A 288,358-nucleotide genomic window follows, 5' to 3' on the forward strand; every position below is an offset into this window, starting at 1 on the left:
GATTACATTTCGTTAGTACAACGTTCCACACCCATCCCTTCACTAGTGTATATTTCCCACCACCGATGTTCCCAGTTTCCCTCCCACCACATCCCCATCACCAGCCTGACTCTTCGGCAGGCACTTTTCTTCTTTATCTCTCTCTCCCATTCTCTGTCTCTCTTTCTCTCTCAATCTCAATCTCATTCTTGCTCTTTCCTTGGCATTATGATTTGTAAAACAGGTACTAAAGGGTTATCATGTATATCTCTTTACCTACTTCCAGCACTCAGTTTTTGTCTGGGGTGATCATTTCTGAATCATTTCCAGCTATCATTGTCATACTGGTTTGGAAGGCCTTTTTTTGCATATGACCTATCATATGTCATATCAAAATCTCTCGGAGACATCTCTGACAAATCTAGGTATATGAAGTTAATTGATCACTTGATCACTTGACTTCTCATTAATCAATTTGCTCGAGCGGGTGCCAGTAATGTCTCCATTTGTCCCTGTCATGTGCTAGTGTAGCCCAATGGCATCTGTTCATTCTAGGAACACAAAGAGCCTCCAACCAATTGTTCAGGGTCTTGACGAAGAAGTCTGACCATCTGGTAGGTGTGCGGCCATGCGGTCTTTTGATATCCTGTGGAATTCAGTCAATAATGGCTATAGTCCAGCGGTCGTCTCTAAATCTGATTTTTGATGCCTTGGCAAACGAGACAGCGTCCCTGATTCTTGACCGTCAATGGAGGTCGGAACTCTGGGTTCTTTCTCTCATTTGAGTGGAGTGTGATACTCCAAACATAGTTCTTTCGATTCCTATTTGGGAGACCCAAATAGCGTTTTCATCCTGTTTTCACAGGGCCCAGGTGTCTGAAAGACAGGTGTCAGAGGCGTATGTTAATGCAGGAAGAACAGAGGAATCAAAGAGATGTGCCCGGAGCTGGAGGTTCTTCGTCCACTTAGCTATTTCTTCGACGCCCTTGAAGAAGTTCCAAGCCGCTCTCTTCCTCCTGCGCAACTGAGGTGCCAGGTCATTTGTCATGTTGACTTCTCGACCTAGGTACACATAACTGTTGCATTTGGAGATAGTAGTTCCGTTGAGAGCGAAAGGAGTGTCAGGAACAAGGCTGTTTCTCATAAACATTGTCTTTGTGAAATTCAGCTGTAGTCTGACCTTTCCACACTCATGGTTGAAGTCGACCAGCATTTGTGAAGTTAATTAGATAGATAAAAAGAGATATAAATAAATAAATAAATAAGAATATCTTCCTGCATCTTGTTGCTTGTTGTGTCATACAGAATCTTTTCAAGAAAAGGATGTTATACCTACATCGGAAAGATAGTTCAAGAGGTAGAGCACATGCCTACATGCCTAAGCCCTGGGTCTGAGCCCAACCACAACATATCCCCCTGAGGACTGCCATGTGTGGCTCGAGCCACAAGTCTGAAATTGCCAGAAGTGGCTCTGCCTAAAGTATGCTGGTTGTACCCTGACCCACTTAAAAGAAAAAGAAAGAAAATTCTATATTATTTTTGGGTATCTTCTTTGAGGAAATGTAATACCAAAATTATACAAATACAAAGAACTGGAAGGGGGGGAAAAAGCCTATTGATTAACAAAACAGGAACTCATTATCACCACCAGGTAGATAGCAAAGACCAGGCAAGGTAAACCTATTAACACAATCCAGAAGTTGAACATGACAGCAAGAAGTGGAACCACAGTGGCAGCTACTTTGTATGAAGTGAATGGTAAGATGTGGATCAAGAGATAAAAACTGCAGCCAATGGTGGAGATCCCACTAAAAAGATGAGAAAATGGATACCTTTCTTTTTAAAAAAAAATAATAATGTAGGAGTGCTGCTATTTGTTCAGCCATTGATTAAGCTGATTGAATTGGGCATGAAGTCCACATTACTTTCTTTTCTTAATTGTATCACTGTGAGATAGAGTTATAAAGCTATCATGTTTGAGATTCAGCCATAAATGACGGAACACCCATCCCTCCATGAGTGCACATTTTCCACCATCCACATCCCAGTCCTTATCCTGCCTCTATGGCAGACAATTTCCCCAATACTCTCTCTCTCTCTCTAATGTGGGGCAATATGTTTTGCTTGAAATTTCCCCCACCATTCAAACCTACCTGCCAGGGACAGATGCTAGATAATTTATTTTCCATTGTTTATTTTGAGTATCATGAGGCTCACATAGCCATGATTGTAAATGTAAATTTCTAGATTGTAAATGTTTGGGTTCCAGAGATATCTCTGTATGGAACTAATACATTTGGGGATTCAATTGAGAGTCTCTGGACCAGGGCTGTTGGTGCACTAGATGGAGCCCAGAGGCAAATTGTGGGCGTGACAGCCAGTCTTCTGGGCAGGTAGGGACCCAGGGAGGCACAGCCCAACACCTCTGCCACCATGCGACCTGGAGATTCAGTCCTGGAACCCGCATAACTGGGCCTTGCATGTGGAAGCTCTTGGTCAACAGGATTTCATTTGGAGTAGACGGGGAGACTGCACCTGCTCCACCTGGAGTGTCCTGGTGAAAATAGCATGGTATTGGGCCTGGAGAGATCTCCGGTGCTGTGTTATCTTCCAGGACTTGCTGCTGTGTCTCTGGGTCAGGGCTGTCAGTGTGCTAAGATCCATATTACAAAATTTTCAGCAGATTGTATCTTGGTGAGGTTCATCCTGAGACAGTGGAGTCAGGCTGGGGGTATGGTGACGATTTTGGTTTGTGAAAGCAAGTGGCTGCTGGGGGCTCTGCTTGGGCAAGCTAACAGGCCAACACACCCCCCTCCAATTTGCCCCAGTCTGTTCAGCCATGTGCAGGTCTGAAATTAACTATGGCTTTGGATCTCTTTCGAGATTTTTCTATGGGTCTCTGAAGTAAGGCCAATAAATGAGCTTGTATGGCTGAGCCAGAGGTGGTTTGTGAGTGGGACTCCCACATACCTACTTTTGGCCATTTAGTTTCTTGATGAACTTGGTCCCAAGTTGTTGGGGTCTGGCCATAGGCACAGCGGAAATTTTTAGGTATCAGGAAGCCTGAAGACGCCATCAGGTTGCTGATGCACTCACCCACAGGTACAGGTTGACCTGCTGGCAGCACCATACCCCCCCAAAATGAATACTTTTGTTATCTTCTTTCCAAACATAGAGCAAGGCAAAGATAGCATTTTACAAAGTTATCAGACAGCTTTAGTCATATGTAGAATAGAAATAAGCAAACAGAATGGTAAAACAGAAAAATAACTCCAAGCATGGGAAAAAAATCAGTCAACACAGGTCAGGGCAAAGGAGGTAGGAGAAATCGGTAGAGAGAATAATTTTGATCATGTGATGGCACTGGCATGTAGGCAGTAGGGGTAATGAAAAATATAGGTACAGTGGTGATAAGCTATAATCACCAAATCTTAAAGTACTATAAAACAATGGTATCACTTGTATCACTTGTCATCCCATTGCTCATCTATTTGCTTGAGCAGGTGCCAGTAATGTCCCCATTCATCCCTGTCATGTGCTAGTGTAGCCCAATGGCATCTGCTCACTCCAGAAACATGAAAAGCATCAAACCATTCATTCGGAGTCTTAACCAAGAAGTCCGACCATTTCATAGGTGATTTTTTGATGTCCCCTGGAATCCAGTTGGTAACAGCTCTAAGCCAGTGGTTGTGTCCAAATTGCATTACATGTCCGGCTCATCTGATTTTTGATGCCTTGGCAAACAAAACAGCGTCCCTGATTCTCAATCATCGACGGAAGTCGGAACTCTGGATTCCTTCTCTCACTTGAGTGAAGCATGATACTACAAGAATAGCTCTTTCATTTCCTTTTTAAGAGACCCAAATAGCATTCTCAACCTGTTTTTGTAGGACCCAGGTCTCTGAGGCATATGTTAGTGCAGGAAAATGGTGGAGTCAAAAAGATGTGCTAGGAGCCAGAGGTTCGCCATCCTCTTAACAACTTCTTCAACACTCTTGAAGGTGTTGCACGCCACTCTCTTCCTCCTGCGCAGTTATGGCGCCAAGTCGTTCCTCACGTCAATATAAATAACAATAATGAAGGTTAGGTCCAAATGTTCACTTTACACATTGCACAAGTATATATACATATATAAGTAAATCTTTTGCTTAAAACTATGAGCTTATGATAAACCAGATAAGCCATTGTCTTAACAGAGCTTAAAGGCTACTAAAAGATGAATATCAATTAAAATTGTATTTAAAAATATAGGGATGATTCTTAGCTTCTGTTTTTATCAGATTAATGGTGAATGATTTGAAGATGTGTTGAGAGTTTATATCTCTGAAAGGTACAAGTGGAGAGTCTCTTAAAATGGTAAAAAATGTTGGGCCAGCATGATAGTAGATAGGGTGCTTGCTTTACCCAGATTCAATTTCTGGCAATCAACGTGGTCCCCCAAGCCCATCAGGAATGACAGCTTAGCACAGAGACAGGAGTAAGCCCTGCGGACCACTGAGTGTAACCCCCCCACAAAAAAGAGAGAGAGAGAGACAAAACAGATGGTAAAAATGCTTGTCCTAAAGACCAAAGGCAATGCAAAATCAGAAATATAAATTTAGCTTTCAATAGTTCATAGATGATAGTACAAATGACTACCTTTGGGAAGAGTATAAAGTGAATAGATAAGAAGACAAGGTAAGTAAGGCAGGCAATGAAGATGGTAAGCTTGTAAAACTGACTCAAAAGGACAGTCAAAGATAAGGAAGGAAAGGACTGGAGCCATAGTAGGTAGGTAGCCTTAGGTAGGGCTTTTGCCTTGCAAGAGGTAAACCCAGGTTTGATTCCCAGCATCCCATATGGTCCCCAAACACCACCAGGAGTGATTCCTGAGTGCAGAGCCAGGAATAACCCCTGAGCATTGCTGGATGTGACCCAAAAAGAAAAAAAAAAAAGATAAGGAAGGAAAACCCAAAAGGTATTGTTGTCAATGACTTTTTTTTTTAAGTGGCGAGAAGAGAGATAGTATTCTTGAGGGGAATCTAATTCCCGTCTCTCTAATACACTTGTACCCCAGAGATTGACTGCATGGGTCAGAAGTGAAAAAAAATATGCCAAGAGCACCTGCACAGTGGGATGCTTTCATCTCACCGACTCCATCTGGCACTCATCAGATTGCACCTGATTGCCACTAGATCTACTCCACATGGGAATTCATCTCAGCTGTGCAGTTTCTCAGGGAGCCATAGAAGTCAGGCTGGAATGAGGAAATAAATGTACTTCACAGGAAAAGGCAGATCAGTCTTTACTCATGAATGAGGCCAAAGTGGAGAGCCAGTCCCACATGGTCCCCCAAGAAATGACAGGAGTAAGCCCTCAGCACCAAGACAGGAGCAGTCCCTGAGAACCACTGGATGTACCCACTCTCACCCCCACACCCGTCCTCACACAGAAAAGAATGAATTTTTCCCACCCACTGTATCTAATGGCAACGAGGTAATGAGTGATCTTAGCAATTCCGATAGTTTTGATATAAAACCCTAATTACAGAGGATGAGAAGTGAGGAAATGAATAGAGTATAGTTATTTAGTGAAATGTAGCTGTGGGTATGGCATTGTTAGTAGGGTAAGGTGGCTGTAGGGAGGTTCTTTAAAGATGAGTAGATGGGGATATTTAAATGCTAATGAAGGGGAAGAGCTCAGCAAGACTCTCCCTGTGGTTATCAAAGCATGCTCTCAGCCCTTTGAGCTCTCTCCTCCCACCCTCTGAATTTACTCTTATCTCATCCATTAATTCATTCATTCTCTTGGGTTTAAGTCCAAGTGAAACTAATAAAATGACTAGCACTCCTCAAGAAAAGCACAGGCTGTGGGAAATAGTTTCAATAACCAACATATTTGTGTGACAGCACCATTTATGAATGCAGTGAAGTGAATAAACATGCTGAACTTTTTGTCATTAGCCCTCAATGGGATAGCAGTTTTCCAGACAAATTCAATCTTTTCTGACTCTCAAAGAACAATTTTATGTTGAAAGAACTCTATATTCAGGAATGACTGCTAATATTAAACCTTAGGATTCAGAAACTGCAATGGCTAACTTACTTGAATAAAAAATAAAAATAATAAATGCTTTTCCTCGGAGAATGCCTAATTTAAGTTACAAGAGTAAAAGCAGATAAAGGTAAAGAAAATGTTTTGGTGCTGATTCTTTTTTTTCAATTGCTCCATTAATTTCATACAGTACAGTAAATATTAAAGTAATTAAGTCTTCTCTTTTCTTCCCTTTATTATTCTAAAAGAAATTCTATTTATTCAATGAAGTTTCTTAATTGTTATAAAATTTTCACAGTGTACGTTATCTTAGCTGAGTTCCATAGGTAGTTATCCTAGAGAAGACAGTAGAATAGGTGCTATATCAGTGCACTTTAGCCCTACACGCAAAATTTATTATGCTGCTTATAAAATTAGTTTATAAACAAGAAAGGGGCATACCAGGAATATGTCAAAACTTCTATTTCTGCCTAAAATATATCCAGCATTTTTCAATATTTTAATTCTAAAATACAAAATCCCGGGTAAGGTCTAGAAAATGATAAATACCTTCAGTGTGCAATAAATAACAAAAAGGGGTCTAAGCAATAGTACAATAGGTAGATGCTGCTTTGAGCACAATCCCCAGCACCATATATAGACCCCAGAGCAATGCCAGGAGTGATCTCTGGGCACAGAACCAGGAGTAAACCCTAACTTTATATTAAAACTAATTTAATTTTTTAATTAAGTAATTTTTAAAATATCAAAAGAATTCCTAAAACACAGGACATAAAAGTGTGATTGGATGTATGGCCCAAATACAAAAAAGACAGAAACTAAAACAATACAGAGATGTTTCCCAAGCTCTGAAATGGCAAAAACTGGAGGAAGAGGACCTGATGAGCCCGGCAAGCTACCGAGAGTATTCGATATGCCAGACACAGTAACAACAAAGTCTCCAATGGAGACGTTACTGGGCCCGCTCGAGCAAATCGATGATCAACGGGAGGGCCTTTACCTTTACCTTATAAATAAGAAAACCACATTTGAGTCCCTATGTTCACTTATTTGACTTGCCAGGATCCCCTCTCGTTTGCCTGATAGCAAATTCCCCAGTCTACTGTCTGAATGCAAACAGCCTCCACATCAAATCTCTACAATGTCTGTAAGTCCACATCCACATCTGTGATATTCTGCTTGCACATTAAACTTTCTAAGTCCACATCACACCTACCCTTTAATTCCACACTACTCAGCAGAAGCAACACTCCATAGCTGGGCTAAGCACTGAGTCATGATCCAGCCCCATTGGCCAAGGATCACCACCAGACTCCCTTGAACAGTGCTTGGGAGGCACCCACTCCCCCAAAGAAATTGCAATCTACAATGAAGGATTACTCCAGAAGACTCAACCTTCAAGTATAAAATAAAGTAAATCTCTTTATTAAAAATAGAAATTTATATAATGAAATTATATTCATTTTAATTTATGGCTACCGAATGTAACCTGCCCACACGGCAGAGTCTGGCAAACTCCCCGTGGCGTACCCAATATGCCAAATACCAGTAACAACGATGGGTCTCATTCTCCTAACCCTGAAAGAGCCTTGAATGTGGCACTTTTTAGAATCTCAGGACTAGAACGAAGGAGATGTTACTAGGGCCTGCTCGAGGCAATGGACGAACAACAGGATGATTGTGATAATTATATGACTGAAACCCAATCATGAACAACTCTATAACTGTGTATCTCACTGATTCAATTGAAAAATAAATTTTAAAAAATATTTAACATTATTAAACCCAGCTAGCTATGTTACATCTGAAACACATAACTTAGAATTAAACTATGGTGATGATAAAAGTTCTTTAAGAAGTAAGCATAGTTAACCAGACAAATTACAATTAAAGGTCAAAATATAAATTGAGTATACATTTACTGTATCATATGATAAAGTATTTCATCAATATATTTCTTATATATTGTGTATAAAGAAATAATTTTGTGAAATACTTTATTTCATAAAATTCTAGGCATATGTTTAAATATAGACTAATAGAAATATAAAAATAAATCTACAATCACAGTAGAATACTATAATACTCTTTTATAGTTTATGACAAATCAAGAACACAAATAAAGGGAATGGAGTAATAGCACAGCAGGTAAGGCGTTTGCCTTGCACACGGCCAACCCGGATTCAATTCCCAGCATCCCATATGATCCCCTGAGCACCACCAGGGGTAATTCCTGAGCGCAAAGCCAGGAGTAACCCCTGTGCAACACTGGGTGTGACCCAAAAAAGTAAAATAAATAAATAAATAAATAAATAAAGGATTTTTTTAGGTAGTGATATACACCGAAATAAAATAAGGTTTGGACAGGCTCAGAGGAGCCTCATTCATGAGTGAATCTGTTGAAAAATTCAGGTTTGCAAGTTTTGTGACCGAAATCTCCAGGCTCTCATAATAATGGTGGTGGGTAAAGTGCAATGGTGGTGGGATTGGTGTTAAAATATTGAATGTAACAAATTATTGTGAACAAGCTTATAAAAATAAAGTTAAATTTCCACTGTCCACTATCCACTGTCCTCCCATTGTTCACCGATTTGCTCGAGCGGGCCCAGTAACGTCTCCATTGTGATACTCGTTGTTACTGTGTTTGGCATATTGAATACTTCACGGGTATCTTGCCAGGCTTTGCCGTGCGGGTGAGACACTCTTGGTAGCTTGCCGGGCTCTCTGAGAGGGGCGGAGGAATCGTGGAGGAATCGAACCTGGCTTGGCCAGCCGGCCACGCACAAAGCGAACGCCCTACTGCTGTGCTATCGCTCCAGTCCAAAATTAAATTTAAGAAATAAAATATAATAAAACAAGGTTTAGTATAATTGATATGCAAAAAACTATTGTAGCATAATCTGCTTAAGTTATGTTTCCAAGAATCTTAACGATGGCCTAGAGTTCATGTAATTCTCCAACTTTCTCAGATTGAGGCCCATTTCACATTTCAGACAAATATTACCAAAAAACTCTGCAGGGTTGAAGATTTTGAATATAGTTCCTCCTGAAAGTTAATATATGCGCTGGTAAAGAGGAAAGTCATGGATTTGTAGGAATGCTATAAAATAGTAGCAGATGGTAAAGACTTTCTTTGACATGGAAAATTGGAAAAACCAATGCATTTAGAGTAGGAAGTATAGCACATATCCTGTATTTATTACTGAGTTTTAAAAGGTCTAGCTATAAAATGATCTGACCTTTTAAAGCCATGAGCTCATAGAAGATTCTGACATTTGTAAGCACAACATCTGTTACAAGTCACTCGTTTTTTTCCCTTTCTGTTGTACACACAAGTAACTATATTACCTTGCTCAGCAAATTTGATTTGGTCCAGTGTTGAGTGAGTTAATGTGATAGAGATCTTTATTGCCAAAAAAATTTTAAAGAAAGAAGTGTGATTTGACCAGAAATAATCCTTTTAAAAGAGAAAAAAATAAAAATAGAACTAGACATGTTGAAATCACTAGTCTATCTTGTTTGATCACAAAAGTTAACATCCAGAATTTTCCTTCACACAAGTAAGGTGTTAAGAGTCCTATTCAAACATCTCTTATGGAGAAAGCATAAGAGGTGATCCTAAAACATTACATTGCTATGATTATACACAAAACCGTCCCAGGATCACCTGCCAACACTATGAATTTTAAAACATTTGAATGAATTAAATGTAAGATATTTTAGATCAAAGGATTGATCTCAAGCACTGAAACAATGATGTAAATCTATACTCCAAGATGTGTTTGCATTAATGAATATAACATATCTTTGATAATATAAAGATTTTAGGAAAAATTTATGCAATGTAAGAAGCTATTGTATAATATCCCTATAATATTCCTGGACAACTTTAACAACATAAATTCAATATTTTCTGTTCTATGACAGAAGTCCAATCTTGAGAAGTCAACAAAGTTTCTTTTAAAGTCTATAAGGTAGAATTTGATTCATGACTTTCTTCTACCTTCTATTGATTTGTTATTAAGTATTAGTGTTTCTTGTCTTATAGACAGACACATCACCCCAATATTTATCTTCATATTCATGTAGCATCATTCTATGTATGTGTTTTATACACAAATTTCCTACTATAGTAGATTATCTGGTGATGGGAAATGTATACTGGTGAAGGGATTGTATGATTAAAACCCAATCATGAACAACTTTGTAACTATGTATGTCTCAGTGATGCAATAAAAAAATAATAATATAAAGGATATCAATCATATTAGATTAGGTACAACCTTAATGAATTCAATTAAACTTGATTATCTTCCTAAAGGCCATATCTCCAGGAGCTGGAGAGATAGTAAAGAGAATTAAGTGCTTGTTTTGCACATGGTCAAACTGGGCTCAATCCCCAGAATCCCATATGGTCCCCTTAGCACTGCCAGGAGGGATTCCTGAGTCTAACTTCAGATGCGGTCAAAAAAGAAGTTCATGGAAAGTATCATGTTAAGCGAAATGAGTCAGAAAGAGCGGGATAGACACAGAAAGATTGCATTCATCTGGGGAACATAAAGCAACAAAATGGGAGACTAACACCCAGGAGTGGCTGAGATTAGTACCAGGAATTTTGCTCCATGACTTGGAGGCCAGCCACACATGCTAGGGGAAAAGGAAGCTCAGATAGAGAAGAGAGCACCAAATAAAGGGTGTTGTGAGGACCCTCCCAGGGTGGGAGAAGCATGCTGAAAGTAGTCTATAGACCAAACATGATTGCCACTCAATGCCTCTCTTGCAAAACACAGTACCCAAAAGAAGAGAGAGAGAACAAGGGGGAATGCCCTGCCACAGAGGCGGGGTGGGACGGGGGGATGGGGGTGGGAAGGATGCTGGGACCCGTGGTGGTGGAGGATGGGCGCTGGTGGAGGGATGGGTGCTTGATCATTGTATAACTGAAACCCAAGCACGAAAATTTATAAGTCGATAACTATACCTCATGGTGTTTCACTAATAAAATAAATAAATAAATAAATAAAAATAAACAAAAAAATAGAAGAAGTATTTCCATCCAAAAAAAAAAAAAGAAGTTCAATACTTAATTTTATCTCCATACTGTTTCCCACACAGGCTTAACCAGACAACATTTCCACCATGAGGATTACTTTTTTCCCACATCCCTTTCAGCATTGTGTTTTTCCACTTTTTAATGTGTGTCAATCTCACTGGTGTGTGGTAGGTAAATTTATTGTCATTTGCATTTCTATTCTAATGAATAATGAACGACACTTTTTCATAAATATATATATACTATCAATTTTTAGCATATGAGAAAGTGTCAATTCAGTTCTCCCCGTTTTTTAATCAGGTTATTTGTTTTAATTCAGTTTCAATATAACCCACCAATTCCATTTCTCATCATCTACCCCATCTATTCAAAAACACTGTTTTAAAAATATATTTGCATTCCTATGTTCATAACCGCAACTAATCATAATACCCAAGCTATGGAAACAATGCAAGTGCTCAAGAAAAGATAACTGGATAAAGAAACTATGCCATATATACACAATGGATTACTATTCAGGTATAATAAAGATGAAATCATGCAATTCACTGCAATGTGAAGGAAAATATCATACTGAGTGAAGTCAGTCAGGAGAGGGACAAATACAGAGTGATTGCCGGAGCAATAGTACAGCAGATAGGGCATTTGCCTTGCATGTGATCAACCTGGGTTCGATCCTTGGCATCCCATCTGATCCCCTGAGGACCACCAGGAGTAATTCCTAAGTGCAGAGCCAGGAGTAACCCCTGAGCATTGCTGGATATGACCCCAAAAGCAAAAAAATATATACAAAATGATCTCTCTCAGATGTGGAATATAAAAAACCATAGTAAAGAAAGAGCATACAGCCAAAGGCAACAGACATTGACAGCTGGCCTGAAGAATTGAGTTTACTAAGAGGGTAATATAGAAAGTGGGTGGGAGGAACTTGACACATTGGTGGAGGGACACTGACACTCTGGTGGCAGGTATGACATTGAAACACTGTATACCTAAAACTTTACTATTAATAACACTATAAATTACTGTACCTATATAAAAATGAATGGAATTGGAATTTTTTTAATTAATAAAAAATCACAGAGATATTTGGGGATAGAAATTTCTATATATGATTGGAGAGGAGACACAATTTAACACAACAATTTACTGGCACTTCATTAAATACAATTTATTAGCAGAATCACACAATGACTTTGACAGTAGGAAAAAGAGCAATCAATAATTATTTGCAGTTTACTAAACTAAAGGACCATCCTCTACAATGTTACCTCTTTTAATATATAATGTGATACTTCATAATACAAATACTATTTTACATTGATATATTATTTATAGAAAGGTAATAGTCTATGACAGCCCAGGCACTACTGTTTTCACAGAGTCACTGAATTAATGTATGTATCAAAATACCTCTATAAGAATTCTATAAATAAGTTTTAAAGCTACAGATTATAAAAGTACAGTACATTGTAAAGCCAAGACAAGTTTCCAGTGAAAGAAGTAAGAAATAAGGAGTGGAGTAGGTATCCAATATTCTGACATAGAACCTGCCCAGAGGATCAGAACTAATAGCACCAATGCCAAAGTTTGGAAACTTCTGAAAATGGGCATCAGCTTATTCAAGCTGCAGTTCCAGGTAGTTATCGGAGTAAAAGACAGAAAACGTCTAAGAGTTTCTTGTATAGTAACCTGATTGGCAGTTTTTGTACACAGCTAGTGCACAAAGAGTAGAAGAGTTGTCTGTTTTTCAAAGGTCAAAGGAGAAACCAGAGAGATAGTGTAGTGGGTAAAGGACATTGCTTTCCATGCACCACACCTGGGTTCAATCCCTGGCATCACATATGGTCCCCAGATCCACCAGGAATGATCCGTAGCACAGAGTCAGGAGTAAGCCCTTCATGTGTATAAATATTTATTTTTTTTAATTAACTCCCATTCCAAGAAAAAATATATAGCTATGTGTGGTGATGAACTTAAATTAGACTTATTGTAGTTTAATGCTTATAATTTTGAATTTTGCAGGGAGAAAGGGCTACAAAGTTTAAGAAGAGAACTCACAGAACGACCACCAACTGGGAGCTCTTCGGCACTATTGATACAACATGGGAAGATGCCATTGTTGACAACATGGACGAGGAATACGATCGATTGGTTCAGCACCTCCATGATTGTGCAAAGAACACCGAAAGAGAGATAGCCACAAAGAAACGCCTGTCTTCGAAAACTGTTGAGCTTATTCGCCAATGTGGTTTGGCGCATGCCTCAGGCAACCACAAGCGAAAGTCCGAGCTTGCAAAGCAGTGCAGAGATGCGATCAAGGAAGACCTCAAAGAGAGAAGAGCAGAAGTGCGGGTAAATGCAGTAGAAGCCAGGAAAAGCATTCATAACGCCCACCTGTCCTTCAACAACCACAAGACCAAGATGACTGCCCTGTGACATCCTGATGGATCTATCACATCTTACAGAAGGGCAATGGAGAAGATTATCCGTGACTTCTACTCAGATCTCTTCGATAGCCATGTCCACCTGCCCACATACCAAATTCCACAGGATGGATATGTCGTTCCCAATGTTCTCCCTTCCGAAATTTGACACGCCATTTCATCGGTGAAGAAACAAACAGCACCCGGTCCAGATAAGGTCAGACCTGAACACCTGAAGAACCTGTCATCAATACTCATCAGTACGCTGGCTTGTCTCTTCACACGGTACCTGTCTGAATGCAAGATTCCATCCCTGGAAAACCAGCAGGACTGTACGACTGTACAAGAAGGGAAAGATCCACAACATTGGCAACTATTGCCCAATCTGCCTATTGTCTGTCATCTACAAGCTGTTCACTTGAGTCATCTGAATAGGATTGGCAGAACACTAGATGAAGGATAACCATGAGAGCAAGTTGGGTTCCGCAAAGGATTCAGCACCATGGACCATATCCACACAATAACCAAGCTCATTGAGGTTTCTCAGGAGTTCAAGATGGCGCTCTGTCTAACGTTCATTGATTTAAAGAAGGCCTTTGATTCTGTTGAGATGGAATGGATCATTGAAGCCCTAGCCAATCAGGGCATTCAAACTCAATACATCAGGATCCTCTGTGAGCTGTATTATGGATTCACTACCAGGATCTCACCATTCTACAAAGAAGTAATCATCGATGTCAAGAGAGGGATTCGACAGGGTGATACCATTTCACCAAAACTCTTCAGTGCCACCCTCGAAAACATCATGTGACGACTGGAATGGGAAGAAATGGGAGTGAAGATAGATGGTCGGCAACTACACCACCTCCGCTTTGCTGATGACATTGTTTTAATAACACCAAACATCAGCCAAGCGGCACAAATGCTGGCGGACTTCAACTGTGAGTGTGGAAAGATCGGACTACAGCTGAATCTTACGAAGACAATGTTTATGAGAAACAACCTCGTTCCTGACTCTCCATTCGCTCTCAATGGAATGATCATCTCCGAATGTAACAGTTATGTGTACCTAGGTCGAGAAGTCAACATGATGAATGACCTGGCACCCGAGTTGCCCAGGAGGAAGAGAGCAGCTTGGAACACCTTCAAGAGCATCGAAGAAATAGCTAAGAGGACAAAGAACCTCCGGCTCCTGGCACATCTCTTCAATTCCATTGTTCTTCCTGCATTAACATACGCCTCAGAGACCTGGTCCCTATGCAAACAGGATGAGAACATTATTTGGGTTTCCCAAAGAGGAATTGAAAGAACTATGCTTGGAGTATCACGTTTCACTCATATGAAAAAAAAATCCGAAGTTCCGACCTCTGTCAACGATCAAGATTCAGGGACGCTGTATCGTTTGCCAAGGCATCAAAAATCAGATGGGCTGGACACTTAATGAGATTTAGAGACGACTGCTGGACTAGAGCCGTTACCGACTGGATTCCACAGGATGTCAAAAGACCACGTGGCCGCCCACCTACCAGATGGTCAGATTTCTTCATCAAGATTATGAACGACCTATTTGAGGGTCTTCGTGTTCCTAGAATGAACAGACGCCATTGGGCTACACTAGCACGCGACAGGGACAAATGGAGACATTACTGGCACCCTCTCGAGCAAATTGATGATTAACGGGAAGTCAAGTGATCAAGTGTTCAATGTTTGTAATATTAATAGATCTAAATATAATATTAATATAGTCTTGTATATACCTATAAAATAATAAATATATATTACTATATTCATGTATATACCTATAAAATAACAAATATATAATGCTAATACATTCATGTTGCATGCCCATAAAAAACATAATTCTATGTCAATTATATCTGAAATATTTTTAAATCTGTATGTGTTTATGGCTGGAGTGATAGCACAGCAGGTAAGACTTTTGCCTTGCATGCGGCCAATCCAGGTTTGATTCTTCCATCCCTCTCGGAGAGCCTGGTAAGCTATCAAGAGTATTCCACCCACACGGCAGAGCCTGGCAAGCACCCTGTGGCAGTGATGAAGCCTTGGTGTTCAAGACACTCAAAAAACAAAGGAATAAACAAATTATTATAAAATGGTAAAAAAATTAAATATGCATTATAAAATAAAATATTTTAACAATTATGAAATATTTTAAATAATTTAAAATGTTTTAAACAAAAAGACATAGAAAAATAATATTATGGAGGGGATAATATATACCTGTAAAAGTAATAGTATACCAACATCCTGTTACAAGTGTCAAGAAGGCATCACAGACAAGAATTTTCTCAACAGGAGTGTGCTAAGGGAACAATGGGGAACATAACAACAGAAGGAACAGGAAAAGGCACAGAGGTTTTGAAGAGTAAAACTTCAAAACTGGAAGCAGTTTGGCATTGCTTATGTACTTATAAGAGTTGTGTTTGATACTGGTTGAACTCCACAAGAAGAAAACATCCAACCCCATCCAAAAATGGGGCAATGAAATGAACAGAAATTTTCTCAAAGAAGAAATCCAAATGGCAAAAAAGCACATGAGAAAATGTTCTACATCATTAATTATCAGGGAGATGCAGATCAAAACCACAATGAGATACCATCTCATACCTCAGAGACTGACCCACATCCAAAAGAACAAAAGCAACCAATGCTGGCGCGGATGTGGCAAGAAAGGGACACTCCTTCACTGTTGGTGGGAATGTCGACTGGTTCAGCCTTTCTGGAAAACAGTATGGACGATTCTCAAAAAATTAAAATTGAGCTCCCATTTGACCCAGCAATACCACTCCTGGGAATATATCCCAGAGAGGCAAAAATGTATAGTCGAAGTGATATCTGCACTTGTTTGTTCATTGCAGCACTCTTTACAATAGCCAGAACCTGGAAGAAACCTGAATGCCCAAGAACAGATGACTGGTTAAAGAAACTTTGGTACATCTACACAATGGAGTACTATGTAGCTGTTAGAAAAGATGAAGTCATGAAATTTATATACAAGTGGTACAACATGGAAAGTATCATGCTAAGCGAAATGAGTCAGAAAGAGAGGGATAGACATAGAAAGATTGCATTCATCTGGGGAATATAAAGAAACAAAATATGAGATTAATACCCAAGAATAGCTGAGATCAACACCAGGAGGATTACTCCATAACTTAGAGGCCAGCCAGGCATTCTAGGGCAGCTCAGATAGAGAAGGGAGCACCAAATAAAGGGTGTTTGGAGGATCCTCCCAGGAGGGGGGATGCATGTTGAAAGTAGACTATGGACTGAACATGTTTGCCACTCAAAGCCTCTTTTGCAGACCACAACACTCAAAAGGAGAGAGAGAACACAAGGGATTGCCCTGCCACAGAGGCAGGGTGAGATGGGGAGGATGGGGGTGGGAGGGATATTATCCATGGTGGTGGAAAATGGGCACTGGTAGAGGGATGGGTATTTGATCATTGTATAATCGAAACCCAAGCACAAAAAATTGTAAATCTACAACTGTACCTCATGGTGTTTCACTAAAAAAAAAAATAAATAAATAAATAAAAAGTTAATTAAAAAAAACTAAAAAAAAAAAGAGTTGTTTTTGAGAGGGTACAAAAGTATACTGGAGCTATATCATGGAGACCTCATGTTCCTATGTTTGGGTATTAGTCTAAAATTGAGACATAATTATTAAAAGGCTTGAAGCAAGTGATTTTTTTTTTCATTTTAGTATAGTAATTCTAATAGCAATGCAAAAGATGGGTTGAGATGAAAGAAACTGAGACTGTTAACTGTCATGGTTATCTCCCCATTAGATGATGCAATGAAATCTAAAGTAGGACAGAGGAAAAGGAGAGAACTGATGAATTACCTAGATATTTAGAAGGTGGAAGTTGATAGTAATGGAATGTGAAGAAAATGGGAAATCAAAGAGGACATTCAGGTTTCTCTAAAGAGAAAGAAAAAAATTAGCCCATTTTTTTAAAGGCACAAAAATGAAGATCTGCCAAAGAAGAAATGGAATCAGTGAAACAAATTTCTACATAGATATTTTAAATTCAATTATAGTACTGTAGCACTGTCCTCCCATAGTTCATCGATTTTCTCGAGCGGGCACCAGTAACGTCTCCATTGTGAGACTTGTTATCACTGTTTTTGGCATATCAAATACATCACGGGTAGCTTGCCAGACTTTGCCATGTGGGCGGGATACTCTCGGTAGCTTGCCGGGAATCAAACCCAGGTCGGCCGTATGCAAGGCAAATGCCCTACCCGTTATGCTATTGCTATAATATTTTATAATTTAGTCATATCTAACTTTTCAAAGCTTTTCTTAGTTTTTAATGAAGTCTGACAGATAGAACTAGTCTTTAACCTCTAGGCTTGCATGTGCATTGAAGGAATCATTCATTTTTCTTGATAAGTTAGAAAATATTTTCATTTTCAAATGAAAAAAACTAATTTGAAAATATTTGCTTTCCTCAAATAGGAGTCAGCTAAATAATTTTTTAATGATGATTAAAAGTCAGTCAAATTATCCTCATGATGATAGTTTTTCAGGCTTTGCACTACATTCCAAGTAAATATTCAGTTTCCAAAAAGAAACCTCTCTTTAGTATCTACTTTCCTCTAGAAAAGAAATCTCTGACAAAGATCTGAAAGGCTAAATGAAAAGAAGAGCAAATGCAGCTATCTAAATTATAGCCAAGAAATGCACTTCATGTAATTGAGGTAAGAAGAATTTCCTATTAAAGTATCACGATAACTACCAATTCTAAAATTTAATTGCCCTACTGAAGAATAAATCTGAAGAAATAAAAAGCTCTTAGAATTCAGAAAGTAGTTTCTTAAACATTCTGTAAAAGGAGGACAAAACTGATACAAGTAGCACTTTCTGCAACTTCTGAGACAGAGAAATACAAGAAGTAAGAAGGAACAGCACAAAAACAAATAAGGATAATCTGCCCTTTGCAGATTTTCTAGCTAGAGAGCAATCAAGAATAAAACAGGGCAATAAAACAAGAATAAAACAGTTAAAAGATGGTTGTTACTGACTAGCTTAATTTTGATGACATCCCTGCCTCCCACCCCACCCTTACCCCCTACCCTCTCATTCCTTCTTTATCAGTTTAGTCTTTTGTTGCCCTGAAAAGAACTGAAATTTTCTCCCAAGCTAGTACATACCTAATACCATGTGATCCTTGATATCTTCATGCCCCCCTCAATTATACTATCCAGAAATCTTTTTTTTATAGTTCAACTTTGGAGATCTATGTCTTCAATAGGGCACTTTCTAGCTGAAACTACAATTAGTTTCCTTGTGTTCAAAATTTTGTAGAAGTAAAAAAGGAGCCCTAGTTCAAATGCCTCCTCCACCAACCTTCCCTTGATCTAGGGGTGAGACCTATAAAATTCCTCTTTTAGGGTGCAAGTCTACCATATATTTACTGTAGTGACAAGAATATCCTGTGTCTGAGTTTGATTGTTTACACCCACCCTCAAGTCCAAGGACTTTCTGAAATTGTCCCCACCTAAATGAGTTTTTTCTGCTTAAATTGACTAACATTGGCTTCATCTACTTACAATTCAAAAACACTTGACATACTCATAGTGCTTGAAATGCTGCTTATGGTTTTAAAACTATTAGGATCAAACCCAGAAAATAGCTTGGTTACATAAGTGACCTTTATAAAGACGATACTTTTTAATGTCTATAAAGTAGTACTGCAAGACATTATTATCACATTTCCTAAGAGCTCTGCAAATTGTGACCTCTTCAGCAGCAAAGGATGCAAGTAGATTGAAGAAGATCAAGAAATGTAATGATGCTGGGGGACTGGGGAGGGCTTGTTCAATTATATAGAGCTATTGCTTATCTTCCCAGTGTTAAATTACACTTCACTAAGTCTCTCAATATCAGATAAGTTTAAATTATCCCTTAGCCTTCTAGGCAAAGTTCTTACACTTCATTTTCTTTAGTCTTTTTTAGGCAGCTTTTACTTGTCTTCCTTGAGCATTTCAGCAGGGAGCAATTTTATTGGAGGGGCAGGTCTACCTGAATGTCTGTTAATAAGAGCACACAATTAACTAACTCCATTAACTCCAATATTTTTGGATTTTTAGCTAATAATAATTCACTCTTATCAGGTGCACTGTTTTTATTTCATAATATTTTCATTACTGTGCAACTACATGTCCTCAGACCCTATGACTAGAACAAGTTTTTCTCACCAGTAGGCCCCACTTGTGTCTCACTTCAGATGAAAAGTACAAATTGTGAGAATACAGAGTATAATAATTAACATTTTTCTCTCACATTAATAGGAATCAAAATGCAAACTAAAGTTTAAGAGAATAAGAAATAGGAAAAAATACCAAAAATAACAAAATCAAGCATTAAAGAGCCAAAATTAACAAAACACTTAAATACTAAGAGATGAAGTAAAAGTATATAAAAGTATATAAATCCTATGTTTATAAATTCTATGTTGTTTTTTTGTTCATTTGCTGTTTAAAATATTTTTCTACTTCAGCATGACAAACATCAACACAAATTTATTACCTTGCATTTTTGGATAGGTTAAGAATATATCACATCTTCCAGAAGGGCAATGGAGAAGATTATCCATGACTTCTACTCAGATCTCTTCAATAGCCACGTCCACCTGACTAAATACCAAATTCTGCAGGATGGATATGTCATTCCCAACGTTCTTCCTTCTGAAATCCGACACACCAGTCGGAAAAGAAGCGAACAGCACCTGGCCCAGACAAGGTCAGATCCGAACACCTGAAGAACCTGCCATCAGTACTCATCAATACACTGGCTCAGCTCTTCAAATGCTACCTGTCTGAATGCAAGGTTCCATCCTACACAAAAACCAGCAGGATTGTACTATTGTACAAGAAGGGAGATATCCATGACATTGGCAGCTATCGCCCAATCTGCCTATTGTCTGTCATTGACTGTTCACTCAAGTCATGCTGAATAGGATTGGCAGAACACTAGATGAAGGACAACCATGAGAGCAAGCCGGGTTCCGCAAAGGATTCAGCACCATGAACCATATCCACACAATAACCAAGCTCATTGAGGTTTCTCGGGAGTTCAAGATGCCGCACTGTCTAACATTTATTGATTTAAAGAAGGCCTTTGATTCTATTGAGACTGAAGCAGTCATCAAAGAACTAGTCAAACAGGGCATTAAAACTCAATACATTAGGATCCTCCATGAGCTGTATTATGGATTCACTATCAGGATCTAACCATTCTACAAAGAGGTGATCATTGACATCAAGAGAGGGGTTCGGCAGGGTGCTACTATTTCACCGAAACTCTTCAGTGCCACCCTCGAGAACGTCATGTGACAACTAGAATGGGAAGAAATGGGAGTGAAGATAGACGGTCGGCAATACACCACCTCTGCTTCTCTGATGACATCGTTCTAGTAACACCAAACATTAGCCAAGTGGCACAAATGCTGGCCGACTTCAACGGTGAGTGTGGAAAGGTCAAGTCTGAATCTCACAAAGACAATGTTTATGAGAAAAAGTCTTGTTCCTGACATTCCATTCACTCTCAGTGGCATGACCATCTCCGAATGCAACAGTCATGTGCACCTATGTTGAGAAGTCAACATGACAAGTGACCTGGCACCTGAGTTGCACAGGAGGAAGAGAGTGGCTTGGAACGCCTTCAAGAGCATCGAAGAAATAGCTAAAAGGATGAAGAACCTCCGGCTCTGGGTACATCTCTTCAATTCCACTGTTCTTCCTGCATTAACATATGCCTCAGAGATCTGGGCCCTATGAAAACAGGATGAGAACGCTATTCAGGTCTCCCAAAGAGGAGACAAAAGAGCTATGCTTGGAGTATCATGCTTCACTCAAGTGAGAGAAAAAATCTGGAGTTCTGACCTCCGTCGATGATCAAAAATCAGGGATGCTATCTCATTTGCCAAGGAGTCAAAAATCAAATGGGCTGGACATGTAATTCAATTTGGAGATGACTGCTGGACTACAGCCAACTGGATTCCACAGGATATCAAAAGATCACGGGGCTGCCCACCTACAAGATGGTCAGACTTCTTTGTCAAGACCCTGAATAATCAGTTTGTGGTTCTTCGTGCTTCTAGAATAAGCAGACATGATTGGGCTACACTAGCACGTTACAGGAACGAATGGAGACGTTCCTGGCAAATTGATGAGTAACAGAATGTCAAGTGATCAAGTGATCAGGAATATGAGTGTCCACTAGCTCAATTATCTGCTCAAGACAACAGTGAAAGGAAGTAGTCAACTGGGAAGAGAAGGGGTTACTGAACTAGGTGAAGTGAAGCAAGAAACCCTATGAGTAACAGTACTATAAAACACAGTACCAAAAGTTATTTTATTTTTTTTATAAGTGACTGTCATAGAGGCAGGCTATTGAGTGGGGGGAAAACAGCAAGAATTTGTGGAAGTGAAGTGGACACTGGTGATGGATTGATATTGGAACATTGTAAGCTTGAAACTCAACCATGAATAACTTTGAAATCCATAGTGACTAAAAATTTTTTAAGAAAAAAGAAAAGCAAACATTCTTTTTAAAAAGTTAGTTATCCGCTCAGGATATTTTCAGGCTTAAGTCAAGGACTGCAAACACATGAGGTTTGGAATTCTTTTCAAAGTTTTAATTATTGACAAAACTCATCATCTTTGGAAAGGTCTAGTCTGTCTTTTAAGGGATCAACTGAATAGGTGAATTCATCCTGGATAATCTTTGCATTTGCTAAAATCAACTGTTTGGTAACCTAGTCATTAGATCTTATTTTCTTAAATTGTGGTCACAGTTCCACAGGATGTTGCATAACTAAATGTGGAGAAACACACACACACACCACAAACACACACACAAAGAAAAAAATGGTGACAATAAAAGCTTTCTTACCATGTGATGACCAAAAATTAATTAAAAATCAACATAATGAATCTTAGTTATTCCAAGTAGTGCTCACCCATGTTGCATTTCTTAGGCAAATAGGAGTGACTAGTGGAAAAAGTTTAAAAGTTCTGCATTAGAGTGAGAGCTGAACATACTTATGGTCCCATAACTCTCAAGAGAACATACACATTACTGAGAGGGAAATTTGGGGATCACCTTAGAAATCAACTAAGTACAGTAGTCAAGATTTAAAGCAGATGTGCTTGTGTGTGTGTATATTTATAAAGGAGGTATATGTACATACATATATAGGTATGTGTATATATGTACATACACACACACACACACACACATACATTCAGGGGTTACATCTGGTTCTGCACCAGGAATCACTCCAGATGAGTTTGAGGAACCATATAGGATTCCAGGCATCAGACCCAGATCTGCCTTGTGCAAGGTAAGCACCTTACCAATTGTATTATCTCACCCATAAAATAGGTATTTTTTTAAGGACGAAAACAGTATGCTCTTCAAACTTAAGAGGTTTTTTACAACTAAAAATGATACAGCTAAACATAGAGTGCTTTGAAGGAATGGATCTGGACATGGAAAGGGATTGTTGCTTTTCATCATATGCTTCTATGTATTATTTGATTTTTTATTTTATACATATATCATTCCAATAAAAGCAAAGGACCACAAAGGACCAAAAAGAAAAAAGAAAAAGAAAGGGAAAATTTCACTCTCTACTCCTGTTCATGGGGTTAACAAATCATGTAATCTCTTTACTTTGTACATCATCTAAGCTGTAGATATTCCTTACTTCATGACAAAACCCCTTCCTGTTTTATTTTTATCTTTCATATTAGTTCAAAGTTTTGTTTTCAGTTTCATTATTTTATATTATATAATAATGTTACTTGGACTAGAGATAGAGGGGGTAAGGCATCGACCTTGCATGTGACTGATCCTGGTTTAAATCCTGTCACAGAGCCAGGAATAGCCCAAAAACAGTCAGATGTTCCCTCAACACACACACACACACACACACACACACACACACACACACAGACACACACACACAAATGCTACTGTTGAAAATTAAAGCCGGAAACAGGGAGACAAAAAGCTCATATAAATCTCATCTCATTCTGCCATTCTCTTAAGAGATAAAGTTACCCTGGATTGATTCTCCTCCTCTGCCTAGACTGTCTCAATGATTTTACTCATTCCTGTGGCTTCAACACTTTTCTACATTGTCATGATACCTTTGTTATTATTTTTGTGAGAGCCATACCCAATGTACTAATAGTAATGGCATTCAGGGCATACTGTGCTGGGAATTGAACCCAGGCTCTCTCCCACTCAACCCACATCACTAGCTGATAATTAAATATACACACATACGTTTTATTCTTCCTTATATCTTCACCTACTAAACCACCAACATCTCAAACCTACTAATCTGAGCTTAACAATATGACACTGAAGTGAAAAATAGATATTAAAAAACATGATCAATGAAACAGACTATACTGTCCATATATAAATCCTCACATATATGGACAGTTAATTCATGACAAACAAGCCAAGAGCACAGAACACAGTTGAGTATTTCCAATGGAGAAGTAATGTCTCCAATAAATGCTAAAAAGCTGGATGCAAATGAGTGAATCTAGCACACAAGTTAATTCAAAATGGATTGAAGACTTGCATATTAGATTTTAAAGCATAAAATATAGAGAAGGAAACAACATACTGACAATACACTACACAGTATTGACTTGCTTGATTTCTTTAGGGATTTGACTCCAAAGATTAGAGAAACAAAAGAAAAATTAGGGATAACAGGAATATCAAACTAAAAAGCTCTGTACAACAAAAGAGAGTAAAACTAAGATGAAAAAATCCCTGTATGGGATAAAATATTCACTCATCACACATCAACAAATGGTCAATATCCAAAACAAACACATATCTTTAAAAGAAAAAACCTCAAAAAAACTCAACAACAACAACAACAAAAACATGAAAAATGGGCAGGAAAGCTATATAGTCAAACGGATATAGATGGCCAAGAAGCACATTATCTCTTTCTTTAACTATCAGATCAAATAAGGTATCACCTCACACTTGCGAGAATGGCCTATATCAAAAAGATCCAAAGCAAAAATATCTGGTAGATCTGCCTGCCCTCTGCCTGCCCTCTAAGAGCCCCGGTGTCCACCATTTTCTAGAAGTCAGCAACAAGCTCCAGGTACAAGTGGTGGTGGCAGCAAACACCAAGTCTCACAGGACAGGGAAGGACACTCTGCCTTCTCTGCCCCCCCAACCCCATGGGACTCCAAGATGATGCCACATCCGACCACCACCGTGTACTTAAGCTCCCACGCAGCCATGATCCAGAAACACACAAACAAATCTCAGGCCCAAGCAAGAGATTACTGTAGCAATCTCTTTAGACCCTAATTCTTAAAATTTTAGAATTCCTAGAGAATTATAAGGAATACATCACATCACAAGGAATATAAAACACATTGTCTAGCACTGCATTTTCAGCAGGTATGAGTGGTGGTGGGACTAGGCTCAAATGTTGAAGGTAACTAAAGTAGAGAAAGAGAGTATTGTGAAAATTGTCTGCCACACAGGCAGGTGCAAGTGTGAAATGGGGGGAGAGATACTGGGGATTTTGGTGGTGGAAAATGTGCACTGGTGAAGGGGTGGGTGTTTGATGACTGTATGATCAAAGCTCAGATATGAAAGTTTTGTTACTTTACCTCACGGTGAATCAATAAAATTTTTTTTTAAATGTCTGGAAAGAATATATAAAATAAAAATCCTCATCCACTGTTGGTGGGAATGTAAATAAATTCAGTGTTTATTGGAAAACAGTATGGAAGTTTTTAAAATAATTAAATATACATGAACACATATACATATATAGCTACCATATGATTCAGCAACTTCACTCCTAGATGTCGATCTAAATAATACAAGATACTTAATATGAAAATATCTATTCACACCTAGACAAAATATATAAACAAACTAAGATCTAATGATAGATGGATAGATTTTAAAGTTTTTGTATAGGATAAGGACAAATACAGATGTTCTCACTTATACATGGAGTATAAAGAGATAAAGAAAGAAGACAATGGCTAATGAAAACAACCCCTGACATTCTGCCAACAGAACTGCGTTGGCTACATGAAAGGAAGATGAGGAGACACCAAGAAACACTGGTGAAAAGTATAATATTGTATTTTTAACTTTTTAGGTATGGTACTTTAATCATTTCATGATGCTGCTTGGTAAAGCACGTTAATATTACATGCCTAACACATACACATTGATACTAGCTTAAATCATGATGGCTCAATTTTTAAAATGTCTATATACAAAATGAAATATTATTCAGCTGTAAGAAAAGATGAAATCTTGTCATTTGCAACAACTTAAGTGGAACTTGAGGAAGATACGCTAAATTAAATTTTAAAAAGAGAAAGATATATTTGATATCACTCAGATGTAAGATTATAAAGAAGCAAAGTATGGGAATGAACAAAGCCAAATAAAAAAGAATTTGTGGATTCTGACCACAGATCAGGTCATATTTTTTTTCTTGCCCCTCTCCTATCTTTCTCATGCACACTAGTGGGAAAACACATCACATAATTTGCAAGAATTGACCGCAGATAAATTATAAAACTACATATAATTTTAAAACAAAGATCTAGAACATAAGTTGGGCTGGAGCGATAGCTCAGCAGGTAGGGCGTTTGCCTTGCACGCAGCCGACCTGAGTTCGATTCCTCCGCCCCTCTCGGAGAGTCAGGCAAGCTTCCGAGAGCATCCCGCTCACACAGCAAAGCCTGGCAAGCTACCCGTGATTTATTCCATATGCCAAAAACAGTAAAAATAAGTCTCACAATTTGTTGTGAGATGTTACTAGTACCCACTCAAGCAAATCGATGAACAACAGGAGGACAGTGCTACAGTGCTATAGAACATACATTTGAAATAGGTCTTTATATTCTTTGATCAGGGAAAGATTTCTTTTTTTATTTGCTCTGTTTGGGGACTACACCCAGCGGTGCTCAGGAATTATTACTGTCTCAGTGCTCAGAGATCACTCCTGGATTACTCAAGGAACCATATGTAGAGCTGGAACTTACACCAAAGATTGAGTGTTGGCCATGTGTAAAGTAAACACCTTATTCCCTGTACTGTCTTTCCAGTACTGTAGGATAACATTGCTTTGTCCTTTCTTCCTTGCCACAAGGAACTTAAATTTATCAGGTTATACACACCACAGTGCTCCTGGGTCACTCCCATTCCTTTGCTTATCTGTAGCCACTTCTCTATGCTCTCTTCCCCAACCAGTTAATCAGCTTTACCCCCAATCATACTCTGTTAATTTGTAAGGTCAGATCCTTCTAGGACACTGTGAACTTGTAAGTTAATATTGCCTTTCTCCTCTCCTTGTCACTGTCACTATCACTGTCCTCCCATTGTTCATCGATTTGCTTGAGCGGGCCCAGTAATGTCTCCAGTGTGACAGTTGTTACTGTGTTTGGCATATCAAATACATCACAGGTAGCTTGCCAGGCTTTGCTGTGCGGGCGAGATACTCTTGGTAGCTTGCCGGGCTCTCCGAGAGGGGCGGAGGAATCGAACTCGAGTCGGCCATGTTGGCCACTTGCAAGGCAAACGCCCTACCGCTGTGCTATGGCTCCAGCCCTCCTATCCTTATGTCTTATTAATAGTTTACTTTAAAGCAATGTCCTTTTTGTATAGATACAGGAAGACAGTTAATATTACGCTTTTGTAACTTGGGATTTAATTGGCTTCAAATATTATTCACTCCCGGGCATCTGTTTTCTCAACTTAAGTCTCATTTGCCCATAGTTCCTAGCACCCCAGAAGCAGTGTCCCGACAAGAAACTGAATGGACCCAGGGCAAGCTGTGAGCTACCCTGGCATTGAAATAGGCAAGGCCAAAGCGCCACAACTCTTAACTGTAAGTTAAGAGCTTAATCATGGACAAATGCTGTCATGAACCAAAAGTAACGATGAGATTAGAACCCTGTTAAGGAGAGGAAAGACTAATGTGATCTGAGCACTGTAGTCTGAGTTCAAGATGACCCCAAGAAAGCAATTCTATAAGTTTAATGCATCTCTTACTGTGTCCATACAAAATGATTAATATTATGAATGCTTATATGTTTGTTGGAAAAGGAGAGGAGAAACACACCCACGGGATTCCGCTCTGGGGTGGACCGTCCTTCTGAGAGTGTATCTGTCCTAGAAGCACCCCCTGAGGGAAAGAACTTTACCGCTATTGATTGTGACCATACCTATGTGGAAGCCCCAACCCCTCATAGTTTTCAGATTTAACTAGACTGTAAGAGTGGGCTAGGGGATCAAGATCCAGATTCCAGAGCCAGGAAAAGGAGAATGAGAGAGGCAGAGGAGATTGAAGTGGGATAGAGAAGGAGAATAAAGTAGCATGGGAGAGGAAGAAGCAGGAGAAGAATCAGAAAAGAATGGAGATGGGAATGGAATAAACTGCAACTGATACCAAGCAGCCTGGCCCTCTTTTCCTTCCTTCACCTGTCCATCGCCATTGACGTCCCCAGAGTGGGAGAAGCGGCCCGAGACTACTAAACGCAGGCAACGGGAGAGATAAAGCACCAGTGCTGCTGTCCTTTTGTGTTTACACATAGTATCAAGATACTTATTTATTTATTCAAAATTGTTCAAAGGCAAAGGGGTTTGGAGATATCTGGGGCAAGGCCATTTCAAGGAAACGAAACAAATACAAAGGGTCAAGGAAAACGAGGAAGATAGCATGATGGAGAATGCTATGAAGCAGGAGACAATACAAGAGATGGTAGAGAAAGTAGATCCTATAGGACTTAATTGTCATTTGTAAAGATTTTGAAGAATAGGGGAGTCGCCAGGAGTTTTTAGACAATAAAGACGTGATGTGATGTTTATAAACATCACTCTTTTGTGTGGAGATTATAAAAGGATGAGCAAAGGAGGAAACAGCACTTCCCAAAACAGTATCTTGGATCAAATTCTTCAAGGTGACTCAAGACAAGAAACTGAAGAACAAAGGACAGAAGGAAGGATCATCACTTAGGATATATTTTATGTGATCCATGGAAATAGTGTGCTCATAGAGAATAATACAAAATTATGGAGCGATATCACAGCGGTAGGGCTTTTGCCTTGCACACAGCCAACATGGCCGGCCCGAGTTCAATTCCTCCGCCCCTCTCGGAGAGCGGGGCAAGCTGCCAAGAGTATCTCGCCCACACGGCAGAGCCTGGCAAGCTCCCCGTGACGTATTCGATATGCCAAACACAGTAAAAACAAAGTCTCCAATGGAGACGTTACTGGGCCCGCTCGAGCAATTATAATATTATTATAAGATCCCCTGCCTGCTCCCAGCAGCCCAGCAGACTTCCATTACCTCCACTACCTCCACTGCCCGGCCGCTGAAACACTCCAGGATGCTTTCCGGATACTCAGGCCTAGACTCATGCACGAGTGAAGCCCCACAGAGCAAGGAAAGCGAATGGAAACATTACAGGTGCCCAGTCAAGCAAATCAATGAGTAACGGGATGTCAAGTGATCAAGTGATCAAGTGTTATAAGGTAAAGTTTTTATCAATTCCATATGCCTGTACTCTATCACACTAGTTCTCTATTTCTCTTTTTTCAGAAGAGTATTATGATGCTTTAGGCAGAAACTTTCACAGACACCATGAAAATCAAAACCAAAAGACTACACAGCATAGTGGTTCTCTGAGGTTTTGCTTTGTGTAGTCATTCATTCCTTAAAAAACTAAACAGCTTTCATCATATCCACCAACAAATAAAAATGGCATTATATCTGAAAAATATTTTAGGATAAAAATTTGACTTATGAGTACTATAATGAAAATTTAAAATGTGAATAAACATTTTACAATTTACAAGAGCATATAATTTTATTACAAGGAAGCATACTTTCTTGTCTGTATTACCTCAATGAAAGATTCATATTTTATATTTTCAAGCATATAAGCTAACTCGATGAATATTCATTTAGTAATAACATTTCACAATCAAAATAAATTTTACAAAGATTTATACATTTGGAAAAGTACCATTATCATATGAAACAAGTGTCATTATTCAAATTCTCTGTGTTGGCTTAACAAAGAATATTGGGGATTTTATTTTTTTTTAATTTTTATTAGTAAGACACCATGAGGTATAGTTGTAGACTTACAAATTTTTGTGCTTGGGTTTCAATTATACAATGATCAAATACCCATCCCTCCATCAGTGCCCATTTCCCACCACCACGGATCCCAGTATCCCTCCCACCCCCCATTCCCCCCATCCCACACTGCCTCTGTGGCAGGGCATTCCCTTTTGTTCTCTCTCTCTTATTGGGTGTGTGGTTTGCAAAAGAGGCAATGGGTGACAATCATGTTTGGTCTACTTTCGAATATTGGGGATTTTAAATTGTGATATACCTTGAGACTACATGCATGAAAAAGTTTTATATGTTATCATCTTTGTAGCCTCAAATTATATTCACCACCATATTTTTAAAAATATTACTCATTTTTGCAGATTTCCTAAATGAAAGAAATGTAACTATTAACTTAAAAGCTACTTTAAATATATATATATGTGTGTGTATGCAAAATATTACATTCCAAATAACCAAAATAAATGTGTAAACTTCAGGAAAGATGTCTGACATTTTTTAGTTGGAAACATATTGCAATTTAGAATGATTCATAGTTATATAGTTATTTGTTCTAAAATATATTTCAAGTTACAAAAGAAAGCCACAATTATTTAAGACCTTGCATTAGCAAATAAATTATCCCATAAGAAATAGCAAGTAACATCAATTGTAAATACGTATCACAGATTCATGTGCCATTTTTATATAGTGACTTTTTTTTAATAATGAAGGCATTTTATTACTAAGCTAATGAAGCGCAGCTCAAGTCAGCTATGTAAGAACTAGAAAATAGGGCATAAATATACAAAACAAAGTGCATTCAGAATATATTTCTATAATCACTAACTTTTTCACACAATAGTTCATATTATTCTAAATCAGCACTACTCCAACTTTCTAGTCTCAAGGTCCCTTTATCTTAAAGATGATAAAGTTGGGGCTGGGGAGATAGTTTAAATGATGTGGTAGACACCTAGTATGTACCAGGTCCTGAATTCAACCATTGCTGAGAGAGAGCAGACCAATGTCACAGGGCCTGCAGCAAGGTCAGGCACAGAATCTATTGGAAAAAAAAAAAAAGAATGGAAGATCCCTGAATGCTTTCCTTATGTGCTTAGATAAGCTGTTTACAATAGTGTTTGCATTTACGCTTATGGTAAATCTAACAACTGCCCTTACACCACCACCAGAGTGCTCAAGACCCTTCACCACTGTCCTGGTGTCATCTATAGTTCCCCCTTTGCACTGCCCTCTACACTCACTTGGTAACCTTAGTTCTGTTTTCAAAGTAATTAGTTACCATCCCCTCCTTGCTTTGTTTCTTTCAATACCACATATGGGGCTGGAGCGATAGCACAGCAGGTAGGGCGTTTGCCTTGCACACAGCCGCAGACTTGGATTCGATTCCTCCACCCCTCTCGAAGAGCCTGGCAAGCTACTGAGAGTATCCCACCCTCACAGCAGAGCCTGGCAAGCTCCCCGTGGTGTATTTGATATGCCAAAAACAGTAACAAGTCTCACAATGGAGACTTCGAGCAAATTAATGAACAACAGGAGGACAGTGCTACAGTGTTAACACATGAGTGAGATCATCCACTATAAAAATCTTAAAAACTTATGCAATGGTTATGGATGAAGCATGTACATTATCAGTAATGTCTCCTAATCACAACTGGGTGTGTACTGATCTTCAAAAAGAAGTCTACCTCTATAGTGAGTACTGCAGATAAGACACACGCCCCACCTAGGTTCTATTCCCACTACCCCATATGGTCCCCCAAGTCTTCCAGGAGTAATTCCTGAGTGCAGAGTCAGAAGAAAACCTTGAGCATAGCCAGGTATGACCCCAAAACTAAAAGACAGAGAGCGAGAGAGAGAGAGAGAGAGAGGGAGAGAGAGAGAGAAGTCGGTTTATTGGCACAAAAGCTCTGTACAGTGGCCATGTACATAGGGGAGCCACAGGAAATAAGCAAAATCAGAAGTGCAATGGTCAGGAAAACTTGAAAAAAAAAAAAAGAAAAACTGCTTTATCTGATAATCACATCCATCTATTTCCAACATCAACAGGATGAATTGGTAGAGCTCTCGTAATGTACACTCTCTCCTATCTTCACGTCTCTCTGACTTAATTTGAGATACAAAATTTCCTACTTTTAAAACTCTATTGAGTAAATTGAATAATGCAGAAAGTACCCTGCACTTTGAGACTATTTCAAAATTAACCATGTCAAAATTTGGTAGTAACAGAAGTAAAACCAATGAATTACCAGAAATAGTAACTAACAAATGTTCCATTGTGCACACACAAAAAAGACAGTTGACAATCTGGGAGTAATCAAATGAAACTATGGAATGAGGTTCAAAGATATATTGTTACAAGGCAGTTTATATAGTGACACATCACACTATTTATTCACAAATGTGATTAAAATATTAGGACTTCCTTAAATGATAGGGAAATGATAAGTGATTATCGCATATCAGTTTGGGAAAGCACTTTAAGTTTTGCTTGTGCTTTCCAGAAGCAGAAGCAATGGCTGACCTAGGTCAAGCTAATCTTGAAAAATAAGCTAAGTGAAATTTTATTATTATAACCAAGCTGTTTTTGTCTCCTCGGGGAATTTACAAGGCTAGTTTCCATTTGTTGGGCTTTTTTTTTTTGGGGGGGGGGAGTGTTAGGGGTTTGGATTTCGGGAGGGATATAATTAGGGGGGTTGTTTTGCTTTGTTTTGGGGTCACAACCAGCAGTTCTCAGGTCTTACTCCTGGCTCAGCACTCAAGGATCACTCCTGGAAGTGCTCAGTGGACCACATGTGTGCGTGGGGGACTAAACCCGGGTTGGCCATATACAAAGCAAATACCCAACCCACCATACTATCGCTGCAACCCTTCATTTGTTTTTTATTTGAACAATTATATCTGCAAAGTCATTTTCTCCCCATTAGCTAATAATAGGTCCTAAGTGGTAGTTACTAAAAATCTTCAAGATTGATGGTTTCCCTGCATTAACTGGGAACATTTTTTTCTTTGCGTTTTATTGTTTTTTGAGATAACATTGCTTAAAGCATTGCAGAAATCTCAGGTTTTCCACTTTATACTTCAACATCTTTATACGCTATAAATGTTGTACAGTCATTACTACCCCCCAAAGTTCTAATTTGAATCCACTATGTCTTACAATTGACCTCCTTTACTCATTTTATTCATTTCTCTTCCTCCTGCCCATTTGGTAATCATATTGTCAGCAAATTTGTAATTTCTAAAATTTGTAATTTCTTTGTTTATTTGCTTTGATTCATTTTTTGAAAATATGTGATTACTTTGGTTCTAGCCCACAATTCTTTACCTTATTTTTTTCAGATTTATCAGAAGCCATTTGCCTTGATTTATAGGTATGTGTAAAGAATGGCCAGAATTATGACTCTGTTGGTGATTGTCATCAGTGTTAATCAAACTTTAAATGTAGATTTGGATTCCAAGTTTCTGGCATAAAGGGGCTTTACTATAGATCACAGGCAGCACTGGCTAGGAATTTGTAAGAAATTCAGAAAGTCACCCTACTAAGTCAGAACGTTAACAAATTCCACAAATGACTTAAAGAACATAAAAAATTGAAATTTTGCACTTATATAAAAGTTTTAATAGTAATTACAGGAAAATCTAAGCATAATTAGCTTTACCAGAATATTATATCTAAAAGACACCTTGCTTTTACATTGTTTTGATGCAATAATTGACAGTGGTTTTCTAGAGAATAATAGTTGAGTTATTCAGTAACTGCCTTCCAAACAAAAACTACCCTGATGAAAGTTATAAAAACTCCTTGCTTTTAACGATTTGGGGCATTAATACCTTTCTGCCCTTTAACACAGGGCTAGAAGGGGAAGAGAGTTTGATAATTATGTCCAAGACAATCCTATTTCTGCCTAGAATTTCCCACAGTGCCAGTGAACCTTCCTGCAGTGACCTCTGCATTTCTCACGCACTCTAGTGAATTAAAAATAAATGGTTGTAAGTGCTGTGGGAATATTTATGGTAATATCATTTCCCATAATGGTTTGTGTATAAATTTGTTAAATAAAACTCTCTTGAGGGGTTGGAGTGATAGCACAGCAGGTAGGGCATTTGCCTTGCACGTGGCTAACCTGGGTTCGATTCCCAGCATCCCATATGATCCCCTGAGCACCGCCAAGGGTAATTTCTGAGTGCAGAGTAACCCCTGAGCATTGCTGGGTGTGACCCAAAAAGCAAAAAAAAAAAAAAAAAAAAAACCTCTCCTGAGATCAAAATCCCCAGTGAAACAATCATAAAATGATCTAAACAATTCCATAAGGTTAATATTCTTATTCTAGGAGAAACTATTTCAATTTCTTTGTGAAAAAAAATTCCCAAAGGTCAATGGATATCGAAGAACCCTGAACGGCTTGTTAATACAATGATTGCTAAGCAGTAACCCTAAAAGATTCTTTTTCAGAGTAGATAAAGCACCAAACATGATAACCTCTCAGGGTCTGTATTGCCAACCATAATGCCCAAAAGTAGAGAGAGATTTGGGGGAATCATGTCTGCCATGGAGGCAGAGGGAGGGTGGGAAAGGGGGGGTTATACCAGGGATATTGGTGGTGGGGAATGTGAACTGGTAGAGGGATGGGTGTTTGATCATTGTGTGATTGTAACCCAAACACGAAAGCTTATAACTATCTCACGGTGATTCAATAAAATTTTTTAAAAAAAAGATTCTTTTTCAGTAGGTAGAAACATATTTTTTGGAACAATTTCCCGTTCAGATCTCTGCATAAGGAGTATTACCTCATCTTTACACTTACTCTATTTTATACCACAATTATGTTATTAGTATGGAAAAAAAAGAAAATCTTTTACATTTTAGCTACATCTTCACACACTGTAAAGTAATAACTGATGCTGGATGTTTTGTCATTCAGTACAATCAACTCTACATTTTTTTGTGAGACAGATTAGACATTAGACAGATTAGACAGGTCAAGGGAAAAACATTATTAATCAAATCAGCCCCTCCCTACAACACTTCTGTGTAAAAAGACATTACTAGGTTGATATATGACCAATATTATGAGAGTTATGAGATACTTAAAATATTTTCAGTGCTGTGGGACCTCACCAAACCTTTGGGGCTGGATATTGTACAGGGATAGGGTTTTTGCCTTGCACCTGGCTGAATCAGGTTTGATATTCAGGATCTTATATGGTCCCCTGAGCACCACTAGGAGTAAAGTCAGGAGTAACCCTTGAATACCATCTAGTGTGACCTCAAAACTAAAAATTAACTTATTAATTAATAAAAATAATTTTATCAAACTAAATTTGAAGGGTTCTGTAATGTATGTTGCTCCTAGAGCACATCTCATTTTGGACTAGCCACATTTCAAGTGTTCAGTGAAATGGGTAAGGAATCTGTATGTGCAGATACAGGATTCTTTCAGATACGAGTTCTTACAGGCCCTGCAAGGGCAGATATAAAGTGGTGTAACGTCTGGAAATCATCCACAAAGAAAAAGTTTTAAAGTCAGACATAGGAAAAACTGAAAAAAACTAAGAATTATCACTGACTTCACGTTAGGAAAAAAATGGAGGATTGATGATGATATAAAGTATTTACAAAATACAAAAAGAAAAAATCATAGCCTAAGAATAGCATAAAATCCTAATTGATCAAAAGAAAAAATAACAACAAAAATAGTAATTAAATATTTTTAACATTATATCATTCCTAAATTACAGAGTCAGTGAAAGTTATGGTTTAATAAAATAACTTCTCAAAACTAGAAGGATGAATTGGAACATTTTAAATGGTTTTGCTTACACATGCTTTGGGTCAAATTATTCTATGCCTAAATCTATCTTCACAAAAAAAACACTGTCACTGTCACTGTCCTCGTGTTGTTCATCAATTTGCTCGAGCGGGCACCAGTAATGTCTTACAATAAATTGTGAGACCTGTTGTTACTGTGTTTGGCATATCGAATACGTCACGGGTAGCTTGCCAGGCTTTGCCATCTGGGCAAGATACTCTTGGTAGCTTCCAGGGCTCTCCGAGAAGGGTGGAGAAAAAAAAACAGTATAATTACTTAATTTTTGCAATAATACTAATCATGCCTTATAAAAAGAACAAAATAAAGTTATTATTGATACTCTCACCATTATCACGACCGCACTAAAACAATACTTTTCTCTAATAATTAGGTTGAGATCTAGTCTAGAAATATAGAGACCATATGTAATTTAGATTTTAGAATTTAGGACTGTTATATTTACAAACTTCACATACAAAATTATGAGTATAAAATACAGAAGGTAATCTGGATCAATTCTGAGAAAAAAAGAAGATAAAGTTTATGTGTGCCTGATAAATGTAAATAACATGAGTTTTTTGAGATGATTTAAATAAGTATAAGTAATAATAATAAGTATAAGTAATAATAATAACTATAACAGAAAGACTGGACTAGAGATATTTTTAAATTTATTGCTTTATTTACTTTCATTAGATAGATAAATGAATAAGTTAATAGATGACAGGTATTACACTAAATATAAATGACTAGACAAATACAAGATAATTAAAAGATATATTAGAGAGTAAGAAAGAGAGACTCCAAATATATATCTTTTGCTACACAGAGCCCATTCACTTTGCTTTCAAGTTAATAGCAAACCTCCAGCACAAGTCCATCCCAAGAAAGAGCAACAATTTCCTTACTCCCCCCACAATGTTTCTCTATGTAATAACTTACTTATTTTTAACTTTATGGGTTTAGAAATTATAAAGGAAGAAAGTACATTATTGAGACCAAACTGAAGATTGCAATTTTAAATTTAAGAATGCTGAAGGGATTTAAAAATACCAAAGGAACAGTGCTGATCTTGGAGATTTTCAAATTAACCACCGCAAACTGAATTTTTATGATTGGCATTTATAGTTTATCTTTCAAAAGTAAATTTACAACTAAATCTGGTTTAATTTGGAGCTTAGAAATGTCAATTATATCACATAAACCTGTGAGTCTGGGCCAAAGTGAATCATTTTAATTTAAAATCTAATCCTTTGAACTAAATAGGCAGTTCCCAAATGACTGTCCATAGGGCAGTGAAGCACTCATAAAGCTTTCAATAGACTGCAGAAAAATGAGAAAAATAAGGGCAGTGAAACAAGTTTTCCATCAGGCTAAACACTTCAGTTTTACTTCTCTATAATATTTTTATTGTTCTTATTTTTGGTAATATATGTAAAAGTACATTAAATAACATTATGTAATAAATGCATATTATGATGAAGACAATTCTAAATTGTTCGATTTTTTTTTAATTTTTTAAAAATCAGAAAAATAGGGGCCGGAGCAATAGTACATGCATTGCCAATAGTATTTCTTGGATGCAGAGCCAGGAGTTACACCTGAGCATTACCCAAATGTAACCCCAAAATATAAATAAATAAAATAAATTTCAGAAAACTAGACACAGACCTCCTGGATACTCAAAATCTGAGGGAGGTGGTGCTTAGAGTGGGTGTGCGTTGGATACTGACAACTTGGTTCTTTTGTTGCAAGTTGGAAGGCTGTACTTGATGAATCTCTTCTTCCAAGTGCTAGAAAACCTGCAAACCAGCCTCAGCTAACATTGCGAGGGGAATATTACTGAGTGAATAATCACAGGAACAGGAACAGAAAAAAAAAGAAAGAAATCTGAAGTCAAGAGCATGGGGTAAGTTCTTTTCCTCCTCCTTCAGTCAAAATCTCCTTCTAAAACTCTATTGACGAGTCTGATAAGGTAGACGGGAGATGGCACAGAAATGAAGCTAGCTGATTCTAAGCTCCAGAATACAGGGCTTCGAAATGCAATTGTGAGTCTGGGCCAAAGTGAATCATTAATTTAATGATTAATTGTGGCAACTTAATTGTCACAAAGATATTGCTATTTAGCTTGTTTTTAAATTTTTTACTTACTATAAAATACCACTTGGTGATAAAATTTGTATAAACAATATAAGGATTCCAGTTCTTATTATTCTTTTATTTTACCTGTGGGCCTCCCAAGCAGTGTTCCGGGACCCTACTGAGTCCTCCTAGTAACAGTGACTGGAAAGTGCGCTGCTAAGGCCTGATAATGCGGCCCTGTGGTGCTGAGAATCGCCAGGGCCATGCATGGTAGTGCACAGGGTCCATGAGGTACCAGGATCAAATTGAAGATCCTGTGTATGCAAGGCATGTGCCTTAACCACCAAGACAAACCTGGCCCCTCATGTCTTATTTTAATATGATTAAATAAGGATAAAGATACTTGAAAATATTGGTGACAGAGAACAGAGACAGGTGCCCAGATGAGCACCTAGGAAGAGGGGCCACCCGAGTTTTTAGAAGTTCGCTGGTAGTGAGATTCGTACTGTAACCCAGGATCTGCGCCAAGACATGGCCCCCCCCCACCCCCATGTGACCTACCGGCAGCAGCCACACAGCCTCCACTTAATTTCCCTTTTCATTGTGTATTGGACCATATCTCATCCTCCTAAACCAAACTCTTATAAGGACATCCTGGCTACCCCAACTACATTAAGACCAATAGTCCACTAGCCTATCCCAATCAAAATACCCCCACAACTCACCAAAATAACAGTGAGCACAAGAATCTATCACTGTCACTGTCACTGTCCTTTCCATCAATTTGCTCGAGCAAATTGTAGCACTAAGAGACTTTTGTTTGGCATATTGAATAAATACATCATGGGTAGCTTGCCAGGCTTTATCCAATTTAAAAGAACACAACCTCTGAATCAGTGCTAGAGGCCCTCGCAAGTCACACAGGAGCACCAAAAAGGAAGGCAATATCCTTGAAGGGGAAAGAGGAGACCACCATCTGCTGAGCTCCCCCAGAGACCTCTGGATAGTGAACTGAGAGTGAACTGGGAGGATCCACCTCCAGACTGCCACATCATGGGGAAATAGCACAGATCCCCACCATGAGGAGTGGATGAAGAAAAGAGCCCTAAAGCCTCAACAAGGAACACCCACATATATAATCTCTCTGATAAAGAAATCAGAAATGTCAGGGCTGAAGCGATAGCACAGTGGGTAGGGCGTTTGTCTTGCACGAAGCCGACCCGGGTTCAATTCCCAGCATCCCATATGATCCCCCGAGCACCACCAGGAGTAATTTCTGAGTGCAGAGCCAGGAGTAACCCCTGTGGATCGCCGGGTGTGACTCAAAAAGCAAAAACAACAACAACAACAACAACAACAAAATATTCAGAAATGAAATAGTGAGGATGATTCTTTCTTTTTTTTTTTTTTTGTTTTGTCACACCCGGCAATGCACAGGTGTTACTCCTGGCTCTGCACTCAGGAATTACTCCTGGCAGTGCTCAGGGGACCATATGAGATGCTGGGAATCGAACCTGGGTTGGCCACATGCAAGGCAAACAGCCTACCCACTGTGCTATCACTCCAGTCCCAAAATGGTGAGGATGTTTAATGAGCACAAAGAAACAGTGGAACGGACATCCAATACAATACAGAAGGATAGGAAAGAAACAGCGGAGCACACAGCCAATAAAATACAGGAGGAAAAAAAAGAGTAGAAATAAGAAAAATAGAACCAGAAGTAGAAATAAGAAAAATAGAACCAGAAGTATCACTAATAAAAATTTCAGTAAATGAAATTAAAAACCCAACGGGTGCCCTCAACAGTAGAATGAAAACAGCCAAGGACAGAATCAGTGAGCTTGAAGATGAGCTGCAGAAAGCATACAGACAACAACAGAAGATGGGAAAAGACTCAAAATAGCTCAAGAGCAGGTATGGGATGAATTCAAGAGGAACGGCATAAGGCGCATGGAAGAAAATGTAGGCAAAACCCTCCAAAATATTGAAGCTAAAGGTATCTTCAAAGATGAAATGCCACTGACCAAGCAAGTGGAAGAAAAGATTTAAGAAAATGGGGCCAAAAATAATAAATTTGAAAAATGGGACTACATTAAACTAAGAAGCTTCTGCACTAAATAGAAACAGTGACCAAGATACAAAGGCAGTCTATGGATTGGAAAGGTTATTTATCCAACACCCTTCTGATAATGGGTTAACATCAAAGATATGCAAGGCACTGGTAGAACTTTACAAGAGAAAAATATTCAACCTCATAAAAAAATAGGGAGAGAAATGAACAGAAACTTCCTCAAAGAAGAAACACAAATGGCCAAAAAGCATATGCTCTTAATCACAATCATCAGGGAGATGTAAGCCAAAACAACAATAAAATGTCATCTTACAACACAGAGACTGGCACACATCCAAAAGAACAAGACAACCAGTGCTGGCACAGATGTGGAGAGAAAGGGACTCTCATCATTATGGGTAGGAATAAAAGAAAGTTACTTAAAGGAGGGTGTACATAACTACCTTAGGAAGAAAGTACACAAAAGTTTCACAGAAAAAATAGTACATGAATAAGATTTTGAAAGAATATGTAGGTTTTTCATGTTTAATAGGAGTGAATTAGTGAGCCAGAATGACAATTTGGAAGCAATTGAACAAACATGTTCAAAGGAATTTATAATATACTCTCCAATCCTACCCTCCTGCCTCTATTAAACCTTCTCTCTAAAATATCTTTCCTCTGGACTCTGCAACATATAATATTGTTTATTCTCATTCTTGAATTGTCTCTATTCTCTCACTTTTTCCTGTTTTTCTATAAAATTCCCTGCTTGCTACCTGACTCATCTTTCTGTGAGTATGTAGTTGTAAATCAGGGTGCCTTAATGAAAAGTTTTAAGTGTTATTACTAGCTTTCTTTCCTCTACCTATACTCTCCACTTCAAATCTTCAGCAACTCTGTGACTCATAAATTATCTTTATGTCAGTAATTATTAACTCTGGTTGCATAGTAGCATCACTGGGGAGATGAACAAAATATACAAGTGCTAGAGGCACAGCCTATACTAATTAATTCAGCATCTCTGACTTGCCTGATTAAATTAAAATGTTTAGTCTTAACCAGTTAAATCAGAGTTACTGAACATATCAATTAAGTCAGAATATATTAGACTGGTCATGTATATATTTTAAAACTCTTCAGGTGATTCCAGTATGCAACTATACTGAGAACTGTTCCATATAGATAGCCATATTGGAAATTTATGCTTCTAATTCTGATTTCTCTTTTCAATGTTTGGACATTACTCCTGAACTCCACCAATATATCCACTTGAAAATGCCAAAACATGTAAACACCTTACCTTCCTCATTGCCTTACTGTGTAAATACGTACACCTATTTTTGTTTTATAAATGTAACCATTTTTTCATCACCCAAGGTGCAAAACTCAGAATAATCTGACTTTTTCTATTTCTTGGTATTAACACCTAATCTTTGCTAAAATTCACTAAATCCAACTGTCCCTTTTCTACCTCTCAATTTGAATTCCTCTCACTAGTGTAAATTATGTATATTATGTATATCCCTAGCCATTTATCAATAGTCAGCCTCCAATCTACTCTGATCTCTAGTTCTTCCAATCCAAGTAATGCCAATATTTCATCATTCTCTCTTGTGACTGACCCCTCTGCTCAAAGCCTTCAGAGCTGCTTACTACTAGTCTGGCATATAGGAATTTCCGGCTATTTTTTCCTCTGCTCCATGTTATTTACAGTTCTCTCCACACAAACTAGAATACTTAGCATTAGTCCACACATACCTTGGACTCTCCTACCTTCATGACTATGAAATACCCATCTTCTTCTTTCTGTTTAAAAATCATTTACTTTTCAAAGTTCAATTTAAGTTAGGCTCATTCTGAATTCCTGGTAGAAGTCTCTCACCCAACTCTGGGGGATGGGGGTGGTGAGAGGTGTTTTGAGCCACACCTGTGGTGCTCAGGGCTTACTGCTGCTCTGAACTCAGTAATAACTCCTGGTGAGCTCAGGGACCATATGTGATGTAAGCACCCTACCTGTTGTACTATTGCTCTGGACCCCTCATCTAACAAACTCTAACTGCATTTTATTTATATTCTTTTTAACCCTTAATTTTTTTTTACCTTACATAACTGTATACAAACTTTATGTCAAAAACTATTATCTTTATATTTAAGATTAGTATAATGTTTTTTATATATTAGTAACACTGAGTATATAATACAATTATTAATTATAGTGGGCTGGAGCGATAGCACAGCGGTAGGGCGTTTGCCTTGCACGCAGCCAACATGGTCGACCCGAGTTCGATTCCTCCGCCCCTCTCGGAGAGCCCGGAAAGCTACCGAGAGTATCTCGCCCGCACGGCAGAGCCTGGCAAGCCACCCGTGATGTAGTCGATATGCCAAACACAGTAACAACAAAATCTCCAATGGAGACATTACTGGGCCCGCTCGAACAATTATAGTGACCAAACTGTATGGTCCCTTGACCTGGATCCCTATAATTTATTCATGCTTTAACTAGAGCTTTGAACTCTTTGACCAATCTTTGCCTTTTTCTCTATCAACCATGTTTCTAATGAGTTCACATTTTTAGGTTCCACATAAGAGATAACATGCAGGATTTAGCTTGCTCTGTCAGACATATAATTTACCATAATGCCCTCAAGATTCACCAGTGCTGTAGCAAATGGCATACTATTATATATACAATCACAATTTCTTTATCTATCCATTTTTAGATAGATATTTAGTTTGTATCCAAATCTAGGCTATCATGATTAATACTGGATCACTCCTGGTGGTGCTCAAGAAACCATATTTGATGCTGGGGACCAGACTCAGGTCTGATACAGGCAAAGCAAACACCCTACTTGCTGTAGCTTTGACCCATAAAAATAAAATTTCAATTAATTTCAATTTAAACTTCTTAGTGTAACAGATTCTTCGCAAAAAATAGCTCAAAATGGATCTTAGACTTAGAGATAGGATTTGAAACTATAAAACTAGAGCAAATTACAGGGGTAAATTTATTTGACATGTTAATAACAATGAATTTTTTATTGTGACATCATAGTGGGCTGGAGCGATAGCATAGTGGTAGGGCGTTTGCCTTGCACACAGCCAACACGGCCGACCCTAGTTCGATTCTTCGGCCCCTCTCGGAGAGCCCGGCAAGCTACTGAGAGTATCTCGCCCGCAGGGCAAAGCCTGGCAAAGTACCCATGACGTATTTGATATGCCAAACACAGTAACAAGTCTCACAATGTTATTGGGCCTGCTCAAGCAAATCCATGAACAAGGGGAGGACAGTGACAGTGACAGTGACACCATAGCACAGCGGATAGGGTGTTTGCCTGGCACGCAGTCAACCCATGTTCAATTCCTCCACCCCTCTCAGAGAGGCCGACAAGCTACTGAGAGTATCTCGCCCTCACAGCAAAGCCTGGCAAGCTACCCATGACGTATTCGATATGCCAAACACAGTAATAACAAGTCTTACAATGGAGACATTACTGGCCCCGCTCGAGGAAATCAATGAACAAAGGGAGGACAGTGACAGTGACACCAAAATTACAAGCCAAAAATGTTCAAATTAGCAAGAGAAACTTCATCAAGCTAGTTTCTACATAAATAAGCAAACAAAATTAAAGGTAACTTACAGAAATTATCAAAATATTGCAAACCATATCATTGATATTATACAAAATATGTAAGGAACCCTTTAAAACTCAATAGCACTGTCCTCCCATTGTTCATTGATTTGCTTGATTGGGCACTAGTAACATCTCCATTATGAGACTTGTTGTTACTATTTTTGGCATATCGAATATTGAACGGGGATCTTGCCAGGCTCTGCCATGCAGGCAGGATACTGTCGGTAGCTTGCCAGACTCTCCAAGAGGGATGGAGGAATCGAACCCAGGTTTGCCTCATGCAAGGCAAGTGCCTACCCACTGTGCTATGGCTCCAGCCCTTAAAATTCAATAGCAAAAAAATTTAAATGGAGAGGAAGTGAATAAAACATTCCAAAGAAGATATCCAAATGGAAAACAGGTATATGCAAAGTTGCTCAATATCAAAGGGCTGGAGCGATAGCACAGCGGGTAGAGCATTTGCCTTTCAAGCTGTCAACATGGCCGACCTGAGTTCGATTCCTCCGCCCATCTCAGAGAGCCTGGCAAGCTACTGAGAGTATCTCGTCCGCATGGCAAAGTGTGGCAAGCTCCCCGTGACATATTCGATATGCCAAACACAGTAACAATAAAGTCTCACAATGGAGATGTTACTGGGCCCACTCGAGAAAATTGATGAACAACGGGAGGACAATGACAGTGATGACTGTGACAGTGAGCTCAATATCGCTACTCATCAAAGAAATACAAATCAGAACTACAGTGAGGTATCACCTCACATCAGTCAAAATACCTATCACTAAAAAAGACAAGATATAAAAATGTGAAGAAAGGGGATTTTTTAAGTACTGTAGGTGAGAAGTAAATTGGTACAGATATTCTAGAAAACAGTATATGGTCACGGTCCTCCCGTTGTTCATCGATTTGCTCAAGCGGGCCCAGTAACATCTCCATCGTGAGACTTGTTGTTACTATGTTTGGCATATCGAATACGTCACGGGTAGCTTGCCAGGCTTTGCCGTGTGGGCGAGATACTCTCGGTAGCTTGTCGGGCTGTCCGAGAGGGGCGGAGGAATCAAACTAGGGTCAGCCATGTTGGCTGCATGTAAGGCAAACGCCCTACCACTGTGCTATCGTTCTAGCCCAGAAAACAGTATAGAAGTCCCTAAAAAATTTTAACTACGTTTTTTAAAAAGATAAAATCCAGCCTTTAAAGACAAAATACATGGATCTTAAAGTAATTATACTAAGTGAAAGACAATTACCAGATAAAATGCAATATAACTAAAGCAAACAAGTGTCCATTAAAGTAACTAAACTCACTCCTATACTGAGTAAAAACTAAGGTGATTTCTGGAAGGAAGGAAAATATGATGGGAGAAATAAATAGATGGTCTTTTTGGTGTTGGGTGCAGTGAGTCTTACATAATATATGTTAGTATAAAGCTAGGTGTAAAGCCTTCAAGATTCTATAGCATTGTTAGCTAATGATGAATTTATTTTAAAATATCTTTTAAATAACTCTTTTAACATATAAAGAAGAAAATTAAAAGTACTTCCTTGCTCTACTGTGGGACTATCAGAGATTGGTGATTTGGGAACCTCTGCAGACTGCAGTCATAAATGCCGGGGGCCTAGAAATGTAAAAGCTCTTTCCAGAGAGATACTGGCATCTGGATTTTATTGGTGCAGCAAGCCAGAGGGAGAAATCAGTGGAAACGTCCAACAGTTTTCCTGGCCTCCAGAGTATCTCCTTAACTCCTAGATGCATTCTAAGTTAGAAGCCAGACACACAACAGCTTTTGAAGTATGAAATCAGAAAAAATCCCTCTCAAGGAAAGAGCTGGGAAATACGCACTTTTGCTGTTTCCCCCTCTGTGCTGAGTTAGAGTTGCAGTAGAGTTTTGCCATTAGGAATTGCTTATTTCTTTGTTAGAATTCTGGAAGGCTAGTGACTGCAGTGGGTAGCAACAGAACTAAGTGATCCAAGGAGGCGGGTAGGGGTTATCCTCTGTCAGTTGCTAAATCTGAGAAAACAGATCTCTGGACAAGTTTCTTCAAAAGAGATACTGATGATTTGGTTTTACTGTAAAAACAAGTTAGAGGGGAGAGTGGAGGGACATACCCACCAGCTCTCTAAGGATGTGGGATAGTTGCAATTAGCCTTTAGAAGTATGTTAAAATTAGAAGCTGGACCTTCAGACAGCAGCTTGTAAAAGTGCCTACTTAGGCGGCTGGAGCGATAGCACAGTGGGTAGAACATTTGCCTTTCACTCGGGCTACCAGGTTCAATTCCCAGCATCCCATATGATCCCTTGAGCACCACCAGGAGTAATTCCTGAGTGCAAAGTCAGGAGTAACCCCTGTGCAACGCCGGGTGTGACCCAAAAAGGGGGAAAAAAACTGCCTACTTAGAAGAAAAACTTGGGAGGTGTGTATTTAATTTTCCATCTCTCTCTGTTCAGAACCATGGATTAAGAAAGTGGTTTTTATTAAGAACACTTTCTGTAAAATGATAATCCACCATGCTTAACACTCTTGGTAGGAATGATGGTGTGTTTTTTGGATGGAGATTTTGGTAATAGCACTGTAGCACTGTCCTCCTGTTCATTGATTTGCTCAAGCGGGCACCAGTAATGTCTCCATTGTAAGACTTATTATTGTTTTTGGCTTATCAAATATGTCACGGTTAGCTTGCTGTGCAGGCGCGATACTCTCAGTAGCTTGCTGGGCTCCCAAAAGGGGCGGAGGAATTGAACCCAGGTCAGTCGACCCAGCTGCGTGCAAGGCAAATGCCCTACCCGTGAGAGCTTTTATGTTCTGGTATTGTGGGTTTTTTAAAACAAGTCCTCTTGGCTTTCAGAGCTAGGTGTTTTGAGAGTTCATTTGAAAGATGCAAATCTTAAAAAGCTATAGTGTTAAATGTTGAGTCCAAACTCTTTGTTCCTCAGAGAGAAGCTGGAAACTGGGGGTTTCCTCTCAATTGTATAGTGCTAAGGTAAGATTTATGGTGAAAGGGTGCCTCAGACTTTCCTAACCATTTTGATGTTGGTATTTTCAATTATGTATGATCTGTAAAGATTTGCTCAGATAATTATAGGATTTCTTTGAAACAAAATTTCTCTATCTTTAAATGCACATTCAGTGTATCCATGGGAGTAAGGATGTTTAGGAGCTTTCTATGCCAACATATTGGTCAACTCAACAAAATTAGATATTTTGAGTAGAAACTGGAAATTGATCATTCAATTAATTATTTAACTTCTTTAACATCCTGGAGCGATAGCTCAGCGGTAGGGCGTTTGCCTTGCACACAGCCAACATGGCCGACCCGAGTTCGATTCCTCCGCCCCTCTCGGAGAGCCCGGCAAGCTGCCGAGAGTATCTCGACCGCACGGCAGAGCCTGGCAAGCTCCCCATGACGTATTGGATATGCCAGACACAGTAACAACAAAGTCTCCAATGGAGACGTTACTGGGCCCGCTCGAGCAAATTGATGATGAACGGAGGGCCTTAACATGCTGAGGCTAAAATCTATTTCCAAGTCATTTGTACATAGGGTTCTAGATTTTATTAAAGTTCTTATGCTCAGCAATTTAACATGGTTTTGGACTACAATTTTATTGGTATGTTTTGGATTAGCAGTTGCATAATCTGCACAACAGCAGAGCAGAAAAAGCCTACTTGGCAGGCTTTTTCAGCTTCTGGCAAAGGTTCTGCAGCTAAGTGTGATGGTCCTTTTCTGATTCTACAACTTCCTGATTGTGGCAAAGGCGACAATCCCTTGACAACAAGTGTAAGTTTGGGAAGCAGTCCTAGATGCTAAAGTTACAATCTGATTGCACTCACCTGTGGAATATAAAGTAACAGAATGGGAGACTAACACCCAAGAATAGTAGAGATAAGTACCAGGAGGTTTGCTCCATGGTTTGGAAGCTGGCCTCACATGCTGGGGTAAAGGCAGCTCAGATAGAGAAAGGAACACCAAGTAAAGGGTGTTTGGACGACCCACTTGGGATGGGATATGTGTGCTGAAAGTAGACTATAGACCGAACACAATGGCTACTCAATACCTCTATTGCAAACCAAAAAAACCCAAAAGAAGAGAGACAATAAAAGGAAATGTTCCACCACAGAGGAGAGGTGGGACAGGGGGTGGTGTGGAGGGAGGGATACTGAAATCATTGGTGGTGGAGAAGGGGCACTGGTGGAGGGATGGGTTCTTGATCATTGTGTGATTGGAATGCAAGCATGAAAGTTTATAACTCTGTAATTCACAGTGATTCACTAATAAAAATTTTTTAAATAAATAAAGTTACAATCTGAAATCTGCAAGTCATTTAATCTTCTTGGATAAACCTTTTTCTGCTTAAAGGAGTAGGTTATTAGTACACACACACACACACACACACACACACACACACACACACACCCTGAACAAAATACTAGTTATCACTTCTGAATAAAACTTGCATCAATTTAAAAAAAATGTTTGTGAGGCTGGAGAGATAGCACAGCAGGTAGGGCTTTTGTCTTGAATGCAGCTAACCCAAGTTCAATTCCCAGCATCCCATATGGTTCCCTGAGCACCACCAGGAGTAATTCCTGAGTGCAGACCCAGGAATATCCCCTGTGCATTGTCAGGTGTGACCCAAAAAGAAAAAAAAAGCTTCTGACCAATTCTGAGACAGATATAACTTTAAATATTTGGTTTTCATTCAACAAAGTAGAAAAAAATATTTATAAATAATGGCAAGCAATAGCTTGTATTAGGCTTCCCGGACAATGAGAGTGTTGAAACTAGTGTTATGTTAAAAAATATATCTGAATTCCTAGACCATAACTCAATTTAGTAAAATGTACCAGCTTGCTATAAATTTATTCCTATAAGCATATTCATTTTCACATAAACATATTCAAGGAACAACTACTACTTCCCTGCACATACTTATAGGTCTTGAAAAGGACAAGCATAGATATGGAAATGGCTCAGTGAATGTAGACACATGATGATATTATGAGAAAGAGCTGTAGGAATAAACAGGTAGGCTGGAAAATGGAGGACCCACATCCTAGAGAACCAGCTTGCCTTCTTGTTACAAGACGTAGTTTTGGGGATAAGAGATATAATATAGGGCATATGGCACTTGCCTTGCAAGCATCTGACTGTGGTTTGATACTCAGCACCACATACAGCTCCCTAAGCCCTAAGAGTTATCCCTGAGAACAGAGACAGGAGTAAGTCCTGTCAAGTGTAAACCAAAAGCCAAAAGAAAATGAAGATTATATAGAAAAAAATAACAGTGAAGCTTTTGTGGGGGTTTTTTTGTTGTTGTTGTTGTGATGGTTTTTGGTGTTTGGGACACATCTGGCAGTTCTCAGGGCTTACTCCTGGCTCTACACTCAGACATCACTCCTGCCAGAGATAAGAAGACAAATCGGTGTACCAGGGATCAAACTCCAGGATGCTGCATGCAAGGAAAGTGTCCTACTCACAGTACTATGTCTCTGGTCCCATGACATCTATTTTAAGGAAAGGCAAGTGACTGGTAGGCACCTACTAGAGGTTCCTATATAGGACAGGTACAGGTGTGAGAAATGCTCCTATAAGATGCAGGTGTGGATGTGATAAATTTTCTTCTGGGGTTTGGTCTACATGTTTTCTTCTATAAATAGGTTTTTGGAGGAAACATTACATTCTCAATAAGCCCTGCTCACAGAAGTTGGCTGGATCTGATTTTGAGTCTAGTTCTTACCTCTTTTAGCATTGGTCTCATGAACTCTAACAGGAAGCAGAATAAAACTCGATTTCTAGATCCCTTCACTGCTGGCACCTCAACCCTGCTTTCCTGAATTTAACAGCCCTTCCTTTCTTCACCTCTGTGCCTTTAAGAAGTTCTCAATATTGTATCCTCTGCCTTTAACCCTACTTCAAATAGTGACTGATGATCAGTCAAGAAAGATGTGTAATGCTCTACATGGCTCTGACTTCTTTGATCCCAAGATTATTTTGCAGGTGAACAAGCAATAGCCATAAAATATGCCCCAGTAAATTTTTGTGGCAGATAGTCTGGCAACAACAAATATTTATTGCAAACCAAACGTATAAGCACTCCAGGTTGTGATACATATCAAAAAATAGACCTAGTTCTTACTCTTAACTCAGGCACTGGCCGCTTTATTTGCTAGCTTCTAATGTCACAGAGATCAAACTAGAACAAAAATATAGATTCAGTCCTTCATCTGAGTTGTTTCTGCACCTATTAGGAAATAATTCATCTAAAATCCCCAGACTAAATAATTTTCTGTAAAATTACCAATAATTTGTTCCAAATAGAATAGTCTATAATTTTACCATTTTACACTATCTGTATTTGGAAAAACTAGCAACCAAATAAAAGCTCTTAAATTTTTTATTTTAGATTTTTAATTTTATTTTTATAAAGTAGATCACAGGGGGGTATGGTGCCGCCAGCAGGTCAATTTGTACCTGTGAGGCGAGTGCATCAGCAGCCTGATGGCACCGTCAGGCTTTCAGACACCCCAAAATTGCTGCTGTGCCTTTGGCCAGACCCCAAAAATTGGGGCAAAGTTCACCAAGAAAGTAAACGGCCAAAAGTTAGGCATGTGGGAGACACACCACAAACCACCTCCAGCTCAGCTATATAATTGGAGGCATGTCCTCTCTGGTTCCTGATCGAACTGCTTACTGGCCATGATCCCAGAGACTCAGAAAGGAATCTCGAATCCCAAAGGCTTTTGGCAGAAATGCATTCTGTTCCTGAAGTAGGTTACTGGCACTGGCCACTCCAGGTGGGAATAGGTTTCGTGCCTTGGCCTGTTCCACTTGGCAGCCAGGTGACCACCATACTCCAGAGGCCACTGGACAGTCAGGTTTGAGCCTGCAGTGACGAGACACGCAGGGCCTCACCATATGGGGGTGGAACCAGCCCTTTCCTCCCCATCCCAGCAAGACCCCCAATCGCCGCCTACAAATGGCCTCTCTTGCTCCTGATCAAGCTAATTAACGGCCATGATCCCAAAGACTCAGAAACAAATCTCGAAACCCAACGGCTTTTGGCAGAAATGCATCTGGACAGCATACAAATTGGCTGCCGCCTCAGAGCTTCTTGGAAAGTCAGGTATGAGCCGGCAGTGATGGGGCAACTGCAGTCTCATGGGAAGGGGGGCAGTACCGGCTCATCCTTCATGACCTACCGAGGTCACGAGTTGCCCCCCACGAGCAGCTCTCCAGCACAGCCATGACTCCAGAGGCAAAAGGACTTAATCCAGAGTGCAGAAGCTTGCAACAGGAAAGCAAATGGATCATGCGTTAAACTATGGCACCATGCCTCCCTGGGAGGGAAAGGATGTTGCTCCCTTCTGCCTTTTTCCCCTCCCCGGTAACAAGGTAGCCGCTGCCTCAGAGCTTATTGGAAAACCAGGTAATAGGGCAACTGCAGTCTAATGGGAAGGGGAGCGGTACCGGCTCGTCCTTCATGCCCTACTGAGGTCACGAGTTGCCCGCCATGAGCTGCTCTCTGGCATGGTCATGGCTCCAGAGGCAAAAGGATTTAATGCAGCTTGCGGCAGAAAAGTGAATGGACCATGTGTTAAACTACGGTGCCATGCCTCCCCAGGAGGGAAGAGTATTGCTCCCTTCCGCCTTCCCCCCCACCCCAAGCAGCAAGGTGGCCGCTGCCTCATAGCTTATAAGAAAGCCAGGTATGAGCTGGCGGTGACGAGGAAATTGCAGTCTCATGGGAAGGGGGAAGGTACCGGCTCGTCTTTCACACCCTACAGAGGTCATGAGTTGCCCCCCACGAGTGGCTCTCTGGCACAGCCATAACACCAGATGCACAGAAACCAATCTTGTAATTATCTGGCTCTTTGCAGAAATCTAAAATCATTATATGATTCTCATAACCAGCTATAAAAAACAAAATATTTCACAATGCCTTTTCAGCAATTCTGATTGTTGGGTGGGTGGGGGATTGTAAACAATAATGGTGCATCTTTTGTAGAAATAATGAATGTAATCAATGTAGAGAATAGTTAAGTGGAAATCATCTGCCTCACAGGCATTGGGAGGGGTGGGAGGGTGGTATATTGGGGTTCTTAGTGGTGAAAAATGAGTACTGGTGAAGGGAGAGGTGTTTGATCATTGTGTAACTGAGACTTAAACCTGAAAGCTTAGTAAATTTTCCCACAATGATTCAATAAATAAATATAAGAAAAAATAATAAATAAGTAAAATATGAAAAAAATAATAAGGTGGAGTTCATGCCCAATTCAATCAGCTAATCAGTGGCTGAATAAATAGCAGTACTCCTACATAAAAAAATAATAAAGTAGTTCACAGGGGCTGGAGCAATAGCACAGCGGGTAGGGCATTTGCCTTGCACGCAGGTGACCTGGGTTCGATCCCCGACATCCCATATGGTCCCCCAAGCACCCCAGGAGTAATTCCTGAGTGCAGAGCCAGGAATAACTCGTGTGCATCGCTGGGTGTGACCCAAAAAGTACAAAAATAAATAAATAAATAAAATAAAGTAGTTCACAATATTTGATTACTCTTAATATTTGAACACCAATCCCACCATCATTACAGCTTCCCACCACCATATTTCAGATGTTTCCATCCCAAACCCCAACCCCTGCCCCAAAGTAGAACCAAAATAATTTATTTTATGTTGTTATGAATAAACCACTGAAAATGCTCCAAAAAATTTCCTTAGAGGCAATTGTGTGAAGATTGTATTTCACCCAGAGGTCATTAAATCCTTCTATAAGAGATTACTAACATGTTGATATATATGTATACATATATATTCATACATATATATATCTGTAAAAATATATTTCCCTCTAAGATTGGTTGCCTTCTACTTTAAACTCCATCAAGTGTGGTGTACTACTTTTGGAATATTAGTGGTGTGAGGTGTGAGATGTGAGGCATTCGTGGCTGTGCAGTCCAAGAATAGGTTCACTCATGGGTGAGGCTAGGCCTGAGTGAGTAGAGAGTGGCCTTGAGCATGGCGACAGTTGAGTTCTGGAGGTTTCTGGCTCCCAATGCTGGCTCTGTTGGGGTGGGGTGGGGCCTCACTGCCCCCCTTCGGGTTGTCCTGAATGAAACAGCCTGGTGCAGGGTCCCACAGCATGGCTATCATGCATCATTTTATGCTCTCTTCTGAGAGACTTATAGTAAGTCTCTGGATCATGGCGGTTGATGAGATTATAGGACGCTAGCCAGAGATGGCTTGTGGGCGTGACTATCAAGTTACCGAAAACAGAGGGAGGTGAGTGTAGGTGAGGGTAGATTCCTCTGCCCTTCTCAGAGAGCTCGGCAAGCTACCAAGAGTATCTTGCCCACACGGCAGAGCCTGGCAAGCTACCCGTGATGTATTCAATATGCCAAACACAGTAACAAGTCTCACAATGATGGAGACGTTACTGGGCCTGCTTGAGCAAATTGATGAACAATGGGAGGACAGTGCTACGGGTCCACTTAAGATTTGGATTTCACTGTTTTATCAATTTTACCTTAAAAATGAAATATTAGAAGCCAGAGCAATAGTACAAGTGGATAGAGCTGGATAGAGCGTGTGCCTTGCACGTGGCCAACACAGGTTTGATTCCTAGCATCCAATATGACCCCCTGAATTACACCAGGAATAATTTCTGAGCACAAAGCCAGGAGTAATCCCAGAGCACCACAGGTACGGCCAAGAAACAAAATAAAACAAAAAAAAACTGTGAAGTATTAAACTCTAGTCCAAAGAAAACCTCAGAAGAGGAAGAGAGCAATATGCCACAGAGATGCCACTGGATCCTGCAACAGGTTGTCTTATCTGAAACAATCCAGAGAAGGGCCCCCCAGAAACCTACAGCAGAATTCAATTGCCGCCATGCTCATGGCTGATCTCCACAGGATCGGACAAGCCTCATCTGTGAGTGAATCTGCCGAGAAGCCCAGATATGTAAGACTTGTAACTGAAATCTCCTGACTTGCCGGAGCTGGGAATGGGTGACCACCTCCCATCTCCCTGTGCTTCTGGTAGCCTGGCAGTCTTGCCAACAAACTGCTTCCAGCACCATTTAAACTCATTAATGGCCATGATCCAGAGGGTCACAAATAAACCTCAGAAGAGGAAGGGAACAACATGCCACAGAGATGCCTCTGGACCCCAAAGTCACCATCCTGTTAAAAATTTAATTCTTGCTGTACACCCTATTTAAAATCTTAGAATTTCTGGAGCACGTGGCATCTCATACTCTAATCAAGGGCTTAATGGCTCCAGGGTGATGGAACAATCTCCACACACTTTCCTCTAAGGAAACATTTTTTGGATAATCTCAAGCAAATTAGTCATAACAGGTAATACAAAGTAAATTATTATGTTCTGCTTTGGGGGCAGGCTTTGGGAATCATAGTGGAATAATTCAAAATGTATTGGTGGGAAGGTGTAATGGTGGTGGGATTGTTGTTAGAATACAGATTGTAATCAATGATTCTGAACAACTTTATAAAAATAAAATTTTAAAAAGTAAAAATTTTAAAAAATAAAAAATAAACTCCAGTTGTACAATATAGGTAATAGATTCCTTGAAATTTTCTATATAATTAAAATTTTCTTACTCAAAGTTTAGGACTAATTATAGTTCCCTATAACAGACTAATCACACTTTGGAATTGGCACTAATCGTGGGACCAATCTGAACATGGCTGGTGTTATATACAAATAACTTTAGTGTTGTCTTAGAAAAAAAGTATTAGACAGAAAATGAAAGTTTCATTTTTTGTTTCAGCACAACCAACTGCCACCACACACAGGAAGAGGGTCCTCTACTGGAGAGCACTTTGGAAGTTTGGACGAAGGGAAAAGACAAAGAAGAAGTGGAAAAGGCCAGAGAAGGAGAAGGAGAGGTAGCACAGAAAATGGAGGAGGGGAACCGGAAAGGAGAGAGGGAGAATTTGAAGCTCTGCAGCCAAGACAAGCATTTTTTAAAAAAATGGCTTGAATAAAAGAATTCAGCAAAGTTCCATTGCAGCGGGTAGCTAAAGGACATTCTGAAAGCTGGGAAGTTGCTGGACTAATTCAAGATAGTTTGTGTACTGTAGTGTAAACTCTAGTACTATGCTTTCCCCAAAATCTTCTCTAAAGGCTCTTAAACTTATCAATGCTTTATGCGAATGAGCTTTTTATTTTTTTTTTTTTTTTTGCTTTTTTTGGAGGGGGGTCACACCCAGCGATGCACAGGGGTTACTCCTGGCTCTGCGGCTCAGGAATTACCCCTGGCGGTGCTCAGGGGACCATATGGGATGCTGGGAATCGAACCTGGGTTGGCCACGTGTAAGGCAAACACCCTACCTGCTGTGCTATTTGCTCCAACCCCTGGAATGAGCTTTTAATGCACATCAGGCAGAGAGATCGGTTTTGTCTCTCGGTCAGCATTGTACAGAAATCCTGAGAAGAGCTTGCTTCAGACTCCCACTGGCCTTGGGATGAGAGGTGTCCAAGTCATTTTTACAGAGCTCTCGGGCTCTGAATGAATAATGTAAAAAGATCATGATTCAGACATTGGTTTACTCAAGAAAAAGGTGAGCCCCAGGAAAACAGTTCAACTTCAATTTTTCTCATCCATTTTTAACTCACAACACCCTCATTACAACCTTTAGAAATTTACAAGTCATTTTCAGTATTCGATTCTTTCGTTTTTTCATGGGGTAATAGTGCCACCTACTGAGACTCAAAAATAACTACAATAATTTTAAAGAGAGTTGCCTTAATCCTAGTTTTTTCTTTCACTTAACGACAACCTTATTCTTTAGTGCTATAATACAAAATTAAATAAGATGGGTTCTCTGTCATCAAACACATAATTTAAAACTTAATTAAAAATGAAATGCCTTATTTAACTTCCGGGAGGGCCTTTTCCTTTACCTTTACCTTATTTAACTTCCAGACTCGGGCCCCATTAAATCCTATAACAGACAACAGACTCCCATTTTGGGAAGCAGAAATTAGCAACTCCTGGGGCTGCAGCTTGTCTTGAAGTGCCTGACCCATGTTCGATCTCTGGCAATCTATATGGTTCCATGAGCACTGCCAGGAGTAATCCCTGAGCATCATCAGATATGACCGAAAAACTGAAAAAGAGAGAGAGAGAAAGAAAATTAACTGTTCCTTCTTTGGGTCCTACTCCATTCTCTACTTTTTTCTTTCTTTGTGCTTACGTTAATTACTGTACTTTATTTAATCACAATGTTTATACCCAATAATGATTATAAGTTTCACAAAATTCGAGAAATATATATTTTCTGCATTTTTGCTCCCAACCCTTGGAACAGAACACCCATTTTATAATAACAAATGCATGATAAATGAACAAATAAAAATTCAGAAATTAATAAGTAAGGAAAACATCACTATGTAAAATAATAAAATTAATTAAAACTATTTCGATAGCACAGCGAGTAGGGCGTCTGCCTTGCACACAGCCAACATGGCCGACCCGAGTTCGATTCCTCCGCCCCTCTTGGAGAGCCCGGCAAGCTACTGAGAGTATTCGATATGCCAGACACAGTAACAACAAAGTCTCCAATGGAGACGTTACTGGGCCCACTCGAGCAAATCGATGATCAACGGGAGGGCCTTTACTTTACTTACTTACTTACTTATTTAAAGTAATCATTGAACTCCAGACATATAAATTATCTGTTTCCTTTTATTTCATTCAAAAACCCAACATTTATAAAAATTCATACAACTGAAAGAAGAATGAACACAAAGTTAACTTGACAGATAATTTTCACTTCAGCATACAATTAAATTCTTGTCATAGGATAATAAAATTTGTGTCACCAGCTCTTAATAGGACCAACTAACAGGAAATATTCCACTCAGATTAATTTTAATTATGTCATAGTGAGTCAGCACAGCTAAGGCACAAATGAATCTGACACTTAAATTATCCACATTACACGACCCACAATCAGCCTATGATCCATTGAGAGCCTCATTTGAATTCTGGAGCACTACAAAACACTCAAGCATTCCCAGGAATCTAATTAACCTTTGTTTTGGGCTTTGTTTGGGGGTCTTGGGGCCCCATATTGCTATGTTCATGTTTCTATTCTTTATTTCCTATTCTTTATTTTCTCATACTACCAGTTCCTTTAGTCTGCAGGCAAAGAAATATTAATAATATATAATTAATAATATATCTTAATATATCACTAGTTGTAGCAAATATATTTTTCCTGCATTTGTTAGTCGTGAAGTGGATAGCCATATGCATAACCATGGATTTATCTCTAATTATTTTCTTGTTCTTAATGTTAAGACCAAAATTTCAGAGATCTCAGTATCTCTTTAACTTTTATCTAAAAGATTACCAGATCTCTTAACTGGTTTTTCTGTGAACAGAACATGCAGACAGACATGTAAGAGGAGATGCGAAGTTTGAAAATATTTTTATCACATAGTAATACCAACCAGGAAACAACCACCAAAAAAGAGTCAAGTATGTGAGCTGGTTAGGAAGATACAGACTAAACAGCTGATATTATCCATCTCATCGTTGACCTGGATATTTGACCATATGCTGGCATGATGGACAAAGCAACATAATGGGAGAATGAAAAATATGCAAGGGTACAAACGTTTGGGATCTCTCTCAGTAAGGCTGATGGAGCTACTGCAACGTGCAAATTATCTTACCTATCAGTAACAGAGTCAAGCCCACACCCTAATATGGTACATTCCCTCAAAGAGATCAAATGGTTTGGTGATTGCATTAAACTCTTTCCACTCTGGAAGAGGGAGTCATTCACCAGATAATGATCTGAATCAATGACTTCCACATCCCTATAACCAAAGCAATCCTACAAAAGAAATTGGGAGGGGGCTTCTCTTTCTGCAACTTCAAACTATACGACAAGCTGTGGAAATCAAAACAGTGTAGTACTGGAATAAGGATAGACTCTCAAATCAATAGAATAGAATTAAGAATCAGAGAAAGATTCAAAGGATGAAGGAGCAAAATAGTATAAAGTGAAGAAAGGAAATCTTCAACAAATGGGGCAGAGAAAACAGATTAGTAAAAAAAATAAATTCAGACCCCTTTCTAACACACCGCAGAAAAGTTAAATAAATAAATGGACTAAATACTTCAATATCAGGGACTAGAACAATAGTATAGCTGGTATTTGCCCTGGATACAGCCAACTCAGGACAAAAGATGACCCCTGGCATCTTATATGGTCCTACAAATGTGCTAGGAGTAAGCTCTGAGTACTGCCAGGTGTAGTGCAAAAACAATATATATTCACTTCCATATCAGATATACATCCAGAAATTTTATTGATGAAAACATATGTAGAAACTTTTATAACATTGAAGCTAATGTTATCTCCAACAATTCAGAACCACTGGTCAGGCAATGGAAGCAGAGATAAATAAGACATCAAAATAGAAAGCTCTGCACTATAAAAGAAACGATGGTGAGAATAAAGACACTCACAGACTGTAAAAGAATGTTTCCTGATAAATGTTTATCTGATTCAATCATCTGATAAAGAGTTAATAGCTGATACAGCCAAAGAGAAGGGCCACGTGGAGGGCGGGGATCCACAGCTCCCGAAGGAAAAAAAATAAAAAACAGGTTCCAAAAGAGCCGAGATCATCGGGAAGTCCCAGATGGGGTAGGTACCGCATCCCGCCTCCCCTAGATGGAACCCCGGTGACCAGAAGCCTCTATAAGCACAGCTCAAGTATGCGGGAACTAGGACTTTTCCTCCAAACCGCGCAGCCGCTTATGCGGCCGCACGACATCTCTCTATATACAAAGTGATCCATGGGAAGTAAACCACCCAACGTTTCTCCCTGAAAATCAGAGTTAAGTTTGGAGCATGGCCACAGCCCCAGAAACACAAGGACTTAATGCAGAACCCAGCAACTTGGAGCAGAAAAGTAAAGGACTATGCGTTAATCCAGGCCATCATGTCTGCCCGGAGGGGAAAGGGTGTTGCCCCAGTCGCCCTCTCTTCTCTGGAAAGAAGGATGGCGGCTGCATGGGAACCTTGTGGACAGCGGTATGAGCCGGTGGTGTGGAGGCGACTAAAACCTCATGGGAAGGGGGGGCGTTCCGGTCCGTCCTTCACACCCTACCAAGGTCACCAGTTGCCCCCCACGAGCAGCTCTCCAGCACGGCCACAGCCCCAGAAGCACAAGGACTTAATGCAGAACCCAGCAACTTGGAGCAGAAAAGTGAATGGACTATGCATTAATCCAGGCCATCATGTCTGCCCGGAGGGGAAAGGGTGTTGCCCCAGTCGCCCTCTCTTCTCTGGAAAGAAGGATGGCGGCCGCATGGGAACCTTGTGGACAGCAGGTATGAGCCGGGGGTGTGGAGGCGACTAAAACCTCATGGGAAGGGGGGGCGTTCCGGTCCGTCCTTCACGCCCTACCAAGGTCACCAGTTGCCCCCCACGAGCAGCTCTCCAGCACGGCCACAGCCCCAGAAGCACAAGGACTTAATGCAGAACCCAGCAACTTGGAGCAGAAAAGTGAATGGACTATGCATTAATCCAGGCCATCATGTCTGCCCAGAGGGGAAAGGGTGTTGCCCCATTCGCCCTCTCTTCTCTGGAAAGAAAGATGGCGGCCGCATGGGAGCCATGTGGACAGCAGGTATGAGCTGGGGGTGTGGGGGCGACTAAAACCTCATGGGAAGGGGGGCGTTCCGGTCCGTCCTTCATGCCCTACCAAGGTCACCAGTTGCCCCCCGCGAGCGGCTCTCCAGCACAGCCACGGCCCTAGAAGCACAAGGACTTAATGCAGAACCCAGCAGCTTGGAGCAGAAAAGTGAATGGACTATGCGTTAATCCAGGCCATCATGTCTGCCCAGAGGGGAAAGGGTGTTGCCCCAGTCGCCCTCTCTTCTCTGGAAAGAAAGATGGCGGCTGCATGGGAGCTGTGTGGACAGCAGGTATGAGCTGGGGGTGTGGGGGCGACTAAAACCTCATGGGAAGGGGGGCGTTCCTGGTCCGTCCTTCACGCCCTACCGAGGTCACCAGTTGCCTCCCCGCGAGCAGCTCTCCAGCACAGTCACGGCCCCAGAAGCACAAGGACTTAATGCAGAGCCCAGAAGCTTGGAGCAGAAAAGTGAACGGACTATGCGTTAATCCAGGCCATCAAGTCTGCCAGAGGGCAAAGGGTGTTGCCCCATTCGCCCTCTCTTCTCTGGAAAGAAGGATGGCGGCTGCATGGGAGCCTTGTGGACAGCAGGTATGAGCCGGGGGTGTGGGGGCAACTAAAACCTCATGGGAAGGGGGGCGTTCCAGTCCGTCCTTCACGCCCTACCCAGGTCACCAGTTGCTCCCCACGAGCGGCTCTCCAGCACAGCCACGGCCCCAGAAGCACAAGGACTTAATGCAGAACCCGGCAGCTTGGAGCAGAAAAGTGAACGGACTATGCGTTAATCCAGGCCATCATGTCTGTCTGGAAGGGAAAGGGTGTTGCCCCAGTCGCCCTCTCCTCTCTGGAAAGAAAGATGGCGGCTGCATGGGAGCCTTGTGGACAGCAGGTATGAGCCGGGGGTGTGGGGGCGACTAAAACCTCATGGGAAGGGGGGCGTTTCGGTCTGCCCTTCACGCCCTACCGAGGCCACCAGTTGGCCCCCACGAGCGGCTCTCCAGCATGGCCACGACTCCAGAGCACAGAAACCAATTTCTTAACTATCAGACTTTCAGTAGAAATACTTCCAGGGTCAATAAGTAAAATAGCAGAAATCCAAAACCAACATTTAATTCTTGAACCCAGCTGTAGAAAGCAAATCACTTCACAATGCTTTTTCAGCATGTCTGATTTGGGGGGGGGGGTAAACTCTAAATAATAGTGGTGAATCTTTTATTGAAACAATGATCTAATCAAAGCAGATAGAGTGTTAACTAGAATTTATCTGCCTCACAGGGACTGGGAGGGGTGGGGGGTGGGGTTTTATTGGGGTTCTTCATGGTAAAAAATAAGTATTGGTAAAGGGAAATGTGGGGCTGGAGCGATAGCACAGCGGTAGGGTGTTCGCCTTACAAGCGGCCAACATGGCCGACCCGAGTTCGATTCCTCTGCCCCTCTCTGAGAGCCTGGCAAGCTACCGAGAGTATTCGATATGCCAGACACAGTAACAACAAAGTCTCCAATGGAGACGTTACTAGGCCCGCTCGAGCAAATCGACGATCAACGGGAGGGCCTTAAAGGGAAATGTGTTTGATATTTGCATGACTGAGACCTAAACCTGAAAGCTTTGTAATCTTTCCCACAGTGATTCAATAAATAAATAAATAAATAATTAAAAAAAATTTTTAAAAAAAGAGTTAATAGCTAATTAAAACCCTCCATGACATTGAAGTTAATGATATCTTCAAAGATGTCACGTCATTGGCCAAGTGAAAACAGAGATAGACAAGTGGGACTATTTTAAACTAAGAAGTTTCTGCACCTCAAAAGAAACTTAGTGACCAAAATACAAAGACAGTCTATAGAATGGGAAAGGATATTCACCCAATATACATCCAAGAAGGGGTTGATATCAAGGATATACAAAGTACTCCACAAGAAGAAAATATCAAACCCCATCAAAAAATGGGGTGATGAAATGAACAGAAACTTTCTCAAAGAAGAAATTTGAATGGCAAAAAGGCACATGAGAAAATGCTCTAGATCATTAATCAACAGGGAGATGCAGATCAAAACAACAATGAGATATCATCTCACACCACAGAGACTGGCCCACATCCAAAAGAACAAAAGCAACTGGTGTTGGTGCAGATCTGGCAAGAAAGGGACCCTCCTTCACTGCTGGTGGGAATGCCGATTGGTTCAGTCCTTTGGTAAAACAGTATGGACGATCCTCAAAAAATTAGAAATTGAGTGCCCATTTGACACAGCAATATCACTCCTGGGAATATATCCCAGAGAGGCAAAAAGTACAGTCAAAGTGACATCTGCACTTGTTTGTTCATTGCAGAACTATTTACAGTAGCCAGAATCTGGAAAAAATCTGAGTGCCCAAGAATAGATGACTGGTTAAAGAAACTTTGGTACATCTACACAATGGAGTACTACGTAGCTGTTAGAAAAGATGAAGTCATGAAATTTACATACAAGTGGTACTACATGGAAAGAATCATGCTAAGCAAAATGAGTCAGAAAGAGAGGGACAGACATAGAAAGACTGCATTCATCTGGGGAACATAAAGTAACAAAACTGGAGACTAACACCCAAGAATAGCCTAGATAAGTACCAGGTGGTTTACTCCATGACTTGGAGGCCAGCCACACATGCTAGGGAAAAGGCAACTCAGATAGAGAAGGGAGCACCAAATAAAGGGTGTTGGGAGGATCCTCCCAGGATGGGAGATGCATGCTGAAAGTAGACTATAGACAGAACATGATTGCCACTCAATGCCTCTTTTTGCAAACCACAGCACCCAAAAGGAGATAGCGAAAAAAAGGCAATGCTCTGCCACAGAAGCAAGGTGGGATGGGGAGGATGGGGGGTGGGAGGGATACTGGGATCATTGGTGGTGGAGAATGGGCACTGGTGGAGGGATGGGTACTCGATCATTGTGTAACTGAAACCCAAGCACTAAAATGCATAAGTCTACAACTGTACTTCATGGTGTTTCACTAATAAAACTTTTAAAAAAAAAGAAAAAAATAGTTAATAGACAAGATATATAAAGCACTAGTAAATTTTAACAAGAAAACAAAATCAACCGCCTCAAAAAATTTTCCATATTGTCTCAGGGTTAAAATGTTACTGAAATTGGAGGTATGGTGCCGTCAGCAAGTTGCATGAAAAAGCTGCTAAACATCACTAGCTTCTGTTTTGAATACAGGTCTAATAATCCTATCAACCATCAAAAAGCCATTGCCCCTAAGTGTGTTAATACCTTCATTGCAGCATCTTGTTCACCCAGCCCAGCAGAGTCAGAGTGAGGGAACACTAAACCCAATAATCACCAATCAGCTGTAAAGGAGTTGACAGAGTCTCACAGTACTGCAACATATGCAAGGAACTGCCTAAAGCAGCAGAGACTGTGGCCATAACAATTTCTACACAGATGGAGCCATCTATTCTGCTTTAGAATCTTAGGTATCAATGTGCTTTATTTCTAGTACTGGAATCTCAGTCTGAAAAATAGAAGAAAAAAAGAAACAGGGAAAAAATCTAAGTTATCAACTTGCTACATTATCCTACTTTATACGTTTGCTGTTCTGATTTGGGGGCCACAACCAGCAGTGCTACTCCAGGCTTAACGGTCAGGGGTCATTTCAGGTGTTATAAGGAGAACACACAGTGCCAGATATAGATCCTGGAGGTCTCACAGACAAAGCATGTGCTCCAGTCCTTTGAATTATCTCCTGAACCTTCTTTTATTTAGGTAACTTGTTAAATTTTATTTATGAAAATTTTGAGATAAAATTTTGAAGGCACTTTACTGTCTCTGTATCACTGTCATCCTGTTGTTCATCGATTGCCTTGAGCAGGTCCCAGTAACGTCTCCTTTGTTCTAGCCCTGAGATTTTAAAAAAGTGCCACATTTGAGGCTCTTTCAGGGTCAGGAGAATGAGACCAATATTGTTACTGGTTTTTGGCATATTGAATAAACCACGGGGAGTTTGCCAGACTCTGACGTGTGGGCAGGATACTTTTTGTAGATTGCCAGGTTCTCCAGATTTAAAACTAGATAATAAGATGTTGCGTGGCCACATTTGCGGCTGTGCGCTTCCAGGAGCAGGGTTTTATAGTCTCTGGGTCTTGGCCACTGATGGGATTACACGGCACCAGGGGGCAGTTGGTGGGTGTAATACCTACATACTGGAAGATGGGGGGTCAGGATGGAGGAGGCCCCAGTCCCAATCCAAGCAGGCTTGGAGATCTATGCCCTGGGACCCGCACATCTGAGTTCCTCTACCGGTTCCTTCATGTGTGAGGCTCATCCGAATATGTGGAGAGTGGCCTTAAGCATGGCTGTGGCTGGAACCAGAAGTCTTCAGCTGGTGCTTTCTTCCTTCCATCTTGAAGGCACTTCGATAGCATTTTCTACATGTATGCAGTTTCATTATCCAAAATTTTAACCCCTCCCCTGCAAAGAAAATATTTGCAGAAACAAATCTGTTCTCTAAAAAACTTCCCTAAGACATTTTAAGGAATTGTAATACAAGCATCCTAACAATAGATAAGCAAGACAAATTTTAAATATAAGACCTGAAACAATGCAACTCTTAAAAGAAAGAAAACTCTCCTTAAGAGAGATAACAAAAGGGAATGCCCTGCCACAGAGGTAGGGTGGTATGGGGGGATGGGGGGTGAGAGGAATACTGGAACTGGTGGAGGTGGAGAATGGGCACTGGTGGAGGGATGGGTATTCTATTATTGTATAACTGAAACCCAAGCATAAAAATTTGTAAGTCTACAGCTGTACCTCATGGTGTTTCACTAATAAAAATTTAAGAAAAAAAAAAGAAAAAACTCCTTAACTGTGAGCTTGAAAATAATTTTATTAATATGAAACCAAAGGTACAAGCAATAAAATATTTGGAACAAATAAAACTAAAGGGCATCAAGAAAAGTGCTAGAGGAATAATACAGTGGGTAAGGCACAACTTGCATGTGGTTGACCTGGGTCCATGTTTGATCTCTGACACCACATAAGTCCCCCGAGTCCCATTAGCCCTAAACACAGAACCAGGAGCAAGTCCTAAGCACCACCACTTGTGGGTCAAAAAACAAATTAAAAAAAGATTCTAAAAGAAAACACCACCAAGGGGCTGGAGGGATAATATAAGGATTATGTCAGTAGTAAGCCTTGAGATTTGCTGGGTGTGACCCAACCACCACCCTCAAAAACAAAATCAAACAATAACAAGAAAACCACAATCAACAAAATTAAAAGGTAACCTACCTAATGAGAAAGAAAGTATTTGCACACCTTACAATTCATACAGGATGAATAAGTAAGGCATACAAGGAAATCTTACAACTCTATAGCTAAAATACAAACAATCCTACTTAAAAGGAGGAAAAGAACTGAACAGACTTTTTTAATGTAAGAGTATTGCTATTTATTTAGCCATTGATTAAGCTGATTGAATTAGGCATGAACTCCACATTACTTTTTTTAAAGGTAAAGGTAAAGGTAAAGGCCCTCCCATTGATCGTCGATTTGCTCGAGCGGGCCCAGTAACGTCTCCATTGGAGACTTTGTTGTTACTGTGTCTGGCATATCAAATACTCTCGGTAGCTTGCCAGGCTCTCTGAGAGGGGCAGAGGAATTGAACTCAGGTCGGCCATGTTGGCCGCTTGTAAGGCGAACGCCCTACCCGCTGTGTTATAAAATTTTAATTGAATATCCGTGAGATAAACCATTACAAAGCTGTTCATAATTGGGTTTCAATCATACAATGATCCAGCACCCATCCCTCCACCAGTGTACATTTTCCATCACTAATATCCCCCATTTCCCTACTATCATCCTCCAACACCCCACCGCACCCCCCACCTCCAACCTCCCTCTATGGGAGGCACTTTCCTTCTTGCTCTCTCTCTCCTTTTTCTTTTGTACATTATGGTCTGTAATGTAGGTGATAAGAGGTCACAGTGTTTGTTCAGGGCATTCAGTATTTTTATCAGGACGATAAAGCAGGGGTAGCTTTCCAATTGGGTGGCAGCTTTAGGGTGTATAGGTGACTGCCAAGAATTCTGGAAGTACTGGGAGGTGGGGAAAGGTAGCTCATCCTGACCCCGAGAAAGCCTGGAGATTTCAGCCACAAATCACACATACCAGAATTTTCAGCAGAGTATGTTTCTGTGAGATCCATCCTGAGACGGTGGAGTCAGGCCAGGGGCATGACAGAGATTTTGGATTGTGGAAATAAGCGGCTTCCAGGGGCTCTGTTTGGGCAGGCCAACCCACTCCCCTCTTATTTGTGCAGGCCTGAGATGAAGTGTGGCTTTTGATCTCTTTTATTTATGGGTCTCTGAAGCAGGGTCGGTAGTAGGGCTTACATGGTCATGCTGGAGTTGGTTCATGGGGGTGACTGCCAGTGCTCCCAGGGAAGGTATCCCATCCCAAATCCGAGAAAGCCTGGAGAGTTCAGTCACAAAACCCATATACCCAAATTTTTAGCAGATTATACCTTGGTGAGGTCTGCCATGAGACGATGGAGTCAGGCTGGGGTATAGCGGCAATTTTGGATTGTGGAAGCAAATGGCTGCCAGGGGCTCTGCTTGAATGGGCTCCAGGCTGACCCATCCACCTCTGATTTACCCTGGTCTGTTCAGACATACATGGGTCTGAGATTAATTATGGATTTTGTTCTCTTTCAAGATTTATCTATGGTTCTCTGAAATAAGGCTAATAAATGAGCTTGTATAGCTGAGCTGGAGGTTGTTTGTGGGTGTGGCTCCTATATAGCTACCTTTTGGCCATTTAATTTATTGGTAAACTTGGTCCCAAGTTGTCGAGGTCAGGCCAAATGCACAGCAGCAATTTGGGGGTATCATGAAGCCTGAAGTTACCATCAGGTTGCTGATGCACTTGCCCTGCAGGTACAGATTGACTTGCTGGCAGCACCATACCCCCGAATAGACATTTTTATAAAGAATACATACAATGGACCGTAGGTTAATGAAAAGATGTTCAACATCACAAATAATCAGGGGAATGTAAATCAAAACCACACTGGATACCTTCTCATATCTATTAAAGTGGTTATCATCAAAAATTCAACAGATAGCCAGTGTGTCAGTGCCTGTGGAGAAAAGGCAAACTGTAGAACCATTAGAAAAAATGGCATAGCAGTTCCTTAAAAATTAAGTTAAAAATAGCTGACCAATGGACACCACAACACAACATCAGAGAATGTTCCAAGCCCCAAACCAGGACTATTTCTCTGAACTGCATGGGGTCACTGGAATCGGGCAGTTCCATCTCAGCTTCCAGTCTGCCCCTGACCCCGGAAGTCACACCCTCAGCCCGCCCCCGGCGCCATTTTCCCACACTCAGCAGTGAAGAATACTGGCCAGCAGGCACCACAACACTGGAGAATGCTCCAGGCCCCAAACCAAGCCGATATCACTGGGGTTCCCCAGATGGAGCAGGTGCAGTCTCCCTGCCTTCTCCAGATGGAATCCCAGCGACCATGAGCTTCTACAAGCATTGCTCCAGTATGTGGGCACCAGGACTATTTCTCCAAACTGTGTGGCTGCTTATGCGGCTGCCTGAACTTTCCTGATATACAAAGTGAGCAATGGAAAATAGATGATCTAGAATCTACCCCTAGAAGGCAGGCTTGAATGGTGGTGGGAGTATCCAAGCAAAATATGATGCCCAAACCATAGAGAGAGTATCTGAATAATTGTATGCCATAGAGGCAAGGTAAGGACTGAAACGAAAAAGGAGGAGATAATGGGGATGTTGGTGGTGGAAAGTTTGTGCTGGTGGAGGGATGGGTGATCAGTCATTGTATTGCTGAATATCAAACATGCAGCTTTTGGCAGAATTGCATCCGGACTAAGCATTAGGTTTCTGGCACCAGCCACCTCAGGTGGGAATGGGTTTCGTGCCTTGGCCTGTTTTCCCTGGCAGCTAGGTCACCTCCTTCCAGAGGCCTAGAGATGACCAGGTTGGGGCCCACTGTGACACGGGGCCTCATGGGATGGGGCGGAGCTGGCCCTTTCCCCCCCACCCTTACAAAGCCCCAATTTGCCACCCACGAATGAGCCCTCTGGCTGCTGACCAAGCTGTTTATTGGCCATGATCCCAGAGACTCAGAGAAAAAGCTCAGAACACAGTGGCTTTTGGCAGAAATCCCTCCAGATTTAATTATTAAAACTTTAGAATTCCAAAATCGCGCGGCCACTATTGCAGTCGTGTGTCATCATGTGCAATTCATAATCAGCAATAGAAAACAAATTGTCTAATGTTGCCTTTTTGGCAGATCTGAGTGTTGGGGTAAAATCCCAAATAATAATGGTGGGTTTGGTATCGAAATACCGAATGTAATCAAAGTAGAGAGAGAGTAAAGTGGAAATCGTCTGCCACACAGGTAGGGGGATAGTGTGTGTGTGTGGGGGGGGGGGTGTTGGGGAGGGTACCGGGGTTTTTGGTGGTAGAAAATGTACACTGGTGAAGGGTTGGGTGTTTCATCATTGTATGACCAAGACTTAAACTGAAAACTTTGTAACTGCTCTCATGGTATTTCAATAAACAAAGATAAAATAAATATTTAAAAAAAAGGCTTTGGGGCTACTACAGTGCTGCTCAAGGCTTACTCCTGGCTCTGTGCTCAGGGATCATACCTGGCAGTGCTAAGGGCACCATGTGTGGTGCTGGAGGACCTTATGAGATGCCTGAGATTGAACCAAATTGGCCATGTGCAAGAAAAGTGACTTAACCATTGTACTATCTTACAAGCCCCAGAAATGCATGAAGATATTGTGAGATTATTCTCATTATTCTTGCTACACAGTGCAATTGGCAGACACTAATCAGACACACTGGGGATGGGGGCTGGAATCTAACCATTGTTTTTAGAGAAACTTGGTGTGTTAAAAATCCTAGATGTTAGATGTCAGAACCTACTTTTCTGCATTTTCATTTCCTGTGAAATAAATACCTTGCTGGGTTTTTGGTAAGATAAAAAAAAATTAAGTTAAAAATAGTACTACTGGTCTAGCAAAGAACAACTACTATGATCTACCAAGTCCATTTGTGTGTGTATAATGACAATGAAATCAAAATCTCAGAGATATTCATATGCCAATGTTCATTACATAATTATTTACAATAGCCAAAATGCATAAATGGAGATACACATAGCCTTGCACATAGCCAACCCAGGTTCAATCCCCAGCACCCCATATGATTCCATGTCCCTCCAGGAATGATCCCTGAGTGTAGAGCCAGGAGTAAGCCATGAGCTCCCAAAACTAATAAAAAAGTGGATAAGAACTGACATAGAACTGGTCTACAGAAAAAAAAGACATAGAAGTGGTCTACAGGAAAAAAGACATAGAACTGGTCTACAGAAAAACTTTTTAAAATTATGCTTCTTTTCTGGAAAATAAAAATCAATACAAAACTTTAGATGAGTGACACACGGAAAATGCTTTAAAAACTTTTGGAAGAGTAAGAGATATCAAGCTTCTTGATGACAACATGAAATGCTTAATCATACTGCTCTATGTCTTCAAAATTCTATGGCAGATGATAAATCTAAACTTTATTATTAAAATAGGGCTGAAGCGATAGCACAGCGGGTAGGGCATTTGCCTTGCACGTGGCCAAACCTGGATTCGATTCCTCCACTCCTCTCAGAGAGCCCGGCAAGCTACCGAGAGTATCCCACCCACATGGCAGAGCCTAGCAAGCTATCTGTGGTGAATTCAATATGCCAAAAACAGTAACAAGTCTCACAATGGAGATGTTACTGGTGCCAACTTGAGCAAATCAATGAACAACAGGAGGACAGTGCTACAGTGCTATTATTAAAACAATATTCTGAAGGCAATTAAGAATATTTAAAATTAAATAATAAGCAACAGTTATATCTTTTAAAGAAAAATTCTAACTCTGGAACACAAAAGAAAAATTATGTGCAGAATGATCTGCCACAGATCCAGAGAGCAAAAAAAAAAATCCAAGTGAACCAGAAAGTAAAATCTGCAAAAGAATCACTGCCCCAAAATGGGGGGGATTCTTACATCCTAAAGTGAAAGAGAAGTCAGATAATCTTGACAAAAGTATTTATGTTTTTGTCAATAAAAAAGTACTTCTAAATTCTGTGGGGCAGCAATTTTTTTAATTATTTAATTGTAAATAAAAAAAATGCATGATTTTGAAGTATGGAGTAAAATAAAAGATAACCCATTTGATCGTGATTCCAGATGCACCATGCCCTTTCTTCCTTCCTGTTGCATATTTGCATTTCTATGAACTTTCCTCTTAACACTGCTTCTGCTGTGTCTTATAAGTTTTAGTAACTTGTATCTTCATTTTTGTTTTTTCTTTTTTTATAAGATAGTTCACAATATTTGATTACATTTAATATTCAAACACCAATCCGACCACTATTACACCTTCCGCCCACCATATTTGGGATGTTTCCATCCCAAGCCCCAAGCCCTTTCCCACAAAACACAACTGAAATGTTATATTTTGTATTGTTTGTTATGAAAAACTGCTGAGAATGCTACAAAAAAGTATCCATAGAGGAAATAGTGTGAAGATTATTCTATTTTGGTAGGTGCCATTAAGACCTTCTTTAGGATATTACAAACATGTTGATAAAGGTTGAGTGATGTGAACTTTTGTATGTATCTGGAAATATATATATGCATATATATTGTGCTTTTATGGAGATTAAAAGTGTATGTGCATATATTAATATATATACATATATATTGACTCTCTTATTTCTTCCTTCAAGTCCAGTATTTCCTTGCTGAGTTCTAATCTAGTTGATTTTCAAGTAGTGTTAGAGCAGTGTTGAAAGAGCAGTGATAGAGCAGTGTTGTTATCAATCTGTTGTTATCTGTGTTGTTATCAATCTATTAATGTGTTGTTATCAATGTCTTCCTTCAAGTCCATTAGCAGTTGTTTTATCTATTTTGCTGGTCTCTCATTAGGTGCATGTATGTTTAGGAGTGTGAGTTCTTCCTTGTGTACATACCCCTTCATCATTAAGAAATGATGTGAGTGCAGATATATATGCATATATATATATATATTTCCAGATACATACAAAAGTTCACATCACTCTCTTTTATAACTTTTATAATTCTGAGGTTGATGTTATCTGAAAGCAGATGGCCACACTAGCCTTTTTTGAAATATTGTTTTTCAACCTGAATGTTGAGTCTGTGTTTGCTCTTACTGTTCAAATGTGTTTATTAGCTGCAGAAAGCTGGATTCAATTTTCTAATCCATCCTGCCACTCTGTCTCTTAATTGGTATATTTAGGCCGTTGACACTGAGATTATTGTCATGAAGTTTTGTGCTATTTTTCTGTAGAAGTTTGGTGTGCTTGTGAAATTTGTTTTGTCTTAAAGTATTCCTTTTAGTTCTTCTTGTGGATATGGTTTGAGTCAATGAAGTTCCTTGTTTATCTATGAAGATGTATAGCATTCCTTAAAATCTGAATGAAGAATCTGGCTGGATAAAGTATTCTTAGTGAGGTATTAATTTCATTGAGTTTTTTAACTATGTTCCACCATTGTTTTTAGGCTTGGAGAGTCTCAATATGATAAATCTGCAGTAAATCTTATTAATTCTCCTTCATTTCTTTCTCTGATCTTGCTGCTTTAAGTATTCTATCTCTATTGCATTCATCATTCTGACAAGGATGTATGTTTTTTAGAGTATTTTTTTTAACCTGGTACCCTTCAGTTCTCTTGGATCTGGCTGCTTCTACTCTCCAACTCTGGGAACTTGTTAGCAATGATGTTTTTGACTGTTGCTTCTTTATGAGAATTGCCTTCCTGTCCCTCTGGGACCCCAATGACTCTTATGTTGTTCCTGTTGAATTCATCTCAGAGTTCTGTACGCTGTTGTCTTTTTTCCATCTTCTGCTGTTCTTTGAAGGTTTTCTGCATTTCAACCTGGGAGTTCAATGAGGCCTTCAGTGAATTTTTCATTTCACATATCAATTTTTTTAGTTTGATCATTTCTGCTTGTAGTTTTCTAATTTCTACTCTGATATCTGCTTGTATTTTACTGGTTTTTCATTCCATTGTTTCTTTTCTTTCTTTTTTTCCATTCCATTCCATTCTTTCTTAGGAGTTCCTAAAACATCCTCAGCATTTCTCTAAAGCCCTTATCACAGTGGTCATTTAATTAGTTATTACTGATTGGGTCTTCAGGGATACCATCTTTAGTGACTTAACATAGTGGGTTCCTGCATTGCTTTCCCATTCTGCCTTTTGGTTCCTGAAGATAAGATGAATTTTGTGTATTCTAGTATGGATGAGAGTCTAGAGTTAGAATGTCAGTGTACCCTCTTATGATATATGAGTCTGGGAGCCTAGTCAGGCTGGAAGGTGCGCTTCTGGGGCTCCTGATTGATATGGGGGGGGTAAAATGGTAAGTTCTGAGAACAGCTTTCTAGCTGTGAATTCACAGGATCTGGAATTCACAGGATCTGGACAGAACTTTAAAGGACCTAGCAGGGGTCTTCCAAGGGCCTAGTCAGGTTTGCTGGCACACATCAGGAACTCTTGACTGTCCTGGGGACAAAATGACAGCATTCTGAATGCAGCTTCATTGCTGTCTCCATTTCTCTTATAAACCAAGGGTTATAGCACAAGTTTGGTATTAATAAGTAAACCCTAACAAACTTTGTCCTTTAATAGTAAGAAATTACAAACATATGGCCATGTTGCTCTTGAGTCAAATTTAGTGTAAATAAGGTAACAGCTTTATTTATTTATTATTTATTTATTTATTTTTCTTTTTGGGTCACACCCAACGATGCTTAGGGCTTACTCCTGGCTCTGCACTCAGGAATTACTCCTGGAAGTGCTTGGAGGACCATATGGGATGCTGAGAATTGAACCCGGGTCAGACGCATGCAAGGAAAACATCCTACCCACTGTGCTATTGGTCCAGCCCTGGTAACAGCTTTATTTAAAGGGAGAAATCAGAATTGATGCCCAGATTTTCCTCAACAGTCTTACTTCTATTTCAAAAACGATTCCTCTACAAATTCCCCTTAAGGTTCTGATCATTGTAGGAAATATCGAATATTATACAACCTGCCATGGATTATTAAAGGGACACAAATAAAAATATGACAAACTTGGACTCAGAGACAGCTTAGTGGTAGTCAGCTTTGCAAGAATCAGGCTGTGAATTGGATATCTGACTCCATCTCATATGCTAAAGACCAGCTTCTGTAGTAATAAGAGGAAAAACAAATGTAATAAAATTATTTAAATTTTGTAAGGTCAATATTAGCAAGCAAATAAAACAAACATCTGTAAAATTATTTTATAAAATGATCAAGATGAAAACCAATCAAACATATAAGAGTACAAAAAGCACATATGCAAGTATGCACGTATATTGGAAAATGAAAAGAAAAATGTAAAAAAGGCACTTTAGAAAGCAAATAATCCTATACCCAGTCCCATATGAGACCTCTAGGTGATCACGGGTGAGGAGCAGGCCATGTTTCACCCTACCAAAGGCCCAGAAGCTCTACTCACACCCCAACAGTTGCCTCCATGACTCCAGCTGGACTTCACCATCATATGACTGAGCTCCACAGAGATCCTAACCTGCCAAAAAATTCAAGTATATGGGAGGTTTGGGGCTAAACACTCCAAGCATTCTCAGAGTCAGGATGGACAACCTCTCACCACTTCCCAATACTTCTGGAAGCTCCGGCAGCCAAACCCACATCCTACCATGTACGCGCATCCACCAGCCTTGTTACAGAGATTCATAAATAAATCTTCAAAGAGATTAACTAGTCCAAAAATTTCTTAGATCCCATCTGAGATCCCAAGGTGATCTTGGGAGAGGCAAAGGCCATGTTCCTACCCTATCAGAGACCCAGTAGCTGCACTCACACCCCAACAATTAACCACCAGAGTTGAGGATTACAGGCACCAATATCCAAGAGGCCTGAAAAGTCCCAGTGAAAATAGACCTAATAGACCCATTTAGTAAAACTCCAAGACACACAGTATTCAAAATAAGTCCAAAAATAGAGACAGAATACTGAATGCAGCAAGATTTTTAAAAGGAACTTAAATACAAAGGGAAGCCTGTAAGATTTATAGCAGATCTATCAAATAAGACTCTACAAGCCAGAATATTAGGAACATAGTACAAAAACTTGTGGAGTTCATGCCCAATTTAATCAGCTTAATCAATGGGTGAACAAATAGCAGTACTCCTACATTTAAAAAAAAAGAGTATAGTACAAAACCTCAATGAAATGAACACCTCACGAAGGATACTCTACCTAGCTAGAATATCATTCAGATTTGAAAGAACTATACCGAGCTTTATGGACAGCTTAGGGAACTTGTAGCCTTGAAACCAGTTTTGCAAGAGCTCCTTTGAAGGGCAGAAGAAAATTCTCATCATGTGGCCCTAAGTATTGCATTCACTAATTGTGCATATTGTTGTACTCTACTAGACTAAGAAAGGTTAAAAAACATACAAAAATTAATCACAAAAACTGAATTTTATGATTTATTTTCTGATAATTCTACTTGCCATTCCTTTCAGACTTTTGGACCAAGAGATATGAAATAAATTCATATGCCTGCCAAGAGGGCAGGCTGAAGGGTAACAGGGAATTAGGGACATTTGTGGAGGGAAGGGGACAGTGGTGGTGGGATTGGTGTTGGAATGTTGTTTGCCTGACACAACTATACTATGAACAACTTTGTGTATCATGGAGTCTCAATAAAAATTCCTGAAAGAAGAAAAACAGAAATCATTTATTCAAATACACTGGGGGAAGCTCTGCTTCAAACTGTGGTCAAGTTGACTCTTTTCTATATTTCTTCATCTGCAACTCCACGTGTAGCAGGTATCCAGCACATATTTTGCTATACAAAGGTTGTAAGTTCCCAGAAGATCAAACAGAAACACTTAATACCTCTTAAGTTTGAACATCAAAAATTATACACTGTAACCAAGTGATAAATATATTCTCTTTCCATGAAGACAGGAAAATGCTATCAGCTGAACCATGATCTAATCTACAATAATCTATTGTTATTATATAAAATATTATAGATTTTTTGGGGTGTTTTTGTCTTGGGGCAACACCTGGCAGTGCTCAAGGCTTACTCATGGTTCTGTATTCCTCATGTACTACACCATATGTAGTGCCAGCGATCAAACCCAAGTCAACCAATTGCAAGGCAAGCACCTACCCACGATGCCATCACTCCAACCCTCCAAAACATTCTGATGCCTATGCAGTAAGCCTGATTCACGTAAAGATCAAGAGAAATGGAAAACTAAGTAATGATAATTAAGAAAGCACAAAAATTTGTAAATCTACAACTGTACCTCTTGGTGTTTCACTAACAAAATTTTTTTAAAAAAATATAAATGATGGAGAATGGGCACTGGTGGAGGGATGGGTACTGGATCATTGTATAAATGAAACCCAATCACAAAAATTTCTAAGTCTACAACTGTACCTCATGGTGTTTCACTAATAAAGATTAAAAAAAAAAAAAGGGACTGGAGTGATAGCACAGCGGGTAGGGTGTTTGCCTTGCACACAGTCAACATGGCCAACACTGGTTCGATTCCCAGCATCCCATATGGTCCCCAGAGCACCGCCAAGAGCAATTCCTGAGTGCATGAGCCAGGAGTAACACCTGAGCATCGCCGGGTGTGACCCAAAAAGCAAAAAAAAAAAGTATATCTGGACTGGGAAATGGTGAAAATGAGTAACATTATAAGAGAGAGTAAATGAATAAAGTTTGAAGTTGTTTAAGAAGTACATGTAGATAATATAATTTGAAGTAACCTAAAGAACAAAATGTGAGTCCAAACAGTGTGGGTGAACAGTGCACAGGACGTGTGTGTTCAGTGGCAGAGAACTGCCCCTCCCGACCGCAGGCTGGCCAAAGGCAACAGGAGAACACGAAGGAACAAACAAAGGAATAAACGAACAAACAGGGCCACAGGCTGGTTGGTAGTCAAGGACCACTCAGTTTTCTCTCTCTCCCTACTTTTCTCTTACAGTGTAGTTACTTCTCCTTGCTCCCTTCTTACAGCATATTATATAGAAATCATGAAGGGTGGAGGTGCACATAGGTGGGGTTGAACAATAAATAGATAAATAATAAATAATAAATAATTTTTATTATTAAATACATTTTATTTATTTAATATTTAAACATTGTTTGAATATATTAAATATTATTTGATATATTTAAAGATATTGAATATTTAATATATTTAAATATTAAATAAATAATATTTAAATAATATTATTTAATAATTATGAATTATTATTAATTAAGTAATTAAAATAAAAACAATAAATAGATGTAAAGTCCCTCCTTCAGGGGAAGTTCTAGATTAACTCAAGAACAAAATCTCATCTGGGAGTTCAGCACTCTAGATTACTAGAAAATCTGCTCAAGGGAGGGATTCCATCTACTTTCTCCTTTCCTTAGCTAGTAATCCATTTAAAGAATCATATTAAATTTACTTTTTGCTGATATTTCTGGGCTGGAGTGATAGCACAGAGGGTAGAGCATTTGCCTTGTACATGGCCAACCCTGGTTCGATTCCTCCGTCCCTCTCGGAAAACCCGACAAGCTACCGAGAGTATCCTGCCTGCACAGCAGAGCCTGGCAAGCTCCCTGTGGCGTATTAGATATGCCAAAAATAGTAACAAGTCTCACAATGGAAACGTTATTGGTGCCTGCTGGAGCAAATCAATGAACAATGGGAGGACAGTGCTACAGTGCTACTGATATTTCTAGTCATTTTGTATGAACACAATAAGAGATATATTAAGCTTAAAGAGTAGCTCTTCCTGGGAACGGCTCACTATATATCCCAGACTACAGTCCTCAGACCAGGTTAAGTAAGTAAAAGTAAAGTTCCTCCCGTTGATCATCGAATTGCTCGAGCGGGCCCAGCAATGTCTCCATTGGAGACTTTGTTGTTACTGTGTCTGGCATATCGAATACTCTCGGTAGCTTGCCAGGCTCTCCAAGAGGGGCGGAGGAATCGAACTTGGGTCGGCCATGTTGGCTGCGTGCAAGGCAGACGCTCTACCCGCTGTGCTATCGCTCCAGCCAGGTTAGTTTTTCCTAATCCCAGCAAGGTACTTATTCAGTTACTTCCTTTTGAATCATGACAGAGTTTGTTCCATAAATGTGCTGTTAACATTATTCTTAGCTTGTCCCTTTTCAATGCCAGGGTATCTTACAGCATGCCCTGGATCCTTGTCTCTCACCAGGACCCTCGTTTTTTTTTAATTAAAAAAATTTTTTTTAATCACTGTGAGATATATTTACAAAGCTTTCATGTTTGAGTTTCAGTCATACAATGATCAAATACCCATCTCTTCACCAGTTCACCATCAAAATCCCCAGTATCCGCACACCCCCTGCCCCCATCCCAACCCTTCTCCTGCTTGTGTGGCAGAAAATATTCACAACACTTTCTCTCTACTTTGATTACAGATTATTTTCAATATTTCAACACTAATCCCCCCATTATTTGGAATTTTCCCAGGACCACTCACATCTGCCAAAAAGGCAATGCTAGACAATTTATTTTTTATTGCTAGTTATGAGTAGCATATGATGTGACATGGTCATTCCTGAAATTCTAAAATTTTAATAATTAGGGTCTGGAGAGATCTCTGCAGTGAGCTGCTCAGTTCCGAGATTCTTTTGTGTATCTCTGGATCATGGCCGTTAAGGAGCTTAAATAGTAGCTGAGTGCAGTTCGTGGGTGTCATCTCAGGGTCCCATTGGCGTGGAGGGACAAGAGAGACTGGCTCCTCCCCTATGCTGTGAGGCCTGGCATTTGCCATTAAGGACCCTCTTTTTTGGGGGGGTGTCAGGAAATAAAGGCAACGGAAGCTTAAATCAAGAAAATATGATAGATGCCCAGGAGTAAATATTATTCAGAGTCAATTAACTCCCATGTTACAAAAGCACAACTGTCTTCCTGTGTCTATACAAAAAAGATACTGCTAAACTATGCAAATGACATAAAAGAGAGAGAGAGAGAAAAGCAATATAGGATTAGGAGTGCCTGATGAAACTGGGTGTGCCTCAGGAGTACTGTTGGTGGGAGTAACGTAATGAACCTAAGCTCCCTGCAGGAGAAGCAAGAACAAACCAATGTTATCCAGCACAAAACACCTTGGAATCAGGAAGAGAGTTCAAAGGGCAGGTACAAAGCATGTGCAAAGGGGTATGGTGCCACCAGCAGGTCAATCTATACCTGTGAGGCAAGTGCATCAGCAGCCTGATGGCACCGTCAGACTTTCAGATACCCCAAAATGGCTGCTGTGCCTTTGGCCAGACCCCAAAAACTTGGGGCAAAGTTTACCAAGAAAGTAAATGGCCAAAAGTTAGGTATGTGGGAGACACACTAACAAACCACCTCCAGCCCAGCTGTATAATTGGAGGCATGGTCTCTCTGGTTCCTGATCGAACTGCTTAATGGCCATGATCCAGAGACTCAGAAACGTATCTCAGAGCTTATTGGAAAGCCAGTTATGGCCGGCGGTGACAGGGTAACTGCAGTCTCATGGGAAGGGAGGTGGTACCAGCTCGTCCTTCATGCTCTACCGAGGTCACGATTTGCCCCCCACAAGTGACTCTCCAGCACGGCCATGGTTCCAGAGGCAAAAGGACTTAGTCCAGAGCCCAGCAGCTTGTGGCAGAAAAGTGAATCGACCATGCATTTAACTACGGCGCCATGCCTCCCCGGGAGGGATAGGGTGTTGCTCCCTTCCATCTTCTTCCCCACCCCAACAGCAAGGTGGCCGCCACCTCAGAGTTTATTGGAAAGCCAGGTATGAGCTGGCGGTGACAGAGCAAGTGCAGTCTCATGGGAAGGGGGGCGGTACCCGCTTGTCCTTCATGCCCTACCAAGGCCACAAGTTGCCCCCCCACGAGCGGTTCTCTGGCACAGCCATAACACCAGATGCACAGAAACCAATCTCGTAATTATCTGGCTCTTTGCAGAAATCTAAAATCGTTATATGATTCTCATAACCAACTATAGAAAACAGTATTTCACAATGTCTTTTCAGCAATCCCAATTGTTGGCGGGGGGAGGGGGGGAATTCTGAACAATAATGGTGCATCTTTTGTCGAAATAATGAATGTAATCAACGTAGAGAAGAGTTAAATAGAAATCATCTGCCTCACAAGCATTGGAAGGAGTGGGAGGGGGGTATATTGGGGTTCTTGGTGGTGAAAAATGAGTACTGGTGAAGGGGAAGGTGTTTGATCATTGTATGACCGAGACTTAAACCTGAAAGCCTTGTAACTTTTCCCACAGTTATTCAATAGATAAATATAGAAGAAAATAAATAAATAAAATTATAAAAAAGAAAAAAAAAGTAAGTGGAGTTCATGCCTAATTCAATCAGCTAATCAGTGGCTGAATAAATAGCAGTACTCCTACATAAAATAAATTTTTAAAAAAGCGTGTGAAAGACTCTAACTTTGATCCCTAATACTGTATGCCCTCCTGCATCACCACTTGCCAAGAATTACTGTGCATGACACCCAAAGAACACCAAAACAGTCCAAAATGTGTGTGTGTGTGTATATATATCGCTGGAGCGATAGCACAGCAGTAGGGCATTTGCCTTGCATGCAGCCAACATGGCCGACCTGAGTTCGATTCCTCTGCCCCTCTTGGAGAGCCTGGCAAGCTGCTGAGAGTATCTTGCCCACATGGCAATGCCTGGCAAGCTCCCGTGATGTATTCGATATGCCAAACACAGTACAACAAGTCTCAAGATGGAGATGTTACTGGGTCCGCTGGAACAAATCGATGAACAACGGGAGAACCGTGACAGTGACCGTGAATATATATATATATATATATATATATATATATATGACAGGAATTAAAGTAAAAATAATTTCTTTTCATCAAAACCTCTATATCATAATTTTTTGCCATGATCATGTATTAATCCGAATAAAAAAAAATCTAAGATTTCTTGCTTATATAAATGTGGGAAAAGGCAGCTCAGATAGAGAAGGGAACACCAAATAAAGGGTGTTTGGAGGATCCTCCCAGGATGGGAGATGCAAGCTGAAAGTAGACTATAGACAGAACATGACTGCCACTCAATGCCTCTTTTGCAAACCAAGCACCCAAAAGGAGAGAGAGAACAAAATGAATTCCCTGCCACAGAGGCAGGGTGGGATGGGGAGGATGGGGGGTGGGAGGGATACTGGGATCAGTGGTGGTGGAGAATAGGTGCTGGTGGACAATAAGTGCTGGATGGGTACTCAATCATTGTGTAATTGAAACCCAAACACAAAAATGTATAAGTCTACAACTGTACCTTATGGTGTTTCACTAATAAAAATTAAAAATAAATAAATAAATAAAAATAGCAAAAAAATAATAATAATTAAAAATGTGGGAGATAGGTCAGCACTGAGTCATCCCAGTGGAATGCCTCGGGGCTCAGATATCTTGAGACGGAGGTAGGCGGAGTTCCCACATTGCTTGAAGGCACAGGGCCCCCAGCCACACCAGAATTCCTCCCACATTTAATGGCCCAGCTCCACAACTAATCTCAAAGAGACACCAACTGTTGAATCATCCCAGTTTCACATCTCCAAATTTCACAGTACCGATAGCCCTGTAGGAGGAGAGCAATTAGATGGGAAAGTTACATAGAAGATCACTAAGTTCAATTACCAAAAACAATAAACACAGAAGGCTCAACTAGCACCCAACAGCTCAGTAAATAATCTCACTGACTTTAGTAACACTGTTGTGAGACATATATTCTAACAACTATATAAAGTAAATTATTTTGTGCCTGCCAAGGGTACAGTCTTGAGGGATAAGCAGGAAACTGGGGACATAAGTGGAAAGAAGTTCATACTGGTGGAGGGATTGTTGTTGGAACACTGAATTTCTGAAACAACTGTATTTTGAATAACTTTGTAAATCACTGTTTAAATCAAGTTTTAAACATTAAAAATAATAATAGAAATGTGACAATTTCCTGTGTATAAACTGAAAACTACATAAGAAAACCTGTATCTTTTATTTTTTTTAATTTTTTTTAAATTAAATTTATTTATTTTGAATACCCATCCCTCCACCAGTAACCATTTCCCACCACCATGGATCCCAGTAACCCTCCCACCCCCCATTCCATCCCCATCCCACCCTGCCTCTGTGGCAGGGCATTTCCCTTTGTTCTCCCTCTCCTTTTCGGTATTGTGGTTTGTAAAAGAGTTAAGCCTGATTTTCAGGGAGAAACGTTGGAGAATTTACGTTCCATTGACCACTTTATACATAAGAAGATGTTGCACGGCTGCATATGCGGCCAAGAGTCCTGGTTTGGAACAAGAGTCCTGGTTCCTGCATAAGCGAGCTATGCTTGTAAAGGCTCATGGTCACCAGGGTTCCCTCTGGAGGAAGCGGGATGTGGCACCTATCCCATCTGGGACTTCCCGGTGATCTCGGCTCTCTTCGGGACTGGAAGCATTCTCGGTAGCTGTGGCAGCCCCCCCCCCCCCCCCCCCGCGGTCTTTCTTCTCTGTGGCTGTGTGCTATAAAGATGGTGCTGGGGGGTGGGTTGTGGGCGTGACTTCCGGAGTCAGAGGTTATCTGGGTGCTGGGGCAGTCCCAGCAGTTTGCAGTGAGAGTCCTGGTTCCTGCTTAAGTGAGCTATGCTTGTAGAGGCTCATGGGCACCGGGGTTCCCTCTGGAGGAGGCAGAAAACCTGTATCTTTTAAGTGATGAAAAATTTGTGTAAGTTTCCTTGTGATATGATACTATAAGATTATCCATTAACATTAACTATATATGAAGTAATTCTCATCTCTAGAAAAGACAGTTAAGAGCTGATATTTTAATTTGCAAATGTATTTAATAGATTATGACTTTTTTAATATTCCTAATTTGAATATTTTTATTTTTGATAAAATTTAACACAAGTTATCTACTGAACTCACAACAGAGAAACTAGATGATTATAGTAATTCAACAGATACAATAAATGGAGAAAAGAAAGCAAACACTAGCATATTCTAATAGTTAAATAATAACTCAGAATACGAACAGAAATTACGCATCAATCAGGTCACCAGCCTGGTTCCCTCCAACCACAGCAAGCAGGCATCACAAATTAAATATGGCACTCTTCCCACTAGAGAGGATAATCTCAAAATCCTCTCAACACAATATTCTTAGCACTAACACTAATTAGAGTTAGCATATTCAAGTGAAAAACCTTGGCCCTAAAGTGACAACATTCCACTACATTTCACCCCTAATGAGCTAAAAGGATTTTTTAATATTAAATTCTGCAATGAGAGGAGCAAGAGTGACAGAAGGTAGGGTGCTTGCCTTGCATGTGGCCAACCTGGGTTTGAATCCCACATCCAATATGCTTCTTCAAGTACTACCAGGAATATTTCCTGAGTACAAAGTCAAGAGTAAGCCCTGACCACCACCGGGAATAGCCCAAAAAGCAAATAAGAAAATAAATTCTGCAAAGATAATACAGCAGCAATTAATCATGAAGACATAATTCTACTTTATTATTATTGGAAAACATCTGATGGTGTTAAGGGCTGTCTCCTGGACCTGTGCTCAGGGATCAATCCTGGCACAGTTCAGGGGACCATATATGATGTCATGGATCCTGGGTCAGTCTTATGCCATGCAAACTCCTTTCTTTCTGTACTATCTCCCCACCCCATAAAGATGTATTTCTTGGAGTCGGAGTGACAGTACAGCTGATAAGAGTGCTTACCTTGCATGTGCCCGACCTGGGTTTGATCCCTGAAATCCCATATGGCCCCTGAACCTAACAGGAGTGATTCCTGAGTACAGCACCAGGAGTAAGCCCTGAGTACCACCAGGTGACCCAAAAACAAAACAAAACAAAATAAAATTGTAAGTTTCCTAATGGAAAACTCATGGCCATCAAGCAGTATGAACGAAAAAAGTTTGGCAGATATTTCAAGAAAAAAAGAAAAGTCAAAGGGTCTACATGAATATTCAGCAAATAACTAAAATATTTGCTATTGACACAGGTCATTTTGTTCAATACAGATGCTCAGGCATCTCTAGAAAAACCATCACTGAGCTATGTGAAATCAAATATACTAGAAAGGTTTCAGAGTGGCTGCTATCTCACACATTGTACTGTAAAATTCTTCTTCCTGTCTTCAACCCAATCTGTACTGAAGAGTTCTTCTTCCTGTCTTCACCCCAATCTTATGTCCATCTGTCCAAAATACTCCGCACTTTAATCCATCCTCCTAAATACAATTATCTGAATTATGACTGATGACTTTGTTTTAAAGCAGCCAGTAAAACGGATGTCATTAACTAATGATCTGTAATCAATCTTCCAAAGACAATACCATCGAATCCAATACTTTCAACTGGAGACACACTTGTAAATGAAAGTGGATCACTTTATCACTGTCATCCCGTTGTTCTTTGATCTACTCGAGCGGGTGCCAGTAATGTCTCCATTCATCCCAGTCCTAAAATTTTAATTTGAAAATTGAAATATAGACATTTTTATTTTCTAGAAAATAACATATAATGATTGATTCAATTGTTTAAAGCATTTTTTTATTAGTGAAACACCATCAGCTACCGAGAGTGTCTTGCCCACACGGCAAAGCCTGGCAAGCTACCCGTGATGTATTCGATATGCCAAACACAGTAACAACAAGTCTCACAATGTTACTGGGCCTGCTCGAGTAATTCGATGAACAATGGGAGTATAGAGACAGTAACAGTGAAACACCATGGGTACTGTTGTAGACTTACAAACTTTTGTGCTTGGGTTTCAGTTATACTATGATTGAGTACCCATCTCTCCACCAGTGCCCATTCTCTACCACCAATGATCCCAGAAGCCTCCCATCCTCACCCCATCCCCGCCCCCCCCATCCCGTCCAGCCAATGTGGCAGGGCATTCCCTTTTGTTCTCTCTTTCCTTTATGGTGCTGTGATTTGCAATAGAGGTATTGAGTGGCCATCATGTTCGGTCTATAGTCTACTTTCAGCACACATCTCGCATCCTGAGTGAATCCTCCAAACATCCTTTACTTGGTGTTCCCTTCACTATCTGAACTGCCTTTTCTCCCTGAATGTGCTGCCAGCTTCCAACCCGTGGAGCAGACCTCCTGGTACTTATCTCAACTATTCTTGAGTGTTCATCTCCCATTCTGGTACTTTATATTCCCCAGATGAGTGCAATCTTTCCATATTTGTCCCTCTCTTTCTGACTCATTTCACTTAGCATGATATTTTCCATGTAGAACCACTTGTATGCAAATTTCATGACTCCATTTTTTCTAACAGCTGCATACTATTCCATTGTGTAGCTTTACCAAAGTTTCTTTGGTCAGTCATCTGTTCTCAACAGCACTGAGATTTTAGCAGCCTCTCCTTACTTGTCTTTCCCAACCTATTGGAGGATCTTGCAGGGTCAGGGAAATGAGTCCTGTTATTATTACTGTTTTTGGCATATCAAATACGTCATGGCTAGCTTGCAGGCTCTACCTTGTACTTTATTGATTGTACAAGATTTATGAACGTGGATATTGGAGAGAAAAGATCACATAAAGTGGGGCCAGAGCTATAGTATAATGGGTAGAATGTTTGTCTTGCAGGCAGCTGACCCAGGTTCAATCCCTGGAATCCCATATGGTTCCCAGACCACCAGGAGTAATTTTGAGTGCACAGCTAGAAGTAACTCCTAGGCATTGCTGGGTGTATCCCAAAACAAAAACAAAACAATAAATTCTTTTTTTTAATTGCGTAAAGTAGAGATGGCCAGTCTTGTGGCTCCATGCAAAATGAATAAGCAGAGACTGCCAAGAGAAGAACATTAACCTTACTTCTTGCTTTTAGTTCCTATTTTGAGTTATGAGGCTCCAAAATACTTTCCTGTAAAATCAATGGATGGGTCCTCAAAACTCCCTGGAGTGGTTATTATTTGCTTTTTTTTATGTAGGAGTACTACTACTTATTCAACCACTGATTAGCTGATTGAATTGGGCATGAACTCCACCTTGCTTTTATTTCATAATTTTATTCATTTTTCCTTCTTATATTTATTTATTGAATCACTGTGGGAAAAGTTACAAAGCTTTCAGGTTTAAGTCTCAGTCATACAATGATCAAGCACCTTTCCCTTCACCAGTATTCATTTTTCACCATCAAGAGCCCCAATATGCCCCCCTCCCACCCTCCCAAAGCCTGTAAGGCAGATGATTTCTACTTAACTTTTCTCTACATTGATTACATTCATTATTTTGACAAAAGATGCACCATAATTGTTTAGAATTTCCCCCCAACAATCAGAATTGCTGAAAAAGTATTGTGAAATACTTTGTTTTCTATAGCTGGTTATGAGAATCATATGATGATTTTGGATTTCTGCAAAGAGCCAGATAATTACAAGATTGGTTTCTGTGCATCTTGTGTTATGGCTGTGCTAGAGAGCCACTCTTGGGGGGCAGCTCCATGCTGCCTTGGTAGGGCTGGTACCACCCCCCTTCCTATGAGACTGCAGTTGCCCCGCCACCGCCCGCTCATACATGACTTTCCTATAAGCTCTGAGTCAGTGGCCACCTTGCAGCCGAGGGGGGGGGGGAGCAGCGGTGAAGGCGGAAAGGAGTAACACCCTTTCCCACCCAGGGAGGCATGGCACCATAGATTAACGCATGGTCCATTCACTTTTCTGCCGCAAGCTGCCGGGCTCTGGATTAAATCCTTTTGCTTCTGGAGCCATGGCCGTGTTGGAGAGCCGCTTGTGGGGGGCAACTCATGACCTCGGTAGGACGTGAAGGACAAGCTAGTACCTTCCCCCTTCCCATGAGACTGCAGTTGCCCCGTCATCACCGGTTCATACCTGGCTTTCCAATAAGCTCTGAGGCGATGCCACCCTGCTGCCGGGAGGGGGGGAGGGGGGAGGCAACACCCTTTCCCTCCCGGGAGGCATGGTGCCGTAGTTTAATGCATGGTCCATTCACTTTACTGCTGCAAGCTGCCAGGTCTGGATTAAGTCCTTTTGCCTCTGGAGCCATGGCCCTGCTGGAGAGCCACTTGTGAGGGTCAACTTGTGACCTCAGTTGGGCGTGAAGGGCAAGCTGGTACCGCCCCACTTTCCATGAGACTGCAGTTGCTCTGTCACCATGGGCTCATACCTAGCTTTCCTATAAATTCTGAGGTGGTGGCCACCTTGTATGCGGTCCAGATGCATTTCTGCCAAAAGCCACTGGATTTCGAGATTTATTTCTCAGTCTTTGGGATCGTGGCTGTTAATCTGCTTGATCATGAGCCAGAGAGGACATTTGTGGGTGGCAACTCGGGGTCTCATTGAGATGGGGAGGAAAGGGAAGATTCCACCCCCATCTGGTGAGGCCCCACCTGTCTCATCACTGCAGGCACAAACCTGACTGTCCAGTGGCCTCTGGAGGATGGCGGTCACCGGGCCACCAAGAGGAACAGGCCAAGGCACGAAACCTATTCCCACCTGGACTGGCCCAGTGCCAGTAACCTACTGCAGGAACAGACGCATTTCTGCCCAAAGTCTTTGGGTTCTGAGATTCGTTTCTGAGTCTCTGGGATCATGGCCATTAAGCAGTTCAATCAGAAACCAGAGACACCATGCTTCCAATTATATAGCTGAGTCGGAGGTGGTCTGTGGGTGTGACTCCCACATACCTAACTTTTGGCCGTTTACTTTCTTGGTAAACTTTGCCCCAAGTTTTTGGGGTCTTGCCAAAGGCACAGCAGCCATTTTTTAAAAATATTTTATTTTATTTTGCTTTTTGGGTCACACCCGGCGATGCTCAGGGGTTACTCCTGGCTCATGCACTCAAGAATTGCTCTTGGCGGTGCTCAGAGGACCATATGGGGTGCTGGGAATCGAACCTGTGTGGGTCATGTTGGTTGCGTGCAAGGCAAACGCCCTACCTGCTGTGCTATTGCTCCAACCCCCCACACAGCAGCCATTTTGGGGTATCTGGAAGTCTAACAGTGCCATCAGGCTGCTGATGCACTTGCCTCACAGGTACAGATTGACCTGCTGGCGGCACCAAAACCCCTGCTTTTTGTTTTTGGATCACACCTGGCTGTGCTTGGACTTACTCCTGGCTCTGTGGCTCAGGGATCATTCCTGGTAGACTTGGAGAACAATATATGGTGATGAGTACTGAACCCAGGTCAGTCCCCTTTCAGGCAAGTGCTTTTCCATTGTACTCTCCAGCCCCAGTAATTGAGTAATTGTTAATATTCTTTTTAAAATGGTGCATAAATACTCAAGAAAGTAAGATGGAGGGAGTATGGTGCCGCCAGCAGGTCTATCTGTACCTGTGAGGCGAATGCATCAGAAGCCTGATGGCACCTTCAGACTTCTAGATACCCCAAAATTGCTTCTGTGCCTCGGGCCAGAACCCAAAAACTTGGGGCAAAGTTTACCAAGAAATTAAGCAGCCAAAAGTTAGGTATGTGGGAGACACACCCACAAACCACCTCCGGCTCAGTTATATAATTGGAGGCATGGCCTATTTGGCTCCTGATCAAGCTGCTTACTGGCCATGATCCCAGAGACTCAGAAACAAATCTCACAACCCAGCAGCTTTTTGCAGAAATGCGTCCGGACCCTGCAGTAGGTTACTGTCACCAGGTCACCCCAGGGGGGAAAGGGTGCTGTCCCTCTGCCTGCTCCCCCTAGATGGCTCGGTGGCTGCCATTCTCCAGAAACCACTGGACAATCTGGTTTGGGCCTGCAGTGACCAGACACGCTGGGCCTCACAGGATGGAGGTGGATCCGGCCCTTTCCTCCCCACCCCAATGAGACCCAAGTCACCACCCACAAACGGCCTCTCTGGCTCCTGATCAAGCTGCTTAATGGCCATGATCCCAGAGACTTAGAAACAAATCTCGGAACCCAGTGGCTTTTGGCAGAAACGCGTCCAGACCCCGCAGTAGGTTACTGTCGCCAGGCCACCACAGGGAGGAAAGGATGTTGTCCCTTGACCTGCTCCCCCTAGTTGGCTCGGTGGCTGCCATCCTCCAGAGGCCATTGGGCAGTCAGGTTTGGGCCCTCAGAGATGAGACACACAGAGCCTCATGGGATGGGGATGGATCCGGCCCTTTCCTCCCCACCCCAATGAGACCCAAGTCGCCGCCCATGAACGGCCTCTCTGGCTCTTGATCAAGCTGCTTAATGGTCATGATCCCAGAGACTCAGGAACAAATCTCAGAACCCAGCAGGTTTTGGCAGAAATCCCTCCAGATTTAATTGATAAAATTTCGGAATTTCAAAATCGTACAGCCACTACTGCAGCCACGCGACATCATATGTTATTCTTAACCAGCAATAGAAAACAAACTGTCTACTGCTGCCTTTTCGACTGACCTGAGTATTGGGATAAAATCCCAAATAATAATGGTGGGTCTGGTGTCAAGCTATTGAATGTGATCAAAGTAGAGTGAGAGTAATGTGGAAATCATCTGCCCCACAGGTAGGGGGAGGGTGTGGGATGGGGCTATACTGGGGTTTTTGGTAGTGGAGAATGGGCACTGGTGAAGGTACGGGTGTTTCATTGTATGACCTAAACTTAACCCAAAAGCTTTGTAACTGCTCTCACGGCGATTCAATAAATAAAATTATAAAAAATGGAAAAAAAAGTAATGTGTTCATGCCCAATTCAATCAGCTAATCGGTAGCTGAATAAATAGCAGCAGTACTCCTACATAAAATGGGACTTACATATGACCCAATGATTCCACTTCTGGTATCTACCCCAAAAATCCAAAAACATTAACTCAAAAGACAAGTGCTATATATATATATATATACATAAATTATTAACAATGCAATAGTAAGGATATGGAAACAACTCAAATGTTCAATGACAAATGAATGTAAATAAGTTGTGGCATATATACATCACTGTCACTGTCACTGTCACTGTCCTCCCGTTGTTCATCGATTTGCTCGAGTGGGCCCAGTAACATCTCCATTGGAGACTTTGTTGTTACTGTGTTTGGCATATCGAATATGTCACGGGTAGCTTGCCAGGCTCTGCCATGCGGGAAAGATACTCTCGGTAGCTTGCCAGGCTCTCCGAGAGGGGCGGAGGAATTGAACTCGGGTCGGCCATGTTGGCTGTGTGCAAGGCAAACACCCTACTGCTGTGCTATCGCTCCAGCCCAATAGAATAATATGCAGCCATAAGAAAAGATGAAATCTTGCAGAAACTTAGGTAGAACTGGAGAATTACATGTTAAGCAAAAGTAAGTCAGAGGGAAAAGGACAAAAACAGATAATCTCCCTAATTTGTGATATACGAGAAAAAGAAGTAAGGGAACAGACAGTATCAAATGGTAACAAACTCTTGACTAAAACCTGATTGCGAACAGCTTTCTAACTGTGTACCTCATGGTGACTCAATTAAAAAAACAAAAAAATTATGACAAACTCTTAACCTTGGATTACAAAAACTGGGATTACCAAGCCACAGGGGGAAGAAGTAGAGAGGAGGAATGAAGAGGTGGACTGTAAGTAACATAAAAACAGTAACGGTGCACAGAAAGTACAGGGCTAAGGGCTTGTCTTGTACAGTGTAAACCGAGTTACATCTCCAGCACCACATATGGTCCTCCAAGTACCAAGCAGGGTGATCTCTGAGCACAGAACCAGGAGTAAGCCCTGAGCATCACTGGATGTTGCCAACACTGCCTGTCCTCCCACCCCCCTGAAAAATTAAATAGTGGTGATTGTTTACGGCACTCTGGTGGTGGTGAGATACAGTAACTATGTACATCAAAACTACAAATATTAATATTATAGTAATCATATTAGATAAGCTATAATTTTAAGGTGGTATTGGGGGGGAGAATCCCCTCCTACTACTTTAAGTTATTTAATCAAACAAAGAATTAAAAACAATCTCTTGAGGCTGGAGAAATAGTGTAGGTGTTAAGGAGATTACCTTGCAAACAGTTGACTCCAGTTCAATTCCCAGCACTGTATATGGTTCTCAGAACACTGTCAGGTTTGGTCAGAAAAACTAACGAGAATGAAAAATATTACTGTATCACTTCAGTAATAGTTTTGAGTCCCATGGGAGGATACTACCTACAATGTAAATTGTATGATTCCAAACAAGGCAAATTAAATCGATTAACTGAATTAACTAGAACTCAAGGCACACTATTGGTTGAATAAAACGTATTAAATTTAGCAGTACTCTGGTTTTAACATTTTACCACTAAAAACAAGCATCTTCTTGAATAAAAAGAAATCAGAAAATTATAAACTAAACATTCAAATTAAAATTTCTTCTTTAAACCCTGAAAGTGATGTAAAAAATATTGTCCATTTCACACAACTCATCTGTGAACTGTTTGGTCAGGATCAGTCAGTCAGGGAAAAGTAATTGGGGAAAAAAACAAATTCGTCATGAATTCAACTTACTAGTATACACCTAAAGAACAAATTCCCTTCAACACCTTATTTCTTTTTTCCTGTAACATGATTTCAGTAAGAACCATTTCTGATGTCTTAGAGATAGAGAAAAGAAAATCAGATTCCCTGTTCTGTTCTCTATGGAATATATTATTATATTCTAGGTAAACTTATGGATGCATGTAGAAAGATAACTGAAAGGACAATAAATCATCCCAATCTATCACCAGTTTCTGAAGCCCAGACCTTGCTTAAAAAAGACAGTTATTTTTTCTTGGCTAGAGGGGTTGCAGAGTGTGTGTGTGTGTGTGTGTGTGTGTGTGTGTGTGTGTGTGTGTGTCTTAAACTCCTGGCTCTGTGCTTAGAGATAACCTCTGGTGGTGCTTGAGGGACCATATGCAGTGTCAGGGGTATCTAACCATGGTCAGCCACATACATGCAAAGCAAGCAACTCTGTACTACCTCTCTGGTCCCAGAAACATAGTCTTTCTTTATTAACAATTGCAAGAAATGTTAATTTCATGTTCACTGATATGTTCATTGGTAGGGATGAACCTACCATTGGTAAGGATCTTTTCATCTATAGCTAAAATACAGATGGTCTTAAGCATGGCTGTGGCTGGAACCAGACGAGTCTCACACATGAAGGAACTGGCAGAGGAACCCAGGTGTGCAGGACCTGGGGCATAGATCTCCAAGCCTGCTCGGATTGGGACTGGGGCCTCCTCCACTCAGACCCCCCATCTTCCAGTATGTAGGCATTACACCCACCTACTGCCCCCGGTGCCGTGTAATCCCATCAACAGCCAAGACCCAGAGACTATAAAACCCTGCTCCCAGAAGCACGCAGTTACGGACATCTTATTATCTAGTTCTTACTCTGGATAACCTGGCAGGCTACCAAAAGTATCCTGCCCACACGGCAGAGTCTGGCAAACTCCCCGTGGTGTGTTCAATATGCCAAAAACCAGTAACAATGATGGGTCTCATTCTCCTAACCCTGAAAGAGCCTTGAATGTGACACTTCTTAAAATCTCAGGGCTAGGATGAAGGAGACGTTACTGGGGCCTGCTCGAGGCAATCGATGAACAACAGGATGACAATGATACAGTGATACAGCTAAAATAAAATTTTCATCATGGAGTTCTTTTGTGTTATAAAATTACAAGTTATAAAAGTTTGTTGTTTTATAACTAGTATTTGGCAAACAATTTTGTGGCTTGCCAAACAATTTTGTGGCTACAGCAAATACTTTCTTAATATTCTAATAACCTAACTGGAAAAATACACTAAAAGTAGCATACTGGAAAATGCATAAGAATAATAATTATTTCATTTCCCTCCACAAAAATTAAAAAGAATTAAGTCGTTTTCATAAAGGAAGCAATAAAAAAGAGTAAGAAAAACAGAATAAACACTTAACTATCAATAGACATGCATATCAACCCACCAGCGTACACATCCATCTTGATGTTATAGCCTTATATTACATTTGTTGCCTGGGTTTCAGATTCAAATAAGCACGGGAAGTTGCTATAGTAACAGTATGCTACTTTTGGAAGCAGGAGTTTAGTACTACTGGGGACTCACATGAGCTTCATAATGTCAGTACTTCCTCCCCCACTTTGAATTATAAATCAGACAATATAACTTTCACAAAAATTTGATTTGTCCTTTAGAATTATTACTGTAACCAGTATAATATATATCAAGATAAATAATCTGAGTCATGTAACAAGCTAAGGAGGGAACATACAGAAAAGCCAAAAGAAACCTCAAAGGTCTGGGAGCTCAAGAGTCAGCAAAATGAATTTTCATTTTTTTCCTTTCCTTTTCTTCATGTAAGAGGAGCTGTACTTCGATGGCAGAGTTCTTCTTCACAAAACAGAAAATCCTATTTACAAAATATTTGTAAAAATAATAATAATAATAACTTTAAAAAAGTTCCCCCACCCCTCGTTTCACACCCCAAACTCTACCCAGACAATAAAAATCCACAGTATGGAAACTAACACAGCTGAAAGTAATACATGCCAAATACCACACACAAACATTTGTACAAAGAATTTAGTTCCCTCCCTTTCAAATAAGTACATTTAGTTCCTACATATACAACAAAAGGAAATCAGAATAATAACTGAGTAAAAAGAAATACATTAAGCTTGAATTGTCTCAACCTATTCTCAGATGCCTTGATTTCCAAAGGAGCAACTGAAGGCCTTTCCCAAAGTCCTCTATGCTGGAAGTCAAAGTAATGGGGCTGAGCACTGTTCACTGAATTATCACAAGGCACATTTTTCTACCAGAGTCCATTTTTAATTACTTTCCAAGCAATAAAATCAAGGGCTTATAATATTTTAATTTGCCATTTTGTCACTTCAGTATAATCACTTATCATTTGACATCCTGTTCCTGACGTTCCATTTGCTCTCAACAGAACAAACATCTCTGAATACAACAGTTATGTGTACCTAGGTCGAGAAGTGAATGGTATCACCCTGCTGAATCCCTCTCTTGACGTCAATGATCGCTTCCTTTTAGAATGGTGAGATTCTGGTAGTGAATCCATAATACAGCTTCATGGAGGATCCTGATGTATTGAGTTTGAATGCCCTGTTTGGCTAGGGCTTCAATGACTGCTTCAGTCTCAACAGAATCAAAGGCCTAGAAGCCCCACCCTGCTGGTACCAGATAAATACCTCATCGGCCAACCTCCACTACCTCCACTACCCAGGTGCCGCCACGCTCCAGGCCACTTTCTAAACGCTCAGGCCGAGATTCACGCACAAGTGAAGCCCTACAGAACCAGGTAAGCAGAACTTTGTGACTTTGGACTCCAAGCTCAATGGGACCCAGAAACAGAGATCCTCTGCCTGCTCCCACCAACCCAGGAATCAAACCCAGAAACCCCACACTGCCCCGCCCTGCCCTGCCTGCTTCCACCAATCTTGGGCAACCTAGGGAACACACCCAGAAGCCCCACCCTGCCGGTACCTGATAAATACCTCAACGGCCGACCTCCACTAACTCCAATACTTCCAATACCCAGCCACCGCCACCCTTCAGGCCACTTTCCGGACACATCATAAGACAATACTCATCTTCCAGGATTCACTGTCACTGTCTTCCCGTTGTTCATTGATTTGCTCGAGCTGGCCCAGTAACATTGTGAAACTTGTTACTGTGTTTGGCATATCAAATATGTCACAGGTAGCTTGCCAGGCTTTGCTGTTCAGGCAAGATACTCTTAGTAGCTTGCTGGGCTCTCCAAGAGGGGCGGAGGAATCGAACTTAGGCCACGTCAGCCTCGTGCAAGGAAAACGCCCTACCCGCTACTGCACCATATTTGATGGTGTTCAAATGTGGTTTGAACCATGGGAACACCTACAAGGGCAATTAGAGACTGCCCTAAAAGCCTCTATCCCTCTCGGAGAGCTTGGCAAGCTACCAAGAGTATCCTACCTGCAAGGCAGAGCCTAGCAAGCTATTCCTGGCGTATTCGATATGCCAAAAACAGCAAATACAATGGGTTTCAATCTTCAGTATAATATACATATAAATATAACTTACTGTATATGTTGGGTTGGAGGAATAGCACAGCAGGTAGGGCGTTTGCCTTGCATGTGGCCAACCTGGCCAACCCAGGTTTGATTCCTCTTCCCCTCTTGGAGAGCCCAGCAAGCTATCGAGAGTATCTTGCCCACACGGCAAAGCCTGGCAAAGCTCCCTGTGACGTATTCGATGTGCCAAACACAGTAATAAGTGTCACAATGGAGACATTACTGGGCCCGCTTGAGCAAATCAATGAACAACGGGAGGACAGTGACTGTATATGTTAAGAATAAAACATACAATAATTATTTGACTAATAATGAAAATGCTGGTTCAATATAATTGTATGCCATCATCAGTTTTACTATTACTATAACTGTGAAAAAGAGTAATTCATGCCTAAGCTCAGTGTCATTAATAATGGAAATACCATTATTAATATATAATGGTATTTATAATATTAATATTACAGTAGTATTTATAATATGGAACATATACTGTACCTACGATCTAATATATAATTTTTCATTTCAAAAATATTAAGAAGCTGAATTTTTATTTCATAGATTGACACTTATGATCAGTTTGAGGCTCTTCGTGTTCCTAGAATGAACAGATGCCATTGGGATACACTAGCACGTGACAGGGACAAATGGAGACGTTACTGGCACCCGTTCAATTGTGATCATAAAAAATCAGAACTGGTAATCCTCATACATTACTTTTGCAGCTGGGAATGGGAAATAGTACAGTAACTTTGAAAAATAATTGTTGATTTCTTCAAAAATTATAAGCAGAACTGTCTTTTGATAGATCACTTTCACTCTTAATTATCTAGCCAAGAAATAAAAACATGTCCACATGTAACTCGCACATTAAATTTTTGTTTTCTATTCTATTTTTTTATAAAGTTGTTTACTATAATTCATTACATTTAATATTCAAATACCAATCCCACCACCATTGTACCTTCCCACCACCATATTTCAAGTGTTTTCACCCAAACCCCAAATTATACCCCCAGAGCTTGGTACATCAGTGATGTAGAGTATGAGAGGTTGCACGGCCATGAATGCAGTCAAGTGCTTCAGGAATTCTAAAGTTTAGAATATGACTATACAGCAGATTTATTCATGGGTAGGACCTATGCTCGTCTCTTAAAGCAGCTTTATTTCTGAGTCTCTGGATCATGGCTGTTGATGAGATTACATGCCTCCAGGTGCAGTTTTGTGGGTGTGACTGCCAAGCTACTGGGAAACTTGGGAGATGGGGAAAGGAGGTTAATTCCCACTTCAAGCGAGCTTCGAGATTTCAGTCACAGGTTCCACAGATCTGAGTTTTTCTGCAGGTTCCCCCATGGGTGAGGCTCATCCGAGCCTGTGGAGAGCAGTCCTGAGCATGGTGGCGGTTGGGTTCTGGATTCTTTTAGCTTTTTATGAACTACACTGAAGGCTCTCAACACTTAAACTCCTAGCTCTTCACTCGGAGATCAAGCCTGGTGGGGCTTGGGACCATATGGGTGGTGGGCCATGTGTAAGGAAAATGCCCTGTCAGCTGTATTATTGTTAAGGCCTGGTATAAGTATTATTCTTAATAGTCCAAAACTGTAAACTTAGATATCTGTGAACTTGTGATGGCTAGACTAAGAAAAAAAAAATCCTAATAGGATATCATTTAGCAATTAAAAAAAAGAATTTAATACTGATACATGCTACTCATGAAACAAACTCAAAAACAGTATGGTAAGGTAAAGAAGGCCAGTATTTGATTCCATTTGTATGAAATGTTAAGAAAAATCAAAGTTACTGAGCAGAGGGGAGAAGGCAGCTGGAATAGAGATGGGATCACTAAGAAAATGAGGGTTGGGGGAATCAGTTGGGATGGGAGATGTGTGCTGAAAGTAGATAAAGGATCAAACATGATAACCTCTCAGTATCTGTACTGAAAACCATAATGCCAAAAGTAGAGAGAGAGTATGGGGAATTCTGTTTGCCATGGAGGCAGTGGGAAGGTGGGAAAGGTGGGGGGTTGGGGGGTGGTAATACTGGGGATATTGGTGGTGGGGAATGTGCGCTCGTTGAGGAATGGGTGTTTGATCATTGTGTGATTGTAACTCAAATATGAAAGCTTGTAACTATATCTCACGGTGATTCAATAAAAAAAGAACATTAAATGAAAAAAAAAGGCCAAGTTATAGAAACAGGAGTTACGTTAGTAGTAGGATGGATGGAAGTAGAGATTAACCTGAAAGGGCAAAAGAAATCTTATTTGAAGGATGAAAATGTTCTAAAACAAATTTAGGTTGGTGGCTGCAGTATCATGGTAAATTTGATAAAAATAACTTACTTATATACTTAAAATGGATATACTTGGATTACATACCTAAAGTTTGTGCTTTGTTTTGGTTTGGTACTAAACCAAAAAGTAACTCAGAAGCTACTCCTGGCATTTATCTCGTAGGTTCATTCCTGGCAATGCTCTGTGGATATATGGTGTTACGGATCAACCCCAAGTCACCCTTTAAGCTATCTGCTATTTTTTAAAACATAACTCACGCCTAGAGACATAGTACAACAGGTAAGGCAGTTTCCTTATACACAGCATACCCAGGTTAGATCCCTGTCTCTGCATACCCCAGCACCAGCACCACCAGGAGTGATCATCCCCGAGCAGAGCTGAGTACTGCCAGGTGAGGCCACAAGTAAATTTTTTTTAATTAAAACAATAAAACATATTTCAGTTAAAAAACTTTTATTAGAGAACATCAGAGTTGCAGGAGCCCCAAACTAAGACCTTTATTTGTGTAGATGAATGAGGCCCTAAAAGATTAAAGCAACTTGCTTAAAGTTCATGGCAAAAGCAAAAATATTAAAGATCCAAATCTAGCCTCACACATGGAAAAATGCTTATCATCACTTATTATTAGGAAAATTCAAAAGAAGACAACAATGAGATATCATCTTACACCAATAAGAATGACACGTTATCAAAAATAATGGCAACAATCTTTATTGGTGGGGATATGAAAAATGAAACATCCACTGCTGGTGGGAATGCTGTCTACTTCAACCCCTGTGGAAAATAGTATGGAGGGTTCTCAGTACTTTGAACTGAACTACCATACAACCCAGCAATTCCATTTTTGGGTATTTACCCCCAGGAATGAAAAATATTTATTCACTAGGACATAGTACACCATTATTTATTGCAGCACTTAGTACAACAGCTATGATATGGAATTAACCTTGATGCCCAAGGACAGGTAAGTGGATCATGAAGCTACTATATATATATATATATATATATATATATGTATATATATATACATATATATATATAATGGAATACTACACAGCTGTAAGCTGCAATTCACTGCAACATGGATGAAACTGGAAGATATCATGTTAAATGAAGTGAGAAGAAAGACAAACACTGATCTCACTTATATGGGATATTTAGAATAACGAGATGAGGGAATACAGTGGTTTAAAGGGAGATTCCCTAAAGCACCCTTTTCCCTGGAGAAGACAGATCAGAAGCAATGGAGGGAGGGGGCAGAGGACAAAGGGATGTGGATACACTGGTGGTACAGGGGAGTTGGATAGTCAAATATCCAAACCATAGAGTAAACACTGAGATCATGAGACACAAACTTTGACAATCAAATTTAAAAACAGTCCTCTCAAGATGCATTCTGGGCAGGAGGTGGGGAGGGAATCTAAGAACACTGGTGGAGTAACCTGTGGTGTGATGTGTGCTGAAACACTGTATAGCCAAAACTTAACTATGAATAACCTTGTAATTCAAAACAATAAAATTTAAAAGACAACAAAATCCAGTCTCATACTCTCACTAGCTCATAAAATTATAATAGTTATAAAGAATTGAGAGATATTCTAGAAACATCAACGTTTGACTCAAAATGAGTTGATTGAAACATTCCAAAGATCTGTGAATAAAACAATTTTATTATAATAAAATCTAGAAAAACTCACCTAGGAGATTATATAGTAAAATTAGTAACAGAAAGTATGTCTTCTGCTTTTCCAATAGAACTTATATTTCAAGGGAACGAAATTTTATCAGTTTAAGAAAAAAGCTTCTGGGTCCAAATAGAGGACAGTAAGCAAAATGCTTATTTTGTATAGTCAACTAGTTCCATCCCTGGCACTCTATATGGTATCCCCAAGCCCCACCAGGAGTGATCACTGAGCACAGAACAAGGAGTGAGCACCCTGAGCATCTATGGGTGTGGTCCAAAAACATAGAAAGAGAAAAAAAAAACTTCTAAGTTATGGAATGCAAATAAATATTGATGGAATAAAAATTACCATTTTGCAATCACAAAAATACATAATTTATGTTAAATAGAACTACAGGTATAAAACAGTAAGGAAAGTGCTGTAAACCATGTTATCTCAAAAATTTTAAGTAAAATTCAGACAAGAATTACCAATTATTGAAGCCATTAAAAGGATGGTTGAATGTGTTGGTCACTGAGAAAGCAAAATAGTATCTCACAGAATACTTTCCTTAAACCCAAACTTTACAGGGGTTTTGTTCAGGGTGTTTGTTTCGTAAAGTGATCAAGATTTAATACAGTTTAGGGCTGGAGCAATAGCACAGAGCGTAGCGCAGGTAGGGCGCGTCTGCCTTGCACGCGGCCCACCCTGTTCGATTCTCAGCATCCCCTATGGTCCCCTGTGCACCGCAAGGGGTAATTCCCGAGTGCAGCGCGGGGAGTAACCCCTGTGCAACACCGTGTGTGGCCTAAAAATAAAAAAAAAAATTAATCCAGTTTGGCAAGAATGTCCATATTTATTGAAAATGTAGGAAATAAGCTAAATACTAATTACTGAAGGTGAGAAATGTATTGTGCAGGACCATAAACCTTGTCCCTCACTATTCTTTTTTAAGTGAGAAGGTGACTACTGTAGATTCTTTTAAAAAAAAAATACTTCAAGAACTAGAAACAAATGTCCTCAAATGGATTCCTAGTTTGGACAAAACTGCTATAAATCCGATAGATCCGAACAAGGTGTATTAGATAACATTAAGAAACTATCTTAAATGTGGTATTATTTTTGCTAAATAATATGACTGTGTTCACAGATACTCACTCAAGTGCTTAGAACAGTGAATGCCCGAGCTATAAAATTAAAGCCCCAATTTCCTAATTCACTGCTGTTACCATTTAATTCGTCAACTTCTTACCAAGATAACAGGACCTGCAAAGAAAGATCTTCTTCACAGAAGATGTAGCGAAGCGACCTCCCAAGAATGAAAGCTTTTTTTTTCCCTTTATTTTTCTTTTTACCAGATCCTGGATTGAAGGGCTCCCTGGGACAACAAACAATTCTGTTTCATGCTGCTGCTACAACGGGGACCAAAAGGCATCAGGGCAGCTCACAGACGGGGGATTTTTTCTCAAAGAGCCAAAAAACATCGAACCGGACCGCTTCTAAAAGGGGCTTCCCACGCGACAACGAGGCTGAACTAAGATCCCACGAAGCCTCTGGAGCCGCTGTCCCGCTCCAAGCAATCCTCGATTATTACCTAAAAATTGCTTACTCCTTTCTGACTTCACTTCGTCCCCGGCCCGTGAAACGACTTGGCCACCAACAACGACAACAAAAAAAAAATGCCTCTCTCAAATCTAGGGGGAGTGGGCGGGGTGGGGGGCGCGAAGGTCCAGAACAGCTTTCTCGGAACCACCTGTGGACTCATCCGCCTTCCCGCTGGCCCCTCGAGATCCAAAGGGTGGCGCTGTCCTCACTCCTTCACACGCACACGCACACACACACGCAAACGGGTGCGCGGCCCTGGGTGTGCGCGGCCCCCGGGCGGCCTCGGCCGCGCCCCTCGGCCGCTCCGCCCCGCGCTACTCTCCCCCGACACTATCCGTGTCACGGCCGGCCCGCGACTGCGCCCGCTCCCGTCCTACACGGTTCTCTCTCAGGAACACGTCCTCCTCCCGGCAGGTGCGCCGGCCGAGAAACACCCTGCAGGCGGGCCCCGTAGCTCCCAGTCACCGGCCGAGCCACTCGACGGTTGAATGAGAGCGCCGCGACCCCGCCTACGAAGCCGAGTTCCGCCACTTCCTCCTCCGGAGCGCTCTAGTTAACCGACCGCCTATTGACTGGGGACTGGACCGGGCCGCGGCTTTGAGACGCGCGGGGTCGCGAGGCCCCGGCCCTGGCCCCGCCCTTCGCCCCGCCCCCTAAGCCTCGGCCCCGCCCGCCTGCTTGCGTGCGTCAGGGGTCACGTGCTGCGTCGCCTTGCCCTACCGGCAACCGGGCGCTCCCCTCTTCCGGAAGTCGCGCCCGGCAGCGCCGGGCTCCTCCCACCAGCGGCGACGTCAAACTCCGCTTCTACCACTGCTCTGCCCCGGCGCCCGAGCGCGGGGAGGGTTGCCGTTTCCTCCCCCAAAAGCCTCCCGCTTCCGTGCCCCCAAATAATCCCAGGAAGGGTTTCGAAGAGGCTGAATGCGCAGGCCTCGGACGCGCGTGAGTAGAGTTTGAGAGGCCAGAGGCTAGCTACCCGGACGCCACCCTCGCAGCGGCCTGTCCCCCTGTCCGCGGCTGCTGCCGCACTTGGTTCCGCCGAGCCTCACGACGGTTCCGCCCCCTTCTTCCTTGTCATTGATGTTGTTGTTCTTGTCAGTGCCGCAGCCCCGACCGCCGGGAGCTCGAACCCGAGCCGGGGCCACCCGGGTGGCGCGGTGGCGGCTGCGGCTGCAGCAGCTGCGACGGCTGCGGGGCCTGCTCCGGGGACTGCGGGGCCGGCCGGCGGCCGGCAGCCGGCGGCGGGGCCGGATGGCTCTGTGCGGGCAGGCGGCGGGTGCCGCGTCGCTTCCCAGCGAGCTGATCGTGCACATCTTCTCCTTCCTGCCGGCGCCGGACCGGCTGCGGGCCTCGGCCTCCTGCTCGCACTGGCGGGAGTGCCTCTTCTACCCGGCCCTGTGGCCCCAGCTCCGCATCTGCCTCCGCGTCTCGCCCGTGGAGCAGCCTCGGCTCGAGTTCCTCATGCGCAAGTGCGGCTGGTTCGTGCGGGAACTGCGCGTTGAGTTCGCCGCCGAGAATTACCTGAGTGGCGGCGGCGGCGGCCCGGGCGACGGGAGCGGCCCGGACCCCGGCACCCCCGGCGGCGAGGAAGTGGAGGCCCTGCAGCTCTCGACGCGGTGGCTGGAAGTGCTGCGCACCTACTTGGAGCTGGTGCTGTGCGTGCTGGTCAGCATCCGTAACAACAGGTAGGTTCGCCGCGGACCCGCCCTGCGTGCCCCTTCCCCACCCCCACCCCCACCCTTACCCCCCCACCCCCCACCCCAGCACCCCGCCCGGGCCTGGGGGCGCGGGCTCGCCGCCTCGCTCGCTCTTGCCTGGAAATCGATCGGCGGCTACACGGCGGCCACGGTCACTTCTCACCCGAAGATTTCCGGGGGGGGGGGGGAGGGAGAGCAGAACGAGACGTCCCCTCCCCTCCCCTCCCCTCCCCTCCCCTCCCCTCTCCTCCCCTCCCCAAGCATCCCCCCCCCCCCCCCCCGGCATACTCGGCGATGGCTGAGGGAGGTGGTGGAGCTCACACGCCACCCCCGGGCGCCCTCCCGGCGGTTCTCATTCATCCTCGGGCGGGAGCCGACTGGCGCCGTCCATCCGTCCTCCGCAGCGCTTCTTTTTACAGGTGGATGTGGGTTAGCGAGGCTCGGGTAGGACACGGACTAGAACTCGGCTTCTCTAACTCGGCTTCTCTAACTCGGAAGTCGGAGCGTCTAGAAATAGCTAGAGAGTTCGTGGTGGGCAAAGACTTGAGTAGGTTGTTAAAGAGTTACCGATGTCGCGTCGTTCCAGACGCTTCCCTAGAAATCTTTGACAGCCATTTTCTCACTGGCTGTAGTTTTGATTAACTGGGCCAGGCACCAAGAGGAGGAGGAGGAGGAGGAGGAGGAGGAGGAGGAGGAGGAGGAGGAGGAGTGCGGGTGAAAGGGGTTGGGGAAAGAAATGGATCTTTAGGGTTAGAAGTCCCTCCCCGTGCACCCTCCAGACTCAACTTGTTCCCCCTCCCCCACCCCTACCCTTCACCCCACCCCCCACCCCCGACCCCTGCTATTCACGGAAAAAAGTAAAACAACCGCACGGCTGGGTGTTTCTGGAGGAGAACTGGCCGGGTGTCTGCCAAGGCTCAGCTCTCCTGGTTTGCAGCAGTACTTTCTGTAATCCTGGGACTAACTTTCTACATCTTTGACCCAGTATGCTAATCAAGATTTATCTTTATTTCTTTATTATCCTTTACAAACTCCTACTTAGACGGATTGTGTCTGAATATTCTAACTTCCCATTCAACTGAGTTGGAAGAAGCTTCAAAAAAAAGGAACAGCTTACATAATAATAGTTTAGCAGTTTACAAGTAGTCACATTTACTGTATTATTTGCTTTAGTGACCCTGTGAGTTAGGCAGGGCAGTAGTTATTGTCCGATTTTATAGAAAGGAAGCTGATAGTAACAAGGTCAAGTGATGTGCACACTGTCATACACTATCTCCCCTCCCCTCCCCCCCGCAAGTATATCATGTTGAATGTCGTCCATTATCTTTCACTGGGTTAACAGCAAGTCCTGGTTTAATGCTAGGTCATAATCTGTGTCTGAATCAAAAGGGTAGGAGACCAGCAGATACCTCAGTTGTTTCTGGAGCTGCATCATTCAAAGGCCCTGTGTATTGTCACCAGCTTTTCATGACAAGCCATCTATTTCCTTACTTGGGTTTTCTTGTGATGAGAGTCTTGATGCCAGTGGAGACACTGCCAGAATTATGTATGCAGCTAGAGAACGTGCTGAATTGGCAGTTGAAAGATTCAGTCAGTGAGCAGATCCTGCTGATAAGATCAAGAATGGGAGGTGAATTCATAGTGTACCAATTAAATTTTTCTGTCTGAGATCAAATAGCACTTCTGAACATCCATATAAAAAACTAGTGCTTTTGAGCCATGTAAAAACAACCCTTTGCGCAATGCCTAATTTCTTTTACGTGCTTTAATAACAGTAAAATCAATTCGATTGGATTGGATAATGTTGTATAGACACAGTAGTAATGTATCATATTATTTTCATTGTTACTTCTTTTTTCTCCCTTCATCATCATCACTTTTTCCCCAGTTTACTATGTTGTAATTGACCAAAAAAAGTCATTTCCTCCCTTCATCAACCATTACTTTTCTCTCAGCTGTAATTAGCCAAGAAAAAGTTATATTGACCATTTCCTCCCTTCAATCCTATCACTTTTTATCCGACTTATTAGTTGCAATTGACTCAGAAAGCTATGGCTACCATTTTTATTAGAGTCTCAATCTACTTCTTTTTAAAAATGGCTGACCTTGGTCCCTTCTGCATTATTCATCATTTCTTACAAATACCATACATTGTCATCCCTGATTCTTAAGGGCTTTTTTTTTTCTTTTTGGCTCACACCTGTCGATGCTCAGGTGTTACTCCTGGCTCTGAACTCAGGAGTTACTCCTGACAGTGCTCAGGGGACCATATGGGATGCTGGGAATTGAACCTGGGTCAGCCACATGCAAGGCAAACACCCTACCCACTGTGCTATCTCTACAGCCAGGGGCTTTTTTTTTAACTACTGTAGGCATGGTAGTTTTTGTTGTGCTACTTTGGTAGCATACTCACTGTGTGTGGGTATGTATGTAAAATATAGTGACATTACATGTGTTTGAACTGGTATCTGAAAGGAACTTTTTTCAGTCATGTAATATCACCACTTTCATTTAAATTTTGTGGATCTGTTTTAGTATTTTGTGAAAGTTTTATTAAGATATAATGCATGTAACCATATAATTTACTCATTTAAAATGCTCAATTCATTTAGTATGTGTACAGACTTGTCTAGCCATCAACCCAGTCCATTTTAAAACATTTTTTTCAATGTTTCCAGAAGAAGCCTTTATCTCTTAGCTTTCACCTCCTAGTACCTTTTTGTGCCCAACAGCTGTTTAGGTCATTACAGGTTTGCCTGTTCTGGATTCTTCATTATAGATTAATCATATAATAATTTGTGATTGGTTTCTTCCATTTATAATGTTTTAAGGTTCGTTTGTGTTTAGCACTTACCAGCAATTTATTCCTCAAAGAAAAATTTTTTTAAGTAAATTACATATTTGGAAATAAGTTGAACCTTTATTTTTGAAATTATCTTGGTACTCTAATAATACTGTCAGTATTAATATAATTGTTAAAAACGTAAGGGAGTTTGGTTGTCTTTAAATTTCAACAAATTTATGTTTTAAGCCAAGTTGTTTATTTGGTATAATTCTGATAAAACTGATTCTTATTTCCTTCCATAATAAATGGTAGAATCGCATTCATAAAGACCCCAAACACTGGAGTGATAGCACAGCGGGTAGGGCATTTGCCTTGCATGTGGCCGACCTGGATTCGTTTCCCAGCATCCCATATGGTCCCCTGAGCACTGCCAGGAGTAACTCCTGAATGCAGAACCAGGAGTAACATCTGTGAGCCTGAAGTTGGAAGTAGCCCATTGTCACTGGCAGGTATAATCTTCTCTGCCAGATTTTTTAAAATTTTTTTTAAAAATTGTAAAAAGTTTTTTTAAATAATTTTAAAAATTCTTTGGACATTTCATATTATTATCAAAGATGGTAGTAAATGCCTTGAAGGTGTTATCTCCAACAACCTTTAGCCTCATTTTTTAAAATTTTCTGTTGGTGTGGTGTATAAATGGGCTGAAGCTATAGCACCCCAGGTAGGGCTTGTGGCCTTACATGTGGCTGACCTAGGTTCGATTCCTCTTCCCCTCTCGGAGAGCCTGGCAAGCTACTGAGAGTATCCCACCAGCACAGCAGAGTCTGGCAAGCTACTCGTAACGAATTCAGTATGCCAAAAAACAGTAACAAGTCTCCCAATGGAGACGTTACTGGTGCCCACTTGAGCAAATTGATGAACAACGGGAGGACAGTGCTACAGTGCTACATGGTGTATAAATACACACAATAATACCCTTTCAAAATTACGAGTACTTTTACTATCTGCTAAAAGAAGCTCATTTACAGAAAGTTATTAAAATATATTGGGAAAATCTACAATGAAAAATCTCCAGTGCCTGCAAGAAAGATGAGACAGTGCATACCCACCAGATACCTTACCTGAACCCTGATGAAAGTGATTCCAAAGGGATACCTTGTAACTCATTGAGATGAGAGGTGATACCAACCTCTTCAGAGTGCTTTTAAGAGGAATTAGGACCTTCTGTACATTTATAGATACATTTTAGAATGAGAACTGATAAGAGTTTAAGAGAAAAATCAACAGTGATTGTCAAGAGTAAAATGTTAATTTGTTTGGTGAATAGCTTTTGAGTAAGGTGATAAAACAATTACCCTTTTAATGTGTTCTGAGATATCCTGGAAAAGTTTATCCAGTTTCACCACTGTATTTAAGACCTAAGATAACAGTTATAAGAAATCGGAATTTTTATCCTCCAAATATTGAGAGCCTACTACATGCCACCTGTTCTTTTGTTCCCATTAAGTCTACAGTCCAAGGACAAAGAACCAAGTAAACAAAGATGATTTTTGTTGTAAAAAATAAGAGTGGGAATGGAGAGATAGTACCACAGGTAGTGTGCTTTTCTTTTACACAGCTAATCTTAAGTTCAATCCTTAGCACTGCATGTACTCCTTGGAGCACCACCAGAAGTGATCATGAGCACAGAGCCAGAAATAAGCCCTAAGCATTCCTGAGGATGGCCCCAAAAGGAGAAAATTAAAAAGAATTTTCCTGACTGGATTAGATAGAGAAAATACCGTTTGAAAGGGACATTTGAGCGAGCTGCAACATAGAATGAAATGAATGGTCCTTTGGAAGACCTAAACAAATGGCATTCTAAGCTGAAGAAACAGCACCTGAGCCAGAAAGATTCCGGGCTTGTTGAAGCAGTAAGAATCCCAGGAATACGTAGGTGAGGCTAAGAATGGTGTCATGAAATGAAAAGAACTATGTTCTAAGAATAAAGATGCCACTGAAAAGAAATTAGCAGTAAGGGTATATGTGATTTCAATTTAGGAGAATCACTGTAGTTGCTGTTTGATGAATGGATTACAAGAGTGAGCTACAGAGGAAACAGGAAGATTAGTTTAAAAGTTACTGGGCATGAAGTGAGGGTAGCTTAGAGTATACTGAAGGGAGTGGTGATCCAAGAAATTCCAGAAAACTGGATGGACTTGGATTTTTTTTTTATTTTTTAATTGAATCACCATGAGATACAGTTAACAAGCTTTCATGTTTGAGTTTCAGTCATACAATGATCAGACACCCATCCCTCCACCAATGCACATTTCTCTACCAACAATGTCCACAGTATACCCTGCCTTTCCAACCCTCCCCCTGCCTCCATGGCAGACAATTTTCCCCATACTCTCTCTCTACTTAGGGGCGTTATGGTTTGCAGTACAGATACTGAGAGGTTATCATATTTTGTCCTTTATATACTTTCAGCACAAATCTCCCATCCCGAATAATTTCTCCAACCATCATTGTTTTAGTCATCCCTTCTCTATTCTAGCTCCTTTCTCCCTCAGCTCATGGGACAGGCTTCCAGCTATATTCCTGTTCTTTGTGTCTACTGTCCTTGGATGTCAGTCTCATATTATGTTATTTTATATTTGGAATGTATTTTGGATTAGAGTCAAGATCTCCATTGTGCAGGTAGATGAGAAAAGAACCAAATCTGTTTCATCATTTTTCTGTAAGTTTTTTTTGAGTTTCTTATTCTTAGTAGTACTGTTAAAAAATGTTAATATTGTGTTGAATAGCAAACTTTTGTTTTTTAGTGAGTCAAAATGTTTTTTGATTAGAAGTAATTTAGAGACGTGTGAGAGGAGAGAATGAGAAGAATATATGTTCAAGATATTACATAGGCGTCTCCAGAGTGGAAAATATCTTAAATATTTTTTTGCATAACCTCTGGGATTTGAGGGTAATGGTAATTTTTAGATGTTAATTAAATGAATCTGTGAAGCAAACTGAGAAATTGCTTTTAAGCATGGATACTAAGAAATACTACTATACGTCAGTGATTTATTTCTGATATATAAAGCTGTGCTGTTCAGAATGGTGGCCACTAACCATATATAGATATTTGAATTTTAGTTAATCAAAAACAATTGAAAATTCAGTCACACTAGTCATTATTTCAAGTGTACAATAGCAAGCCATATGTGTCTGTTAGCTACTGTATTGGACACCATATGGAGCATTTCCATCAGGGCAGAGTTAGTCTATAGTCAGCATTTATCTGAAATGTTTTTTGACTTGACTATAGTCATTCATTAGCTTTTTGAACAGAAGGAATATTTTATTAAAAAATAATGTCATTTTAAGCATACTTGATAACGAATGTAAAGAACAGAATTGACCTGAAAGAATTTCCTGAAGTAATATAAATTATTTTTAGTTTAGAAAGAAAAAGAAAAGGAGTTATTTTGTTAACTCTTTTATAATCTTGGAACAGACTTTAATTTTTTTAAGACTGTGTTTTTAAAATAACCAAATTCTTATGTAATTCTCTCTTCTATAGATTTAGCTATACTAACTTTGATTCAAGATTGCTGCAAGTTGCATTTTTCACTGATACTGTCAAAAAGGAAATATTTTGGTATCTTCAGAAATTAGATGAGGTATCAAAATTACTAGAGTTCTTCAGTTCTGAGAAAACAGGGTCATCATGACCAAGATAATATCTTAGCAATTTAACAGAAATATCAGAAAAATTATGAAGGCTTTTCAGCACCCTATAGTTAGATCATGAGCATTACTGCATAATCGCATAGGTGCTAAATATTGTTTTCAGCAAATTTTTCAAACTAACACACAACGTGTGTGTGTAGAAGTAGGTATTTATAAAGCTCTAAAATTTGTTGTGATTGTTTACATCAGAAAACGGTCACAGTCCTCCTGTTGTTCATCGATTTGCTCGAGCGGGCCCAGTAACATCTCCATCATGAGACTTGTTGTTACTGTGTTTGGCATATCGAATACATCACGGGGAGCTTGCCAGACTTAGCCATGCGGGCGAGATACTCTCGGTAGCTTGCCGGGCTCTCGGAGAGGGGTGGAGGAATCGAACTCGGGTCGGCCATGTTGACTGCGTGCAAGGCAAACGCTCTGCCGCTGTGCTATCGCTCTAGCCCTACATCAGAGAAATTAATCAAAGAGAAACAAGCTCTTTTTCAAAAGGATTTTCATATCATTTAGATATATTTAAACTGTGTTAAAAGTTATTGTTGAAAAGGAAAGTTCAAATCACAGGTTTTGAGAAGAAATTTTTACTTTCTGGGCAAATTTATTCTTTTATAAAAGGTGGTTCTTAATGTATAATGTACTTGAAAACTAATCTCTACTTTTAAATTGTGAAATATGAGATACAGTTAAATCATTCTTAGGTTTTAGATAAATTATTCAACAAACACTTACTGAATTGAACACCATGTCCGATTTTAGCAACTGATAACAAAGCAATACATTTTTTTTTAAGAAAAGAAAAATGTAGCCCTGCCCATATGCTTTTTCTGATTGAAAAAGAAGACAAAGATAAAGGGAACGTAAGGAAATTATATTAATTGCTGAAATGGTATTTGGAGTGAGCCCTGTGTGTGTCTCTGGAAAGTGATTCCAGGCACAGGAAGTAGCAGTAAATGGAGGAATGGGGCCAGGGATGTAGCTGAGTGATAGAGAATTTGCCATGTAGATATATAAGAGCAAGGGTTTGATCATGGTACAGCCAAAAAAAAAAAAAATGTGTGTGTGTGTGTGTGTGTGTGTGTGTGTGTGTATACAAATACATACATATATAAGTGAGAGTAAAGACTCTAGAGTGGAACTCTGATTGCTTAAAACTCCAAGGACAGCAGTGACATGTCAGACTGCTGTCAGCCAGGTAGTGGAAAAGGTAACGTGGGAATCAATAAGCCTTTTAATTTAGGTTCTCATATATAGCCTTAGACTTTTCCTGTGAGGAAAATACTTTGAACCAAGGAGCTATGCTACCTAAATTTCAGAAGGAACTTTTCTAGCAGCTGTGTTGGGATTAGTTTTATCAGGACAAGGCTTGAAGCATCAAACTGATTTACGGAGTCTGTTGTAGAAAAGTAGATAATAGTGGTGTGGATGGACAGAATAGAATAGTGAAAATAAGGAATTGTCTTCTTTTTTTTTTAACCTGAACATTTCTAATCTGAAATGGAATATGAGTATAAAAAATTAGATGTAAGGCCAGAAAGTACAGGAGATAAGGCACTTCCTTGCATGCAGCTGTGGTGACCCAGTCCTTTGTTTTAATTCCCAGCAAATGTAATACGATTCCCTAAGCACTATCAAGGCTCACTAATGAGCACAGAAGTAGGAATTGGCCCTGAGTACCAAAGGTTGTGCCCCCCCCACCACCACCACCGAAATATATTTAGGGTTTGATCTGTTATTTTCTCAAAATAATAATTACTTAGCTTATCTGGGTCTTTAAGAATCTTAGTGGAATTTAACTGCCATAATTTTCACATTGGCAGAGCCTGGCAAGCTCCCCGTGGCATATTCGATATGCCAAAAACAGTAACAATAATGGGTCTCATTCCCCTGACCCTTAAAGAGCCTCCAATACGGCAGCATTGAGAAAGACAAGTAAGGAGAGGCTGCTAAAATCTCAGGGCTGGGACGAATGGAGATGTTACTGGCACCCGCTCAAGTAAATCGATGAACAATGGGATGACAGTGATACAGTGAATTTTCACATCATTGGCACACAGTATGTAATAATCATCGAAGAATAGGAGATCTATTAGCCACTAAATTGTAAATTTTTATGATTTAGTTTAGTTCTGGATCTGAAACTGGTGAATTTTTAATATATGGTTAAGGAAATACGTGTTAAGTTGAATGAATTTATTGTCTTGACAGTCATGACCTTTAATACGTTTTTAAAGATTATCAGTTATGATTTTGTGTTCTTTCACAATATGTCTTAGATATTCAGAGACTAGTGAAAAGCAGTATACAATGATTACTAGAGGAATACCTAAATTAATTTTAAGAATTAAGATAGAAAACTCTAAGCATTTTGTTTTTCTGATGTTTTTGTAACATGCCTTTGAGCAGACGTGTTGTGGACATTGTGCAGGAAACAACCCTGATTTGCTTTAGTTCACTTGCTGATTCAACAGTAAATAAAGGAACACATAAACCTCAGCTCACAGATTTCCTTGCTAAGGGACAGAATTATGTGATAAAATTGCCTTGTTATTGGTATATTCTGGTCTCAAAATGAAGCTTCTATTTAATACAGTAGTTCAGGAGGTTCTGTTCTAGTATTGTTGCCTGAATGTTCTTTCAGTCTCTGTTTTTACCATCTGAAACCATAATAAGCCACCTGCAGGGTATATGCTGTTTCCTCTGCTTCAGCTTATGATCAGTAATCTAATTTCAACATGATATATTTCAAAGCTGTCCTTGAGTTACCAGTGGGTTATTTTTTTCTGTTTCCATTTTTGTGAATTAATTTCTTTATTCCCTAATAAAATTTCATTTTGAATGGTAAAATAAGAACATAAATTTTTTTTCCACAAATCTCCTACTTTAAAATATTCCAGTTACCATTTTTCCAGTCACCTTAAACACCACCATTTCATTTAAGGACACTTTAAACACTTTCATTATGAGCAGCAACATGAACTCAGTGAAAATTTCAGCTCTGCCTAACTCCACGAACTGGTATTGTAGTCATGAGTAATTCAGTTCAGTTTTGTCATCTGTTAAAGAAAGATGGTTAAATTTTGATGATCCGTCAAATCATCCCAATTTCAAGTCTGTCCACTTAATTTGTAAGGAAAGTTTGTGCATGTATTGGTGGTTCTGCTGCAACAAAATGATTTCCTTGCCACAAATGGGGAGAATGTTCGTTAAATTTTCCTTGAGGACTGGAGAGATTGTACAGCAAGGAAGGCACTTACTTGCATATGGCTGACACAGGTTCTATCCCTCCCTGGCACCACATGTGGTTCCCCAGAACACCGGAGAAGATGATCCCTGACCACAGAGCCAGAAGCAAATCCTGAGTACCATTGGGTTTGGCCCCAAAATGACAAATAATTAAATAGCCTTTGAATGGCATATTACTAATAACATTGTGGCACATTTTTTAAATGAACGTGGCTTATAGCAGTAAATCTCTTAACTTGCATGTGTGAGGCCCCAGGTCTGATTGCCAGTACTGAGAATACATAAATATTGTGTCACTGAAATTAAAACATAATTTCATTAATTAACTTGACAAATTTTACTAATACGCAGCTTATTATTTTTTTTCATTATTTCAGATTAATTAAGTACTCATAAAGGTTGTGGGGCCAAGCGACTACATTTGCTTTGCATGCACTACCACCCAGCCCCACATGCCTGTCTGCCAACCCCCACTCCACTCATATTGCCAAGCCTGAGCTTTGAAACGTCTGACCCAGTTGGCCAGAAGTAGTTAGGAGTCACCCCAAGCTGGGATGGGGACCAGGAGATGACTCATTGACTAAAGCGCCTGCCTTGTAAGCATTGCGAGTTCAATCCTTGTGCTGAGGTAATTGCTTGAGCATGGCAGTTCTGCTCTTTGAGATCCCCTGATATCACACAGTTTCTGCCTGCACCATAGTCAGGTGTGTGTGAATACGGCAGCTGAAATGTTGTGCGGTTGGTACTTGGTAAGCTCTACAATCAGAATGGGCTCAAGCACCATAACTAAATAAATTAGTGTTGCCCTGACAAGCACATGTTTTAGCACCTCAACTAAAAGACTGCAAGCCCCAGCAAGCACCATAGCCAAGAGTACAAGCACCACAGCCAAGAGTACAAACACCACTACTAAATGCCCAAGCTCTACAACCAAACATATATGTGGTCTCACACACCTACCCTCCCCCTACTTTACCCCACCTGGTTATCACTGCAATAAACTTAGAGTGGAAGAGAAGAGGGGATTTTTTTTAAAGAAAATATTTAACACATTATTATATTAGTCTAATTTATATACTAATTTACAAGGTAGAACAGAGTCAGGGGACAGATAACAGGTGAAATTTGCCTACTTAAATTGTTTTACTATATTTGTTCCCCCACATCCCCACCCCCAGGAGGGAGGGTCACACCCAACAGTGCTCAAGAATCAAACCCTGGGCTCTTGCATATAAAGTGTGCACTTCAGTCTTTTGAGCCATTTCATTTGCTATTGCTTTTATTCCTTTTTTTTCCCCCTTGGCTTTTATTCCTAAATGAACACTTCACTCAGTACTTGCAGATCAAAGTTCAGTGACCATGACTTTAAAGAACCAGAGAATTTTGAAGTCGAAGATGATTTAAATAAGTAGCTTGCTTTACATGTAGCAAGATTTCAAATACAACTTTTTTCCTGTTCATAAGAAGAACCTATGTATTTCCAATCTGAGGGGTATTTTGCCTTTCAAATGACTTAGAAATTATTTTATCGCAGGTAAAAAGAAGCTGCAGTTTCGAATCCTGGGTGTGTATATGTGTGTGAGAAGCAAGATAGTTTTTATTGAATGAAACTAATTTAGAAAAATGTGAGGAGAGAAAGAGGGGAAGTGTGTGTTCGAGAGAGAATACAGTTTTCTCCATAGTAGAAAAAGCAGTCAAATATAGAAATAAACAAGCAAGATACGTGTTCAAAGGAAAACGTGGCTTGAATAGCAAGTGTCAATTTAGAGAATTTTCACATTAGGATACCAGATTTCCCATTCAACATTACCTTGTTTTTCCTGGGTAGCCAACCCTTTAGTCATGTGGTAAAACTATTCTTGTTGAGTATAATATGGTTTGTATTTTGATTGTCTGAATAAGTGACACTGAATGCATAATTTAGTTCAGAGTGGTCTGAATATGAAAAAGAAATAGTACTTCAGTGATATTTGCCATTATGTTTTTTTTTTTTTTAATTTTCAACATCTCAGCCCTTCAGTGTTCTGACCTTTTAGTCTTTTTCCCCTTAGGCAGATTTAGTTCTGTTTCATTAAAAAAAAAAACGCTAATAGAAAAACAATTCAAATAATAGACTATATAATTATTTGGAATAGTTGTTACTGCTCATAAACTAATCTATCTCTCTTTACATAAAGGTTTATCCAGAAGGAAACATTTATATTATGACCGACTGACTACATTACCATAAAATTAACTATATGATTTAAAAAATTGTGTTTGTCATTCCAAAGTCTGTCCCAGGCCCACCTTCCTTATTTAAATAATAGGGCTGGAGCGATAGCACAGCGGTAGGGCGTTTGCCTTGCATGCAGCCGACATGGCCAACGCGAGTTCGATTCCTCCACCCCTCTTGGAGAGCCCGGCAAGCTACCGAGAGTATCTCGCCCGCACGGCAGAGCCTGGCAAGCCACCCGTGTTGTATTTGATATGCCAAACACAGTAACAACAAAATCTCCAATGGAGACGTTACTGGGCTCGCTCGAGCAAATGGATGAACAATGGGAGGGCCTTTACTTTTTTTTTTAACACTTGTTTCCAAAGAAATCACTCTGTTTCAGGCTAGGGGTATAGTACAAGGTGGAGTGCCTGCCTTGCATGTGTGACACCCTGGGTATGATCCCCATTACCACAGGAAAAAACAAAAACTACGTGTTTAGTTTCTCAACAAATGCTCGTTAAAAACCTTTGTTGCGACAGAAGTTACTGCTAGGTATATTAGGTAACTAATTGCGGTAAAGTATAATGCATTTTAATGAAGACATTACACAAAACCTATGGAAGGCAGCCTCATACCCTGTGCTTCCTGCTACAAACTGGAAACAGCTCAGTGAGTGCCCTTGTGAACTTGGCTAGAGCCTCATTTGGACGTGGTCCCAGCACCAGCACGATCTGCCAAAGCAGCAGTAGAAGTCAGTGCCACCAACCTCAGTCTTAGCTGTGGACCCAGTATCAGCCAAGACCTAGCTTTAAACCACTCCAGGAGCCTGTTGTCCTTACTAGGGATTCGCAGAAGATCCAACCATCAGTGCCTCTGGAGACAGGTCAGTTGGTGTGATTTTGATACAGCTCTGTAACTCAATTCCACACCCTCAGTTCTAGCCCAGGAGTAGTTCTGACTGCTGAGAGACATGTATGTCCATGTCCCAGAAGCAGGTTGACAGTCCAAGGTTTTATTGTACATGTTGAAGTTACTCTAATCCAGTTCTAGTCCCTTTCAGACACAGAGAACAAACCTGCTGCTCCAAGACTTGTCAGAAACATACATCAATGCCTGTGAAAGAGGCCTTGTACTTTCACTGTTGAAGAATACTCCCACTATAGGTTACTGTTGCAACTTAAGCTTTGCCCAGTCCCATTTCTCCATATTGTCCCAACCAGAAATCCTAAAGCGAGCCTGTGTGCAACTACTGCATCCTCACTCAGCCAGGATCTGAAGTTAGTTCAGCAGGAGATACAACCATCAGGTACCTCACAGTCCCTCCAATAAAGGCTTGGAGGCCCTGATTCAAGCTGTGGATCCTAGCACTCAGTTCTGTTATCCAGGCCACTTTTGCCTCCCAGCCAGTGATAAAACAGGAGCACCCCTCTTCTACTCTTCTCGAACCCAGCAAGAGCCATGTAGTCCAGCAGCAGATACTTTTGTCACAGCACCAGGCCTACTGACCAAGAACTTGGAAGGTCTTCTGTCCACCAAAGGACAGACGGGGCCCTACTGTCTAGTAAGGGGCCTACAAATGGTGGACCCCCTGTAGACATAGCAGCAACCACATAACTTGATCCAAACGCTACAGAAATCCTAGATGCAATTTCATCATCCAGGAATCAAAAGAGGAATTCTTTACATGTTGAAATCAGTCCATAAAATTAGGAGTATTTGCCCCTAACAAATGCCCCTAACAAATGCACAGACACCAATACCAATCTATTCGGATCATGAAAAATCAGGCACAGAGAGCCACCAAAAGAAACATAATAAATGGGGGTATGGTGCCGCCAGCAGGTCAGTTATGCCTGTGAGGCAAGTGCATCAGCAGCCTGATGGCACCGTCAGGCTTTCACATACCCCCAAATTGCTACTGTGCCTTTGGCCAGACCCCAAAAACTTGGAGCAAAATTTACCAAGAAAGTAAACAGCCAAAAGTTAGATATGTGGGAGACACATCCACAAACCACCTCCTGCTCAGCCATGTAATTGGAGGCATGGTCTCTCTGGTTTCTGATCCAACTGTTTAATGGCCATGATCCCAGAGACTCTGAAACGAATCTCTGAATCCAAAGGCTTTTGGCAGAAATGCATCCTGTTCCTGCAGTAGGTTATTGGCACTGGGTCACTCCAGGTGGAAATAAGTTTCGTGCCTTGGCCTGTTCCCCTTGGTGGCCCAGTGACCACCATCCTCCAGAGGCCACTGGACAGTCAGATTTGGGCCTGCAGTGACACGGGGTCTCACCAGATGGGGTTGGAACCAGCCCTTTCCTCCCCATCCCAGAGAGACCCCCAAGTCGCCGCCTACAAATGGCCTCTCTGGCTCCTGATCAAGCTAATTAACGGCCATGATCCCAGAGACTCAGAAACAAATCTCGAAACCCAGCGGCTTTTTGCATAAATGCATCTGGACTTCATACAAAGTGGCCGCCGCCTCAGAGCTTCTTGGAAAGCCAGGTATGAGCCAGCAATGACAGGGCAACTGCAGTCTCATGGGAAGGGGAACAGTACCGACTCGTCCTTCACACCCTACCAATGTCACGAGTTGCCCCCCACAAGTGGCTCTCCGGCATGGCCATGGCTCCAGAGGCAAAAGGACTTAATCCAGAGCTCAGAAGCTTGCGGCAGAAAAGTGAATGGACCATGCGTTCAACTATGGCGCCATGCCTCCCCAGGAGGGAAAGGGTATTGCTCCCTTCTGCCTTACCCCCCACCCAGCAGCAAGGTGGCTGCCGCCTCAGAGCTTATAAGAAAGCCAGGTTTTAGCCGGCGTTGACAGGGCAACTGCAGTCTCATGGGAAGAGGGGCAGTACCAGCTTGTCCTTCACATCCTACTAAGGTTAGTTACGAGTTGCCCCCCACGAGCGGTTCTCCGGCACAGCCATAACACCAGATGCACAGAAACCAATCTTGTAATTATCTGGCTCTTTGCAGAAATCCAAAATTGCAAGACTGCTATTGCGGCCTTGCGAGATTATATGATTCTCATAACCAGCTATAGAAAACACGAGTATTTCACAATGCCTTTTCTGCAGTTCTAATTGTTGGGGGGAAATTCTAAACAACAATGGTGCATCTTTTGTTGAAATAATGAATTTAATCAATGTAGAGAATAGTTAAGTGGAAATCATCTGCCTCACAGGCATTAGGAGGGGGCATATATTGGGGTTCTTGGTGGTGAAAAATGAGTACTGGTGAAGGGAGAGGTGTTTGATCATTGTGTGACCAGGACTTAAACCTGAAAGCTTAGTAACTTTTCCCACAGTGATTCAATAAATAAATATAAGAAGAAAAAATAATAAAATTATGGGGGGGAAAAAGTAAGATGGAGTTCATGCCCAGTTCAATCAGCTAATCAGTGGCTGAATAAATAGCAGTACTCCTACATTTAAAAAAAAAAAAAGAAACATAATAAAGCTAAACCCCAAGGAAATGGAAGTTGCAAATTGCCTAACACATCACATTATGTTAATGAAATTCACATACAAAAGATTACAGACAACAGGAAAATGCATGAACACAATAACACATTTTACTTTTTAATAAAATGTATTGGTTAACCATTAGCTTACAATACTGGCTAAATTTGGGGAGTTACAGCTTCATGCTTCTATATATGTATAAGCCTGACTCATTGTAACCACCACCCTAATGCCATTTTCATTATATTGGTGCCTGCTTCTCTTTCCTCCACCACTTTCTTCCTGTCTTGTAACCACCAAATTTTTTTGTTATGATTTGTGCTTCTGTTTTATTTGTATTCATTTATGAAGGAAACCCATCAGATTGCACTTATTTCACTTAGTACAGTCAGATTGATTTAAATTCATCTTGACACAAAAAGCAAATTGCATCTCCACTGAGCATACATGCCACAACTTCCTTATTTGCATTTGGGTTGTTTCCATGACTTGGCTATTGTGAATAACTCTGCTATGAATATAAAACTGTACATATCTTTTTTTTATATTTTCATATTCTTTAGACAAAGATGTTTAGAAAGGTTGGGTCACAATATTTTTACTTTTCTTTTTTTGACGGACACCCATCCGGTCCTCTATGGAAGTGGAACCAATTTATATTCCTACCACCATTGTATGAATTCATTTTTGCCACATGTTCACTGATTCTTATTTCCTTTTTGTTTGTTTGTTTGTTTTATTTTGTGATTTCGTGCTCAGGGGCTATTTCAAGCTCTTTGCTCAGAATTGCTACAGGCAGAAGTAGGGGGACCATAGTGCTGGGCATTAAACCCTGACCTGCATGAAAAGGGCACACCCAGCCCCTAAAGCTATCATCTCTCTGGCCCCTTGTTTCCAATTTTAAAATAGAAGTTAATAAACACATTTTGTCCTCAACTTACAAGACTTTATGACAGTATTAAGTTCACCACAACCATTTTTTTTTTTGCCTTCTTTAATTTATACTTTTCCTAAGCCCCATCATCTCCATTCTTTTAGGTTATCATCTAGGTAACTTTTAGACCTGGAATAACTACCTTAACATACTTATTTGATGATCTTAAAGATCTACATTGAAAAACAATGTTTTACCACACACACACATACACACACACACACACACCTTAATTAGCTTATGATTTATCTCTAAGAATTCCTGTCTCATTGTAAAGTTCTGCCATCTACAAAGTTTCACAACTCAAAAAATTTAGGACTTATTCTTAACTGTTCTTTCCCTCACTCCTACAGCTAATCCAGCATCCCTTCCTGTCCATTGTACCTCTCAGTGTAAGTAAACTTTGAGCCTATCCGTTTTCTCTAAAACTACCACCAAAATCCAGTTCATCCTACCATTGTGTCTTTTTTTGAGTTTTTTGTTTATTGTTTGTTTGCTTGTTTTTATTTTTGGTGGACCAAAAGAGCCATACCCTGCGGCTGTGCACTCAGGGATCACTCCTGGCAGGGCTCAGTCAACAGCCTGCAAAAGTAAATGCCCAACCCTACCCACTCCTACCCACTGTACTGTTGCTCTGGTCCCTCACGTTTCTATCATTCCAAACACTCTTTAACATCCTCACTTTGACACTGCCTACTTCCAAGTCACATTTTCCAGACATGAACCTTATCATTTATTCTGCTGTAGGCATTTTAGGGCATCTCTTTGTTTTGAAGTCAAAAAAATATTTGACCTCTGCAGCCTGATTCCATTTTATGTGTGTACACTCTCTTTGCTCTAGATTTCTTTCATTGTCTCAGACTAACTTGACTCACTTCAGCTTCAAAGTCACTGCACGTGCTTTTGTTTTTTTCTTGTAATCCCCTTCTTCTCACCCTCCTTCTCTTGGATAACTACAATGTATTTTTAAGGTTCCAATTTAATTGGTTCATTTAAAGAAATCTTTTTTGATTTACACAATGTCAGGATACCACCATGGTCTTTGGCACCCACTGCTCGTCCTTCATTACACTTTATCACTGCTGTGTTTCTAGTAGAGTACACAATGCTTGATACTTAGTAGGCCCTCAGAAAATGGGTGAATGAATCAGTTATTCTTCAGGTTGAATTTTAGTGTCATCAAACTTTTAACTAAAACCAAGATCATGAATTAGAAAAAATGTAACATACTATCAAAAACATTCTTATAAAATCTTTCAACCACTCTCATGAGCTATAAATGTCATACTAAAGTTATACTGTTTTATATTTATGAAATCTTTAGTTGGGTATTGTTAGCCTTTGTGAGTTTTTCTTTAGCCAATTCCCTCATTTATTTAGAGTTTTACTATTAGAAAATAAATGTTTTATTGCTAAAAGTTATCTAAAAAACCTAAGTATTTTAATTTGGGGAAAATTAAAATGCCATATCTGAAGATACTCAGTGATGATTGCCAGCTGGGTTCTTAGAGATGAGGAGTTAACTCCTGCCTTGCTTAAAGGACAATATCATGCAGGGGCTCAAGCCTGGACTTTCTGCATGCTAATCATGTGTTCTGGCCTTCTTGAATTATCTTCCCAGTACCAAAGAATATTTCTTAGTGAAAGGTTTTCAGGTCTGTTCCCCACCCTTGATCATTTAACACATTGAAGAAGTACATTGGCCTGAGACATGTTTATGCTATACCTAAATTCTACATAAAACTTGGATTTATACAGTTCTTTTATGTGGTATCTGTTATTCATTCATTCCTAAACCCTTTGAGGAAGGAATTATACTAATAAAAAGTGTTCTGCTATTGGAGTATTAAGGATATTGAAACTTTTCCACAGTAAATAAAATGCTGAGATTATGAACTAGTCACTATGCCTCAAGTGCTATTTCTTTGAAGAGTATACTATTTCAGGCCAAGAATATAACTCAGCAGTAGAGCACTTGACTTGCATGTGTGAAGCCCTGAGTTCAATCCCTGACACCATGAAAACAAAAATTTTTCAGAATTAGTCTTACATCATTTATCTTGTATCATTTTGTTCTTTACTGTATAGATATTGAAGGCACTTAATTGAATTCTAAGTAAATTATAAGATAGAAATTCCTGGGATATTTTTGTGTCCTTTTTAATATTAAGAAAATAATTCTAAATTATTATTCTTATAGGAACCTCCAGAAGTTTAGCCTTTTTGGAGACATAAGTGTTCTACAACAGCAAGGAAGTTTGTCAAATACATACCTCAGCAAGGTGGACCCTGATGGCAAAAAAATTAAACAGTAAGTTAAATACTTATGGAAAAGGGCTCATATTAATAGCTTTAGTTTCTTCTGAAAATTTTTAAGATAGAAACTGAATGATTATTCTTTAGAAAATCCATAGGTTCAAGAAAAATAATTAACACAACTTTCCATGTCATAAGTATTTAAAATAAATCAAAAGAAATTTCTTGCTAGTTCTTTTATTTAGATGTGGGGAGCTCCCAAGCAGTGTTCAGAGAGCCCAGAGGTCACTCCTGGAGATACTTTGCCAAACTAGGTCTGGCAGTTCAATGTTAGGACCCGAGGATGTTGAGCTACTTGGATCCTGTGGTGCCAGAAACCACCAACACCATCCTTGTAGGGCTCAGGGACCTCCACAGCCATACCTGGTAATGCCTGGAGACCTCCCGGTTTATACCCACCTAGTGGTTCTCAAGAGGCCATGTGATGCCAGGTTTGAACTCAAGTCTGGTGTTTTGCTTGTGCCCCTCTCCCCTGAGCTATCTCCCTGGTCCCTACTTGGTAATTCTTGCTATTTATTTCTCTACTTGTCTTTATTATAACAGATTGTATGTCATCTTTTCTACCATCCTGGTGTAAAACACATTCTCTGGGTGAATAGTATTTTTCTGAATGCTTAATACATCTGTATGTTTAAATAATATTCACTAGCCTTTAATGTGAGTTTTAATGGTATTTATGACAATATTATTTGTATATTAGGTAAAAGTTAATGAGAGGGGCCAGAGAGATACTACAGCAGGTAGGACATTTGCTTTGCACACAACTGACCCAGGTTCAATTCCTGGCCTCTTTGAGCACCACCAGGTGTGGCCCCAAACCAAAGCAAACAAACTAATGAAAGTTGTTCTTTGCTTGCCAGTTTCCAAAAGTCACTGTTTAAAATAGTAGAGCTAAATGTTAACAAATCATTGTGACATGTATTTCCCTTACAGAATTCAGCAGCTCTTTGAAGAAATACTCAGTAATAGTAGGCAACTAAAGTGGCTTTCCTGTGGGTTTATGCTGGAAATAGTAACCCCAACATCACTGTCATCTCTCTCAAACTCTATTGCCAACACCATGGAGCACCTGAGTTTACTGGACAACAATATTCCGGGTAACAGCACCCTTATCACCACAGTGGAACTGGAGCGATTTGTGAATCTGCGCTCACTTGCCCTGGATTTCTGTGACTTTACAGCTGAGATGGCAAGAGTCTTAACTGATAGCAACCATGTGCCTTTGCAGCGACTGTCTCTCCTGGTCCACAATGTTTCCGTGATGCACAAGTCTCTGGACAACATGCCAAATGATGAGCACTGGAAAGCCTTGTCAAGAAAGAGTACCAGCCTTCGGGTCTATATCATGGCATTTGATATCAAGAGTGAAGATATGTTAAAGATTCTGAAACCCAGTATACCACTAGAGAGGATTCATTTTGATAGCTACATTACTTGTGTTTCAGGGGCTATTGTTGATCTTATATCCAGGCAGTATGACAAGTTCCTCACTCATTTTATATTAATGAATGATGTGATTGACACGTCTGGTTTTCCAGATCTTAGTGATAATCGAAATGAGGATCCATTGGTTTTATTAGCGTGGAGGTGCACAAAACTCTCTCTTCTGGCAATTCATGGTAGGTTATATTTGAATATTTGTTACTTCAATTTAATACTAATACTACACAGAAGACATTTTCTGATAGTTAAAAGATAGCACTGATAATCTGTAGTGCCAACAACTCTTCTAACAAGTTAATGTACAGATTTGTATATTTGCAAAGCCACGAATAGCTCTGAGAACTAATGGGTGTATGTTAAAAATGTTAAAAATTACATTTTTCTTCTTTTCTGGCTTCACTTCTAGTTTTTTTCTTCTGCCATGTGAAATAGTTCACAAAATGGCATTTGTCATTATCTTACCTTTCTAAGAATGCTTACATTTCTACCTCATCATAAGATCTCTTAAATACTGCACAGAGGGAAAAGAAAAATTTCTTTCATGCTGTCTTAATTTGTAAATTCTAGGCCTCAGCCTAGCATATTAATTTACAAGGCTTTTTCTTTGGGAAGGGGGTGCAGTTGAGGCCACACATAGCAGTGTGGAGGAACTATTTCCTGCTCTATGTTCAGAGGTTTCTCCCAGCTTCTCGAGAGATCAAACAGGAATCAAACCTAGGCCTCTGGCACTCTGACCACGGAGCTATCTCTCCTGCCTGCTCAGTGACTTTTTTTTTAAATGATAGTTTCATTGGTTGGATCTCTGTTCTTACCACTTTTCATTTTAATGTGAACTATTCTCGGTTAAAATAGTTAACTGTTTCCCAGTTAATATTTAACTTTTCTGGTACCTATACGACATGTACAGGAGACAAAATCTGTATTAATTCTTAAACTCTAAGCTGTCTTATTTATTACTTTATAGATTATTTTGTAGCCTGCATTTATGTGTGAAAATGCATATAGCTTGTTTTTGAAGGTTTACGTTATAATTTGACCCAGTGATCAGAGGTAATCTTATTTTTTCAATATCAGTATTTAATAAGTAGAGTGGGGATTTTTGTAAGAAATGTCAGATTATTGCAAGTTAATCTTGTCTTTTAAAATCTTTTCCTTTTTAAAAAAGCAATTAGAAGTTCTTATTAAACTCTCAGATAATGAGAACATGGTAGGGATGAGATCACTAGATGGGACAGGAGAATCGGATGGGACAAAAAGGGTAAAAGATATTAGTTGTGTGGTACTGGGTCGTGCATCATAATGTGGCACATACAGAAACCAAATTATAATGGCTATGTATGTATCTGAAGCCTGTATAATGTATAAAGCAATGTTACTTCACTAGAACTCAAAAGAAATGTGTTTGATATAGCCAAAGTTCCTCCATCCATTCTCCTTTTTTCTATCTCATAAGTTACCATTATTCTAACGCTCGTATATATATTACCCTTTTTCACATATTTTCTGCTAAAATTAGCTTGCATCTTCAGAGTGTAAATCTTTACAACTGAGCTGTAAAGGGTATGAATTTTCACTAATGAAAATTGTTTACTGTGGATTGTTAATGGGTACACTTCTATGAATAAAAATTTGGGTCAGAGCAATGAAACAGTGAGTAGAGTGCTTGCCTTGCACATGGCCTACCAGGCTCAGCTCAATCCCTAGCACCCTATATGATCCTCCAGTCCCTGCCAGGACTGATCCCTGAGCGCCACTGGGTGTGTCCCAAAATGCAAAACCAATTTTTTTTTTTTTTTGCTACATCACTATTCAAAGCTACAAAATCGTACTTAAGACTATATAGCACCTACCACATCACCACATCACCAGCCATAGAATTGTTTTTGGAAATAATTTCAAACTTCTAGTCTTTTCCCACTACTTACAGTCTAAACAATTTACTTCCCTTTCCTGTTATCAGCATATTAAGAAAAAAGGGCCAAACTAGTGATAACAGGTTTGTTGTATATACTAACATCAAATAGAATAAAAATGCAGATAAATTACATTACTTGTCTTTTGTTTATTTTTCAGGTTATACAGTGTGGGCACACAACCTCATTGCCATTGCTCGTCTTCGTGGTTCTGACCTAAAAGTGCTTGAAGTCACTGAAGAAAGCATTGATTTTGACCAAGGTGAACTGGCCGACCAAGATGTGGATCCAGTACATAACCTTATTGAGCAGGTATCCCTGGGCCTGGGTCAATCTTGGCATGCGGTCATGGACATCGAATCACTCAGTGTCTTCACTGAACCAAATCGTCATTTTTACAGAGAGATGCAAAGCTTCAGCGAAGACATTTAGCTTTTTTTTTTTTAATGTACAATTCCTGTGGTTACATATGCAAGTAGGGTCCTATTATGTTTTTTTTTCAGTAGTGTGAATTAATCCCTTTGTGCTGTGTTTAATCAGTATTAGCTTTATAGAATTATATATGTATATTCTACTTCTTGATCAAAGAACGTAGTCGGGTATTGGTTTAGAAGTTCAAAGTGACATTGTATAGGGCTTTCACGGTTAATGGACCTGTTACCAAACCTTAAGGATATGTCTGAGGTTGCTGGCTAACTTTATTTTTCACTGAGTTAACTCTGCCTTTTTGATGTTTTTATTCCTTGTATGTCGGAGTTCAAAGCTCAGGAGCCAAAATATTTTTATACATAGATAGATATATCCATAGCCTGGTGGATTTGTATGCGACGCACTGCATTCATGCATTCTGATAACATTTCATTAATTTTTTTGAAGTGGTATAAGGGAGGATAATTTGATCACAAATGAGTTATCAGTAACAGAAAAGCCAAGACTTTAACTTTCATTACTATATACTAGTTGACCAATTACCATTCTGAATTTTGTATAATAGTAGGTTAGAACATTGCTTAATCCATTTTTTAAATGCATTTACATAAACGTGAATATTGAAATTGTTGGATTTTTTTTAAAACTATGTCTGACATAATTTTATTCATCAATTATATTGTACATTCAAGTTAGCTTTTTAGCCCAGAATTAAAGTATGGAGGATGTTAGAAACTGTATTCCAGGGTAAAACCTCCTAAAAGAAAATCAAAATACGGAGCTGTAAAAACACATGCTTGTAAACATTAGTCGTGAAATCCCTAGCAACAAGTCACTGGATTTTTCTCTGTCAGCGCGCGTGTCAGCTGCCAAAGAATAGACTTAACTGAAGAAGTGCCCACATGCTGGCAGGGGCCGGCTCACTCTGGCCAGCCAGATACTGCTAGATTGTAATATTTAAGGTCGAATTTCGACCTGTGGTACACAGCTGTGCTGTGGCTCAGTCAGCAACCTCAGAACTCTGAAAAAACAAAAAAAAAACAAAAAAAAAGAAAAAAAAACATGCACCTGTTTCACTGTGAATAGTGAATGTAAAGGAAAGAAAGGAAACCAGAAAGCTTGTTCTATCACAGGTATGAGCTGCTATGATACATGAAGAACATTCCATGAAGTATGTTTTAAAACCTTGTTATATCTGAGAGGCTTTAAAAGCCGATTTACTGTTTCAGGGCAACCGCGGTACAGACGTGGTCTCTGTGAGACTTCCACCTGACCCCAGTTTTAAGTGGTACGAATGTTGTGCATTTAATGTTAAAGGACAGTCTGCAATAATAAAGTAAGTAGCCAACGTGGGTGCCCAGCAGTGCTGAGACCTGGCTGCTCTATTGTAAGCTTTGGAAACACAATTTATGCAACAGATGTCCAGATATGATTCTATTTATGGAAAAAGTTTATATGTGTTTTACAAATGGTTTTACCATCTTATATTAAAATGACCTTTTGACAGGTGTGCACTGTTTTGTCTCCAGTGAGCACATACCATGCGGATTTTATATGTACATCAGTAGTGTGAATCCACTGGCACAGTGTGTGTGAATGCCAGATGTGGTGAGATTTTATCTTATAAATGTGATCGGATAAAATAACTCCTGACAGAAACTGGAAGGAAACCAGCTGAATGTGTTTGACTTAATGACTGATGTTGTATGGTTTATGTTAAATGTATATTCTTTTAATCAATGAATAAAGCATTAAAAAGTGATCATTGTAATATATTTTATTGTATATGACACATGGTAATCTCTAGTGTTATCTAAACAAAGTGCAGTAATCCGTTTATTATGAATAGCCGTATGTTAGCCACTATTGTGTTACAGTGCAGCAAAGCTTAAATTTGGAAATATAAAAAGTTCTAGGCTGAATAGTTTGGAGCCTTTTAATTTTTAAGTAACCTTGGCAGAATTCAGGCCTAAAAGCAAGTAATAGGCTGGTTAGCAAATATATGCATAGATTACGTTATTGTTTGGTAGAAATTAATTTATAAACCATAGGAACTTATATTTTTAGTTCCTACATTGGATGCCACACTGGTAGGGCGCTTGCCTTGCACGCAGCCAACATGGCCGACCCGAGTTCGATTCCTCCGCCCCTCTCGGAGAGCCCAGCAAGCTACCGAGAGTATCTCACCCGCACGGCAGAGCCTGGCAAGCTCCCCGTGACATATTCGATATGCCAGACACAGTAACAACAAAGTCTCCAATGGAGACGTTACTGGGCCCGCTTGAGCAAATCGACGAACAACGGGAGGGCCTTTACCTTTACCTTTACCTTACATTGGATGCCAAAATGCTGATACACTAGTATTAAATCGATCTAAAAGTAATATTAGTTTAGTTTGAGTTTGCAATTTCCCATCTTGGTTGTTAGGCAAACAAGTAGGTTTTATAAGAAAGTGTCTTCTTCAAAAGAAAAAAGATTAGCCGCTTTTCTTTCTTCCACCTTTTCTTCCTCAATCATTCTAGATTCTGACTCTTCTGGGTACATCTCAGAATAATCAGATAGTCACAAGAGATGTGATAATATAATACCTACCACTTCCTTATTTATGGATATATCTAACTTTGAATGAATCAATGTGCTTATGTGTTTAAAATAGTATTCAAAATGTAGGGGGTTGCATTTAAAAATATGAATAACGTACAAGTCAAAGTATATTAAAAAGGCTTAACATCTGCTGTAAGCCCTGGTTTTAAATGCTACTTAAATGATACAAACTCAAAAAAAAAAAAGATACAAACTCTTCCTTGAGCTTCAGTTTCCTCGTCATCTGAAACTCAGTGGTTTTTTGCAGTGCCAAGGAGATAATACAAGAAACAAGACCTTATGTACAACTAACTTCAGTTTGATCTCTAGCACTGCATATGGTCCCCAAGCACCACCAAGAGTGATCCCTGAACACAAAACCAGGAGAAAATGCTCAGCACGGCCAATAAAACAAAAAATGGTGTGTGGAAAGGATAATTTTTACTATTTGGTAATGTATTTAAAATACATTAAGAGGGTAAGGTACTTGCCTTGCATGTGGCTGACCCAGACTTGATCCCCAGTATCTCATGTGGTTCTCCGAGCCCTGCCAGGACTGATCCCTGAGCACAGAGCCAGGAGTAACTCAAGCATTGCTGGGTGTGGCCCCTAAAAATAAAAATAAAATATACATAGTTGAAATATGATTTATTTTCTAGTTGCTTTTTTTAAGTGTATGTTTCCTTTATTATTATTGTAGTTCAGGTAGCCTATTAATAATTATGTTGTTTGTGGTGTGGATGTACAGTTAATGCACTTCACCAAAGTGTCCAGTATCCTACCACAGTGTCTTTGTTACTTCCAGACCAACTCTTCATTCTCTCTTCTTCCTTTCTGCCTTCTGTTTACTTGGTAATCTCAGTTTTTGATCATTACTACCTATCCCTTTTTTCCCTATATATATATCACAGTTGACTGAGATCATCCAATATTTGTACTCCCACTATCCCTGTCTTGTTTTATTTAACCTAATGCCTTCTAGTTCCTTCCAAGTTTCAGCAAACTTTAGGATTTCATCTTTTATTAATTACAGTTATATAGTATTCCACTGAGCTGAAATGATAGCACAGCAGTAGGGCATTTGCCTTGCACGCAGCCTGCCTGGCTGAGCCGGGTTCAATTCCTCTGCCCCTCTCAGGGAGCTCGGGAAGCTACTGAGATTATCTCACCCACACGGCAAAGCCTGGCAAACTTCCCGTGACATATTTGATATGCCAAACACAGTAACAAGTCTCACAATGGAGACGTTATTGGGCCACTCAAGCAAATCGATGAACAACGGGAGGACAGTGCTAGTATTCCACTGTGTATGTATATGAAATGAGAAGAATGATATGTAGAGGATTCGATGATACTGATTTTTCATAGCACTTTCAAGTAAAATATTTTTTCATTGACAACCTCTTGAAAATGCTATTGTTGACACCAGTGTGTAACACCCCACAAAGTTAGGTGATAATTTAACTTTCACAAACATTCAGAAATTTATATAGGTTCTAGGAGATAGCTCAGGCTCTATATTTATATAGGTCTCAAATGCTTACTTTGGGTAGGGGAGAACTAGGCTTAACTCTCAGCACCACATTGCTACGAGCCCCCTCCACTCACCAGCAACTCACTGGGAGTAACCCCAGAGCACTGCTGGATGTGACGCAAAAAAAAACAAAATTATTTGACTGAACTTATGTTTAAGAAATCTAAGTCACTCCTATTTGATGAGTGCAGTGCAATCTTGAAATTTCTTGTAATATCCATTAATTTCAAATTCAACTACTTTTTTTAATATTTCAAGATAATGAAAAAAAACCCTTTTATCTGTAGTCTCCAGTATAGTTTACTGCTAGTTGTGTGTGTGTCTACGTGTGTGTGTGTGTATGTGTGTTTGGACCACACCTGGCAGTGTTCAGGGTTCAAGGATCCCTCCTGCTAATGGACATCCAGGTCAATCCCATGCAAAGCAAGCACCCTATGCTACTGTGGATCTGGCCCATTACTGCCAGTTTAGTCACCTTAAGAACACCCTAAGAACGTTCCCCACAAACACGCACTTGCATTTATACGAAGGCAGTGAGAGGCCTGCAGAGTCTACCTCCCACTCTTAGCTCCCATATCTTCTCACACCCAACCAGCTGCATCTGCGTATTCATACTTGGATGTTTTTCCTTGGAACACTCAAAACATACTCCTCTCAGAACTTAGTAGAATTCTCTTCTCTTCCCGAAGTCTATGGTGGATATCCGAATGCTCTGCATGTGGTAGAAGGAGTAACAAATACTTGTGTTTGCCCTCAATGCAAGACACAGTCACCCTCAGCTGCTCTCCAAGAAGACACCTTATGCCTGAAAAGCATGAGGCAACTGCTGGGGCCACCAGCCCCCACAACTCACCTGGAAGAGCATCACTCTCCAATCTTCCTGCTTGTGGAAATAAACTAGAAAGTGAACTGTGAATAAATTTTCAGAACACTTGAATTACTCATTTTGAAAGAAAAAATATGACAAGCTGATGGCAAGAAAAAAAAGAAACACTGATAGCTGAAATTTGAGTTGGCTTACCCATTTTATGGAGTTTTTTATTATACTGTTGAAATCCTCTATTCCCTCTGTCTCCATTTAACTTCTAGATGTATTCTCTTTATGCCTAACCTTTCTCCGTTACCAAAAGAATTTTCAAAAACACTACTCCTTTGTGCTTTTGTGGAAATGTTTTAAATGGGAACTAATCTTAATAGATATTAATAGTTTAATATATAGTCAAGCTTTAGACACTGTCTGCGGTGCAGGTAAGGTAATTGCAAACATCAGTTTAAGAATGTATGTATTGGGGTCTAAATGCCATTGTAATTTGGGACATACTACCACCATTTTTTAAATGCAGTAAGATCTTGGTCATTTGGAAGTTCAACATCATTCCCCTTAAACTTCTATGCTACTTCAGTTACAACTGACCGACTCTTAAAAGTTCCCTTGAGTACATGCTCTCCTGTGTTGGAACCCCTTTAGGAGCACTCTGTTACATTCTCTTAGGAGTGACCCCTGAACAACAGAGCCAGGAGTAAGCCCAGAGCACCTTTGCAGGTGGCCCCCAAACCAAAAAAGTAAAAGGCTTGGTAGGGGTGAGAGGGTCCTGCATTTATGCCTGAAGGAGTCACATTCAGAAAAGTCACATCTTTAAACTCACTAATGACTGCTTTCAAAATGAATAAACCTGTTCATCTGGTTTCTGTGTACTGTAAAATTGGGGGGAAGGAGGCCCAAGTGAAAGGCACAAGTTTACACACCTGAAAAGAGCACCTAACTAATCTTAAAACTTTTATAGATGAACTTGCAAAAGACTTAGCCCTGAAACAAATTTGAAATACAGAGTAAGGATAAGTGTTTGTAATGATTCTGAATCATTTTTTGTTTAAAAAGTTTTAAAAGTTTGTGGGGCTGGAGATATAGAACAATGGGTAGGGCTCTTGCCTTGCATTTAGCTGACCCAGGTTTGATCCTTATTATCCCATATGGTCCCTGGAGCACGACTAGGTGTTATTCCTGAATGCGTAGCAAGGACCTGTGACCATGGCCGGGTATGGCCCCACCCCCCAAAAAAACAAATTATGTAGATGCTGCAATTCCTAAGATATTCACAAAATCCCCTTCAATTTAAATAGCAAGTTACTGTTAATTAAACTTCCCAGTACTGTTAAACCAGTGAATAAGGGTAGACATCCTGCTTGGTTCAGTTGCAAAACATATGACTGAGCAATAAATGTGATCACTCAAATGAAATTTTCTGGGAAAATGGATTAATTAGCTAAGAAATACCACATGCTGGCACTCTTTACAATAGCCAGAAACTGGAAGAAACCTGAGTGCCCAAGAACAGATGACTGGTTAAAGAAACTTTGGTACATCTACACAATGGAGTACTATGGAGTAGCTGTTAGAAAAGATGAAGTCATGAAATTTACATACAAGTGGTACAATATGGAAAGTATCATGCTAAGCGAAATGAGTCAGAAAGAGAGGGATAGACATGAAAGATTGCATTCATCTGGGGGATATAAAGTAACAAAGTAAGAGATTAATACCCAAGAATAGCTGACATCAGCACCAGGAGGATTACTCCATAGCTTAGAGGCCAGCAGGGCATTCTAGGGGAAGGGCAGCTCAGATAGAGAAGGGAGCACCAAATAAAGGATGTTTGGAGGATCCTCCCAGGAGGGGAGATGCATGTCGAAAGTAGACTATGGACTGAACATGTTTGCCACTCAATGCCTCTTTTGCAGACCACAACACCCAAAAGGAGAGAGAGAACACAGGGGATTGCCCTGCCACAGAGACAGGGGGGATGGGGGGATGGGGGTGGGAGGGATATTATCCATGGTGGTGGAAAATGGGCACTGGTGGAGGGATGGGTATCTGATCATTGTATAATTGAAACCAAAGCACAAAAAAATTGTAAATCTACAACTTTAAAAAAAAATAAAATACAATAAAGGGGAAAAAAAAAAAGAAATACCACATGCTGTTTTTAGCACTTCATAAGACAGTATTTTGATTCTTCTGGTAACACTGCAGTACATTTCATCCCAGTTTCATATATGAGGACACTGTGGCACAGAAGGATTAAGATTTTTTCCCAAGGTGGGGTTAGAAAGACAGTACAGTTAGTCCTTTGCCTTGCAGAGAGCCCACCCGGGTTTGATCCCCATCATCCCATATGTTCCCCTGAGCACCACCAGGAGTGATTCTGGAGAAAGCCCAGAGCTAGGAGTAACCCCTGAGCATCAGCAGGTGTGTCCCAAAACCAAAAAAAAAAAAATCTAAAAATTTTAAAGGATTAAACTTTAAATGTGCCTCAGTAAAATACCTTGCTTGTGTGAGGCCCTGGATTTGATACAGTAATACCACAAAAGATAAGATTTTTCAAGTACTTTTTTTTTTTTGCTGTTGTTTTTTTTTTTTTTTTTTTTTGCTTTTTACCCAGCAATGCTCAGGGGTTATTTCTGGCTCTGCACTCAGGAATTATTCCTGGCGGTGCTTGAGGACCATATGGGACGCCGGGAATTGAACCCAGGTCGGCCGCATGCAAGGCAAATGCCCTACCCGCTGTGCTATTACTTCAGCCCCATCAAGTACTTATTTTCTTTCCCTTCTCATTTCTTCTGTCATGTGTGCACGCACGCATACACACATGCAAAATATCTTCCCCCTTTCCCTTCCTTCTCTCTTCCCTTTCCTATTTCTTCGTTTTCTTCAAACTTTTCCCCAAAACACGAATCATCATCAAATCAGAACTTCATTGTTGAACTTAAAATTTGGGGGCAGTAACGATTTATGTGTGAATAAGGCTTCTTGATCTAAATATTACTTTATAACAATACAAAGACATAGGAAATGTTCAGTTTGACTACGAATGGCCAAAAAGAAAACTGAAAGAAAGCTTGAGCACATGTTGCAGATAGGAGATGTGCTGGCTTCAAGCCCTAGCACCTTCAGGTTCACTAAGTACTGCCACATCTGGCCCAAACACTCCCCACCACCACCCCTAGTAGATTTTTAAAAGGCTTTTTTCTTTTTAAATCTAATATGAAAATTTAATCACTGGACAGCTGTGAGAATCAGCGCATATATCCTGGTTGCATTTTTTTTTAAGTGGGGGGGAGATGAAAGTAAAAGATTGAAGCCTGTGGAATACATTTTAACATTATACAGCTATTGATCAAAGACAATTGAGAAAATGTGAATAGATAAATGATATTGTGATAGGATGCTAGATACTCCTTAATACTAGGAAATAATTTTTAAAGGTGCACCTAGGTATATTTGTGTTGGTAAAGAGTTCTTTTCTTTTAAAACAAAGTCTTGAGTTCCAGTTCTGCCTATAATAGGAACATCATTGTGTTGATTTGAAGTCATTAAAAAAAATTTTTTTCTGAAAAATAGAAGAAAAGGAAAAAAAGTGCTTGACATAGAGACAGGCTGGTGGGTGAGAAATGGTGGGACTGTGGTGGAGGGAAGTGGACACTGGTAAAGAGATTGGTGTTGGGACCTTGTATACCAGAAACTCAACCACGAATGACTTTGTAGTTCATGGTGGTTCAATAAAAATTAAAATTGAGGGTAAGGGTCTTAACATTGGACTAACCCAGGTTTAATATGGTCCCCCACAAATACCACCAGAAGTGATCCCTGTACAGGATCATTTCTGAGCAGGAGTCCGGAGTAAAACTCTGAGCACCACTGGCTCTGGCCCAGAATACAACATAAATAAAATTTTCTTGAAAACTAATACATAATTAATGCACTAACATAATTTACCAAGTGTGCATTACAATTAAAAGTCAGAAAACTAGCTTTGAAACAGGATTAAAAGATTATTTGAATTTCTAGGTTTCTAAGAAATGCTGCACCTGAATATTTTGGAATATACAGCGCACAATTAGTATTGTAGGCATTTAAAAATATTACCAGTAGAAGCATTTGACTTATTAGAACATTCCAGACAGAATTTTTAAACACTTTAACTTAGTTCTATACTGTTCTTCTTTGGAGAGTTATTGGGGTCTCTTCCCCCTTTCCCTTCTATTTTCAGTAAACCTATTTTTTTTTTCCTTTTTGGGTCATACCAAGCAGTGCTCAGGGATTGGTTACTCCTGGCTCTGCACTGAGGAATTACTACTGGCAGTGCTTGGGGGACCATAGGGGATGCCGGGAATTGAACCTGGGTCAGCTGTGTGCAAAGCAAGTGCCCTACCCCACTGTACTATTGCTCCAGCCCCTTTCTATTTTTTTTTAAGAATTTTGAAATACTTTATTTTAAAATACTGAAGTATTTTAAGTCCTCTCAAGCACTGAATTCGATAGCACAGTGGTAGCTCATTTGCCTTGCATGTGGCCGGCCCGGCTGAGCTGGGTTTAATTCCTCTGCCCCTCTTGGAGAGCCCGGCAAGCTACTGAAGAGTATCTCGCCCGCATGGCAAAGCCTGGCAAACTCCCCATGACGTATTCGATATACCAAACACAGTAACAACAAGTCTCACGTTGGAGACGTTACTGGGCCCACTCAAGCAACTTGATGAACAACGGGAGGACAGTGCTACAGTGCTACGAGTACTGAATTAATTGATTCAAACAAGGTGAAAGTGAACTAGGACAGAATTCCTAGCACAAGAAAAATTCCACTCCTAACAAGTGTTGGGGTGGGGGTGGGAGGCGTCACATCTGGTGGTTCTCCTAACAAATACTTTTTTGTGGGGGGCACATCCAGTGGTGCTCAGGACTTATTCCTGGTTCTGTGCTCAGAGATCACTACTGGCTGGCTTGGAGAACCATATTGGGTACTGGGGATCGAACTTGAATTTGTTGTGTTCAAGGTAAATTCCCTATCCAGTGTAATACCACTCGGGCCAAACACATTCTCTTTTTTTGAGGAATAATAACAAGAAGTGCATGAAATTTCCTAAGTCACACTATCGAATTATTTTTATGCATCACCAAAGTATACCGCTTGTTCCCAACGATATCTACAAAGAAGAACCAACTGAAAAAGAGATGCGTGCAAAGGTCTCCTAAAAGTAGGTGTCAGGAAAGTGTCATGAAGGAAAGCACAGTAAAGCATGGTCTCTGGCAGATGGATGCTCTCTTCCTTTGGAAGATTATTTCTCTTGGAACAATGTCATAAAGATGAATAGACTTGAATCACTGGCACCAAAAGAGATAGTACACCAGGGAGGGCACCTGCCTTGTATATGGCTGAAGCCAGGGTTCGTTTCCCAACACGGCCAGTATTCCCGGAGCCCCACCAGCAGTAAACCTGAGTACTGCCAGGTGTGGCCTCAAAAATCAAAGGCAAAAGATTTTTAATTAAAAATCTAAGCACGAAGTTTTTCCAAACTAACAATGTCAACTCTATGACATCAGACTTGGCACTTGTTCACCACTCTCTCTGGCACTTAAAACAGTAACTAGCCCAGAGTACTCAACGGACATCTGTCAAACAACGGGTTTTAGCATTATTGTCACTACATTTGAAAGCATTCTTTTTACTGAACTTAATTTTAACTGATCATACCAATCCTAAAATGTTGGTACTTTTTCTAATTGTTTTATTTGACTTTGGGGGGGCTACATCTGACAGTACTCAGGGCTTACTCCTGACTCTGCACTCAGGGATAACTCCTGGAGAGACTCAGGGTACAACATGAGGTGCTGGGTATCAAACCAGGGTAAGCTGCATGTAAGGCTATTACCCTATCGATTGTATTTCTGGCCCTTACCAATTATTTTAGACTGAAGTATCATGATTAATAATAGTATTAACAAGAATGTTTTAGGCGTACAATGTTACTGCACCTCACCCACGAAGAGAGTGCCAATATCCCTCCCATTGTCCCAAAGTCCCTTACTTGCAATACCTTCCTCCATCCCCCAGGTTTGGAGATTCAGTTCTGTTGGCAGAATCTCAAAGATTGCTTTCATTGACCATTGCTTATTCTTCTACATTCTTTCTCTATAAAGCAAGATTATCTGGTTATCTTCCTTCTTTCTTCACTCAGCATGACGTTGTTAAGAGGGGAATCATTAAGGGCTGGGGTGGTATAGTTTGGGATGACAGAGCTCAATTATTAGAGCAGACCTTGTGTTTAAGGTCTTGGTTTCAATCCATCATGGATCAATCATCATGGATTCAAAGCATCATGGATCTTTCAAGCACTGCTGGACGTGACATCCACAGCAATAAAAATAAATGAGTAAGGAGTTAATGGAGAGAAATCACTAAGGACACAGAACTTTGGATGTCGAAAAAGATGAGAAAGCAGGTGTGAAAATGAATACGCAGGGCCAGAGCACAGTACAGTAGGTGGGGCTCTTGCTTGCTTATGCTGCAATCCCCAACATCCCATATCCCAACTCTCAAGCACTGCCAAGAGTGCGGAACCAGGAGTAACCCCCGAGCATCAGAGGCTGTGGCTCAAAAACAAAACAAAAACAATAGGAATAATATCTTAGGGACACAATTTCAGATGTAAAAAGAAGACAATAAAGCAGGTTTGAACGCTACACTGTGAGGGCTGGAGCAGTAGCACAGCAGGAACGGTGTTTGCCTTGCATGCAACCGATCCATGTTCGATTCCCAGCATCCCATATGGTCCCCCAAGCACTGCCAGGAGTGATCCCTGGGTGTAGAGCCAGAAGTAACCCCTGAGCATTGCCGGGTGTGACCCAAAAAGCAAAATAAATAAATAAATGCTACAGTGTGATGCTACAGTGAAAAGCAAAGCAAAAGATGCAAAATGTCTCCTTAGGAAACAATGAACATAAAAACAAATAGCTTGTCTACTCTACCAACTTGAGATGCCTTATTTTACCAAGAGCTTTGTATACGAACCAAGATTAAATTCACTACCTCATAACTGCTTCTTGAAAAGGAAATAAATAATCAGCAGATGCACTGGCACTAGTACTATGTTTCCAGTATTGAATTTATAGATAACAGTCGTATAATTTTCCAATATGTACCATTTTTTCCCTTGTGATTAGGCTTTATTATTTTGTTTTGTTTTGGGACTACGCCCACCCATGCTCAGGTCTTACTCCTTGCTCTGCACTCAGGGATCACTCCTGGTGGGCTCAGGGGAATATATAAAATGCCAGGAATCTATTCACGGTTGGCAGCATGCAAGGCAAACGCCCTACTCACTGTACTATCTCTCCAACACTATCTGTTATGTGCCATATCAAGATCCTAAGAAGCAATATTCTGAAAAGCTCTATAAAAAGAATATTAATTCTGTAAAAAGTATGTTATATACTAAAATAACAATTTTGGATGTATCAAATATCTAACATTTTAATCAATAGAAAAGGTTCAATTCTGAACAACATATTGTACGTACTCATAAATAACAAATAACAAATTTTTTAAAAACCAATTATAAATTTAAAACACCATTTAGATAGTAAATTATGCAATTTTGGTCACTATTTCTTCTGAAATGAGGGAAGAAAATCTCTTCATATTATGAAATGTACTCTTATTTCATTTAATAATTTAGACCCATAAGTGATCATACTATATTTCTTTGAACTTTTCATCTAACTGGAACCACAGTTTTAATAATTCTCTTAATTGTTCACCTTAAACAAATGTACTGTTTTGGGGTCAACATGGTACAACTACTCAAGTTAAAGAAAGAATAGTTTATGTATGAATCAGAACATAGGGATGAAAATAGTGTGTATTAAGTCCTTAATTTTCATCTCAAGAAATCAATACACAAATTGATAGCGTCATAAAGTTTAGATGGCAAACCCAGGATTAGAGATATAAGCAGTTTATCTAAAATGCTATAGCCATCAGAATTAGGGAAACAAATTAGGAATTATAACTGGAAATAACAAATGGGGAAATCTGATAGTCATTATTATTTTATTTATTCCAGGTTGTTTATATACCTTAATTTAAAAACAAATGTTTTTAATTTGTTGAGGTTCTAGAGATTGAACCCAGGGGTTCACAAAAGGCAAGTACTCTGTCACTATATGCCACTTAGTTAAAATCAAGCACCTGTAAATCTAAATATATTCATATTTATTCTTTAGCCTCAAAATAATTTGAACTGCTCACCCCATTTCAAGTTCCCTGTCTTTCACTGTGCAATCCTGCAATGTTCTCCTTATCTCCACTATGATTTTGCTTTCTCAGTTTATTTCCACTCTATGATGTTTTATTTGCCTTCTCTGGTGTCCTTATCTCCTGTCTTAAGCCATAACAGCTCACTCTATCCTAGGGCAAACAAAAAAATTTCACTCGACTGGTATGCTCTACATAAACCATATCCAATTTTCCCTCTTCCATTCATTTTCCAAATTAAAAAAAAATGTAGCTTTGGGGCCTGGTAGTATAGTAGGTAAGGTGCTTGTCTTGCACACAGCCAGCCCAGATTCAATACCCACCCTCTACACCACATATAGTCCAACTAACCACACACACCAGGTGTGTCCCGAAAGGAAAAAAAAAAAGATTTTATTTCCCTCTGAAATACAGCTTTTAAACGCCAATTTTAATAATGCTTTAATAGTCTTCAATTCTCCTTATTTTATTTCATATGGTCTTCTTAGCAGTCTACTTAGCCTTTTATTATGAAGCAACAGTGACAATGAATTGGACGTAAAAATACCCATAAGAAGGGTTTCAAAGAATATCAGGGAAATGCTGGCACAAAGTGTTGCAATAACTAATGTTAAAGAATTTGTTAAAGAATATTTAATTTGTTAAAGAATACTTAATCTTCTGTCTTTTGGGACAGAAAAATCAAAGTAAACAATTAAAATTCATCAACCTGCCAATATGAGTATTATAAAATATATCAGTAATACTTAATTGCTTTTCCTTTCATAATCATAATATTAATGTGCAAGACTAACCCAAAAGATAGCCTAAATTAGGGAAACATTCTAAAGATATTGAGTCTGAACCTCAAAATGTCAGTCTGCCTCAATCAGTCATTCTATAGCAAATCTCAACATTTCCCACTAAAAAAAGTAAAAATATTACAAATAAAGAGAAAAACTTAAAAAGTATAGGAAAATCAGTGAAGATTCAAATTCTGGAATTAGATTATTTTCTGATTTTAAGATAGAATCAATTTTGACTTGTAGAAGTATTAATTTGTATTTTGGAGTCATTTGTGTCTGTTTGCATGAAAGATGGCCCACTTTTGGTAAAAAGAAGATATTCTGAAAGAGAAATACCCACAGAAAGCATTAGTTTGAAATCTTAAAGATATTGGGAGAAGAAATAATGAATCCATACTTATGAAAAAATAGCTGATTTTATCATTATTATCAATGTCAAACAAGTCCTTAAATCAATTAAAATTTATTCAGTTAAGCGTAGAGTTACTTTCACATTTGTCTACAACCATAGTAAATACAATTCTTGGCATAAAGACACAGTCTTTGGAGTTTAAAACATACCCAACCTTAAAATTACATATATAAAACGCCCATTATTGTTTATGTGATAATAAATTCATTAATCAAATTATACTCTCTGAAACAAAATAAAATGGAAATAGTTTACTCATAAATTTATATTTAAATCATCTTTATTTACAAAATACTATCCTGAGAGTTATAATTCCAATAAGCTTCAATTTGAGCAAAAGTATCATCACTTAAGTAACAGCAGTTACTTAAACTGAAAAGGAGAGATAAGTCAAAATTACTTTTGAACAGAGATTAAAAATATTGTCAAGTTTCTTGTTGTGGGTCTGGATGTTCAGCAGTTGGCTCATTTGATGGCAGAATCAACCCTGATTGGAACTCACTTCTACTTTCAGGATGTGGGGGTGGGGAAAAAAATCCAGCTCTCGGGGGTAGGTATTGAGGAAAACCTCTCGGTGCATAGACATTTCTCACTGTTTAAAGAGATTGGAAAAATATATGTTTAAGTACCCACACTCCTAGTAAATCGATAGCTTATAATTTCTAGCAACTACCTCTATGTTAAAAAATTGACAAAATAAATATTTGATGTAATTAGTTTTTAACATTCAGAAAAACACATTCTCTCCCACTACATACGATCAAAGGGAATATATTTTTAGCACAATCTTTATCGTAAGAACATACTATCCTTCATAATACATGATTAATGGGAGAAAAATTTAGCGTATTTTTATTCTAAGAAACTGTAACACACTAACAAAACCTTAACAATAAATTATTTCAAAATTTGCAAAAGAAATACTTTAAAATTTTTCATGTAATATTGTTTCCACTGCACTTAAAATTTAGATCAGCTATTTCCAATTCTTATTTTATACTACCCTTAAAATAGTACCAATTATATAACAGGCCATTTTAAACTTCCTCGAACAAAACTTCCTATTTCAATAAAAGAAGAAATGAAGGAATGAAAGGCAACTTAAGGAAATACTATGTTTTTGCCTAGTACTTGGTAAATATATATTTATTTTATATATATATATATTTCTGAAGGGCAATGAAAAGAAATGAAAACAAAATTCCCTCTTTATCTGATGCCATGAAGTAATTTAAATACATTCAATCATCAGTTCAAACTTTTGAAACACATTTTCAATTTTATTTTTTATTTTTTTTTTGCTTTTTGGGTCACACCCGGCGATGCACAGGAGTTACTCCTGGCTCTGCACTCAGGAATTACCCCTGGCGGTGCTCAGGGGACCATATGGGTTGCTGGGAATCAAACCTGGGTCAGCCGCATACAAGGCAAACGCCCTACCCACTGTGCTATTGCTCCAGCCCACATTTTCAATTTTAAATAGGACTGCATGGGAACTAATACTTTTTCAAGACTTTTAGTCAATAAAGACTGTAGACTTTTCAGTGCTAAAATATAAATTATGATTATTTTTACAAAATGACAGTCATCAGTTACTATCAAAGACAAATAATTTCAGCCCTAGTATGACTGCTACAAAAAAGCCAATAATTTTCTTGACTCTGAAATACACAATTTCACATTTTTAAGATGAATTGAACTGAAGCCTCACTAGAACCTGATAATTGACTTTATTTCGAGTTTGGAAAAGTAATGGTATATTCATAGTACATTTGGAAAAATGTACTATAGTGCATAAAAACAAAAAAAAATTAAAAATGCCTCATTTACTCTAGAAACATAAAATTTTAAAAACAAAAGCATACCTGGGAATGGAGGAGGTAGTGGGCCACGGAAATCCCTTGGTGGAAAATAATCTCGAGGTGCGCCATACATGCTCCCTGGAGGAGGTGGAGGAAAAGGGGGTCCTCTTCTCATGAATGGGCCCCTGGCATCCATTGGAAACATTGGACCTCTAACTGGATGAGGTGGTGGGGGAACAAAGCCAGGGCCAGTTGCTTCACTTTCGGAGGGAAGAGATGAATCAGGCACATTTACATTCTATAAGAAATTGACATATGGCAATCACTGAAACAGCAAAATTTCCCGTTTTCTTGAAAATCATAAGCTTAAAACAAAACCTAAACACCAAATGAGTCTTTGACAGTCTTAAATAGTTCCAGAGATTCTGTTTCCTACATCAGATGAGTTTTAAATATAAATATTTTATTAACTCAATAGAAAACAGCTTTAAGCAACAGTCACAAGAAAAGTTGCCACCAAAATATACAAACATACACCCGGGAAAGAAATTTATATGTTCAAAATGACCAAAACAAAGGTTGTAAACATGGTAAACAATGTGTACTTTGAAATCTTCAAATAATAAAATCCCTAAGGGTAATACAAAAGCTTTTAACTATAATAAAGTAACCTAAGTCTGTACTTTATCACAATTAGTTGCAATCTAGAAAACAAACAGCTGTAATGCTAAATAGAAAGCATATTTTTGTCATAATGAAAAACCATTTTATATGTTAAAAAATAAAGATGGGCTTTTGGGGCAGGCTTTGGGGTTCGGGTTGGAAATAATCATATTATAGTGGTGGGAAGGTGTAATTGTGGTGGGATTGGTGTTGGAATATTAAATGTTATAAATTATTGAAAATAACTAAAAATAAAATTATTTTAAAAAATAAAAAATAAAGATGGTTAAATTTCTATTCTAGAAAACCAAAAGAATAGAAGGTTCCTGAAGGTGGGTAAAATTCACTTTTAATACTTACACCAAGGTCATCTTTGCTATCATTTCTACTGCAGTCCATTTCTGAAGAAGTTGGCCCATCTAGATATAAAGTCAAAACATAAAAAATGCATGATTTATCAGTTCTTCCTAGAATTTACCATATTTATCTCCAGGTCACACTAGAAGGTATGTAAATATTTCCCAACTCCCCTTGCTGATGCAGAGTTCCAACTGGTGCAGATGTCTATGGCAGGATCTGCCAGCCTTTTTGGAGGCAAACCTACTAGCTGCCCTCTCCCTCTACCATTGTCTGTCCATCCATCCCTCCCTCCTTTCCTCTTCCCACTAGATCTTTTTTTCTCCATTTTGTTTTTTTGGCGTGTATGGTTTGGGGGCAGTTATCAGTGGGGACAGAGAGGGTGGGGAAGCTCAGGATCATGCAGTGCTAGGGACCAAACCAGACTTCCACTTACAAAGCATCTCACTGGGCTTTGAGCTGTCTCTGACTCTTCCTTTCTACTTTCCTTCACTCCCTCTCATTCTTTATTTCTCTATTAGATAACAAAGACTAGCACTCATAGCCAGTTTCTAAATAAGCGATCCTTTACTTATAGGCACTTGGAATCTCTAAGAAACTAAACTGAAACAACAAGCTCGGGCCACACAACCATCCTCGCCTGGTTTTCCAGTTAGTCACTCACTGCACCTGTCTCTTCACGTCACTGAAGTTGCTAGTGCTCTGATCGAACTTCTCATACTTTCTTCTTTAAGTTAATGTCAAAGTTCATGTCAGCCAATCCTAGCCCTATTTTTCACATGTACTTAACAACAACAGGCTGGAGCAATAGCACAGTGGGTAGGACGTTTGCCTTGCACGTGACCCACCCAGCCAACCCAGGTTTGATTCTTCCGCCCCTCTCAAAATGCCTGGGAAGGTACTGAGAGTATCTTGTCCGCACGGCAAAGCCTGGCAAGCTACCCGTAACATATTTGATATGCCAAACACAGTAACAAGTGTCACAATGGAGATATTACTGGGCCCGCTCAAGCAAATTGATGAACAATGGGAGGACAGTGATAGTGACTTAACAACATTCAGAGCACTGGGATTCCGTGCCAGGCTGTTTTCACTGGGGGCGGGCGAGAGCCCTCCCCGCTCCAAGGGACTCAGCCTTGGCAGCCGACCCCCAACACGCTCCAGGCCACTTTCCAGATGCTCCAGCCAAGTCTCACGCAGGAGTGAAGTTCCACGGAACCCAGGTAATGCAGAACTTTGTGACCTTGGACTCTGGACTCAATAGACCCTGGAGCAGAGATATTCTGCCTGCTTCTCCCAGTCTCTGGAGACCCAGGGGTCACACCCATAAGCCACACCCTGCTGGCACCAGATAATCTCCTCATTGACCACCCTCCCAGAACTCACAGCTGCTCCTCCCGGACGGGAGTATAAAATGAGGCCCCCATAACCATGCCACCAGACTCCACACCAGGCTGTTTCCACTCGGGGCGCCCCAGATGGGGGAACAGGCAAGAGCCAGCCCTATCCCAAGGGATCAAGCAGCTGATCTCCACTACACAAACACCACCATGCCCCAGGCCACTTTCCAGACACTTCCTACTCGTTTTCCATAATTACCAAACCATGTTTGATGGAGTTCAGACAGTAAGCAACAAATCATAGAATATATATATATATGTGTATCCTGGCAAGCTACCCGTGACATATTTGATATGCCAAACACAGTAACAAGTGTCACAATGGAGACGTTTTATATATATATATATATATATATATATATATATACATATATATATATATGCCTCTCGGAGAGCCTGGCAAGCTACCGAGAGTATCCCACCCGCAAGGGCAGAGCCTGGCATATTCAATATGCCAAAACCAGTAACTATAACAGGTCTCATTCCTGGGACCCTGAAAGAGCCTCCAGTTGTTGGGAAAGACGAGTGAGTAAGGAAAGGCTGCTAAAATCTCAGGGCGGGACGAATAGAGACATTACTGGTGCCCACTCTAGTAAATCAAAGAACAACAGGATACAGTGATACAGTGACACAGTGATACTTATCAACATTCAGCCCTAGATTAATCCAACCCTTTGTTCCCACTCTGACTACACCTGAGCCATGTAGCGCTCACTCCTGGGGCCAAAATTACTGAATACCGCCTAGCCCCACTCAAGGCTGAGAGCTCTCCAGCTTTCCTTCTGCTGCAGATTCAAACCTCCATTCTCCCCAAACCTATAACACCATTTAAAGGCAAAAGGTAAAGGCCCTCCCGTTGATTGTCGATTTGCTCGAGCGGGCCCAGTAACATCTCTATTGGAGACTTTGTTGTTACTGTGTCTGGCATATCGAATACTCTCGGTAGCTTGCCGGGCTCTCCGAGAGGGGCGGAGGAATCGAACTCGGGTCGGCCATGTTGGCCGCTTGTAAGGCGAACGCCCTACCCGCTGTGCTATTTAAAAACTTAAAAAATCCCTTACCTTCTTGTAATCAAACATAAATGTATCATCAAGTATAATCCTATGATTTTCCCTTCTATCACATGAGAGTGATCCTTCTAGACAACCTATGACCCTGATATTATTCTCAAAATCAGCCTCTCTGGCTTCCTCAGTGATCTTTCTCTCTTGCCTCCTTTCCAATCTGGTGGATCATCCCATCAGCAGGTCTCTCCTTGCTACTATATAAAGATGATACCATACAGGACAAAAAAAATCTATTGGGCTTAAGGCACTTGCTTTGCATGCAGCTGACAATAGTTTGATCTGAGGCACCACATATGGTGCCTGAAATTTGCCAGGAGTGATCACTGAGCCCAAGATAAGAGTAAGTGCTGAGCACAGCTGGGCATAGCCCCAAAATCCAAAAATAAACTATCTTTAAAATGAGACCCCCCCCAAAAAATAATTCCCTGTAGCAACCCTTCTCCTTCACAAACTGTTCTTTAAATTTGAAATCCCTCCAATTTTATCCCAGTTTTATTTTAATCTATTTGCAACATCCTTTGTTTTACCAATATTCTTTTTTTTTTTTTTTTGCTTTTTTTGGGGGGTCACACCCGGTGTTGCACAGGGGTTACTCCTGGCTCATGCGCTCAGGAATTATTCCTGGCAGTGTTTGGGGGACCATATGGGATGCTGGGAATCGAACCCGGGTTGGCTGTGTGCAAGGCAAACACCCTACCTTCTGTGCTATCACTCCAGTCCCACTAACTGGTATTTTTTAAGTGTCTTTTAAAAATTAAAATATATACATTGAGCCCTTATATCATGTCTCACCATCGTTGTCTGCTCTCTCCCTCCTTTCATTTGTTGGGGATGGGGGCACCCAAGCTCTACTCAGGAGCAAAGGGGCCAATCCTGCCAATTCTCTGCCTGACAGTGAACGTCAGTCTAAAGGAATACAATTTTTCAGGTCTCGGCAGGTTACTGAGACCCTGAGGTACCGAGTGCAACAAGGACCAGCCTGGTGATACCCAGGAGTCATAGGGGAACACCCAACAGTGCTTCTCCCCTTCTTCCCTTTAAATCATCTGTCTCCAGTTTCTATACTGGACTAGTCATCCCATGTCTTCCATTCTAGCGGATCCATCTCAGTCTCAGTGAGCGCCACTGTCTCTAGCTAATGAGAGTCTATCCACCCATCTATAACAATAATTAATAATAAGTCTATCCTGGAATTCCACCCTCAGCCCTAGTTTCTTCTTTCTCTCCTTGAGAATCCCTCTACTGGATTTAATTTGATGTGTTACAGACAATTACTTCCAAATGTGTAATTCAAATCAAGGTATTTGCCCCACAACTTCAGTTTACTACTTATCTTGAAAACACCTGAGTAGTCATGCAGTTGTATCACAGATGCTGCTAATATCATAAATGTAAGTATCATTTTTAAATCTTTTCTGTCAAACCTCTATGGTGTATTATTTCTTTTACTGTCTCAGAACAGTAAAAGTCTGGTGTCAGAGCCAAAAAATTGGACATCAGCCAGGGGTTCTCACTTCTCCCACATGCCTTCCATCCTCTATCCTCCCATTTCTATTTTTTTTCTGCTTATATCTATCTGTGCCCTTGTGAAATCACCAATATCACAATCAAATTCCTGCAATAGTCTGTAAAGTTACCTTTAGTATGAGGCCCTCAGTTCAATTCTCAACACCACAAAAAGAAAAAAAAATATTCCCTCCAAGCTTGAATACTGTTTTCAAAAAAAAAATTTTTTTTTTACCATTAATGCCTAATGCCTTAGAGTAATTTCTCTAACATTTATTATTTGTTTGAAATTTTTGTTCTTTTATTTTTGGGGGGGGGTCACACCCAGTGATGCACAGAGGTTACTCCTGGCTCATGCCCTCAGAAATTACTCCTGGTGGTGCTCAGGGGACCATCCGGGATGCTGGGAATAAACCCAGGTCGGCTGCGTGCAGGACAAATGCCCTACCCACTGTGCTATCACTCCAGCCCGTTTGGAATTTTTTAATCTATTTTCACTATCCTACAGGTGAACAGGTGAGTTGGCAGAGCCTGGCAAGCTCCTGGCATTCGATATGCCAAAAACAGTAACAATAACAGGTCTCATTCTCCCGATCCTGAAAGAGCCTCCAATCATTGGGAAAGACGAGTAAGGAAAGGCTGCTAAAATCTCAGGACTGGAACGAAGGGAGACGTTACTGGCACCCGCTCGAGTAAACCAATGAACAACGGGATGACAATGATACAGTGATACAGTGATGAATAGGTGAAAATTTCTCAATATATAGAACCAGGAGTAAGCCCAGGGTATTGGCAAGTGTGGCCCAAAACCAAAACAACGAAGCAAACAATTTATCTGAATAAGCAACCCATAGACTTCCACATTTTTTATTCATTACTTTTATCACTAGGTGATGCAACTGCCTTGAATCTTGACTAGGCCTCAAAGCATTAAAAATGCTAAGTTCCCGTTCACCACTTAAATACAGCAACAATCATAATGTCTGTTGTTGAGTAAGTATTCTACAGACATCTGTATCCACAGCTAGGTCCACACCCCTCAGTTCAGTAAAGTAGTTTAGATCAATGTACGAAGACTCTGAAGTCAAACAGACAGGAGTTCTAATATTGTGTCTGATACTTTGAGATCTTGAGCACTTTCAGAGCTTTGGTTTCTTCTTATTTGTTTACTTATCTATTTATTCAGTTTGGGGCCACACCCAGCAGTGCTCCAGGCTTACTCTTAGCTCTGTACACAGGGAACACCTGTGGAAATGCTCTGAGAACCATGTGGCGTGTTGGGGATGAAAGCCTGGTCAGCAATATGCATGACAAGAGCCTTATCCACTGGACTATCAAACCTGACCGGTTTCTTGATCTTTAAGAGATAGTACAGTGGGTAAGATGCTTGTCTTGCACATAACGGACCTCGGGCTTGATCCCCAGCAGTACATATTGTCTCTGAGCACTGCCACGAATGACAACTGAGCTTAGAGCCAGGAGTTTGGCCTGAGTACAATTGGAATTGGCCCAATTTTTTGGCATTCTTATTCTTTAAGATAAGAATAATGGTATCTGTTTCACAGTTCCATCATGAAGATTAAATGATACCTAACATCAATTCAGTGAATACTTATTGAGCACTAACTCTTGTCAGTGTGTTTCAATATGTATTTCTCACCATTATTCTTCATGTAAATACTAGAAACTGACTAACCATTAATAGTATGTACAGAATTTTTCTATTAACAACAAAAAATATCTATACAAAATATCTCATTTCATCCTCAAAAGACCTTTTCAAATTACTATTATCTTAATTTTACAATTTTTACCCACAATTGGGCTGGAGCGATAGCATAGCGGGTAGGGCATTGCCTTGCACGCGGCCGATCCGGCCAACCAGAGTTTCATTCCTCTGCCCCTCTCAGAGAGCCCAGCAAGCTACCCGAGAGTATCTCGCCCACACAGAAAAGCCTGGCAAGCTAACCGTGACGTATTCGATATGCCAAACGCGGTAGCAACAAATCTCACAATGTTACTGGGCCTGCTCGAGCAAATCAATGAACAACGGGAGGACAGTGCTACAGTGATACCCACAATTATGAACAATAAGCAAACAACCATCTTCTACTGGGGCACAGAATCACACCACTCAACTAATTTTTCAAGTTCTCTCAGAAGCAGCTCAAATACAACCTCCTTCATAAAGTTTCCAGATCCTTCAAATACATAGAAGTTCTTCCTATGGGAAAAACAGCATATTCTCTAATGGGACTTACTAATCTGACCAATATTAAAGATAGTATTTATATCTCTCCCTTATTTAATTACTCTCTTCTTAAAACCAGAAACAATACCTTGTTATCATTAAATTATCTGACATGCCATGCAGGATATATTCTAAACAGAAAGCACTTAAAAATCATTTGCTGATTTGGATATTATCCAACTATGAGGAAAAATAGAAACATGAAATATTTTAATAGCACTAGTTAAGAAATGTTGGGACTGAACAGATAGTACTGGAGTTAGGCGTATAGCCAGCCCAGTTCAATCTCCTCAGCACTATATGTGGTCCCTCAAGCCCTGCCAAGAATGACCCCTGAGCAGAGTCAGTACTAAGTACTAAGCACCACCTGGTATTGCACTGCACTGCACTGCACTGCACTCCCACTGTTCATTGATTTGCTCAAGCGGTCAAGCGGGCCCAGTAACGTCTCCACTGTGAGACTTGTTGTTACTGTGTTTGGCATATTGAATATGTCACAGGTAGCTTGCCAGACTTTGCCGTGCGGGTGAGATACTCTCAGTAGCTTGCCGGGCTCTCCAAGAGGGGCGGAGGAATCAAACCTGGCTCGGCCAGGCAGGCGGCTTGCAAGGCAAACGCCCTACCTCTGTGCAATCGCACCACCTGGTATGAGCCAAAAAAATAAGTAATGATCAAAGTTGCAAAAACATTTATTTCATTAAGCTTGTAAAATTAATTTACTAAAATTAATGCCATAGAGCAACTTCAAAAACCAGTCAAGAAAAATTAATTATAATTAATAATAAAAGTGCAGACCACAGACCTGCTTCTTCACTTACTATTCCAAATGATTAATTTACTAAAATATTCCAAGACACTTATTCTCATTTCATGAAATGGGGGGGGGGGGGAGTTATTTGGGCCACAGCCAGCAGTGCTCAGGGCTCACTCCTATCTTACTCAGGGATCACTCCTAGCAGTGTTTGGGGGAATCATATGTGGTATCTGGGATTGAACCCAGGTCTGCTGAATGCAAGACAAGCATTTTACCTGTAAGACTATTACTCCAGCCTTAATTTTCTAAGTATTTTAACTCTTCTATTCAAATTTATATATATAAATTACATATGTTTATATATCACATTTTAATATATTTTAAATATATTTATGGTAGTTTAAGAGTGCCTAACAGTAGTTTGCCCAATAAATGTTAGTCAAATCCATGCTAGAAAAAAATTCTTAAATAAGGAAATTTATTAAACCTATAGAGTATGCACTCAAATTATTTGCCTGGTGGATATTCACACCTACCATTTACATTAGCTTAATTTCCCTGATTACTCAACAGTATATATGTAAGTGAGATGGAAAAGATAAGTCATGTAATGTTGGATAACACTGGGTCGCCCTTGCTCCTCCCACAGGGAGCTCGAGGTTTATTGAGCCACTCCTACAACAGTGCAATTGAGACACACCCAATTCCATCAGGCACTAATAATCCTATATTGCTTTTCTCTTTCCTTTATGTCATTTGCATGGTTTATTTAGCCATCCTTTTTGTATAGACACAGGAAGACAGTTGATGCTATGCCATGTAACATGGGCGTTAACTGACTCCAATATAATATTCATTCCTGGGCATCCACATTTACTTGACTTAAGCCTCAGTTGCCCTTAGTTCCTAGCACTTCAAGAGCAGGGCCCCGACGAGGGACTGAATGGACCCGGGGCAAGCTGTGAGCTACCCTGGCATTGAAATGGGCCAGGCCAAGCACCAGAATACTTAACTGTAAGTTAAGAGCACAGTCATGGACAAACTATGCCATGACCAAAAAGAAATAACTGAATAAGGATCCTGCTGGGGTTAGAAAAGACTTACCTGGCCTGAGGACTTTGGTCTGGAATATATAGAAAGATGTCCTAAGGAAGAGCCATCCTTTAAGCTTAATAAATATATCTCTTAACTGTGTTCATACAAAATGACACTGCTAGAAATATTACAAGAAGTAAATTTACTATGACTGTTTAAATGGATTACTAGTTGAGGAAAGGAAAAAGCAATATACCCTCGATGGAATCACACCCGTCGGTGGATCTCCTAGTAATCTGGAGTGCTGAATCCTCATATGAGATTTTGTCCTTGAGTTAATCTCCTAAAGGAGTGGCCTTTACCTCTCTTTGTTGTTAAGATAATGTTCAACCCCACCTTTGTATCCCCACCCTTCATGATTTCTATATAACTATGCTGTAAGGGGTAAGAGGGAATGAGGTTGAAAATGTTGGGGATTAGATCCTGGGGCAAGATGTTGAAGATGCTGGAGACTAGACACTGAGGACTAGACATGGAGGACGAGAAGGTCGATGATGAGATGTTGAAGATGAGGAGGAGAACTGAGACTCTGGAGACTTTGGGACTAGAAGAATCAGATGATGACGATGACTAGATGACTGGAAGTAGAGGACTATGAGACTACATCGAGACAAGCAAGAGGATATAACAAAGAGAAGGACTTTGAGATCTATGAGACTAGGATAATAGAACTCTGATGAGTGGGACTACGATCAAAACTATGATTAAGACAGAGATCAGACTACACCGATCACAACTATGACTAAGACAGAGATCAGACTACACCGATCAAAACTATGACTAAGACAGAGATCAGACTACACCAGGAAACAGAGAGAAATAAACCAACTATCACCAACCAGCCTGGGGCCAGGTTCCTGTTTATCCATTACCGAGGTCCTATATCCATTACTGAGGTCCTTGCCCATCATCTGGCCTGAGGAGGTGGCTCTCGGCCACTGAATGCTAGAGTGTCCTGCGCGGGACCACTTCATTCCCTTTTCTATTTGAAACTTACAATGTAACACAGTAAATTACCATCACAGCACATATTATATGCCCATTACCATCGTGCCTAAAAGAGTCATCGGCACATACGTCAACATTATGGGTATGTACAATATAACAAGAAACCTAAAACCAGGAAGCTTTCAGAAAAAAATAGTCTTTACTTAAGAGCTCCCAGAAATAGAAACGATATTAGTCATTTATTCAGCTTTCAATATTTCCTTTGGCATTCCACCATTATTAAAAACTTCATACAGAGGACAGAGAAACAGTACCGTGACTAAGGCATTTGCCTTGCACATGACATGGTCAGCCATGGTTTTATCCCCAGCACCACATATGGACGCCCAGAGCACTGTCTGGGCTGATCCCTGAGCACAGAGCCAGGCTAAGCCCTGAGTACTGCTGGCAGTGGCCCAGTCACCGCAAAATAAAATAAAATAAATTTAAAATACACAACACACAAAGTATTCCTTACCTGCTTTATCCAAAGATGGCATATTAAAACTTCTGAGTTCTGCTGGTCCAGATAGTCTACCAGAGTTAGAATAAAATCTGTCTTGCCTTTGTGGAGGAAAAGCTGGATCCGGATATGGTTGGCCTAGAAAATAAGTTTTAAGTGGCTTCACAAGTATAAAAATAGATCAAGTTTACTTTGAATTCAATACATTGAAGGTAGCTATTTCTAAAATATTTCAGCCAATATCCTTGGTATACAACAGCAAATAATTTTAGAAAAATTATATAGTTTACTAAAAAGAATAACTCAGCTTTTATAATATAAAAATATAAAATGCATAACATAATATGAAACTGACACCCAAAGACAGCAAGGGCCAGAGACATTGCTCCATAGTTGAAGCCCGTCTCATGAGCTGGGGGAGAAGGCAGCTGGAATAGGGAAAAGATCACTAGGACAATGATTGTTGGAGGGATCATTCAGGATGGGAGATGTGTAGTGAAAATAGATAAAGGACCAAATGTGACAGCATCTCAGTATCTATACTGCAAACCATAATGTCCAAAAAGCAGAGAGAGAGTATGGGGGAAATTGTCTGCCATAAAGGCAGGGGGAGGATTGGAAAGGGGGAGAGGGGTAATACTGGGGACATTGCTGGTGGAGAATGTGCACTGGTGGAGGGGTGGGTGTTCGATCATTGCATGGCTGAAACTCAAACATGAAAGTTTTGTAACTGTCTCACGATGATTCAATTTTTTTAAAAAAAGGATAAAATGCTATTCTGGTTTTTTGAAAGATGCCTTACTATATATAAATTAGAATATATAAATAGAGGCCTGAGGAGTAGTACAGAGGGTTGGCACTTGTTTCTGCATGAGGCCAAGCACGGTTTGATTCCCAGTACCACTTGGCCCCAAGCACCAACAGGAGTGATTCCTGAGCACAGAGTAAGGGGCACAACCAGGTATGACCCAAAAACAAACAAAAATTTTATATTTAAATGAAACTTAGTTATATATTCATTTAACTTTCAATTTTAATAAGAGAAAGAAATCGATATATCAATATATCGAAGACTGAGGAGATGACTCCTAACAAGGAAAATTTGAAAGTATCATGAAACATTTAAAATGATGATTATCACTCAGAGGATAACAGTGACCAACTTCTCAGTAACTTTAATATTTTAGCAGTTTGACTCCATAGACAAATGAGAAGCTCACAGAACTCCCAGAGCTCAGATGCAGGACAGCTGGACAGACAGACATGTGGGTGCAAACTCCAACTAAATGCTCCCATAGTCACCCTCTCTGATCTCTCACGTTCACTTATGATGACGAACAGGTGCTTCCTAAGTGTCTTGTGGAATTCGTTTTTGAGAAAAATCTATATTGGATGGGTAATGGCAGACTTTGACGTAGCTATGCGTATATTCTCAATTTCAAAACTATGAGGATGGTCAAAGGGGGTGAAGTATGGCAGGAGTATGTCCTCCTGTTGTTCATCGATTTGCTCAAGCAGGCACCAGTAACATCTCCATTGTGAGACTTGTTATTACCGTTTTGGGCATATCAAATACATCATGAGGAGCTTGCCAGGCTCTGCCATGCAGGCAGAATACTCTCGGTAGCTTGCCAGGCTCTCTGAGAGGGACAGAGGAATCGAACCCAGGTCGGCTGCATGCAACGCAAACGCCCTACCGGCTGTGATATGGCTCCAGCCCTCATTCTCACAGATATGGGAAAAATAAATACACAAAATTTAGTTCTATGCCTATACTTGAAGTATATATGCCTATACATGAAGAGAGCTCCATACGATATTGGATCTCCCTTCTCATCCAATTCAATCACCTGGGACCTTAATGACACACCTTCTGCATTAACCAGAGTTGGAGAGAATTAAAGCTCATATTTAATGAGCTCTCAAGGGGGGATATGACTTAGGCCTGAGGGGGAAAAATCCACACTGTTTTGGAAGTTCATTTTCTACCCCCTTTCAAATGTAAGTAAAGTGCCATTTCAACAAGTCAGAACGAGTTCAATAAAAGAAAAGATACACCAACCACTGAGGTCAAAACTGGAGTTTTTCCTACCTCAAATATGGTATTAACAGAATGGCAGGCTTAGGGCGTGAAATAAAGAAATCTGAAACCCTCTAGACACTTTCTTAATCAGGTAACAAAACACCATATTACTATTTTGCTTCTAAAATACATACAATATCACAAACCCCAGAAATGCAGTTTTGCTACAAGTTTAATATTTAATAAAACACACCTTGCACATTGCTCTCAACATACAAAATTGATTCATTTCTTATATATTAGGGTATTATATGTCAAGTGCTATTTATAGAAAGTCAGTTCTTATAGCCAAATATTCAAAATGATGCAAAAACAAATAAATGATGCAAAAACTATGTGATCAATGCCTTAGTAAAGAGGCATACAAATAATATGTAAAGGAGCTTAAAGGTGCCAAAACAGGTAAATCTTGCCCCAAAAGAAAGTTTAACAAGTAAACCAAGGTATTTTGCTCAATCACAAATACATTCATACATATACATACTCAATATAATCAGCTAAAGTATGTGAAAGAGATACCACTAGTGAAAGATTAAAAATCAAGAGTATATCTCATGGTGATTCAGTTAAAAAGTTTTTTAAATCAAAATAATAAAATAAATAAAATCAGAAAAGACATGAACAATTCCACTTTTTCCTTTCATAGCTTTAATCTTGCCAGAAGGAAGCTGATACAAGTGGACACTAACACTCATCCTCAACCAACTGCTACAACTGGACTCTCTTGCTCTGCCTTCATCATAAAATGGACAGTCATTCTGTCCATATCTAATTCCTCAATTGCATTCTGGATCCCATACCCTTTTTTTCTTACTTAATGATTTCACTTTTACAGTTGTACCCTTCCACCTACATAATCAATTTCTCTTTTCGCTCATGAATCATTTCAATAATTCATGGAATTAATTAAACATGCAATACACTGCAAATAAACATGCAATATTTTCCATCTTTAAAAAAAAGCAAACTGCAGATTTGGAGATAGTACAGTCAGTAGGGAGGCTGCCTTGCATACAGCCAAACTAGGTTCAATCTCCAGTGCCCCATACAGTCCCCTGAGCACAACCAGGATGATCCCTGAGTGCAGAGCAAGGAGAAAGCCCTGAGCACCGCCAGGTGTGGCCCCAAAACAAAACAAAACAAAACTTCTTTTTTTTTTTTTTTTTTTTGCTTTTTGGGTCACACTCGGCAATGCACAGGGGTTACTCCTGGCTATGGACTCAGGAAGTATTACTGGTGGTGCTTGGGGGACCATATGGGATGCTGGGAATCAAACCTGGGTCAGCCACATGCAAGGCAAATACCTACCTGCTGTGCTATTGCTCCAGCCCCAAAACGAAAATTCTTAAAAAGAATCTCTGAAAGAAAAGTAACATGAGGACACTGGTGGAAGCTCTTAGATACTCTGGTGGTAGAAAGGAGCAGTAACTACATAGATTTATGTTAATAAACCTAAACACTATTGCAAACATGTGACACAGACTGCAACTAAAAAATCAATTTAATTTTAAAACTATTTTTTTAAAAAAGAAAGAGAGATGATGTTCTAGGATCAGAGAGATGGCACAATGGGTTGAATGCAAGTTTTGCAAGCAGGAGACCCAGGTTCAATCCCCAGCATGACATGGTAACCCAAGCATCATTAAGAGTGACACCTGAGCACTGTCACGTATGGTACAAAAAAAAACACAAACAAACAAAAAAAAAAAACATGATCTCTTATCTCCAAATCCTCAATGTGAAAATCACAGCATATAAAAGGAATTAAAAACAATAAAGACATCCATATTGGGGGTAGCAAGAGAAAACATTCTGTAATGTGAATTATCATTTGAAATTTGGTTCCAATAATTCATTTTCTAATGTACCTAATCATGATGGTGCCTAAGATAGAGCACCAAGTTTACTCCTTATTTCTTTCCAATCCCTCTACATGTGACATATTCAAGAATATAAAGCAATTATAGTTTTTCTGTACCTGAGGTTGGGATCATCATCCTACGATCCTGGTCCCATGGAGGTGAGAGGGAACCAGTGTCGGATGGTGCTCTATGAGGATCAGTTAAGCGATCACTTGATTCTCCTCTTTCATTAGCCATGTGATGATCCAGAGGATTCCCTGGGCCTCTTGAGCCTAATTAAAAGGAGGGAAATGGTAGTTACTAATAAAATAGTATACAAGACCTTTAATCAAATAAAGACACTTTATAAAAAGTAAAAACAATCAGATTCCAACAAAATTTCCCTAAAATACTATAACTATCCTACCAAAGTCATTTTTAGGACAATAAGAAAAGGTAATTTTGTCACATTAATAAATAAATACTTGACAAAAATTATTGTTGCTTAGACTGATATTAATATTTGCCAACAGTACAGGAATTCTTTCAAAGTCACTTTAAGGGTTATACACTTACTCAAATATTCTGCATTTACACAAAGTATTTTTAGAACAATATTCTCGGAAATGTACTCAGGTTGAGTCACTCTAAAAATTACATCTCAATGTCATTTAATATAATTTTCTACTGCCCCAAAGTGATTTGGACCAATCTAATTACAAGTATTATACCCACCAAAAAATTAGGCTATTTTCTGTTACTAAATATCAAATTCATCCTCAAAAGGTCTATAGCTCTGAAAGCAAATTTAAATAAACTACAATTTCAAAAACAGCAACTCTACTGAAACAAATGCTTTAAATAAAATAACATTTATTTGGCAAAAAAATCTGGTATGTTTATATTTAGAAATGAGAAGAATAGTGCTATGTTTATTTGGTTCTGGGGTCACACCTGGTAGTGCTTGAGGGCTACTCCAGGCTCTGTGCTGGGGTCACTCCCTTGAAGTGCTTAAGAGGCATGTGTTGCCAGGGATCAAGACAGCATCTCCTTTACACAAAGCATCCACCAGTCCATTTGAGCTACCTCTCTGGCATAAGGGAAAGTCATTTTAAAGTTCCCTTCTGAAAGTACAATCTCTTAATAAACAACATTCAATTAAAATGGAAAAAATTGAAATGTTTAAGCATTAAATAACAAAATATATTATAGGCACTGAGGAGAAAATGAGGTCATCTCAAACTTATATTGTCCAACAAAAGTTTGTTCCTGGGGCTCCGGCATTGGCACAAAGAGCTGGTGTGGGACTGGAGCAATAACACAGCGGGTGGGGCGTTTGCCTTGCATAAGGCTGACCGGAGTTCAATTCCCAGCATCCCATATGGTCCCCTGAGCACTGCCAGGGGTAATTCCTAAGTGCAGAGCCAGGAGTAACCCCTGTGCATCTCCAGGTGTGACCAAAAAGCCAAAAAAAAAAAAAAATCGTTGCCATGCATACTCTGCCTTTAGGAGCCCAGATTCAAACCCCTGGTAACCATAAGTACAGTCTTGGGAGTAAGTCTCAAGCACTGCCAGTTGCCAAAACTGAACTTAAAAACTTTCTTTTTTTCAGGACCAGAACAACAGTACAGCGGGTAGGGCATCTGCTTTGCACATGGCCAACCCAGGTTCAATCCCCACATTCCATATGGCCCCCTGAGCACCGCCAAGAGTGATTCCTGAGTGCAGAGTCAGGAGTAACCCCTGAGGATTGATGAGTAGAACCCAAAAAAGGAGGGAAAAAAGCTTTCCTTTTTCTTAATAATCTCTCTAAACTGCTTTCCACATTTCAGTACCTCATTTAAGGGAAAATACTAAAACTAATTTTCTTGAACTTAATACAAACCAGCGTAAACATTCTCTTTTTGGTGGGCTGGCATATCTAGCAGGTAGGTTGTGTTCAAGTGCCTGAAATCAATCTCTCCTGCCCTAAACAATTATATAGGTCAACTCTCTTATTACCAGGTAAAAGATCATAAACTTGAAAATGTTAAGATTTAAAAATTTTATTAATAACAAATTTATATACAACTTATTAAAAATTACTTTGCCTGTATTTTTAATCTTGCTCAAAATTATTTCAACAAAACTTTCAAATTTAAAACTTGTTTATAACATACTTAAAATGTCTAAGGCTTTCTAACAAATAGTAAAACACCATGGCAAATAAACATACTATTCTTGAAAGTAATTTTAAAAGAGAGGAAAGAATTTGAGTAGGAGAGGAGAAATGAAAGGTAATTTTCAAAGTTGCTCCAAATATTCAGTTGGCTACAAGCAATCCTTGACTTATGTCATTAGTTAAGTAATTATCTAATTACTTAAATTTGCAGTTCCATCAATAAAACTTCTTTCTGGCTTCTTTGTTTCAGGCTGTTAGCCATAACTCATTATGGTGAATGAAATTAATCTACTCTAAATAACCAATTTTTAAAAAGTGAAATAAATTATAACTGAATATAAAATATCTGTGAGATTAAAAAAAAATACATGCCACATACCTAGGCCTGAGCACTGACACATCTGCCCAGTTGGCTAAGTTATCAATGGGAGATGGTCCAGGGACTCCAGAGCTTGGCTTCACAAGGCCCCCAGCAATCCCCTCTCCCCACTCCCAAAAAAATGGGGACTAAGGGATGACAATAAAGAAGAAACGATCAACTCTTAAAAATCAAGAATTTGTGGCTGACAACCTAAAAACTTTGGAGTTCAAGAACAACAAGGTTCTTTATCTTGAAACTTGATCATAATTCAAAAGACTTTTAAAGTAACTTAATAAAGTGAACAGGGGCTGGAGCAATAGCACAGCGGATAGGGTGTTTGCCTTGCATGCGGCCAACCCGGGTTCGATTCCCAGCATCCCATATGGTCCTCTGAGCACCGCCAGGGGTAAATTCCTGAGTGCAGAGTCAGGAGTAAACCCCTGTGCATCGCCAGGTGTGACCCAAAAAGCCAAAAATAAATAAATAAATAAAGTGAACAAAATATAGGGTGAGGGGGACACACTCAGCTATACGCCTAACTCTATGCTCAGGGGACCATATGGAATGCCAGGGATCAAAGCTGGGTCAGCCGTGTGCAAGGCAAGTGCCTTACCTACTGTACTATCTCTCTAGCTCTCAATTTTTTTTACTTCTTATTCTATCTTATCAAAACACAATTTATACTAGGTTTCCCTCTATGATATTCTCTATGATTTGTTGCCTACTGTCTGAACCCCATCAAATATGGTGTGGTAATTACAGAAAATGGGTAGAGTGTCATATCATAAAGGTAAATATTTATATGCCTCTCAGAGAATCCAGCAAGCTACTGAGAGTATCCCGCCCGCACAGCAGAGCCTGGCAAGCTTACATGGCATATCCGATATGCCAAAAACAGTAACAATAACAGGTCTTATTCCCCTGACCCTGAAAGAGCCTCTAATACGTTGGAAACAAAAGTAAGGAGAGGCTGCTAAAATCTCAGGGCTGGGATGAATGGTGACATTACTGGCGCCCACTCTAGTAAATAAATGAACAACGGGATGACAGTCATACAGCGATACTAGGTTATAATATCATTGTATTTTTATGTGCTTTTTTAGGTCATTTTATATTATGTAGTAAAAGATATAGTTAAGGGGCTGGAGCGATAGCACAGTGGGTAGGGCATTTTGCCTTGCACACTGCCAACCCAGGTTCAATTCCCAGCATCCCATATGGTCCCCCCGAGCACCGCCAGGAGTAATTCCTGAGTGCATGAGTCAGGAGCCCTGTGCATCGCCGGGTGTGATCCAAAAAGAAAAAAAAAAAAAGAAAAGAAAAGAAAAGGTATAGTTAAATATGATTTTAAATTATATAAATCAATTGTTCAAATACAATTATTTTTATGTGTATGACTCGCATTATGTATATGGTGCGAGTGATAAATACAAAATTAGATGACACTGAAATTCTTTTCCAAACAAAAGTAAACAGCAAGTACAAGGAATGCATGTATTTTCCAAAAGTCTATTTTAAGGATCATTTTTGAGAGATAAGTTGAGATGAGAATAAAAGGGAAGAAATCTAGAATAATAAATACGTTTAAATATACCTCTTCCTCCTCCCCCTGGAAGCAAAGGTGAGAGTCTGAGTGGACCCTCCAACAAAGTTGGAGGGGAGAGAAAAGCTCTCGTTTCAGATGAAGGTCGACCCAATGGTGAGGGACCATATGGGGAATGCTCTGGAATAATTAAAACAGCATATTTAAATTCGTAATTTCAATTAACTACACTACAGATTAGAATTCCACTTCAACAATTACCTTCAGGTCATCCTACCAACAATTTATGTTTAATCCGTACACTAATTCTGCCTTGGATTTTACTAAAACAAAATTAAATATGGAACCCAGTGCTTTAAAGTCTGTCAAATGGACACTTTAGTCAACAGAAGTATTATTCTCTTGGTAACTAATACACTTGAAGAATCACAGATTACTAGGTATTTTGGAGCTTTAAGGAGATTTACATGACATGAAGTTTGTTTGTTTAAAAAAAAAAAACACTATTTTTCCAGTACTTCAGCAACTGAAGGATGTAATCTGAAAGGGCTCAGTATAAATCTGGGCTCATTTAGTCAAGAAAGACTATAATGGACCAGTAATTATTTGGATCAATAAGTTTTAAAACTAAAACAAAATAAACAAAAAACAGTATTTGGGAGCATCAGCTAATACTTTTGATTACCAATGAAAAGATAGTCTTGGCAAACCAATTCATCAAATAAATTACCATTTAAAAACATATAAATCAAGAGCCCTATCATTTTACAAGCTTCACTACTCCCAAGTAATGATTATTCTTTCAAAGACTAAAAATTTACATAAAAAAAACCTAAAAATCACCAAAATATTTTCAAATGTTAATATTTACTGTATAACTTATATAATATAGTTATAAAAGAGCAAAGCATTGTTTGCCCAAAGGACTTGCATTAATCAGACAAAAATTTCTTCTTTATAATTTCTTTTCTGAAATTTGCATTATTTGCTGTTTCTACAACTCAAAAACACGTTCATGTTAATGAAACTCCCTAAAGTAACTTTTATAGCATTAACAGCTATCAAAATGTAATTACACAAAAAATAAGGGTAGGTTTATATTCACTCCCTCAGAAAGGTAATTCAGTACAACTAAAATTATTTGTATATCCACAAATATACACATTTTGTCACTTTGTAATTCATGGTGATGGAATAAAAAACAAATTGAAAAATATTATTTAGATATATTTCAGTACTGAAATAGTATGAGATCATTAAAGTGGCTAACTTCTAAAAAGACAAAAATAGTCAATATACCTTGGAAAGAAATCGTCCCCTCTTGGGTGTAATTAAATCAACAAAAGCTCAAATTATTAATGTTTTCCCAACTTTCTGTTATTATCATTATTATTTTTGCTGTGCGAGGGATCAAACCCAGGGTTCCGCACATGAAAGGCAAATGCTCTACTACTAAATGCTAAATACTAAATACTAAATGCTAAAGGCAAATGCTCTATCCCTGGCTACTCACCTTTCAAACAAGTACTTTTAAATACCTTGAAAAGAAACTTTTTGTTTCATTCTTACAAGCCAAGTGAATTCCAAAGAATTAATAATACGTGGACAGTCACAAGGCTATTCCTTTAATCACTTCTTGTTCATTCTTCAAAATAAATAATTTATTAGTATCTTACTATAAACCAAGCCCTTTGCATTTTTTGTGCTCTGGTACTAAATATAACATCAGTTTATACAGCCCCACTGAGAAAAGGAGGCAGCCATTAAGTGCGAGGGAAATAAAACTGAAAAGACCTGAGATTGTAAAATAATTATGTTGTGATTCTAATTCCAAGATCTAGAGTTGCTTATGATAATGTCAATTTATACTAATATAAACTGTGCAACAGATATATGTAGTTTAAGTAAGAGGTTAAGAAAAAAAAGACTACCTCTGCCAAACGCTGTATTTGGAACATCAAATGCATAAGGATCTTTCTCTAAAAGTTCAAATTTAAGTTCTGTTTCAGTTAATCTGCAAATGAAAAAACATCCCTAAATTACTGGTCCAAAAGCAGCAGCCACATTTCAAGGAAAAAACACTATTAATACAAGCTACTCCTTATACAAAATGCACATTGAAGAAACAGATCCTTTAAAATTACTTCACCAAAATTCTTAAATCCCCCAGTACTTATTTTGAACAATTTCTTTCTGTATAGAGACAATGACATCCTGTTAAAGTTTAAAATTGTTTTGTTATCTACTCAATACTAGATTACAAGGAGTACTATATTACAGAATTTAAATTTTAGAAATAAGGTATCAAAGTCAATCAGTTCAAGTTTGTCATCTCACTACTAAAAACAACTGAGGATTTTAAATGATGCATCCAAAATAAAAGTGCCACGAGTAAAACAATGGACTCCTGGCTCTGTGTCACGTAAGTTTTCCATTGTAATGTTACCCATATGACTCCAATTATAACATACAACAGGAATCTGATGAGCTCATTCTACCAGCCTAAAGGCTTTACCTTTTAAAATGTGACATTTAAATGAGCCTTATTTTTGTTTTAGTATTTAACTACTGGACTGGAAATGAAACGCAAGTCATTTCAATTTTTGAGTACAAATGGCAAAAAAAAAAAAAAACTAATATTGGATAGTAACAGAACATCCTGCCAAGAAATTAGAAGACACAAAACTTTTACAAACTTACAAGACAGCATTCACTCTTCCTTTTTATTGTATATGGTACACTTTTATTCTCCCTTTCATTTACTACTGTAACACAATTTCATCTAATATAAGCAGATAATGAGAAATATTTACTGCATCCACATAACCATTAAAAAATGCTACTATGCAAAGAATTACTTTGTCAGAGACTGACTCCTCTCTTTCTCTCCCTTGATCTCCCTCCTTTTCTGCTATACTAATATTTTTTTGTTACACTTCTTATATATAATAAGCATTTAAGTTTCCTTCTGTTAGAATGACCTAAGATAAAGCGTTTAAAACTCCTGATAAAAAATTATTTCTTATTATTAATATTTTCTACTGTAATCTTTATTTATCATAACTGAATTAACTAATAAAATAACTAAAAATAAAAGCAATAATGAAAGTTTTCCAATTTCCCACTAAGATACTTACTTTTGTCTGTTCTGAGCATTTTCTTTCTTTAAGTCATTGAGATTTCTTTCAGCAGTCCGAGCTGCCAACTTAAAGAAAACAACATATTTTTTACAATACATTATATAAACTTTAAAAATAAGTATGTATAGATATTATTATAGTCACTGTATACAATTATATAAATCACCTAAATACTTATAACAGTAAACTCGGTAAAAAAAAAAAATTAACATAGCGACTAACTTTAAAAAGAAATTATGGCCAGATAGCAAAATGGATTGGAAAGCAAGCTTTGCATTTGGGAGGAATGAGTTCGATCCATTATGATACACTCAGTACCACCAGCAATGCCTGAGTGTAGAATCAAGAATAAGCCTGAAGAGTGACCTGCCACAGAGGCAGGGTGGGATGGGGGGGTTGGGGAGGGTGGGAGGGATACTGGGATTGGTGAGGGTGGAGAATGGGCACTGGTGGAGGGGTGGGTACTTGATCATTGTATAACTGAAACCCAAGCACAAAAATTTGTAAGTCTACAACTGTACCTCAAGGTGTTTCACTATTAAAAATTTTTTTAAAAAAAGAAGCCTGAACACCCACAGGTGTGGTTCAAAAACACAAACACACACACAATTTTTAAATATCAAATATAGTAGCATTATTTATTTCCTCTTTGTACTTTCTACATGAAAGTTTGTTTATTGTCTGTTTTCTTTTGGGGTCACACCCAGAAATGATCGGTGGTTACTTCTCACTCTGTATTCAGAAATCAATCCTGGTGGGCTCAGGGACCATGTAAGATGCCCAAGATCTAACTGGGTTGGCCACATACAAGTTAAGTGCCCTACCCAATGTACATTGCTCTGGCCCCTATTGTTTATTATTTTATAAAAATTTGAAAAATATCTTCATCATTACACACACAGGGCACACTTTCTGCATGTTTTAAAGTGTGTTACCATTTGCTAAAGAAAAAAATTTCAGGGCAAGAGAGATAGTACAATGGATAAAGTGCATGCCTTTGCACAAGGTCGACCTGAGTCAATCTCTGACGCCATATGATCCACCAAGCCCTGCCAAGAGTGACACCTGAGCACAGAGCCAGGAGTAAGACATTAGCATCACTTTCTGTGAACCATGAAACAAACAAAAACAAAAAAAGGAGTGAAAAGAACAAGGCTTAAAACCTAACAGAACCAAATTTTTCTCTACTCTTCATTTCTGACCATGTAAACCTGGACTGCTCTGGCATCTGAAAAACTTAAATTATAAGGGCTGGAGCAATTATACAGCGGGTAAGGTGTTTGCCTTGCATGCAGCCGACCCAGGTTCAACTCCTGGCACCAAGCCTCAAAAGGAGTGATCCCTAAGTACTGCCAGGTGTGGGCAAAAAAACCCATGAATTATAATATCTATATTACAGTTATGAATAAATCTCTCCTCTTTCTCTTTTTTCCTCCCCCTTCCCCCTCCCCTCCTCCCTTCTCCACCTCCCTCCCCTCCACTCTCCTCTCCTCTCCCTTCCTTTCCCCCCTCCACCTTTCTCTCTGAGCCATCTTTTAAAAATCACCTGCGTCTGCCACAAACTGATGCACCTGTTAGAAAGTGGTGGGGAGGGGCCGAAGTGATAATACAGTGGTAGGGTGTTGCCCTTGCATGCAGCCAATTCGAGTTCACTCTCTGGCATCCCATATAGTTCCCTGAGCACTGCCAGGAATAATTTCTGAGTGCCGAGCCAGGAGTAACCCCTGAGCACCTCTGTGTGTGTGCGACCCAAAAAGTCAAAAAAAAAAAAAAAGTTAAATACAATGATTTTTTATTAAAAAGAAAGAAAGAAAGAAAGAAAGAAAGAAAGAAAGAAAGAAAGAGAAAGTGGTAAGTAACGTCAACTAAATTTATCTCAAAACCCAGTTTAAGGCTGAGAAAAAAACACAAAAATGAGTGTTTGCTTGCCAGGCACATAGATGACTCGAGTTCATTCCCTGGAAGCACATAGGGTCCTCTGAGCCCTACCCGGAGAGATCCCTGAGTGCAGAGCCAGGAGGAAGCCCTCAGCACTGCCACATATGATCCAAATGAAAAATAAAGAAATAAAAACCCAGTTTAATAAAAATTTTCACTTAGCTAGAGCGATAGCACAGCGGTTGGGCGTTTGCCTTGCACGCAGCCAACATGGTCGACCCGAGTTCGATTCCTCCGCCCCTGTCGGAGAGCCCGGCAAGCTACCGAGAGTATCTCGCCCGCACGGCAGAGCCTGGCAAGTTTCCCATGACGTATTCAATATGCCAGATACAGTAACAACAAAGTCTCCAATGGAGACGTTACTGGGCCCGCTCGAGCAAATCGATGAACAACGGGAGGACTGTGACCGTGACCGTTTCACTTAGCTTTTAACCCAGAAACACACAAAATCTTAGAACTGTGAAGGATTTTAACATTCACTATACCTAATTTTTCACCCTTACAATCTCCATGCCAAGTAACATTATCCCTAAAAATATCTTCCAGACTTCTATATAATAATTACTGAATACCAGTAAGTATTAGGTGTCAGGCACAAAGCTAACAACAGTCTTAGGTAAGGTATTTAATCATCACAATAACACTATGAAATAGCAAGTACTGGTATCTCCATCCTATACGTAAGGAAACTGGTGACAGGTGATAGAGCCAAGATAAGTACCTGAACAGGCAGTCTCAAAACCCCATGTATCACCCACTATGCAAAATGCTTCCCCTTAAAGGGCCAATTATTACAAGATTTCTATACATTAGAAGAATCATTCTTATAACCAAGTCAAAATCTGTATCCTTATTTCCTCCATACAGCTCCTCTGAAGTTCTGACATACCATTTTACATATTGGTCTCTTCCCTAAGATGTATCAATTACTTAACATTGAGAATCAGGTGGCATGCTAGTGTTAATTTTATGAGTGAAATATCAGCTGTGTGATTTTCAACCTTATACTCCTGCAGACTGACACTCGTCCAAGGATTGGTGGTTGAAAACCACTGATTTAGCCCAATGCCACTGATTTATACAAGAGAAAATAAACACAGATAATTTTTTTTAAAACAGATAATTTTAAGTTATTTGTACACAAATAATTAATGGTAATCCAGTGTCCTGGAGCAAGAATCCACAAAAAAAAGTGGCTTTTCCCAGAAAAAAATATAAGCTTCCTGTGACTAATGTGCTGATGCTGACTTATTTTTTAATCAAAAAATCTTAACTATTTAAAAAGTACCATCTTTATTTGTCATGTAAAAGTATATCTTTATACACTGTTCATTTAAGTTAGAAAAAAGTAATTTTTTAAAAAAGGTTAGGGGGCTGGAGCAATAGCACAGCAGGTAGGGCATTTGCCTTGCACGCAGCCGACCCGGGTTCGATAACCAGCATCCCATATGGTCCCCTGAGCACTGCCTGAGTAATTCCTGAGTGAATAAGCCAGGAGTAGCCTCTGTGCATCGCTGGCTGTGACCCAAAAACCAAAAAAAAAAAAAAAAAAAAAACCTTAAGAGTGGCTGGAGCATTAGCACAGGGGTAGGGCATTTGCCTTGCACACAGCCGACTCAGGTTCAATTCCCAGCATCCCATATGGTCCTCTGAGCACTGCCAGGGGTAATTCCTGAGTGCAGAGCCAGGAGTAACCCCTGTGCATCATCAGGTGTGACCCAAAAAGAAAAAAAAATGTGGATGTGGAACTGGGGACACCAGTGGTGGGAACTGTGTACTGGTGAAGGGTGTGGGTGTTGGAACACTTTCAATCAAGAACAACTTTCTAACTATCTCACGGTGACTCAATTAAAAAAAAAAAACTTTTTAAAGTCTAAGATAATCTAATACTTACCCAATTATCATGTGCTTTTTTCTCATGGGAAATAATCTGGAAAAAAAAAGTCATTAAAATACTACTGATGACTTTTTTTTAAGTAAAAAATATTCATATTTACCAATTTACCACTATTATTTAGTTCACAAGTCAGAATCACAACTTACTCAAACATCCCTGAGGCATAAATAACACTTTAAGGCAAATTTTCAAGCATATGATCTACTATACTTTTAAAACAAAACAAATAATTTTTTTTGGTCTGATAAGTTTCTATTTTGTGCAATAATCATCTACAGTAATAACTGCTAATTGAGAAAGAACTATCCCGTAATATGTAGACCCAATCTGTAAGACCCCGATTACTACAAATGTTTGTTTACTTATGCAATCCACATTCCCAATGTAAAATAAGACGTGGAAACTTTAAATATTTCTTATCCTGGAATCTTGATCCAGTAGAAATGTTCCACATCACATGCAACATAAAGAGTGGTGTTCAATAGTCAATTCAAATATAGACAAAAATTATTTAGACACACATACAGACACACATACACATATACCTGCCCTTGATAAGAATGAATGGTTCTTTCCAATTCTTCTTCAAGATCTTTGGCTCTCTTCCTATAATAAATAAATAACTTTATTATTGAAATTATTAAGATATCTAGAATTCTTAATTTCATATAAAAAATTCTGATTTCACCTGTTAATCACCTTTAAGAGAATATACAGTATATTTTTTTCTGATATAATTTAACATTAAACTTTAAGAGTATTATAACGGGTAATACAAAAATTTGTAGAAAATATTGATTTATTTTTAAAAAATACTAATTTTAGAAGACTTATTCAGATGCTTCTAACTTTAGCATAATTCTAGGAAATCAATAATCTGTATAATACAAAATACTATGTATCATTATGAAACTAGTAACTCCTTTTTTATGATAAAACTCAAACTTAACTTTTTAATATAAGATTAAATATTCCAACTATTTACAATGCTGCTGAATACTGCACTTGATTTACTTTATATTTTTTATCATTTCCATGGAACTAAAGAGGAGTAAACCCAAGATAAAACCTAGACTTGTAGTTTTGTAAATTTTTAAAATGTTTCCTCAGAACATTTTGTGCCTTATTCCTTTACCAAATATTTCATAGTCTGTTTAAATGTTATACATTCTTCCCCACTGCACCAAAGGGGAATGACTTTGAAATTAATATTCATAAATTTCTTTTGATATTAACACAAACTACAATTGCCCATGCTCAAAGACAACTAATGTGAGATTTAAAATAACAGCGATTGTAACCCAAACATGAAAGCCTGTAACTATCTCACGGTGATTCAATAAAATTTTTAAAAACTTTTAAAAAATAAAATAGTGAAAGAAAAACATATTTTGCATTGGACATTTTCTGCATGACTGCATTAAGTAGATAGACATCTATTAAAATGGATAAAACAAATGGTTTTATCTGGGGTGGTGCTGCTTTATTATTCTTTCTGGTAGCACACCTTCTGCATCTCAAGATGAAAGATGTGGCACAGGAGTGGAGATGCCTACCTTGCATGCATGAGGCCACAAGTTCTGTGAGCCCCAAAACCAAGTGCAACCCAGGGGAATACAAGCAAGCACCACAACCAGACTACAAAGCCCAGCATCCCAACAAAAAAGATAAGGGACGGGTAAAACTTTTAAAATAAGAAAATAAAATATTTAGTACCTATACATCTCCAGCTCTTCAGTTGCATAGCTGATCTTTTCATCTGCTTTAGACAGTTTCTCTTCTTTCTCTAACCGGTAATTTTCTTCTACTGTCAGTTTCCTTCAAACACAAAGTATTTTATTCTTTTACTGTATATCATAAAATAGTAAATCTAAATCAAGTTATATCTTAAAAGTATTAAGCAATGTATACAATACTAATAAAGCCATCACATGCAGGTGGGGGAAAGTACCTGTGTGACCCCCCCCAGTGCAACATTTTATTGTAACTCAAATTATAAAGTACCTGTCTTGTACCGTATTACTAATACAGAAATTCCAAGAGTTTTCTGTAAGAATTTATCATAAAGGAAGCAGGGTAGAACATATGCTTTATATGTGTGGAGGCATGGCACAAAAAAATAAGAGATTTCTAAAAATCATATAAGCAGATAAGTATTAACAAAAATTATTATGAACAGATATTATTTCTCAATCCATCTTTGTTTTGTTGAGGCTCCCAGACAATGATCAGGGGGCCCCAGCGAGCCACTCTTAGAGGTACTCAAGCCAACTGAGCTGGAGTAGTCAACTCCCGGGCCAAGGCCATATGTGCTAGAGTCAAGAAGCAGCATGTGATGAAGACATTAGCTATACCAAACTACACCTTTGAGCTATATCAAGCTTTCTTTATTATTTAACTAAATTATTTAGCTTTATTTAGAGAAATATGAAAAGAGAGACAGAGAGAAAGGAGGGGCAGAGAGGGCGAGAGATCTAGGAAGCTTTCTTTTGGGGGGCAGAGAGAAGTGGGTCACACCTGGAGATGATTAGGGGTTCCTCCTGGCTCTGCACTCAGGAATTAACTCCTGGAGGTACTCAGGGGACCATACGGGATGCCAGGGATCAAACCTGGGTCAGCTGCATACAAGGTCAGTGTCCTATCCTCTGTAATATCTCTCCTGTCCCTTAGCAAGCTTTCTTGATATTGCTCCTGTTAAGGAGCTCCCATCAAGCCTTATTAAAGCATTATACTTAGGCAAGAACTCATCAAATTATGAACCCATTTCAATAACTTTGAGAGAGGGGTTTGGGGCAACACTCAGCAGTGCTCAGAATTTACTCCTGGCTCTGCAGTCAAGGATCACTCCTGGTAGCGCTCAGGGAGACCATATAGGGTGCCAGCAATTGAACCCAAATAGGCAGTGTGCAAGACAAATGCCCTACCCACTGCACTATCACTCAGACCCCATAGTTTCAGTAATTTGAGGACGGGGGTGATGGTTAGGGCCACACCCAGCAGTGCTCAGGGCTCACTTCTGGCTCTACACTTAAGCATCATTCCAGGCTTGCTTGACAGAGGGAGAAGAGGGAGGTACGTGGAGGGTAGGGTGTGCGGGGTGGGAGGGTGGACACCATACGGGGTGTCGGGAATCTAACCCTGGTCGGCTGCATGCAAAACAAGCGCCTACTAACTATACTATCCTCAATAATTATTAAGCTAATTGTTAAGTTAAGATAATGATCAGGTTTCCAAACAACTTCATACACTCATAAACTTACAATAAATCCGAAGTAAAAATTAGCATGTCTACTTACTTCTAATTATTTTAATAGCTAACTACTATTAATATAAATTACTATTATTTAAATAGCCAACTATTATTTTAATAGCTAACTTACTTGTATGTGCTATATTCTTAGACCTCAACAAGTATGATCTAAATTATAGCAGTAAGAAGGATTCTACTGGGTCACAGACATAGAACAGGGGTTAATTCCTTGCATTCTTGCATTCTGCTGGCCCCAATTCAATCTCCTGCATCACATAGCTCTTGGAGAATCTCTGGAAGTATCCTGAACACAGAACTAGAAGTAGCCCCTGAACACTGCCAAGAATGACCCCAAAATCAAAAAACAAAGGTCACTGTTTACAAAAAAAAAGGAATACAGAGATCTAGGTAACTAGACCAATACACAAAGTTAGCTGGCAGTCATTCCCTTATACTATAGTCCCCATGTTATTCCTCATGGTTTCATTAATAACACTGCTCCCTTCAAAAATACCAGGAGACCAGAGAGATAGTACAGCTGGCAGGGTGCTTGCCTTGCATGTGGCTGATCAAAAATTGATCCTCACATGCTATATGGTCCCCCGAGACTGCAGGAGTGATCCCTAAGGGCAGAGCCAGGAATAAGTCCTGAGCACAGTCAGGTGTAGCCCGCAAACAAAAACAAAAAATAAAAAGAATTACTAACAACTACCTCAGAAAAATTAATTTTGAGTCTTAACTATAGATGGCTCCCCATATTAATGAATTTGGGAAGGAACATTATGACTGCCAAGAAGTTATTTAGCACCCTTCCCACTGAGAGATAGTCTTTTGAGACTTCCCCTCACTTTGGGCAGGGAATGTATTCATTATGATGGATATTACACAATGAAAAGAAACCCAATAATACAACTTTTTTTTAAAAAATCACATCTTACTTCACAAGCTTAAAATCACATCTAAATTCACATAAAAAAATTAAGCTTTTATGTGAATGTATATGGGTTATGGAAGGAAAAAGAAATGGCTTGAAGAGATGCCTTTAGTAATTCAGCAAATAACTGCATTGACAGACAAAAAATATGGGAAGAAGTGACTGACACAGAGAAACCAATTTTATTACATATATTTGCAACAGAGCTAACCAACATGTCTACTCATACTCCATGGTTTACAGTATATTAGGAAGTTTAATTAGCAATAATTTGCTATTTAAGTTAAAGAGGGATTTGTGAATCATTTTAGAAATTCCACTTTCATCTATATCCTCGTGTGTGTGTGTGTGTGTTTTGGGCTACACCTGGTGACTTTCAGGTCTTACTCCTGGACCTGCACTCAGGAATCACTTCTGATGATATGGCCATACTACATCACACGCAGGTCTGCTGAGTGCAAAGCTAACACCCGACCCACTATACTATCACTCCAGTCCCTACATCCTCTTTCTTAAAAGTATTTCAAAATCAAGTAACTTTTGGGGCAGAGATAGCTCAAGAGATTGAACACAGGCAAGCAAGTCCCACAGTTTGATATTTAAAAGCACGTGTTACACTCCACCCAGCACCATTGGTTGTGGCCCCGATTAAAGAAATAATTTTAAAATAATGTAACTTTCTTAAATATGAGCTAATAAGATATTACCCAATCACAAACAAGTTTTTGAATATCATGATCTCAATATGCAAAATTTTTAAACTCGCTTAAATTATATTTAGTAAATTTATCAACAAAATTTTTAATTCTTATTACCTGTGAAGTGTCATTTCATTTTCTTGGTACAGTTCAGTCATTACTTTAAGTTTTTGCTGAAGCTTTTGATTCTCACTTTCAAACTGCGTAGTTTCTAATTGCAAAGATGCTTGCTCAGCCTGAAGATTTTTAATATACTCTACAGAAAATTTTTAAAAATCACAAGAGTAAACATTATGGATTAAAAATTAGCATTTAATAAAAGATTTCAAATTACTTAAAATAATACATTACCAATAAACTCCAATGAGAACCGAAAATTTACCATGTATTTTGGTCATCAAAGAGCTTTAAATTTTTAATTAGAAAGCTATACAATTTTATTATTAAAGATTTACCAAAGTCTGATACTCTAATTCTACCATGTAAGTTTCAGTCTGCAAAGCAAAAGTCAATAAAACTCTCAGAAGGAGGGACCAAAGAGATAGTACAGGGGTTACTGTGCTTGCATTCAGCCAAACCCAGTTTGATCCTCAGTACCAGAGGGTCCTATAACAACTGCAGGAGAGACCCCTGAGCAATGACCCAAAAAACAAAATTTTGAAGGCAAATAGTTTAATATTCCCTGTAAAACTACTTTTTCATTATTTTTAGGTACGCAACTTCTCCTTGTAAACAAAATTTTGACATACAAGTTAGTCAAAAATTAGAGTCTTGGGGCCTGAGCAAAAGCACAGAGGATAGGGCCTTTGCCCTGCAGGCAGCTGAACTGGGTTCAATTCCCAGCATTTCATATGGTAGTTGCCCAAGCCTACCCAGAGTTGTTCCTGAGCACAAAGCCAGGTGTGAGACCTGAGTACAGTGGAGTGTGGCCAAAACAAAACAAAAACTCAGAAATTTGGGTTTTAAGTTAAATGCTCCAAAGTCCCATTAGCTAGTTTATGTCAGATTCACAAGGCACACACCACAGCCTCCCAGCGCTACCTTGGTAGCCCTCCAAGAACCATGAAGTGTGATCTTTATTTAAAAGAAAACACACACACACACACACACACACACACACACACACACACACACACACAAACTTTAGCTTAGTTTTGCGGGTTAAATTACCTGACTCAACTATGAAAACAAAAATTATGTAAGAAATCCTGGTTTGATCCTCAGTACAGCGTGATCCCGAGGTACCAGCAGAAGCAATTCCCAAGCAAACCCAGGAGTAGGTCCTGCACCAACCAGGTGTGGCCCAAAAACAAAACAGAAAAACAAAAAATTTAACGGTTTTAAGTATGTTTTGAGTTCAGGCTTGGGACCTTGCCACAAGTATGTGGGAGGCGGAGAGCAGTTAGGATAGGGAAGGGACCATTAATAATGTTTGGAAATAGTCACTCTGGAAAAGAACTGAGTGCTGAAAGAGCGTAGAGGGATACACATGATAAGTTTTCATTATCTGTATTGCAAACCATAATGCTCGAAGGGGAGAGAGAGAGAAAGAGAGGGACAAGAAAAATGCGTGCCATAGAGGCAGGTGGGTGGAGTGGGGTGTGACTGGAGGAAAACTGGGGACACTGGTGGTGGGAAATATACTCTGGTGATGGGATAGATATTGGAACACTGTATGACTGAAACCCAATCATGAAAACTCTGTAATTGTGTTGGGTGGGTCTCACAGTGATTCAACTTAAAAAAATTTTTTTAAATAAAAAATATGTATGTTTTATAACTAGTCCATTTTTTTCAAAAAAACTTGCTTCTAGTCTTAATAATAACATTAATAACTAACCTAAATAACTATATCTATGAACTCTTCTAAGATTACAGTTTTCATCTTCCAAAATGTGTATGAGGGGCTGGAGCCATAGCAATGCAGGTAGGGTATTTGTCTTGCATGCGGCCAACCTGGGTTTGATTCCCGGCATCCTTTGTGGTCCCCCGAGTACCGCCAGGAGTAATTCCTGAGGGCAGAACCAGGAACCAGCCCTGTGCATTGCCGGGTGTAACTCAAAAAGAAAAAAAAAAAAGGTGTATGAATCCCGACTAACCTCCAGAGGCCACTAGACAGTCAGGTTTGGACCCGCAGTGATGAGACAAGTGGAGCCTCATGAGATGGGGATGGAGCTGGTCCTTTCCTCCCCACCCCAACAAGACCCCTAGTCGCTGCCCACAATGGCCTCTCGGACTCCAGATCAAGCTGCTTAAAGGCCATGATCCCAGAGACTCAGAAACAAATTTTGGAACCCAGCAGGTTTTGGCAGAAATCCCTCCAGATTTAATTGTTAAAATTTCAAGATTCCAACATCGCACGGCCACTACTGCAGCCACGCAACATCATATGCTATTCATAATCAGCAATAGAAAACAAATTGTCTACTGTTGCCTTTTCAGCAGATCTGAGTGTTGGGGTAAAATCTCAAACAATAATGGTGGGTCTGGTGTCGAAATATTGAATGTGATCAAAGTAGAGAGAAAGTAATGTGGAAATCATCTGCCCCACAGGTAGGGGGAGGGTGTGGGATGGGGGGGATACTGGGGTTTTTGGTGGTGAAAAATGGGTAGGTGAAGGGACAGGTGTTTCATCATTATATGACCGAGACTTAAACCCGAAAGCTGTGTAACTGCTCTCACAGTGAGTCAATAAAAAAATTTATAAAACAATAAAATAAATAATTATATTTTTCATAAGTATGAAAGAATAGGGCTTTATCAGCAATATAAAACTGGAGATGAACTTTTCACAAACAAAAGTTTAAATAAAATCAGAATGGATCTTCCCACAGTTGATTCTATTTGAGGCATTTTCTTTTTCCTTTTTTGGCTTTTTGGGTCATTCCTAAGCATCATCAGGAATGACTCCTGGCTCTGCACTCAGGAATTACTCCTGGCGGTGCTCAGGTGAATATACAGGATACCAGAGATTAAACCTATGTCAGCCCAGGTTCAAGGAAAAAACATCATACATACTGTACTAATGCTCCAGTCCCTGAGGCAGCATTTTTCTAATAAGTATTTATTTAGAAAAAGTTTAAAAGTATGTAGATTACTAACCTGTAAGCTCTTCTTTTTTATTATCTACTTCAGATAACTGAGTGTAAATTTGGTTCCTTTCTCCTTCAAGAGTTTGTAAAGAAGCATTTAACTTCAAGGAAAGGGAGAAAGAAACAATTAGTCACACTAAACAGGAATAGTTACACCAAAAAATCTTCCACTATAGTATCCCAAACTTATAATGCTCTTTTATCACTGATGAAATCGCCATCTAGAAAATACAGTCAGCAATGAAATTGCAATTTGGGAGATTTAGCAAAGTTATCCATAGCTGTAAACCTCAGAACAGGAATAAAAACAGCAATTATTTTCCTTCCATTTACTTTCAACACGTAAGTTTGACTGAGCAATCCTAAACCTTCACCACTAAAACTTAACATAGGTCACAGGCCAGTAAAGATCAGGATACCACTATTAGGATCAAAAAGTGATGGAATAAACTGGAAGAAAATAAATCTAGTATTTACTCCTCAAAATATATTGAGATAAAAGAAAAATATATAGATACAAGGAAGACTCTCAAAGAAAAAAATAAAAGAAAATATACTAAATATTTCTTATTCCTTATCCAAAGAAATTAGGGCACACACTGCAAATATTTGTTGATAAATCTTTAAAATTAGAGGCCAGAAAGGCCTGGAACATGATAAAAGTGGAAGGGCACTTGCCTTTCACACTGCCATCCTTGGTTTGATCCCCAGCATCCCATAAGGTCTCCTGAGCACTGCCAAGAGTGATTCCTAACTGTTCCTAACTGTAGAGCCAGGAGTAACCACTGAGAATCCTCGAGATACCCCCCCCATATATATATATATATATATATATATATATATATATATACATATATACATATATATACACACACTTATATATATGTATATTTTTATATATATTTTTACATAATTTTTTACATTTTTACATATGTATATAATTAGGTAAAGGTAAGGGGGTGGACCAATAATACAGCAAGTAAAGCACTTGCCTTGAATGTGGCTGACCCAGGTTCAATCCCTGGTACCAGGAGTGATCCCTGAACACAGAGCAAGGACTAGTCCCCTGAGCACTGGCAGGGTGTGGCCCAAATAGCCAAAACAGAGAAAACAACAGCTTGCTCTCTCAGATTCATGTTCTTTCTTGAATAGTATCTTGCATGTTTATCTTTATGAACCTTTGCTTGCTTTTTCTTCCCTGGAGAAGTCAAAGTTATCTTAAACAGGTACTTTGTCTCCTTCTCTCCCCTCTCATCTTTATTTTTGGTTTTTGTTTGTTTGTATTTGGGCCATACCTGGCAATGCTCAAATGTTAGTTATTTCTGGCTCTGCAGTCAGGGATCACTCCGGGCACTACTCAGGGGAACACATGGGGAGCCAGGGATCAAATAAGCCATATGCAAAGAAAACACATTACCCACTATATTGTCACTCTGGCCCCATCCCTTCACATGTTTCTATGTAAATTTTAATAAAAACTACCTTGCGTCACAAAAAAAAAATGGAAGAAAGAAAATTGATGAAACTGATTTTATACTGTAATTATAAAATAAAGGGCTTTTTTTAAGTAGACACTAAGCATATATGAGTTTAATTCATGTTACATTTCTTTCTCTTTTATACATTAATACAAACCTTAGCTGCATAAATCAGTTTCTTCAAAGCTCCTTTTGGTTGGTTTTCTATAAACAAAAGAAAATCACAACAATAAGAAAGCAGTAAAAGAGCTGGAGAGATAGTAGAGCAGGTAGGGCATTTGCCTTGCATGCAGTTGACCTGAGTTCAATTTCCAGCACCCCATATTGTCCCCCATGCAATGCCAGTAGTAATTCCTCAATGCAGAGTCAAGAGTAGCCTCTGGACATCACCAGATGTGGTCCAAAAACAAAAAGAAAACAGTACATCACCAAAACACACATTTCCAAATAATTTAATTACTTCATTCAACTGAAGACTTAATATAGTCCCCCACCAACATTCTCTTCATGTTATTTATAATATAATATAGGGCAAAATGACCTTGAACCTACTTTAAATAAAAATAAACCAAAAAAGTTCTGGAAGTACCATATTTTGACTTAACAAGGTTCTATACCAGTTAAGTCCAAGGATCTATCTAAATGATGCACACAGGGGCTGGAGCAATAGCACAGCGGGTAGGGCGTTTGCCTTGCACGCGGCCGACCTGAGTTCAATTCCCAGCATCCCATATGGTCCCCTGAGCGCCACCAGGAGTGATTCTTGAGTGCAGAGCCAGGAATAACCCCTGTGCATTACCGGGTGTGACCCAAAAAGCAAAAAATAAATAAATAAATAAAAAATAAATAAATGATGCACACAATCTCAACTAAGAATTCATCAGCCTATGAATGAAGTTATCTTCCAAATGAAATATCACTGAAAATCAGGTCCCCAAGAGCAGCTGAGGCTGTACTCTCCCCCACCATTGATGCAGAGGCCTGCCATACACAGAACAGATGAGCCCCGAAAACAGGGTCGACCTACAGGTCAGGAGTCAATGCCTTTTCCCAAGTAGTGGCCACTAATGTGGCAGTAAAATAATCTCCATCCCTCAACAGAGCACCCCCAGAGATCTCCCTTACAGTGTGGGGGGGAAGGGGGGGGACAGAGGAGTGCGGGTATTGAAGGTGCTGACAGTGAAGTAAAAAGACACACGCCAAGACTACAAAAGGAACCACAGTAATGCAGTGCAGATCCCACCATGGGTACTGAGCAAAAACTGTAATCCTGAGAACTCAATCAATAATAACCCCATATATAAACTCTCTGAAAAGTAATTCAGAGTAGAAATGCTTAGGACATTTAATGAGCACAAAGAAACAATGGAATGGACCACCAATAAAACACAAAAGGATATGAAAGCAGAAATTAGAAAACCACAAACAGAAATGACAGAACTGAAAACCTGTTTGGTGAAACAAAGGCCTCAAGAGTAGAGTAACAGCTGCTGAGAACAAAAATCAGTGAGCTCCAAGATAAACTTCAGAAAACCTCCAGACAATAGCAAAAGATGGGAAAAAGTCTCAAAATAAATGAACAACTAACAGAGAACTTGTGGATGAATTCAAGAGGAACACGTAAGAATCACCTGTCCCAGGGCTGGAGAGATAGCACAGAGAGGGTAGGGTGTTTGCCTTGCACACAGCCAACCCCGGTTCAATTCCCAGCATCCCATATGGTCCCCTGAGCACCGCCAGGAGTAACTCCTGAGTGCAGAGCCATGAGCAACCCCTGTGCATCGCCGGGTGTGATCCAAAAAGCCAAAAAAAAAAAAGAATAACTGGTCCTAGAGGACCAGGAAGGCAACCCCAATGAAGAGGCAACAGTCAGAGCCGTCATCGCTGAAGTTCCCAGAGCTGAAGAACACATGTACCCAGATTCAGGACGCCCAAAGAATATCAGCTAAAAAAGATCCAAATAAAAATACTCAAGACACACCCTAATCAGAATGATGAAAATCATAGATATAGAATAACTGAAAGCAACAATATCAAAGAAGGAATTATACACAAAGGAGGTCCTTAAGATTTACAACATATTACCAAATGAAACAGTCCAGGGTCAAAAACAATCGTGGAACATAGTAAAAAGCACTCATCTGATAAGGTGCTAATAGCAAATATATATATATAAATATATATATATATAGGCAGAACTATACATGAGAAAAACATACAACCCCATCAAAAAATGTTAAGAGATGAACAGAAACTTCCTCAAAAAAGAAATACAAATGTCCAAAAGGCATATGAAAAAATGTTCTGTATCACTAATCACCAGGGAAATGCAAATCAAAACAAGAAGACATCATCTCACACCACAAAGAATGGCACACATCAAAAAGAACAAGAATAGGGGGCGAGCAACAATAAACAGGTAGGGCATTTGCCTTGTACATGACCAACTTGGGTTTAATTCCCAGCATCCCATATGGACCCCAAGTACCACTAGGAGTCATTCCTAAGTGTAGACCCAGGATTAACACCTGAGCACTGCTGGATGTGGCCTCAAAACAAAACAAACAAAAAATGAATAAAAGAATAAGAACAACCAGTGCTGGTATGGATGCAGAAAGAGACTTTCATTCACTGTTAGTGGAAATGTTAACTGGTCCAGTCCTCCTGGAAAACAATATGGACATTCCTAAAAAATCCAGGAATTGAACTTCCACTTGACCCAGAATCTCCACTTCTTGGAATATACCAAAAGGGGGGCAAAAACAAAATGGAAGAAAGATATCTGCACCCCTATGTTCCTTGCAGCACTATCTACAGTAGCCAAAATCTGGAAACAGCCCAAGTTTTCAAGAAAGGATGACTGGATAAAGAAACTATGGTATATATACACAAGAGAATAATATTCGGTCCTAAGAAAAGTCATGAAATTTGCTGCTACATAGAGGGACCTGGAGAGTATCATGCTGAGTGAAGTTAGTCAGTTGGAGAGACACCAACAAAAAATGATCTCTCTCATATGCGGAATACAAAAAAACGTAATAGTGGAATAGCTCAACAAACACCCAAAAGCAACAGAAACGAAGAAAAAACATGAGAACTGGTGTTTAGTTGGAAACATGCCACTTGAGGGGTTGGGGTAAAGGACAGGGAGGGGGCAATGTCTATGATTTTAGGAAGCATTCAACCTGAAGAAGGAAATGGTGCTGAAAGGTAGGGTCAAGTGTATGAAAATCCGATCAGCAACAGTGCCGTAGACCACAGTATAAAAACATTAAAAAAAAAAAGGAAAAAAAGCGTCTCTCATAGAAGAGACAGGTGAGTAGAAGCCAATAGGAATAGGGGTGGGGGAAGACTGGTGGAAGGAAGTGGACCCTGGTGAAGGAGTGGTGTTGAAACACTGCATGCCTAAAATGCAATCATAAATAATTTTGTGATTTCATAGTGGCTGAATTTTTTTTAAAAAGAAATAACATTAGGAATGCTCTGCCACAGAGGCAGGGTGGGACGGGGGGGATGGGGGGTGGGAGGGATGCTGGGATCCGTGGTGGTGGAGGATGGGCACTGGTGCAGGGATGGGTACTTGATCATTATATAACTGAAACCCAAGCACAAAAGTTTATAAGTCTATAACTGTACCTCATGGTGTTTCACTAATAAAAAATAAATAAAATAAAAAGAAATAACATTTAAAAATAAAACAACTAAATAAAATTATAAAAAAAATAAAATAAAATAACATTAAATAAGCATGAGTTTTCCCATTAGGAAAAAAAAATGTTTAGAAGATATAACAGAAGTGAAAAATAAAATACAAACAGAACTATATACTTACTTTGGCAATGCAATTTTTTTCTGATGCATTAATACTAGCATCAAAAAAATTTTATTTTAATCACATCTCCACCTCTTTAATATGTATATAATTAGGCAACAGGATGAAAGAAAATTGTTAGGATACAAGAATCAAAAGAACTAACATTGGAGAAACTGGAGAAATATATGGAACCTCTCTATATGCTCCTTTTGTCAGTTCCTGTGAGTCTATAATTATGTCAAGTAAAATTTTTAAGTTAAAAAAATTGATTTGAGAATATACTGAATAGCTATAGCAAATCTAATCTTTGACTACACTTCCAGATTGCAATTAGCAGTGACAGGAACAATTTGGAATGGCAAAGACTAAAGTACTGCAAAATGAGCTTGGGGATCACTGTAAGGGCTTCTGCATGCAGGAGCTTCACTGGGTGTGACATCCCCCCTGCCGCCACCACCACCAAAAAAGGGCAGTATTTCAGAGGCCAAGGAGATAGTACAGGGGTTAAGGTTCTTGCCTTGCTTGAAGCCGACCTTGATTCAATCCCCGCATCACATATGGTCGCTCAAGAACCGCCTGGAATGAACCCTGAGCACTGCCAAGTGTGGCTCAAACCCCAACCTCTCCCCACCACCACCACCACCCAAAAATAAAGAGAAGTATTTCAGCTAAAGCTTAACTGTAAAGAACACTGAAAGAGGGACACGGTTTTAGAAGTAAATGGACAAGATGTGCTGAAGAATAAGGTGCACAGGGCACATTAAAAGTATATACAAATGCCAGTCATCACTTTCAGCAAAAAAAGGACAAGCCAACACTTGGTACCTAAATACGTACCACTTTCTGATTCACTCTTCACGTCCAATTCCAGATTATCATCATCTGCTATGTCTTCGCCAAGCACAGCGGACCAATCTTTCATCTCCACCAAGCGTTCGGTCAGAGCCTTGACATTTAGCAATGGGGAAAGACAAAAAGAAAGGATAATGCCTTATGCTAATTGCTTTCCAACTTCTGAATGTATAGTTTAAAAATCAATCCAGGGCCAGAGATAAAGTTCAAGATGCTTCACATGCAGGAGGCTTGGGTTTGATCCTGAGCAAAAAGATCCCCAAACATTAAGCTAGGAGTAGTCTCTGAACACCACAAGGTGTGGCCCAAAAACACAAACAACCCACAGAGCTCCTGAGTTCTATCTCTATCTAGCATTATGTCATGAAAACACTCTGGAAAAAATGAAGGGAAACTGGCTTTAGGTTCTAATAATTAAAAGCTGGTTATTTCTAAATTAAACACTTGATAATAACCCATGGTTACTAATTGTATTGCATGACTATGACAACATTTTTCTTATATATCTCTCACATCTCACAAATAACAATGCCATTAATACGAGAGAAAATTTCGTGTGATGTCAAAAATGTCAGCAGGTATTCATGAAGTCCAGGATAAAAGAAAATTTCACTGATCTCATTTATTCAATTAAACAATTACCTCAACTGGTAAAAGAAAATAATGAGAATCCAATTTGAAATATTAGAGATTTTCTGACACTAATAAATAAATTTTCTTGAATAAATATTTTCTAGCAATACAGGTGATAAGATGATTGTGCTATGTATTTCTGTGGAAGGACCCACCTAAAAACCCTCTACTCTAGGCTTTCACCCTTCAATTTCCTCCCTTCTTGAGAGTTCCAGCACAAATAGTACAGCCTACAGCTTGGAGCAAAGCTTGAGATTAGCACCTCATTCTTGTTCTATTCAGAAAGAATCCCAAGACCTTTTGTAAAATAAGCTTGGGGGAATAAAATAAAACAAGACCTCAGCTTCTGAACACAACTACTAAATCTGGAATCCTGTAAACATTCTCGGTAGCAACCTAACCAGCATAAATACATAAAACCGAAGATGATGACATTCTTGTTACTGTACAGATCACAGAATATCATTTTCATCTTAACTGCAACTTAGATATAAGTACCTGCATCTTAGACAAATATTATTTTAAAAGAACAGGCAGGAAGTAATGGGTAATGCGTAGGAGAGAGAGACACAGTAGGAAAAAGCCAATAAATCCTAACAACAATATCAAACATTTATAGCTATTAGTAAAACTTCAATTAGTTATATATTTCAAAAAGTCTTTTTCTGTGAAAATTTATATAAAGCATTCTAGGTATTAAAGATATCCTGTCAGGGGCTGGAGCAATAGCATAGCGGGTAGGGTATAAAGCTAAGCTAAAATATAAAGGATAGAACACATCAAATATTAACGGGAGGACAGTGACAGTGACATATACACAAAAAATCTATGTCTTGAGAGTACTTGGCAATAAGGATGACAATTTCAGTACAAGTTTAATAAATGCTGCTAAAAACAAAAACTTAGAAATTCTCAGAATTGTTATAAACTCTAGCTAACTCATTAAAACCAATAGGGTCATTTACCTTGATCTGTTTTTCTTTATCATACAGAACTTGTTCTGCATCTACTTTGGAGGCTTCAAATGTTTGTTTCTGTTTATCAAGTTCACTTATTTGTTCTTTCCATGTTTCAATTTCTTGCAAAAGCTAGAATCCAAACCCACGAAAAAAGAAAAGTAGTTCACATTATCTCATCATAAATATATATACAAAGTACTTATAAATTTAGGTGTAATATTAACACATACAACACAATGTATTATTAGGATGGAACAGTGGAAAGGGAGAGGAAAAGGAGAAGAAAAAGAAGGTGGACTCCGCTTTTCAAAGGGTAAGTCAGGGCAGGGGAGGTAGCCTTTAGGCAATAGTTCAGAGAGCTTGCAAGTTGGGTTTAATGCCATTGGTACCACTTGGTTCTACAAGCATCCTAGAAAGACACTGTGGGGCCCCAAAGGCCACCCCCACATACAAGAAAGAAGTGTAATATAAAGTTACAGACACTTAAACATTCTTCAGCTGACTTAATAATAAATTTATACGAAATAAAAGATTTCTGAGACATATATCTATTTGGTCACTTCGTACCATTGTTAAGATTCATAAAATATTTATATTAAGTTTTATTTTTAATCATGTGCTATTTTGTAGTTAAAGTAGCTCGCAGGAAATACCATCAATCTAGGACTATAGAGAGAGTACAGCAGGCAAGGATCTTGCCTTGCACATGGCCAACTGTGATTCAATCCTCCGCATCCCATATGGTCCCCTGAGCACCACCAGGAGTAATTCCTCAGTGCTGAGCCAGGACTAACCCCTGAGCATCACCAGGTGTGAACCCCCCCAAAAAAAAAATCAGTAATCTGAAACTAATCAGATTCTGTATAAACAATCTATTATTTTCAAAATCACTGACATTTTCCAGGAATGCTTATATAAACAATCTTTCAATGATAATTTTGCGGGAGAGTTACTTTTACAGGAGAGATTTTCTGAACACAACTAAAAAGCATGGTATAATATACATATTAACTTTTCTGTTTGGTTTGGTTTTGGATCATGCCTTGCAGTGCTCAGGACTTACTCCTAGTTCTGACCTCTGGGATCACTCCTGGCATGCTTGGGTCACCATATGGGATCAGACCCAGACTGGTTGAGGAAGAGGCAAATGTCCTGCCCACTATATATCTCTCTGGCCACAATTCCTTAAAACTTACCAAATCAAAAAGTTACACAAAGCAATTAAGAACTAGAAAGAATTTTTTTTTGTTTTTTATTCGGGGGACCATAGCAGGCTATGCACAGAAGTTTACTTCTGACTCTGTTCTCAAGCATCCCTTGAATTGGGACATGGGATTATATGCAGTGCTGTGCTGAATATTGAACACGAGAGAGCTGGTAAAAGACAAGAAAGAATTTCTCCAGATGCTAAGAAAAATTCATATGTGTCATGCAAAGAGCTATTAAAAGTTGGTGAGGAAATAAAAAAGGAAAAGAAGCAATTCGTGAGATGATTTTTTTTTAAACATTAAGGCTTCATTGACTTATTCCCTAAGCACAAGAAAGATATTATTTTCTATGCATGTAAAGCAGAATAAGATGGCACTAACAAGTAGAAACAAATGAAATTAAAGAAAACATTTTGGAATTGGTCATTAGTTGGTCTATAGTGAATCCCTAAGGAGACTGCTGTCTAAAAAAATTAGGAAAGACTATTAAAACAAGGGCTGGAGCGATAGCACAGCGGGTAGGGCGTTCGCCTTACAAGCGGCCAACACGGCCGACCCAAGTTTGATTCCTCCACCCCTCTCGGAGAGCCCGGCAAGCTACCAAGAGTATTCGATATGCCAAACACAGTAACAACAAAGTCTCAATGGAGACGTTACTGGGTCCGCTCGAGCAAATCGACGATCAACGGGAGGGCCTTTACCTTTACCTTACCTTTATTAAAACACAGGATCCATGAAAACAAAATAGTTTATTTCAAGAACTTTGGTGACTAGAAAAAATAAATAAGCAGCCTAGAAAGTTAAGGGTCAAAGAAATAGTTCAAGGGGACTGGAATAATAGCACAGTGGATAGGGAGTTTGCCTTGCACCCAGCCAACCTGGGCTCAATTCCCAGCATCCCATATGGTCCCCTGAGCACCGCCAGGGGTAATTCCTGAATGCAGAGCCAGGAGTAACCCCTGTGCATCGCCAGGGGTTTTTTGAAATAGTTCAAAAAAGTTTGAACACATGCTTCATATGCAGAAAGCCTGAGTTTTGTCCACCTGCATCACACAGCTCCCCAAGCATCATCACGAATGACTGAGCACTGACTGGGTACTGCCAGATGTGATCCAAAACAAACAAACAAAAACAAAAATTTTTTTTAAAGACTTAAATAATCTAGGTGAAATTTTTTTTTAAATTGTAAAAAGGAAACTTTAAATTTAACAAAAGGCTTAGGACTACAACTTTATCCTGAAATCTACTAGGACGACAATAAAGAGATTTAGAGGAAAGGTACTAAATCTATAAGAGAACTACATATGAGGGGAAAAAGTAATTCTAGAAGTGGAAAGCAGAAAGAAATGGAAGCATGGTTAAAAAAATTGGAGGTGAGGAGAAGGTAGGAACAGAGCTATGATAGTTCAGCAGGTAGGGCATTTATTTGCCTTTGCACACAGCCAACCTAGGTTCAATCCCTAGGCATCCCTATCGTTCCCCCAAGCCCCACCAGGAGTGCCAGGGGTATTCCCTGAACATCACTGGTTGTGGCCCAAGAACCAACAATTAAATAAACAAAAATAAAAAGTTTCCATGAGCCAGAGAGATAGTACAGGATGTTTTAAGGTGCACGCTGTCTTGCATGTGGCCAACCCGGGTTCAATTTCTTGGAACTGAAGCAACCAAAGCAGCTCCTGGAGTGACCCAGAGTACAGACAGGAGTAAGAACTGAGCACACAAAAAAAAGCAGATTTGTCTTAAGGAAATGAAAGTGGTTTTCAATCACTGGCAATAAAAATTTTCCTGTACATCCATGAAAAAAGTTATTGCAGCTTAATTGGTTTTCAACTGCCAATGTACCAAATGTTTTTTGTAAAAAAGAATGAATCACTGAAAGATGAGCTCCAACAATGAACAAAGGCAGGATGAAAGTAACATGAAATCTTAGGACAACAGCTGCATAAAAGATCTACAATAATTTCCTAGTGATTTAGGAAAATGAAAGACTCAAAAAGGACTACTTCAAGAAAAAAATAAAATTAGCAGATCAACATTTTCCTTTGTAAAAATACTTAGGAAACCAGAGCTGTAGCTTAGTGGAAGAAAACATGCCTCACGTATAAAACCTTGGATTTGATCCTCAGCATCAACAGCACCTGCCCTCCCACAAAAAAAGATAATTATGTGTCTAGAAAAGAGAGCATACATATGAATTAAAGAGAGGCATATGGGAAATAAGACAATTTCAACTCCAGAGAACATAAAATGTTAGGTAAAACAGAATGATGTATGCATTCAGAGGACATAATAAAATGGAATAATACAATTATTTCTTACTGAAAAACTGTAACTGCACTGAAATGTCTATGTATGTGGCAGAGAAAATAATACAAGCAAAGGCCTCATTTGATCTCTTTATATCTTTATGCACTAGAAGGAATCGCTCAAATAATTCTAATATTCTCTGCAATCCACTCTTTACAGAAGTGGTGCTAAATTTTCTCTGCTGTGATGATTAAAATAAATCAATACTCCCAACGTGCTCCTCCTGGGAGAGGAGCACTTTTTTTTATCTTTATACAAAAAACCCCAAAGTATATAGAAGAGATTCCTGTTCTGTGCTATCCAGGAAAAGCCTATGCTTGTCCCACCCATGTTTCAGTCACTTATAATTACATACTCACAATGGGAATCTCCTTCATCAGTACAAACCTGTGTCTGGCTTTCCTGAAGTTTGGAATTTTCACTCAAAGCATCTTTTATTGCTACCTTAAGTCTTTCTTCATTCATTTGAAATATTTTGAAGGTTGTTTTGGCCTAGGTAAATAAAATACAATGTATCAAGTTTCTACCCTGTGCCTGACTGTCTCCACCAGGGCCCAACAGCTGAAGACCTCCCACACTTGGATGAGCCTCAGGGATAAAAGAACTGACAGAGGAACCCAGGTGTGTGGGACCCGGGGCTGAGATCTCCGAGCCTGCAAGGTTTGGGACTGGACCTGCCAGTAGCTAGACAGTTACACCCACCAACTGCCGTGCAACCCCAACAACGGCCAGGATCCAGAGATTATCACACTCAGTTCCTGGAAGCACGCAGCTGCATTCTCCGCCACGTGACATCTTATCATCTCATTCCTACTTTGGACAAACTGGCAGGCTACCGAATGTAACCTGCCCACACGGCAGAGTCTGGCAAACTCCCCGTGGCATACCCAGTATGCCAAATACCAGTAACAATGGTGGGTCTCATTCTCCTAACCCTGAAAGAGCCTTGAATATGGCACTTTAAAAAAAAAAAAATCTCAGGGCTAGGACGAAGGAGACGTTACTGGGGCCTGCTCGAGGCAATCGACTAACAACAGGATGGTCGTGATCGTGATCGTGATCAAGTTTCTAACAATAAACTGGAGTAGCCCTTTTATTTTTTTTAAACAAGTGGCTTAAAAGCAAAAAAATAAGCAAATACAAAAACTTTTGACTTCATTAACATAAAAGGTTGTACAAAATAGCCGAAAAATGGATGACCAAGAATTAGGATTAAGACCTGGCTCTGACACTAACATGCCACGTAGCCCTGGACAAGTGGCTTAATATGTAGAAAATTGCGCTACTTTTTGATCATGTCTCTCAAGCAGAATGAAAGCTCCATGACAACTTTTACATTTTATCTACTAAAGTTAAGAGCTAAGCACCTTCAACACTGATCAATACAGAGCAGCAGCTCAAAGCTGAGTGAAAAGTTAAACACTCAAGTACCTTGAATAAAATACTCATTTATCTAAAACCCTCTACCTCAAAATCTACTATTATGTATCCTTAGCTACAAAGAAATAGTAAAATTATAATAATTTTCAAAAGCAACAAATCTATTAGATTCAACTTACTTCAGCTACTTGTGATTTGAGGGATTTTGATTCTTCTTCTAAAGACTGTATCCTATTAGAAATATCCACCATCTGGAAAGACAAGCATCAGTCAACAAACATATACTAAACCCCTACAAGTCTCAAAATGTCATATGTATATTATACTATTAATCCAACACTTTTTTTCCAAAACTGAGATTTCAAATTAAGAACCATATGCTTGGAACCGCAGAGATTATGACATATGCCTTGCATGCAGCAGACGCTGGTTCAATCTCAAGGTACAACCCTACAGGTTATTACTGCTGGAGAGACCTAGGTAATCCCTAGCCACACAGGGGCCAAGCAATATGCATCCATAGGTCTTGGCAATGAATTGCTTGGCCAAGTTGGCTGAGAATTCCTCAGAATGGTCCCTGGATCCCCTGAGCACCCTCCCCCAAAAAGACTTCAGAAACATATAATTCAGAGAATTATATATGAAAGAGTTACACAATTTTATTTTACCTTCTTTTCTCTTTTTTTTTCAGTGTTTCATAACATTTAACTTATATTTAAGGTAAGTCCATTTAACGTTGTACCTTGTTAAATGATTTTACACACTCACAAGAAGACCTTCCTTAACCCTTCTCCCTGCCCTGAAGAGGCCTCGCATTGCCACCCACGAACTCTTCCTCCAGCTCCTGAACGGCCATGATCCCAGAAGCACACAAACCAATCTCAGATACCACCAGCTTTTGGCAGAAATGCATCTGGACTGTGCATTAAACTACGGATCCATGCCACCCGGGGAGGGGAAAGGTGTTTGTCCCTCCGCCTTTTCCCCCTGGCAGCAGTGGCATGGTGGCCACTATCTTTCAGAGCCTAAAGGAGAGCTAGGTATGAGACTGTAGTGACGAGGCAAGCAGGGCCTCATGGTATGTGGGGTGGAACCGGCCCTGCTCCACGCCCTGACAAGCCCACTAACGCCTCCTCCAGCTCCTGAACGACCATGATCCCAGAGGCACACAAACCAACCTCAGAACCCAGCGGCTTTTGGCAGTAATCCCTCCAGAGTTATTACTAGAATATCAGAAATCCAAAATCACATGGCCACAATAGCAACTGCGTGACATCATATGCTCTTCATAAACAGCAATAGAAAACATATTATCTAATGGTGTCTTTTTGGCAGGTCTGATTGTTGGGGGAAAATCCAAATAATAATGGTGGGTCTTTTGTCGTAATATTGAATGTGATCAACGCAGAGAGAGAGAGTAAAATGGAAATCTGCCACACAAGCGGAGGAGGGAGGTATACTGGGGTTCTTGGTGGTGGAAAATGTGCACTGGTGAAGGGATGGGTGTTTGATCATTGTATGACCAACCGAGACTTAAACTGAAAGGCCTTGTGACTGTTCTCAGGGTGATTCAATAAATAAAAAATTTTTTTAAAAAATCTTTAAGTCAGATTTGTTTTTGTTTTTTTTTTAATTCAGATTTTAAAATAAAATTAATACATCTTTTAACTTTTTTGGAAAATGCCTGGAATCAGACCAAGGACTCATAAAAGCAAGGCAACCTTCAACATATATATCTCTTGGGTAACAAAAAATGCCCATTATATACATGTTTATTCAATTTAAATTACAAAGCTACTTCCAAAAGCATATGGAAAATTTCTGTAAACTCTGTAAGAAACTTAACATGATAAAGGTAACCTCTAACTACTAAAAAGATAGATATGGAAATAATAGATATGGAAATTTTTACTCTCCACTTAAGAGCTTCCTATATTCTTTGAATTTTTACAGGATACATAATACTTCAACTAATACCCTACTTTTTGTTTCGTCTTGTTTTTCTTTTTGGATCAAACCCGGCAATGCATAGGGGTTACTCCTGGCTCATGCACTCAGGAATTATTTCTGGCAGTGCTCAGGGCACCACTGTGGTATGCTGAGAACTGAACCCGGGTCAGCCGCGTGCAAGGCAAATGCTCTACTCGCTGTGCTATCACTCCAACCCCAATAAAATTGGTTTTATTTACTTTTTTAAAACCGATATATTACTTTCTTCTATAGTACTCTTAAGTATAAAAGTCTTACCAATTCATCTTGTTCAGAATGTTTGGATTTCTCTTCTTTCAACTGTTCTTCAAGAGACTGTATTTCATTCTCAAGTTCAGAGTTAGACCTGTTCAATTTCTCATAGGTTTCCTAAAAGAAGTGAAAGTTATGAGAGGAATTCTGGGTTTGGTTAAATAAGTATAATCAAGTTCACAAATGTACTTACGTTGTATACCTTTGGTATATATTCTTATTTTTATAACAATAATAATTCTGAGGTCAGAAATTTTTTTCTATAGAAAATCAAAGAGTAAATATTCAAGACTGGAAGCAACCAGCTTCTATGTTTCAACTACTCAATTATACCTATGAGGTAAGAAAGTCAAGGTTATACGTAATTCACTGAAAATAACTGTGTCCCAGTAAAACTTTATTTACAAAAAAAGGTGGAAAACACACTGATTATAGTTTGCCAATTCCTTCTATTAATCATTACATACAAAATGATGAGAAATCCAATTTAATATAATTAAAGAAAAACTCAAAAATGTATCAATCAAAATACTTCACAATATTTTCTGTCACCTTTTAATTTTAATTAACTGTCCTCCTGTTGTTCATCGATTTGCTCAAGCAGGCCCAGTAACATCTCCATTTTGAGACTTGTTGTTACTGTGTTTGGCATATTGAATATACTCTCGGTAGCTTGCCAGGTTTTGCCATGCGGGTGAGATACTCTTAGTAGCTTGCCGGGCTCTCCGAGAGGAGCGGAAGAATCAAACACGGCTCAACCGGGCTGGTTGCAGGAAAGGCAAATGCCCTACTACTGTGCTATCATTTCCCCATAATACAAACTGGATATTTGGAACTCTGCTATTTGTGATTCTTCAACAAACTTTTACTGTCTGTTCTTAGGAGGATGTTGGTGTTTTGGGCCACATTTGGCTGTGCTCAGGGCTTACTCCTGGCCAGTGTTAAGAGACCATAGATTGTGCCAGGGATCAAACCAGGGTCAGCTTCATGTAAGACAAGCAAGAGCCTTACCCCTATACTATCTCTCCAGCCATCAAACTTGGTTTTTATTTTTCTTCTTTCCTAAAAAAATATTTAGTCACCATGGAATTTAAAGCTATTTATGATTAGGTTCCAGGCGTACAAGTTTCAGCACCAATCCCTTCACCAGTGTCTACTTCTCTCCACCAATGCCCTCCAATGCCATGTGCCTCCCACCCACCAGTCACTTGCTTCCACAAGAGACTCATGTTTTTGCAGTGTGGTTTACAATTCTGTCGCTGATTTAGCGTTTCACACAAAACACTTTACCACCTTTCAGCACCGCTTCCTCCTCCTGAATGAATGGTTCCCTCTACCATAATTGTTGTCCCACCCACCCACCCCCACCCTACCCCCCAGCCCTGTCAAGTGGCATGTTTCCAGCTAAAAACCAGTTCTCATGTCAAACTTGTTTTTAAAACAAGAAACAAAAATAAATAAATAAATAAAATTTAATGCAGGCCAAAAATAACAGTAGAGCAAATACATACTATAATGGTTTAAAAACCTTATTTAGGGGCTGGAGCAACAGTTCCACAGGGAAGGCATTTGCTTTGCACATGGCCAACCCGGGTTCACTTCCCAGCCATACCATATGGTCTCCCAAGCACCGCCAGGGGTAATTCCTAAGTGCAGAGCCAGGAGTCAGCCCTGTGCATCGCTAGGTGTGACCCAAAGAAAAAAAAAAAAGAAAACCTTATTTAGAGTCAGCACAATATATAGTGGGTAAGGCACTTGCTGTGTACACAACTGATCCAGGTTCAATGCCTGATGCCCCAAACGGTTCCCTGAACCTGTCAGGAGTAAGCCCTCAGCACAGCCAGATGTGGCCACAAAACAAAACAAAAACAACAACAACAACAATAACCAAAAAAACACCTTATTTATAGGGGCAAAGGAGAGAAGATAGTACAATGGAAAAAGCTCTTGCCTTGCAAACAGCCAACCAAGGTCCAATTCATGGCACCCCATACGTTCTCCTGAGCACTGCCAGGAGTAAACGCTGAGTGCAGAGCTAGAAGTAAAGCCCTAACACCACCCCTGAGTGAGCCAAAAACAAACAAACAAAAAAGAAATTACTTAAATAAAAACTTATTTATAAATATATCCTAATTTAAATCTTTGATAGCACAGCGGGTAGGGCGTTTGCCTTGCATGCAGCCAACATGGCCGACCCGAGTTCGATTCCTCCGCCCCTCTCGGAGAGCCCAGCAAGCTACCAAGAGTATTCGATATGCCAGACACAGTAACAACAAAGTCTCCAATGGAGACGTTACTGGGCCCGCTCGAGCAAATCGATGATCAACGGGAGGGCCTTTACTTTTACTTTACCTTATTATATATATTCTAAGTGGAATCAAAATTATTTAGTTTCAACCACAAATCTTTAACAACTGTATCACATTATAACCTGGTATCCAATTATGTGCACAAATCTTAGATATTAAACAGCTTTTAAAAAGTACAACAATGACACTCAATGCCTCTTTGGCAGACCACAACACCCAAAAGGAGAGAGAGAACACAGGGGATTGCCCTGCCACAGAGACAGGGGGGATGGGGGGATGGGGGTGGGAGGGATATTATCCATGGTGGTGGAAAATGGGCACTGGTGGAGGGATGGGTATCTGATCATTGTATAATTGAAACCAAAGCACAAAAAATTGTAAATCTACAACTTTAAAAAATAATAAAATAAAGGGAAAAAAAAGTACAACAATGAGAGAAAAATTCAAAATATTTTCAGTTAAAAATTTAGCAAATTTTACAGTAAGATTAGACATATCAATGCCTTGAAAACAAATAGGTGTTTTATCTACAAATCCACCAACTTGAATAACAAGTCTTTTGTTCTTCAATTCTTGTTTGCTCTTTGTATAGCACACTAAGTGGTTTTCTGTTTTTAAAAGTCAAACTAATAAAATACTACTGGAACAGTAAAAGATAGGATCAACACATAAAATACAAAAATGTCACACTTTTTTGAAAATACTAAGTACTAAATGAAGAGTGATAAGATTCGGAAATGTACATCAATGTATTTAACTTCTTTTGAACTCTCGTAGGGAATTCTATGCCAAGAAAAAGTTTCTGATGATTACAGAGACTTAGAACTGCAAAGCTCAAGTGACTGAACATGTACACCATGAGGACAAAGTCCCAGTTTGCAGCTTTAACATTAGCGGAAGCAGGTTTCCTCCCTTGTCCTTTGTCACTGCTCTGTTTTCTCCAACACTCTCCTCTCTAACAGTGGTAAGGCAGTCCCATTACTCACCCTAACCTGTCAAAGCTCAGCTAAGCATCAAATTAGTTTCCTTCATTACTTATTCTGGCTACCTGGCTTAGGAAAGTCAATTTCGTTTACCTCTTCTAAACTCCAAACTACAGTGATAAAGGCTGGTACCCAAAAACTAGTTACAGTGCAAGTACTTACAGAAAAGAGCTCAGTAAGTGCTACAAGTACAAGCTCCTGCTTTTCAGAAAACCAGATGTTAAACATTACCAGCAAGCCAGTGCTTCCAAACTAAATCGCTCAAGGCCAGGAAGAAGGTCCAAAGGGCTAGTGCTCATGCATATGCATGTGCCACTAGTGCCAGTGCAAAAGGCCTGAGTTTGATCCCTGGCACCATAAGACCCTGAGCACCACAAGGAGCAACCCCTGAAAATGGAGTCAGGATTTGCCTCTCAGCATCACCAGTCCCTGGAAAATAACCAAAAATTTAGTCTAATGCTAGTTAGTTCTTATTGCAAGTAAAATAAAGGTAGAATTTATCAACTGTCTTGTGGCCAGCTATTGTGAATTTTAGGAAAATGAGCCCTATTTTTCCTGTAACAAACTGAGTCACAACAGAAAAGGTCACCTAGTACAGTTTGCACAAAAGAACAGCTTCTACATAGTACTCAATTCCGATGAACTGAATATACCTCACTCAAGACAATTTGAACGGGCCAGAAAGACTCATATAGTAAGAAAGTACTTGCCTTGCATGCATCCAAACCAGGCTCAATTCCAGGCACCCTACATATGGTCCTCTGAGCCCACCAAGAATAATCTCTGATCACAGAGCCAAGAATAAGCCCTGAGCTGAATATTTTGGGGAGCGGGAGGGAGGGTATCACCCAGCCCGTCACTGGGAATTTTGGAATTTGGAATTAGAATTCTAATTGTTCAGAATTTAGAGGCTACTCCTGACAGTACTCTGTCAGGCAGTGCATGAAGGCTTGACAGTTCAGTGCTTAGACCTAGCAATACAACACTACCTGAATCACTGGTGCTGAGAGCCCCCAGGGCTATCCGAGGCAACACTCAGGGATCTGGACTACACCCAGCAGTGCTGGGAGGCGGGAGAGGGGAGGAGGCAGCAGGTGAAGGATAAGTCATGTGACACCACAGATGCAATTTTGTGGTCTCATGCATGTAAGACTTGTACTCCACCTATCCAAACTATCTCCCCCAGCCCCAATATCAGGTCAGTTTTCTTCTTTTATGCTGCCAACTATTATTCTATTATGATTTTTTAAGTTTAACTTAAATGTTAGGTTATAAAATCCAGATGCCCTTCAACATGTCCTTTAGAAAAATAAGTTTTGAAAAGATGGTTCAAAAAGATAACAGGATTGAAGGCAATTGTCTTGACCTCTGACGATTCCAGTTCTAGAATGGTCCCCAGAGCATAACCAGGTGTCAGTCCTAAGCACAGAGCCAGAAATAGCCCCTGAAGACAGCCAGATGTAGCCCAAATATCAACAATAATGAAGTTTTGAGAAGATATTTAGCTTTCAAATTTAATAATATTTCCCCATGACCTGTAATTATATTATTTTTTTTTACCTCCAAGCTCTGTGCTTCTGTTGATTCCTCAGGGCTGACATCCTTTAAAGATGGCTCTAAGCCTTCGTACTGAAAAGAAAGCAACACTCTAAGTAAAAACTCTATAAATCTGATTTCCAATTTATCCAGTGAAGTTTCCAAGATGCAGACAGAATCCACTTTCACATGTTTATTAAATTTCCCATGAATTTACTTAGCTTTGAGTGCTTCAAATACAGTAAGTACTAGTATAACAAACAAGCCAGGGAAGCTCAGACAAGGCAACAACCTTCCTTTGACAACAAGTAATAAATCTTCACCCTGAAGACTAAGGAAGCTGGATGAAACTTGACCATTTATTATTAAAGACTTTATACTAGCTAATGGAATGTTCACTTCAAATTCAACTGACACAACAAATCAAGTAGGAATATAAAACCGTTAAAAGAACAACCAAGAATAATGGGTCTTACAAAGGGAAGCAGGTGGATCAAAAAGAAGACAATGAAACATACAAAGATGTAAGATTTAGGAAAAAAGCATTTAATTTGATGCTTTTAAAAAGTGATCACATGGAAGACTAGATTGTTTTAGATCATCTTTTGTTTTGTTTTGTTTTTAGTTAAGAATAAGAAGAATTAGGAAATAACATAACAAATATAGTCTGGGAAAACGATTCACGTGGGAACCTGAAGTTCAATCCCAAACACTGCCAGATGGCCCACCTGCGCCCCCCAAAAACGCCCAAAAAGATTTATCCAAGGGCCTCAAAGAGCTAGCAAAATAACCAAACCCTAAAAAAAAAGGAAATTCTTAGAAATACTAGTTCGGCACTCAACGTTTCTTCCCATCATCCCCCCAACCCCCCCCCCCCCCCCACCAAAAAGTAAAGGAAAAGAAACTGAGCAGAGCATAGAGATTTTACAACTAGAAGCTGAGGAAAGAAAGCCTGAAGTCTGGGATCTGCTGAGGTGGATGGAGCAAGATTAGCATTCAGAATAGGGCTCTGTGGTAGAATGAATAACGACCACCCCACACATACTCTCATCCTAATTCCTGAAATTTCCAGATGTAATTCAATTAAGAATCTTGAGATAGAGATACAAGATTATCCCAGTGAGTCTCATATAATCCCAAGGTTTATATGGGAAGGAAGCAGGAAGATCAAAATGAAAGATGAAAGCCAGTTAGAGGGATCAAGTTTGGAGCCAAGGAATGTGGAAGGCCTCTAGAAGACAGCACAAGGCAAAGAACAGAGACTCTCCTGGAGCCTCACATGAAGAAAGAGACCTGGGCTGGAGCAGTGGTACAGCGGGCAAGACACTTACATTGCACACAGCCATCCCAGGCTGGATCCCTGGCACTGAAAAGTCCCAAGTCCCACCAGAAGTGATCTCAGCACAGAGAAAGCAGTACGCCCTGAGCACCACTTGGGTGTAGCCCAAAACCAAACAGAAAAAAGAAATAAGAAACAGACCTGCTGATATCTTATTAAGGCCCTACAGTGTTTTTGATACCCAGTATTATAAAAGAATACATTTGCTTTGCTTTAGGCCCCAAAGACTGTTACAGCAAGAACAGGAAATTTAGTATCAACCCTTATGACAATGACTACATCAAAAACAGACTAATCCCTTGAACCAATCCTAGTTTCCAAATATCTCAACCCTCTGATTTTTTAAAGTATTTTTTTAGGGGGGAATGGGCTGGGGCCACATCCAGTGGTGCTCAGGAGTTACTCCTGGCTCTGCACTGAGGAATTACTCCTGGCAGGTGCTGGAGACTGCCTGGGATACCATGGATCAAAACTGGGTCAGCCGCATGTAAGGCAATCATCTTACCAGCTGTACTATCATTCTGGCCCTCAACCTTTGATTAATATCCCTAGTCTCACTGTCAATAAAAAGCAATACTAAATCCTCACTTTAAAAAAAAATTAAATTTAAAAAGAATGCAACAATAACAAAAAGAACATCTTCAAATTATCACAAATTGTGTTACAGTAATATTCAACAGAAAATGACCTGGGTTCAATCCCCACATCAATCCCAGGCATCATACTGCATCATATCACATGTGGTTCCCTGAGCCCCGCCAGGAGTGATCCAAGTGCAGATCCAGCCCTGTGCACTACCAGGTGTCTCTCCCCTCAAAAAAAAAAAAAATAGTAAAATGGTCATAAAACATCAAATGTTAAGTGAACAATAGCCTAAAACTTACACAGAGGGAGCTGGAGCAATAGCACAGAGGGTAGGGCATTTGCCTTGCCAGCAGCTGACCCAGGTTCGATTCCCAGCAAGCCATATGGTCCCCCGAGCACCACCAAGAGTAATTCCTGAGTGCATGAGCCAGGAGTAGCCCCTGTGCATCGCTAGGTGTGACCCGAAAAGCAAAACAAACAAACAAACAAACAAAAAACTTTTACAGAAACAGCATAGAAAATAATGTGAAGGGGCCAGAGCAATAGTACAGTGGGTAGGGTATCTGCCTTGCACACAGTCAACCTGGATTTGATCCCTTGCATCCTATGATCCACAGAGCACCACCAGGAATAATTCCTGCGTGCAGAGCCAGGAGTGGTAATCCCTGAGCATCACTGGGTGAGACCCAAAAATACCAAATAAAAATTTTAAAAATTAAAAGAAGGTATAGTCTCTGAGCATTACTGGGTGTGGCCCAACTGCCCCACATAAATTTTACTTTGGGAGCCACAGAGATACTACAGGGTAAAGCACTTGCCTTGCAATTGTAGGTGACATTCCAGTATCATGCATGTTCCCCAGAGCACTACATGAGTGAATTTTGAACAAAGAGCAAGGAATAGTCCCTGAGCACTACCAGGTATAGCAGAAACCTCTCTACCCCACCCCACCCCCAAAAAAGAAAAAATAATAACCCAGGGGGCCAGAGAGATAGTAGTACATAGCAGGCTTTGCATACAGCCGGCCCGAGTTGGATATCCGGCATCCCATACAGTCCCCTGAGCACTGACAAGAGTGCCTCCTGAGTGCACAGCCAGAAGTAACCCCTGAGCATTGCCAGGTGTGGCTCAAAAAAAAAAACAAACAAATGAACAAATAGTAACTCAGAAGACTATCTTTATATCCTTAAGCAGACACAGTTTTCTCTGCATCGGTAGCAAAAAGCACTCATCTTCAAGAAAATTTGATAATTATACTATTATAATTAAGAACTTCATGGGCCTGGGCCGGTGCAATATTACAGCACGTAGGACACTTGCCTTGCACACAGCCAACCTGGGTTCGATCTCTGGCATCCCATATGGTCTCCCAGCACCATCAGGAGTAATTCCTGAGTGCAGAGTCAAGAGGAACCCCTGAGCATTGCCAGGTGTGACCCAATAAAAACAACAACAACAAAAAAAAAAAAAAAAAAGAACTTTGTGGGCCAGAGACAGTAAAAAGGTTAAGGCATTTGCCTAGCATGTGATTTGCCACCACATATGTCTCCCACAGCACCAGCATGGCCCTGAGCACAAGGCCAGGTCTGGCCCCTGAGCACTGATGGGTTCCACACCAAAATCAAAAACAAAAGAAAGAACTTCAGCTTACCAAAACTTCATATGAAACAAAAAAAAAAGGAGGCAAACCTGGAGTAAAAACAGAATTTGCAACACCTATATTTGACAAAGGATCACAAAATATAAGAAAATGGGGTCAGGGATATCTCTCAGTGGGTACTACACTTTAATGTATTGCATATGTGAATCCCTACGTTCAATCCCCAGCACCAAAAAATTAAAAAAGAAATAAAAACAACCAGATGGCTCTCTGCTCAAAATGAAACTCTTACATATCATAACAGGAAAAACATAGATAAACACATCTTTAAAATCTTTGAAAAAAAAAACTGAACAGATTTTACCAAAAAAGTAACCAGGGTCAGGGCGGAAGTACAGGATTTGATCACTGGCACAACATGGCCACCTGAGAAATTCTGGGGTGGCCCAGGGAATCCCCGGAACAGAGGACTTGAGCAGCACCACATCCTGGGCTTTCTCACAATGAACCATCAGTTTCTCCAAGAATCCTCAGATACAGTCCCAGATCTCTTGAGAACTGCCCCAGGCCACCTGAGAACTTCTTGGGAGGCCCCCTTTAAAGTAAACAAATTTTTAGAAACTAATAACCAATGTCAATAAAACATATTTTTAAAAATGCTTAAACTCATTAGAGAAATACAAATCAAATACTATGAGACACCATGATGCCTCTACCACAGTAATAAAATTAGTTCACAAATCAATCGTGTGAGACAACAGAACTCTTGAACTTTCCAAGTGAGGAAGTGGTGAGGAAGACATTTGGGGTCACTCCAGGCTCTTGGCTCAGAGGTCACTCAGGGCACAGGGGACAAGGCAGTGCTGGGAATCAAACTACAGTTAGCCACACACAAGGCAAGTGTGTTAACCTGTATCTCTGACATCGAGATAAATAAGGAGATAAATAAGCTATACAGAAGTACTTACAGTAGGAAGTGGAAAGTCCCTAACTATAACAAGAATATTAACATTTTGAAAACTGACCTCTTTTTTAACAAGGCTCAATTTTTCAAGTAATTTACATTTTTCTTCTATTAGTGAAGAAAGTTCCACAGCAAGCTTTCCCTCTCTTGCTGGAAAAAAAAGAAAAAGAGTAAATATGATCATAAGTTGTTTTCACTTTAATACTATAAACAATGATGAGAACCAAAATAAAAAAACTTACCCACATAAAGTCGGCTTCTAATCTGAAATATTTAACAAAAATTGTATTACAAACTTATGTTCAGGCAAGTCTAATTTAATTAATTTCTACTGCCAATTTAAAGAGCTCTATTTCCAATAAGAAAACAATTTTTAAAAAGCTATATATTAAGGTCTCCCTACTGAAGATTCATATATGTGTCCGTATATTAATATAACTCTACCTAAAGGATGCCTGTTTAATTCCATTTTTCCCACTGTTATTAAAACTTATCTAACCCCAAAACAAACCATCCCAGGCCTTCTCTAGTATCATCTCCCCTAATAACCATGTAAGAAATGTTACCAGAGGAGGTGGGTCTGTGAGCATAGTGTGCAACGTGCATTTGACAAGTTATGAATTTATGAACCTGTTACTTGCAAAACTGTCTCATATAACAGTTACCTCATAAAATAAGTGAAAACACTAATACTAAACATTTGAGGAAGGAAAAGGGAATAGAGAATACCTCAAGAAACTAAAGTGCATGCTTTGCTTGCGAGAGAGGCCTGGGCTAGATGCTCGGCATGGCTGGGTACTTGGGCACTGCCAAGAGCGCCCCCTGAGCACCTGACCAACAGCAGCCCCAGAGCACCAGTGGGTATATAAGGACCAAAAACAAACCAAGAAAAAGAAAAAGGGAAAATACACATCCCTTTAAAAAAAAAAAACCCACAGAGGAGACAACCAAGGAACTAGTGTAACTGGTAAACTACATGTGCTCTAGAATGAAGCATATCGGGACTGGAGCGAAAGTACAGTAGGTAGGGCATTTGCCTTGTACACAAGTGACCCAGGTTCAATTCCCAGCATGCCATATGGTCCTCTCAGCACCACCAGGAGTAATTCCTGAGTGCAAAGCCAGGAGTAAGCCCTGTGCTTCGCCGGGTGTGCCCCAAAAACATCCATGTATAAGGAAGTTAAACTTAGAATTTGGGGATTAATGTAATATAAGCATGTAGGAAAACATAGAATTAAGATATAAAATTGAGGGATTATCACAAAATATAATAGGAACCTTCTTTTTTTTTCTTTTTTGCAGTGGATGGGGGACAGTGAAGGCACCATACTCAATAGTACTTAGAGCTTATTCCTCATTCTGTTCTCAGATAACACTCTTGGTGGGGCTTAGGGGACCACATGAGTGTCAAGGATCGAGAGGGGGTCAGAGTTAATGCAGCTGGTAAGATGCTCATCATGCACACAGTCATCTCTGGTTGAATCCCCAAAACCACAAATGGTCTGGTAGTGGGAAAGTAAGTCAATGACTTTATGTGCCAATACCATAAACTCTAATACCCTCACAGTCATATTACCTAACCTGTAATAAAATATTGCTAATTCAAGTCAACGATAGAATAAACATTTTGTTCGGACATAATATTGATACTGACTACTTACCGACTTAAAACTTCTCCACAATAGCAAGAAAACAGCAAAAGTTCCAACGATAGCTACACAAATCACTAACTCCCATGGAAAACCATAAGGATTAGGGCCTGGTCTCATATCTTCAGGTAATGTTGCCACCACCTTGAAAACAATTAAAATTAACTTGTTGAAATAGCACTTCAAGTACAATAATGGAATCAACCCACAACTATAAAACCAACATGGGTGAAGTATCTGCACGTGCATTTGATAAGGAGTAAACTAAAATATGTTTTTGGTTTTTTTGTTTGTTTGTTTGTTTGTTTACAAACTCCTGCAATTCCAAAAAAAGATGAAATCATGAAATTCATTGACGCTTGGATGGAACTACAGGATACCATGTTAAGTGAAGCAAGTCAGAAGAAGGGCAAATACGAGATGACCTCACTACCTGTGATATATGGAATAACAGGATGAGGAATACAAGGAATCAAATAGGGAATATCTAGCTTTCCTTTGAACTCACACTAAGAAAAAAGAAGTGAATAGGGAAGCAAGAAGAGGCAGACTGGAGGTAACAAGAGCAAAAATACAGAAAAACATACTTTAAAAACCGTACAGAGGGCTGGAGTGATAGCACAGCAGGTAGGGCGTTTGCCTCGCAGGCGGCTGACCCGGGTTCGATTCCCAGGAACCCATATGGTCCCCTGAGCACTCCCAGGAGTGATTCCTGAGTGCAAAACCCTGAGCATCGCCAGGGTTTTGGTGTGACCCAAAAAGAAAAAAAAAATGCAATAGAGCTTTGGGTTTAGAATATGAATCTTGGGGCTGGAGCAATAGCACAATGGGTAGGGTATTTGCCTTGAAGGCGGCTGATCCAGGTTCAATTCCCAGCATCCCATATGATTCCCCCGAGCACTGCCAGGAGTAATTCCTGAGTGCTTGAGCCAGGAGTAACCCATGTGCATTGCCGGGTGTGACCCAAAAAGAAAAAAAAAATTGGATATAAATTCCTTTATCCTAACATTACAATTCCTTTTACTTTTTTTTTTATCTGCCTGTAAAGGTAATATTCTTTGAGCATGCAAAAACAATTTCTATTATTCTTCCTCCAAAGGCCATGAGTGACACTTAACTGTGGCTTTCAACTTCCCCTAATATGTCTTCACACAAAAATACTAAGGTTTTTGCAGTTGCTTGTCGCTTCCTCTTTCTCTGGGTCCAAACATTATACATCTTTATCTACTGCTAGGGTATAATTCCCATTATTATCAGAACCCCCCCCGAAAAAAAACATTATAGAAGAAAAGTAAAAAGAAGGGGAAAAAAACCCTTTAAAGAACAACCTGAAGTCTTATGAAATTTGACACTTTCCAGAATTCAACCAAAACGTCTATGAAAAGTCTTTTTATAAGATCTTTTCTACATATAAAAAACTCCTTAGGCAAATCTATCCACACTCTTTTTTTGAAACTTTGACCTAGAAATATACTCCTTTCATAAGCTATTGATAGTTCATCAGATATAGTAAATAAACCTGACTGTATCTTTCAAAAAAAAAAATATATATATATATATATATTCCCAAGGGACAAGAGAGACGGTCCAGCAGTTAAGGTGCTTGCTTTGCTTGGTCCTGACCCGGGTTCAATCCCTGGCACCCCATAACTTCCCAACAAGCTTACTAGGAGTGATCCCTAAAATCACAGAGCCAGAAGTAAGCCCTATGAAAGTTTGTAATGAGCACTTCCAGGTGTGACTCAAAAAACAAAAACCAACAAAAAAAACCAAAGCAGATCGCTGCCTCCCTCCCCACCTCTCCCTATATTATGCAACTTACCAGAGTTCCCAGATAAATGACATCAGTAGAAACACTGAATTATTTCCTTTAAAGGGGCCAGACCAATAGTACAGAGGGTAGGGCATTTGCCTTTCATACACAAGTTCAATCCCCCGCATTCCATATGGTCCCCAAAAAACCACCATGAGTTAACTCCTGAGTACAGAGCCAGGAGTAACCCCTGAGCATTGTTGTGTATGACTCAAAAAAGAAAAAAAAAAAGCTTGTATTTCAAAATTAAAAAGAAAAAAAAAGTATGTCTGCCTAAGAAATCCAATACACCATACTAGAGAGAGAAAAAAATTTTACCTTTTATTTTTTTAAATTTTAATGTAGGAGAATTGTTATTTATTCAGCCATTGATCAGGCTGATTGACTTGGGCATGAACTCCGCAAAATTTTACCTTTTACCATTTATATATTCTCTGAGCTTTTCAACCATTTCTAACATGAAATGAACACTATTTCAACAATCTATTACTATTTCTTTAGACTGTCCATTAAAATACTGTCACTGTCACTGTTCTCCCGTTGTTCATCGATTTGCTCGAGCGGGCCCAGTAACGTCTCCATTGGAGACTTTGTTGTTACTGTGTCTGGCATATCGAATACGTCACGGGGAGCTTGCCAGGCTCTGCCGTGCGGGCGAGATACTCTCGGTAGCTTGCCGGGCTCTCTGAGAGGGGCGGAGGAATCGAACTCGGGTCGGCTGCGTGCAAGGCAAACGCCCTACCACTGTGCTATCGCTCTCTCCATCAGTCCATTAAAATAAGACAAGGGAAATTCTAAAAGCATCTCTTAAAGACAAATCATCATGTATAAGGGCATATCTTAGTGTAGGCACACATCTTAAATATCACTTTATCAGCCCTTCTATCACAAAAGATGTTATACTCTAAGCTAAAGCTTCAAGTTGGCTGAATCAATGGACTAAGAAACAGCAAAGAATCTAAGTTTCAATAATTCATCTTTAATCCATATACCTACAAGTAAACTGACTTAGAAACAAATGGAATCAAATCCATAAACCTATAAGTGAGAAAAATGGACTTAGAAACAAATGGATTTAACAAAACGAACTTCCAATAAAGAAAAGCCCAGGACCAAATGGATTAACAAGTGAGCGCTTCAAAAAAAATACAGAACAGGTTGGAGCAATAGTACGGCAGGTAGGGCATAAAGCCTTGCATGTAGCCGACTCAGGTTCGATCCTGGTTCTAGATATGGTCCCCCAAGCTCACCAGGAGTGATCTCTGAGCACAGAGCCAGGACTAGGGTCTGAGCAAGTAAGTGTGGCCCAAAAACAAACAAATAAAGTTTACAGAAGAATCAACACTAATCATTTTTTAAATCTTCCAAAATACAAAGGTGGGAGAGCTCACCCTAACTTGTTCAGAGGCCAATATTAGCTGCTATGACACCCAAATAAAAATTGAAATAGAAATCCTCAACGATAAAACATCAGATCCAGTAGCAAATTAAAAAAATTATATACAATGATTGAATGGAATGTATTCAAAGAATTCAGGATTGATTCAGCTCTTTAATTATTTTAGTGACAGATTGAATCTAGGGCTTCATGCATGCAAGGCAAGGGCTCTACAGCTGAGCCACATCCCTGGTCCAAATGACATTTTGTCCTGGAATCAAAGGTTTCTTTTTCATTATTTATTTATTTTGGCTGGAGTGATAGCATAGCAGGTAGGGTGTTTGCCTTGCATGCAGCCAACCTGGGTTCGATTCCTCCATCCCTCTCGGAGAGCCCAGCAAGGTACTGAGAGTATACCGCCTGCATGGCAGAGCCTGGCAAGCTTCCCCGTGGCATATTCGATATGCCAAAAACAGTAATGAGTCTCACAGTGGAGATGTTACTGGTGCCCGCTCGAGCAAATCGATAAACAATGGGAGGACAGTGCTACAGACAGTGCACTTATTTATTTATTTTAAATTTAACTGCATTCAGTGTTGCTCAGAAGCTTCTCCCAGCTTGGCGCTTAGGGAACTATGCAGTACAGGGAATAAAATCCAGGGCTCCCACATGCACTCTAGATCTGAGGTCGTGTCCTAAAAAATTCAATATTTTATTATTTTTTTTGAAGTAATGAATTATAAAGCCAGGAGTAGCCCCTAGCACTGCCAAGTATAACCTAAATTCTATAATCAGAAAAAATGCAAAACATTGTTGGAAGAAATTAGAGAAGATTTTTTTCAAATGCAGTGAATAAAATAAGACCAGAAAGATAAGACCGTAGATTGAGTGCTTGACTTGTAGGCAGCCAACCTAGGTTCAATCTCCAGCATCCCATATGGTTCCCCAGGCCCTGTCAGGAGTGAACCCTGAGTGCAGAGCCCTAGGCAACCCTGGATGTGGCCCAGAAACAACAGAAAATATCAATGACATCTCTTGGTTATAGAATGGAAATTCAGTATTGTCAAAATGGAAACTTTCCCAAACTGAATTATTAATCAATGTAATCCCTATCAAAATTCCAACTGTCTCTTGCAAAAGTAAATGCTACAGAACCAAAATCACCAAAGTAATACTGAAAACTAAAAGCAATTATGGGAGCTCACACCTGCCCTACTCCAAAGCTTACTATAAGCTAGAATAAACAAAACAGTTTGGCAATGGCTTGAAAACCTCTGGCCCAACAGAAATGAATATCCAGAAATAAACTGTGAGATTTATGGTCAATTAATTCTCAACAGTAGTACCAAAACAAATCAATAAATAACAGTCTTCAACAAATGATACTGGAACAAGTGATTATCTACATGCAAATAAAGTCATACCCAGATTTTATATACTTTGTAAAAATTAACTGAAAATGAACCACATACTTTTAGTACAAAATCTGAAACTCTTAGAAATATAGACATAGGGGGCTGGAGGAATAGCACAGCGGGTAAGATGCTTGCCTTGCACGCAGCCAACCCAGGTTCGATTCACAGCATCCCATATGGACCCCCGAGCACCGCCAGGAGTAATTCCTGAGTGCATGAGCCAGAAGTAACCCCTGTGCATAGCCGAATGTGAGGGAGGGAGGGAGGGAGGGAGGGAGGAAGGAAGGAAGGAAGGAAGGAAGGAAGGAAGGAAGGAAGGAAGGAAGGAAGGAAGACATAGGCATAAATCTCAGTGACCTTATCTGAAACAAGTTTCTTAAATAGGACACATAAAGTACTATCCAAAGAAAACATTACAGATAAATTCCATAAAAATTTAAAACCACTGTACTTCGAGGCTGGAGCCATAGTACAGCGGGGAAGGGGTTTGCCTTGCAGGCTGCCAACCCGGATTCAATCCCCAGCATCCCATATAGTTCCCTGAGCACCACCAGGAGTAATTCCTGAGTGCAAAGTCAGGAGTAACCTCTGTGCATCGCCAGGTGTGATCCCAAAAAAAGCTATAAAAAAAAGAAATCATGGTACTTCTAAGGAAACCATAAAGATGGTTAAAAAAACGCACTAGAATGGGAGGAAATATTCACAAATCCCATGTCTGATAAAGATGCAATGAATTATTTCAATAGTCAAAACAATCCAATTTTTTGAAAAGGCAAAACGAAGATATTTCTCCAAATACAAAGGTACTCAAATGGCCAATAAACACATGCAAAGATATTAATCTCACTAGCCATTAGGAAAATGCAAATCAAAATCCCAGAGATACCACTTCTCACTCAATAGGCTGGGTTTTTCTGTTTTAATTGTTGAGGATATGAAAAAGAACGCTGAAACTACTTTTACGTAAATAAAATGGTGTAGCCTCTGTGGAAAACATCTTGGCAATGTCTCAAAAAGTTAAATATATGGTAAATATGAATCAATAATTCCACACCCAGGAATATACCCAAGAGAACTAAAAACATTCATTTAAAAAAAAAATCTTGAGGCTGGAGTGACAGCACAGCAGGTAGGGCATTTGCCTTGCACGCGGCCAACCCAGGTTCGATTCCCAGCATCCCATATGGTCCCCTGAGCACTGCCAGGGATAATTCCTGAGTGCAGAGCCAGGAGTAACCCCTGTGCATCGCCAGGTGTGACCCAAAAAGCAAAAAAAAAAAAAAAATCTTGTATACAAATGTTCATCTCAGCATTATTCACAATAGCTAAAAGTGAAAAACTCAAATATCCCAAACTCTGAACCTATAGTAAAATGTGGTACACAGCCATGCAACATAATATTATTCATGATAAAGAATGAAATTCTATTACATCTTACAATGTGGAAGACTCAAGAGAGTGTGAAGAATGTTATACAAGGGCAGGAAGATAACAGAAAGATTAGTACCCGGGTTCCATTCTTAGCATCACTGTGTGGGCCAGGGGTTATCCCCAGCATTACAGAACCTAAAGCAGCATTGAATCCTCAGACCCTGTGCTGAACTGACAGCCACTCAACTGCCAAGAATCACTTGTGAAGCTCCCCCCAGACCTTCTGAGGACCACTTAGGAGGCCAAAAATGTATATACAGATATCAATATGATACACAATGGGCCACGTGTTACATGATTCTATTCACATTGACTGTTCAGAATAGACAATTCATAGAGAAAGTATTTGATAGTTACTAAGGAATGACAAAACAGAAAAACAGACGTTGACTGCTGGAAGTATGGGGCTTCTCCCAAGTTAGATGTTCTCAAATTGTGGCGATAGTAGCACAATATAGTGAACATGAAAAAAATTAAGTCACCAAACTGGGGAGCTGGGGCAACAAACAACAAGTTGAAGCATATGCTTAGCATTCAGAAACCCTAACGAGGTTCTATCTCAGCTCCACAGGGTCCCCAGAGAGTCACTGGGAAGAGGCCAAAAACTAAACAAATAAATAAATATCAGAGCGTAACAATAGTATTATCAAAGGGTGAATTTTGAATTATATGAATTGCATCTCAGAAAGTAATTTTTTAAGTTTATTAAAAAGAAAAAAAAAACTCCTGGGGCCAGAGCAATAGCACACCAGGTAGGGCCGTAGTCTTACATTTGGCTCACCTGGGTTTGATCCCCCGTACCCCTTACGGTCCACAGAGCACCGTCAGAACTAATTCCTGAGTGTAGAGCCAGGAGTAAGCACTGATCATCCCCAGGAGCAGCTCCAAAACAAAAACAAACCAAACCCCCCACCCCAAAGAAAAAAAAACTAAGTAAAGCAGTGCTGTGCCAGCCCATCTCCCAGCCAACACAGTAAATCATCCTGGTAAAGACACTTGTTAAAGTACTAGGGGGAAAAAATCTTCAAAATATAAACTTTCCTTCAAGTCTCTCTTCATGGACATTACTACAAACATTACATTCTGATTACTGCTGTTTTTGATAAAAATGGAAATATGTACAATCTAAAATTGTCTTTTGGGGCCGGAGCGATAATACACCGGGTAGGGCATTAGCCTTGCACGCGTCCGGCACGGGTTCTATCCCTGGCATCCCATATGGTCCCCCAAGCACTGCCAGGAATAATTCCTGAGTGCAGAGCCAAGAGTAACCCCTGAGCATTGCTGGGTGTGACCCAAAAAGCAAAAAAAAAAAAAAAAATTAAAAATTAAAAAATAAAATTGTCTCTTACCTCAAATATGCTTCTTTTCCAGCATAAATCAGTCCCTCTTTGTGAATAAGGTGCTACAGTCAGAAACCTGGATGTGATTCCCATTCAATGAATACAATTCTATCCATTTCCTACTAAATATTTCCTCATTCAGTAATACTCTCTATTCCACCTTGACTAATGTTATCTCTCGGTTCCATCTTGTTTCTAGTTTTCTTTTTCATTCCTTTTTCTTTTTCATGGTATTTAAGCCATACCCAGTGGTGCTCAAGGCTTACTCTTGGTTCTGTGCTCAGGGATCACTCCAAATGCAGTGCCAGGGATCAAACCAGGGTCAGTCATGTGCAAACAAGTGCCTTAACCTCTGCACCATCTCTCCAGACTATTTTCTTTATATCCAGCCTATAAGCTACATTTACTTATTTATTTTAGCACTTTTTAAAAATCTCAGGGCTAGGACGAAGGAGACGTTACTGGGGCCTGCTCAAGGCAATCGATGACCAACAGGATGATCGTGATCGTGATTGTCGTGATTTATTTTTGGCCACAACCAGCAGTGCTCAGGGTTCCTCCTGGCAGGGTCTGGTGAACCATACACGGTCTTGAGAATTGAACATGGGTCAGTCCCATGCAAGGCAAGTGATATCTATTTAAATCAAAAGTTTAACCACTGAAACTTCTGGATCTCCTGCACACAAAGCACTTAGAAGCCACTTAAACCTCCAGCCAGCATTACTGCACAACATTCACACTTTACCCTCCCATATTAGACAGTTCCAAACTAGTTGCACATACCATGCTGTTTGATCCCACCCTTGCTTAAAGTATTTACTCAGTCTAAAAACATTTTCCTAAACACTCATGGAAAGGTAGTTTTGTACACCCTTCAATTTTCCTAGCATATTCTGTGTACACAATCATAAGCAATTCGTTAGTTTCTACTATGTACTGTATGGATTAGGGGGTAAGAATCTTTTCTCCCTTAACAGAATGATATCAGGCTGAGGACATAACTTGACAGAATTCCTGCCTTGTGTGTATGGAGACCCTGGATTACATCCCTGGCACCTCGTATGGTATCAGAAGCCTGAACTTGTCCATTTATAATTCCTACAGAACTATCATTCATTTATACATACATACATATACACCTATATGCATATGTGCAACAAGACCATGCAACAATAATCTTTGGGGGTGGGAGGGTCTGCGGCCACACCTGGCTGAGCTGGGTAATAATCCTGGATCTGTGCTGGCAGTGCTCCTGGAGGTGCTCAAGGAACCACAGCAGTGCCAGGATTGCATTAGGATCCATAGCAGACAAGGCAAAGGCTTTACCCCATACTATTTCTGTGACATGCAACAACATTTCTTAATTTATGCAATAAGAAACCAATAATCCTAATTCTCCCAATATTTTGAAAGTTTTTTATTTTTAGTACAATTTGTATGCTATTCTAGTTTATAAACAGAGACATAAATGCCCCTAAGAATGTCACTAAACACGTATTAAAAACTTGAGAGAAAAAAAAAACCTAATACTTGAGAGGGAAATCTCTGCAAAAAGAGACCATGATGACCATGATAAGAGACTACTCAGACAATGACAGCTTGAAATAATCACTCTGGACAAGAACTGAGTGCTGAAAGGTGGTAAAAGGATATACATGATAATCTTTCAGTACCTGTGTTGCAAACCACAATGGGGGGGGGGGGGGGCGGGTGCCTGTCACAGTGGCAGGCTGGGGGTGGGGACTGGTGGGAGGGAAACTAGGGACATTGGAGGTGGGAAATGCACACTGGTAAAGTATTGGAACATTGTATGACTGAAACCCATTCATGAACAACTTTGTAACTGTATCTCAAGGTAACTCAATAAAAAATAATCAAGGAAAATAAAGAAAAATTTCTATAAACTAATAAACTGGACCTGAAAAAAAATAATTTTGCACCTAAGGAGCTTAATATCTCCAGATTGAACATTAGCACGACCTCAACATTAACAAGATACAGAAAGAAATCAAAAACAATCTCATTTATCCCAAAGTATTTCAAAATTATTCCTTACCACTAGAAAATAAAGAAGCAGCATGCCAACCCCCATCCAGGCTTGGATGCTTTTCAAGACAAGTCTCATCACTACAAGAAACTATTTCATAGTGTAAGTTTCTCCAAGTTGGGAGAACCTCATGTGTCACTGACTCAAATTCAAAATAAACAACATGACTGCAAGACTAATTTGTTTTTAGGAACCGGAAAACAGCTACCACCGTGCAAATGGCCCAATGGAGCAAAGGCTCTCTTCACTGATTCCCAGGTCCCCTCATCACACACACACACACACACACACAAGCCCAAGCATCACACACATATAAAGCCCAAGCAATACACACCGTCCAAGCATCTCACACACACACAGTCCAAGCAACACACACACACACACACACAATCCAAGCCGCATACACACATAAGCCCAAGCAACACACACAGCCCAAGCATCACATACACACACACACAGCCCAAGCAACACACACAGCCCAAGCAATACACACACACATAAAGCCCAAGCAACACAGTCCAAGCATCACACACACACAGCCCAAGCATCTCTCTCACACACACACACACACACACACCCACACACACACCTACAAACCTGGCTACAGTCTTGGACACAGGGCAGGTGAGAACCAGCTTCGGGATCCCCTAGCACACACAGCCTCTCGGTCACCAAAGCCAAACTCTGCAGATTCCTTCCCCCGGAGACCCCCGCGACCCCTGGGCCACGCAACTCTGATCGCGCCAGGACTCACCCTCCGCAGCTCTTCCAGGACCAGCCCCAAGTACGGCTGCGGGGCAGTCCTGGGGCCCTCCATGGCGCCAAGGCTACCTGGCCGCCGCGGCCACGGCCGCTGCCAGGCCCTTACCGGGCAACGACAATCGGCAGAGAACACGCAGCGTTCCGCCCGGAACCCAAAACCCGCACCCGCGATCGGAGCAAACCAACTGAGGAGCCGGCTGCAGGGGGGTCGGGGCCAGACCCTCACCACCCCGCCTGGAGCGTCGACTCGGCCGAGCCTGGAAACCCCGGCCGGTTCCTTACAGTCCCAGTCCCGAGGCCGGGCAGCCGCACGTCTGCGGCGCGGGAGCCGGGGGGCGCGCCCACTCCTCGCCGCCCCACCCCCTGGGATTGGTTCGGGCCGGGACGCGGCGGGGAGGCGGGGGCTGGGGGGTGGGGGAGCCGGCCCCTCGCCCCTCCCACTTCGCGCGAGCTCCGTCGACGTGTCCGGGTGGTTTGCTCTTAAAGGGGCCGGCGCTGTTCCTGGCGCGGTACCGGGCGCAACGCCGAAGGCGGGCACTTTTGCCGAGTGCTGGGGCTAGAGGGGTTCGGCCTCCAGCTCAGCGCGCTTGTACAGGCCACAGGAGCCCGGAGCAGGGCCCTGAGTCACCGCCCTCCCACCCACCCACCCACAACTCGCGGGGCCGCGGGGGCGGCGTGGCCGTTCTTAAATGCCCCTCGACCTCGGGGCGGGCTCCGGGCCCAGCCTCCACCCCACCCACCTCACCCCCGGGAACCTGCCTCCTGCGACCCTGCGGGGAGACCTCGTTCAGCCTCCCGCAAGAGAAATTCGACGGCCTCCTTAATCGGGGACCCAGCCCACCCTGGCGAACCCGCTGCCGCTTTCACTGCCCAGAGTCACCGGCGTGCGATCGCGCCCGTACGTCCTACCGTGTCCGGACCTGCGACTTGGGTTGGGGCAGGCGTGCGGGCTCAGCTGCCGGCCGGGCGGGGTTTAACCTCCCGCCCCGCAGCGTGGTCGGAGTTGCCCGCAGGGCGAAAGCAGAGGGCCTGGGGCCTTCCTCATTCATACCTGGGTTTACCTGGGCACTCGCGGGTCAGAACCGTCTTAACTTTTCCTTAGCTCTTCGCTTCTTAATCAACCACCTGGACCTAGGCTGGGCGCGTGCCTTCTCCTGTGCGAATGGGAGCTAAAAGCGGAGCCTCGTCCTCTAAAGTCAGGACCCTATATTTAGGAACGCTGGATCCTACCCCAGGGCTGGGCTTGCAGGGAGCGGCCGGTTTTAGCTGACACAGGTGTTAAGGGGAGCGCTTCCCTGGGCCTGCCTTGCTTGCACATGGAGCCGACTCATCTGCCCAGCAAGATAACCGAGAAGAACAAATTCTGACATCTTTAGCAGCTGCCTCTAACGTCGGTTCTAAAAGCAATAGGACGGTTGTGCCAAAAAAAAAAGAAAGAAACCAAATCATTGCCCAACTTGACAGCAGGTGATGTTCATGAGCAAAATGTGGCCTGTTTTTCAGAATTCAAAGTGCTCTCACTGTTTGCCATATCCGCCTAAGGAGTTTCAGGAACTTCCAGTGTCGGAGAGTGGCAGAAACTGCTTAATAATTCTCCCAATGAAGGTGCTATACAGGGGGCATGAGAGAGTGCTGCGGGCCTGACCTCGCATGCAGCCAACCCGGTTTCCGTCCCCGGCACCCCAAAAGGTCCCCCCTCCCCAGGCCCTCCAAGAATGATCCGTGAGTTTGAGCAGAGCCAGGTAAGCGCTGAGCTCCTGATTCAGGGTTCGACCCCAAAAAAACAAAAACAAAGGTCTTTACAAACATCCTTCAAGCATGTTAGCGTATTAAAATTAAACTGAATATGTACTAAAATTATAATGAAATTATATCTTTAGAATTTAAAAGAATTACTCTTACTTAATAAATATCCTTCAATCCTGAATATTTTCATGAAATTCCAAGATTTTTTATTTTTATGACTTACTTGCTTATAAATATTAAATTTATAAATAAAATATTAAAGATATTAAATTTTCTACTCCATTTGCCCTCCCTTTCCAATTTTTCAATAACTCATTCAAATATTAAAACAGAAACAAAATTACTCAAGAAATATTTTTTTTATCTAAAGGTTTCCCCCATAGCAAAAACTCAGTAAAACTTAACTTCAGTGCTACATTCAAATGTAATTTCTTTTTTGTACACTAGTCATAATAACTTACCTCTTCCTCTTTCAATTCCATTTTTTTAAAAGCTTATGTTCAATTCTCCTAACATGAAGATAAAGGTTTACTAAGCACCTCATATCCTGAAGAAAGATTTCTGATTCTAATACATCCTGCCTTCTTATGTTTCCACACTCTGATCCTGTTTTGACATTCAGTGAGTAAAGGGGTGCTATAGGTGGAGTTGTGACAACCGACCCAGAAGCCAATTTCATGGACGTCACTCCTTGGCATATATTTTATATAATATTTTTAAGTGTATATTAGTACCTTAAAAATCTATATTGAAAAAAATCCTGAATTTGGTAACTGATAAAAATCAAATGGAGAAGCCAGAGAGACAGTACAGTGAGTAGGACACTTGCACTTGGCCAGCTGGGGTTCGATGTCTGGCTTCCCATATGGTCCCCCCAAGCACCTGGAGTGATTCCTGAGTGCAGAGCCAGGAGTAACCTCTGAGCATCTCCATGTATGATTCAAAAAATAAACACAATACACAATTTTTACTATGTAAAATATTTTCGAAGCTTGTTCTCCATAAAAAGAGCCAGAGCACAAGTGTTATGGAGAACAAGCTTCGAAAATAACATACTAGAAAGCAACCAAGAACACTGAAATTATGTTAATGAACCCACAACCTAGAAACTGATTTTCCTTATGAAGGGCCCACTCTTAAGTATTAGCTACTCCCTTTTATCTAAATAGGCAATGTCACAGGCAATAGAGTTAAATCCTTCAGAAGAAAACCAAACATGCTAAGCCACATTGTCATTCTCTGTGCTGGTGATGTAATCATTGTTCTCAGATCATAATCAAGAGCTGCCTGTTGCACAAGAGCTGGGTAAAATTACTTATTCTATGTGTAATTGCTTATTACACATCTAAATGAAGCATTTTAGTATATCAACAATAGAACTTAAAGACCCTCCTCAATTATCAAATAGTGTAGAGAAAAGCAGGGTCTTTGGGGCCAAGGAGGTAACTCAACTGATTAGAGCATATCTTGCATGCTTAAGGCCTCAACTATGATTCTTGGTACCACATAACCCCCTGGAGTCTCCCTGGAACATTGCTGTATGTGTGTCTTGCTAGTTCCCTTCTGGAGGCAGGAGAGGGGCAACTATTAAATTTAAAACAACAACAACAACAACAAAATACAAACATGGTCTTGATTCCTAATCTAATACTATTTCTAAAATAATCCAAAGAAAGTGTGTCCTGTCTAAAACCTAACAAATTACCAGTGAATAGAAACAATTACCAAAAATCATTTGAGCAAAAGAAAAAATATTTTCAGCTAAATGTAAAAAATTGTTCAAATTTTTAATTTACTAAAGTTATTCAAAATATATTACGACTTGAAAAAGTATGACATGTACTAATATGTACTAAGAATTCTACATCTGGAAGGAACTCTTTAATACTGGGTGATGTGAAGGAAACTATATGAAACAAAGAAAAATACATAATACCATGCGCCAGTTAGCATTCATTTTTTTTAAGTGGCAGGAAGAGGTTTTGGATCACAACCAGAGGTGCTTAAGGCTTACTCCTGGCTCAGGAATCACTCCTAAAGGAGATTCAGGAAACCATAAGCAGTGCCTGGAATTGAACCCAGGTGGTCACTTGTGAGGCCAGTACCCTACCCCCTGTACAATCTTTCCAGCCCCACCGCACCCCCATGCCATTTTAATACCTTTATAATAAGAAATGCAAACTATTATCCCCAACTCCCTTCTCTTAAGACTATGGACTTTCCCTTCACTTGCACCTAACCATTAAACATCTAACTTAACAGCTTAAAACCCAGTAGCTCACTATAGACTTCTTAAAATAAAATTAGTATTACAATTTGACTTCTTGCTTTGGCTGCCAAATCATCGTGACCTTTCTGAAACTGCCACATACTTCAAAAAAAATTAGGGATTTTATGACTTCATCTTTTCTAACAGCTGCATAGTACTCCATTGTGTAGATGTACCAAAGTACTACATGGAAAGTATCATGCTAAGCGAAATGAGTCAGAAAGAAAGGGACAGACATAGAAAGACTGCATTCATCTGGGGAACATAAAGTAACAAAATACAAGACTAACACCCAAAAGTGGCTGAGATTAGTACCAGGAATTTTGCTCCATGGCTTGGAGGCCAGCCACACATGCTAAGGGAAAAGGCAGCTCAGGTAGAAAAGGGAGCACCAAATAAAGGGTGTTGGGAGATTCCTCTCAAGATGGGAGATGCATAATGAAAGTAGACTATAGACCGAACATGATTGCCACTTAATATGTCTTTTGCAAACCACAGCACTCAAAAAAAGAGAGATAACAAAAGGGAATGCCCTGCCACAGAGGTAGGGTGGAATGGGGGGATGGGAGTGGGAGGGATACTGGGACTGGTGGTGGTGGAGAATGGGCACTGGTGGAGGGATGGGTATTCGATCATTGTATAATTGAAACCCAAGCACAAAAATTTGTAAGTCTACAACTGTACCTCATGGTGTTTCACTAACAAAAATTTAAGTTAAATAAATAAATAGAGGGGTATGATACTGCCAGCAGGTCAACCTATACCTGTGGGGTGAGTGCATCAGCAGCCTGATGGTGCCTTCAGGCTTCCTGATACCCCAAAATTGCCACTGTGTCTTTGGCCAAATCCCAAAAAGTTGGGGCCAAGTTTGCCAGAAAATTATATGGCCAAAAGTATGTGGGAACCACATCCACAAACTACCTCTTGCTCAGCTATACAAGCCCATTTATTGGCCTTATTTCACAGACTCAAAAATAAATCTTGAAAGAGATCAGAAGCCACAGACCTGTGCATGCCTGAACAGACCAGGGTAAATTGGGGGGAGGGAGAGTTGGCCTGGTGCCTGCCCAAGCAGAGCCCCTGGTAGCCTCTTGCTTCCACAACCCAAAATCACCACCATGCTCTTGGCTTGATTCCACCATCTCAGGACAGACTTCACCAAGATATAATTTGCTGAAAACTTGGGTATGCAGGTTTTGTGTCTGAACTCTCCAGGTTTTCTCGGAGTTGGGATGGGCTACCTCCCCCCAGTTCCCAATACTCCTGGAAGCACTGGCTGTCACCCCCACAAACTAATTTCAGTGCCACCCTGTTAGCTCTACTACCGGCCTTGCTTCAGAGACCCATAAATAAATCTCGAAAGTTGATCAAAAGTCACAGTTAATCTTAGGCCCACACATGGCTGAACAGACCAGAGTAAATCTGAGGGGGGTGGGTTAGTCTGGAGTCTTCCCAAGCAGAGCCCCCGGCAGCTGCTTGCTCCCACTAGCCAAAATCACCACCATACCCCCAGCCTGACTCCACCGTCTCAGGATGGATATACGTCACCAAGATAAAATCTGCTGAAAATTTGGGTATGCAGGTTTTGTGACTGAACTCTCCAGGCTTTCTCCAGGCCAGGATGAGCTACCTCTCCCCACCTCCCTGTACTTCCAGAAGCCTCAGCAGTCACATCCACACCCCAAAGGGGTCACCCAACTGAAACACTACTCCAGCCTTACCATTCCGATAACAAAACTGAATGCCCTAAACAAACATCATGACCTCTCAGCTCCTGTATTGCAAACCATTAATGCACAAAAGGAAAAAGAGAGAGAGCAAGAAGGAAAGTGCCTCCCATAGAGAGGGACTGGGGCTGGGGGGTGGGGTGTTGGGGTATGATGGTAGGGAAATGGGACATTGGTGGTGGGAGATGTACACTGGTGGAGGGATGGGTGCTGGATCATTGTATGACTGAAATCCAGTTATGAATAGCTTTGTAATGGTCTCTCATGGATATTCAATTTTAAAATTTTTTTTAATTTTTTAAAAAGTAATTTGGGGGGGCCAGAGTGATAGCACAGCGGGTAGGGTGTTTGCCTTGCACACAGCCGACCTGGGTTCAATCACCAGCATCCCATATGGTCCCCCGAGCACTGCCAGGAGTAATTCCTGAGTACAGAGCCAGGGGCTAGAGCAATAGCACAGTGGGTAGGGCATTTGCCTTGCAAGTGGTCAACATGGCTGACCCGAGTTCTATTCCTCCGCCCCTCTCAGAGAGCCCGGCAAGCTACTGAGAGTATCTCATCCGCATGGCAAAACCTGGCAAGCTACCCGTGATGTATTTGATATGCCAAACACAGTAACATTTGTCACAATGGAGATGTTACTGGGCCCGCTCAAGCAAATTGATGAACAACGAGAGGACAGTGACAGTGACAGAGCCAGGAGTGACCCCTGAGCTGGGCGTGACCCAAAAAAAAAGTAATTTAGGGGGCTGGAGTGATATCCCAGTGAGTAGGGCGTTTGCCTTTACACATGGCCGAGCCAGGTTCGATTCCCAGCATCCAATATGGTCCCCTTAGCTACCGCCAGGAGCAATTCCTGAGTGCAGAGCCAGGAGTAACCCCTGTGCATCACCAGGTGTGACCCAAAAAGTCAAAAAAAAAAAGTAATTTTAGTAATTTGGAACTCATGCCCAATTCAATCAGCTTAATCAATGGCTGAATAAATAGCAGTAGTCCTACAGAAAGAAAGAAAGAAAGAAAGAAAGAAAGAAAGAAAGAAAGAAAGAAAGAAAGAAAGAAAATGAATGGTGCTCTGCTTCTCGGAGTGTGCCTGACTATTCCTAGAATAGACTTTGCATAATCATTTGTATTTCATCCCTTCATTTCTAGACCCAATACGCCTAGTTCCCCCAGTCCTGTGTGAGTGTGACACTCCTCAGAATTCTCAGAATTGATCAGGTTCATCCCTGGAAACTCTAATTCCACTCTACAATAATGTTCCTCTAAACATTTATCTGGCCCTCATATTCCTTCTTGCTGTGAGAAAAGAAAAGGTAAAAATAGACCCCTGTGAAGGTAACATTAGCATTCTCCAGTTGACTATAGTTCTCATACTTAGACTTCATTTCATTTGAGTTGGTGATCCATAATTCATAATGTCACCATTTATGTCCTGAACTGCAATCACTTCTGGGGAAGGGGAAGGAAGGGAGGAACACCTGAGAATGCTCAGGGGTTATTCCTGACTCTGCACTCAGAAATCACTTCTGGCAGTGCTTGGGGGACCACATGGGATGCAGGTTCAATATTGGGTTGGTCGCATGCATGGCAAGCACCTTGCCCACTGTGCAATATATCTGGGCCTGCAATCACTTCTTCAAGAGCACCCTGCCTTGGACTTTACACATTCCATCTATGACAATATATTACAGATTTTTAAATAGAATACAGTGTCTTTTAACAGTCAAAGATGTTCTTTTTTTTTTTGCAGGGGTGGGGGATGAGGGGTGGAGAGGTGCTATACCTGGGGGTACTCAGAGCTTATTCCTGGCCCTAGGCTCAGAGATCACTCCTGGAAGTGCTCAGTGGACTGTATGTGGTGCCAATTTTCAAACTGGAGTCTGGGCATATGCCTTACTGACTATAATCTCTATGTCAAGTTTAACTTCTTATAACATTCAAAGCTCTTCTTTTGTGTGTATGGGAGTGGGGTGAGTGTTGGCAGAGGCACACCCATCAGTACTCAGGACAGAGGCACACCTATTCCTGCACTCAGGAATCACTACTGGCAGTACTTAGGGGACCATTTGGGATGCCAGGGATTGAACCTGGGTATACTAAGTGCAAAGCAAATTCCTTACCTACTGTACTATTGCTCTGGCCTAAAATAATCTCTTAATCTTAGAATGCTTATTTTTTTCTTTAACTAACTTCTAGTCTTCTTTCAAGATGAACAGATATCTTAGCTCCTTTGAGACACCTTCTGTCTCCTCCTCCCCTCTATACCTACTGCTCCTAAGAAGTCTGTCCAGAAGATCCTTTTGTCTATCAGTAGCAATTGATGACTATCACAACACTGTATAATGGTTGCTTTTCTGAGCTCTCTACTCAAACTGGAATGAACTCTTTGAAGGCACCACTGTTAAAATTTATCTTACATAAATAAAAAGAAAAATGAGGACTGCCCTTAATTATTTCATGGCTGCAGTAGATATCAAAAGGAACTAGCATTTGTAGAAGATCCCGTATGTGTCAAGCAATACATGTTAGGTCCTTTCCCAACATCTCATTTACAATATATAATATAGGATTTATAATTTTAAAAAGTGAACAAATTTTTTTTTAATTTTAATTATGTTGGGGCTGGAGCAATAGCACAGTGGGTAGGGTGTTTGCCTTGCACGTGGCCGACCCTGGTTCAAATCCCAGCATGCCATATAAGTCCCCTAAACACCCCCAGGAATGATTCCTGAGTGCAGAGCCAGGAGTGATCCCTGAGAATCACCAGGTGTGACCCAAAAAGAAAAAAAAATTAATTATGTTTTGATTATTTTAAGATGTTAATTAGTTTTGTAAAGTTCTTACAGTTTTCCATTTGAGGTAACAATTGTCATCCAGATACAAATAATTTGCTACAGTTCACTTTTATTTTCTATTATTTCCAAGTTAGTGCATGTAGTATAGCTTTCCCTGATTTTAAAAAAATAATAAGAGAAAAACAATACTCAAGATCAACAAAGTTTAAGGTTAATAGTGGGGCTGGAGCAATAGCACAATGGGTAGGGCGTTTGCCTTGCACGCAGCTGACCCGTGTTCAACTTCCAGCATCCCATGTGGTCCTCCAAGCAAAGCCAGGAGTAACCCCTGTGCATCGCTGGGTGTGACCCCAAGAGCAAAATTTAAAAAATAATTCCTTAATAGAGTTTGGGATGTATAGCTCAGTACTAGAGCATTGGCCTTATAAGTGTGAGGCCCTAATTTTGATTGCTGGCAGTACAAAAACAGAAAGAAAAAATCCTTAATGGCATCCTTGCCTATATGTAAGGAAAAACTCTTTCAAGTAAAATTTTACATAAAGAAAAGCATTATGTAGCATTTACATAGGAAGAAGTCACTCAGGTATTCAAATAGTCAAATTATTAAAAAAGTACTAATAGATCTACTTACCATTTCTATAAGAATTCTAACTGATGAAAAAGCAGAACTCAAAAAATCATAACCATAAAACTGAAATGAATCAGTCTGATGCTCTGAAGCTTCTTCTGTTGGTTGATAAATAAAATAAGTTAATATTGGTATGATGTGCTTTCAAACCTACTTTCTTCCTTAATAATTATGCTGAAGAACAGTTAACTTGTTTCTTACCTTTATGAGAAGACAAGGAGTTATCAGTTGAAAACAACTCACTGTTTAGTAGGCTATTTTCCAAAAATATGTCCATTTCCAATTCATAAGTGTCTTCAGTATCTAATGATATTTCTGATTTTTCATCATAATTTTTGAAATGTGTGTCTTCATTAGTTGTCTTAGGCCATTCTCTTTTAGAAACTGTGTCTTCTGCAATAAAAGCACAGTAGAAATGACATCTGTACCTTTATGTTTATTGCAGCACTGTTCACAATAGCCAAAATCTGGAAACAACCCAAGTGCCCTAAAACAGAAGACTGGTTAAAGAAACTTTGGTACATCTACACAATGGAATACTATGCAGCTGTCAGGAGAGATGAAGTCATGAACTTTGCTTATAAATGGATAGACATGGAGAGTATCATGCTAAGTGAAATGAGTCAGAAAGAGAGGGACAGACATAGAAGGACTGCACTCATTTGTGGAGTATAAAACAACATAACATGAGGCTGACACCTAAGGATAGCAGATACATGGGACAGGTAGATTGCTCCATAGCTGAAAGCCTACCTCATGAGCAAAGGGGAGAAGGCAGCTGAAATAGAGAAGGGATCTCTAAGAAAAAGATGGCTGAAGAAATCGGTCAGGATGGGAGATGTGTGCAGAAAGTGGATAAAGAACCAAGCATGATAACCTCTCAGTGTCTGTATTGCAAACCATAATGCCCAAAAGTAGAGAGAGATTATGGGGAATCATGTCCGCCAAGGAGGAAGGGGGAGGTTGGGAAAGGGGGGTATACCAAGGATATTGGTGGTGGGGAATGTGGGCTGGTGGAGGGATGAGTGTTTGATCGTTGTGTGATTGTAACCCAAACATGAAAGCTTGTAACTATCTCACAGTGATTCAATAAGGTAAGGTAAGGTAAAGTAAAGGCCCTCCCGTTGATCATCGATTTGCTCGAGCGGGCCCAGTAACGTCCCCATTGGAGACTTTGTTGTTATTGTGTCTGGCATATCGAATACTCTCGGTAGCTTGCCGGGCTCTCCGAAAGGGGCGGAGGAATCGAACTCAGGTCGGCCATGTTGGCTGCTTGCAAGGCAAACGCCCTACCCGCTGTGCTATCGCTCCAGCCCCAATATTAACCTTAAACTTTGTTGATCTTGAGTATTGTTTTTCTCTTATTATTTTTTTAAAATCAGGGAAAGCTATACTACATGCACTAACTTGGAAATAATAGAAAATAAAAGTGAACTGTAGCAAATTATTTGTATCTGGATGACAATTGTTACCTCAAATGGAAAACTGTAAGAACTTTACAAAACTAATTAACATCTTAAAATAATCAAAACATAATTAATTTTTTTTTCTTTTTGGGTCACACCTGGTGATTCTCAGGGATCACTCCTGGCTCTGCATTCAGGAATCATTCCTGGGGGTGTTTAGGGGACTATATGGCATGCTGGGATTTGAACCAGGGTCGGCCACGTGCAAGGCAAACACCCTACCCACTGTGCTATTGCTCCAGCCCCAACATAATTAAAATTGATTCAATAAAATTAAAAAAAAAACTGTGTCTGCAAATAAAGTATTATTTATTTCCTTTTTAGTTCATGCTATATCTTTGTTTGGGTTTTTTTTTTCCTTTCTTTTTTATGTCTTTCCTTCTCTTAATACTCCTTTGTTGTATATTTCATTTTTTCCCCTAGGGTCCAGAGAATTAGATACCACAGTGGGTAGGACACTTACATTGCATGTGGCCAAGCTGGGTTCAATTCTGAGTACTATATTTGGTTCCCCACACACTGCCAGGAGTGATCTCTAAGCACAAAATCAGGAGTTAGTCCTGAGCACCACTGGGTGTGGCCCAAACCACCTCCACCCAAAAGCTATAGTTCTTGTATGAATTCAGACCAACAGTAAACTATCATTTAGGAATAAGAATATTTTGAATTGCTGAAGTTTCCCTTAGTTTAGACTTCTTTTTGTTTAGTTGGTTGGTTTTGGTATTGGGGCCACCGCCAGCATTGCTCGGGGGTTACTCCTAGGAATTACTCCTGGTGGAGCTCAGGGGGACCATAGAAGATGCCAGGATCAAATCTGGGTTTGCTGGTGCAAGGCAAAAACCCTAGCCACTGTGCTATCTCTCTGGCCCATTTGCTTAGATTTCTAAGAAAATCATTTCAATATATGTGGTACCATATATTGAAGGTGTAAAGGAAAAGTGAGTGTAAATGGAAAATAACCCTTATCTGCAAGAATAGGAAGTTAATTAAAATTATACAAAATAGATGAAATAAATCACCACACTTTAAAGATCTTATTTAGAAATAAAAATACAAAAAAGATTTTAGGACCTTTGCTTTAAAGAAAAATGAAATACTGTCTCCAGAACAGATATGGGAGTTAAGATAGATAGGGAGAACAGAAATTGATTTTGCTAAAAATAAAATTGCCTCAGTACTATTTAATATACATCATTTTTCAATAAAAATAAATTTTATAGAGTCAGAGAGAGAACACAGGTGGCAAGGCACTTGCCTTGCATGGTGGCTGACCCCAGTTCCATCCCTGGCACCACTGCATATGGTTCCCCAAACACAGCCTGTGGTCACTCCTGAGCACAGAACCACTAAGAGCTCCTGAGCATTGCTGGGTGTGGTCCCTAAACCAAAATAAATAAGTAATAACAATAATAAAATACCTAATATTTTCTTGGAACATCTTTACATCTCAAATCATTTTTCCCCTGGGATTTGTAATTAATATTTTAATTCATAAAAGGTAAAGGTAAAGGCTCTCCCTTTGTTCATCGATTTGCTCGAGCGGGCCCAGTAACGTCTCCATTGGAGACTTTGTTGTTACTGTGTCTGGTATATCGAATACTCTCGGTAGCTTGCCGGGCTCTCCGAGAGGGGCGGAGGAATCGAACTCGGGTCGGCCATGTTGGCTGCGTGCAAGGCAAACACCCTACCGTTGTGCTATCGCTCCAGCCCATTTTAATTCATATTAAGACCTAATTATAGAATAAATGAGATACTGGTAAATTAAAAAGGGGATGGTTGATAAGCTTAGAGATCACTTGTGGGGTTTGGCTTTGTTGTTGTTTTGGGGCCACACCTGTTATTGGGTGGCTCCTCCCGGCTCAGTGCACCCCATGTGGTGCCAGGGATCAAGTCTGTTCCTCCTGCACACACAGCATGTGCTCAAGGCCATTGAGCTTTTTCACTAAGCTGCTGTTCATCATTTGGTTGAGTATTTTGGGAAACTCAGATTCCTAGAAATTTTAATCTGATTTAGACTTATAAAAATCAATTCTGTTTGAATATATCGGTGTTTTATGACCACATTACTGCTCTATCCACTTTTCATCACCACACCATTTATAATGATCTGTGATATAACTTTCAATTGAAAAAATTCTGTTTTATCATTTTCAACTACATTACCTTCATCCTGTATGAGTTCAGAGAATGGTAATTCTGTGTCCTTTGGACTGTTCTGGAAGTTCCAAGGGTTGTCAAAGTTATGAAAAAACTTTTGAAAGTATGCCATAGTGTCAGAATTATCTGCTTTCACTAAAACATTTTCGTCAACTGTTTGATCTTCAGTTTCCATGGTTTTTATTATTTTTACTTCTTGTTCTTTATCAAGATCAAGTTCACTTGGAAGATGTTCCTGTTTATCTCCTTCACCTTTTTCCTCATTTTTTCCATCATCTGATACAAGTTTTTCTTCATTAGCATATGCAAAGGCTAGCATGCCAAAACCAAAATCAAACCAACCTGGCTTGAAAACTGAGCTATCATTAGTGACTGAGTCTTTTTTCTCTGTTTCTGCACATGGAATTGGAGGATCTTTATCAGATGAAACAGAATTAGGAACATCTAGTGGTGTATTATTTTCTTGAGACAATGACTCAAGTTCTGTATCCTCGTTTCTAAAACCTAAATAATCTGTAAATCCACCATCAAACCACCCAGTGGTTTGAGGTTCTAAAATATTCTCAGACTCCTGTTCAGATTGCTTCTTTGTTATTAAACCAAATTCTAGCTCCGTTTCTTGCTTCTGTTCTTTCTGATATTCACTACGATTTAATTCCTCTAGGTCATTCTCATCATCCACTGCCATTTTTGTAATTTGAAATGAGCTTTCTTGTGAAAGTTCAGTAACTGATTCAAAAATCAGTTCGTTGGCTTGTTCCTCTCTGAATTCAAACCATCCTTTCCCTCCAGGCACAGATGAAGATTGTGGGTAACGACTCTCTTCTGGAACAGGATCCTGTTCCACACTTCCAGCTTCTGCTTCGTCCCGGTCTTTTGATTCACTAGTGCTTCTTATACCTTCAAGAGCCTCTGATAGTGAAAACTGTTCTTCAAACAAAGTACTTTCAGAAATTGGATCAAATCCAGATTCGAACTGAAAATCATTTTCATATATACCCATGCTTTGGTCTTCATCTTCTTCATATGGATATACTTTTTCACCACTATCAGTGTTTAACTCATTTTCCTCATTATCAAATATATACCTTTCCTCAAGAAGACAAAGAAAGTCAGATTCCTAAAAGAAAAAAGTTGTGATTGATACGCATACATTAAAATGCACTGTTTCTCCCTAAGTCATTTAAAATATGTAACTGATTTCCCAAGACCAAAAAACTAACTCAGCAGAACAAAAGCTAAAATCAGATGTAGCACTGTAGCACTGTCCTCTTGTTGTTCATCGATTTGCTTGAGCGGGCACCAGTAATGTCTCCATTGTGAGATTTGTTGTTACTGTTTTTGGCATATTTAATACGCCACGGGGAGCTTGCCAGGCTCTGCCGTGCAGGCAGGATACTCTCAGTAGCTTGCCGGGCTTTCTGAGAGGGACAGAGGAGTCAAACCCTGGTCAGCCACATGCAAGGCAAATGCCCTACCCGCTGTGCTATCACTCCAGCCCCAAATCAGATGTGATTTCAAATATCTGTATCACTACCAAATTTTCAAGGCTAACAATAAATCAAGCTCTCGTGGTGTATGCGATATGCCAAAAACAGTAACAAGTCTCACAATGGAGATGTTACTGGTGCCCACTCGAGCAAATCGATGAACAATGGGAGGGCAGTGCTACAGTGCTACAATAATATTTATGAAAATAAGTATTTTCATAAATGAAAATACCTTTACATTAAATTTTTTTCATTATCGGGGCCAAAGCAATCATACAGAGCAATTGTACAGCAATCGTATAGCAAAGGTATTGCCTTGCTCATGGTTGACCCAGGTTTGATTCCTGGCATACCCCATGTACCACCAGGAATAATTTCTGAATGTAGACCCAGGAGTAACCCCTGAGTATCGCTGGGTATTACACAAACACTCAAAAAAAATGTTCATCATCAAAGAGTTGAGGAATTTAACAAGTAGAGACAATCAATTGAGTATATTTTTCAACCAAACTCTGAGAAAACATATGTGCTTACAAAGCTTCTAGGAGTGCAGTTAGAGTAATATAACAAGCTGAATAGTGATGTAAAAGAAGGAAACTTCACAACACACTTAGGGATCACTCCTAGTGGTGCTGAAGGGACCATAAGTAGTGCTGGGGATAAGACCTGGTTTGGCCATGTGTAAGACAAGTGTCTTATCCACTGTACTATCTCTGACCATTAATCCCAAAATTGGTGCTGGCAAAGAGCCTATCAATAGTGTGCTTAACTAAACTGACTCACGTCCTACTGACTTCATTTAAACAAACTTGCTTAACCTAGATTCTGAATTAAATAGGCCAATCAAATTCACATATTTAAAAGTAACCTTCTGATACCATTTGTCACTAACAAGCCCAACATTATGAAACCAAATGTTATCAAGTTTATTTAAAACTCCAATTGCTGATGAGGTTTTAATGATAAGAGACCCAGAATGTGTGCTAGGAAATAACTTTTATCCAAGTTAGGGCAATAACAGTACTAATAATATTTAAGGATTATATAGCACTCACGAAGTACTTCTTTGTTTTTTACATGTGTTTATTTTTTTCTCATTAAAATTTATGAAATAGAACTATATTGAAATTATCACCCTGATTTTACAGTTTAGAAAATTAAAGTTCCCAAGTCCACTTAGTTACTATATGACGGAGTCATACTTTGAACTTTGACTGCAACCAAACCTATGCTTTCAACCACCGTGCATACTGTCAGTTGTTCAGAACTCAATCTATGCTTATGTCCAACTTTATCTTACCTAATTTTATGCACATTCTCAGGCTATTCATAAAGTAAATTCTCAAGCTATTTTAAGTTTTCACTATAACAGGGTATATAACCTATGGATGCCTATATTATGAAAAGCTGCTTAGGCAGGAAATTTTTAATTTTTAATTTTATGAGTTTTATAATTGGTTTTTCATATGAAATTTTTGTAGGTCAGCTTCACACTTATTTATGTTTATTACACTCACCAAAATCCCCACCAAACTTCTCACTACTAAAAGACCTCCCTATTCATTCATCCTTTCATTTACCTTTCCCCTTCAATAACCACTATAATTTTCACCACATAAAGGTTACTTTCGCTATATGCTGCCAGGTTACTTGCTTTAGTTATTAAAATTTCCATATATGGACGAAACCCACTGGTAACTGCCTTTCACTTCCTCATTTATTTCATTTATCACTATCACCTCAAGATTCAGCCTTTTAGGGTTTAAAGAGCAAAGCAGTGAGCACTGGTTTGATCCTGAGTGCTGCCTGAACTGATCCATAAGCATGGAGTCATAAGCAGGTAGGTTCCAAAGATGTCCAGGTGTGGCAAAAAAATAAATAAATAAATAAATAAAAAACATTCATTTGGTGCAAAATGCACAATTTTATCTTTTATTTAATTGAATATATATAGTATTCCATTGAATACTCCACAGCTGCATTAGATACCTCCACTGCACTCAAAAACATCTGTGAAGACCCACCCCCACGACCATGTAAACTCATCTGCTGACCTTGATGCAGAAACTCATAAATAAACCTCGAAAGAGAACAACTAGCTGCAAAAATTTCTTAACCACCCATGCCCAGCTGAGATGACCAGGGCACTCTGGGAAGGGAATGGGCCAGTGCCCATTCTAACAAAACCCTGGCAGCCACTTGTTCCCACACTCCGAAGTCACTGCCATGCCTCTCACCTCAGGACTAGCCTGCCCGAGAACTTAACCTTCCGCAAGCCTCAGGTACTGGGGTTCCAGTTCCTGAAAACTCCAGCCCTTCTTGGGATCGGGATGCGCTACCTCTCCCTACCTCCCTGTACTTCCAGAAGCTCCTGTAGTCATTCCCTCATAACTAAGCTTCTGTCTAGTTAAAAATTTAACTCCACCTGGACTGCCCAGTTGAAAATTCTGGATTTCCTGGAGTGAGCCACATTCACAGCTGCACGGCATCTTCAAACTCTACAATACTGACAATCCAGCTAATAGCCCACCAGATTTTATGGGATATTATGTTGAAGCCAATCAACTTCAACTAACAAAAACATTAACACAGAAGGCTTAACTTGTAACAACATCTTAATAATCCCTCAGACAAGAACATGGTGAGATACAACAATTTTGACAATTTTCTTCTAAGGAAATATTATTTAATCATTCAGTTAACAATTTATCGCTGGCAAGCAATATGAAATAAATTATTGTGGGTCTGATACAGGAGTGTTGGGAAAGTTGGAGACAATGCTGGAGTGAAGGTGAGAGTGGTGGTGGAATTGGTGTTAGAATATTGAATGCCTGTAACAAATCAGCATGAACAACTTTGTAAAACATGGTGTTTAAATAAAGTGTTTGGGGAAGAAAACTTCTCCAGTTGTCTGTCAATGTTTATTTACATTGATTCCATGTTCTTAAATACATTTTAGGGAGGGGGGCTTGAGCCACACAAACTCTCGCCTTCAATGTTGAGAGGGGAAGAAATTACCTCCAGCTCTACCCTTCATGCACCATGTTGTGTCAGGGTTTGCTGCAAGCACCTTACTTGCCTTACTATTGCTCCACTTAACCAAGACATTTCAAAGTCAGTTAATAACCAAGAACGAGTTTGCTTACTTTAGTTGACATTTCAACTTCCTCATATATGAACACTTCTTCAATCTGGACTGCATCTTTGGGAAAATATCCAAAGTCTTTTCCTTTCTATCAAAATGAAGAACAAAGATTATAAATTTTTTTAAAAAGAATAAGAAAGAATTAATTACCTATCCTAAAAAAAATTAAGTCATTCTCGCCTTTCTTTTTTTTCCCAAGAAGGTAGGGTCACTTCTGGCTACGCACTCAGGAATTACTTCTGACAGAGTTGGGGGGACCATATGCAATACCAAAGATCAAACCTGGGTTTCAAAAGAACAGCATTAAACAGAAGGAACAAAGATCTAAGCTGGAAATCGTCATTTTTTCTATCTGTAGAGGGAAAACTATTTCGCATACTAATTTTCTTCCTTTTCTGTGTCCTCTACTGATCTTATTTCCCAAGTGAACTTATTTACACTATTATAGCTGGAATATCACAAAGTAAGAGAATGGTGCAGTAGCCACACTAGGTGGAGCATTTCATATTCAGCATTTCAGTTTATTAAAATCAGGTAAGATGATTTTGAAAGACTGGCATGCATCCTTCAAAACACAATAAATTATAAAGATCAACAGAAATGGACAGTATATTGGCAAACTTCACAGTGTAGTTCCCTAAATAACTATAGGCATGAAGAAAACACCTAATAATATCCCAAACCAAGCACATTCAAGCCTTCCCGCTGGCACCATAAATTATCATCACTTTTGTGAGAAACTTTAGTTTTTACACACACAGGAAGCAAGAAGGAATGCTTTCTTTTCCTAACGTGATACCTACTGTTTCTCTTACAGCTGCATTAGATATCTCTAGGGCATTCAAGACGTGGTATGTCTAAGACAACACAAGACAGGAAAGATGAGGAGTTGGAGAGGAGCTCAAATGGCTGGAGCAAATACTTTACATTCAGGAGACTGGGCTCAATCTCTGACATTACATGATTTCCCACTGATGGAGACAGCTTCTGAGCAGAGCCAAAAGTAACTCCTGTGCATTTATGATTTTTTTAGTCCTTTTAATTTAAAAAGATAAGGAAGGAGATGGAGAGATGCTACAAAAGGTAGGGTGCTTGCTTTGCACACGGCTGACTGGGATTTGATCCTCAGCACCTTATATAGTTCCCTTAAGAGTGATCCCTGAGGGGCTGGAGCAATAGCACAGCGGGTAGGGCATTTGCCTTGCACGTGGCCGACCCGGGTTCAATTCCCAGCATCCCATATGGTCCCCTGAGCACCACCAGGGGTGATTCCTGAGTGCAGAACCAGGAGTAACCCCTGTGCATCGCCAGGTGTGACCCAAAAAGCAAAAAAAAAAAAAAAAGAGTGATCCCTGAATGCAGAGCCAGGAGTAAAGTCCTGAGCACAACTGTGCGCGAAATGAAAACAAACAAAAATGGTGAAGAAGGGTTATAGAGATATTACAGGATTTAAGGCACTTATTTTACATGCAGCCAGCCACCAATTCATTCCCTGGCCCCAACTATGGTTCTCCAGCACCAACAGGCATTTTCCTTGAAAACAGAGTAAACCCTGAGATCACCCAAGTGTGGCCTAAACCCTCTTTTATTAAAAAAAAAAATGTGGAAATTTTCTGACCTGAGACCATACAAATAGTTCTAGCCAGTGGCACTCAGAGTTTTGGTCACATAGTCACTGATGATAAAAAGGAGGATAGACCCTAATAGAATATGCTTCTTTATATAGCAATCAGAGAATACTTGAGAGACCTCCATTACATATGCAGCATGGAAATGATGTATGTATCAGGTTGGTTATGCTTCTTCAGCATAGGACAATAATTGCTTACCATGGAATTTTTCATTATTAAACATGATGTTATAATCAAAGATGCAAACCTATTTTCAGCTGAAAATAACATTAATCATTAATATTCCTATGTTACATACTCAGGAAGATGGTTTAGTCTTGGAGGAACTACAGTATTAAGAGGACTCTGAACCGAATAAACCACTCAGTTGTTATTTTTTTTCCAAGAAAAATTCAAATATCTTGCTTTCTTAGTCTATTGATCTTTCTGAGCACCTCTTCAATAAAACTTAGTCCTTAATTTTCCCAGAAAGACACAGGTGTTTTCTTGGAGCTAGTATTAGTCGTGGTTTTTATGGTTTGGTTTGGGCTTTGGGTCACCCCTAATGGTACCTGAGTAACCCCTGGGGGTTACTCCAAGTTCTATGCTCAGACATCATTCCCAGCAATGCTGCAGGACTATGCAGTGCTAGGGATCAAATGTGGGCCTCCTGCTTACAAAGCATGCACTACAGTTAGTTGAGACATCTCCTGCTAATACTAGGCCTGGCCATGTGGGCCTGACTTGGGCTCTGTGATGCTGTACTGCCCAAGCCCAGCAATGTTAAGGACTCCCCAAGGCCATGCTGGCAGTGCTACCTGGGCTGGCGGAAGGGTGGGGGGAGGAGTTCATGCTTGTTCAGGCACCATACTAGGGGCCTTACCCACATTGGGAGTATGCTCCAGTCCTTTAAGCTATCTTCCCCAAAAATTTATAAATTTCTTCCCTATACATTTAGAAATGTATAGGCATTCTAGGGCTGGGGGTGATGGGACGGCACCTGGGGACACTGGTGCTGCAAAACGTACACTGGTGGAGGGATGGGTGTTGGAATACTATTTGACTGAAATCAAGCATGAACAGCTTTGTAATGGTCTATCTCACAGTGATTCAATTAAAAAGTTTAAAAAAAGAAAATGAATTTATAGACATTCTGGAATTACCAGTTAACACAACTTTTTTTGGTTTTGGGGACACATTCAGCTCTATTTAGAGTTCATTCCTCACTCTGTGTTCAGGGAACACTCCTAGCAGTGCTCAGGGAACCTTAAGTGGTGCTGGGGATTAAACCATGGTGAACTGTGTCCAAGGCAAGCTCCTTAACTTCTGTACTATTTCTCTGGCCCCAATCTTTTTGGTTTTTTTGTTTTTGTTTTTTGGGTTTTTTTTTTTTTTTGCTTTTTGGGTCACACCTGGCGATGTACAGGGGTTACTTCTGGTTCTGCACTCAAGAATTACTCCTGGAAGTGCTCAGGGGACCATATGGGATGCTGGGAATAGAACCCAGGTTGGCTGCATGCAAGGCAAATGCCCTACCTGCTGTGCTATCGCTCCAGCCCCCCTTTTTGTTTGTTTAAACGAGTTAAAGAATGTCTATCTTTATACAAAGAATATGTATATGTTCCTTTGAAACTCTTCAATGTAGTTTCTTCAGGAAAGATGCATCCTTGTACGATTGTCATTTATTCTGTAACTTTAGTAAGATTAGATACTTACACTTCCTGCCCATAAGTCTTCCCCTTCTCCTGCAAGTTTCACATAAACAAATATTTCTTCTCCTTCAGTGAAGTTCAGATATCGGCAGTCAGGTCCTGTGTAGTCTGTCACGGCTAAGACTCTGCTTATTAAAGCTATATAAAAATGTAATGGAAAAAAAACACAAATTTAAATTAAAATGTAATTATTCTCTCCCGGGCTGGAGCGATAGAGGCCAAGCCGGGTTTGATTCCTCCGCCCCTCTTGGAGAACCCAGCAAGCTACCGAGAGTATCTCGCCCGCATGGCAAAGCCTTGGCAAGCTACCCATGACGTATTCAATATGCCAAACACAGTAACAACAAGTCTCAAATGGAGATGTTACTGGGCCCACTCGAGCAAATCGATGAACAATGGGAGGACTGTAAACAGTGGACATCCTCTTCATCCTGACTTCTTCCAATCCATCCTATGTATTTCCAAATGCTAATTTCTTCTTAACTAATTTACTTATTTTTGCTAGTTGTGGGACCCAAGGCAAGGCTCAGGGGGTCATGTGGTGAAGGGATAAAGCCCAGGGTCTCACATATGCAAGGTGGGGGGGCAGTGGTCTACCACTGGAGTCATAGTCCTGATCCTCGTAACAGTTATGACCTTTAAAAAAAAGACGACATAGACTTCCCACTGTACACAAAATCGTATGGTGCCAGGAACTGAACCAGTATGGTGCACACAAGGCAAGTATGTTAATCCCTGTGCTAGTTCTCTAGTCCCCACAAAATCAATTCTAAGCCTTGAAATATATGATAAGACATAATTGTCTTTAACTTTACCCCTCCTATGTTTAAAATCAGTTCCTTGGGACTGGAGAAATAGTAGGACACTTGTCTTATAGGAGACCAACCCAAGTTCTATCCCTAGCACCCCAGAGAGTCCCCTGAGCCCTGACAGGAGGGATTTTTGAGTACAGAGCCAGAAGTAAGCCCTGAGCACTGTCCGGTATGTTCACCACACACACACGAAAAATCCGCTTCCTCTCATTCCTTTACAATCAGATTTATCTACTGCCACTAGAATGTGTCATTATCATTTTTGTCAAGGATTTAAAAAAGAATTAGTTTTCTTCCTGGCACCTACTATATTCCAGGTATTATGATAAGCTCTTTCATAGCTTTGTTTTATTAAAACAGACTATGAAGTAAATGATTGTAGTTTAATCTCAGAGACCTGACAACATGATAAACAGTGGAGCCAGATTTTCACTGAGTCTCTTTTCACTACACCTTCTGTACCCGTGCTCTCTCCTAAAGCTAAACACCGAGTGCTCTCTTCGTAGCTTCTCTAGTGGATCCAGTCCGCCTTGCCCCTTCACTAACATCCCTATTATCTGTGATCCATGTTTGGAATCATTTGCTTGTTTTTTAATATTGACTGGTCTTGTCACCATTCATTAGAATGAAAATCCCGAGAGGCCAAAAATCTTATCTTAGATTTTATTTTCTTCCTCTTGGATACATACCAATCACCCCCACAAAATCTACAAATACAATAGCTTTCAACAATGAACATAACCATGTATCCTAGATTTAATCATTCAACACAGAAAATAATACATCTATCAAATTAACAATTATACAATATGTAAAACATTTTAACTCTGCATTATAGTGAAAATAACATTATAAATGACTAGACACTTGAGTGTTCTCTGTCCCTGTTCTCTAACTGGCACTAGAAAAAAAATTGAAATGATGTTGTAAAGAGGAAAAAATATAATTTGTATTATGTAATCACATGTACTAAACCTAAAAATACTGAGTTGCATATTCAAATGATTAAGGGAAATGTTTACCTATGAAAAGTTTACTTATAATTAATTTGTTTATGCTAATAACATCCTGTATTTTAATTTACTTGTTACAAATTAGAACTAATTTTAACATATCAGAGAGTTAAAATTTATTTAAAGCAACTCTAATATATTGGTATGAGTTCATTTTGCACCAAAGAACTAATAACAGAAAATAAATTAAGTTCCTATAAAATAAAATGAAACCAATTTTTCTTTTTCGAAGATAGAGGAAGTTTAATATACAGGATATGAACAAAATTATGTACTCTTACTATTAATTGTAGAATTTTTATAATAAGTGAACATAGACATTATTTATGCTTTATAAAGTTTTGACAAAGTAAATTGTATTGTTTGAAATAAAAACAACTTTAGAAGACTAATGAGAATCAGCAGTGCTGATTATGAATTAGAAACAAATATTTCATCATAAGTAAAAATCTATCATTATTTGGTATCTTTTTAATACAAATCAATTACATTTTTCTTAAACTTATTAAAAGTACTGGTTAGTTTGGTTTTGAGTCATTGGTTTTTATACTTTCTGATATGTTTACATACCAAGTTTATCTTCGCTATTTTGTATATTTACATTAAATACTATCACAAAATATTTTGCTTCCAGCGTTTTCTATTTATTAACTATACAATTGCAGATATTTATCAATGGTATTATTAATGCTCATTATATCAGGCATGTCCACAATAACATTCTAAGTAATTTCATAGTAAGACGAAAAGAAGGAAATAAAAGAAAAGCAAACTTACTTTCACATTCCAAGTCACCACATTTTTTGAAGCCTGACAGCAGTTTTGTGCTCTCCAGATACTTGGTCAGAGAAATAATCAAGAGGAGAATTCTGTGAAGTCCAAGCTCCGCCATGCTAAAACAAACAGGAATCTCAATAATGGAAAACTGATTGTTCTGTCTGTAGGTTTATCAGCCAAAATAGAAGTTACCCAGTCCTTCCATAAAAGAGGAAGAGGTTTGTTTTTTAATTTCTCGACAACTACATTTTTCTATCGGCATGTAGTCTTAGCTTAAGGGACAAACTCTCTCTGCTCTCAATCTGCAGTGTCAGGTATCCAGATAATGCATGAGCTTAATAATTAACAGGGATTTTCAGTCGGACTCAAGTCTTACAAAGGTGGCCCATGTAAAACTGTCTTGCTTAAGACACCTTATGTTTAGCTGTACAATTCTTTTTCTGTGTTTTTTTTTAATCACTGTGAGATACATTTACAAAGCTTTCGTGTTTAAGTTTCAGTCATATAATGGTTAAGCACCCATCCCTCCACCAATGCACATTTTCCACCACCAATGTCCCACCATTCCCACCTAACCCCACCCCCTTTTCTGTGCCAGACACTTTTCTTCTTACTCTCTCTCTCTACTTTTTTAAAAAATTTTTAATAGTGAGACATCATGAGGTACAGTTGCAGACTTACACATTTTTGCTTGGGTTTCAATTATACAATAATCAAATATCCATCCCTCCACCAGTGCCCATTTCCCACCACCACGGATCCCAGTATCCCTCCCACCCCCCATTCCCCCCACCCCACCCTGCCTCTGTGGCAGGACATTCCCTTTTGTTCTCTCTCTCTTATTGGGTATTGTGGTTCGCAAAAGAGGCAATGGGTGACAATCATATTTAGTCTATAGTCTACTTTCAGCATGCTTCTCCCATCCTGGGACGATCCTCCCAACACCTTTATTTGGTGTTCCCTTCTCTATCTGAGCTCCCTTTTCCCCTAGCATGTGTGGTTGGCCTCCAAGCCATGGAGTAAAATTACTGGTACTAATCTCGGCCATTCTTGGGTGCTAGTCTCCTATTTTATTACTTTATGTTCCCCAGATGAATGCAATCTTTCTATGTCTATCCCTTTCTTTCTGTCTCTCTCTACTTTTGGATCTTACAGTTTGCAATACAGATACAGAAAGGCCATTATGTTTGGTTCTTTATCTACTCATCTCCTATCCTGAGCAATCCGTCCAGCCATCATTGACTTAATGATTGCTTTTCTATCCCAGCTGCCTTCTCCCCCAGCTTATGGTCTCATCCAGCCATGGATCAATCTTCCTGACCCTTGTCTCTACTCTGCTAGGGTGTTAATCTCATATTATGTTATTTTATATTCCATAAATGAGTGCAGTTATTCTGTCTGTCCCTTTCTTTCTGACTCATTTCACTCAACAGAATACTCTCCATGTCCATCCACTTATAAGCAAATTTCATTACTTCATCTTTCCTAACAGCTGCATAGTATTCCATTGTGTTAATGTACCATAGTTTCTTTAACCAGTCATCTATTCTCCGGAACTCATGTTGTTTCCAGATTCTGGCTATTGTGAACAGTGCTGCAATTAACATACAGGTGCATATGTCATTTCTACCGTGCTTTTTTGCACCCCCAGGATATATTCCCAGAAGTGGTATTGAGGAGTCATATGGAAGCTCAATTTCTAATTTTCTGAGAAATGCCCATATTTGTGTATATACTAAAGAGCAGCAGTTCTCTCTCTCTCTCTCTCTCTCTCTCTCTCTCTCTCTCTCTCTCTCTCTCTCTCTCTCTCTCTCCACTCGTGTTCAGTGGTCTCCGCCGCTTCCCCTACCTCGGGGAGGCTGATGGCAGTTAGCAGGCAAAGAAAGAAACGAGGGCCAGGCTGGTCGGTATCAACTGCAGTTTATTCCAATCTCCTCTCCATTCTCCTCTGATTCTCCTTCTGTTTCTCTCTCTGGATCCCCCTTCATTCTCCTTCTTGCTCACTCTTACAGCCTAGTTTATATAGAAATCATGTAGGGTGGGGATACAAAGGTGGGGTTGAATATTAACAAATCAACAAAGAGAGGTGCAGCCACTCCTCCAGGAGATTAACTCAAGGACAAAATCTCATCTAGGGAGATTACTCCGGATTACTAGATCTACTCAAGGGCAGGATTCCATTCAGGGTGTGTTTCTTTCTTCTTTCCTCAGCTAGGAATACACTTAAATAGTTGTAGTAAATTTACTTCTAATATTTCTAGCAATGCCATTTTGTATGAGCACAGTAAGAGATATATCAAGCATAAAGTTTGGTTCTTCCTGACGACATCTCACTATAAATTCCAGACCACAGTCTTCAGGCCAGGTTAGTCTTCCTAACCCCAACAGGGTCCTTATTCAGTTACCTCTTTTGGGTCATGACAGAGTTTGTCCACGACCGTGCTCTTAACTTATAAGTTAAGTATTGTGGAGCTTGGCCTGCCCATTTTGATGCTAGGGTAGCTCACAGTTTGCCCTGGGTCCATTCAGTCCCTCGTCAGGACCCTGCTTTTTGGAATGCTAGGAAGTAAAGGCAACTGAAGCTTAAGATGAGAAAGCAGATGTATGAAAGAATAATATTATTTGGAGTCAATTAACTCCTAAGTTACAAAAGCATAATATTAACTGTTGTCCTGTGTCCATACAAAAAGGACATTGCTTTAAAGTAAACTATGCAAAAGATGGGGGAAAGCAATATTTAACTTACAATACAAGTTCAGTGTTCTTAGACGGATCTGACCTTACAAGTTAACAGAATCTGATTAGGGGAAAAAACTGATTAACTGGTTGGGGAGGAGAGCACAGAGAAGAGATTTTACAGATAAACACAGAGGAATGGGAGTGACTTGGGAGCACAGTGATGAGTGTAACCTTATAAACCTAAGCTCCCTGTGGCAAGGGAGATAGGACAAACCAATGTTTTCCTACACATATTGTTTTCCAGAAAAGCTTGACCAGTCGGCATTCTCACAAACAATGAAAGAGTTACTTTCTCCCCACATCCTCATCAGTACTGGTTGTTCTTGTTCTTTTTCATGTGTGCCAGTTTCTGTGGTGTAATTTCTTATTGTTGTTTTGATTTGCATCTCTCTGATGATTAATGAGGTAGAGCATTTTGTCATGTGCCGTTTGGCCATTTGTATTTCTTTTTTCAGGGAAGTTTCTGTTCTTTTCTTCTCCCCACGTTTTGATGGGATTAGAGAGGTTTTTTTCTTGTACAGTTCTACTAATGTCTTGTATATTCTGAATGTTCACCCCTTATCTGATGGGTACTGGGTAAATAATTTTTCCTATGTAGTGGACTCTCTATGTATTTTGGTCACTGTTTTCTTTTTAAAAAAATTTTTATTAGTGAGACAACATGAGGTACATTTGTAGACTTACAAATTTTTGTGCTTGGGTTTCAATTATACAATGATCAAATACCCATCTCTCCACCAGTGCCCAGTTTCCACCACCATGGATGCCAGTATCCCTCCCACCCTCCCTTGCCCCCCATCCCACCCTGCCTCTGTGGCAGGTAATTCCCTTTTGTTCTCTCTCTCTTATTGGGTGTTGTAGTTTGCAAAAGAGGCAATGAGTGACAATCATGTTTGGTCTATAGTCTACTTTCAGCATGCTTCTCCCATCCTGGAAGGATCCTCTCAACACCCTTTATTTGTTGTTCCCTTCTCTATCTGAGCTCCCTTTTCCCCTAGCATGTGTGGTTGGCCTCCAAGTCATGGAGTAAAATTCCTGGTACTGATATCGGCCATTCTTGGGTGTTAGTCTCCTATTTTGTAACTTTATGTTCCCCAGATGAATGCAATCTTTCTATGTCTATTCCTTTCTTTCTGAGTCATTTCGCTTAACATGATACTTTTCATGTAGTACCACTTGTATGTAAATGCCATGACTTCGTCTTTTCTAACAGCTACATAGTACTCCATTGTGTAGATGTACCAAAGTTTCTTTAACCAGTCATCTGTTCTTGGGCACTCAGGTTTTTTCCAGATTCTGGCTATTGTAAAGAGTGCTGCAGTGAACAAACAATTGCAGATGTCACTTCAACTATACTTTTTTGCCTCTCTGGGATATAGTCCCACAAGTGGTATTGCTGGGTCAAATGGGAGCTCAATTTCTAATTTTTGGAGAATAGTTCATACTGTTTTCCAAAAGGGCTGAACCAGTCGGCATTCCCACCAGCAGTGAAGGAGGGTCCCTTTCTCGACACATCCGCACCAGCACTGGTTGCTTTTGTTCTTGTGGATGTGGGCCAGTCTCTGTGGTGTGAAATGATATCTCATTGTGGTTTTGATCTGCATCTCCCTGATTATTAATGATGTGGAGCATTTTCTCATGTGCCTTTTAGCCATTCAGATTTCTTCTTTGGGTCACAGTTTCTTTTGAGGTGCAGACACTTCTTAGTTTAATGTAGTCCCATTTTTTATGTTTATTTTCACTGACCTGGTCAGCATTGTTTCAACCTTACTGATGTCTTTAGCTTCAGTGTCATGAAGGGTTCTGCCTACATTTTCCTTCATGTACCTAATGAAGGTACATGAGTTTCCCTCTCCGCCCCGAGCAGAGCCCCAGCAGCCGGAGACCTCCAGAACCAGCCACAACCATGCTGAGACCACTCTCCACATGCATGAAGGAACCGGCAGAGGAACACAGGCATATGGGGCCCGGGGCTGAGATCTCCAACTCTGCTCAGATCGGGGCTGAGCATCCTCCACCCAGATCCTCCATCTTCCAGTAGGGGGGGTCACACCCACCAACTGCCCCATCAACTAGGTAATCCCATCAATGGCCAAGACCCAGAGACTATAAAACCCAGCTCCCAGAAGCGCAGTGTTCATTGACACTGGCCGAGCTCTGTTCCCTTGTGGTTCATTGCAAGGCTGGTGATGATAAGTGCTCTGACTCAGTGGTGCTGGTGGCCAACAAGCGTCTCCTTGCAGTGTTCTGAGAACCATGAGGTGCTGGGAAGTGGATTCAGGAACTAACACATGTAAGGCACACACGCTGCCCTTTCAGCTATCTCCCTGGTCAGGCAGGACAATTATTTTTGTTTTAGTCTTGGGGCCACACCTAGCTGTCCTCAAGTTTATTCCTGACTCTGTGCTCAGGGGTCACTCCTGGCAGTGCCCAGGAGGCCATATATGGTACCAAGTACTGAAAAAGGACCTGCCATGTGCAGGACAAATTCCTTAACACCTGTGCTATCTCTCAGGTTCCTCAGCAAGACAACTCTTTATTTTTGTTTTGGGGCCTCACCTGGTGGTGCTCAGGGTTTAATCCTGGCTCTGCACTTAGGGATCACTCCTGGAAATGCTTAGGGAACCATATGGAGTGCTGGGGATAGAACCCGGGTTGACCACGTGCAATGCAAATGCCAGGCCCAAGCACGACAATTATTAAACAGGTCTTCTCAGAAAGGTACTTTATATCTTTTTGTGAAAGTCTTCAGTGGATAAGCCAATAATTAAAAACTGATAATATCCTGTTTACAAATACCAACTTCATTAAAGTATATAAATGTTTGTAGAAGCAATAGTAATTTGTGTTATAATTTTGAAATATTATTAAAACTACTTTAAAATACTCACCTTCATATTTTCAAAATCTTCAGTGTTAGAATGAAACTGGCGCTTGTATTTGCTTAAGACTAGTATGGGGCCAAGGTATTTGTACAGGGAGTAGAGCTCTTGCCTATGTTCAGGCTGGCGCAGGTTTGATTCCTGGCAATTCTTATGGTCTCCTGAGCACAGCCAGGAGAGATCCCCAAGTTTAGAGCCAGAAATACTACCTTAACACTACTGTGCTTCACTCCCAACACACACACACACACACACACACACACACAAAGAATAATATGGATTGGGACACTGGGACATTGGTAGAAGGAATCAGGCCCCTGGGTGGAGGTGTGGTGCTGGAATATTTCATTCATGAAACCCTAATAATAATAATTACATTCTGGGTTCAATGCCAAGCAGTGCATAATTTTTTTTTCTTTTTGGGTTACACCCAGGAGGGGGGCCGATGCACAGGGGTTACTCACGGCTCATGCACTCAGGAATTACTCCTGGCAGTGCTTGGGGGACCATATGGGATGCTGGGAATGAAACCCGAGTCGATCACGTGCAAGGCAAACGCCCTTCCCGCTGTGCTATCACTCCAGCCCCAACTGCACAATTTAAAAAAAAAAAATAAAGAAAAAGAAATGTCTTCCCAAGAATAAAAGCTAAAATGTAGAGCATTAATATAAAGCAAATATACCCTTTTTAGAATAAAACAAACTTGTACTGTCACAGGCCAATTCAGATTTCCTTTTAAATGTTTTTAATTTTCCTCTCCCCATTCTTATTAATTGTATATTTAAAATACATTAACATAGAATTATTCATATGATTAATTTTTAATTGTCAACAGAGAAATATAGTTTTGGAAAAATTATCAACCAGCCACCACCATGCTGAGACCACTCTCCGCACACATGAAGGTACTGGCAGAGGGACAAAGCCACGCGGGTTCCGGGGCCGAGACCTCCAAGCCTACTCGAATTGGAGTCGAGCATCTTCCACCCAGATCCTCCAAATTCCAGTAGGCGGGGGTCACACCCACCACCTGGCCCCCTGGCGCCGTGTAATCCCATCAGCGGCCGCGCGACATCTTATTACCTCATTCCTACTTTGGACAAACTTGCAGGCTATCCGAATGTAGCCTGCCCACAGGGCAGAGTCTGGCAAACTCCCCGTGGCCTACCAAATATGCCAAATACCAGTAACAATGATGGGTCTCATTCTCCTAAAGAGCCGTGAATATAATCTCAGGGCTAGGATGAAAGAGACGTTACTGGGGCCTGCTCGAGGCAATCGACGATTAACAGGATGATGAAATGAAATGAAAAAAAATCAACTTATTGCCTTAAAATTTTGTGGAATTTCAGGAATTTAGCTTTCTTCAACTATAAATGTTACCTCCTCCATAATACAGTTTTTTAAAAAAGATTTCTGTCATATGTGGGATATAAAGTAGCATAGTAGGGGAACAACAAATGGCCAAAGTCATTAGAATTGGAGATTTTGTCTACAGAGCATACACCGAGGGAAAGGAGAGAAGTTTAGGGTAAGGAAACCTTGAGACGCTGGTGGACAGAAGTAGACACTCTGGTAATGAGTGTGCTATTGAAATGACGTGTGCATAAAAAGTACAATTAGCAGTATTATAAATTCTGGTACCTCAATAAAAATGGTAAGAAGCTTTTTAAAATGTAAGTGAGTATGGTGCCGCCAGCAGGTCAATCTGTACCTGTGAGGCGAGTGCAACAGAGCCTGATGGCACCTTCAGATTTCCAGATACCCCAAAAGTGCTGCTATGCCTTTGGCCAGAACCGAAAAACTTGGGGCAAAGTTTACCAAGAAAGTAAATGGCCAAAAGTTAGGTATGTGGGAGACACACCTACAAACCGCCTCCGGCTCAGCTATGTAATTGGCCTCTCTGGTTCCTGGTCGAACTGCTTAATGGCCATGATCTCAGAGACTGAGAAACAAATCTTGAAACCCAAAGGATTTTGGCAGAAGTGCGTCCAGTCCCTGCAGTAGGTTACCGGCACTGGGCCAACCCAGGTGGGAATGGGTTTCGTGCCTTGGCCTGTTCCTCCTGGCGGCCCGGTGGCCGCCATCCTCCAGAGGCTACTGAATAGTCAGGTTTGGGCTCTCAGTGACAAGACACACAGGACCTCATGGGATGGGGGTGGAATCGGCCCTTTCCTCCCCGTCCCAACAAGACCCTGAGTCGCCGCCCACAAACGGCCTCTCTGGCTCCTGATCAAGCTGCTGAACGGCCATGATCCCAGAGACTCAGAAACAAATCTCAGAACCCAGTGACTTTTGGCAGAAATACTTCCGGACCCCGAAGTAGGTTACTGTCGCCGGGTCACCCCAGGGGGAAAAGGGTGATGTCTCTCTGCCTGGTGGCTTGGTGGCCGCCATCTTCCAGAGGCCATTGGACAGTCAGGTTTGGGCCCTCAGTGATGAGACACATGGTGCCTCACGGGATGGGGGTGGAGCCATCCCTTTCCTCCCCATCCCAAGGAGACCCCAAGTCGCTGCCCATGAACAGCCTTTCTGGCTCTTGATCAAGCTCCTTAACGGCCATGATCCCAGAAACTCAGGAACAAATCTCGAAACTCAGCAGGTTTTGGCAGAAATCCCTCTAGTTTTAAGTGTTAAAATTTTGGAATTTCAAAATCGCAGGGCCACTACTGCAGCCACGCGACATCATATATTATTCTTAACCAGCAATAGAAAGCAAATTGTCTACTGTTGCCTTTTCAGCAGATCTGAGTGTTGGGGTAAAATCTCAAATAATAATGGTGTGTTTGGTGTCAAAATATTGAATGTGATCAAAGTAGAGAGAGAGTAATGTGGAAATCATCTGCTCCACAGGTAGGGGTAGGGGGTGGGCTGGGGGTATACTGGGGTTTTTGGTGGTGGAGAATGGGCACTGGTGAAGGTACTGGTGTTTCATTGTATGACTGAGACTTAAACCCGAAAGCTGTGTAACTACTCTCATGGTGATTCAACAAATAAAATTATAAAAAATTGAAAAAAAAAGTAAGATGGAGTTCATGCCCAATTCAATCAGCTAATCCATGGCTGAATAAATAGCAGTACTTCTACATACAAAAAAAAAAAAAAGAAGAAGAAACTTTTGACACAGCAGCAGAAAAGAAAGGCCGCTGGAAGGTTCCACAGCTCCCGGAAAATGCTCCAGGTCCTAAACAGAGCCGAGATCACCGGGAAGTCCCAGATGGGGTAGGTGCCGCATCCCGCCTTCTCCAGATGGAACCCCGGTGACCAAGAGCCTCTACAAGCATAGCTCCAGCACGCAGGAACCAGGACTTTTACTCCAAACTGCCAGGACTGCCCCGGCTCCCAGGTAACCTCTGATTCCGGAAGGCATGCCCACAACCCGCCCCCCAGCGCCATCTTTACAGCACACAGCAGCAGAGAAGAAAGGCCACTGGGAGGTTTCACAGCTCCCGGAGAATGTTCCAGGTCTCAAACAGAGCCGAGATCACTGGGAAGTCCCAGATGGGGTAAGTGCCGCATCCCGCCTTCTCCAGATGGAACCCCGGTGACCATGAGCCTCTACAAGCATAGCTTGGGCATGCGGGAACCAGGACTTTTATTCCAAATTGCGCGGCTGCTTATGCGGCCACGTGACATCTCCTTATATACAAAGTGATCAATGGAAAGTAAATCATCCAACGTTTCTCCCTGAAAATCAGGCTTAACTCTTTTACAAACCACAACACCCAATAGGAGAGAGAGAACAAAAGGGAATGCCCTGCCACAGGGGGAGGGTGGAATAGGGGGGATGGGGGATGGGAGGGATACTGGGATCCGTGGTGATGGAAAATGGTCACTGGTGGAGGAATGGGTATTCAAAATAAATAAATAAATATATTAAATTAAATTAAATATTTTTTAAAAAAGAATTTTTTTCTTTTCTTTTTCTTTTTTTTAAATTTTTTTTTTATTAGTGAAACACCATGAGGTACAGTTGTAGATTTACAATTTTTTGTGCTTGGGTTTGATTATACAATGATCAGATACCCATCTCTCCACCAGTGCCCATTTTCCACCACCATGGATAATATCCCCCCCACCCCCATCCCCCCATCCTCCCCTGCCTCTGTGGCAGGGCAATCCCCTGTGTTCTCTCTCTCCTTTTGGGTGTTGTGGTCTGCAAAAGAGGCATTGAGTGGCAAACATGTTCAGTCCATAGTCCACTTTCGACATGCATCTCCCCTCCTGGGAGGATCCTCCAAACACCCTTTATTTGGTGTTCCCTTCTCTATCTGATCTGCCCTTTCCTCTAGAATGCCCGATTGGCCACTAAGCTATGGAGTAATCCTCCTGGTGCTGATCTCAGCTATTCTTGGGTATTAATCTCCTATTTTGTTACTTTATGTCCCCCAGATGAATGCAATCTTTCTATGTCTATCCCTCTCTTTCTGACTCATTTCGCTTAGCATGATACTTTCCATGTTGTACCACTTGTATGTAAATTTCATGACTTCATCTTTTCTAACAGCTACATAGTACTCCATTGTGTAGATGTACCAAAGTTTCTTTAACCAGTCATCTGTTCTTGGGCATTCAGGTTTCTTCCAGTTTCTGGCTATTGTAAAGAGTGCTGCAATGAACAAACAAGTGCAGATGTCACTTCGACTATACTTTTTTGCCTCTCTGGGGTATATTCCCAGGAGTGGTATTGCTGGGTCAAATGGGAGCTCAATTTCTAATTTTTGGAGAATCGTCCATACTGTTTTCCAGAAGGGCTGAACCAGTCGACATTCCCACCAACAGTGAAGGAGTGTCCCTTTCTCGCCACATCCGCGCCAGCATCGGTTGCTTTTGTTCTTTTGAATGTGGGCCAGTCTCTGAGGTGTGAGATGGTATCTCATTGTGGTTTTGATCTGCATCTCCCTGATGATTAATGATGTAGAGCATTTTCTCATGTGCTTTTTTGCCATTCGGATTTCTTCTTTGAGAAAGTTTCTGTTCATTTCATTGCCCCATTTTTGGATGGGGTTGGATGTTTTCTTCTTGTGGAGTTCAACCAGTATTTTGTATATCCTGGATATCAACCCCTTGTCAGATGTGTATTCGGCGAATATCCTTTCCCATTCTGTAGACTGTCTTTGTATTTTGGTCACTGTTTCTTTGGAGGTGCAGAAGCTTCTTAGTTTAAGATAGTCCCATTTATCTATCTCTGTTTTCACTTGCTCCGACAGTGGCGTGGCATCTTTGAAGATACCATTAGGTTCAATGTCATGGAGGGTTTTGCCAACTTTGTCTTCAATGTACCTTATGGTTTCTGGTCTGATATTGAGGTCTTTAATCCATTTTGATCTTACTTTTGTACATGGTTGTTACTGTGTTTGGCAGGGCGTTCGCCTTACAAGCGGCCAACATGGCCGACCCGAGTTCGATTCCTCCGCCCCTCTCGGAGAGCCCGGCAAGCTACCGAGAGTATTCGATATGCCAGACACAGTAACAACAAAGTCTCCAATGGAGACGTTACTGGGCCCGCTCGAGCAAATCGACGATCAACGGGAGGGCCTTTACCTTTACCTTTGTACATGGTGTTAGGCAGAGTTCTGAGCCCATTTTTTTGCATGTAGCCGTCCAGTGATGCCAGCACAATTTGTTAAAGAGGCTTTCCTTACACCACTTCACATTACTTGCACCTTTATCAAAGATTAGATGATCATATGATTGAGGGGAGATGTCAGTGTATTCAACCCTGTTCCATTGGTCTGCAGTTCTGCCTTTGTTCCAGTACCATGCTGTTTTAATTATTACTGCTTTGTAGTACAAAAAAGAATCTTTTTAAAATGTAGAACATACTATGTTCTGGGTACTGGTTTTTTCTTTCTTTTTTTTCAGTTGAAGCACTGTGAGATAAAAGATTGTTCGTGATTGGATTTTAGTCATACAATGTTCCAGTGTTCACCAGTGTACATTTCCCACACCAGTGTCACTAATTTCTCTCCAGTCATCCTCCCTAACTGCCTACCCCACCACCTCTGGGCTCTGGGTACTACTTTTGTTTGTTTTGACTATAGCTGTTGATATTCAGAGGCTACTGCAAGCTCAGTGCTCACAGTTGCCCTTAGCTCAGGAGACCATGCAGTGTTGAGGATCAAACCCAGGTCTCTTACAAGCAAAGCAAACACTAATCTTTGTGTTATCTCCAAGACCCCGCTGTGTAGTTTCTCAAGCATTTACCCATATGATCCAATTTAACCCTCAGACCAACGTTCTAAGCTACAAAATATTATCATCCCCTTTTTCACATATGAGAAAGCTGAGGTACATAAAGATGGGTTAAATCACATGTGTTTAGTATGTAGAGAAGAAATTGAAACCTAGATTCTGTGATTCCTCTTCCATATAACCTCTGTGCTTTACACAGAATCAAGTCATCTTAGACAGAAAAGAGTCTATCTGCAACAATGCATGCTGTAAATAGAAAGTTCAGTGTTACTGCAAATATTTAAAATTATATGCATATTTATATAAGTTGTGAAAAATAAAAGGTATCTGAAACAGCGTCCTGATCAGGGAAACGAATGGTGTGATTTCAGGTTGTATTCACTTTCTTCTTTACACTTATCAGTTTTGTTTTGCTTCCTATTTTTAATCAGTAAGCATATATTTTTAAAAAATAATAATGAGGCTATGAAAATCAAGTTTGTTGAATGTGATCATTGCAGAAAAGGGACCCAAGCTCTCTATGGGGAATTTTAGTGTGAAATACTAAAGCATCTCAATACGATGGTGCTGCTATCTAAAACCAGATTCTTTATTTGAAAAGGCTTTGGCACTAAAATAGAGTCTTTTGAAATTGCTTCCATGATAGATGGGTGTGCAGCGAGAAATGTGACTCAGGAAAGATAGATTCAGACTGGTGTGGAAAGCATGGTATTGGTTTCTCACAATGTGAGAGTGAGATACCAGTACCGCATGGTATTGGTTTCTCACAATGTGATTTTCTTTTCTGCCCAGCTGCAGGTAATGCTGTTAGTGTTTGGTGCCATCACAGTTGTCCTATTTTTAACACGGAGAAAGTATCTTTCAAATCACTTCTTTGCATACCTTCTTTCGCATTCAGACATGCCCGCGTTGTAATTTTGCTGAATGCAGTGTTTGTAGGCCCCAATACTCCCCCTAGTGCTGGATATAAACAAGGCAAATATCTAGCACCCAAACAAGCCAAAGTGAACTTTGCTTTCCTTGTTCCTAAACAAAGGGTGCATGTGATTTGTTTCCTTTCCAAAGCAATAACTAGTAGAAAGCTTGTTCTCTCAGATAAAATAGTTTTACTCTTAAAATAATGTAACAACGTGGTTGGGGGAGTGTTACTAGGGACACTGATGGCAGAAAATGTACACTGGTGGAAGGATGATCATTGTAGGACTGAAACTCAAATATGAAAGTTTTGTAACTGTAGCTCATGGTGATATAACAAAAAATAAAATAAAATAGAATAAGGTAGCAGAGCATATTTGATTAATGCAATCAGAGCACTGCATTTCTGTCTGCATGCATACTTAAAAAGGCAGAGATTCCGTGTCCTTAATAGTTTCAAAGATTGATAAACGATATTATCAAAAGCAGATTGAAAGAAACACTTCAAGAGATTCAAAATTTATCACAGGATTAGTTTCATGATTTATAATGTAATGTCAAGATATTGAAGAATGAATGTAATTTACTCATTTTAAAATCCAATTTAGGGCCCAGAACAATAATACAGAGAATGGGGCATTTGACTTGCCCACAACTGACCTGACTTCAATCTCTGGCATCATATATGGTCCCTCCCAGCCCACCAGGAGTGATACCTGATTGCAGCAGAGTCAGGGTAAGCCCTGAGCATTACCAGGTGTGGCCCCCCAAAAATCGCTTGATCACTTGACATCCTGTTACTCATGGATTTGCTTGAGCGGGCACCAGTAACGTCTTCATTCATCCCTGTCTCATGCTAGTGTGGCCCAGTGGTGTCTGCTTGCTTCAGGAATACGAAGAACCTCAAACTGTTCTTTTGGGGTCTTGACAAGGAAGTCTAACCACCTCGTAGGTGGGCGGCCACCTAAATGCCTTACCCCCTGTACTATCAATATGTACTCCCCCTCCCCACACACACACATCCAGGGAATTTTAAAGAGGGATTATTTATAAAGTTGTGGGTAGAATTAAGAGAAAGGAACTTTCCATCATCCAGGAATGGTTAAGGAATGGTGACCGTTATTCAGAGAGAAATATCAGAGAGCTCAGCCCAACAGAACTGAAAGCCTTTGGTAAAAAAACTTAGCAAAGGCTGGAAAGAGAGTTTAGTTGGCTATAGTGTATGCTTTGCATGCAGGATCCCTGGGTTCAATCCCTGACACAGCATGGTGCCTCCCAGAACTGTTGGAAATGACTCCCTAGCATTGAGCAGGGCGTAGTTCCAAAGCATTGCTGAGTGTGATCAAAAACAAAACAAAAGGGCCAGAGAGATAGTATAAAAGTTAAGGCACATGCTTTCCATGTGCCTTATGTTCAACCTCCAGCATCATATATATGGTCCTCTGAACATAGCCAGGTGCAACACAGATAGTTCGCAATACTGCAGGAACCGAGCAGCATTGCACTGTATCCATAGGCCCTCGAGTCTGTTCAATGCCCAGGCTAGCTGAGAATCACTTTGCAGGACTCCAGGTCTATTTTATGATCTCCTGATGATACCTCATATTGAACAAACTCAATCAGATGCAATAGAATAAAGGAATCCTTTGAAACACTAATCCAAAAGGTCTGTGTTCCAGGGATACAAAACAGCTGATAGAGACAGAAAAAAAAAGTTCAAGGTATAATAAGAGAAGCAAGAATAGAGCATACCATACTATCATTATTCCTTTACTATGTGATTTTAATTATAGTGTGTCTATCATCTACATCCAGGATGATAAGTATGTGTTGATTGGTTGATAAGTGGATTCAAATAATTAGCTTCATCTGTGAATCAAAAAGGATTGTTTTTGTTTAATGACAACTGTTTATTTTTTGGTTGGTTTTTTGGGCCACACCTGGAGATGCTCAGGGGTAACTTCTGACTCTGCATGCAGGAATCACTCCTAGCAGTGCTTAGGAGACCATATAGGTTTCCAGGGATCAAACTCATTTTTGCCTTACATGCTATATTTATAGTCTCTGAGTCTTGGCCGCTGATGGGATTACACGGCGCCAGGGGGCCAGGTGGTGGGTGTGACCCCCGCCTACTGGAATTTGGAGGATCTGGGTGGAAGATGCTCGACTCCAATTCGAGTAGGCTTGGAGGTCTCGGCCCCGGAACCCGCGTGGCTTTGTCCCTCTGCCAGTACCTTCATGTGTGCGGAGAGTGGTCTCAGCATGGTGGTGGCTGGTCCTGGAGGTCTCCGGCTGCCATAGCCCTGGCCGGGGCGGGGAGGAAAGCTCAACCCGCTCCCCTCCAAGGGACTCCGGGAAGGAACACCGAGGCGCGGGGGCAGAGACTGCACTGCTCTCGTCCGGGATCTGGATTTTATAGTCTCTGAGTCTTGGCCGCTGATGGGATTACACGGCGCCAGGGGGCCAGGTGGTGGGTGTGACCCCCGCCTACTGGAATTTGGAGGATCTGGGTGGAAGATGCTCGACTCCAATTCGAGTAGGCTTGGAGGTCTCGGCCCCGGAACCCGCGTGGCTTTGTCCCTCTGCCAGTACCTTCAGGTGTGCGGAGAGTGGTCTATAAAATCCAGATCCCGGACGAGAGCAGTGCAGTCTCTGCCCCCGCGCCTCGGTGTTCCTTCCCGGAGTCCCTTGGAGGGGAGCGGGTTGAGCTTTCCTCCCCGCCCCGGCCAGGGCTACGGCAGCCGGAGACCTCCAGGACCAGCCACCACCATGCTGAGACCACTCTCCGCACACCTGAAGGTACTGGCAGAGGGACAAAGCCACGCGGGTTCCGGGGCCGAGACCTCCAAGCCTACTCGAATTGGAGTCGAGCATCTTCCACCCAGATCCTCCAAATTCCAGTAGGCGGGGGTCACACCCACCACCTGGCCCCCTGGCGCCGTGTAATCCCATCAGCGGCCGCGCGACATCTTATTATCTCATTCCTACTTTGGACAAACTTGCAGGCTGTCGAATGTAGCCTGCCCACAGGGCAGAGTCTGGCAAACTCCCCGTGGCCTACCAAATATGCCAAATACCAGTAACAATGATGGGTCTCATTCTCCTAAAGAGCCCTGAATATAATCTCAGGGCTAGGATGAAAGAGACGTTACTGGGGCCTGCTCGAGGCAATGGACGATTAACAGGATGATGAAATGAAATGAAATGATGCTATATTATTGCTCTGGCCCCTGGATGCCAACCTTTCAACAGTGGAATTAATATTATTCAGAAAAATCTCATTTTCCAGGATATACACTACTTGAGAAAAGCCCATGATGAGTCACACACTATTTCAGAGACTGGAAATCTGTGAGTGACCAGGACAAAGTCTTTGCTCTCATGGACTTTGCATGGTAGTGAAGGGAGACAGACAAGTAGTCAAGTTAATGAACAAGATAACTGCAGGAAGTGATAAGTTGTTATGGAAAAAAATGTCTATTTATATAAAGTAGTCAGAGAAGGCACTCTGGAGTGTGTGGTTTGAATTCAGATAGAGGAATAAGACAAAATATTCTTTGCATAAAGAAAAACACAAGTAGGTCACACTTTATTGTCTGCAGTTTCACTACCAAAGACTTAAAGAAGAAATGAAGGATTTATTAAACACATTCTAGTATGTCAGAAACCAGGAGTAAAGGTGGAAACAAACTTGGAATTAATATACAAGAATCATAAAGGCAGTCGGAGAGTGCTAGGAGATGAAATCAGAGGTCTAGTCACACAGTCAAAAGTCCCAGTCACAGGGACTTTTAGCTGTGGACTGAATGTGAGTTTTATTCTAAGTTCAATGGGAAGCCATAGGAAGCTTTAAGGGATGCAATGGCATTATTTGTGCTTTCTTAAAAAAATTATTTTTGTAAGTTGTTCACAATAATTGAATTTGTGCTTTTTTCCTATAACCTTGTCTTTTTCTTGTTGTTGTTAACTCCTACCTATTCTTAACTTCTCTTAGGTTAAATCATTTAGTAATCAGGGCCAGAAAGATAGCTCAAAGGGCTGCTTTGTATGTTTGAGGACTGGATTCAATTTTCCACATCATAAGTTTCCTTAAACATCTCTGAGAGTGATTCTTAAGCAGTGAGTCAGGAATATCCCCCGATAGCACAGTAGTGTGTGTCCCCTCAAAACAAAAAATACACCACTCAATAACCTTTTACCACATGAATAAAATATTACTTACATTAATTAAGAGTTGAATTGATTCCTTTTGAGGACAGAGGTTGGGGCCACACCCAGTGGTGCTCAGTACTGTTGCCTAGCTCTGTGCTCAGAGATCACTTCTGGTAATTTTGAGGGACTATGTAAGATTCTGGAGATCGAACTGGAGCAGTTTTATGAAAAGCAAACACCACTGGGGCTGGAATGATAGTATAGTGGGCAGGGAATTTGTCTCGAACATGGCTGACCCAGATTCGATCTTGGTATCCCATATCAATATGGTCTCTGAGTACCACCAGAAGTAATTCCAGAGTGCAGATAGGAATAACCCCTGAGCATTGCCAAGTGTGACCCCCTCCCCCCGCCCCAAGAAAGAAAGAAAGTAAAAAAGAAAGGCAAACATATTAACCTGTGTATTATTTCTCCAGCCCTTGCCTGGAATTTTGTGTCCCACAAATAATCAAAAATATAAATCTTAACTTTACAGCCATTAGAACCTATGACTAAAGTTGAAGCTCAAGGCCTCATATAATCACTCTACCACTGAACTACACCCCAAACACAACTGCTAACATATTTCTTAACATCTAATTATCATGCTTCTTAAATATTTCATTTTCTAAAAGAAAACATACTTATTTCAGCATTAAGATCCCTTGTGAATAGTCCTTCCTGTCCTTGAGCCTGTACATAATTAGAACCAATGCAAAGGAAGGTGATGACATTCTCACTAGTACATCTATGAGTTGTGCGATTCTGTGACTCAATAAGACAAAGTACAGAGATATTCCTCCAAACTCATGGGAGTGTAATGAATCACAAATCACTGACTTTGGTTTGATTACTATTTTCCATGATCTTTATTGCTACTCCTACCTTTATTCTGCTTCCTCATCAAGAAAGTGCAACTTAAACTTGATAAAACCTGGTAGCCTTGACATAAATTTGGGATTACAGACTAAATGTCATTTCTCACTAAAACTGAGTGATAAAACTATAGAAAGGAGGGGTCAGAGACATAATAATGGATTAAGATGTTTGCTTGCATGTGGCCAACCCTGGTTGGAGTTCTGTCATTTCATGGAACCCTGGGAACCATAGGCATGGGAACTTCCCCCTGATCTTTCTGCAGAAATAAAATAAACTCCAACACTCTATAGTCTGGAGAGAGTACAAAGGTGAAGGCACTTTCTTTGAATGTGACTTGTGTGCTTTAACTCCAGGTACCACATATGGTTATTCAAGCACCTCCAAGAGTGATCCCTAAGCACAGATATAGGAATAAGGTCTGGGCATCACCAGGTGTGGATCCATCTACACTTCCATTCAATGTGTAGAAGGAGTTTTTGTTCAAATATATAAATTTTTAAAGAATAGCTTGGCTGGAGCGATAGCACAGCGGGTAGGGCGTTTGCTTTGCACGCAGCCAACCCGGGTTCGATTCCCAGCATCCCATATGGTCCCCTGAGCACCGCCAGGGGTGGTTCCTGAGCGCAGATCCCGGAGTAACCCCTGTGCATTGCCAGGTGTGACCCAAAAAGCAAAAAAAAAAAATAGCTTCATCAATTTGTTATAAGTATATTGTAGACGTCTAAGTCAGCTTCAGTAATAGAGCGAACTTTAATATATAATTACAATTTCTGTTTATTATAGACACATTGAAAATATTAAATAAATAAAAAGGGCAGAGGAAGTTGGCTTTCATTCTTCAAGCTTACAAACTATCCAGAAATACTTTAACAATGTGACTACACAGAAGAATCTGGGAGTATAGTTTGAGGTGATAAAAATTGTTGAAGAAGAACTTTTGATTTGGAAAAATACTAAAAACTTAAAAATGTGAAAAGAGGGGGATGGAGCAATACCACAGCGGGTAGGGGGTTTGCCTTGCATGCGGTCGACCCGGGTTTGATTCCCAGCATCCCATATGGTCCCCTGAGCACCGCCAGGAGTAATTCCTGAGTGCATGAACCAGGAGTCACTCCTGTGCATCACCGGGTGCGACCCAAAAAGCAAAAAAAAAAAAAAAAAGTGAAAATAAATGAGAGGTGATATTTTAGTTGTTTGGGATTTAAATATTTCAGCTTCTGGTAGATTCCTTAACTATAACTTCACATCAATATAACAAATAGATCATACTTCTCAAATATAAATTTATAAAGTCACACCAACCTCTAAGGATTATTACCATTTTGCATTAGATATACTTAAGGATATTTACCACTGAGTGATGACCAAATAAAATAAACTTACCTATTGGTTTTCAAAATTAAACAACTCCTAAACACTCATTTTTAAACATAACTACATTAGTTAGGGTAAGCTAAGAAGTGTTGTCATAACAACCTACAAAATTTCTGTGACTAAAAGAGCATGGTGTGTTCACAGTGTTCTCCACATGCTTGGGCTGAGCCTCCTGGGAACATCTTGCCACAGACTCAGACTACAGAGTTCAGGCCAGATTAATCTTTCCTAACCCTAGCAGGGTCCAAATCTAGTTACTACTTCTTGGATCATGACAGCATTTGTACATGAGGAAGCTCTAAACTTATAGCTAAGCATTAGGCACTTTGGCCAGGCCCATTTCGATGCCAGGGTAGCACATAGCTTACCACTTTCCCTGGTTCCATCCAGTCCCTCGCCGGGACTCTGCTTTTGAGGATGCTAGGAAGTAAGGGCAGCTGAAGCTTACATCTAGAGAACAGATGCCCAAGAGGAAAATAATACGGAGAGTCACATTACAAAAGCTTAGTATAGTCTGTCTTCTTGTGTCCATACAAAAAAAGACATTGCTCTGAATAAACTATGCAAAGGACTCAAGGAGAAGAGAAAAACAATATTTACAAGTCAACAGAGCACAAAGAAAGAAGTTGCAAATAAACACAGAGGAATGGGAGCACTATGATGGGAACAACTCAATAAGCCTAAACTACCTGAGTCTATGCAGGAAGGACAAAACAATGTTATCCTACACTTGGTGTCCTTCTAGCTAAGATCTGTCATAAAACTTCTATATTATGATTTGTACAAATACTTGTTAGTTCTTGAGTTGAACTTATGGGAAAATATGCAGTACATTGTCTCTCTAATTTCAGTAACAGTTATGACCTCTTTAAATGAGCATTGAACTGTGATTTTTATTTAGGCTTTTAAATATTAGAGAATTGTGACTCTCAGATCTTCTCTGACAACATGTAGAAGTAACTAAGGATTCTATATACATATATGCGTGTATTACTGCCAAATCTTAAGCTTTAACTTTGAGCAGAGTAGAAATGAGACTGTCACCGTCTTATGAAAATTGAGTTTAAGAAGTGAAATGACTAGATAGAAGCCCCACTCCCAGAGTAAAACAAAGTAGGGCTTAGAGACAATCCAAGTTTTTGCAAAAAGAAGTTTTGCATCTGCTTCAACACACAGAATGATTAAGCCATGTGGCCCTACATCAGCACTGTCCAATAGAAATAAAATGAAGTGACACATTCTATTAGCCACATTAAGGAGACCAAAGAAGGGAGAGTTGGGGATCTGGCTCAAGTTGCATATACAGCACATGCCTGGTATGTGGAAGGTCTTGGTTTGATCTCTGATACCACATGGTCACTTCCCCAGCACCCCCAGTGTGGCACCTTAGTGGCTTCCAGGCCTTACCACCTCTGGAGCTCTGGGATGCCCAAGCACTACTGAGTGCCCCCAGCTCCCCAAACAGGTGACATTAACTTTGAGGGTATTTTATTTAATATCTAAAATGTCATAATTTATTTTATTGGTTATATTATCTATTGTTGAAAACATTATCACAAATAATGGCTTCATGCAAATCAATTGATTCATTAATTTTAATTTTGCTTATTTATTTATTTATTTATTTTTATTAGTGAATCACCATGAGGTACAGTTACAAACTTACAAACTTTTGTGTTTGTAAGTTTGTCACTGTAATTTAATTAATCTTTAAATAACAAAGAGCAGAGGCTAGAGAGATGGTACAATGGGTAAGGCCCTTTTTTTCCATGTGGCCAACCTCCATTTTAATCCCCAGCATTGCATATGGCCCCCCCACCCCTGCAAGCATTACCAAGAGTCACCCTAAAAACAGGTAGGGGTAAGCCTGAGCAGTCAGGTAGACCCTCATCATGTACATATATGAGCAGAAAAATGTTATCCATAGTGATAAATGGGAAGAATTGATAATTTTGTGTGATCAGGGAATTGTGTGGTGTTAGTGCACCATTCAAATAAAACCAAAGAATCAGGGCAGTGGAGGGCACAGATTATGTGAATAATACACTGTAATGCTGATCTAGTGTAGACAATGTGTTGAAAGTTTCCACAATTGTCCACACAGTGGGATTTCTGAAAAGAGAGTTTGATACTCTACAGCACTGCACTGTAGCACTGTCCTGTTGTTCATCGATTTGCTTGAGTGGGGACCAGTAACATCTCCATTGTGATACTTGTTGTTACTGTTTTTGGCATATCAAATATGTCATGGGTAGCTTGCCAGGCTTTGCTGTGTTGGCAGGATACTCTCGGTAGCTTGCCGGGCTCTCCAAGAGGGGTGGAGGAATTGAACCCGGGTCGACCAGGCCGGCAGCTTGTAAGGCAAACGCCCTACCCGTTGTGCTATCGCTCCAGTCCTTGATACTCTATAAACTGATTATTTACCACTCCCCTCTAGATGACAAGAGAAGCCAGTTTTCTATAAATCTGATCAACTGCTAATGGTAAGCATGTTATATTATGTTTTTTGTTGACTACAGAGAGGACCAAAAAATGAAATGTGTTGCATGCAAATCTGCTAGCAGTTACAGGATAAAACAGACCTGCAATTCCAAACAATATAGAAAAACATGGAGATTACACAAAGGAGAAACTAATAAAGTATTATCTGTACAATTTATCAGGGTAACTCATTAGCTCAAACTGTAAACAACCCACAGATATCAATGACTTTCCAATAAAAGTTTATTTATTGTTCATACTACTGTATACTTTGAACTGTCTTTAAGGAATTAACCATACCTACATACACTGGAACTCAGCTGCACCTCTGGCCTGGTAGCTACACCATCTGGAACGAAGCTTACACGGTCATTGTGACAGGTAAAGTAAGTCAGTGGGGAATGGGCACCGGTGGAGGGGTGGGTACTCAATCAATGTATAACTGAAACCCAAGCACAAAAATTTGTAAGCCTACAACTGTACCTCATGGTGTTTCACTAATAAAAATTTAAAAAAAAAATTTTTTAAAAATGCATGAATGTCGAACACACACACACACACACACACACACACACACACACACACACACAAGAAAGTCAAAGTACACTTGATGCTACAGGCACGGAACTGTGAGAAATATGTCCACAGCTCCTCCTATATGCAACGGGAAAGGAGAAGATGAGGGAAATTTACTCTTCCTGGCTTCCCAGGAAGATTTTACAGCACTGTCTGACATAAAGGCAACACTTATCTGAATCAAAGGTCTGCCAAAGGAACACTTATGTTAGGATAATTTAAATAATAATTCATAAAATTTTGGGCTGGAGCGATAGCACAGTGGGTAGGGTGTTTGCTTTGCAAGCGGCCAACATGGCCGACCCGAGTTGGATTCCTTCGCCCCTCTTGGAGAGCCCGGAAAGCTACCGAGAGTATCTCACCAGCACGGCGAAGCCTGGCAAGCTACCCTGTGATGTATTCGATATGCCAAACACAGTAACAATTGTCACAATGGAGACGTTACTGGGCCTGTTCGAGCAAATCGATGAACATCGGGAGGACAGTGACAGTGACAGTGAAACAAAAATTTATTCTTGTTCCATATAACCTTTAAATAATAAAGAGCAGAAGTCTGGAGAGATAATCCAAAGGATAAGGCACTCGTGTTGCACTCAGTCAACCCCTGCTCAATTCCCAGCACTGCATATGACCCTTTATAGGACGTTAAGTTCTTCCAAGTCAAGTTCAGGAGGCTTTATCATGCTCAGGGGGAATTTAAAACAAAACAAGAAAAAACAAGAAACATTAGCCACCTTGTTTCACTCAATATCCCTCCAGTGCTTGAACTGGGCAGTGTTAGGGAGCAACATACATTCCCTCATATCTTGTGAAGGCATGTCAAAGTTGAGAGAGAGAGAGAGAGAGAGAGAGAGAGAGAGAGAGAGAGAGAGAGAGAGAGAGAGATGATAGAAAATAATTGGCTGAAATTGGCTGAAAAGTAATTCACGAGTAACCTTTGAGCATCACTGGGTGCGACCCGTAAACAAAATAAAAGTCTGAAGAGCTATATCAGAAAACTGGAGACCAATGAAGTTAAATGGTATAGTTTAAATTGAATTTATACACCCAAGAAACAGTTAAGTTTCATTATGAATATCAGCAGGCTTGGAACCCCAAAAGAGTCAACAGTTCAGTTGGAATTAAAAGGCTGGGGATAAAATATTCTAGGTTCCACCTCTCAGCAGCAGTGAGGCAGGAGGAATTTCCAGTTACTTATAGAAGCTGCCTGTTTTACTCCTGCTTCTCAACGATTGGATAAGGGTAATAAACATTAGGGAGGGCAGTGTGCTATATTCAGTCTTTAAATTCAGATGTTAACCTCATCCTCATATAACCAGAATAATGCTTAAACAAGTGTTTAAGTACTTGTGGTCCCATCAAGTTGGCAAGTGACATTAACCATCATGGGTCTGGAAACATAGCTCAAGGGACTGGAGGCATGTTTTTCTTACAAAAGTCCCAGACTCATTCCCAGGTACTGCATATTCCTTCAAGCATTGCCAGGAGCAATCCTCAAGTATAGAGACAGGGGCAGCCACTGAGGATCACTAACCTGGCCCCAAACCAAACACAAATTAACCATCATGCAGTTGGAGAGATAGTACAGGGGTTAAGGTGCTTGCCTTGTTTGTGGCTGACTCAGGTTCCTTACCTGATACTGCATATAATTCCCCGAGCACAGACAATAGGAAGGAAGGAAGGAAGGAAGGAAGGAAGGGAGGGAGGGAGGGAGGGAGGGAGGGAGGGAGGGAGGGAGGGAATAAAGGAATGAGGAAACGAAGGAATGAACGAAGGAAAATATGGGGAATTTATCCTGAAAAAAAGTTTTTCATAGGACAGTTTTCATACGGCTAATAGGATGTTGAGGGGCTATGCATAATGCTTTGTTCTGATTTTATTTTTTGGGTGACAGTGGTGCTCTCCTGGCTCTACACTCAATGATCACTCCTGGTGAAGCCTGAGGGATTCATCTGGGATGCCGGGATTAAAACTCAAATTGGTTGCATACAAGACAAGTGCCCTATAGCTGTACTATTTCTCTGTCCCTTAAAATATGCATTATTTAGGAAATATACATAGGGAGGGAAAAAGTACTTGGATATGATAAAGATATGTGACAGGTGGCAATGCATGATTGTGAATACTGCCAGTTTTCTAAAGTGGTTATACAAATATACTTTCTCAGGTTGAGAGAGATTATATAGTAGGTAGGGCATTTTTCTTTCACTTTATTAACTTAGATATGATCCCCAGTACCATATTTGGTACTTCAAGAACCCCCACAGGAAGCGATCCCTGAGTACAGAACTAGAAGCACTGAGCACCTACAGGTATGGTCCCCAAAACAACACAAAAGATATACTTCCTCACTAGTATGTTTTCTTTTATCCATTATCCACTATATTTTATTTTTTTGAGGAGACGGATTGGGAGCCACACCCAGCGGAGCTCAGGGATCACTCCTTGTGATGCGCAGGGAATCACATGTGGTGCTAGGGATTGAACCTGGTTCTGCAGCACGCAAGGCAAGTACCCTTCCTGCTCTAGTATCTTTTCAGTCCCTTTACCATAATTTTACTAAATTATTGTAAAGTAACTTGGTATTGTTACTTTAATTATTATGCTAATTGCATTCCATTCTGTACAATCATCAGTCTATTTGACTATATTTGCACAAATATTTAATCTTAGATACTTTATAGTTTCAATTCTGCACCCCACACCATCTTACCAGAAATACTGTAAAAATCTACACTAAAATTGTATTGATCAACTTAGGTGAAACTGACATATTTATAAAAGAGTCTTACAGATTGAGTCAGTATTTTTTTTTCTTATAAAATTTCTGGAAATTAGCATCATTTTTTAAATTTATTTATTTTTAAAATTTTTGAGTTAGTTCACAATATTTAGCTACATTTAATATTCAAACACCCATCCCACCATCATTACACCTTCCCACCACCAAATTCGGGATGTTTCCATCCCAAGCCCCAATCCCTGTCCCAAAACACAACCAAAATAATATATTTCATATTGTCTGTTATGAAGAACTGTTGAACATGCTTACAAAAAAGTTTTCATGTAGGAAACAATGTGTGAAGATTATTCTATTTTGGCAGGAACCATTAAGACATTCTAAAGGATATCACTAACATGTTGTTAAAGTTTGAGTGATGTGAGCTTTGGTGTAAATATATATATATCTGAAAATATGTATTTAAGCATATATATATATTTCCCTTTATGATTTGTTGCCTACTGTCTGAACCCCATCAAATGTGGTGTGGTAATTATGGAGAATGGGACTGTCTTATGATGTGTCGTGCTGCAGCCGTGCAGTCCAGGAATATATTTACTCACCTGTGAGGCTTGGCCCTAGTGTGTGGGAAGTGGCCTTGAGTGTGGCGGTAGTTAGGTTAGGTTGTGGAGTTTTTTGGCTGCCAGAGCTGGGTCCCGTGGGGTGGGGAGGGCTCTCACCCGCCCCCCTTTGGGATACCCAGTGTGAAACAGCCTGGTGCGGACTCCAGTGGCATGGTTATAGGGGCCTCATGTTATGCTCTCTTCTGGGAGAAACAGCCATGGGATCTTAGTATATAGATTCTTTTCTCCTTTTCAGTCTTTCATTTACTATAAATATTTTTAAATGAACTGAGAAATGTTATCTCTTCCTTTTTTCTCTGGAAGTATCTTGACAAAATTGATAATTAACTAAACTGATAATTGAAAATTGACTAATGAAATGATCTGGACCTGAAATTTTTCCTCTGCATTGGGGAAAAGGTTTGAATTACCTTCAGAGGAGCAAAAATAAAACTCAACTGATTTCTCAACAGTGACAACAGAGAGGATATAAAAGACAATAAGATAATTATCTTCAAGTACAGAAGAAAATAACCTAGAATTTTATACTAAGCAAATATGAACTTCAAATATTGTTGGTTACCTAAAGGCCATGTCTGAGCCAGATAAGGAACTCAGTAGTTGTCACTTGCCATGCAAGTTTGAGGCCTAAATTTAATCCCCAGCATCACAAATAAAGTATATGGCTGATTATCACCATTATCAGAATCCAGGACTGGAGAGATCATACAGTAGGGAGGGTGTCTACTGCACATAGCTGACCCAGATTGATACTCAGCATCCTATACCGTTCCCTGAGCATTGCCAGGAGTAATTCCTGAGAGCAGAGCCAGGAGTAAGACATGAGCACTGCCAGGTGAGGCTTCCATAATAGACAAAACATTATCAGGAACCTACAAAGGGTATTATCTTGTAGCTTGTTCACATGGTTGTATCCCTTTGCATTTTTACTATTAATTTATTATTACTGTTTTTGGGCCACATCTGGCAATATTCAGGGCTTACTCCTGGCTCTTCACTCAGGTAATACTCCTCCAGAGCTGAGGGAACAATATTGGGTGCTAAGGATCAAAGCAGATCAGTCACATGCAAAGTCAAGTGCTTTACCTGCTGTACTATCTGGCTCTCAATTAGAAAATCACAATGAGGTTTGATCCAAAGCAACCTGTGGTCCTTCTAGCAAACACCAAGTACTCAGTTAAGTATGGCACCACCACTCCCAAAAGGTTAAGTCCCTTTTAGGACTAGTCTATTTGTAGTCCATCTGTATTTCTAGATTGTAGCATTTTGGAGGGCTGGAGCGATATTACAGTGGGTAGAACATCTGCCTTGAATGCGGCCCGCCCAGGTTTGAATCCTCCACCCGTCTCGGAGAGCCCGGCAAGCTACCGAGAGCATCCCGCCCGCACAGCAAAGCCTGGCAAGCTACCTGTGACTTTTTCGATATGCCAAATACAGTAACAAGTCTCACAATGTTACTGGGCCCCCTCAAGCAAATCAATGAACAATAGGAAGACAGCGACAGTGACAGCATTTTGGAATTCCAACTCAAAGTCTGGGGAATGATTTAACAGCTCTTCCTTTCCATCAATGTTGAACTCAAAATATTTGATTACATGGCTCCTTTGTTCTATACAAGATCTTTATTTAGCCTTTCCAGAATTGTTGTTTGGGGAGAAAATAAAATGGGACCCAATGCTAGGCACTTGTTAAGATATTCTCCTCTCAGATCTTGACCTTCCCATTTTTTTTAAGTAGTCTTTTAGGTTTATCTATGAGTAAGTAGGTCTGATTTAGAAATAGAAATAATGTCTGATTTAGAAATTAGAAATAATGCTTACCTCCATTTCTGGAGTTCTGTCCTATCACTCTTTCCCTCTCATAATCCCCCTGAAATTATCATCAAGATATATCTAGAATTTGATAATCATTCTCACTACTACTACCACCCTGGTCTGTCATTGTACTTCAATTCGTACATTTCTTTTACTATAGTATTTCCTCAGTTGTTTCCATTCTTGGTTCTATTTAGTTTTTCATACCAGTTGAAATTAATCACTTCACCACTCTGTTCAACACACTTTCCATAGGTAAAGGACTGGAAATACAAGTTGAGCCAGTTGCCTCTGAACTTTTCTACTTTTCTTCCTTGATAATCCATCACAATAGTTCCTTAATGTATCTAGGCTTACTCTTTCAAACATATTTGGATATGAAACTGAAATTGGAAAGATCACAAGCCATATTAAGGAGTGCCATAATCCACTCATATGAATATTGTCTGAAAGGCTCAATGTTAGAAATAAGCAATGGGATGTGTGTTTGGGGGGGGGGGGGGAGATCGTGTTCTATGAGTATAAAATAAATTGAAGTACACACACACACACACACACACACACAATGCTGATTGTCAGAACATTTTTTATTTTTTTGCTTTTTGGGTCACACCTGGAGATGCACAGGGGTTACTCCTGGCTCTGCACTCAGGAATTACCCCTGGCAGTGCTCAGGGGACCCTATGGGATGCTGGGAATCGAACTCGGGTCGGCCCCGTGCAAGGCAAACGCCCTACCTGCTGTGCTATCGCTCCAGCCCCAGTCAGAACATTTTGAAAGGGGAAAAAAAAGGCTAATGTTTGTTGAAATTTAAATAACATACTTAAATGGGAATGGGATTTGTATATATATGAGAAAAGGTCATTCGGGTGAGACAAGATACACATAAAAATCTCAAAATACCTCACGATCACTTTTCCCCATATGTTTAGAGTAGAAAGGTTGCAACCTGTACCCATTGGTTTAAAGTACAAAGGTTGACTATGAAAAATGAGCTGGCATCTTAAAAAGGGAACCTAGAGATTACTTCTATTCAAGAATTTCAAAGCAGATTTATAAAAACTTATATGGGGACCGGAGCAATAGTACAGTGGGTAGAGAGTACTTGCCTCGCACAGGTTTGATCCTCGACATCCTGTAGGGATCCCCCAATCACTCCAGACAGATCCCTGAATGCAGAGCATTGAGTCAGCCCTTGAGCATGGCAGGGCGTAGCCCAAAATTAACCCAAAAAATGTTAGGAAGAAATAAATTTGTTAGAACCAAATAGATGCTCAATAGGCTAAGCACGCTTTGAATGTGGGAGGTTCAGGTTTGATCTTTGGCATGAAATAGTCCAAGCATGTTGAGAATAATCCCCAGTGCTTCAGTATCTCTCATTTATTTATAAACTTGCTAACTTCTGTGGTAATATTTAAAAAAAAAAAAACCAAATAAATATTTCTTCAACAATTCCTTCACTAACAATTCCAAGTGAAATAATTTCAGTCTCTGTGCCCAAATAACACAGCACCAGTATTTAATTCCTAACACCACACGGTTGCCTAAGCACTATTGAATGCAAGTCCAAAAAGCCCTCCAATATGGGTGGAATGGGCCAGTACTGTAGAACTTGTTAAAGCAACACACCCTTGGGCCTTTGTACTACTACTTTGTACTGGTTGGCTGAATATTGCAAAAGGGTGCCTAGACCTCCTGAACACCATTGGGAGTAAGAGTATCGGGAGGCCTCTGCCTCCTGGCAGTTACTGGGTCCTCTCTACCCATTTCCAGCTTTATTATAAACACTGTATTATAAACACTAATTTGTACCTCTCTCTTTCCCCGCCTTTAGGAATTCTAACTGAAATTCCTCATGTATCTTTGCAAGTAACCAGTTATCTGCACATAAAAATTCACTTTTAAGAAAAAAAGCAGTCACTGAAAGGCTTTGTGACTGTTCTCACAGTGATTAAAAAATAGAAAAAAAATCAGTCTTTAAAACACAAAAATTAAGATGAGGGTTGGACTGTTAACAGGGGTTGAGGAACTTGCCTAAAATGGGTCTAACCCTAGTTTGAAGCCTAGAACCACATGGTGGACCCTCCCCTGTACCAAGAGTGATCCCTGAAGCAGTCAGGAAAAGCACTCTTGTACTACCTGGTTGGCCTTTAACTCCCTCGAAAACTAAAGTATCAAGGATGTAGCTCAGCAGTAGATTAGAAGGCTAATCTGTAGGATACTGATAAAAATTTTAGATTTAGGATTTTAGGAACTAAATTTATGACCATTCTTTTAGGTGTTTGCCAACTGTCTTCGCTGCCTCCCCCACCATAATGGCACAAGAAAACTGTAATGTGCATAGCTGGGCAAGTAGATGAGAGGCCTGGGGGATGTCCTACATTCAAAGGGACCAGAGTTTGGTCCCTGGCACTGCATGTCTTCCATAACACCAAAGCATCACCAGGTCCTAGCATGCCCAGCCCTTTAAATGCTCTTTGATAAGAGTCCCCTCCAAGGTAGAATTTGCAGTACAAACCAGAGTACAAAATTCCTTAAATGACGCTCAATGAAGATACAATTGGACCAGAGACGCAGGCAGTTATTTTGCTCACTTACTAAATTACTTCAAGAAACCATTAAAAAAATAAATCCATGCATATTTACACAATGTTGAAATTACTTTTTCTTTTCGGGTCACACCTGGCGATGCATAGGGGTTACTCCTGGCAGTGCTCAGGGGACCATATGGGATGCTGGGAATCGAACCTGGGTTGGCTGCGTCCAAGGCAAATGCCCTACCCGCTGTACTATCTCTCCAGCCCCTGAAATTACTTGTTGACACTTTCAGTTACCGGTCAAAGGAAGGGATACTGAATATCCAAAGTCAAACCTAAAGCTACAGTAAATGCTAAATTGTTTTTTTCTTTTTTTTGTGACTGGTTTAAATAACACATTCTCTAATGACTGGGGTGTAATTTCACTGGGCTGGAATACATGCTTTCCAAGTAGAAGTCCCAGAACCAATCCCTGGCACCAGATGGACTTCCAGCAAGGAGCTGGGAGCGAGCAGCACTCCTAGCACTGCCAGGTGTGACCCCCAAAACCAAAAAATAAATTAAAAAAAAAGCGTTCTCTGAACAATGCACCAAAAAGTTAATACAAATCTTAAGCAGTCACAAGTCTAAGCCACATTTATTTGCACATAGTAATGGGCAACAGATACTCCAAATTCATACAAAGTTATAAAACAACAAAGTTAATCACTTGGTACACTTGCGCATTACCTTGCTTACAGATTCAAGTGTAGATGAGTTTCCTTCATTTTGTAAACTTCCATACAATACTTACTTACTTAAACAAATAGTTTTGAAAACACATACTGGCATGTTTCAGTTAGAGCCAACACAAAAGACAAGACCACAAACTTAACCAAATTTAGAAAATACTTTTCTATCTCCCCTAAAAGAAGTGATTATTTTAACAAATGTATATGCTGTATCACACAAGTAACCATGAAAACAAACTTGATGCTTCATCATGAAGGAAATGCTAACCAAAACATCGTTTTAAGTTACCTACCAAATATATGGTTTGAGAAACTTAGATTAGAATAACAAGCTTAAAAAAAATAGCAAATGATTTTAAGGAAAACAAATAATGTTTCCCTCAAAGCTGCAAAGATCTGACTTCGACAACTCAAAATAATTTGTCTAAGGCAAATGAAAGTGAGGAAACCTTCAAAGACATTCTAATTATGTTCAGAATCTAGTGATAAAAGCTGAAAATAATATCAAGAGGTTATTTATTGTACAAGTGTCAACGAGAACATCCCAAAACTAATCAAAGAAATGCACATTTATTTCTACAAAAGCAATGTATGATACAGAATTAGAAGGGGACAGACTTAGATATACCTATTAAAATATACAGATTCTTACTGAAGAGTGTAGAGTATTTAAAAAAGATGACAAGGGATGTTAATCTTTTTTTATTATTATAATTTTTACATATTTTGGAACCTCACATAATTTTGATAAATAACTCTTACAAAATTATGCAAAAAGTACAAGAATGTCTGGTAAACAAACAGTTTGTATTTTCCAAAAGACTTTTTACAACATGCAATTCTTAAGGCAGCATCCTCCTTACAAGGAAAGGTAATCCTTTTACTCATCAAGAAATCTTCTGCTGCAAAGAATAGGCAAAGAAAGCCTGGCTTCTTCCATTAACGCCTTTTGTCTTTCCTGTCTGATTTTCGGTCTCTTTCACTTCTTGAAGATCTTTTGCCTGATCGACTACTCTCTGAAATAGACCTCTTTCTGTCGGATCGGGAATTCTTATCCTTTGATCCTTTTGTATCTCTACTACTACCACCTTTTGAAGATTTGTGACTTCTTTCTAGTCCTGAAGTATCCCTTCTCTTCCGATCCACACTCCTTCTGTGCTTTCTGTCTCTATTATGCCCCCGGCCCCTACTCCGACTTCGACTCTCACTACTACTAGTGCTGCTGCTGCTGCTATCTCTGCTGCTGCTGCCACTTGTACTGGAGCTGCTACTGGAGCTACTTCGACTACTACTACTACCACTGCTCGAACTACTTCCACTGCTGCTACTGGTCGAACTACTACTAGAACTACTACTGCTACTGCTTCGACTTCTACTCTTGCTTGTTTTATTTCTAGCTCGACCTCTACTCCTGCTCCTAGTTTTGGTTTTGCTCTTGCTCTCTGGATGTGCTGTCAAGACTGGCTCTACCGTCACCTCAGCCAGTTTCATTGATTCTACAGGTAACTCTTTCCTCTCAGGTAGTAAGTGCCCTTGCTCCGGAATAACCTGAGGTGGTGGCTGTAAAACAGCTAATGGCAAAGTCTCAGGCTGAGAGACAGGTTGGGGCTGAAGTACTGTTTGGGACTGAGACTGGGGCTGAGATTGAGGCTGAGGCTGAGGCTGAGGTTGAGGTTGAGTTTGGGGCTGGGACTGAGCCAGAGGCTGAGGCTGAGTCTGGGACTGAGCCAAAGGCTCAGGTTGGGGCTCAGATTCTTTCTCTTCTTTGTCCTCAGGCTCAGTTTCCGTTTCCAGAACACTGGAATTCTCTTTCGCAGGAGAAAGAGATTTACATTCTTTATCTGGCTCAACTTCAAATTCCATTTCTGGCTCCAATTCTTTACTAGTTTCATTTTCTGAAGGTTCTACACTTTCAACTTGATTGGTTTCCATTACCTCTTGCTCAGCAATTACATTTTTGACACTCTCCACCATCTCTAGTACATCCATAACTTCTTCAGGCTGACTATCCTGCTGCTTTTCACTTTCCCTTACCTCAGTTTCCTCTTCCATCTTAACCTCCATTTCCTGCTTTTGTTCCTCCTCCTCCTGTTCTTTCTCTGCATCACTATGAATTATACCTATTTCCTTCTCCTCTTCCTCTCCTGCTTCCTCTATTTCTACATCATTGTGCTGATTACCTGTCTCCTCCAACTCTTCCTCTCGCTGAGCCACCTTACCCTCTTCTTGTTCCGCCTTCTGTTCTTCATTACGCACCACCTGATGCTCTTTTTCCTTCATTGATTGTCTTCTAGGCCTAGCCTCCATTTTATTTATTTGTTCTGCAAATTCGATGCGTCTACCTTCAAATAAAGCTAAAGAATAAAAATTCACATTTGTCATATTCACTACAATTAAGGAAATTCAGACACAATTTGACAGCTGGTTACAAAATATCAGTTGATGTAAAAACTCTTCGTAAAAAGAGGTCAAAAGATATGAGAATTATAAACTGACAAAAGACTAATCAAGCTCCACTGGAAAGTTCCATATCAAGATATTAATAAAACTTAGATGAACAGGCTTCAAGGCTTCAGTTATACCACTGACAAGCGAGCAATACAGTCATATATCCAAAACATGGACTCAACATAACAAAAATGAGGGCAAAGCTGCAACCACTGAAATTTTGGGGCGGGAATATGAGAAATTGACACTAGTGGCTGAATTGGTGTTGAAATGTTACATACCTAAAACTCAACCACCAATAACTTTGTAAATCACAATTTAAAAAAAAAAATCTTAAAAAATTTAACAAAGCCATACCACATTTTCTTAACTGCTGAAAAACCGTGGATGATCTTTTGCTGTTTTATGATATTGAATCATGTTTTTTTGTGCCCAAGTAGACAAATCACCTGTCACTAGTGTTTATTTTTTTCATTATTTATTTAGCATTTATATTTGACTAAAACTATCAAACCAAAAAAAAAAAATCACCTAACTCAAATAAAAATGCTGGGCTAGCACAGCGGGTAGGGCGTTTGCCTTACAAGCAGCCAACATGGCCGACCCGATTTCGATTCCTCCACCCCTCTCAGAGAGCCCGGCAAGCTACCGAGAGTATTCGATATGCCAGACACAGTAACAACAAGGTCTCCAATGGAGACATTACTGGGCCCGCTCGAGCAAATCGACGATCAACGGGCGGGCCTTTACCTTTAATAGAGATAGTAAGGTGATTGCCTTGCACGTAGCTGACCTTGGTTTTCCCAAGGCATTTTACATGGTCCCCCGAAAACTGTTAGGTATAGCACAAAAAGTTTATATTAAAGAAAAAATGCAGTGCAGGGAAGATAAGAGGGTAATAAGGTACTTGCCTTTCATGTGGCAAACTAACCGATGTCTGTGTATCACCAGGGATAACTCATTTGAATAAAGAACCAGGAGGAGCCACTGAACATTGAAACGCTTCACCCAAAGCGTGTATATCACCTGCCACCTCCAACAAATGTTTAAGAACATTTCTACATTTTGGGCCCAAGAAAGCACATTGGGTATGGTGCTTGCCTTGTGCACTCAGGTCACCTGGGTTCAATCCCACATATGATCCCCAGAGCCCCGAGAGGAGTGATTCCTAATCATTCCTAATGAAGCCTGAGCTCTGCTAGGTATGGTCCCCAAACAAATGAAACTAAAAATAACCAAAACATTGCTACAAAGTTTTGGGTTCAGTTCCATCAAAAACAAGTGTTCCTATACCACGCACCATTAGTATCTTAAGAATCTGAACCACCAGGTGTGATTCTAAACAAAGCCTGATTATCAAACAAGTGACTATATTAGCTTATCCATCAAGAACACTTCAACAGACCTTCTCACATACTTACCATTCATTTTTCTCTGTGACTCTTCTATTAGTTTTTGGGTAGCTGGACACATTCTTCCAGGAATATAGAATAAATGGGGCTTTGTCTTAGTTCTTATATATTTAATTATTTTGGCATTATGCTCATTCCATTCTTCTTGCTAAAGAAAAGGTAAAAGGTCAGTGCTTTTGTAAACAGGAAAGATCACCAATTTTAGAATTTCAAAACACCACTTACCAGCTGTGCAAGCTCAACCTTCTGTTCCAAAAGCCGCAATTCTGTCTGTTTAGCACGCCTCTCCTCAAATAGTTCTCTCCTCTCATTTTCAACCTGCTTTCTTTCTTCCTCTGCCTGCACTTCAAGTTTCTGTTCAATCTCCTGTCGCCTCTTTTGCTACAGACAAATAACAATTTTGGTTTTTAAGTTACTTACTACACTTTCTAATAATCTGAAACACCATATTTTAACTAAGTTATCTGCATACGTTTCAATTATAATTCAGAATTCCTGTAAATTTAGCACTTGAGGGTAATTCTAATTTTTCAGGAAACGAAGACAAACCCTTTTTGTAAAATCTCAAACTCAAGGCTGCTGATTAGCCATAGTATCAAAAACTATTCTAACACAACTTAAGGGGGGGAAAAATTTTATTTTTTGGGAGGGGCGTGGGGTGGCACACATAGCAGTGATCAGGGCTTACTCCTGACTCTGAGCTCCGGTACCACTTTGTGTAGCTGGGGCACAAGGGACGCTGGAAATCACATCTGGGTTGGTGGTGTATAAGAACCCAACTAACTTTCCCTGTCCCCAGGAAAAATTATTTTATAAACCTAAAAAAGGGGAGGACTGTCTTCCAACTGATTACCTTCCATCCTAATGAAGCTAGTCATACTCATTTAATGTCTTTTCATAAACTACCAACTGCTTCATATTAAATGCTTTTAGTTAACATGTAATAACAGGTTAAAAATATTGCCTATAATAAAGGTTAGAAGCAATTGATTTGATCAACTTCAAAGACACACTTTTTTCTTTGGCAAAACAAAATAGGAAACTAGAAGGTGGAATGTTTTTACTTCTAGAGTGCTGATTAAGTTCTAGAACTTTGGTTTTCCTGAGCCAGAGAGTTGCACTTTACTCAATTAGTTCACAGGAACCTCAAAATAGAATTAGTCAAGTTTTACAAGATTTCTCTTGTCTTTATATTAGACTTGCAAAGGTTCAGAATATATTTTAACTTATTTTTTTAAAAAATGTACAACCGGGGGTATGGTGCCGCCAGCAGGTCACTCTGTACCTGTGAGGAGAGTGCACCAGAGCCTGATGGCGCCTTCAGGCTTCCAGATACCCCAAAATTGCTGCTGTGCCGTTGACCAGACCCCAAAACTTGGGGCAAAGTTTACCAAGAAAGTAAACGGCCAAAAATTAGGTAGTTGTGGAAATCCATCTGCTCCACAGGTAGGGGGAGAGTTTGGGACGGGGGTATACTGAGGTTTTTATTGGGGTGGAGAATGGGCACTGGTGAAGGTGTAGGTGTTTCACTGTATGAAAAATTTAAACCCGAAAGCTTTGTAACTGCTCTCACAGTGATCCAATAAATAAAATTATAAAAAATGGAAAAAAAGAAAAAAAGTAAGGTGGAGTTCATGCCCAATTCAATCAGCTAATCAGTGGCTGAATAGCAGTACTCCTACATAAAAAAAAAAAAAGTACAATCACTTTGACAACTTAAAGGAGGCTAAAGGAAAACTGCATAAATACCCTTTCAGTAGCAACAGTGGATTCCTGTTTAAACTTTTGAAGGGTGCCCATCAACAAGCCAAATATTCGCCGGTTCCTAAGAGAAAAAGAAAATTACATTTCAGTAGGATACACTTAATTCCAAAACTATCATTTTCTATAAGCACTTGAGGAATTTCTTGAAATTGTCTTAAAACTGCATTATTTAACAACACCCAAACCTGAATCAGAAAGATACCTTTGCTTTCCCTTTTCATCCATATTTTGATCCTGGATAAGGTCTCTACGTGTGCGTTCTTTGGAGGTAGCTACAACTGAAGACTGCAAAGCTGGCTGCAAGAGAAAAGAAACAGCAATTTAACACACTGGGTAGTTACTGTTAATGTAGAAAAGTGAAATACTATATACACCCATAAAATGCTATTTCATAAAGTAGAGAGAAAGTAATGTGGAAATCATCTGCCCTACAGGTGGGGGGAGGGTGTGGGGCGGGGGTATTCTAGGGTTTTTGGTGGTGGAGAATGGGCACTGGTGAAGGCACGGGTGTTTCATTGTATGAATGAGACTTAGACCCCAAAGCTTTGTAACTGCTCTCACGGTGATTCAATAAATAAAATTATAAAAAAATGGAAAAAAATGGTATTTCAGTCACAGATGACTTTTCTTGTTCTAAGTCATCTCATGGTACTAAGGAGTAACTCCTGGCATAGTGTTTAAGGGGACCCCAGGCGGTGCTCTGAAATTAAAACCTGGGAACTTCTGTATGCAAAGAATGCTCTACTATTATTCTGAGCAATCTCCCTAGCCCGCAAATTATCTTTTGGGGTGGGGTAGAGCGGAGATGGGCGGAGCTCAGGGATCCATGTGGCACCCTGGTTTGAATTCAGATCAGCTACATGCAGGCAACTGCTTTCCTGTATTATCTCTCTGGATCCCTTATTACCTTCTTAACATCATCATCCTCTGGGTCGCTTTCTTGGCGTGATTCTCTCCGAGTCCGACGCTCCCCACCCAGCCTATCAGGAGAGAAATAACATTAAGTGACCACTAGAGAATTAAGAGCATCAACGGTAAGTGATAACTTTTATAGCATTCGTTTTCAGTCTTAGCCTATCAGTTTCCATCCCATTACACTCCCCTTTAGAAGCAAAGGATAAAAACGCATTATCAAGGCCCAATCCAAGCTATCTGTATTTGCCATGCTGGTTAGGTTTTTCATAAAACTAGAGACCAATAGGGCCCATTCTGTTTTCTTGGTCTGTAAAGACTTTCCATTCCTGAAATTTCATAGTATAGTAAACCAAGGTAAGCAAGTGAAATTTTACAAATATTTCTATAATCATTTAAGAACTGTCATTACCGTCACAAAACGGAGCTATTTCAAATCCCAAGACTCACTGTGTTAAGACTGTACTCAATTCCAATAAAGCTCAATCCTACAATATTTATTATAAACATTCGCCCTCTCAGGAAGGAACGGCACCCATGCCTATCTTCAGAATCTTTCCCCCCCCCCCCCCCCCCCCACGTACCTACTGACTGCCCCTTCAAGGTCTCTCTGTTTGGCTGGGGGTCCTCCTCCACTATCTGAGAATCCACGCCTGCAATGAAATGCCAGGGTAAGTCACTTAAAACTCAAGATGTTATTTCTACTTATTGTGAGTTTAATGCAATTTTTTTTTTTTTTGCTTTTTGGGTCACACCGGCGATGCTCAGGGGTTATTCCTGGCTTTGCACTCAGGAGTCACTTCTGGCGGTGCTCGGGGGACCATATGGGATGCTGGGAATCGAACCTGGGTTGACTGCGTCCAAGGCAAACGCCCTACCTGCTGTGCTATTGCTCCAGCCCCCCCACCCCCAAAATCTTTTGAGGTGCTGAAAAGATAGTACAGTGGAGAAGGCGCTAGCCTTGGAACCGGCCAACTGGGGCTTGATCCCGCATAGGTGGGTTCCTGAGCACTATCAGTAGTAATTTTAATTCGCAGAGTGCAGACGCCAAGAGTAACCCCTGAGCGCAGCCAAGTGTGGCCCAAACCATCCCCAATCTTTTGAATTAAAGCAACCTTTATTATGCACACCCCGCCCACACACCCTAAATCGAGTCACCTTCACTTGGACGCTCACGCCCTGATGCTTCTATCAATTGAAGGGGGGAAACAAAAATCACGCAAGAAGGACGACCCAGGACCGGTGGAATTAGCAATCTCATTCGATCTCTGGTTATGCATATTAATGAGGAACAAGGACTACGGAGGAAATCGCCGCCGCCGGCGGCGGCAGCTTTCGTCTGGGCGCGGGCAGATTTCTAACTCTGGCTCCTCCGTGAGATCTCCCAGATTTGGCACGAAAGCCACCGACGCTTGCCACGTGAGTTCGGGGGCGAAGAACCTCTTACCTCAGCAATAAACTACCACGTCCCCGACCTCCACCAGGACCGGAAAGGGCCAGCAACCTGGCTTGGATGGGCCTGGAAAGAAAAGGAGGAGCGCTGAGCGAGCATCCCCAAGCAGAGGCGCGCGCTCGGGCGAGCCCCGCCGCGGCGCGGCCCCCAGGCACCAACAGCCCGCCAAATTCCCTCAGCGCGGCGGCTTGAAAAATCCCGCGGCCGAGCCGCCGGCCAAGCTCCGCGTCCCCTTTCGCTTCCCCCAGCCCCGCCGTCACGGGACCCACACTCGCGCCAATGCCTCGGTCCACGCCGCACCGGCGCGGCCCCCCAGGCCGCCCGCCCCGAGGCGGCTCGCACGTGGGCGCGGCCGGCCGAGCGCGGCGCCCGCGGCTGCCCAACGGGGAAGGGGCTTTGTGCTGCAGTTCCGGGCCCGCGGGGCCGAGGGCGGGAAGCGGCGGCGCAGCCTCCACACCGGCGTCCCCGGGGCTCGGCTCCCGCCCCGCACCCCGCGACGCCGGCACCGAGGGCACGGGCGGTGGGCCTGGCGACTCCGGCCCGCAGGGACGCCGAGGGGCTACGGCGTCTGCAGGAACAGGCCTACAGGTTCCAATCTTCTCAGAGCGGGTCACCCTCCCCGCCCCCAATTCACCCCAGCCTCCGGGCTCTCCTCTCGGAGCCGGCATATTCCCCTCCGGCCCTCACCTCACATCGTTCGGGTCCCGCCCAGTGAGCTTGCGGATGTTCTCATCCACGTTCTTGAGGCTCTCTTTGGCCTTTTCTAGCTGCTCCTGCAAAGTTCTCACTGCGACCGCCATCTTCTCCCTGCAGCAGGCTTCGAGACTGCTCTACAGGCCGCGCCGGGCTGTGTCGCGCCGCGGGACGAGAGATGAGTGACAGCTGGGCTCAGCCAATGACAATAGGGGTTGTCTTCCGGCTTCGACCACTCAGCAACCGGAAGGGGGGGAAGCTGCGGTCTTTGTGACTCTGGACCAATGAGAAGTCGGCCGGGTGGTCTCCTCCCTCTCCGATTAGCTGCGGGTGGCTAGACTGCAGAGTCTGGGCGGGTTTGAGGGGGCTCAGGGTTTAGGTGAGGGTAGGCTGTGGGCGCCTGCTCCGTACGCGGTGAGACGACTGTTCCACATCTTTTTAACCTGGAGCCTGACGTCATTTTTACTCACCCCTTTAGAGTTGGGAGGCGGGTCTATTCTAGCTCCCGGATAAATGATTAGATTAGGAGAGGGTGTGGCTATTCTGTTGGTGCGCATGCCCAGAGAGGGGGGTTGGGAGGAAGGATTACCTGGATTAGATGAAATGTAAATGAGTGGAATAAAACCGGGAATGAAGCAACAGGAAGATCCACTTATTAATTTAATCATTAGATTAGATATAGAACCCCGTTACTGTAGATTGAGAAATAAAGCTTAGTAAATTGTTCAGTTGCATGCTCTAACCTCAATAAATGATTTGGACCAATTTTCCTTGATGTGGAAGAGAGAATTGCATTCTTCCAAAAGAAATTGATAGGATATATGGGGAGTTTCAGTTCTGGAAAATCTTACATCACCGTTATAAAAATTAAAAAAAAGACTCCACGGTTTCAAGCGCTTTGGTGACATTTTTATGCTTGGTTTGTATGATGATAAAGATCACTGTCACTGTCCTCCCGTTGTTCATCAATTTGTTCCAGCCGGCCTTTAACGTCTCTGTTGTGACACTTGTTACTATGTTTGGCATATCCAATACCTCAGGGGTAGCTTGCCAGGCTTTGCGGTGCAGGCAAGATACTCCTGGTAGCTTGCTGAGCTCTCTGAGAAGAGTGAAGGAATCGAACCCCACTTGGCCCCGCTGGCTGCATGCAAGGCGAACGCCCTACGGCTGTGTTATAGCTCCAGCCCACGATAAAGATGTAAGATACAAAAACAAAAGTTGCCCCAATTCCAATATGAAACATGAGCATGATCTTAAATTCTTGTGAAAGGGTATAAGGAGTTGAAAAATTACTGTTACCAGTCAAAGAAAGTTCTAGATGCCATTATGGGGGAAGCAATGAATTAATGGGGGTAGGGATGGGGAATCTGCTTTGTGACTTGGAAGATTTAATCATAGACTTAACAACAAGTTGAAACCAGAAAATTTCAAAATTAAGATATGCGGGTTTTTCTAGCCAGTTATTTACTTCTATGTAGGAGTTAAGGCTCACATCTACCATGGTTCTTTTTTTTTTGTCTCAGAAACAAGGTTTAATTGAAACATTTAGAAAGATGTGAGGGAGAAGTGTATGTTGTAGAGAGAACACAGGCTTCTTTAGTGTGGAGAAAAGAAAAGAAACAGAGAAAAGCAGACAAGATATGGGTTCACGGAAGCAAGCCCATGCACTACAGGTCCTTGAGGTTAGGGCGTTTGCGTTGCACTCACTAAGCCCAGTTGGATCCAGGCACATCTTAGGGTCCCCCTGTACCTTAGACTGGAGTAGGCCAACGAGCACCACTGGATGTTGGAGGTGGGGGGAAGGAGGAAAGCACACAGAAAATATATCTCACAGGGATATCTCTTCTGAAGTTGAGCACTTTCCCACTCACAAATCGTGTACTAACAGGTTTCATGTTTATATCATTTTCTCTTTACTGCATTCTTTTATCTTTTGCTTGCCACTCACAATAAGCGGTAGGGCGTTTGCCTTGCACGCAGCCAACATGGCTGACCCGAGTTTGATTCCTCTGCCCCTCTCGGAGAGCCCGGTAAGCTACTGAGAGTATCTCGCCCACATGGCAGAGCCTGGCAAGCTCCCCGTGATGTATTCGATATGCCAAACACATTAACAACAAGTCTCACGATGGAGACATTACTGGGCCCGCTCGAGCAAATCGATGAACAACGGGAGGACCATGACATATATGAATGTATATGGAGACATATATAGAGAGAGAGGGGCTGGAGCGATAGCACAGCGGTAGGGCGTTTGGCTTGCACGCAGTCAATATGGCCTATCTGAGTTTGATTTCTCCGCCCATCTCAGAGAGCCCGGCAAGCTACAGAGAGTACCTCTCCCGCATGGCAGAGCCTGGCAAGGTACCCGTGATGTATTCGATATGCCAAACACAGTAACAGTGTCACAATGGAGACATTACTGGGCCCACTCGAGCAAATCCATGAACAACGGGAGGACAGTGCTAATAGGAAACAGTGCTAATTTTGTTTGGGGGTGAGGGGCACACAGGGCTGTACTCAGGGCCCACTTCTGGTTCTGTGCTCAGAGGATTACTCCTGGGGGACCTTATGGGGTGACAGGAATCAAACTAGATAGGCCGCGTGTTAAGGCAAATGTCTGTCCACTACACTATCTTCCCGGCCTCATTTTTTAAATTTTAATTTCTAGCTATTTTTGTGTACCCAGGCTTAATCGATATGAATTGGGATAATTTCTTAATAAAAATTTATAGCATCTTTTCAGCTTGGGGAACAGATGACAGGAAGTGGATGGGTTAATTAAGAGAATAAATTTTGTCATTTTTTTCTAACAGGGCTAATTTAAAAAGATGTCAGCGGGAGCCCTTTCGTCTTTGCCCAGGATTTCCCGCCTTCGACGTCCTAAACGAGCTTTCCTCCAATAGTCACCCGGGAGGCGGGGACGAATTCTCTGACCACAGAGTTGGCGGAATGTCGGGGTAGAGCGGACCGGAAGTTGTCTTTTCGCCCCCTCCGCCCAGGGGCCGAACGGAGCGGCCGGCTGGATTTGGTTCACGGTGCTGTCAGATTGTTCAGCCCGAGTGTGGCCCCGAGTGGGCTTGTCCCGGTACCGGGCTCCCCAGCGTTCCCGAAGCCTGGTGAATTCCCCGGTTTCGTAGCAACGTGAGACCGAGCTGCGGATAGAGGGAGTGGCAGCGCAATCCCAAGTCGTTCGGGCGCTGCCCGGAACCCCCGAACCCGGCCCAAAGAGAAGGCGGCGAAACCCAGAGCTTGGAAGAATAAACAGGAAATGGCGGACGAGGCATTATTTTTGCTTCTCCATAACGAGATGGTGTCTGGCGTATACAAGTCCGCGGAGCACGGGGAGGTGGTGAGTGCTGCCTCACCCCCATCCGGCCTTCTTGCGATGACACTCCTCGTCCACCCTCCCTCCTTCCCACCCCTTCCAGGCCCCTGCCCTCCACCGCGTAAAGCTTCCCGAGGTGTGGACTAGCGGGTTCACCACCAGGTATCCTAGAACAAGGGGGCCCTCGTTAGATTTTCCTCCTCTTCTCTTTCCCATCTGATCGTGTTATTAGGAAACTTCGTTGGCCCCGCACGCTAGATTTATTTTTTTTTCCACTTCTGTGCTTGTCCTGGGTTATTTACCGTATACCACTGAGTTTGGCAGCCCTACTTAATTCTGCTGCACCTTACCAGTCGATACAGACTTGTCCCGGCCTCAGAGTTTTGTCCCTTTTCCCACATCCTGAGCCCTCAGGAAACCACTCCAGACACCTCAGAGGTAGAAGCCTAATGAGGTTTGATGTCAAAGTAAAGGGACATTTGCAGACGTTTTTGTATTTAGGCGACACCGATGATTTAATTCAGAATGCTCCATAGATGTCAACTTGTTGTAAAAGCGCTGGAAAGATGCAGAAATTAATGAAACAATGACCTCGTCTTCCATCATAACATATAGAAGACCTTGTTCGTTCAGAAAATCTAAGTGTGTATTGTGGGCCTGATACTATCCTAGTTGAATAAGATAAAATCCTGGTCTCAATTTTTGGAGATTCAGGTAGTTCAGATGATTCGGTGATTAGGTAGAGAACTATGGAGTTGTAATGGCTGTTATGTGCTATTCTGGAGTCATGCTCAAGTCAGAAGTTCTTTTTGTAAAACCGTTGACACCGAGGATTGAAAAGTCCATGGAGTAAAAGCGTAGTTAAAATTAAAGGCATAGAGAGATGGAATAGTGGTTGATTTGAAGACGCTTAAACATTTCACTGTGGCTAGGTGTAATATGAAGAGTGTGAAGTACTGAAAGCTGAAGCTAGAATTTTGGGAGGAAGCTGTGTGTGTGTGTGTGGGGGGGGGAGGCAGCGCATATCGGCGTTGCTCAGGGCCTACTTCTAGCTCTGCCATCAGGGATTACTCCTGGCAGTACTCAGAGAGCCATATGGGGTGCTAGGAGTCAAATCCGGGTTAGCTGAATGCAAAGCAAACACCCCTAACCACTTTGCAACATTATTGAGCTTTACCATGCTGAAATGAAAGTGTTGAATCAGTTGGTATTATCATGGAGTTCTGAGATTAGGAAGCAGCATAGTTATTTATTACTCCGTTAGAATAGATCCCCCAAATGACATTTTTTGATTTGTTTTTGGGCCACAGCCACCGTTGCTCAGAGTTACTCTTGCTCTACACTCAGTGACCATTCCTGACAGGACTTGGGGGAAAATATGGGGTGCCAAGGATCTAACTGGTACTGGCTGGGTACAAGGCAAGCACCCTGCCCACTGTACTATCGGTCTAGCCCACTCAAGAATAATTTTTTTACAAACCACTTTGGCCCCTACAGACCCTGAGGAACTTTGCGGTGCAATGGGAGATGGCCATCAGTGCATTAGTTTTAGCCTGTGGTTGTGCACAGGGTTGCTTACATTGACTGTCATTGACTGGGACTTCTTGGTGTACATGTTGTGGGTGTCATTGGTGGCGGCAGTGCAGTTGACCAGGAAGAGGCAGATCATGTTCAGGCACTCTCTGCCACTGGGAGAGTGCTCAGGAGCTCTGTAACAAGCTAAAAGAACTTCTGCGTATGCCAGTTGTGGTCATTCTTCAGGGCCATTTAACAGACCTCATTGATGATGTTGACAGGTCTGAGGGTGAGATGGTTCTCCCACACTCCTATTGAAGATTCTCTGGAGGATGCAGAGGACTCTTCTCAGCCCCATCAGTGACTGCTTGGCCTTCACTTTGGGCCTCTGTGCTCTGTACCTTTCCTTTTTCACTTCTCACTTACTCTGCAGTGTCTTCAGTTTGGTTGGGTTAGATGGACAGCTTTGATTTTCATCACTTATTAATCCTGCCCTTAAGGGGCACCTTTCTCTTGGCAGAATCATCTCCCCAGGTCTCACCTCCTACTACTATCAGTGTTTTCTGTAATATAAATTGGGACAGGGAACTTAGTTGGGAAGGGATTGACATTCAAATACTTAAACATTCAATAGGCATAATTAAATGGGAGATATTATTAGGAGACATCAGGAAAAATAATAGGAATGAAGCTGATCTGCTCCCAGTTAGACCCACTGTAACACTTTTCTTTCCCAAGTCAGAAACTTTTTTTTTTAATTTTTAAGTTTTTATTAGTGAGACACCACGAGGTACAGTTATAGACTTACAAATTTTTGTGCTTGGGTTTCAGTTATACAGTGATCAAGTACCCATCCCTCCACCAGCACCCATCCTCCACCACCATGGGTCCCAGCATCCCTCCCACCCCCCACCCCCCATCTTACCCTGCCTCTGTGGCAGGGCATTCCTTTGTGTTCTCTCTCTCCTTTTGGGTCCTGTGGTTTGCAAGAGAGGCATTGAGTGGCAATCATGTTTGGTCTATAGTCTACTTTCAGCATGCTTCTCCCATCCTGGGAGGATCCTCCCAAAACCCTTTATTTGGTGCTCCCATCTCTTTCTGAACTCCCCTTTCCCCTAGCATGTGTGGCTGGCCTCTAAGCCATGGAGCAAATTCCTGGTACTAGTCTCGGCCATTCTTGGGTGTTAGTCTCCTATTTTGTTACTTTATGTTCCCCAGATGAATGCAGTCTTTCTATGTCTATCCCTGTCTTCCAAGTCAGAAACTTTTAGCTGTACCATCAACATTCAGGAGATATTAATCTAGAGTAAATTTTGAATCTGTGCTAAGCCCTTAGTAGCAGCTATTTGGTATTAGTGCAAAGTCAGTCTTCCTTTTCTCCAAAAAATAACTAGCAGCATACTTCCTTTACTCTTAAAAGAGTAAAATTCCTGGCTTCCTTGCCTCTTGACAGTCAATTTTCTTCATTCTGTTCTGGTACTTTTAGTTCTTTTTTTTTTTTTCTTTTTTTTTGGGTCACCTCTGGCAGTGCACAGGAGTTACTCCTGGTTCTGCACTCAACTCCTGGTGATGCTCAGGGGACCATATGGGATGCTGGGAATCGAACCCGATTTTTAGTCTTTCAACTCTAACTTTGTATATCTTTTTAATCCAACTCTTTTCCAATTGATTAATCATAATCAAACAGCTTTTCTTATACTGCTAATTTTAAGAGATATGCTAATGAACATAAAAGAAAATACTTTTAAAAAATTTTTTAAAGTGGAAAATTTTATTGAAATGTAGAAAAGAGGGGCTGGAGCAGGAAGGGCATTTGCCTTGCACGTGGCTGACCTAGGTTTGATTCCTAGCATCCCATATGGTCCCCTGAGCATTGCCAGGAGTAATTTGTGAGTGCATGAGCCACTGTGCATCACTGGGTGTGACCCAAAAAAAGTAGAAAAGAAAGGAAAGGGAACTCCCTGTTGGCGAAAAATTAGTATAGGACTAAGTTCAGAAAGAAAGTTCTTAAATTTTTGTCATTTAAACTCTTTTTTTTTTTTGGTGGGTTGAGTGATGGGGATTGAACTCAAGTCACTAGACACATGCTTTACCACTTGAGCTATGTCTCTTGTCCCAGAAATAGGTTTTCTATTTTCTATATCTTTTCAGAAAAATTCATAAGCTTTGAGGTGTGGAGTAAAGAAAAAAACCAATATCCCCCCTTCTAAATCAGTGATTTTTCAAACTGCATAAAAAATAATTAAGTCTGAAAAACCAGAACAAGCGGACATTTAAAAGTTTATTGAAAACCAACTTTAGAAAATACCTAGGAATGAAATATTTTTGTTTAATTTTCTTTCTTTTTTTTTTTTTTTGGTGCAGGGGGAGGACAGCACTGGTGGGGGGAAGCCAGGTTCATGTATGCGAGACATGTTTTCTAGCACCTTGAGCTCTCTCCCTGGCCCTCAAGATAAATTATTCTGGTGTCAGGCACAGAGAATAGTGGAGGGGCTTGGATCACCTGCTTTTCAAGCATATAGTCACAAGTTTAATTCCAGTTTCCTGCACCCACTGAGTACAATCCCGACAGCTCTGCTCTCTGATCTCTGGTGCCACATGCAATTTCTAGCCATATTACCCTCAGGTATGGGTAAGTATCACAGAAAGGGGTATGAACCTGCTGAGCAACTAAAAATTACATGTGAGTACCACAGCCAGAGAGTGTAGTTCTGGCCAGTTTGTGTGAGAGTGCCGCAGTAGACCCTGATGAACAGTGCTTCATTATTTTCACGAACTGTGAGCCCTGGTGAGCATGTGTATAAGAGCCACACCAAAAGGTGTGCCGCCCTCAGCACTGCGGCTGAGTTTGAATACTACAGCCTGAGGCACAACATCCTGTGAGCACTGGAACTAAAAGGGATGAACATACATACCACTGTCACTGTAGTTCACAGTCCCCAATCATTGCCATAATAGCATCAACATAATGGCAATGGAATGGTGGGGGGTAGGGAGAATAAAAATAGATTTATGATTAAAATGAAAACAAGGGGACTGGAGAGATAGCTCAGTGTATAGAGAGCTTGCTTTTTGTGTGGCCAACCCGAGTTTGATCCCCAGATGTGGTCCCCCAAGCATTGCCAGGAGTGATTTCTGTGCAGAGCCAGTAGTAACCTCTGAGCATTGCTAGGCGTGGCCCAAAAACAGACAAAAAAAACCCCCCAAAATCACTGCTTTCTTCATGACCTCATTCACCAAAGTAAATGAGCAAGTATCAATATTGATAAGTATTTACTAAGACTTAGAAACTCTGCATTTAATTTAAAAAAATTTTTTTATTAGTGAATCACTGTGAGGTACAGTTACATACTTACAAATTTTCGTGTTTGCATTTCAGTCATACAATGATAGAGTACCCATCCCTCCACCAGTGCCCATTCTCCACCACCAATGATCCCAGGAGCCCTCCCATCAAAAAGAAACTCTGCATTTAAGCGTACTTCCTGTTAGTGTATTTCTGAATGATTCTGTAGAGAATATTATTCTGAGACATGATCAATAGAACTGGTAACTGAGGAGACAAAGTAAATGGAGAGGAGCAGGGACCCTAGGATAATGATGGAGGGATTGGTGTACTGGCACTACAAATATAAGACAGTAGCTTCCAATACTATTGTAAACTACAATGTCACTTGTCACTGTCCTCCTGTTGTTCATCGGTTTGCTCGAGCGGGTCCAGTAACATCTCCTTTGTGATACTTGTTACGTTGTTTGGCATATCAAATATGTCACTGGTAGCCTGCCAGGCTTTGCTATGCAGGTGATAATCTCAGTAGCTTGCTGGGCTCTCTGAGAGGGGTGGAGGAATCGAACCTGGGTTGGCTGTGTGCAAGGCAAACACCCTACCCATTGTGCTGTTGCTCCAGCCCGTAAACCATAATAACCTGTGTAAAAATCATAAAGGCATAATGTCGAAGAATTTCACAAAGAAGATCATGACTTTGGCCTGAGCAGGTTTGGAGATGCATATGGAAAGTAAAAGAAAAAACAAGAATAAGAATAGTAATTGATACATGTGCAGAGTGTTGCAGAGGCATTGGTTCTGAAGTATTAGGGAGAAAGCTGTGGGCCAGCGTACGTGAATTGACTTTAGAGAATACAGTATAAGGAACAAGGTATGCAAGGAGGCAGAAGAAAAGTATGGCGATGTGGAGTTGCTGCAGAAATTTCAGACTGGTTAGAAGGAAGGATGTTTGTGGGTATATTACTGTTAGTGAATTTATTTAACTAGTGAGAGATGATTTAAGGGAATGTACATAATGCCATATAAGGCAGTGGCCTTTATTTTGAAGGGGAGAGGGGATGTGGAGGAATGCTAAGTAGAGAAATACGATTTGCTTTTTTAGACAGTTTTTACTAGAATACAGACAATGAATCAAAAGAAGAAGAAAAACTAAAGGTGAGGTCATGTATAAGGATATAACTGAAAATCAGAAATCTTACGGGCTCACTTGAGTTGTAAGGATGAAGAGAGATGGGTTTTGAGAAGTATGTGGACGATGGGCCTACAGCACTATACAAGAGTCCCTTCTTCACCTCTTTGATAACTCTTGGTGAAATGAATATTTTCTGATAAATTTTTTAATGCCACCATTAAATGAGAAAAGGGAATTTTGGAGGAAGCGCAGGCTGAGAACATTTAAGGTAATATTTTGCCTGCTCAATTTGAGGGGACTGTGGGATCTCTTGATGTCTATATTTGGTAAAATCTGGAAGCACATAATTAGTAGGCACAGTTCTGTTAGAGGAGTACATAGTGGCACAGAATAAAATTCTTCAAGTAATGAGTCCTCTTGGGTTTATCAGCTTAGACATGCTGAGAAGTAGGAAGTGAAAGACTTATATTGGGGCATGTGGGGTATTGGTGGCACACCTTACCTTGCTCACAGGCCACTCCTGGTGGTGCCCAGGGGCTCATATGCAGTGCTGGGATTTGAAGCACTTGCAGCTGTGTGCAAGTCAGGTGTTCCTGTACTCTCCAGAAAATCCGCCTAGACATTCTTAGAAGTGGGGTTTTTTTGGGGGGAGGGGTGTGAGGAGAGGCACACTCAGTGGTGCTCAGGGGTTACTCCTGGCTCTATGCTCAGGGATCACTCCTGGTGGGTTCAGGAGAGAATATGGAGTGCCAGGGATTCAACCCAGATTGGCTGTGTGCAAGCCACATCCCCTACCCACTGTACTTTCTCTCCAGCCCCCAAAGTGAAAGACTCTTAAGAGATATTTTGAAGAATGAACAATAGAACTTAGTGATATCTAAAGGGAATGATGAGGATGTAAGGAATAATTAGCCACATGTTGCTCAGAACCCATCTTCTACCTTTATCTTTATTGTTGAAGAGAGCCCTTATATTTCTGTTTTCAGTTAACAGTATTCTAAATGATCTGCTTTTCTTTCACAGAAAGTAGTAAAAAGTGATACCAGCTTTTAATAACTGAGGAGAAAAAAAAGTTGAAAGAAAAAAAGGGGCTAGTATAATTAGAGGCATACCATTCCTGAAAAGTAATAATGAAGAATTTTCGGAGCGATAGCACAGCGGGTAGGGCGTTCGCCTTACAAGCGGCCAACATGGCCGACCCGAGTTCGATTCCTCCGCCCCTCTCGGAGAGCCCGGCAAGCTACCGAGAGTATTCGATATGCCAGACACAGTAACAACAAAGTCTCCAATGGAGACGTTACTGGGCCCGCTCGAGCAAATCGACGATCAACGGGAGGGCCTTTAGGGCCTTTTATGAAAACTATTCATGGTAGAGCCTGGCAAACTACCTGTGATGTAGTCGATTTGCCAAAAACATTAACAATAATGGGTCTCATTCCCCTGACCTTGAAAGAGCTTCCAATATGGCAGCATTGGGAAAGACAAGTAAGGAAAGGCTGCTAAAATCTCAGGACTGATATGTTACTGGCGCTTGCTTAGTAAATCGATGAACAATGAGATGACAGTGATACAGTGATACAGTGATGAAAATTATTGGCACCACAAAAGTTTTCAAGAGTAACTAATTCACTTTTTGCTAATGTTTTACTAAAAAAAAGTATTTAAATTATTTTATTTTTTGGTTTTTATGACCACACTTGGCGATGTTCATGACTAACTTCTGGCTCTGTACTCAGGAATTACTCCTGGCAGTGCGTGGGGGACCATAGGGGATGACAGGGATTGAACCCAGGTCGGGCACATGCTGTACTACATTTTCAGCCTCTGCATTAATATTTTAATCATTTAAAAGCAGTTTTTGAATGATAACATCTAGTATTCTAAAAGTATTAAAACTAATGTACGTGTGTATATATTTTTTAATAGGAAAATGGACGCTGTATTACTAAACTGGAAAACATGGGGTTTCGAGTGGGACAAGGATTGATAGAAAGGTGAGCAGTATGGATTTGAAAATTTTCTTCCAGGTAGGTTATAACTAACAATTTCTAAAGATTGAGTAAAGCTTGAGATACTTTAATTTTAGTTCCCAAGTTTTATTACTTCTTTATTCTTTAACAAATTAAAATTTCTTTTCAGTTCTTGTTATTTTAACTCAGTTTTACTTTCATGTTTTCATATTTGAAGAGAACATTATATGCTTTAGATAGATTCCCCTGAAAATATCAGTGCACTGAAACAACAAAAATCATCTTGTATTTGTTACTTAGGTGTTGTAGGTTGTTTAATCTAAATGGAGTTTCTCTTAAATGCATAGGATGAAAATACTTTTAAGTCTTTCATTTGTGGGGCCAGGGAGATATTACAAAGAACAGAAATGCAATATTTGTTCTCTGGGCCTCCAGGTTTAATTTCCTCCTTTGCATAGTGTCCTGCACACTGCAAGAGTTATCCAAGCATTGGCAAATATTGGCCACCCCCTAAAAATAAAGGTCTATATACATGTAATTTTAAAATTTATAGATTTTTTTCTTTAGTATTCCTATGTTACTACCTGGCTTGTTGAACTTCTTATAGTTAATATGACGATATCATGATAGGCTTAGGTAAAATGAATTGTCCTTAAATTACAGCTTTCTATTAGATTAATATACTGTCAGATTAATTTTAACCCTATAATTATATAACATGTGAATCCATAGAGATGAGATCTATTTTGCTTGGTGAACTTCATGACTGTCAAAAATTGCCGTAATTAGAAGTCCTGCTTTCTTTGAGAAGGAAAAATACTCTATTACTTGTAGTTCTTCTTTTTAGGTTTACAAAAGATACTGCAAGATTCAAGGATGAGTTAGATATAATGAAGTTTGTTTGTAAAGATTTTTGGACTACAGTATTCAAGAAACAAATCGACAATCTTAGGACAAATCATCAGGTATTTATATAATCTTAGTTTATTTTTCAGGTCTTTTCAACATAAAGTGATATAAAAAAGTGGTTTATAAAAGTGATTTATTTAAAACAAAAAATTTCTAGTCAACTTTGGAATCTATTAATAAGTGATGCCTGGGGTTGGCAGTATAGTATAGTGGGCATGGTGCTTGCCTTGCACGTGCCTGACTTGAATTCGAACTCTGGCATCTGAGTCCTGTCAGGAATAACTCCTGAGGACCCCCTGGCTATCTTCCAAAAAAGCTGTTACTTTTTATTCTTTAATAGGTCTAAAAACAAAGGGACTAGTACTAGTAATGAAAGCTGTTTCTTCATTTTTACTGTTATGTTATTTTAAGTTTTAAAAGGTAATAAATGTTAGAGTAATAAAAGTTTTAGTGTAGAGTAACATTGCCACAGGAAGCTCAGGTTTATCGGGATACACCCATCACAGTGCTCCTGAGTCACTCCCATTCCTCTGTTTATCTGTCAACTTTTCTCTGTGCTCTCCTCCCCAGCCAGTTAATCATCTTTTCTCCCTAATCAGATTCTGTTAGCTTGTAGGATCAGATCCTTCTAAGGACACTGAACTTGTAAGTTATGTCCTTTGCATAGTTTAGGTAAAGCAATGTCCCTTCTGTATGGACACAGGAAGACAGTTAATATTATGCTTTGTAACTTGGGAGTTGATTGACTCTGAATAATATTTACTCCTGGGCATCTGCTTTTTGACTCAGTTGTCCTTAGTTCCTAGAACCCCAAAAGCAGGATCCCGATGAGGGACTGAATGGACCCAGGGCAAGCTCTGAGCTACCCTGGCATCGAAATGGGCCAGGCCAAAGTGCCACAATACTCAACTACAAGTTGAGGGCACGATCATGGACTAATGCTGTGATGATCCAAAAGTAACGACGAGACTAGGACCCTGCTGGGGCTAGGAAAACTAACCTGGCCTGAGGACTGTAATTAATAATTAATATACATATATATATGTATATATATATATATATATATATATTTAGGAACTAGAATAGTACGGGAGGTAGGGTATTTGCCTTGCACACAGCTGACCCGGGTTCCATCCCTGGCACCCCATATGGTCCCGTGAACACCACCAGGGGTAATTCCTGAGTACTGAGCCAGGATTGACCCCCTGAGCATTGCTAGGGGTAGCTCAAAATCCTAAATAAATAGAAAAAAAGGTTTTAGGATTCTTAATTGTTATTAATTAGTGGTGATAATATGCAGAATCCTAAATATATTTGTTTAATTTATATAGCACATTAAACTTATAAAGAACTCTTGTGTTGCTGTCATACTTGTTGTCATAATTTCTCTTCCTAAAAATTCTGTTAATATAACAATAAGGGGCTGGAAAGATAGTATAACAGGTATGGCCTTGCCTTGCATGCTGCTGACTCAAATCTGAGTCTCACTGGCACCTCATATGATCTCCCCTGAACCCCGCCAACAATGATTCCTGAGCACAGAGCAGGATTAAGCACTGAGCACCATTACGTATGGTCCTAAAAACAACAACGAAATAAAGGGGAAAAACAAATATAGATGATTAACTTAGGGTTTTTTTTCTGTTCTTTTTTTGGAACAGGGCATCTATGTGCTACAAGACAACAAATTTCGTCTGCTTACTCAAATGTCTGCAGGGAAACAATATTTAGAACATGCTTCTAAGGTATTTAATGAATATGAAACTGGGTTTTCCTATTTCAAACAGGGAAAATATTCATACCCATCACAACAGAATAGCAGAGACAAGGAGAAAGCTCAAGTGGTAGAAAATGACTAGCAGTTCTGAGGCTTTATATTTGGTCCCAGGTACTGTATGTCTCCCCCCAGTTCTGTAGGACCACTGAGTGTGGCTCTGAGTATTTCTGGCACAAGCTTTGCCAGGAATGCTCCCTAAAACAAAAGTAAGCAAATACTTCCCGTTGTTCATCGATTTGCTCTAGCGGGCCCAGTAACGTCTCAATTGTGAGACTTGGTTGTTACTGTGTTTAGCATATCGAATACATCATGGCTTGCCAGGTTTTGCTGTGCGGGCTCGATCCTCTCTGTAGCTTGCTGGGCTTTCCGAGAGGGACGGAGGAATCGAACTCGGGTGGGCCATGTTGGCTGCGTGCAAGGAAAATGCCCTACCCGCTGTGCTATCGCTCCAGCTCAAGCAAATACTTAAGGAAAAAAAAAAAAGAAAGGACCCACCCAGAAGTGCTTGAGGGAACTGGGGACACTTTAAAGAGGTTTTAACTAATGTTTTACTATTTTGTTTAACAGTTACCACATTTGTATATGAAATAGGAGCATTACATAATACTGAAATAACTTTGATACCTGAGAAATACTACTGGAAACTGAAACAGAGATAGTACAGTGGGTAGGGTGCTTCCACATGCCCTATCCTGGTTCAGTTTCTGGTATCCCATATGGTTCCCTATCCCCCACCTCAACCACCCAATCACCACCCCCCCACCCCCACTCCAAGGACCACCAAGAGTGATTTCTGAGTATCACTGGTTGTGGCCTGAAAATAAAACAAAATTTCTGAGCATGGGGCTAAAGAGATGGTATAATGGGTAGGTTGTATGCTTTGCACAGAGCCTGTACCTGACTCGGGTTTTGGTCCCTATAATCCCATATGATCCCCTGAGTACTGTCAGGAGTGATTCCAGACTTCAAAACCAGGAATAAAACCCATGAGCGTTGCTGGGTGTGGCCCCAAAACAAAACACACAAAAGTTATCCCTGTGTTTTAATTGCCAAGAAGTTGGGAAATCTGATAATTTTAAACAACAATGGCTTATTTACAGTGGGATTTAACTAAATATTATTTATTGATAGCTTTATTATCTTTGTAAGTTCTTAGTGTTTTTTAAATAATTTTTCTTTCTTTTAGTATTTAGCATTTACATGTGGCTTAATCAGAGGTGGCCTATCAAATTTGGGAATAAAAAGTATTGTAACAGCTGAAGTGTCTTCAATGCCTGCATGTAAGTTTATCTTTCTTTCTTTCTTTCTTTCTTTCTTTCTTTCTTTCTTTCTTTCTTTCTTGAATGTAGGAGTACTGCTATTTATTCAGCCATTAATTTAACTGATTGAATTGGGCATGAACTTCACATTACTTTTTTCATTCAGAATGTTAATTTTATTTTTTTATTATTTTTTTTAATCACTGTGAGATGCAAAGCTTTCCTGTTTGATTTCAGTCATATGACCCTCCACCAGTGTACATCTTCCACCACCAAGGTCCTCAGTATCGGTCCCCCATCTCACCCTTCCCCCTGCCTCTATGGCAGACAATCTTCCCCCATACTCTCATTTGTATTGCTTATAATGAATAGCATAAGATGGCCGCTTTGTGGCCCTGTGCTCCTGGAACTCCAAAATTCCAGATAATTAGGGTCTGGAGAAATCTCTGCAGTGAGCTGCTCAGTTCAGAGATTCTTTTGTGGGTCCAGTTGGACACGGGGTGGGGGGGTGGTGGGGGAGTGGGGAATGAGAGGGACCAGCCCATCCCCTATGGAGGCCTGGAGTTTGTCGTCACTGAACCTGCATACCTGCACTTCTTATTGGGTTCTGGAAGTTGGTGGCTCCTGTGGTTTTTAGGGGGCAGGTGGAGGGATGACAGTTGGCCGGAGGCATCTCTGTAGCGAGCTGGTTGGTTTGGAGACTCCTATGTGTGTCTCTGGATCGTGGCCCTTGTTCCCATCTTTTCCAGAGAAATAAACTGTTGGTATATGCCCAGCAGGGCGCACCCACTCGCCTGCATTGCGCTGCACTGCCGACCCTAACTAAGGGTTTTGATTTGTTTTGAGATATATGGGTCTCTGAAATAAGGCCAGTGAATGAGCTTTTATAGATGATCCGGAGGTGGTTTGTTGGTGTGGCTCCCATATACCTAACTTTTGACCATTTAATTTCTTGGTAAACTTGGCCCCAAGTTGTTGGGGTTCAGCCAAAAGCACAGTGGCAATTTTGGGGTATCTGGAAGTTTGAAGGCACCATCAGGCTGCTGATACATTCACCCTACAGGTACAGGTTGACCTGCTGGCGGCACCATACCCTACAAGTTCATGCTTCTTATACATCTTTTTTTTTTTTTTTAATAATTTTATTTATTGAATCACCGTGAGAGCAGTTACAAAGCTTCCGGGTCTAAGTCTTGGTCATACAATGAAACACCCGTACCTTCACCAGTGCTCATTCTCCACCACCAAAAACCCCAGTATACCCCATCCCACACCCTCCCCCTACCTGTGGGGCAGATGATTTCCACATTACTCTCTGTCTACTTTGATCACATTCAATATTTTGACACCAGACCCACCATTATTATTTGAGATTTTACCCCAACACTAGGATCTGCTGAAAAGGCAACAGTAGACAGTTTGTGTTCTATTGCTGGTTATGAATAACATATGATGTCGCGTGGCTGCAGTAGGGCCATGTGATTTTGAAATTCTGAAATTTTAACAATTAAATCTGGAGGGATTTCTGCCAAAAGCCACTGGGTTTCGAGATTTGCTCCTAAGTCTCTGGGATCATGGCCGTTGAGCAGCTTGATCAGGAGCCAGAGAGGCCATTCATGGGTGATGACTTGGGGTCTCATTGGGGTGGGGAGGACAGGCCCGGCTCTACCCCTATCCCTTGAGGCCCAACAAGTTTCGTCACTGCGGGCCCAAGCCTGACTGTCCAGTGGCCTCTGGAGGATGACGGCCACTGAGCCGCCAGGGGGAAGCAGGCGGAGGGACAGCACCCTTTCCCCCCTGGGGTGACCCGGTGACAGTAACCTATCGTGTTGTCCGGACGCATTTCTGCCAAAAACCGCTGGGTTTTGAGATTTGTTTCTGAATCTCTGGGATCATGGCCGTTAAGCAGCTTGATCAGGAGCCAGAGAGGCCATTCGTGGGCAATGACTTGGGGTCTCGTTGGGGTGGGGAGGACAGGCCTGGCTCCCCCCCATCCTGTGAGGCCCAACAA

At 40.4% G+C, this 288,358-nt stretch overlaps 4 protein-coding genes across 10 annotated transcripts in view; 2 read left to right on the forward strand and 2 right to left on the reverse strand.

Annotated features, from left to right (window-relative positions):
• Window positions 1–99,438: 99,438 nt before the first annotated feature.
• Window positions 99,439–124,515, forward strand: FBXO33 (F-box protein 33). Its single transcript, XM_056133754.1, has 4 exons — window positions 99,439–100,291; window positions 118,853–118,963; window positions 119,902–120,587; window positions 122,485–124,515. The coding sequence occupies exons 1-4, from the start codon at window positions 99,687–99,689 to the stop codon at window positions 122,754–122,756; spliced, it is 1,674 nt and encodes a 557-aa protein (XP_055989729.1). The 5' UTR covers window positions 99,439–99,686; the 3' UTR covers window positions 122,757–124,515.
• Window positions 124,516–137,188: 12,673 nt separating this feature from the next.
• MIA2 (MIA SH3 domain ER export factor 2) lies at window positions 137,189–232,089 on the reverse strand. 7 transcript variants are annotated; one of them, XM_056133768.1, is made up of 29 exons: window positions 231,813–232,089; window positions 229,215–229,348; window positions 225,890–225,976; window positions 221,260–222,373; window positions 217,832–218,023; window positions 217,634–217,728; window positions 198,289–198,420; window positions 196,870–196,891; window positions 196,689–196,777; window positions 192,164–192,232; window positions 187,318–187,428; window positions 185,250–185,321; window positions 184,078–184,182; window positions 180,182–180,304; window positions 178,569–178,677; window positions 174,075–174,121; window positions 172,450–172,540; window positions 169,465–169,603; window positions 166,182–166,283; window positions 165,011–165,071; window positions 164,463–164,498; window positions 160,628–160,695; window positions 159,422–159,504; window positions 157,542–157,670; window positions 153,563–153,718; window positions 149,517–149,639; window positions 139,982–140,040; window positions 139,022–139,256; window positions 137,189–137,748 (listed from the first exon to the last, which is right to left on the reverse strand). In XM_056133768.1, the coding sequence occupies exons 1-29, from the start codon at window positions 231,925–231,927 to the stop codon at window positions 137,582–137,584; spliced, it is 4,065 nt and encodes a 1,354-aa protein (XP_055989743.1). In that variant the 5' UTR covers window positions 231,928–232,089; the 3' UTR covers window positions 137,189–137,581. The 7 variants fall into 7 exon arrangements, with proteins under 7 accessions (XP_055989743.1, XP_055989744.1, XP_055989745.1 ...); XM_056133769.1 differs by lacking the exon at window positions 192,164–192,232; XM_056133770.1 differs by lacking the exon at window positions 157,542–157,670.
• Window positions 232,090–262,379: 30,290 nt separating this feature from the next.
• On the reverse strand, window positions 262,380–271,368 carry PNN (pinin, desmosome associated protein). Its single transcript, XM_056133788.1, has 9 exons — window positions 271,169–271,368; window positions 270,476–270,547; window positions 269,613–269,681; window positions 269,024–269,096; window positions 268,319–268,413; window positions 268,102–268,177; window positions 266,578–266,733; window positions 266,362–266,500; window positions 262,380–264,846 (listed from the first exon to the last, which is right to left on the reverse strand). The coding sequence occupies exons 1-9, from the start codon at window positions 271,279–271,281 to the stop codon at window positions 263,432–263,434; spliced, it is 2,208 nt and encodes a 735-aa protein (XP_055989763.1). The 5' UTR covers window positions 271,282–271,368; the 3' UTR covers window positions 262,380–263,431.
• A 2,803-nt stretch (window positions 271,369–274,171) lies between these two features.
• The window catches only part of TRAPPC6B (trafficking protein particle complex subunit 6B), a 16,993-nt gene continuing 2,806 nt past the window's right edge, over window positions 274,172–288,358 (forward strand). Inside the window, exons 1-5 of the mRNA XM_056133491.1 lie at window positions 274,172–274,523; window positions 282,359–282,426; window positions 283,250–283,367; window positions 284,973–285,056; window positions 286,275–286,368. Coding sequence (XP_055989466.1) covers window positions 274,443–274,523; window positions 282,359–282,426; window positions 283,250–283,367; window positions 284,973–285,056; window positions 286,275–286,368 — 445 coding nt within the window. The 5' untranslated portion in view covers window positions 274,172–274,442. The remainder of the gene's footprint in view (window positions 274,524–282,358; window positions 282,427–283,249; window positions 283,368–284,972; window positions 285,057–286,274; window positions 286,369–288,358) is intronic.

The sequence above is a fragment of the Sorex fumeus genome, unplaced genomic scaffold, assembly GCF_029834395.1.
Source record: "Sorex fumeus unplaced genomic scaffold, SorFum_2.1 ptg000098l, whole genome shotgun sequence".
Lineage (NCBI taxonomy): Eukaryota > Metazoa > Chordata > Mammalia > Eulipotyphla > Soricidae > Sorex > Sorex fumeus.

Excerpts from the sequence above, each read along its gene's own strand:
- FBXO33 (XM_056133754.1), top strand. The coding sequence starts at position 99,687 with ATGTTGTTGTTCTTGTCAGTGCCGCAGCCCCGACCGCCGGGAGCTCGA. Across the intron at positions 118,964-119,901 it reads GATGGCAAAAAAATTAAACA|AATTCAGCAGCTCTTTGAAG; the intron begins GTAAGTTAAATA and ends TTTCCCTTACAG. Across the intron at positions 120,588-122,484 it reads CTCTCTTCTGGCAATTCATG|GTTATACAGTGTGGGCACAC; the intron begins GTAGGTTATATT and ends TTTATTTTTCAG.
- PNN (XM_056133788.1), bottom strand. The coding sequence starts at position 271,281 with ATGGCGGTCGCAGTGAGAACTTTGCAGGAGCAGCTAGAAAAGGCCAAA. Across the intron at positions 268,178-268,318 it reads GATGAAAAGGGAAAGCAAAG|GAACCGGCGAATATTTGGCT; the intron begins GTATCTTTCTGA and ends TTTTTCTCTTAG. Across the intron at positions 264,847-266,361 it reads GTCACAGAGAAAAATGAATG|CTTTATTTGAAGGTAGACGC; the intron begins GTAAGTATGTGA and ends TTTATTCTTTAG.
- MIA2 (XM_056133768.1), bottom strand. The coding sequence starts at position 231,927 with ATGGCGGAGCTTGGACTTCACAGAATTCTCCTCTTGATTATTTCTCTG. Across the intron at positions 187,429-192,163 it reads CAGAAGCACAGAGCTTGGAG|GAAACCTATGAGAAATTGAA; the intron begins GTAAAAAAAAAT and ends CACTTCTTTTAG. Across the intron at positions 153,719-157,541 it reads TCCAGGGGGAGGAGGAAGAG|GCTCAAGAGGCCCAGGGAAT; the intron begins GTATATTTAAAC and ends CCTTTTAATTAG.